Source organism: Ursus americanus, chromosome 22 (genome assembly GCF_024610735.1).
Source record: "Ursus americanus isolate L20-20 chromosome 22, mUrsAme1.1.p, whole genome shotgun sequence".
NCBI classification, from domain to species: Eukaryota; Metazoa; Chordata; class Mammalia; order Carnivora; family Ursidae; genus Ursus; species Ursus americanus.
In genome coordinates, this window is record NC_142148.1 from 23868598 (window position 1) to 24152825 (window position 284228).

The 284228-nt window shown below is 42.5% G+C and overlaps 3 protein-coding genes across 11 annotated transcripts; 1 reads left to right on the forward strand and 2 right to left on the reverse strand.

The window, feature by feature from the left end:
* Window positions 1–5960: 5960 nt before the first annotated feature.
* ASIP (agouti signaling protein) lies at window positions 5961–123005 on the reverse strand. Of its 5 annotated transcripts, none has more exons than XM_087853648.1 (8): window positions 122350–123005; window positions 120720–120794; window positions 120337–120464; window positions 95262–95339; window positions 77925–78103; window positions 14568–14736; window positions 13299–13360; window positions 5961–9823 (listed from the first exon to the last, which is right to left on the reverse strand). In XM_087853648.1, exons 6-8 carry the CDS (start codon window positions 14725–14727, stop codon window positions 9647–9649), a joined length of 399 nt encoding a protein of 132 aa, XP_087709774.1. In that variant the 5' UTR covers window positions 14728–14736; window positions 77925–78103; window positions 95262–95339; window positions 120337–120464; window positions 120720–120794; window positions 122350–123005; the 3' UTR covers window positions 5961–9646. The 5 variants fall into 5 exon arrangements, with proteins under 5 accessions (XP_087709774.1, XP_087709775.1, XP_045662555.1 ...); XM_087853649.1 differs by having other exon boundaries at window positions 120717–120794; XM_045806599.2 differs by lacking the exons at window positions 77925–78103; window positions 95262–95339; window positions 120337–120464; window positions 120720–120794; window positions 122350–123005 and adding exons at window positions 61947–62034; window positions 63272–63387.
* A 217-nt stretch (window positions 123006–123222) lies between these two features.
* On the forward strand, window positions 123223–141635 carry EIF2S2 (eukaryotic translation initiation factor 2 subunit beta). Its single transcript, XM_045806610.2, has 9 exons — window positions 123223–123381; window positions 128423–128600; window positions 130037–130140; window positions 134356–134491; window positions 135159–135259; window positions 136127–136275; window positions 138514–138570; window positions 140526–140611; window positions 141165–141635. The coding sequence occupies exons 1-9, from the start codon at window positions 123367–123369 to the stop codon at window positions 141338–141340; spliced, it is 1002 nt and encodes a 333-aa protein (XP_045662566.1). The 5' UTR covers window positions 123223–123366; the 3' UTR covers window positions 141341–141635.
* An 11130-nt stretch (window positions 141636–152765) lies between these two features.
* Window positions 152766–232008, reverse strand: RALY (RALY heterogeneous nuclear ribonucleoprotein). 5 transcript variants are annotated; one of them, XM_087853646.1, is made up of 11 exons: window positions 231627–232004; window positions 218688–218843; window positions 197769–197851; window positions 160367–160631; window positions 159146–159218; window positions 158905–158952; window positions 156751–156917; window positions 155930–156043; window positions 155544–155722; window positions 154263–154311; window positions 152766–153117 (listed from the first exon to the last, which is right to left on the reverse strand). In XM_087853646.1, the coding sequence occupies exons 4-10, from the start codon at window positions 160620–160622 to the stop codon at window positions 154267–154269; spliced, it is 882 nt and encodes a 293-aa protein (XP_087709772.1). In that variant the 5' UTR covers window positions 160623–160631; window positions 197769–197851; window positions 218688–218843; window positions 231627–232004; the 3' UTR covers window positions 152766–153117; window positions 154263–154266. The 5 variants fall into 5 exon arrangements, with proteins under 5 accessions (XP_087709772.1, XP_045662581.1, XP_045662599.1 ...); XM_045806625.2 differs by lacking the exon at window positions 218688–218843; XM_045806643.2 differs by lacking the exons at window positions 218688–218843; window positions 231627–232004 and adding an exon at window positions 230877–231070.
* Window positions 232009–284228: the final 52220 nt, after the last annotated feature.

Sequence of the window (284228 nt, forward strand, 5' to 3'; positions counted from 1 at the left end):
ATAAGAACTGCAGAAGAGAGCATAGGCAGTAATTTCTCTGGGATCAGCCATAGCAACATTTTTCTAGATATGTCTCCTGAGGCAAGGGAAACAAAAGCAAAAATAAACATTCGGACTACATCAAAATAAAAAGCTCCTGCACAGGAAACAACTAACAAAACTAAAAGACAACCTACTGAATGGGAGAAGATATTTGCAAATGATATATCTGATAAAGGGTTAGTATCCAAAATACATAAAGAAGTTTTGGAACTCAACCTCAAAAAAACCAATCCAATTTTTAAAATAGGCACAAGACATGAACAGACACGTGGAAAGATACTCAGCATCACTCATCATCAGGCAAATATAAATCAAAACACAAGGAGATATCACCTCACACCTGTCAGATTGGCTATAATAAAAAACACAAAAAACAAGTGTTGGCAAGGATGTGGAGAAAAAGGAACCCTTGTGCACCGTTGGTGGGAGTGCAAACTGAGGCAGCCACTGTGGAAAACAGTATGGAGGTTCCTCAAAATATTCAAAATAGAATTACCACATAATCAAGTAATTCTACTACTCAGTAATTACCCAAAGACTACGAAAACACTAATTTGAAAGGGTATTGCACCCCTATATTTTATTGCAGCATTACTTACAATAGTCAAATTATGGAAGCAGCCCAAGTATTCATCAACAAATGAATAAAGAAGATATGGTACACACACACACACACACACAGGCCAGAATATTACTCAGCCATAAAAAAAAATTGGCATTTGTAACAACATGGATGGATCTAGAGGGTAAAATGCTAAGTGAAATAAGTCAGTCAGAGGAAGACAAATACCATATGATTTTAAGAAACAAAACAAACGAACAGAACAAAAAGAGACAACCCAAAAAACAGCCTCTTGGCTATAGAGAACAAACTGGTGGTCACCAGAGTGGAAGTGGGTGGGGGGGGGATGGGTGAAACAGGTGAAGGGGATTAGCAGTACACTTATTTTGATGAGCATAAGGAATATATAGAGCTGTTGAATCACTATATTGTACACCTGAAACTAATATAACACTGTATGTTCACTACACTGGAATTATAGCTGGGAGATCGGTAGGAGAAGGAAGGGAAGAACGAAGGGGGGGGGGTAAACAGAAGGGGGAATGAACCACTAGAGACTATGGACTCTGGGAAACAAACTGAGGGTTTTAGAGGGGAGAGGCGTGGGGGATTGGGATAGGCCGGTGAAGGGTATTAAGGACGGCACGTATTGCTTAAAGCACTGGGTGTTACACGCAAACAATGAATCACAGAACGCTACATCAGAAACTAATGATGTACTGTATGGTGACTAACATAACATAATAAAAAACTAAACAAACAAAAATAAAGTTTTTTTAAATATTAAAAAATTAAAAAAATAAATTGGATTGAAATTGAACTTTTATTAAAAAGAGAGGGAGAGAGAGAGAGAAGAAAAACAAAAATTTTCCCCAGAGTCACAAGGCTCTGCTTTTCAATTTGGGGAGGAATCAGCTCACCCAATGGCTTGCAAATGTGATCTCACCAAATTAGGTGACTTGGGAAAGTTATTTTTTATCATCATCATCATTAGGTTAGTTTTCCTGGTAGTTGTCTTTTATTATTGTTCTGGCAGTTTATGCAGCCATTGGGCCCAGGAATTCTAAAGAGGAGTTCTGGAAGAGTGTGGAAACGTTCAGGAGCCTAAGGAATGAAGCTTTTTGCTGGGCTCCCCAGGCAACAAGAAGGCACCACGACCACCATCATCATCATCATCGTCGTCATCATCATCACCAGTAGGTGGTGCCACCTCCCAGATACTACAACTCCCAGAGCCGGTTGGGAGAGCCAGCAACAGCTACTGTCTCTCTGCAAGCCATTAGGAGAAAGCTTTCTGGAGTGAACATAAGCATTTGATGATTTTTACCAATAAAACAAAGGACATTCCTGCCCCACCCTCAACCCCGTCAACATACACATCCCACCCCCACAGTAACTGCATTTGGTGCATGGAAGAAGAAAGAGATGAGCAAGTTTATTTCAGGCCAATCTGAAATTTACTACAAATGATCTGGCTAAGTCAGTTAAAATCAAATTCTTTTCTTCACCTATCCTGCCCCCACATAGAAATTAGCTCTTGCAGTTAAAATCCTCTATAAAGTTTCTGTTGTGTGACAGGGGTAATTCTTGACAGAGGGTGGAGATGGATGTGGTTGTTCATGCAGATGAAGGATCTTATAATAATGAACCAAAGATTGCCAATTAAGTTGGCCTATGGTCCACAGTCCTGAAGGGGTTGGAGGCCCTGAAGATCACGGTTTTTGAAGAGTACTATTTCTGTAGAACCATAAGCTTCAATTTCTACTTTTAAAAACACTGGAGACTTTTAGAAGATGTAGTAAAGACTTGCATGTTTCACTGTGCTATGCACTAGATTTTAACACATTGGCAAGCCCCTGGATCAGATTTTGGAATAAATTATTTCCTGTTTCTTTTTAATAGAAGATTGTTCAGAGATCACAGGGTGAGCTGTTAAAACCTTTTTGCAAGAACTTCTCTGTGTTAGATCTTTCTCCGTCCTGTGCAACCAAAACAGAAACAAACTGCTTGCTGAGGCTGACACAGGAGGTAACTGTTAATCTTGAATCCCCAATTTCAAATTTTTGTGTGCATCATTATCATGTTTTACTAACTTAAAACTGCTTTGATGTGTATTTTATAATGAGGATCCCCCTTAAGATTTCAACTGAGGAAGGGTACCTCCTTAAGATTAAAGCAAAGCAAAACAAACCATTGCTTCAGATTATGTTGCAGAAATTCTGGGGCTGGAAGTATCCTGAGAATAAATCTGGAGTCCAGCTCTCTCATAGTGACTAGTCGCAGATTTTACCCTCCAGCAAGTCTTTGATTTTTCTCTTGGAGAATTACCCCTCCTACATTACAAATAGGATTTGTGGGACTGTTAATCAAAAAGGACCACATGTTTGAGTGGGCACCACTTCAGGTCAGTCATATCCTCTCTCCTGGGAATTGGAGTTATGAGTAGCCCAATGCAAGAACTGAAGTGGTTGGAGCTGACTTGTCCTGCGGCCTGGCCCTGAAGACATTGTCTGTTGGTTTCTTTGACCTGGCTCCCTTAGCACCCTGTAGGGTACTATCCTTTCTAAGGCCTGTCATTTGGCTTTTCCTTTGATTCTTTCAGGTCCCCAGGTCACTCCAGTAGATTACTGCCCCCCCCCCTTATTCTTTGCTTAGGCTAGGCAGAATTATTTCTGTTGTTTGCAATCATAACACTGTGAAGGATTTACTCTTCATTTTGCAAATGGGAAAGTGGTAGTACCATCAAGAAGTCAATAACGTGCTCTAGGCTATATTGTGAGAACTTTGGGCACAAGTTTAAGGCCATGCCCTAGATGAAGAAATTATTCTGAATCAATAGCCACAAAAATAGAACAAATCTTCCCAGGACAGAGTTCACCCTGTGTGTGTATGAAAGAGAGAAAGAGGATGTGTGTATGGGTCACGGAGGGGAGGATGAATGAATGATGCTGTGTTAACTTGGGGAGGGGCAGATCTTCACAGTGCTGTAATCATAGGTCTGAGCCATGGATATGTTTCAGTTCTGGTCATTCAGATAGGGTTTTTCAGAAGCTCAGAACCACGCTATCAGGACCCTAAGGTTTGAGGAAGAATTCTGAAAAGGTGGAGGAATCTTAGGATCTCAAGCTTAGGATCTCAAGGAGCAGTTGGGTGTGTAAATAACTTACTAGGGATCCGAGACAACAGAAATGAGAACTGAGAGTCTGAGGGAATAGACCCCACATGCTAACAATGGTTCTAGCCTCTAATAAGGGACAATGGTCATAGTATTCATAGCACCTGACAATGCCTGGCACGTAATAGGTGCTCAACATACATTTGCTAAATGAGTGAATGGGTTGGTCTTCCGTGTAGTTGTCCAGACCCAGCAGCCAAGTGATTTTGTCACTAATGGACTGGATCTTTGGCTTTGCATCCCTGGCCTCACTCCTAGGGGCCAAATGGTGCCTGGCTGGTGAGCAATGTCTGGAAAACACAGGAGCAGCAGCTGCAATATGTTCCCAGTGTTCTCATTACTGGTGACATTTACTCACTGGCAGCTGTCGTACAATGAACAAAAGGTTCTTGCCCTGTGGGTTTGAAGCCTAAACAACAAAACAAAACAAGAAACTGACAGCTTTTCTGTGTATATGTGTGTTTCTTGCCTTTTTAAGGTATAGGAAGCATCAATATCTCAGATTTATAATGAGAACAGCAAAAGTAATTATTTCCCATTTTACACACAAGTAAATGGAAGCCCAGAGAAACACAGATGCTTACTCAGTGTGCGGAACTGTGTCACCAGGCTAGCCTGGAGTGTCCACCTTTTTTCTCGTGCTCTATCCAGGTGCTTATTGCTCTATCCAGTCCGGGTCTGGGGTTTGCCTCCTCCGTTCCATACTAGCTATATCACTACAGGCACAGCCTGGGTCTCTAGTTGGGAAAAGGTCCTTAGAAAGGAGGGAGTTTTAAGGTCTTTGAAAGACAGAGGGTTCCAAATAGACAAGTGGGCCAGGAGAGGTGGCCTCATTTGTGCTCATCCTTGAGCCCCACTATCCTCATGTCTAAGGACAAAGAAACATGGTAGTTATCAGGGCTGAGGCAATTGCTCCACATTATTCTGTCTCATAGGATCTTTCTTGCGCTCAGACTTTTGAAAAATCCTCTTCTTAGGCCACCATTGTTTGCTGCTTCCTCTTTCTTGCTTATACTGATTTCTTGTTGGAAGAGCTCCAGTTGCCGGGGAGCACTGATAGGTGACAGCTCAGCTTTTCTTCCTAGTGGCAGGGATGCCCCCAGCCATGCAGTGCAAAGTAGATGATGTCATTTGGAGCCCTTGCCCCTCAAGCTTCCATGTGACCCCTGACCTTGGTTGGTCCTTCATAGACCCTGCTCCCACCTCTATCCTCTCTCTCCTAGTATCTCGGGTGCTCCTGCTTCCAGGGTCCTTCTAAAGATACAATGCTGCATTCAGTTTCTCACAGATTAAAAGAATCTCTAAGGACAGAATTTCAGGCAACAGCTTGAGACATTTTAGGTGACAGGGCCCTCTGATAAACCAGGACAAAGGATGCTGCCAGCTCACCAAGCCTAGGCTCATTGCCTGGTTACTGGGCTGACAGAGCTGGGTGGGGAATGAGGAAGTATTCCTGAACTCCTGCTTCTTATTTGGGAGTACACACTGTGGATCATCGGAGTTAAAAATGCCTGGGACCAATGGTCAGTGTTCATTTTGCCTGGGAGTGGGAGAAATTCCTTCTGGCCCCAGAACTTCTGTAAACCTCTAGGAGAAAGGAAGGAGTGGGCACAAGTGGTACCTTTGATTAGGAGTCTCCTAAAACTCTAGGATCCTCAGGCCAGAGACTTCTGGCTGCAGGGACCCATGTCAAAACCAGTCACCCCAATTTCTATCTGTAGACCCCCTAAGACAGAAAGCTCAGTGAGACTGTGCATGGAGTTTTAGCCTTTCTTGTTTTTTTGGGGGGAGGGGTCAGAGAAGCTACTTAAAAGAGGGGGAAAGGGTAAAAGACTGGAGGCTCCTTAATGTTTACTTTTCTGCCTAGTTAGTCTGCCTTCTCTGGTTTTGGAGGTAGTGTAGAGAGCAAGATGGAGTCACTCATGTCAGTCAGGGAACTGTGTCAAGCAATGACGCAAACAGCTAAGGGCATTGCAGCTGTAAGTCCAGTCACCTTAGGTCCTTTCACACCTATAGGGTATAAGACACAACTTAATTGCTCCAACACCATTCCTAACTATGACACATCTTTCTGCAAATTACTTAATATGATTGGCACACACAATGCTACCTTCTTATCAAAAAGTCAACCTACACAACATAACAAAGGAAGAGATCATACCAATATATCCATTATAACAATTAGGTTCAATACATTTTTATTATCTGTTGGTTAATAAAACCTCAATTATCCAAGGAAAATCACCAGCATGGTGGGAAACATTGGGGATTTATTTTAATGCAAATTTAGTGACACATATTGATCCAGGTATGCAACAATATTTCTTTTCATTGATCCAGCCATTGGATGCACAAGGCACGTAAAACACATGGTCAGCACAGCACTGTACTATGAGAATATAACCAGAACTGATTAATCTATACCAATTTACATAGCTAAAAGAGTCACATTTGACAAATGTGGTGTACTACCCAATAGTTCAGGCCCATGTATTATTGAGAGAGGATGTCGGAATACTACATACTGTATGAGAATTTTCCACTGGAAGCCACAATGGACACATGGCATTACCAACACAACACCAAAACTCAAGCCAAATATGTTTAAACCTAATTACTTAACCCTCTGAGAATTGTATACAAACCTATGCCACAGATATTGGAAATAACCTTCCAAAAGGAACTCAATTTGTTCTATATATAACCCGAATGTAAAATTTATGCTACAGAGCTAGGAACAACCGTCCATGAATGGCCCAACCAACCATTCCTCAATAGGATTAGACTTAGAAAGCCTACAATCCTGGGTAGGGCTAGGCATTACCTCCAACTTAACTATCTCTGGAATTCAGAAAGCAGACATCCAGACTCTTAAGCAGGAGCTATCCGCATTTAAAAAATATGTGAACCCCTACTAAGTCCAATAGGACGTTTAAGTTCCAAGATCTCCTCAGCATTCAGAGAACCACATTCCATTGTCTCAACCATGCATGATTATCATGCCCACCAACTGGAATTTAATTATAACATTGACCATAAAGTTCAGGCCCTCCAGCAAAATTCACTTAACCTTAGACATTTCTACACAAGAGAACAACTAAAAAATAATTGTTGCAGAATCAATAACCTACTGGAGCATGAAATGATATCAGAAGCATTATTGTAACAGGAAAAACTATTCTTCTGACTGGATGGAGTCTCTCTTACAATTAGATACCTTCAGACCATCAGGTTGTGACAATACAGGACAATGTAAACTTTCATTAAGATTTTTAGGGGGCAGAGCTTATTAGCATATGATACCTACGCTGTACCACAACAAATACATTATAGTACAGCACTACTGGCAACACGTACACCCTCATGGATTAATGATATTTACTATCAAAAGAGATGGTATTTCAAGGGTCTAATAACACATATTATTCCTGCCATGAACTGGAAATCAATGCTAATCTTTTTCCTTTAACAAGAACATCCATTGAAAATTTACTTTTGGACACGGGACACTTTAACTGGATAACTTGTACTAATAACTTCTTAGAGTCATGTACTTTTTTTTTTAAGATTTATTTATTTGAGAGAGTGAGAGCATGTGAGCAGGGGGAGGGGCAGAGGGAGAGGAAGAGAGAGAATCCTCAAGCAGACACCCCACTGAGTATGGAGGTCAACTGGGGATCTATCCCAGGACCCTGAGATCATGACCTGAGCTGAAATCAAGAGTCAGCTGTCCATCCGACTGAGCCACCCAGGTGCCCCTCAGAGGTCATGTTCTTTAATCATGGTAGAATGAATGATACTATCATAACCATAGACAGTGAGTGTGTGAAAAGACTGTATGCTATTATTGTAACATTTAGTAATGTTACCAAAATGGGTACCTTTGTCTCAGAATATTCATATAAAATTTTTAAAACATCTTAGACTAAAGTAACAGAAATACCTTGGGTGAAAATTAACAAAATTGATAAACTTTTAGGTGAAAACTTAGAAGGGCTCAAAGCAACCCATAAAACCTTGACCAACAAGCTAACCCACTTTGAGCATGCTACACAGGCCATTCAAGCAGCTTCGGCAGTCATTAACACCAACTTAGTTGCGTTGAACAAAAATATACAAAACTTATATAATAAATTTTCCTAACAACTCCTTTCTAGAGTTGTTAACAAAACCCTTCAAACACATGATTTGTTCTGGTTCATGGTCTGACCATAATCCTTTAAAATACTTAAAGTAATTCTGTCTCTACACGTTTTGCAAGCCATTAGGAAAATCCTCCTATTGGTTTAGCTATTATTTTTGTTATATATCTTATTAAACATGCTATCAAAGTGTCATGCACTCTCAAGCTTAAGTAGGAAAAATTACAAAAAGACTGATTAACCATACCCTCATCGTTCTTTTCTAGATGTGCCAAGAGCCTATGTTGAAGATTCCATACGTATTTTTGTACTTTTATCTGCCTATAGTTGGCAATGTGATTCTTATTTCATTTATTTGACTGCTTTGTTGACTTGTTAACTTAATAAAGTTTAAATTTAGTTTTTCTTCTTTTTGACTTAATTCTTAGATGCGACTTTGAGTTAGAGTTTTTAAATTTAATCCTTACTTAATTTTGCTTTGATTCAGTTTAATGTATCTAACTTGTTTGGATTTGATGTGATCTTTGTTTTAGGTCAATTGATATTTCGTAGGATTTGAGATTTATTTGATTTTGTTTGATTCTCATTGAAAACACAATTGAATGATTTGGATTTACCTTCTTCCAGGTTAGCAAACTAGTACTGCTGACCTAGTTTAAGACGTATTTGATTCCTGTATGACCCTCACAGATTTGTCATGAGGAATCTCGGGGTAGAATGCAGAGAGTAAGATGGAGTCACTCATGTCAAGCTGGGGCCTGTGTCAAGCAATGACGCAAGCAGCTAAGGGCATTGTAGCTAAGACCAGATATCACTGAGACCAGCACCAGCTTTTGACACACTCAGAAGCGATAACCAAGGGAAACAGAGGAAGTCTGCAAAGGCTCAAGACTGATTAACTCCCTTTAAAAGAAAGGATATTTGCAGCAAACTCAGACTCCTCAGACACTGACCTCTATGTCTGATCACTTCAAGAAGGCAGCTGCTGCTGACGCTGCCTGATTGATGTCCAAAAGAACAGAGATCTTTCTTGTTGTGTTATGCTTGAACATAACAAGCAATAAGTGCCAAGAGCTGACCCAGACCCGAGTGCGGCCTTATCTCAACTGCTCCCTCACAGATTTTCACCTTTGGACTGTTAATTTCCTGTCCTCTGTTCTATATTTTTTTGTTGTGTGACTTGTGCTTTGCTTTTTGTGACCTTTAAGAAAACAAGTTAAACAGGCGGTGAAATGTTACTGCGTTTAGGATACTGAACCTGCTTTATAATTGTTAACCTTGCCTTATAACCGAAAAAGCTGACGTTGTGGAAAGACACCGCTCACGTGTGAGCCTTCATAGCCAGCTGCTGACCGGCAGCTTCGTGTGTTCCCAGGGTTAAAGGTAGGGAGTAACATCTGTCTCGGGCAGGGAAGCAGAGCCGCGCTTAAGGAGAGTGCAGCCGCAGGGCCGGGGAAATCGGGTTTCCCAGGCCCAGGAGATAGAGCCTGCGCAGTCCACGGGTCTTCTGCGGTGAAGGGGCCAGGAGGAAGGGAAAGGATCTTTGGGGTCCTTTAAAGAAACAGCCACATACCTCGGAGCAGCCTACATATATTTGGGTTTTAGCCCTGCCCAAGCCAAGGTTTCTTGAAGTCCCGCCTCCCGGGAACTCCGCCCCAACCTAAGTAACTGCCCGCGCCGGGTCCTATTAGAAATCACCCGCGCCCTGGAGGCGGCTGGGGGCGCTCAGCAGTCGGGACGGAGCACTCGGCAGGCGCAGGCGCTGCGGAAGAAGCGGCACTGGCAGGAGGCGCAGGGGTCGCAGCAGACCGGCGCCGGCGGCTTGCAGCTGTCACGAGTGGCCACGCAGGGGGTGGGTGGCGGGGGCCGGGGCCGAGCCACGTTCTTCCTGGAAGGCTTTTTCTGCGGGGAAACGCCGGGGCTGCCCAAGACGGCCATGCCCACCCCACCCGTCCTCACGTCTGCCTGGGAACTCCTTGGGCAGTGGAGGCCCCAGACCAAACACCTGCACCCGCTGTCCCACTGTCTCCTGGACTTCATGCCCACGGGGAGCCCCACGGGTCCCTGTCTCCCCCAGTCATCCAACCCCCCCCCCCCCCCGCCTCCAAACCCATTAACATTTACTTACCTGGCTGGGCTTGGCCCACTGTTCTCCCGAGGGGATCCCACTCAGTTCTAGAGTTTTAACCACATCTGTGTCTTCCCCCTTCCAGTGTATCCCCAATCTCTGCCTTCACATTGAATCCGGATCCACCCACTTCTTCACCACCTCGCCATCCTAGGCCAGGCCCACTATCTTTGGTCTGCTGCTCTGCCCCACTTACAGTCCAGCCTCCGTTGCACCAAACGGGCCTCTCTGAAGACCTATGAAGGCAACCACTCTGGCTTAAAACCCCCGGTGGCTTTTCTTTGAGCTTTAAGAATAAACCATAAACTTCACTTTGGCTCTTGAGGCCCTCAGGTTTGGCTTCGCCCACCTCTCTGAGCTGAGCTGAGCTGTTGTTGCCACACTGCCTTCTTTCCGTGCACCTGACGAACGCAGAAAATGAGTTCCTGCTGCAGGGCTTCTGAACTGGTTACCCACTTTCCTGAAACCATTCGTTGCGGTGCTGTTCAATCCAGGTAGCCATTAGCCATATACTTGAAATGTGTCTAGTGCAACTGAAGAAATGAATCTTCAAATTTTATTTAATTTTAATTTACATTTTTAAATAGAAGCAGTGTAAAAATTTTTCTTTAAACATTTTTTTTGTTAGCACAGTTGACTTTATTAAAAATTAGCATAAGAATTGAGATGTACTGTGAACGCACCACCAGGTTTCAGACCTAGCACACACACATATTAATGTAAAATCTCTCTCTTTTTATACTGGTCACATATCAAAATGATAATATTTTGGATATATTGGGTTAAATAAAATATTACTAAAGTTAATTACATGTACTTCTTTTTACTTTTTTTAAATGTGGCTACTAGGAAATTTAAGTTTATATATGTAGCTCTCACACTGTATTTTATTTTTTTCTAAAGATTTAATTTGTTTATATGGAAGAGAGAGACCACAAACAGGGGGTGTAGCAGAGGGAGAGAGAGGAGCAAGCTCCCCACTGAGCAGGAAACCCAGTGTGGGGCTGATCCTGGGACCCTGGGATCATGACCTAAGCCTAAGGCAGACTCTTAACAAGCTGAGCCACCCAGGTGCCCTTCACATTGTATTTCTGTTGGGACTTGCTGCTTGAGATTACTGAATTTTTCAGTATGTAAGTGCTGCTTCCTTGGGGAGGGCTTCTGAGACCACTCTTCCTTTCACTTTAATTACCACACTTTAATTCCTTTATAGTGTTTATCATCATCTGAATTTATTTTACCTATTTATTGGCTTACTTGCTGTTTGTCTATTTTCCCCACAAGATGTAAATTCCACGATAGTGGGGATATATCTCTCTTGTTCACTTCTGTAGTCCCCATACCTAGCATGCAAATATATTTATTAATTATGTATTCTTATAGGTCAATTATCTGATCTGCTTGTTTACAGAAGGTCTAGGGAGGAGCAGGGACTTTCTCAAGATCACAGTGCCAGGTCTAAGACAGGAATAATGTGTGCATTTCAACAATGCCTTAATCTAGTATTTCCCACAGTGTGGGGACCTGTGCCATGGTAGTATGATTTTAGGTGGTACACGAGTATTAAATGACGTTAAGTCACATAGTGAGAAAGGATTCTTTTTTTCAATCTCTTTCAACTTTAACGGCTCTGTTTGGTGCCAATGTATCATTTATGCTTTCCCAACACTTCCATCCTTCCTTCCTTCCCTTCCTTCTTTTCTTAAGATTTTATTTTATTTTATTTATTTAAAAGATTTTATTTATTTATTTATTTGACAGAGATAGAAACAGCCAGCGAGGAGGGAACACAAGCAGGGGGAGTGAGAGAGGAAGAAGCAGGCTCCCAGTGGAGGAGCCTGATGTGGGGCTCGATCCCAGAACGCTGGGATCATGCCCTGAGCGGAGGGCAGACGCTTAAGACTCAGCCACCCAGGCGCCCCATTCTTAAGATTTTATTAATTTATTTGACAGAAAGTGAGAGAGCGTAAGCAGGGGGAATGGCAGAGGGAGAGAGAGAAGCAGATCCCCCACTGACCAGGGAGCCTGTCCCGAGGATATGGGGCTTGATTTGGGACTCTGGGATCAGGACCAGGATTAGGACCTGAGCAGAAGGCAGACACTTAAACTTAATTGACTGAGCCACCCAGGCGCCCTTTCCCAGCACTTTCTAATCTGACTTTTAACACAGAGAACAAGCCTCAGCTTTAGAGAATTTGGCAGGCAACACCATCAGCTAAAATCCACTAACAATGTTTCATTTTCTTTATACTTATTTTTGTGGCTACCTTATATTTATGGCAAGTAATATTGATTTTCTATCATAGTTATATATTTTTTAAGTTTTAATTTAATTTTTAAAAAGATTTTATTTATTTATTTGAGAGAGAGAGAGAGTGCGCAAGTGGGGGGAGGGAGAGGAAGAAGCAGACTCCCCACTGAGCAGGGAGCCCCCCCTGGGGCTCCATCCCAGGACTCTGCAATCATGACCTGAGCTGAAGGCAGACACTTAACCGACTGAGCCACCCAGGTGCCCCTTAAGTTTTAATTTAATTTAATTTAATAAATTTGTTTTTTTATTAAAGATTTTTCTATTTGTCAGAGAGAGAGAAGGGGGGAGAGCACAAGCAGGGGGATTGGGCAGGCAGAGGGAGAAGCAGGCTCCCCGCTGAGCAAGAAGCCCCACGTGGAACTCCATTCCAGGATTCCAGGACCACAACCCGAGCAGAAGGCAGACACTCAACTGGCTCAGCCACCCAGGCGTCCCTTGAGTTTTAATTTTAAACAAATATATTAAGTAAATAAGTGAAACTCGGTTATGGCAAAAATTTTGGGGGGCGCCTGGCCGGCTCAGTCAGTGGAGCATGTGACTCTTGATCTCAGGGCTGTGAGTTCAGGCCCCACGCTGGGTGTAGAGATTACTTAAACATAAAAGCTTTCAAAAAAAAAAAAAAATTGTGGGAAGTGGTTCTGATATAACTGAGCCTTAGGAAACAGTGCATTCATTCAAAAGAATAAGTGATGGTGACATTTCAGTCAGAGGGCTAGCTTGTATAACAAGATGCTTTTTAGCAGGTAAGTTATTTTGCTTAGTGAACCTTAGCTCTCTGGGCTTCTGTGGGGGCTCTGATTCAGGGCTTGAGGCCAGGAAGCCTTTAGATAGCTTTCAGCTTCTTTTGTTCATGTAAGGATGGAAAATTTTTCATTTAGTTCCTAGCTAGAATTCCCTTTTAAGTCTGGTCCCACCCCAGTGAGAACTCCCAGTCCTACCTTGGAAGATCTCTTCTTTTCCGCCTCTTTTCTGCTGATCTTTTTGGATTTCTTGTTCAGCGCTTCAAATAGAGACAGAAGGAGAAAATCAGATGTTTCTGGAGGCCAGGAGCTGCAGTAAAGTGGGAGGAACCGGAGGGGGCTCCAGGAAGTCTCAGGGTGGGCGAGAAGAAGGGTTGGCTGGATGAAGAACAACTTGAAACTGAGGCCAGCAGGTTCTTGTTAGCCTGGCTGGTGACCTGGAGCCAGGGACTGAAAGAAAAGTGTCCTCTGAGGGAAGGCAAAGAGGAAATCCAGGAAGGCTCTGAAAAATGCTGTGTCATGTACATGGATGGACCTATGTTTCCTGTATTCCGATTTTTCATTTCTCAGAGCTATGGAGCCTGGCACACCTGATTTGAATCCTGACTCTGCCATTTAACAGCTGTGTTTCCTTAGGCAACCTACTTAATCTTCTTAAGATCCAGTTTTCTCTGTAAATAGGACTATAATATCCACCTTGCAGGGTTGTCTTGAGGATGAAAAATGTATGTTTATAAAGTGAGAAGTCTGGCACATCAAAGGTGATCAAAGGTGATACTTACTTCCCTGATACATCTAGAACATTCTCTCTTCCAAGTGAGAGGCAAGGCAGTGAGGGACATTAGTTTACAGCTTGGGTTCTGGAATTAAACACCTGGGTTTAAATTCTGGCTCTGCCAATTAAGAACTGTGTGATCTCATGTTAGTGACTTAACTTTGCTAAGCCTCAACGTCCTCAACTGTGAATAGGAATAAAAACAGTACTCACTTTCCAGTGCCTAGCACACAAGGAGTATATGTGTTACTATTATTTTTATCAGATGAAGTTGAACTAGAAGATGTTCGATGCCAGGCTGTAATGTTCCTGATATTCCCCCCTGAGCAGTCTTTCTCAATTCTTAACCCTGAAAGGACTAGTTCATCCCCTACTCGGTTATATTCCGCAGCATTTTCTACCATTTTTACTGTTGACAGTTCTGTGATTCAATAAGTTTCAGAAATGCTAAGTTAAGCCAAATTCATGAAGTGTCTTGACTTCAGGGGTTCTCAGAGCCTCTAACATGCAAAGCTGCATATTTGATTGGTGGTATGCAGGGCTTTTTAAAACCATGTGAGTCAAGGAATACTTTGTTCCTCTAGGATTACTTTGAAGAATAAGCACAAAGGAGCTCTGACGTGTCAATGAATCCTGTAGCCTCCTTTCGCGGTCCAGAATCCAGAGACTAGGCACCAAGACATACTACTTACCTACAATAGAGACAGAAGGGAAATCCAACAGGTTCGCGGAGGAGTTGCTCCTTAGGCTCCTGTCATCCCCGGGCTTTTCCTCAGGTGCCAGGTGGCTGTAGGCAGTGAGGAAGCACAGGGAGACCAGCAGGGTGGCCAGGAGTAGGTGGAAGATATTCATCCTGGAGGCCTGAGTGGGACAGAGAAGGCAGTCAGGCTGGTGGGCCAGGGGTCTGGCAAGAGAATGTCCCCTCTTGCTTTCCTTGTGTTTCTTTGGGCTGGTGCTCTGACTCCATTTTGTAAGTGTCCCAGTGGAGTTGGAGGACTACCAAGGCTTAGGACAGGAAAGGGGAGCTGATGAAGGAAGAAGAGAGAAAAGGAGAGATAGGGAGAGGAAGAGAGACAAGGAAAGGAGGGAGAATGAAGCAAAGAGAAAAGGAATGCATTGCAATTGGTCTCTGTCATCCAGAGGGTGAGGTGATTTTTTTTTTTTTTAAGTCAGTGGCCCAGGAGACCCTAGGCCTGGCAGAGTTGTTGAGTGGTCCCCAGTAGTGCCTCACAGTGGCAGAGGTTTTACTAAGGTGCAGATGATAAAGCTCATAAGACCCTGAGAAAGAGGCAGTGATAAATGGCACCTTCAGACAAGGGTGTATGTTGTTGCATATGCTGTATTCCCATGGCCAGAGGGAATGATGCAGGTCTGGTTTGTGTGAGAAGGATGGACCTGTTGACATGGGCTAACTGCATTTACTGACTTATTGCTAGCTGGATTTTGATGAAGCAGACAGATCCCAGAGTGGATTTCTTCCCATGAATCCTCCGTTTGGCTTAATCAGGGCTCAAAGCTTCAGTAGCGTCTTCACCTTCTCTGAGTGTGGGATCCCCACTCCTTCCCTGCTCTGAGCATTGTTCTCTCCAGTCTGGGAAAAAACTGAGGCTGCTTTTCCAAAGTTCTCTCTACTCTGCCATAAAGCACGGCGGGTGAGAAGAGAATAAAAACAATCTGCTCATGCTGGTCCTGCCCACTCCTGGGCTCCCCTTACAGCAGCCTGGCAATTTCTAGCCTACTCCTCCCAGCCTAATAAACTACAATTAATAAAATACAATTTCTTAGAACCTAAGTAATTTAGTGGAACTATATAACTAAATCGAGTCTGAGAAGGGTGAAATCTCAGTGGAATTAATCTTATTTGTGTGTTGGGAGAGGGCAAAGAGTGAGTACTCCTTGCACCAATCCTGGGGAGGGATATGTATATTCTAAAAGTAATACAGGCCTGTAATGCCTAGTTGTATTATCATCCTCAGGGTCAGATTTTTTTTCTTTTTTTTTTTAGAATTCAGAATTTTGTGGATTTTAGAAAACTAATATCATCTATATACTATATTAAACCACATACAAGGGGTCTGGGAGCACCCATAATAAGAATTTTTATACTCCTGCAGCAAAAATGTGAGAATATTCATAATAAACAAGATAAACAAAGACTATGAATTGATTTGCATCAATTGAAGATAGGTTTTGTTGCCAAGAAACTTCAGGAAAGGTCAGGTTTTGCTGCCAAAAGAATAAAGAACTCTGACAGTTTTCAGACTTTGGGGATTTTGCAATTTCAGATAAAGGATTATGGATCTGTATAAACCCTCATTGTCGTTACTACTCAACATGGGACACACACTCCCTGCTAATTAATACAGATAATAATGCTGATAGCAATGACTACCTGTGCAGTTGTGTTTCTCAAGAATAATTTGTCCTTCCATTCTGACATGGTGAAGACTGTTCTTTGATCTGTGGTGTCACTGGAGACAATTCCTTCTCGTAAATTCGTCATCTGGTTTAAGTTACTGCTTAGGATTTAAGATGAGTTTCTGTTCAGCATGGTGGATATAAAGAATCCAGAAAGGGGAGTTAGGTCACCTGGATGTACCTGCCATTTAAGTGACTATGCAACCCTGGCCCATCTGGGCCTCTGCTTTCTCTTCTGTAAAAAGAGAGGATAGGACTACATGACTTAGTACACATTATGAGGCACAGAGTTGAAACTTAATAAAGATTTGTTTAATGAATGAAAGAATCTTAAGACCTTTCTATTCTAAAATCCTATGAATCAGTGATTTCTGATTCTTGCTTCCTGGACTTTGGAGCAGGTTAAACAATTGTACAAAGATTTTGTTAAGGCCATTTGTATATCCTTAACAGTTAAGGGATTTGCAAAAGCATGAATGTGACTGAATCTGAGTAAACCCTGGAAAAGAGGGCATGGAAAGTCATGGCTAGATGCAATTAGCTGTGTATCTCAGGAGTCTTGCTGATGTGTGTGTGCACATGTTTACGTATGCGTGTTACATGAGTACACAGGTGCTAATGTGTAAGGGCTCTAATTGAGGGACTATGGGAGACAACAGTATCTAGATCATCTCTGAGTATGATAAAATGAGTAGATGGTATATCAGTATAGAGTGCACACTCCCTGTGCACTGCAGACATCCCCTTAGCTATGGGACTGGGGATAGCCCGATATCTTAATCCTTTAGGGTCAAGGCCTTGGTCCCCAAAGCAAAGGAAAGGATTATAATTTCCCAACCTTGGGTTTTGCTTGTGGCATCAGTGAGGGGACCTAGGGTGTCTGGGAAGCCAGCAAGTTAGTATTGCTGGGAAGGTGACTGGGCTCTTTTGGTTGAAATAGTGGCTTCTACCAGTCTGGCCAAGCACTAATTACCAGGGACATGGGGTTCTGGGTGAAGCTCATGCCGGTGGAGGAAAAAAGTGGCCAGAGGCAAAGTAGTGTATTGTAGAGGCCTAACATGGAGGAGCATCTCATATAGGCCAGTGGTGCTGGAGGCAGACTCTACCCTGATCAATCTTTTCAAACAAAACGTATACTTGGGAAGAAAGGGAAATTAAAGCAGGAGGGAATCTTAACCTTGAAACTGTCTGCAAACCTTTGCCTATATGTGCATTTTTACTGGGGAGAAGGTCCATAGCTTTCTCTGGAACTATAAGGGGTCTCTGGTCCCTAAAAAGCTCAGAACCCCTTCTTTGCAACCGGAGTGGGGCTTATCCAGAACCACAGGCACATGAGAACAGAGGATACTGTCTTTTTTTTTTTTTTTCTGTTCAGGCAATAATTGAGTTCTATACTTGGGAAAGTGTGCTTGTTGGAAGGGACATATCATTCCTGTACTGGTATAAAATAAAGAAATATAATAATGAAACAAACCAAAGAATATAAACACTATGGTTCCATTTGTGGACCAATATCAAAACTCCCTCAAATGTAAATATGCTTACATATGCAAAAAAAAAAAAAAAGAGTGGAAGGATACACATTAAAATTTTAATAATGAATACTTTTTTTTAAAGATTTTATTTATTTATTTGACAGAGAGAGAGACAGCCAGTGAGAGAGGGAACACAAGCAGGGGGGTGGGAGAGGAAGAAGCAGGCTCCCAGCGGAGGAGCCCGATGTGGGGCTTGATCCCAGAATGCCGGGGATCACACCCTGAGCAGAAGGCAGACACTTAACAACTGAGCCACCCAGGCACCCCAATAATGAATATTTCTTAGGAGTGGAATTGAGGATGGGGAGTGAGGTAGAGACATGCACTTCTTCATGTACTTCTGTATTTGAATTTCCTTTTCAAGAATGCTATTACTTTGGGGCTCCTGGGTGGCTCAGTTGGTTAAGCATCTGCCTTCAGCTCAGGTCATGATCCCAGGATCCTAGAACCAAGCCCTATATCGGGCTCCCTGCTCAGTGGGGAGTCTGCTTCTTCCCCTCCCTCTGCTCCCCCCCTTCTTCTCTCTGTCTCAAATAAATAAATAAAATCTTTAAAAAAAAGAATGTTATTACTTTGTAATAAAAAATGAAAGATGATAGAAATAAAATAACACTATTTGACATAACATCAAAAGATTTAAAGAAGATGGATGGAGAGTTATATTTGATTTGTGACAATGAGGCTGTGGAATTTGCAGGACCTTCCTCCTCCTTTGTACCTCAAATTCAAGGTACAGCTTGCTCTTAGCACCTACTGCCCTGTCACCAAAACGTAGGGCTTTCTCATAGCATATATTTCTTTTACGCTTCTCTGCCCTGGAAAGTTCTCAAAGCCTTTAATCCTTCTGGTTCATCAGCCACTGTTTCTGATATGCCAAAACCTGGGAGAGGTAGCACACAATTTTTGTTATAGTTTTGTTTCTCAGCCAGATGAGCTATACCAAACACTGAAGGTCAGAGCCGGAGGAGAAATATCTCTTATTCGCAATTACCTAGATTGCTCACGTAAGATGCTCAGCAGCTGCATAAGATCCTACCACCCTACACATCTTTACCCATCTGAGCAACAGGCGATAGGCATCCACGACAAGTGCCTGGCTGTGCTGAGCTTAGGAGGCTCCATTAGGGCTATCGGCTCATTCCTTAATGTTCCCTCAGGCTCATCAGTGAGGTAATTTCTGGGGTACTATGAAGGTGTCAATATGTTTTATCTCCTTAGCTTTCTCCTAGAATAGCCAATCAAGCAACAAATATTTTTTGCATGCCATGGGAAGGAAGCCTTCCCATGGCAGTTAGTGTTACAGGATTAGGCAGACCTCTGAGAAGGGCAAGAGAGGGAGAACCAAAGAAAGCAGGGTCCAGAGAACTTTGGGACATGGTGTTAGGAGAGCAAATTTTGCTGAGGGTGGGGATGGTGGGGATGGGACACCAAAAGGAAAGAAGGGACTGATGGAAAGGGCCTGAAGAAAGGCACTTCGGGGACTGAGCCCAACATTCCAAGAGATCATTTAATTAACCTAATTCATAACACGTGGGGAAAACATTAGAAAGACAAGGCCAACAGAGCATGAGGAATTCACCAACCTCGTAGTTAGTTCTTGCTCTGGCTTTGGTAACCCTGTCCCAGAGGTTCAGCATCCCTGCCGAACTGCTAGCCAAATCTACCCTAAGCCAAGCCTTAGACAACTGTGAATGTCTCGTGTGTGTGTGTGCGTGCATGTCTCTCTCTCTCTTTTTTTTAAGATTCCATTTATTTGACAGAGAAACACAGCGAGAGAGGGAACACAAGCAGGGGGAGTGGGAGAGGGAGAAGCAGGCTCCCCAGCTGAGCAAGGAGCCTGATGTGGGGCTGGATCCCAGGTCCCTGGGATCATGACCTGAGCCGAAGGCAGACGCTTAATGACTGAGCCACCCAGGCGCCCCATGTGTGAATGTCTCTTAATTGACGTCCTGCCTCCTTTCTTGTCCAGTTCCACCCAAATAGTAGCCAGAGTGATTGGGGAAGGGAGGCATGATTCAAATCACACATCACTCCCTGCTTAAAATCTTTTAGAGCTTCCCTTTGTTCTTGAAATAAAATCAAAATTTCCTACAAAGCCCTGTTACGCTCTCTGGACTCATCTGATAGACTTTCCTGCTCAATCACTATATTCTAAACATATTGTACTCCTTTCTGGTCCTAGAATGTGCTAAACTGTTTCCTAATTCAGGGCCTTTACACCTGTCATTCCCTTAACCCTAACTATTCATTCCCTGGCCTAACTTGATTCCCTCAGCTCTTCACATGGCTGAATCATTGGCAACCTTTGGATCTTTGTACAAATATCACCTCTTTCTTTGACCACTTTATCTGAAAGTGTCCTTTCTTCAGTTTCTGTCTATCCCAACAACCATTTCCTTCATAGCTCTTACAAATTAGCAATTATCTATGTTTATCTTCATAATGGCTTTCCTTCTCTTGTAGAAATTAAACTCCCAGAAGGTAGGGACCTTGTTGTCATATTCATTTTGCTGCCCCCACTGCTAAGCAATGCCTGGCACATAGCAGACACTCAATAAATATTCGGTGAATGAATGAATGAATGGGTAGCAAAGAAAACCAACAACAGAAAATCTTTAGTTTGCTGGTCCCTTCAGGCCAACAGCACAGGTTACAGTCAAATTTGATTGTGTTCAATGTCTTTTCCTTGGCCTTTGTTCTATCATGCTGGGGATTTGACAATTCTTGGGTTTTATCAGTATCCCTTATCTGAGTGCTAGGATAGGACTCTGGCTTTTCTTAATATCTTTGATCTTGTGCTTGACCAAAAAATGTAAGAGAGACCATTTACTTTGTGGGTAAAAGTGCCTGGCAAGGGGGCTAAGATGGGAATATAAAAATCTTGGGGCCTTTGGGGCGCCTGGGTAGCGCAGTCGTTAAAGCGTCTGCCTTCGGCTCAGGGCGTGATCCTGGCTTTCTGGGATCGAGCCCCACATCGTGCTCCTCCGCTGGGAGCCTGCTTCTTCCTCTCCCGCTCCCCCTGTTCCCTCTCTCGCTGGCTGTCTCTCTGTCACATAAATAAATAAAATCTTAAAAAAAAAAAAAAAGGATCTTAGGGCCTTAGAACTGGAAGAGACTTTAAGGATCTTGTCCAAGGAACTTAAGCCTGGCTATGCATTAGAATCATCAGGGGAGCTTTTTGCCACCATACCCACAATACTGTGTTAAGATACAATTTACATACAGTAAAATGCACACATTTTAAGTATCCAGCTTGATGAATTTTAACTTCTATATACACTTATGTAACCACTACTCAGACCAAGGTATAGAATACTTCTTTAACTCCTGAAAGTTCCCTTGTGCCTCCTTCTAGTCAATACCTGTTTTTACCCTTCGGAGGTAACCTCTATTCTTACTCTAACCACCATAAATCATTTTTTCTGTTTTTTTGTACTAAAATAAATAGAATCATACTGAATGAAATCTTTTGTGCGGGACTTATTTCTTCTTTTGCTCAACATATTTTTGAGGTTTTATCCACTTTGTTGCATGTACAAGTAGTTTTTTGTTTTTTGTTTTTTTTGCTGGTTAGTATTTCACTGTAAATACATCACATTCATTTATCCATTCTCTTGGGGAGCTTTTACAAGAAGTAAACCCAAACCTTTCCTAGGCCCACTGAATCTGAATCTCCAGGAATGGAGCCTGGAAGACATATTTTTCATAAGCTTCCAGGTGATTGTGATGTATGGCCATGTGCAAGAAACACTAATTTTGTCCATCCACCCTGGTTCTACAGAGAAGACAACTGAGGCTCAGGGTAGGAAAGGGGTTCCCTAAGTAGACACTTGAACTAGTAAGAGGCAAGACTAGAACTTCTTCCACTGTGCTACTCTTGCCATTGCAAGACAACTCAAACTGCTACTTAGTAATTAGTGACAAAGGCAGGGATGTGAATCATAATCGCTTCCGTTTATTGAGTACCAGCTATATGCCAGACTCTGCTCTAGGCACATTACGTACATTTAATCCTCTTAATAAACTACATATCATAGCTGAGGAAACTGTAACCCAGAGCAGCCCAAAGAACAGAAATAGTGAGTACACGGAGAGACATCAGTCCGAAGTTTGCCTCACTCGGGTCACAGAAGGTTGGCATCTTTTCCTGACGTGGAAAGGAGGAACAGTACAAACTTGTTGGTTTGGGGGCCTCCTGTCCTGGTCCAGTCCAGCTTGCTATGGTAGAAATAAACAAAACCAAACAAAACAGTATTTACCTTGCTTTTCAAGCCCTGGTTTTAGAACTCCTTCAGTTCTGTATATTCAGTGTTCCATCAGTGAAAGTTGTTGACTGTCAGATAAATTAAAAATGTTCCAGCTAAGGAGAGGGTGATATGTTTGCTTAGCTACTTGCTCTTTCTCCTCTACAGACAAGTCTCCCACAGGGGTGGGGACTACAAATGTTGCCAGTGAGTCTGTCAGGGATGCCTCTCCACATATGGGAAGCATGTTTCCCTAAGTGGGGAGGGCCTTGGCTCTTTCAGCAGGGAGTAAACTGACCCTAGCAATTAGGAACTGAAACGGGTCAGAGACACATCTGCTAGTTGAGATGTTGAACCTGGAGTTCTGAGAGTCTTGCAAGCTCTGTTTTTCAATAATGAGGGAGACTGGAAAGTATAAGGGAAGGGCCAGCTGAGGAAATAGAGCGTTCTCTTCTGTAGCTGGTGGGATTGAAGGAGAAGAATGGGAAAGGATGGGGAAGGAGAGAAGAAACCTTGTGGATATTGACAAAGACTCTCCCTGATCCAACTTTAGACTCCTCTGAGGCTTCCCAGCTAGGCCTCCATCTTGGCCCTCATCCTGTCTTTGGCCTGCCTAGCATAGTTTCAGTAAGAATCCCGTCAATTTAGTGAGAATCTCCCCACCCCTAATATCTGATTGAGTTCCTCATCCCCCATCTTTGACGTATAAGGCTGCCTTTAGCAAGAATCCTGTTAGGTCAGTTTAGCAAGAATTCCCCCTATCCTTTGTGTCTCCTTTCAGTAATTTTCCATCTACTGACCCTCACTCTGCTCGTTGGCTATAAATCCACAACTATCTTTGCTGCATTTGGAGTTGAGCCTGATCTCCATCCATTATGGCAACATCCCTACTGAAATAGGCTTAAAGAAAGCCTTCCTTAGTATTTTAACAAGCGTCAGAATGATTTTTTCTTTAATAATACCAAAACGATTTGATCTCTTAGGGTGTTTCTATATATACAGACACATTTGTCTCTTGTGACTGAATTGACTAGTCTAATTTTTATGCTTAACAGATGCCAAATTGTACAATATTCTAATGGGTGGCTTTGGTCTTAGGTGGACAGCCTGCTTCAGGACTGTTCTGCAGAGATCAAGAACCATGTGGCAGGCCCAGGATCCGCCTAAGGGTCCCTGAGTTAGGATTTGAAAGAAGGCTTAATTAAGGCTGTGTTCTTCCTTAAGAAGCAAAAAGACACAAATCAACCAGGCAGCTGCTTGTCAGCATGAAATATGTCTCCATGTTCTACTGAAACAGGGGTCAGAGTCCAGGCTTCCCGGATATTTATTCCCACATTGTACAAGGAATACAATGCTCGTAGGAGCTGCTAAAATGATTACTTTGATCTACTGACATCATTCCCTTCAGTCCGATTTAGTGCTTATTACTCAACAAAGACCTTAGTGGGGACTTCACTGATTTTGTTTTTGTCTCCAAGAAACCACTTCTCTCCCATTTCTTTGCCCCAGATCATGCTGCCTTCTGATTTTCTAAATTCCGCACTCACCAAGCATGGCCTGAAGCTAGGCTGATGGTCTGCTACAGCTCACAACTTTACAGCAGATGGAAAGGAAGAGGCTTTGATGTCAGATGAAATATTCTGCAGAAAAGGATCAAGGGCAGAACCAAGAAAATATAGCTGAACAAATCTTTTTTAAAAAAAGATTTTATTTATTTTAGAGAGAGCACAAGCAGGGGGAGGGGCAAAGGGAGACGGAGAGGGAGAGAATCTCAAGCAGATTCCATGCTGAGCACAGAGCCCTTTACAGGGCTCAATCTTATGACTCTGAAATCATGACCTGAGCCAAAATCAAGAGTTGGACGCTTAATTGACTGAGCCATCCAGGAGCCCCAGAGCTGAACGAATCTTAAGACTATGTATGAATTAGTTCGAAGAGAAAGTAGAAAAAGTTTTGAAACAGATGCCCATGTGTTTCCGGAGTGGGTCAAGATCTTCTGATCCCACAAAGTCCTCCAAGATAACCAAAGAAAACTGAAAGTGGCTCCAGTGTGCCATTCCTACTCCTAGCGTCTCTTCAATGGAAATGGCAAAATAAATGTCCAATGTTGCTGAAGTGGAGAAGATTCATCCACAATTGAAAATATTAACCTGAGCTTTCCTCTGGGCCAATAAAATGTGTGAAAATGGGAATCCACTCTGAAAACTCAAACATTTAGAAAGGAAAAGAAGGCTTTGCCATAAATGGACTTCTGGTTATCTCTTCTACACAGACAGATTGATCCCAAATCCTAAATTCTGCTCTGTGACAATCATTAGAAATCTGATACTTTCTGGTGTCTTTCTGAAGACATTAAAGAAGTGCTAAAATTTGACTTGGAGTCAGAGTTGAGATTTTAGAGTACTTCTTTCTAAGGATTTTTTTTTTTTATTGCTAGGAAATGGAAAAAGCAGAGTAAACAAAAGTAAGAAGCTACTAGTTAGCAGAAGGTAAACTGCTTTGACTAACAAGTTCTTTAAACTTTCCAAAGCAGTAGCAGCTTCACTCATTCTGAAAGCATATTTAAGTTGCCAACTAACTCCATATGCTTCCCCTCAAAGAACAGAGGCCAAAGGAACTTTGTTTCAGACTTTACAGCAGAAGAGGCTTGCTGCTTGTTTGTCTGTAATTTCAAAGACAAGAATAAGAAAACAACCAATCATCCTACAAAAATTATTCCAAACTTCATTCCATCTCATGGGCAGGAAGATTCTCACTGATGCACAATGAAAAGAAGAACTGACTCGTCATCTGAAAAGCAGCAGTAAGCAGACCAGGAGAACAGGCCAGGTTTTATAAGGGAAGCAAAAGTAAAGGGTAGCATTTATTTTACAGAGGGATCTCTAACAACTCAGGTTGTTTGAAACTTAAACCCAGAAAAGAAGATGGGATCTCTGCAGGGAGCAGAAGAAAAGTGTTTCCCTCCTACTTACAGTGCCTTTTAGTCAGCCTCTGTAATGAAGGGAAGCAGAAGCAGAGTGTCTTCCCTCTCCTTAAGCAGCAGAGGCAATGTGTTCCAGTGAGATTTTTAAAAGACCTGGGGAGCTCCCAGCAGCTGGCTTAGCATCTCATCCTTCTGCTTTCAGTCAAGCGAAGACTGTGCCTTCATATTCATTCTGGCAGCCCCAAGGATATCTAACTTCCCTATATTTGTTGTTTGATTTCAAATATTTCTCCTAAGTTTTGGAATTGAAATCGGGGTTGACACAAAAGTTAGAAGAAGTTGAAAAGAAAGTGGTTGCACTGAGGATACTCGGGGCCAAGATTTAATGAGAATTTACTTCAGAATGGATCCCAGGAGATAGAATGAAACTTTGACCTAAGGAATTAACCTGGAAAAACAAATCCTGCCAGAAAAGGGTTTAATTCAGCCTCTTTCAGAAATTCTGGGTGGGCTAAGGAGCACTTGGTGGAGAAATTAAACCCTAGATGGACAGATTGCTGAGGCCTCGCTTGTCTTATTAGTAAAATCTCTTTGGAAACTTTCAATATTGGTCTTACAGTTTTCAAATTTCTATGTAAGTTTCCATCAGTTGAGGGTTCTGCCCTTCTGCTGATTTTGTAGGTTATTAGGCTGTGGCTCTTCTCTTCTCCTTCCTCATTTGGGCTTTACTTGAACAAATTAGAATTACAAGGTCACAATTTATGGCCCCTTGGGTGATGTGAAGCTTAGAGGCTCTGTAGAAGGGAAAAGCTTAAGATAGAGCCCTGCAGCAAGCATTGCCTGTTTTTGTGGGGATGTCAGTGAAAGAGTGTGATAGGAAGTGGCACAGTTCTACATTAATTTAGCCTTATTTGTTTCTCTATATCTATTTTTTTTTCTTTTAAAGATTTTATTTATTTATTTGACAGAGAGAGAGACAGCCAGCGAGAGAGGGAACACAAGCAAGGGGAGTGGGAGAGGAAACAGCGGGCTCCCAGTGGTGGAGCCTGATGTGGGGCTCGATCCCAGAACGCCGGGATCACGTCCTGAGCCAAAGGCAGATGCTTAACGACTGAGCCACCCAGGCGCCCCTCTATATCTATTTTTTTTAATTCCAATATAGTTAACATACAGTGTTCTATTAGTTTCAGATGTACAATATAGTGATTCAACAATTCCATACATCATCCAGTCTTTGTCAAAATAAGTGTACTCTTAATCCCCTTCACCTGTTTCACCCATCTCCACCAACCTCCCCTCTGGCAACCACCAGTTTGTCTCTGTAATTAAGAGGCTGTTTTTGGGTTGTCTCTTTTTTTCTTTGTTGTTTTGTTACTTAAATTCTACATATGAGCGAAATCATATAACATTTGTCTTTCTCTGACTTATTTCACTTAGCAATATTCTTTCTATATCCATCCATTTGTTGCAAATGCCAAGATTTCATTCTTTTTGATGGCTGAGTAATATTCCATTGTATATATACACCACATCTTCTTTGTCCATTCATCAGTCAATGGACATTTGGGCTCTTTCCTCAATTTGGCTATTGTTGATAATGCTGCTATAAACACCATGGTGCATGTATCCCTTTGAATTAGTATTTTTGTATCCTTTAAGTAAATACCTAGTAGTGCAATTGCTAGATCATACCATAGTTCTATTTTTAACTTTTTGAGGAACCTCCATATTGTTTTCCAGAGTGACTGCACCAGTCTGCATCTCCACCAGTAGTGTAATAGGGTTCCCTTTTCTCTGCATCCTTGCCAACACCTGTTGTTTCCTGTGTTATTAATTTTAGCCATTCTGACAGGTGCGAAGTGATATCTCATGTAGTTTTGATTTGTATTTCTCTGATGAGTGATGTTGAGTATCTTTTCATGTGTCTTCTAGCTATCTGCATGTCTTCTTTGGAAAAATGTCTATTCATGTCTTCTGCCCATTTTAAACTGGATTATTTGTTTTTCAGGTGTTGAGTTTTTTTATATATTTTGGATACTAACCCTTTATTGGATATGTCATTTGCAAATATCTTTTCTCATTCTGTAGGTTGACTTTTAGTTCTGTTGATTGTTTCCTTCACTGTGCAGAAGCATTTTATTTTGATGAAGTCCCAATAGTTTATTTTTGCTTTTGTTTCCCTTGCTTCAGGAGACATATTTATTAAGAAGGTGCTATGGCTGATGTTAAAGAGGTTATTGCCTGTGTCCTGTAGGGTTTTGATGGTTCCTATCTCACATTTAGGTCTTTAATCCACTTTGAGTTTATTTTTGTGTATGGTATAAGAAAGTGGTCCAGTTTCATTTTTTTTGTGTGAGTAGCTGTCTAGTTTTCCCAACGCCTTTGTTGAAGACACTGTCTTTTTCCCATTCTGCATTCTTGTCTCCTTTGTCAAAGATTAATTGGCCACACAAAGTTGATTTCTGGGTTCTCTATTCTGTTCCACTGATTTGTGTGTCTGTTTTTGTGGCAGTACCATACTGTTTTGATTACTACAGCTTTGTAGTATACTTGAAACCTGAAATTGTGATACTTCCAGGTTTGTTTTTCTTTTTCAAGATTGATTTGGCTATTTGGGGTCTTTTGTGGTTCCATACAAATTTTAGGATTCTTTGTTCTAGTTTTGTGAAAAATGCTGTTGGTATTTTGGCAGGGATTGCATTAAGTCTGTAGTTTGCTTTGGATAGTATAGACATTTTAACAGTATTTGTTCTTCCAATCCACGAGCATGGAATGTCTTTCCATTTATTTGTGTTGTCTTTGTTTTCTTTCATCAATGTTTCTTAGTTTTCAGGGGACAGGTCTTTCACCTCCTCAGTTAAATTTATTCTTAGGTTCTTTATTCTCTTTGATACAATTGTAAATGGGATTGTTTTCTTCATTTCTCTTTCTGCTGTTTCATTATTAGTGTATAGAAATGCAATGGATTTCTGTACATTGATTTTGTATCCTCAACTTTACTGAATTAATTTATCAGTTCTAGTTCTATCAGCTTTGAGCCTGACACAGGGCTTGATCTCATGACCTGAGCCAAAATCAAGAGTTGAACATGTAACTGACTGAGCTACCCAGGCGCCCCAATCCTTTGCTCCTTTTAAAATAGGGTTATTTGTCTTTCTTTGGTTGAGTTAGAAGAGTTCTTTATATATTCTGGATAAAAAAATCTTTATGAGATAAATTATTTACAAATATTTTCTCCCATTCTGTGGGTTATCTTTTCACTTTCTTGGTGGTGTCTTTTGAGGCACTAAATTTTTTTTTTTAAGATTTTATCTATTCATTTGAGAGAGAGAGAGACAGCCAGCGAGAGAGGGAACACAAGCAGGGGGAGTGGGAGAGGAAGAAGCAGGCTTCCAGTGGAAGAGCCTGATGTGGGGCTCGATCCCAGAACACCGGTATCACACCCTGAGCCGAAGGCAGACGCTGAATGACTGAGCCACCCAGGCGCCCCTGAAGCACAAAAATTTTAAATTTTGATGAAACCCTATTTATCTAAGTTTTCTTTTCATTTTTGCTTTTGGTATCATATATAAGAAACCATTGCCTAACTTAACATCATGAAGATTCCTATGTTTTCCTATTATTTCTATGTTTCCTTTTCCCAAAGATTTTATTTATTAGAGAGAGACTGAGAGAGACAGAACAAGTGGGGGGAGAGGGACAGAGGGAGAGGGAGAAGCAGATTCCCTGCTGAGCTGGGAGTGTGACGTGGGGCTCAATCCCAGGACCCTGGGATCATGACCTGAGTCAAAGGCGGATGCTTAACCAATTGAGCCACTCAGGTGTCCCTTATTTCTATGTTTTCTTTTAAGAGTTTTATAATTTTAGGTCTCACACTTAGGTTTATGGTCCATTGTGAGTTAACTTTTGTATGTGGTGTGAGGTAAGGGTCTGACTTCAATATTTTGCCTGCGTTTTTCCAATTGTCCCGGCAGCATTTACTGAAGACTGTTCTTTTTCCCACTGAATGGTGTTAACATGCTTGCCGAAAATCAATTTACCAAGGATGAATTGATTTATTTCTGAACGCTTAATTCTATTCCACTAATCTATATGTCTTTCTTTATGCCAATACTATAATTTTTCATTTCTGTGTCAACTTGACTAGACCATGGGGTGGCCAGACATTTGGCTGTTATTTCTAGGTATGTGACTGTGGACTTCCACTCACCAAGACCAACCTGGCTATGGCCAACACTGAGTCTCCAATCTTCCAGCAGCAGAGACTAACAATGAATCCCAAATATGGCACCATTCCCTGAGATGACCAGCCAGCTACCTGGTGGCAGGTTAATTATATTAAACCATCTCAATCATGGAAGGGACGGCATTTTGTTCTTACTGGAATAGACACTCTCAATTTGGATTCACTTTCTTGGCACACAGTGTTTCTGCCAAAACTACCACTCATGGACTTATATAATGTCTTATCTATAGTCATGGTATTCCACACGGCATTGCTTTTGACCAAGGAACTCATCTCACAGCAAAAGAAGTGCAGCAACGGGCCCACGCTCAAAGAATTCACTGGTCTTATGTTCCCTAACATCCTAAAGTAGTGGGATTGATAGGATGTGGAATGGCCTTTTGAAGACTCAGTTGCAATGCCAGCTAGGTGGCAATATCTTGCAGGACTGCGGCAAGGTTCTCCAAAAAGTTGTATATGTTCTGAATAGATGGTACTGTTTCTCTGATAGCCAGGATTCACAGGTCCAGGGATCAAGGGGTGGAAATGGAAGTGGCACCACTTACTATTGCCCACTAGCAAAATTTCTGCTTCTTGTTCCCATGACTTTATGCTCTGCTGGCATACAGGTCTTAACTCCTGGGGCAGGAATGCTTCCACTAGGAGACACAACAGATTCCATTGATCTAGAAGTTAATACTGCCACCCAGCCACTCTTCATGGTCTTGAATTAACAATCAAAGAAGGGAGTTACTGTACTGGCTGGGGTCATTGATCCTGACTACCAAAGGAAAATTGGACTACTACTCCATTTTGTGTGTTTGTGTGTGTGTGTGTGTGTGTGTGTGTGTGTGTGTATCTCCTATTGGTTTTGTTTCTCTGGAAAACCATCACTAATACAAGTACCATGCTATTTTGATTACTATAGCTTTGTAGTAAGTTTTGCAACTGGAAGTGTGAATCCTCCAACTTTGTGCTTCCTTTTCAAGAGTGTTTTGGCCATTTAAGTACCTTGCATTTCTATATGAAATTTTGGATCAGTTTGATACTTTATGCAAAGAAAAGACATCTGGAAATTTATAGGGATTAAGTTGAACCTGTGGCTTAATTTGGGGATTACTGCCACCATAACAATATTAAATCTCCCAATCCCTGAACTTGGGATGTCTTTCTGTTTATTTAAATCTTTAATTTTTCAACAAATTTTTTTTGGTTTTCAGTGTACAAATCTTGCACTTTTTAATTAAATTTATTCTTAAGTATTTTACTCTTTTTGATGTTATTTTACTTGGAATTGTTTTATCAATTTTATTTTCATGTTACTAACTGCTGATGTATAAAAATATAATTGATCTTTGTATTTTACTTGCTTATTAGTTCAAATAGTTTTTTGTGGATTCCTAGGATTTGTTGTGTACAAAATGCTGTCATAGGGGAATAAATCATGTCAATAGAGATAGTTTTACTTCTTTCTCTCAAATCTGGACATTTTTTTCTTTTTCTTGCCTAATTGCGCTGACTAGACCCTCCAGTACAGTGTTGAATAGAAGTGGTTATGGAATGGACTTAAAAAAAAAATTCAAAACAATTTCTGACTCTCTCTCTCTTTTTTTAAGATTTTATTTATTTATTTATTTGACAGAGAGAGCAACGAGAGCACAAGCAGGGGGAACAGTAGAGGGAGAGGGAGAAGCAGGCTCCCCGCCGAGAAGGGAGCTCGATGTGGCCTTGATCCTGGGATCATGACCTGAGCCAAAGGCAGATGCTTAACCATCCGAGCCACCCAGGCGCCCCCAATTTCTGACTCTTACCTCTCTTAACTCTCCTGTTCCACATGCCTTAGAAAGGAGGTTTGGTTTTGAATTGTGACTTTCTCTAGAAAGGAATCATCTCCTTTTAGGTGCTTACTGGTTAATGATCAGGATGAATGGGATAAAGAGTTATATAGACCTATTTTTGAAATTCAGGAGTTCTGCCTGGCCATTCCTGGGCATAATGTGCCTTTCTTTCTGCCAACAGCAGTTTCAGGTCAGCATGGTTGTTATACCCTCTTGGGGATAGCCCAGCCAAAAGGATGTCTTGGTATTCAAACATAATTCTGGTTCAGCCATCTGGATTCTCTAGTTAGACTGACATGGTCCTAAATCATAAGAACAATGACTAGTTGGTTCAGTATGCTACTCATTAAATCTTCCTGCAGTTGCCTGAGCCAGCTAAGGTGGGGACATACTGTGTCTCCATCAATTTTTTTTCAGAATGATGGGTCTCACATTTGACTGTTTGAAATGAAAATTTTGGTGTCTGTAGGAAGAAATGCGAAAAGGTGGAAAGGGATAGGACATACTGATTTTGTGGCTATGGAAGGACAGTAACAACCCTAGCATCTGGAGAAGGAATATCTGAAGCCCTAGGAAATGTAGGGGACAATTAATGTTCTTTTCCCTTTAGATTTAGCACTGCAACCTGGCAAAACAATCATATGGTTTGTGTGAGGCAGTTTGCTATCACGCTGACGCTGACAATCTCAACTCCTGCCAGACTTGTCTTTCTTGTTCATGTGCTATGAAAACAAACAAAAAAAAGTCATGTGGACATGGTCTGACACTGTATCTTTTGTGCCTGATGCTATCAACATCAGCCGACAAAGAGGGATACCCCATTCCCCCCGCATATGTGTGCAAACACACAGACTGGCATAACCATGTTTCAATCTGACCGGTACAAAATCATATGCATCTTCTGTTGTCTGAGTGGCCTTGGTTGTGCTATGAATGGTGATTGAGACTAGCCTTAGACCACATTCTGGCTGTCTGAAATATGACCAGTTGATCCTCTCTGAGACTTATTCATAGTTGGCTGAGTCTGGAATCCTGGCAGACATAGCTGAGGTTAATGCTATAGATTGGCCTAATCCTGATGCTTGGGAGACTTGCTGACAGTAGCCTATGCTATATGAGATAAACGGAATGGATTTGGTTACAGCCCCTATCAGCCAAATTAATCAAAGTGGCCAAGAGAATGGCTTCCGCCAGAAGCCAAGATGATGTAGAACAGAGGTTGGATGTTGCTGGGAGATACTCTGTCATGGGCCTCCTATGCTCCTCTTCATCTTATAGAGTATTCCAAGAGTGAAAGGTATTCTTTACCGTTACCCAGCTCTATATCCAGGCTATTGCTCAGGACTGTCTTTGTAGCAAGCAACCTTAAAGTATGAGGTGATCCTTCCGTAGGACAAAAAGCAGGATTGCATACAGTGGATTGCCAAAGCTCATAGACATGGAGAACAGATTGGTAGTTGCCAGAGGTGGGACTGGGGTGAGGGGAGCAAAGTGGGAGAAGGAAGTCAAAAGATACAAACTTCCAGTTATAAAATAAATAAGTCAGGAGATGTAATGTACAGCATGGCAATTAGAATTAATAGTACTATGTTGCATATTTGAATGTTGCTAAGAGTATATCTTAAAACTTCTCATCACAAGAAAAAAAATTCTGTTACTATGTAGTGATGGATGTTAACTAGACTTATTGTGGTGATCATTTTGCAATATATAAAAATATCAAATCATTATGTCATATACCTGAAATTAATATAATGCTATATATTCACTATACTTCAATAAAAATATTACATGATATACAAATAAAATAAACTGTAGATGTTGCAATGCAACAAAACAGTGGGCTCCCCAAGCTGTTTCTCTTACGTAAAACATTTCACCATGTTGCAGACATCTATTTAGGTCTCTGTATTGTCCCTGGTGAAGTTGGGAGCAAGGGGAATGGATGTAAAAAATTGATGCTCATGCTGCTTGTTGTATGGTGAGTAATAAAATACTTTGTCTCATCCAGTACATTTTTCATCTCTATAAATTTGATTTGGGTCATTTTTTTTTATCTTCCATGTCTCCATTTAACATGGTCAACCCTTTCTTTCACTTCTTTACATTAGGATACAGTAAAAATAACTATTTTAATGTCCTTGCTACTAATTCTATCATATGTATCATTTCTTTTTTTTTTTTAAGATTTTTTTATTTATTCGTTTGACAGAGATAGAGACAGCCAGTGAGAGAGGGAACATAAGCAGGGGGAGTGGGAGAGGAGGAAGCAGGCTTATAGCGGGGGAGCCTGATGTGGGGCTCGATCCCATAACGCCGGGATCACGCCCTGAGCCGAAGGCAGACGCTTAACCGCTGTGCCACCCAGGCGCCCCCATATGTATCGTATCATTTCTGAGTTGGTTTCTATTGATTTATTTTTATCCTAATTATGGGTCATATTCTCTGCTTCTTTAAATGTACAGTAATTTTTTTTGGATTACCAAACATCGTGAACCAACTACCACTGTGTTATATATTTTATATTCTTGAAATATTCTTGAGTTTTGTTCTGGGATTTAGTTAAGTTACTTGGAAACAGCTCTATTCTTTAAGGTCTTGATTCTAAGCTTTCTTAGACTGGACTAGAGCAGCCTTTAAACTAGGACTAATTTTTCCCCAACGTTCAGGCAAAACCCTTCTGAATTCTCTTCCTGATGCTCTGTGAATTATGTGGCTTCCCCTACCCCCGCCCCCGAATGGTGGGAATAGGCACTAGTCCCAGCCCTGTGTGATCACTGCTATTTTTTTCCCTGCTAATCCTTTAAGTGGTTCTTTCCCCAGCCTCAGGTAGTTTCTTCATTCCTCTCTGATTCTCTACCCTGTAAACTCTATATGCAAACTCTATGTAAACTCTATAAAGGTGAGTCTTTAGACGCCTCAAGTCAGGGAGATTGCCAGTTTGCCTGGATTTCACCTCACTGCACCATGGGCTGGAAATTACAGTCATTAAGTCACTTATTTTCCATCTTTCAATGATCACTGGCTTTCATAACTTGGTGTCCATTAAAACCACTGTTTCATATATTTTGTCCCATTTTTTAGTTGTTTAGGGGGAGGGTAAGTTTAGTACCAGTTATTCCATCTTGTTTGGTTGTGTTCATTCTATTTCATGTAACAAAGTTAAGGTCCTGAATAGAAGTATGCTGTGTTCTTAACCATCTGTAAGAGTCAGGTACATACATACTATCCTAAACTCTTATCAGCAGTGTAGTTGATAAATTTCCAGTATTCTACCTCTTAGGGGAGTAATCAAGTGTCAAAAACATGACTTTGGAGTTGGTCAGACAACTTGGGTTTAACTTCTGCCTTTATCATTAGCTAGTTATATAACCATGGACAGGTTCTTGAGCTTCAGTTTTCTCATTTGGAAAATGAGAATAATACCTATTTATTAGAGTCGTTGAAATAACTAATAAAAAATGTGTATCCTAATGGCTGGTACATAGTAAAATCTCAATAAATGGTAGCTATTATTACCAAAGCCACTTGTCTTACTAGTAACATCAGTTTCTGCATAGGTACTCAAATTTGATAAACTGTAAGCCAAGTGAGGACATTGCTGCTTTATTGCAAAGCTGTCATTTATCTTAAAATTAACTTTTGCAGCTTTCTTGGATGGCCCTATCTTGTGGACAATTTATGATGATGTTTTTTAATTGTGCTTCTTGATGATACCAAATTTATATTCATAATGGCCCAGAAAATGCACTAATTAATATAAATTACGTACATAATACACAGGTAGAATGTTTTTGTTAATATGGTCAGTTGATATATGAGACACATGTTCTAAAATAGCTATAGATCTATTGTCGTGGTTACTAAGTAAATATTCAAAGTCAATGGTGTTTGTATAAGCCAACAATAACTTAAAAACAATAATAGCAAAATAAAAATATCTCATTCACAGCACAAAGAATTACAAAAATAAAATAAATAGGAATACATTTAAGCAACTACGAGGATATATATGAAAAAAGCTATAATCTCTATTGAGAGACACAGGAAAAACTTGAATAAGTGGAAAGACAAGCTATTTTCCTTGATGGTAAGAATTATTACAGTAAACAAAAACTGCCCCCAGATTAATATATAAATTTAACATTATCTCTACCTAAACCCCAATGAAATTTTTATTTTTTAAATTGCGTCTGAGGTTCATTTGAGAAAACTGTGTTCCAAAGATTGTCAGCCCATCTTGGTTGTGCAATTTCAACAGGGATTAAGCCAGTGTGGGAGCCACAGATGCTACTCTACCACTCTTTTACATCATTTCATTAGAGGCATCTCAGAAGTCCTAGTAGGACAATCCCAGGAGTCCTCTTTGGTTGTCTTGATTTTCTCAAGCAAGCACATTCTGTTAGACCCCCAAATCTGGAAAGCTTCTTCCTTTTTTTACTCCAGTCTCTACAGAGTCACTGAAGAAAATGTACACATGTTTCTGATTCATTACTATGTTATGAGGATCATTCTTAAAAACCTTTTGACGTCTATAAGCCTTTAGAGCCACTCAGTAGGACTGTCTATTAGTCAGTCTCCTGGAAATAGTACCTCCTTCCATTTCATTGCCAGTGGAGCAGAATGGCTATGATTAGGAAGAACAGTTCTGAAGCTGGATGTGGTGAAGTCACATGGATCTTGAGAAGGAAGACATGCAAACACCCACTCCTCCTGGGGAGGCAGTGTATCTTTCCCTAAATGTCTCTCATGTGTTTCCTCTGAGCGCCATTTGCATTAGTATCACCTTAAGAGCTTGTTAAAGATCCCTGGGCCCCACTTTAGATCTATTAAGTCAGGATCCCAGGATCTAGGTCCTGAATACCTGTTTTTCACAAGTTTCTCTACATGCTAAGCATTCTAAAATGCCCCCTACTCTTTCTCTAGTTTTGGAGTTGCTCAATCTAATACTGCCCTCTAAACAATGGTTCTCAGAATTCCTACCAGTTTTTAAAAAGGTACTTCACAGGTCCTGAGCCCTAAACCTCACAGAAAGACTCCTAAGGCCTGGGCTACTTATAAGAAAAAAGATATCCTAGAGGTAAACATTCTCTATATCCATAAACCGTGTCCATTCTTTCTCTAAAATGTCCCCTACTCTTTTCTATTTCTATTCTGGCTGCCATACCCTAGAGACCCTTATCACCATAATTAGACTCACACACAGCCTTTTTTAGTCTGTATGACATCAATCTTCCTTCTCTCAAATCTTTCCCATTACTACCCCCTGCCCACCTGCTCAAAAGCCTGAAAGAACTCTTAGTATTAACCATATCAAATCTAAACTCCTTTGTTTTCCAGGCCCTTTACAATGTATCCCATTTTGCTTTATTTTCCACTATTGTACACATGCTTTCCATTTACTGCCCACAGACATGTTCTGCTCATCTCAACCCATGGGACAGATTTATCTCAGTGCTCCCAAAGCATGGTATAAGGCGTCAGAATAGGGGTCCAATAAATGTGAGCCAACTGACTCAGCAGTTGGCATTTGTTTCCCTTTTGATGCCCTCCCTTTTTCTACTTAATCCCACAAATCATTCAAGTATCATATTCTGCTTACAGACTTCCCAAGTTTCTCTAGCTCTTATGGCCTCCATATTTATTAGGCAGAAAACAAACAAACAAAAAACAAAGAAGAGGAAAAAAGGAAGAGCGAGAGGAAGAGAGGGAGGAAGGGAGAGAAGGAGGGAAGAAAACTTCCCCACAACACAGAATTGGCTTTAGGAGTTGCAAAACCAAAGGCAAGAGAAGGAAAGGCTAGTAGTCTGATAACCCACTTTGAAGCTATTCAGGAAACAGTTCAGTTAGGAATGTTCATTGGCTTTCTATAGCGCCATATAATCAGTATTATTCTGTTCAGAACACATATACTGTCAGTATTCCTTGCTAAGTGTTTCTTTCTGTTTCCCCCATGTTAGTTCAGGATTCATTTCTTCCTGCTTCCCTGATGGCCCATATTGAGCTAAATGCCCCCTTCTCCATGCTCCCACGGGACCCTGGTGTTTACTTTTAACTCAATATCTTATACTGAAAGTGCTTGTTTGTGAGTCTGACTCACCCTTAGACTACGAAATTTCATGAGACAAGGTCCAGGCTTACTTGTCTTTGTATTACCTCTATAGACTCTGTACAAGTAGATGCTACAGAAATGGCCTCTGAAGTAACTAGGCGGTAAGCTTTGGAGGGTGGGAAACCATGTTTTACACTTCTTTTTATATTATGAATAACAAGCTCAGTGTTTAGGTGTTAAGAAAAAGCTTGTTAATGTTAATATTTCTGTGCTCTGCTCCTCATAACCTTACCCTTACCAAACCCTAGTTACTGAGCATTTAGTAAATACTCAACAGACTCTTACTGAGATTAATGAGGGTGGCACTGTGAGGGAAAAAGCAATAAACAAATCCATTAATTATACTGTTTAGAAATTCGTGCTTCGTCTAATTGTTAATAAGAACTTCTGCCTCACTTTCATACTTTCAAAGAATATGCTTTAGAGCCAGGCAGAATTAGATTTGCCTGGCTCCAAAGCTTATTAGCCTCATGGCTCTTCAATTTTGCACTAGCTATTTGAGCTTTGGTAGGGCCTTTTAGAGCCCTAAATTAAAAATGGAAATGACAGAGGGCACCTGGGTGGCTCAGTTGGTTAAGCGTCTGCCTTTGGCTCAAGTCATGATCTCAGGGTCATGGGATCAAGCCCTCCTTCGGGCTCCCTGCTTGGGGAGTCTGTTTCTCCCTCTGCCCCTCTCCCCTGCTCATGTTCTCTCTCTCTCTCTCTCAAATAAATAAAATCTTTAAAAAAATAAATAAAAATGGAAATAACAGTACATATTCTGTAGGATCCTTATGAGGACTAAATGTGATAATATATATAAGGTGTCTTAGCACCATACTTAGTACACAATAGGCATCAACCAAAGTTAGCTATTGCTTCTTGATCCTGTCGTTCCTCAAGAGGGTCACTTGGGTCACACAATATCTACTGGATTATAAGATATTATCTAGTCTAGCCTATGGTTAGGTTTCCTGTTCTCACACTACTTGTTCCATAAGACCTATTAGTCTATATCTATATACATTTGAGTGTGTAATATGTATTACTTGGTAGTGTGTGTATGCACATCTATATGGCTGTGTGTGTACATCTGTGTGCAAGAGCCATAGGCTTTCAGCTATCCTTGCATTTGATTTGAGAAACTTCAGAGGCTTTAATTAAAATCACTACATAGGGGGCGCCTGGGTGGCACAGCAGTTAAGCGTCCGCCTTCGGCTCAGGGTGTGATCCTGGCGTTATGGGATCGAGCCCCACATCAGGCTCCTCTGCTATGAGCCTGCTTCTTCCTCTCCCACTCCCCCTGCTTGTGTTCCCTCTCTCGCTGGCTCTCTATCTCTGTCAAATAAATAAAGAAAACCTTTAAAAAAAAAATCACTACATAGGGCACATTGTCCTTTCCTCTTGCTGCTTTCACCTCCACCTACCTGATTTCCCCTGTTAAATGAAAATATAGTGAGAAGTTCCTGGATTAAGCTACAGTGAGCAGATTCCACTATCAACATGTAAAAGCAAATAGGGAGTACTCCCTAGTATTATCAAGTTATAAAACCCAGATGCTGCTATAGCTCACAACGGAAAAACGATGAATGGGTAATGCCACTTTGCTTCAGTGGGAGTGAATGAAGGTAATGAGTGAGGGGATATTATCTCCAACTTCCCATTTTCTGGGGAGAGTAGGTGAGTGGAAAATTTATAAGGCACACCAAGTAGCGTTGGTGAGTAGCTCCAAACATCAGTTCTGTTTGTGGCATCTCTCATTCTGGTCTGAGTGCCTATGGCAGATTTCCCCCCCTAATAATGCTGAAGCCAAACCTCCATGCTAGCAATTTTTATCCCTCTAGGTAATTGTCAATTATTTCCAGAATCATTAGGAAAGCCTAAAAATATTTTCCAAAACAAAGTTGATTTTAATTAACATATATATACATACACACATATATTTAATATATAATATACATATATATTATATGTATACATATACATATGTATATGTATATATATCTACTTCTAGCAAAGGCTGGCTACTTAGGCTGCTGCACACAAACATCTTGCTGAGAACAATTAGGAAAGGTGAACAAATTATTATTTTTTAAATGCCAATTTGAAAGCATAGAAGAGCTAACAAAGCAATGGTAATTTGCTGGTCCAAGATCTGGAAAAAAAGGGAAGCTAAAAAAGGTGAGCTGGTGTTTGGGGAAACCCTGAAGATAACTGCTGATTTCAAAAACAGGAACAGCACTGAGAAGGTGAAAAGAACTTTCAGCAATTTCCCTGACAGGAATGGCAAGACAAAAATTATTGTAAAGAGCATGAAAAGGAAGAAGGGCCCTGGTAAACACCCCAGGCTTTCAACTGGGATCATGAAGGACTTTACCCTAGGGATAAAGATGAACTGGAAGTAGACCAGTACTCATAAGAATTGAAGCTCAGCTTTGAATTTTTCAGACATTTATTGGATGAAGGTATGCAGGCCCTAGCCCATCTATTGGACAGAAATAAAAGTAAATCCTCTCTGGAGGGATATAACGTCATATAGAACTTCAAATCATCTCTGGAGTTCAGCAAGCTCTTTCAAAGAAATTGACAATGTGATTCTAACATTTATATGGAAATGCAAAGGACCCAGGACTTAGAATAACCCAAATGATATTGAAAAAAAGGAAGAACAAAGTTAAAGTACTTATACTCCTGAGTTCAGAATTTATCATAAAGCTACAGTAGACTTACAATAGAAGTAGAAAGAAATAGATTAATAAACAGAGTCAAGTCTAGAATAGGCCCAGACATATACAGTTGATTAATTATCAACTAAGACACCAAATCAATTCAATTGGGAAAGGTAAGTCTATTTAACAAATTGTGCTGAAACAACAGGATATCTGTATGGAAAGAATTCTGATCCTTACTGCACTCCATACACAAAAATAATTCAAGTTGGATCATAAACTTAAATGTAAAAGCTAGAACCATAAATTTTCTAGAAGAATATCCTTGCAACCATGGAATAGGCAAAGCTTTCTTAGGCATAATGTAAAATGTAATAACCATAAAAGTAAAAAGCAAAATATTGGACTTTAAGAAAATTAAATTTTTTGTTCATCAAAAGACACCATTTTGAAAGTGAATAAGCAGGCAACCAACTAAGAAAAAAATATTCCAATATATATACATGGCATAAGATTTGTGTTTACAAAATATGAAGAACTACAGAGAATTCCAGGAAGAAGATCAAGTAAGAAGCACAGGGAATCTGTCTCTCCACCTAGACACCACTTGAACTGACAGAATCTGTCTAATGTAACTATCTAGGTATTCTAAACTCTGCTGAAGGCTTATGATTTCCAGGGAAAAGCATGCACAGTAAGTTGTGCTTAATTTTGGCTCTTAGCACAGTACCAGCTACCTGTGACAGTCGGCTGTGCACATGTTCCTGGAGGAGCTTGCACATAGCTTGCTGAACCAGGGTGGACAAAAAAAAACCCTCCAGATATCAGGATATGTGCTCTGATTGCTGATTCCTGCTTCTGATCACAGGTACAGACAAAAAAAAAGGGGGGTGATCAATATTGTTGCACTTCCCCACATTGTTGCAAGCCCCTTGCTCCACAGCCAAAGTGACTTTCAGTAGATTTAAAGGGCCAGCACCCATTTTCCCTTTCATTTCTCTCTTTTTCCCTTTTCAGAAGTCAGACATTATGGAAGCCATAGTGGGACATTCAGAAACAACCACATACACAAGGGAAATTAAAAAGTGACCATAGAAAGGCTTAAGAAGAAAGACTTAAGAAGACCTTAAATTTATGCCTCAGGCTGATCCTGGGCAAAGAAACAGTCTACCACAATCAACAAAGCAAAATAAAAAATAACAAAAACAACAAACCTTGGAAAAGGAAGAGAATGTGAATTCCAGAGATAGCACATTATGATTCAAATATCCAGTTTCAAAAAAAAAAAAAAATCACAAAGCCCATAAAGAAATAAGAAAATATGGCCCTTCAAAGGAAAAAAAAAAAAAGAATAAATCAACAGAAACTGCCCCTGAAAAAGACCTGATATCAGAAACACTAGCCAACTTTAAAACAACCATCTTAAGGATGCTTGAAGAACTAAATGAAGATGTGGAGAAAGTCAGGAAAACAATGTGTAAACAAAATAGAAATGTCCACAAAGAGTTGGAAAACATAAGAAGAAATCAAAAAGTAATTCTGGAGCTGAAAAGTACAACTGTAAAGAAAAATTCACTAGAGGAATTCAAAGGCCGAAGAAAGAATCAGTGAACTTGAAGATAAGACAGTAGAAATTATCACATCTGAAGAACAGAAAGAAAAAAGAAAAGTGAACAGAACCCAAGGGACCTGTGGGACACCACTGAGTTGACCAACATATGCATTTTAAGGGAAGGTAGAAGAGAAAGAGAGAGGGGTTGGGTTGGAGAGGGAATCGGGCAGGTGGAATATGTGAAGAAATAATGGCTGGAAACTCCCCAAATTTGATAAAGGGCAAAAATATAAATGAGAAGTCCAACAAATACAATGAATTAAGATGAACTCAGAAACCCACACCAAAACACATTTATAATCACTTTCAAAAGACAAAGACAAAGAGGGAATCTTGAAATTAGCAAGGAAGAAGCTACTCATCACATAAATGGGATCCTCAATAAGATAATTAGCATATTTCTCATCACAAACTTTAAAGGCCAGAAGGCAGTGGGCAGATGTATTAAAAGCACTAAAAGAAAAAAAAAACCTGTCAGCTAAGAATCCTATATTCAGTGAAACCGTCCTTCAAAAGTGAGGTAGAAATAAATTCCCAGATAGATAGACCTAATTTCTAGATAGATAAAAGCTGAGGCAGTTTGTTACTACTAGAACTTACCCTGTAAGAAATGCTTAAGAGAGGCTTGCAAGGTGAAAAGACACTAGACAGTACTTTGAAGATGTATGAAGAAATAAAGATTTCAATAAGAGTAATGCATGGGTGTTAGATTTCAGTAAGAGTAATGGATGGGTGTTTCAAAAAGCTAGTACTGTTGTAACAATGGTTTGTAATTCTAATTTTGTCTTCTAGGTTATTTAAGAGACATTTGAAACTAATTATTAGTCTAAAAGCTGGTATTACTATAACTTTGGGTTATAATTCTACATTTTATTTACAACATAACTTACGAGACTAATGAATTTAAAATAATTAAATGTTTATGTTTTGGGGCACACAATGTATAAAGACATAATTTGTGGGGTGCCAGCCTGGCTCAATTAGTTAAGATCTGATTCTTGATCTTAGCTCAGGTCTTGATCTCATGGTCATGAGTTTAAGCCCTGCACTGGGCTCCACATTGGATGTGGAGTCTATTTTTAAAAAGACAGAATTTTGTGATATCAACAACCGAAAGGAGTAGGGATGGAGCTGTAAAGGAACAAAGTTTTTGTATGTTATTGAAAATAAGCTGGTACAAATTCAAATTAGAGTGTTATTACTTTAGGATGTGAAATGTGAAATGTAATATAAACTTTAGGATGTGAAATGTAATCTCCATGGTAACCACAAAGAAAATAGCTATAAAATATACCCAGAAGGAATGAGAAAGAAATTTAAACATTTCACTACAAAAAAATCAACTAAATACAAAAGGAGACAGTAATACAGGAAATGAGGAACAAAAAAGGCTATAAGGCATATAGAAAAGAAACAGCAAGGGCGCCTGGGTGGTTCAGTCGGGGCGCTTGGGTGGCTCAGTCATTAAGCGTCTGCCTTTGGCTCAGGGCGTGATCCCAGCGTTCTGGAATCGAGCCCCACATCAGGCTCCTCCACCAGGAGCCTGCTTCTTCCTCTCCCAGTCCCCCTACTTGTGTTCCCTTTCTCGCTGGCTGTCTCTCACTCTCTCAAATGAATAAATAAAATCTTAAAAAAAAAAAAAAGAAAAGAAAAGAAACAGCAAAATAACAGAATTAAGTCCGTCCTTATCAGTAATTACTTTAAATGTAAATGGATTAAATTCTCCAATAAAATACAGAGATTGGCAGAATGAATAAAAACACACAATTCAACAATATGCTGTCTACAAGCAGCTCCATTTGTATTCAAAGAGACACACAGATTGAAAGTGAAAGGATAGGCAAAGATATTCCATACAAATTGTAATCAAAAGAGAGGAGTGGCCATACCGATATCAGACAAAATATACTTAAAATAAAAAAGGGTTACAAGATACAAGGAAGACATTATATTAATAAACAGAAGATATAACAATTATAAACATCTACTTACTTAATGACAGACATATCATCAAAATTATGAAGCAAAAACTGACAAAATTAAAGAGAGAAATAGCCATAAAAATAATAGTTGGAGACTTCAATATCTCACGCTCAATAAATGATAAAACAACCAGACAGAGATAAACAGAATTTTAAACAACACAATAAATCAACTAGATCTAGTAGACATATATAGAACACTCTATCCAACAAGAGCACCAACATGCTTCTCAAGTGTACATAGGACATTTACCAGGATAGACCACATGTTAGGCCACAAATTAAGTCTCAGGAAATTAAAAAAGATAGATATCATACAAAGTGTCTTCTCTGAACACAATTGGATGAAGTTAGAAATCAATAACAGAAGTAAAACTAGAAAATTACAGATCTGTGGAAAATGAACAGCACATTTAAACAACCAATGGAAAAAAAAGAAAAAAGAACAACCAATGGATCAAAGAAGCAACCACAAGGGAAATACTTAGAAATGAGTGGAAACAAAAATACAACATACAAAAACTTATGGGATGTAACGAAAGCAGTGCTAATGGGAAATTTATAGTTATAAATGGTTACATTAAAACAAAAAAGAACTAAAATACAACTTAACTTTACACCTTAAGGAACTAGATAAAGAACAACAAACTAAACAAGATTTAGCAGAAGGAAAGAATAAAGATTAGAGCAGAGATAAATAAAATAGAAAAATAGAGACAATTAATGAAACCAAAAGTTAGTTCTTCAAAAAGATCAGCAACATTGAAAAACCTTTAGCTAGAAGGAGCAAGAAAAAAAGAGAAGGTTTAAGTTACTAAAATCAGAAACTGAAAGTGGGAACATTACCACCAATTCTATAGAAATAAAGAAGATCTATGAGAGTACTATGAACAATTGTATGCCAACAAATTGGATAACCTAGATGAAATGGACAAATTCCTATAAACACAAAACCTATTAAGACTAAATCATAAAAGCATACTAAATCTGAATAGATCCATGACTAATAAGGAGATTGAATCAGTAATAAACAATCTTCCAGCAAAAAAAGGTCTGAACCTGATGGCTTCACTGGCAAAATCTACCAAACATTTAAGACTACCAATCCTTCTCAAACTTTTCCAAAAAATTAAAAAGAAAAGAACACTTTCTAACACTTCCTAACTGTGAAGCCAGCATTACCCTGACATCAAAGCCAGACAAAGACACTACAAGAAAACTACAGACCAATATCCCTTATAAACATTGATACAAAAATCTTCAACATGACACTAGCAAATCAAATTCAGCAGCATATTAAAAGATTATATGCCACGACTAAATGGAATGCAAGGATGGTTCAATATACAAAAACCAATCAATATTATACAGCATATTAACAGAATGAAGAAAAAGCCCCACATGATCATCTCAAATGATACAGAAAAAGCATGTGGTAAAATTCAATACCCCTTTATGGTTAAAAATAAAACACTAAAAAACTAGGACTAGAAGGAGACTACAATACAAGTTTATGTATAATATAGATGCATACACAATTTCATAGATTTCAATATAATCTCATATATGGCTACAATAAAAGCCATGTATGAAAAAATCCACAGCAAACATCATACTCAATGGTAAAGCTATTCCTCTAAAATCAGGAACACTTCTACTTAAAAATATTATTGGAAGCTCTAGCCAGAGCAATTAGGCAAGAAAAAGAAATAAGAGACATCCAAACTGGAAAGGAAGAAGTAAAATTATCTCTGTCTGAAGATGATATTATCTTATACGTATAACACCCTAAAGATTCCACACAAAACTGTTAGAACTAATACATGAAATTCAGCAAAGTAGCAAGATACAAAATCAATACACAAAAATCAACTGCATTTCTAAACACTAACAATGAACAAAAACAATTCCCTTTATGATAGTATCAAAAAGAATAAAATACTTAGAAGTTAACTTAACCAAGGATGTGAAAGACTTATAAAATGAAAACATTCTGAAAATTGTAAGACACTCATGAAAAAAATTGAGGAAGATACAAAGAAATGGAAAAATATTCCATGCTCACAGATTAGAAGAACAAATATTGTTAAAATGTCTAAGCTACCTAGAGCAATCTATACATTCAATACAATCCCTATCAAAATACCATCAATGTTTTTCACAGAACTGGAACAAATAATCCTAAAATTTGTTTAGAACCTGAAAAGACTCCAAATAGCCAAAGGAAAGTTGAAAAAGAAAACCAAAGCTGGTGGCATCACATTTCCAGACTTCAAGCTATATTACAAAGCTGTAATCACCAAGACAGTATGGTACTGGCACAAAACAGAGATATAGGTCAATGGAATAGAATAGAGAACCCAGAAATGGACCTTCAATTCTACGGTCAACAAATCTTCAACAAAGCAGGAAAGAATATCCAATGGAAAAAAGACAGTCTCTTCAACAAATGGTGTTGGGAAAATTGGACAGCCACATGCAGAAGAATGAAACTGGGCTATTTTCTTACACTATACACAAAAATAGACTCAACGTGGATGAAAGACCTAAATGTGAGACAGGAATCCATCAAAATCCTAGAGAACATAGGCAGCAACCTCTGTGATCTTGGCTGCAGCAACTTCTGGCTAGACACGTCTCCAAAGGCAAGGGAAACAAAGGCAAAAATGAACTACTGGGACTTCATTAAGATAAAAAGCTTTTGCACAGCAAAGGAAACAGTTGACAAAACCAAGAGACAACCAACAGAATGGAAGATTTTTGCAAATGTTTTTATCACATAAAGAGTTAGCATCCAAAATCTGTAAAGAACTTACCAAACTCAACACCCAAGGAACAAATAATCCAGTCAAGAAATGGGCAGAAGACATGAACAGACATTTCTCCAAAGAAGACATCCAAATGGCCAACAGACACATGAAAAAAATGCTCAACATCACTTGGCATCAGGGAAATACAAATCAAAACCACAATGAGATACCACCTCACACTAGTCAGCATAGCTAAAATCAACAAGTCAGGAAATGACAGATATTGGCGAGGATGTGGAGAAAGGGGAACCCTCCTACATTGTTGGTGGGAATGCAAGCTGGTGCAGCCACTCTGGAAAACAGTATGGAAGTTCCTCAAAAAGTTAAAAATAGAGCTAGCCTGTGACCCAGCAATTGTACTACTAGGTATGTACCCCAAAGATACAAATGTAATGATCCGAAGGGGCACCTGTACCCCAGTGTTTATAGCAGCAATGGCCACAATAGCCAAACTATGGAAAGAGCCCACATATCCATCAACAGATGATAGGCTAGAGAGGATGTGGTGTGTGTGTGTGTGTGTGTGTGTGTGTGTATGCATATATATATATATATATATATGCATTATATATATATGCATTACATATATATATATATATATATATATATATATATATATATATATATATATATATATATATATATAATGTGAATACTACTCAACCATCAAAAAAAAAAATCTTGCCCTTTGCAACAGTGTGGATGGAACGAGAGGGTATTATGCTAAGTGAAATAAGTCAATCAGAGAAAGATAATTATCATATGATCTCTCTCATATGTGGAATTTAAGAAACAAAACAGAGGATCATAGAGGAAGGGAGTGAAAAATAAAACAAGATGTAATCATATCGGAAACTGGGGATGTACTGTATGGTGACTAACTAATATAATAAAAAATCATTAAAAAAAAACAAGATGTAATCAGAGAGGGAGACAAACCATAAGAGACTCTTAATCATAGGAAACAAACTGAGGGTTGCTGGGGGGAGGGGGCTGGAGGGATGGGGTAACTGGGTGATGGACCATAAGGAGGGCATGTGATGTAATGAGCACTGGGTGTTATACACAACTGATGAATCACTGAACTCTACCTCTGAAACTAATAATACATGTTAATTAATTGAATTTAAATTTAAAAAATGTAAACTATAAAACACTGCTGAAAGAAATTAAAGAAGATATAAATAAATGGAAACATATCCTATATTCATGAATTGGAAGACTTAATATTGTTAAGATGTCAATACTAGCTAAGGTGATCTACAGATTCAATGCAAGCCTTACCAAAAACCCAATGATGTTTTGGCAGAAATAGAAAAACATCATCCTAAAATTCACATGAAATATCATGGGACTCAATGAGCCAGAATAATCTTGAAAAAGAAGAACAAAGCTGAAGGACTTATACTTCCAGATTTTAAAAACTTACTACAGGAGGCTGGGAGGATGGGAAGTAAGAAGACCCTAAGCTCATCTTGGTCCATGGATACAATTAGGTAACATTCACCAGCACAAATAGTCCAGAAAACAACCCGAGGACTGGCAGAACAACTCCATAACAAAAGGTAAAGAAGAGGCCACATTGAGAGAGTAGGAGGGACAGAGACACGGTGGGGAGCAAAATGGACCTCTGCGATCAGCTGGGTGTTGGGGTTGGGCCTTGGGCATGGAGAAGGGAGAGAAATAGACTATCATACCAGAACGCCCACACAGGGAAGACAAATCCCCATAACATTTGGTTTTGAAAGCGAGGGGTCAAATTTCGTAAGGTCTTACCATCAGTGGGACTTAAAACCTGGAATTTTAAAAAACCAGTGGCTGGTTCTGGGAGAGCCAAAGGGTAGAAAGCTGAGTACTCACCCTAAAAGAAACCACTTAACATGGCCTAGGAAAACGTCCTTGGATTACAGGAGATGAGACTATTTTAGGACATTATAGGAGCCAATGAAAAAGAAATAGCCCTAATGAATGGTTTTGACTGTTAATTTACATCTTCTGTTATCCTTTTTTAAGCCTACACCAAAACAGTGTAAAATTCTGGAAGCCAAAGCCTTCCTTCAGATCATTATGCTATTGAGTCACAGTTTCAACTTCATGGACTTAACACTGAGAAAAGTATGCAGATGGTAAAACCAAGAGAGGTGGAAGAAAACTTTGAGAATAGAGGATATCCTTGAAGTAACTGAGAAGGAAGGAGACTCAATTGCAGTAATCCTGTTCAGTGGGCTGTATTTTTACACTGGACAGCTCTTTAATATACCTGCCATTACAAGAGCTGGACAAGCAAAGGGTTGTTTTGTTGGCTTTGATCTAGCACGTGCAAGCATGGCTCAATATTTGCAAATCAATCAATGTTATACATCACATCAACAAGAGAAAGCATAAAAACCATATGCTAATTTCATTAGATGCGGAAAAAGTATCTGACAAAATACAACATCCATCATGATAAAACCCTCAACAAACTAGGTTTAGAGGGAACATACCTCAACATAATAAAGGCCATATATGAAAAACCCACAGTTAACATCATTCTTAATGGTGAAAAATTGAGAGCTTTTCCCCTAAGGTCAGGAACATGGATACAAGACAAGGATGTCATATTTTCACCACTTCTATTCAACATAGTACTGGAAGTCCCTGCCACAGCAATCACACACACACAAAGGAATAAAATATATAACTTATAAAATTCAAAACCCCAAACCCAAACAATCCAATTAAAAAATAGGCAGAAGACATGAACAGACATTTCTCCAAGGAAGACATACAGATGGCCAAAAGACACATGAAAAGATGCTCAACATCACCCATCATCAGGGAAATGTAAATCAAAACTACAACAGGAAAAAAAATCTATAATATCACTTCTACCTGTCAGAATGGCTAAAATAAAAAACACAAGAAACAGCATGTGTTGGAGAGGATGTGGAGAAAAAGGAACCCTCATGCACTGTTAGTGGGAATACAAACTGCAGTAGCCACTCTAGAAAACAGCATAGAGGTTCCTCGAAAAGTTAAAAATAAAACTATCCTAAGACCCAGTAATCACACTACTGGGTATTTACCCCAGAAATACAAAAACACTGATTCAGTGGGATAATGAAACCCTATGTTTATTGCAGCATTATTTACAATAGCCAAATCATGGAAGCAGCCCAAGTGTCCATCAATAGAAGAATGGATAAAGAAGATGTGGTATACATATACAATGGAATCTAATTCAGCCATAAAAAATAATAAAATCTTGCCATTTGCAACAACCTGGATGGAGGTAGAACATAATGCTAAGCAAAATAAGTCAGTGAGAGAAAGATAAATACCATATGATTTCACTCATATGTGGAATTTATGAAACAAAACAAATGAGCAAAGAAAAGAGACACACAGAGAGAAACCAAGAAACAGACTCATAACTATAGAGAACAAACTGATGGTTACCAGAAGGGTGGTGGGGGTGGGGAGGATGGGTGAAATAGGTGATGGGGATTAAAGAGTATACTTCTAATGATGGACACTGTGTCATACACAGAACTGTTGAATCTCTACATGTACACCTGAAACAAATATAATACTGTATGTTAACTATACTGGAATTAAAATTAAAAACTTAATAAAAATAAAAAAAAACTGGACATTAAAACATGCCACTTACATAACTATAATAAATATAAAACAAGGAATCAATCCAATGAATGATATGCCAGACCTCTACACAGAAAACTATGAAACATCGAAAAATCTTAATAAGACTTCAGTGAATGGAGGGCTATACCATATTCATGGATAGGAAATTTTAATACTGTAAAGATTCCCATGTTGATGTATAGATTTGATAAAATCCCAATAAAAATCCCAGGAGGGCTTTGTTTTTCTGGTGGAATTTGAAAAGTTGTTCTAAAATTTATGTGGAAATGCAGAAGTTTAAGAATAGTCAATACAATTTCGGGGAACACCAGAAAAGAAGTTATTCTATCATGTATAATAATTGTAACGTATGGAATTGGCACAAAGACAGACTAACAGAGAAATAGAGAAGAACGGAGAAAGGGAAAAGATGGCGGAGGAGTAGGGGTCCCCTTTTTCAGCCGGTCCCCTGAGTCGAGCTGGATATGTACCAGACCATCCGAAAAACCCATGGAATCAGACTGAGACGCAGAAAGATACTTCTGGATCTCTACAAATGAACATCTCCAGCGCTGAGTATTGAGGTATGAAGCGGAATCCGCACACAGATATCGGAAGATAAACGGAAGGGGGAGGGAGCCACTGCACTCGGGCACCAGGAAGCAGTAGCCACCTGCACTGGGGAGTGGGCCGGACTCGCGGACCGGCACCCGCGAGAGAGCCGACTGAAACCGTGAGCCTGGGAATGCGCGTGCAACCAGACTGAAAACCGGAGTTCTGGAGCACACACTCGAACTAGACTGAAACTGGGAGCTTGGGAGTGGGCGCATGTCCAGACTGACAACCGGAGCTCTGGAGCACTCACTGGAACTGGACTGATACCGAGAGCTCAGAAGCGCGCGCCCAGACTGAAAACCGGCGCTCTGGAGTGCGCGCACCACACTGAAACAGAGAGCTCGGGAGCGTGTGCGGGAACCGGGGGCGGCTGGCGGTGTTAGAAATACAAAGGACAGAGACGTGCTGGCCCTGGAAGTGAGGGCTGGGACACCGGCTGTGGGGTGCACAACCCAGGACGCTGCAGGGTTTTTAGCAGCACCAACAGAAACAGAGTTAAAGAGGCCAAGAGAGCTCAGTGGAGAGCGGACTGCGATCTCTCTGTTCTGAGACAGAGGCTAGGATTCAGCCACTGCTGCTCTGACTCTCAGAAGAGCCACAGAAAACTGCCAGGGAAAGCCACCAGAGAACAAAAGCCCAGAAATACCGGCTCACAGTGTGCCAATCCCCATCCCCTCTCACAGGGGACAGGGAGACTTTACCCAAACAGGGTTGCCTGAATATCAGCATGGCTGGCCCCTCCCCCAGAAGGCAGGCTGAAAAATCAAGAAGCCCACATCCCTAGGGTCCCTATAAAACAAGTGCACACTGCCTGGGTCCTGGTCAATAATTTGGGCTCTGGGCAACCCCGCAACCTCTACTCATCAGAATGATGAGAAGGAGAAATCCCCCCCAGCAAAGAAAAGATAATGAGTCTGTGGCCTTTGCCACAGAACTGATGGATATGGATATAACCAAATTATCAGAAATGGAGTTCAGAGTAACAATGGTCAAGAAGATGTGTAGACTTGAAAAAATATTAACGAAAATATTAACAAGAATATAGAATCTCTAAGGGTGAAAATGAGAGCGAATCTGGCAGAAATTAAAAATGCTATGAATCAAATGCAGTCAAAACTATATGCTCTGATGGCCAGGGTAAATGAGACAGAAGAACGAATTAGTGAATTGGAGGATGGGATGATAGAAGAGAAAGTTAAAACAGAAACTTGGCTCAAAAAAATCCAATCTCAAGAATGTAGATTACGGGAGATTACTGACTCAATGAAACGTTCCAATGTCAGAATCATCGGCATCCCTGAGGGGGTGGAGAAAGACAGATGTCTAGAAGAGATATTTGAACAAATTGTAGCTGAAAACTTCCTTAACTTAGCAAAGGAAACAAGCATTTGTGTCCAAGAGGCAGAGAGGACCCCTCCCAAGGTCAACCATGACAAACCTACGCCACATCATGTCATAGTGCAATTTGCAAATATTAGATCCAAGGATACAGTGTTGAAAGCGGCCAGGGCAAAGAAATTTCTCACGTACAGAGGCAAAAATATCACAATAACGTCAGACCTGTCTACACAGACCTGGAATGAGAGGAAGGATTGGCAGGATATTTTAAAGCTCTATCTGAGAAAAACATGCAGCCAAGGATCCTTTATCCAGCAAGGCTGTCATTCAGAAGTGATGGAGAGATAAGGACCTTCCAGGATTGGCAGAAACTTACCAAATTCGTAACCATGAAACCAGCCCTACAGGAGATATTAAGGGGGGTTCTATAAAAGTAAAAAGGCCCCAAGAGTGATACAGAACAGAAATTTACAATCTATAGAAACAAGGACTTTACAGGCAACATGACATCATTAATATCATATCTCTCAATAATCACTCTCAATGTGAATGGCCTAAATGCGCCCATAAAACGCCACAGGGTTGCAGATTGGATAAAAAGACATGACCCATCCATTTGCTGTCTACAAGAGACTCATCTTGAACCTAAAGATACATCCGGACTGAAAGTGAAGGGATGGAAAACCATTTTTCATGCCAATGGACCTCAAAAGAAAGCTGGGGTAGCAATTCTCATATCAGACAGATTAGATTTTAAACTAAAGACTATAGTTAGAGATACAGAAGGGCACTATATTATTCTTAAAGGATGTATCCAACAAGTGGATATGACAATTATAAATATCTATGCCCCCAACAGGGGAGCAGCTAGATACACAAGCCAACTCTTAACCAGAATAAAGAGACATATAGATAAAAATACATGAATAGTAGGGGACCTCAACACTCCACTCTCAGCAATAGACAGATCACCTAAGCAGGAAATCAACAAAGAAACAAGAGCTTTGAATGACATACTGGACCAGATGGACCTCATAGATATATACAAAACACTACACCCCAGAACAACAGAATACTCATTCTTTTCAAATGCACATGGAACTTTCTCCAGAATAGATCATATACTGGGTCACAAAACAGGTCTGAACCAATACCAAAAGACTGAGATTATTCCCTGCATATTCTCAGACCACAATGCTTTGAAATTGGAACTCAATCACAAGGAAAAATTTGGAAGAAACTCAAACACTTGGAAACTAAGAACCATCCTGCTCAAGAATGACTGGTGTAAACCAGGAAATTAAAAATCAATTTAAACAATTTATGGAGACCAACAAGAATGAAAACACAATGGTCCAAAACCTATGGGACACTGCAAAGGCAGTCCTAAGGGGAAAATACATAGCCATCCAAGCCTCACTCAAAAGAATAGAAAAATCTAAAATGCAGTTTTTATATTCTCACCTCAGGAAGCTGGAGCTGGAACAGAAGAACAGGCCTAACCCACGCACAGGAAAGCAGTTGATGAAGATTAGAGCAGAGATGAATGAATTAAAAACCAGGAGCACAGTAGAGCAGATCGACAGAACTAGAAGCTGGTTCTTTAAAAGAATAAATAAGATCGATAAGCCACTGGCAAGACTTATTCAAAAGAATAGAGAAAGGACCCAAATTAATAAAATTATGAATGAAAGGGGAGAGGTCACAACCAACACCAATGAAATAGGAAGGATCATTAGAAACTTTTATTAACAGCTTTATGCCAATAAATTTAACAACCTGGAAGAAATGGATGCCTTCCTGGAAACCTATAAACTACCAAGACTGAAACAGGAAGAAATTGATTTTTTAAACAGACCGATTAATTATGAAGAGATTGAAGCAATGATCAAAAACCTCCCAAAAAACAAGAGTCCAGGGCCTGACGGATTCCCCAGGGAATTCTACCAAACATTCAAAGAAGAAATACTACCTATTCTCCTGAAGCTGTTTCAAAAAATAGAAACAGAAGGAAAACTACCAAACTCATTCTATGAGGCCAGTATTACCTTGATCCCCAAACCAGGCAAAGACCCCATCAAAAAGGAGAATTACAGACCGATATCCCTGATGAATATGGAAGCCAAAATTCTCAACAAGATCCTAGCTAATAGGATCCAACAGTACATTGAAAGTATTATTCATCATAACCAAGTGGGATTCATCCCTGGGATGCAACGGTGGTTCAACATTTGCAAATCGATCAGTGTGATAGATCATATCAACAAGAAAAGAGTCAATAACCATATGATCCTCTCAATTGATGCAGAAAAAGCATTTGACAAAATACAGCATCCTTTCCTGATTAAAACCCTTCAGAGTGTAGGGATAGAGGGTACATTCCTCAATTTCATAAAAACCATCTATGAAAAGCCTACAGCAAATATCATTCTCAATGGGGAAAAGCTGGAAGCCTTTCCCTTAAGATCAGGAACATGACAAGGATGCCCACTCTCGCCATTATTATTCAACATAGTACTAGAAGTCCTTGCAATAGCAATCAGACAACAAAAAGGGATAAAAGGTATCCAAATCGGCAAAGAAGAAGTCAAACTGTCTCTCTTCGCAGTTGACATGGTACTCTATATGGAAAACCCAAAAGACTCCACCCCCAAACTAACAGAAGTTATAGAGCAAGTCAGTAATGTGGCGGGATACAAAATGCTCAGAAATCAGTCGCATTTCTATACACGAAAATGAGACTGAAAAAAGAGAAATTAGGGAATCCATTTCATTTACAATAGCACCAAAAATCATACGTTATCTCGGAATTAACCAGAGACGTAAAGGATCTATATTCTAGAAACTACAAATCACTCTTGAAAGACATTGAAGACGACACAAAAAGATGGAAAAATATTCCATGCTCATGGATCGGAAGAATTAATAGTTAAAATGTCTATGCTACCCAGAGCAATCTACACTTTCAATGCCATCCCGATCAAAATACCAATGACATTTTTCAAAGAACTGGAACAAACAGCCCTTAAATTTGTGTGGAACCAGAAAAGGCCCCGAATCGCCAAGGAATTGTTGAAAAGGAAAAACAAAGCTGGGGGCATCACGTTGCCGGATTTCAAGCTATACTACAAAGCTGTGATCACCAAGACAGCATGGTACTGGCACAAAAACACACACATAGACCAATGGAACAGACTAGAGAACTCAGAAATGGTGGGCAACTAATCTTTGACAAAGCAGGAAAAAACATCCAGTGGAAAAAAGACAGTCTCTTCAATAAATGGTGCTGGGAAAATTGGACAGCTACATGCAAAAGAATGAAACTAGACCACTCTCTCACACCATACACAAAGATAAACTCCAAATGGATGAAAGACCTTGATGTGAGACAGGAATTCATCAAAATCCTAGAGGAGAACATAGGCAGCAACCTCTTTGACATCGGCCACAGCAACTTTTTTCATACCACATCTCCAAAGGCAAGAGAAACAAAAGAAAAAATAAACTTGTGGGACTTCATCAAGATAAAAAGCTCTGCGCAGCCAAGGAAACAGTCAAAAAAAAAAAATAAAAGGCAGCCCACAGAATGGGAGAAGATATTTGCAAATGACACTACAGATAAAAGACTGGTATCCAAGATCTACACAGAACTTCTCAAACTCAATACATGAGAAACAAATAATCAAATAAAAAAATGGGCAGAAGATATGAACAGATACTTTTCCAATGAAGACATACAAATGGCTAACAGACACATGAAAAATGTTCAAAATCATTAGCCATCAGGGAAATTCAAATCAAAACCACATTGGGATACCACCTTACGCCAGTTAGAATGGCAAAAATTGACAAGGCAGGAAACAACAAATGTTGGAGAGGATGTGGAGAAAGGGGATCCCTCTTACATTGTTGGTGGGAATGCAAGTTGGTACAGCCACTTTGGAAAACAGTGTGGAGGTCCCTTAAAAGGTTAAAAATTGAGCTACCCTATGATCCAGCAATTGCACTACTGGGTATTTACCCCAAAGATACAGACGTAGTGAAGAGAAGGGCCATATGCACCCCAATGTTCATAGCAGCATTGTCCACAATAGCTAAATCATGGAAGGAGCCAAGATGCACTTCAACAGATGACTGCATTAAGAAGATGTGGTCCATATATATACAATGGAATATTACTCACCCATCAAAAAGAACGATTTCTCAACATTTGCTGCAACATGGACGGGACTGGAGGAGATAATGCTAAGCGAAATAAATCAAGCAGAGAAAGACAATTATCATATGGTTTCACTCATCTATGGAACATAAGACGTAGGAAGATCGGTAGGAGAAGAAAGGGAAGAAGAAAGGGGGGGTTAACAGAAGGGGGAATGAACCATGAGAGACTATGGACTCTGGGAAACAAACTGAGGGCTTCAGAGGGGAGGGGGGTGGGGGAATGGGATAGGCTGGTGATGGGTATTAAGGAGGGCACGTATTGCATGGTGCATTGGGTGTTATATGCAAGTAATGAATCACAGAACTTTATATCAAAAACTAGGGATGTACTGTATGGTGACTAACATAATATAATAAAAAAATTATTATAAAAAAAGAAAAAGAAATAGAAAAGAACAGAAATTCAAGAACCAGATTCATATATAAACAAATGGTTAATTATAAAAATGAGGGATTAACAGTCTTTTCAGTACATGATGCTGGGTCAATTGGATATCTCTAAAGAAAAAAAAAAAAGGAAATTTCACATCATGCCATACCCCCAAATCAATTCCAGGTGGACAGCACTGTCAGACTATATTGCCACTAGCCACAATTAATTTAATTAAAAGTGAATAAAATTTAAAATTCAATGCATCAGACATACTAGGCACATTTCAAGTGCTCAAGAGCCACACATGGCTAGTAGCTACCATACTGGACAGCACACCTACAGAATAGTTCCGTCATTGCATAATGTTCTACTGGACAGCACTGTTCTAGAGGAAGTCATAAGAGAATATCTTCATGAATTTAGGTAAGAAAAAATGTCCTAAACAGAATTTTTTTTTAAAAAAGATGTTAACTATAAAAGAAAAGCTTGAATAATTGGACCTCATTAAAATTAGGAACTCCTTTTCAACAAATAACACTATAAAGAGAGTGAAAATACAAGACACAGAATGGGATAACAGCCAGGACTAGGGTGAGGCAAGTGAAGTACTCAGCTTAGACACAATTTTTTTTTTAAGATTTTATTTATTTATTTGACAGAGAGAGAGAGACAGTGAAAGAGGGAACACAAGCAGAGGGAGTGGGAGAGGGAGAAGCAGGCTTCCCGCTGAGCAGGGAGCCCAGTGAAGGGCTAGATCCCGGCCCTGGGATCATGACCTGAGCAGAAGGCAGATGCTTAACGACTGAGCCACCCACGTGCCCCATTGGACACAAATTTTTAAGGGGGTGCCCAAAACGCAGTAATCGAGACAAGTGAGATGTTAATGCAGTATTTTTAAAAATCATAATGCAAAAAAAAACCATGATGAACAAAATATCAGAATTTTATTTTATTTTATCTTATTGAAGATTTTATTTATTTATTTGACAGAGAGAGAGACAGCCAGCAAAAGAGGGAACACGAGCAGGGTGAGTGGGAGAGGAAGAAGCAGGCTCCCAGCAGAGGAGCCTGATGTGGGGCTCGATCCCAGAACACTGGGATCACGCCCTGAGCCGAAGGCAGATGCTTAACGACTGAGCCACCCAGGCGCCCCCAAAATATCAGAATTTTAAATAAAGATAAGTATCAGTATTTCTGATGTTTCTTTTGCCTCAAGCCCCAATATGACTTGACAGAATTATGGGAGATGATATTTGCAACATGTACACAACAAGTATCTGTAATATTTAAAGAACTCTTATACATCAATAAAAATCTCAGACAATCCAACAGAAGAAACAGGCTCAAGACTTGAATGATATTTCATAAAACAAGATATCCAAATGGCTGATAAATATATTAAAAGATGTTCAACTTTGTTAGTCATCAAGAAAATTAAAATTAAAAACAAAAGCATTCCACAATATACCCAATAAAATGGCTAAATGTAAAAGACAGACAATACCAAGCATTGATAAGGATGTAGAAAAAACATTAGTCTCAGACATGACTGGTGGGAGCATAAAATGATTTTGGACTTTGGAAAATGACTTTGGAAAACTGGCAGTGGCTATTAAAGCAGAACTTACATATGTTCTGTGACTCAGCAATTCCACTTCTAGATAACTCAATATATATCCATATGAATTCATATATTCTTCAAAAAACTGTTCAAGAACGTTCCTAGTAGCACTGTTCATAATAGTTCTCAACTGAAAATCTAACCATCCACCAATAAGGGAATGGATAAATACACTATGGCATATTAATTGACAAAATACTATACAACACTGAGAATAAACAAAATATGACTACATAAAGTAACATAAACAAATTTTATTAACCAATATTAAGCATAAGAAGTCACATATTAAAAAAAGTACATACACATACGTATAAAGCCCCCCAAACAAGCAAAACTTAATCATGGTGTTAGAAGTCAGTTAGTGGTCACCCTTGGAAAGGAAGGGACTTAAAGGACCTCAGGGGGCTTTCGATGCTCATAATGTCCTATTTCTTCTTTTTTTTTTTTAAGGTTCATCCATTTATCTTAGAGAGAGAGAGGGAGAGAGTGTGCACATGTGTGTGTGCTGGGGGAGGGGAAGAAGAAGAGAAGCAGACCCCCCACTGAGCGAGGAGCACCAAGCCCAACATGGGGGCTCAGTCTCATGACCCTGAGATCACAACCTGAGCCAAAATCAAGAGTCAGATGCCCAACCAACTGAGCCACCCAGGTGCCCCATGTCCTATTTCTACATCTAGGTTCTGGTTTCCTGGGTGTGTTCACATGGTGGAGACTTTTTTTATTCAATAAAAACAGAAAATTTTTCAATGAAAACTTTACTTAAAATAAAAGTATTTCCAGACCATTCAGGAGCCTAAGGAAGTGGGAGATGAGGATTTTAAAAATTAAGCTATGAAATGTTAAAGTCAGCTACCACAACGTACTTTCTCTCTCTGACCTGGCTCTCTCTACCCCAGCTAAGGCAGTTACTTTTGGTTGTTATCTTATCCACAAGCATCCTTGCAAGTAGTGAAAGCTAGTCTTCGTTTCCCCATTGGATGCACAGGAGGATACTAGCCCTGAGCAAGTCAATGACTAGATTAAAGCCTCACAGCTTAGGGGTAGATGCAGTACCAAAAACTGGTCCCCTAATTTCTGCTCCGAGCTTTGTGAACCAGGACCTGCTACTCCTGTGAGCCAGGCCACCTGACCACTCTGAGGCTAGGCTCTAAGCCATGAATGCCTTCACTAGGGTCCAGTGAGTTTTTCTCTGTGTCCTTAATTTATAATGATGGCAAAGAGGGGGATGGCCTCCTAATTTATTTCAGTTGAACAGACTTAAAGTGGATATCCAGTCAGTTATCACTGCATACACTTCCCCAGAAGCAAATGTCAAGTAGTGCAGGTACAGAACATAAAAAGACAATTTTAAATAACCACTTTTCTCCCTTCTAAAAGCCCAATTACTGACTATTAAATGAGGCCTGATGGCACTTGAGAGCAGAGTAAACCAAGGGAAGAGTAAAACACATTAACACCTGGGATCCCATCTGCAAGGACTCTTTCTAAACAAGTGAAAAGAGTCACACTTCTCAACCTTTCATCTTTTAAACAAGATTCAAATTGTGATTTAGAATGTTTTGAATTTAGTACCTTTGCTTCAAGCTGATTCTTTTTAAAAACACCTGAATATAAAAAAAGAATCCGTTGGGGCGCCTGGGTTGCACAGCGGTTAAGCGTCTGCCGTCGGCTCAGGGCGTGATCCCGGCGATATGGGATCGAGCCCCACATCAGGCTCCTCTGCTGTGAGCCTGCTTCTTCCTCTCCCACTCCCCCTACTTGTGTTCCCTCTCTCGCTGGCTGTCTCTATCTCTGTCGAATAAATAAATAAAATCTTTAAAAAAAATAATAAAAATAAATAAAGAAAGAAAGAAAGAATCTGTAAGCAAGGGTTTGGGGAACAGATGGAGACAGAACTGGTGGCTATCTAGCAGGCAATTTATGGCTGAATCCTGCCTTGTGGGGGCCATTAGAGGGGCTTATGGAACTGTCCACCCTCTGCCACACTCCATTTTTCTTCTTTTTCCTCAAGATAGCTGTGTTATGAACAACACACAGACCTCCAAGGGATAGAGGGACTACTTTGGCCCCCAGGCCCAGCTACACAGGTAGTTAAGTTGGATACCTCTAACTTTACAGTTCTTTCCAATTTCCTCTCCAAAATCTGAATAAATCTTCCCTACCCAGCTTGTATCCAAGTCAGTTTCTCTCAAATCATAATCTATTTCTTTGTGTATATTTTCCTCTCTAAATTGTATTCTTTTTTTTATTCTAATCAAAGATGATACCCTGGGCCCTTCCCCTCACCCCCCATCTGATATTTTGGTTCCTATTTTTTTTTATTTTATTTAATTAATTAATTTATCTATTTATTTATTTGACAGAGAGAGAGAGAGACAGCCAGTGAGAGAGGGAACACAAGCAGGGGGAGTGGGAGAGGAAGAAGCAGGCTCCCAGCGGAGAAGGGAGCCCGATGCGGAGCTCAATCCCAGTACCCTGGGATCACGCCCTGAGCCGAAGGCAGACGCCTAACGACTGAGCCACCCAGGCGCCCCTGGTTCCTATTTTCTATTTCTCTTTCATAAGAACTCTTCTTTCTTTTGGACCAGTATCGTGGCTCTGGTTCTTTAGCTGTTTTGTCCAACTCTGAACATTTGGCTTCTTTGCTTCCTGGTGCCGGCCTGTAATGGCACCTTTGTTAGAATGCTTACCTATATGCAGAAGTGCTTGGAATAAAGAAACATTCATGGTAAAACCAAGAGATGGCAAGTTTTATGTTATTTTAACTTTTGAGATTCCTCTACACCGTCTTGAAGAAACAGAAACAGACCTTTTTCCAGAAAGATTGCATTCTAACCCAGGCCCACTTACACAAAATGGAGGGTTACTGCACTCGATAGTAAAACAGCCAATTAAAAGTAATTGTCTCAATCTGGGTTATACATTTCCTTATATTGTTGAATTTTCAGAGCTCCAACTCTCGTATGTAGCTTCCTAGACCACAGATCTGCCTTTCAAAGCCTTAACCTGACAGATACTGAAACCAAATAGTTCAACCTACAATTTACTTCTTTTGAGGTAAGGGTTGATCTTCTTTCTACATCTGCCTGACAGGATGTTTGAATGACCAAATCAAAAGACTATAGTCCTCCACCCCCCCCACCCTGGAATTCCTGGTAATTACCTTTGCTTGGGGCCTTTCTGCTGAGGATTGTGCCCAAAGTGAAGCCATCGGTGTTAGTGTCCGGATCCTTAGTGAGATCCCGGTGGTTTAAGCAGAAGAGAGGCAGATACGCTCCTTACCTTCAACGTGAGTCAGAGTCTTTTCCCTTATTTTCAGAGCAGTTTGGCCAAAGTAACTATCTCATTCTCAGGGCTCAGCTTGGTTGGGAGATTTGTAACTTCATGCTTCCAGGGTATGGTTCCATTAGTCCCTGGACTTGCTCTTCATATTGTCTGTGTTTTCGGCTCATTGTAACATGGCTGCTCCCTCCATGAAGGTTCTTCTTTCCTACATGTATCTCAGTTGAGCTCCGAGTTCTGACACAGTGAAAGGTAGAAATCTGAAGCCTTCTCTTCTCTGGTACCATCTCACCTGTCTACAAGGCGTGCTGGTGACCAGCTGCTTTTACAATAATTTAGGTGCTTAGATATTTTTTTAAAATTCTGCACCCAAATAAGAAACTGTGATTCCAAAACTCCAATTAGTGAAATGTGTCAGGCAAAAATCATCTAGGCACCAAGGACTTGGGAAAATTTTTACTATAGAAGAAACAAACAAACAAAAAATAGAAGATGAAAAGGAGGAAGGAAAGAGAAGGAGGAAGGAGGAGGAGAAGAGAAGAAATTGAACCTACATATACACTAGGCATAGATATCGTACTATACCAAAAACACCCGCTGAGAAAGAGAAAGAAGAGATTTCTTCTTCCCACACTGGGGCTCACCTCTCACTATACAGGGCCCTGTCCCAGGAGTCGTCAGTAGCAGCTCTCTGTGGTCAATAACAGATAACTCCAGATCAAAAGAAGGGTTCTGAAATCAAGATGTTTTTAGATCAATGACTCTCCAAGTGAATCCAGGGATCTCTGGTGGGTCTGCAAAGACTCTTCCAATCGTTTTGTGGGCTGGGTCAAAATGCAAGGCTTAGAAGAGTGTTGGGTGTTTTTTTCCCCCTTTGAAACATATTTTCCACTGCGGATTTCAATCAAAACTTAAATGCCCCAAAACAAGCATGTTTAAAGGGAGCTACAAATAATTGACAGGAATTCAGCAAAAACACCTCAAAAATGTTTTCTTTTGTTTGTTTGCTGGCTTATTTATTTAATCTACTAAACAGGTAAGACTCTTTTGTCCTGCTCAAGTAGTCTAAGGACTAAAACTCTTAAGACTCACCAGTCCAGATGAAAAGGTGAACCTCTTTTTGAGGGGAGGAAAGTCAGGTCCTTTCTTCCCTGTTTCTCATTTCCCAGTGTCATTTACTTCCTGATCCTCTCTCAGCACTGCTTTTTAGTTCAATGCCCACATCCCTGAAGTCAGAAGCAGCCACTGCCAGGAAGAACCCTTTTCTGCTGCCACAGCTGTCTTCACTCAGGTTTCTCTTCCAGGGAGCAGGAGCTCAGGTGTGGGGCGAAAGGGATGTCAACTGAGGCTGTAGCTTAGCAAGTTCTGTTTTTCTTCATCCTAGCCCCACAGCAAAAGTTAACCCCAATAGAGCCTGGACTGCTGGAGAGGACTTTTCGAATTACCTAACAACCCAGTTATTAGCCATAAAGCATGACAAAGCTACCGGGCCATGAGATCAAATTTAGTACTTATGGCTAGGTCTGCCTTTTCCTCTCTAACAGAGCAACGTGCACATTCAGCTATTTGTTGGACCAATTTGCACAGCCAGAAGGGTTTCAAAACAGGCTGCCTACCCCATAAGTAAATGGTGTGGAAGCTGTAAATTGGAATGGACTTGGAGACATAATTGGATTTTGCTGAAGTATGTGCAATATTATTTACCTATCTGTATAATTCCTTCATGTGTACAAAGTGCTCTCTGATAATTTATATGGCACCGTGAATTACCTAGACTCTGTTAGCCCTCTTACCCCTTTGGTGCAGACCCACCCAAGAATAAAGGAAATGATGTTCTTCCCACCTCGCTTGATAAAGTGAAAACAACTTGTTCACTCTTTAAACGTGATGGGGGGGGAGGGGGGAAGAAAGAAGGAAAAAGAAAAAAAAAAAAAACAACCCCAACATCTGGATGGAATTTATTACATACCTCTCTGCAACCCTCTGGCTCTTCAATGTCTCGGCTAATGATTTTCTCTTCCAAAGTCTGCAGAGACTCAATGACTCAGCCTGCCAGGAAGTGATACTGTGCTGCCAGTTACCACAAGTTAGTTTAAATAGGTTCTCAAGATGCTGTAGCTGTGACCAAATCCCTGTCAGGGGGAGGTGGGGCAGCACATGCCATGTGAGCATGCTCACATATTTCTGTGTGGATACCCAGTGGGAGGAGTATTTGCCACTTCTGGAGAAACTGGAGGTTCTCTACTATATTGTGTGGTGTCCCAGCCCTAGAATATGACTTATGGAGGCAAAGGCTACAAACATGTTCATGTCTTGAGGAGAAGATCTATGTTTGATTCCAGTTATGGCTAATGTTTCTGGATCTCTAAGGTATAGCAGAAAGAGGACCAAAATGTTAGAAGACCTGGTTTCAGCTCTGCCACTCACAAGCCTTGGGATTTTAAGCTAATTTATCTGCTTTTTCTGAGTTTCAGCTTCTTTATCAGTAATGTGGGTAAATATTATCCTCAATGGAGGTACGGGGGAATGAACTGAGATAATGGTATGTAATGTGATCGTGGGGCTCCATGCACATGAACAGCATATTACCCTGGGGGAGTATATTGTGGCAAAGGAGAACTCTGCCTTGAAAAAGGAAGACCCCACAATTACAATAGGAACCAGGAAGGAGTCCAATGACTGCCAAATACTCCAGTCTTAATGCAACTTTTTGGAGGATATTTGCTCTTAAGGCGGAATGGAAAAGGCACTGAACAGGAAGTTAGGAAATTGGTGTTCTAGTCCTGATTCTGGTAACAGAGCGAGATAAATGTGGGCAAGCCATTTAATCTGTTTGTGTCTGTTTCCTCACCTATATATAATTGCGACAGTCATGCTTTCCTTTTCCAAAGCATAGTATAATTGTGAAGCTTAAATAAGATGGGGTCTATACAAGAAAATATAAAACATATAAAAATACAAATATAACTTACATGAGTCAAAAACTTCAAAAGAATCCTGCCAACCCAGCAGTGTGTAATATGCCCTGGCAAGCTTGTCTGAAACTTAATTTAATCCTATTTTTGTGGCTGACCAGAATATAACTGGCAATGCTCTCACTGAACTCACCCAAATAGCCAGTGCCTTGGGTTCTGTGTGTAGTCCGTGAAGAGCAATGAGAAATAATACTAGGAGATGAACAAAGGCTTGGCTCCAGCTATTCTAAGTCTCCTGTGAGTGCATGTTTGAACTTTTTAAGCCATGTCGTTGATGGCTAGTATTGAGGGGCATGTTTGAAGCCCAATGGCTTCAGGAGCTAGCTCTCTGCTTTGACCTTAAAATACAGTGGAGCAAGTCAAGAGATCTGGCAAGCAGGGAAAGGGTTAACCTTGCAACTTTTAGAAGCTTAAGACAAAGTCCTACCCTCAAATCACTCATCACTCAGAACCTTGTAAACACTGACTTTCAACAGCAGCCCAGAAGGAAAACCATCCTGTTTATCGGATTTTTTGTTTCCCTTCTCATCCAAGAAAATAGTGGTAGAAGAAAGTTAGGAAAACCCATTATTTATCTTATTTTTTGCTTCTGCTTTTTCTTCCACGACCCAGCATATTGCAGATCTGCCCTGGGTGAAGAGATTATGGGAGAGGCTTATGGAACAGGCTATCAATTCTAAGGCACTGAGAGTCTACCCCTTTCTTATATCAAAGGGCTATCTGGAATGTTCCTCAATCTATGGGTCAGCCTGGGCCCTAAGGCAAAGGCATCTGCCCCAAACTCTTCTGCATGCACATGGGGACATATGAACATAGATCTTTGCCCACAAATGCTGCTCTTTGCATGGAGCCACTGAAGCTGTGGGTTCGGTGGGGAGTAGGGAGGTAGTGGGTGAACACTGAGAATTAGAATTCAACCTTTCCTCAGGTGCCCTGGTCTTGGTATGCAAAGGAAAAGCCACTGCTAGTACCCCAGTTCCAAGCATGCATCATCTCCTCCCCAGTTTGTCCATAAATAATCCCTGCTCGCATATCAGTAAGGACAGGAACCCACTGGAACTAACATAAGCCTTTACATTTAAAGTCCCAAGCAGGGGCGCCTGGGTGGCACAGCGGTTAAGCGTCTGCCTTCGGCTCAGGGCGTGATCCCGGCGTTATGGGATCGAGCCCCACATCAGGCTCTTCCGCTATGAGCCTGCTTCTTCCTCTCCCACTCCCCCTGCTTGTGTTCCCTCTCTCGCTGGCTGTCTCTATCTCTATCGAATAAATAAATAAAATCTTTAAAAAATAAAAAATAAAAAAAAAAATAAATAAAGTCCCAAGCAGATCCAAATCCAGGCTCACCACACTGGGTCCATATAGTCTACCCTTGTAGAGGGGTTATTAGCATGAATTTCTTTTTTTTTTTTTTTGAGATTTTATTTATTTATTATTTGAGAGAGAGAGAGATTGAGAGAATGAGTAGGAGGAGGGAGAGAGGGAGAAGCAGACTCCCTGAGGGGCAGGGAGCCTGATGTGGGACTTGATCACAGGACCCCGGGATCTTGACCTGAGCCGAAGGCAGACGCTTAACCGCCTGAGCCACCCAGGTGCCCATGAATTTCTTTTTAATTCTTGTGGATTCTCCCTCAGGAGCAGCTTGGAAAAATCTAAGACCTCCTCTTAGAGAACCTGAATCTATTTAGATACATGGTAAGCAAGCAGATAAAAGGCTGCTTCTTAAATATTTTTAAGATGTGGGATATGTCAGTTCATTAGAGACAAGAGCAAATAGGGACAGTTTCCATTGGGGGGCATCTGGTCAGGAGGCTTTTAGGGAATCCTGATCTTCTAGGGAGTAGTAGTCCCATTCTTCTGGACTTTATAATTTGAACTTCCACCAGTCTGGGACTGACGAGAGTCCGAGTGGGCCAGAAGTCCAAGGACAGGAGGCCCCTTGGCAGGAGGGCTATACTTTTGAGTATTGGGCTGCCAGGATTAGGGTAGGTGCCTCCTCCTCACCCAAAAAGCTTGTCCCTGGGGCGCCTGGGTGGCTCAGTCGTTAAGCGTCTGCCTTCGGCTCAGGGCATGATCCTGGAGTTCTGGGATCGAGCCCCACGTCAGGCTCTTCCACTGGGAGCCTGCTTCTTTATCTCCCATTCCTCCTGCTTGTGTTCCCTCTCTCACTGGCTGTCTCTCTCTCTGTCAAATGAATAAATAAAATCCTTAAAAAAAAAAAAAAAAAGCTTGTCCCTTGGCTGGCCCGCCTTCCTCTAGTTTTTCAGGCCCTGTGATCTTTACCGCAAAGCAAATCATATGGTTTTGATTCTGGCTTCTGACTTACTAAGAGCATTTCATGTCTCTGGTGGCAGGAAGCCCTTTGGCCTCTTTAAGCATCTGCTCTGGCATCTAAGAGAGGATGCCAGTTCTTTTGGACTCTCTCACCAGCTGGGCATAAAAGCCCAATGGAGGGGGGCGCCTGGGTGGCGCAGTCGTTAAGCGTCTGCCTTCGGCTCAGGGCGTGATCCCGGCGTTCTGGGATCGAGTCCCACATCGGGCTCCTCCACTGGGAGCCTGCTTCTTCCTCTCCCACTCCCCTGCTGTGTTCCCTCTCTCGCTGGCTGTCTCTCTATCACATAAATAAATAAAATCTTTAAAAAAAAAAAAAAGCCCAATGGAGGGTAACATGCAGTGTGGAGGAGCGGTACCCAGAATAGCTGTAGGGTTGGGGAGACATTCCTGGGATTCAAAGAGGTGGACTCCAAGTTTAGCCACCTTTGGGTGTCTGTCCAGGGAACTGACTTTTCCTCCCAGATTTCCATCTGTGTCTTCTGGTGAAATGATTTAGCTTAGTGAGAAAGGCATTTCCAAAGCTGAGATTGGGGGTGCTGGGTAGCTCAGTTGGTTAGGCATCTGCCTTAGGCTCAGGTCATGATCTCGGGGTCCTGGAATCGAGCCCTGCATCAGGCTCTTGGCTCAGTGGTGAGTCTGCTTCTCCCTCTCCCTCTGTGATATCTCTCGCTTTCATTTCCTCTCAAATAAGTAAATAAATAAAATCTTTAAAAAAAGGTGAGATAGGCCAAAAGTTGGGCCTCTTGCATCAAACAGTTAGCCAAGTTATGAGTGCAAAGGAAAAGTTCTTGAAGGAAATTAAAAGTGCTATTTCAGTGAACACACAAATGATACAAAAGCAAAGCAGCCTTATTGTTGATATGGAGCCTGTTTTAGTGGTCTGGATAGAGGATCAAACCAACTACAACATTCCCTTAAGCCGAAGCCTAAGCCACAGCAAGGCTCTGACTCTCTTCTTAAATATTTTAAGCAAAATTAAGCAGCAAAAGAAAAGTTCAAAGCGAGTAGAGGTTTGTTCAAAATGTTTAAGGAAAACAGGTGTTTCTTCATAACATAAAAGTGCAAGGTTTAGCAGCAAGTGCTAATGTAGAAGCTGCAGGAAGTTACCCAGGGGATCTGGCTAAGATAATTTACGAAGGTGGCTACAGTGAACAACAGATTTTACATGAAACCGTCTTGTATTAGAAGAAGATGCCATCTAGGAATTTCACAGCTAGAGAGAAGTTAATGCCTGGCTGCAAAGCTTCAAAAGACAGACTGACTTTTGTGCTGGGGGCTAATGAGGCTGGTGACTTTAAGTTGAAGCCAGTGCTCACTGATCATTCAAAAAATCCCGGGGCCCTTAAGAATTATGCTAAATTGGGACACCTGGGTGGCTCAGTCAGTTAAGTGTTTGCCTTCAGCTCAGGTCATGATCCCCGGGTCCTGGGATCAAGCCCCACAGTGGGCTCCCTGCTCAGCAGGGAGCCTACTTTTCCCTCTGCCTGACACTCTGCCTACTTGTGCTCCCTTTCTCTGGGTCAAATAAACAGCATCTTTAAAAAAAAAAGAATTATGCTAAATTTACTCTGCCTGTGCTCTATAAACAGAACAACAAACCTGGATGACAGCACATCTGTTTACAAGATTTATTGAATATTTAAAGCCCACTGTTGAGACGTACTGCTCAGAAAAAAGATTCCTTTCAAAATATTATTGCTCGTTGACAATGCACCTGATCACCCAGGAGCTCTGATGGAGATATACGAGATTAATGTTGTTTTCATGCCTGCTAACACAGCATCCTTCTGTAGCCCATGGATCAAGGACTAATTTTGACTTTCAAGTCTTATTATTTAAAAAATACATTTCATAAGACTGTAACTGCTATAGGGGTGCCTGGGTGGCTCAGTCGTTAAGCGTCTGCCTTCGGCTCAGGTCATGATCCCAGTGTTCTGGGATCTAGCCCCGCATCGGGCTCCCTGCTCAGTGGAAAGCCTGCTTCTCCCTCTCCCACTGCCCCTGCTTGTGTTCCCTTGTCGCTGCTTCTCTCTCTGTCAAATAAATAAATAAAATCTTAAAAAACAAAAAAAGACTGTAACTGCTATAGATAGTGATTCCTCTGCTCTGATAGATCTAGGAAAATTAATAACCTTCTGGAAAGGATTAAACATTTTAGATGCTATTAAGAACATTTGTGATTCATGGGAAGAGGTCACAATATCAACATTAACAGGGGATTGAAAGAAGTTGGCTCCAACCTTCTGGTTTGAGGGTTCAAGACTTCAGCGGAGGAAGTAACTGCAGATGTGGTGGAAATAGCAAGAGAACAAGAAGTGGAGCTGAAGGCGTGACTGGATTGCTGCAACCCCGTGATGACTTACATGCATGAGGAGTTGCTTCTCACAGATGAGTAAAGAAAGAGGTAACTTGAGATGGAAACTACTCCTGGTAAAGACGATGTGAAAATTGTTGAAATGATGACAAGGAATTTAGAATATCACATGAACTTAGTTGATAAAGCAGTGGCAGGGTTTGAGAGGATTGACTCCAGTTTTGAAAGAAGTTCAGCTGTGGGTAAAATGCTATCAAACAGCATTGCACACTACAAAGAAATTGTTTGTGAAAGGAAGAGTCAATTGTTGTAGCAAACTTCATTGTTGTCTTACTTTAAGAAACTGCCACTATCACCGCAACCTTCAGCAATCACCACCCTGAGTGAGGAGCCATCAACACCGAGGCAAGACACCCCCACCGGCAAAAAGATCAGGACTAACCAAAAGCATAGATGAGGGTTAGCATTCTTTTAGCAACAAAATGTCTTTTAATTAATGTATGTACATTTTTTTAGACATAACGCACACTTAATAGATTGCAGTATAGTTATGTTACACTATGGCTGAAGCCAAAAAATTCATTTGACTTGCTCTGAGATACTCATTTACCATGGTAGGCTGGAACCGAAACTTCAGTATCCCCACGGTATACCTCTGTCTTGTTTGTTTACTTGTTTTGGTCTGAGTTATACAACTGTAATGTAAGCTCCATGAAAATACCCCATCTCTCTTGTCCACTGTTGCATCTTCAGTGCCTAGAATAGTCCTGCAGAGCAAAGGATGTCCAATCAATACGTGCTGAACAATGGAATAAATGAGTGGAGTGTTAGGATTGGGAGAACTAGCCAAGGAAAGCTAAGTAAAATTGCAATGGTATGCATATGGCTAGAAAGAACAGGAATGATCAGGAGAGGAAATGGGACCAGTAACCAATCTTCTGAGAAGGGGAAGTAGAAAGTGAAAATAAAAGAACAACCACATTTTGTCTGATGCCTTCCAGCTTTCATCATAGTCAACAAACCTTTGTTAAGTACTTCCTGTGTGCTAAGAGCTGCGGATACAAAGGTGAATGAACTCATAGGTTGAAGAGGATGAGGAGAGGAAGTAAAATCAGGAGTTGCTCTTCCTTGAGTTCTCAAGACATTTCCTTGAAATCACTGCCTGATAAAGAGACACAGAAGAAACAGCTACATAAAAATGGGACAGAGTCTATTAGGAGGGTTATGGAATTCAGTAAGGGGAACATTCAGGGGAAACTACAGAGGAGATGGCATATGGTTTGGACCTTGAAGATAAGTAACGAATTCATCAGACAGAGAGAAGAAGGGTATTCCAGGCAAGGAAACAGCACGAACAAAGGTGTGGAGGCGTCAAAGTACTTGTTGTGCCTGGAAAACAGCAGGCAGACCAAATTGTTCCCTGAGATGAGAACAGAGTGTACATAGTGAAATGACTAGAGATAAGGCTAGAAACATGGATGAAACGGTGAAGGGCTGGTCTTATTATGGGCCATGCTAAAGAACGTGGATTTAGTCATATCAGAACAATGTAGATTCTGTAGTGATCTTACATGACCCCTGATGAGTACTGATATGTTAGCAAGTTCTCTCCATCTATGACAAAAATCAATCAAAGGACTCTTGATTAATGCCCAGGGGTCTCAATGCACCTCACAGGGGTAGTTTCAATATAGTCCAGCTGAGGGTCTCGGAGAAGTGCTAGGCTAGGATACTGGGCCTCCAACTCTGACTCGAGGTCAGGGTGAGATGACTGTGTTCTACCAAGGGTCTCACACATAGCCAGGCCCAGGCTACTCCCCACCTCCCTCGAACTACAAGGGCTCCAGGTAGCTAAGGCAGGAGCAGCTGCCAATGGACAGACTAGGGTGAGATAAGCAAGATATTCGCCTGGCTGGCTCAGTTGGTGGAACACATGACTCTTGATCTCAGGGTTATGAGTTTGAGCCCCACACTGGGTGTAGAGACACACTGGGTGTAGAGATTACTTAAAAATAAGAAATCTTTAAAATTTAAAAGGGTGCCAAAAATCTTAGTAATCAAAATAACAATATTTTAATGAATTATTAAGATAAAAATTTATGCAAAAGAAATCAATGATGGGGGGCTCTCTTCTATTATTCCATTATCCAGCTCATAAAATCAAGGGTTAGATGTGATCTTGGCGTAATTCTCTCATGGGTTCTTCAAACTCCTTCCTCAGATCAGGAAATGAGAAGGCCTAAAAGACCACCTCCCAGGAATTGAAACCTGGGAGTACCAGCGCCACCCTCCCCAGTTAATCTGGGACCTAGCAGAAGATGGCAGAGCCATCTGCGGCTTACTTCCAATCTGAAGCACTCCTCAGTCTGCGGCTGGTATAGTATCCGGATCGATCTCCACCTACAGTTTGACCTACTGCCTCTTCCTTGGAGATTCCCCACATTCTGGGAACAAGGTATGAGATAGGCTGTTTTTCAGTGTTTGACAGGCTAACTGCTTGAGGAATTAATGGTCTTATTTTCTGTGATATCACCCATTTTTTCCTTTGTGAAAGAATGAATCATTCCTACATTTCTCTACACTCCCCATCCCAAAAGAGTGACCAGGGCCTTTTGTTCTGGAGATCAGGACTTCCCTCACCTCCGGAAAACAAACAAACAAATTCAACAGGCTTTTGCTTTTAAAATCAGCCCAGAGTCTCAGAGGTTTCAAAGCTGTTTTTACTGAGAGAAGGAAGTGCTTTTAGGATTAGAGGAGCACAGAGGAGAGAGAAATCTCCTGAGCCTAGCTCTGGTGTGAATGGTGCTAAAGGGCATGGCAGTCTTCTTGTACAGCCAGGTCCTGCTCCCATTCTCCCACAGTTCCCCTGGGATGGCAGAACCTTGAATAGGGTGGACTGTGTGCTCAGGGAGGTGAGCAAAGGCACTGCTACTTGGGAGCCTCGGTGGAAGTCTCCATGCCGCAACTAGGCTTAAGAAAAAGTCCTAGAATGGACACTTGTTTTGGGCAAAGAGTTCCAAGGGTGGCAGGCACTGATTAGAGAGTTTCCCCAAATATCTATAAGCCCCTGAAAAAGGACCAAGTTTGGATTTTATACCCATTGGTGGATGGGAGCCAAGGATATTTAACCTAGAAAACTAAAGAAATGTGATGTTTCCACCACCCATATGTCATGGAACAAAGCTTTACCTGTTAACAGTGTTTAACACCAGCCTTCACCCCTTCCTTTAAAGTATTTAGGTTTCTTGGCTCAAAAAACCTTCCAATTCGATTTGTTAACCTGCCTCTCAGGAGTTGGAGGCCAGAAATGTTCCAGGATATGTGTGTATGAGTGTGCATGCTGCTCTACGAAACATGCCTATTCCGGTCCGGTCCCTCTTTTACCAACTCAATGGGACCCTGAATCAAAGGTAGACTTGGCCAAGGACATGGGACAAGTGGGAGGAAAGGTTGCTGGGCAGAGTGGCACAAGATTGGGATTGCTCAGGACTGGGGCTCCCCAGGCTTAGCTGTGAAACCCATCTGCAAATCTGCACTGCCCCCATGTGGCCACACCAGAGCTCTGCCCCCCACTTGGTTTGGGGAGAAGAATGTGTGTCTCTCTGGAGACCCAGTCCTGTGGAAACAAGGGGAGAAGCCAAGATCTATAATCACCCAGTTGGGCACTGAAATGTCTAATAAATGTCTTTTTGCAATGTCTTTATGTAATTTTGGCATAAATATATTCAGAAAAATCAATTCAGTTCACTAGCTAAAATTTAGCTCAGGGATTTGGTGTAAGAGAACATCAGGCAACTGAAGTTTAGCTAAAAATAATTTTTCATTTCTACTATTAAAGACATTTTTAAAACCTATGAATACTTTTCTGACATTCAATCATTCAAACAATTATTGGGGACTTAGTTTATGCTATGCCCTATACTAGAAATGGAGGATATAAAGACATTGTCTCTGTCTGCAAAGAACTTACAATTCAGGAAAAGAAACCTATAAGTATAATTATAAGAGATTATAAATAACAATAATAAATGAAGTCTGTGCATTGATAGCAGCATATATAAGATATGTAAGCACCGAATGGACCAGGGGATGGGAATAATCAGGGAAGGCTTCCTTCCTCGAAAAGTGATGTGTGAGCTGGATCTTAAATGATGAACATAGTGTTATCTATGTGGGGGCAGGGGGTTGACAACAGAAGGAGACCACATTTAAGACAGAAAGGCCAGCAATAGCAAAAGATGATGAGGGAAACAAAGGTGTGGGTAGGAGGGGCCCTAAGGGTCAGAAGAAGCAGACAGGAAGGGCCTTACACATATTAGATCAAGGAGCCTGGATCAAATCCTGTAGAGTTGCTGAAGGGTTTTAAATAGGGGATACATATGGTCAGATTTAATTTTTTTGCAAATACACTAGCAGAGGTGTGGAGGGGAGACTGATGGAACACATCAGGAGACAAGGAGACCAGAGAAAATAATCTAACTTAAAGCAGAGTCATATAGGAGAAAGAAAAATAAGCACCTGAATTAGTCAGTTTGGGGAAGAAACAACGGATCTAAGGGCCTTGGATGCAAGGGGATGACGCAAAGGAAAAATTAAGGAACGCTCTCCAGTGTCTAGCTCAGGTGACTATGTGGCTGATGGAATTACCAATTAGATGCTAAATTCCAAAGGAAGAGCAGGGCTTAGTGAGGAAGGAGTTGAGTTCTGTTTGCTCTAATGTATCTCTGGGATACACTGAGATAGAGATATCTAGGAATCTGTTAGGAATAAAAGCTAAAGTTTTTGGGAGAGATATAAGCTAGACATGTGGATTTTGGGCAGTATTTGCATACAGATCATAACTAAAACCAGGGGAACAGATGAAATTGCCCAAGGAGAACAGGAATAAAGGACAGAGATCCAAGGACTAAACTCTGGGTAAGGAAATCTTTGGTAGTACTGTCTTATACATTTTTTCTGGGGCTTTGGAGTTTACTAACTGCTTTCATATCTATATCTTACTCAGTTCTCATCTGGGGAGTTCTGTAAAGCAACTGGTAAAGTCAGGGGTGATTGTAACGATGCCAAGGCTGCAATAGATTCAATCCATCGGATGCACAGGATGTGGGACCTAGCACTTGCCCCCACCCCACACTGTGTCACAGAGGAAATTCCCAGCTATTGACTCAAAGCTCTGGGTTAACATGACAGAATAGGACCCTAAAGGGACTTAAAACTCTTGCCTAGACTCCTAGTTAAGAGCAAAGCCGGCCTGTGACTTTGGGTTAGAAAGGCTGTGGAGGGACAGTGGCAGAGCTGACAGAAGCTCTATAGGCAGCTTGTCTCCGGAAGCTGAGGTAGTCTGTCTGCTTCTATTTGTCCTAAAGGCAGCAGTCCACCAGCCCCAGCTAAGGAAGGGCTGCTGGCTACGGGAGAGGACAATTTATATCATATCAGTTCATTTGTCATAAAAAGAATATAATCCTAGGAAAGAAAATGAATAAAGCAGTGTCATTAAATTCTAAATAGCTACTGTTGCCAGATTAAAACAAAAACAAACAAAAACAAAAACAAAAAACTCCTGGCCTGAGGCCTGTTTTTTTGGTTGAAAAAGAGATTAATAAGTGTAGGATTATGTTCATGACATATTAGGCCCAAATGAGAATTTCTTACACATGTAATCCAGGCTTGAAAGAGGACTGCAAAGGGAATTACTTTCTCATGATATTATTGTTATTTTATGCTTGTCCATTTACCACCTAAAATCATGTCCTGTATAACTCAATGTCATCTCATGTACTATCACTGGTACATGCCCTAAACTTTTGGAAACAAGGTTTTGATGCATGAGAACAAATCAGGCATGGGCTGTGGGAGTTAAAACTGGGGCTACTAGATACTAGAAGTAAATCAACAAAACCAGACAGAGGATCCTCAAAGGCCAACTCCACTTCCTTTACAAGTCTGTGTAAACCCTTTTACAACATTTTGTAAATTTTGTAAGATTTACATCGTCTTTTTGCGTCGTCTCTGGCACCTAGGATAGGATGGCATCCATAATAGTTGAAATAGTTTTCAACAGATACCTGGAGCTGACTGACTGAATAAAATGGTATTATTAGAACAAAGTGGTATTATTATTATAGGACCCTAGGAGCCCAAGAGGAAAACAGGTTTTCTGAAAAGTACTCTCTTATCTCCCACCTCCAACCGATACAGGCTCAGCCTAAAGTCTAAGCAAGGTATGGAAATGCCATAAACCAGCAATGTAGAATCAGTTCTAAGGACTAAAGCTTGAAAAGAATAATTCTTTCTCCTCTTTGGAACTTGGAGACCTGGGTTTTGATAAATAACTTTCTTTACTCTTTCAATGGTCCTGTCCCATTTTCAAGTGGTGAAACAACTTCAAAGTAGGTTCCCTTGCATAATGAAGTTTTCCAGGTGTGTCTTGCATTTAAATCATCAAGGAACACCCCTTATCTGCCATACATAGCGGTCTGGTACCCTAAGTTTATATCCATTCAAGTATATTTTCTTGATTTTGCACAGATAACATGAGTGATGGAAGGATAAAATCTGTAACTATTATTTATAAAATAAAATATCTGAGTCTCTCAAAGTCAGTTTAGGAAATTCCAAGGCCATCCTAAGAGAAAAGTGAAAACACCATCATTAGACCCTCAGCCCTGAGGAAGTTCACCTTAAAGTTCTTAGGCCTGTAGACAGAGATGAAGCCAACAGACAAACCTTACATTCTTTGTCCTAGTCTGGAGCAGGGAATTTACTTTTCTTCTGAAAAGGGACTTTAGATGCCAAAGGAAAACAAAGATTAAAAATAAATTCCTCTCTTGGGGTGACTGTGTGGCTCAGTCATTAAGTGTCTGCCTTTGGCTCAGGGTGTGATCCCAGCGTTCTTTGTTGGAGCCCCACATCGGGCTCCTCCCCTGGGAGCCTGCTTCTTCCTCTCCCACTCCCCCTGCTTGTGTTCCCTCTCTCGCTGGCTGTCTCTCTCTCTGTCAAATAAATAAATAGAATCTTTAAAAAATAAATAAAAATAAACTCCTCTCTGATAGGGTATAAATTAGCTATGGAGAAGATTTCAGAAGTCTTCTGGTCAATGAATCTTATTGCCCACCCCAGTTTAGTGTTGAGGCCCTATGCCCAGATTCTAACAAAGAACCGGCTTCTATGGCTAGAATTATTTATTTATGACTCCCTTTCTCATTGCGGATCATTGATGGCAACATCTAAACAACCAATTATTTCCTCTTTGTTAATCAGTTCATTCCCAAAGCCTACACATTTTGATTTTCAACCCGTTAAACATGAGGAATCTCACAGCTGCCAAATGCCACCAAGTTAGATATAAGGGATTTGGGGGTTGTCTATTGTTTTAGAGAATTCCTGCCAAGCTCCTTGCAGAAAAATAAGTTGACCTCATTAGTAAATCATGTCATTACCACTGGTCCATTTCCTTTCCGATTTTGGTGATGAAAACCGTCTATCAGCAGAGCAGAGTTAAACTGTCAGATCCCTGAAGCAATTCTCCTTTGGACTTACCTGTGGAAATTGCTGAGTGGGAAGGGTCAGTGAACTCAGAGACCAAGCTTTGGTTCGGTGACTTTGGTAGTCTGACCAAAGCTATCCCCTGCCTTCCCACTCCTTTTTATGCAGCTCTGAGCTGTAAATAACCTCAAGCTGTGGTGCCACCCCTTAGACCACTTTATCTGGCCTCCCAGATCTTCAGCGCTCTCATGGCTAAGGGGCCTCTATATTCTCCCGCTCCATGGCCTCCTCTGCCTCAAGGATCTCTACCTTCCACGGTGTTACAACTCAGTAGGAGTTTCCCTGGTGTGAGTCATTTTGCTTTAAGCCTACTTTTCTTTTCTTTTTTTTTTTAAGATTTTATTTATTTATTTGACAGAGAGAGACAGCCAGCAAGAGAGGGAACAAGCAGGGGGAGTGCGAGAGGAAGAAGCAGGCTCCCAGCAGAGCAAGGAGCCGGATGTGGGGCTCGATCCCAGGACCCTGGCAGATGCTTAACAACAGAGCCACCCAGGCACCCCTAAGGCTACTTTTCTATCACATTTCTAATATGGAAGTACCCTGAAATTAAAATGCACAAAACTTAATTTTGGACACCAAAAGGATTTGGTGCAATTGAATTTCAGGCATTATCTGGGTCTCACTGGAGTTAAGCCTGCGCGTAGGGGCTTCCTGTCCATGGCTTTGGAGCAGTTTGATAATTTGAAACATCATTTAGCCATGACAGATCCCTGGTACAGGCAGAACCCTACAGATTCCTTCCTTTCATCCCCTCCTCTTCCTCTTCCTTTTCCCCTCCCCCCCTTCCTTTCTTCCCTTCTTTCCTTCTTTCTTTCTTGTAAACGCTATGCCCAATATAGGGCTTCAACCCACAACCCTGAGATCAAGAGTTGCATGCTCTACCGACTGAGCCAGCCAGGTGCCCCAACAGATTTCTTTGAGATAATTTAATATATATATATATTTCTTTTTACATATTAAAAAAAAACTTTAACCCAGAGCAGTTACATGATTCACTCGAGCTAGTTAGTGGCAGAACTATGAACTATATATTTGGGTAGTTTTTATGTGGACATGTGTTTTCATTTCTCTTGGGTAGAATTGCTGGTTCATATGGTAACTCTATATTTAATAATTTGAGAAGCTGCCAAACTGTTTTCCAAAGTAGCTACACCCCTGTTTCTTTATTTCTGGCACCCTGGGGTTGCAAGGAAATTATGGCTCATAACCCAGTACTATGGATAGGAAAGAGATACTGGAGAGAAACTACTTACCCAAGCATGTACTACGTTAACCATGTGTTTCAAATTCATACTATCTACGTAGTTCAGGAATGTTGAACTGAGAAATTAACATAAAAGTGGGTTTAGAACTGATCAAATACAGAGGTGTCCATGGACTGGGTAAACCTCAAAGTCTACATACCTAGACAAACTATAATAAAAGTAAAAACAAAATAAATGTATTTAAAGACTTACAGAGGGGTGCCTGGGTGGTTCAGTCAGTTAAGCATCTGCCTTCGACTCAGGTCATGATCTCAGGGTCCTGGGATTGAGTCCCATATCGCGCTCTCTGCTCAGAGGGGAGTCTGCTTCTCCCTCTCCCTCTGCCTGCCGCTCGGCCTGCTTGTGCTCACGTGAGGGCATTCTCTCTCTCTCTGTCAAATAAATAAATAAAATCTTAAAAAAAAAAAAAAGGACCTACAGAGACTTGGAACATTTACCATCAAAACACTCTTACTGAAAGAACTATGAAGGAATGTACTCAAACCAGAATTAAAACCAAGTAAGAAATAAGGGAGCGCAAGAAGCAATGGCGAAAAAAAATTGTTGAACATGATGACACATCATGCTAGCTTATAGGACTAGCATACCCTTTAAGCTAAAAAAAAAAAAAACAAGAACAGTAAGAGAAGGAAAAAAATTACAGGCTAATCTTATCCATGAACATAGTTGCAAAAATCCCAAATAAAATATAAACAAATCAAATTCAGTTTCATGATCAAGAAGGATATTACCACAGGAATAGTCCCACATTAGAAACTTTATTTATGTGTGGGTGGGGGATGGACTAGATGGGTGATGGATATTAAAGAGGGCACTTGTTGTGATGAGCACTGGGTATTGTATGTAAGTGATGAATCACTGAATTATACTGCAGAAACCAATATTGCATTGTATGTTAACTAACTAAAATTTAAATTAAAAAAAGAAAGAAGAGGGGCGCCTGGGTGGCACAGCGGTTAAGTGTCTGCCTTCGGCTCAGGGCGTGATCCTGGCGTTACGGGATCGAGTCCCACATCAGGCTCTTCCGTTATGAGCCTGCTTCTTCCTCTCCCACTCCCCCTGCTTGTGTTCCCTCTCTCGCTGGCTGTCTCTATCTCTGTCGAATAAATAAATAAAATCTTAAAAAAAAAAAAAAAGAAAGAAGAAACTTTATATAATTCAAAACTATATAATCATCTCAATATGTATCAAAAAATTAAGTAGAACTCAACATCCATTCATGATTTTGCTCTATCTATATTCAGATTTTTACTTCTCTGCATACTGCTTTTTCCCATTCCCTTGCACAGAGAAAAACCCATACCCAAAATCTTATTAGCCAGGGATCCGTCTAGAGAGTCTGGGTACATGCTTTTTGCAAAAGAGGAGAAGCTATTAGGATATATTTCTAGCTGTTTTCAACTCTGATTCAAGTCTTCAGCAGAGAGTCTTCAGAAGATCAGATACAACCTTTTGAATATAAGTTATGTCTCACATCACAAACTTTCCTTGCTCTCTTCAAGATCCCTGCCCACCTAATTCATAGCAGATAACTTTGCCTCCTACTTTTAAGACTAAAGCAGAACCCCCTAGTAGTAAACTTCCCTTAGTTCTTTCTATCTCTTCTACTCCTTTCTTTCAACCTAAGAGTCCTTCCCCCTGTTCAAGGCCTACTCTTCCACTAGACCTCTTGGTCACACCTTGCCCCATCCTTTCTCTCTCTTCTATTCTTACATTCTTTCTGGAAATAAGACACTTTGGTTAAGCTCTTCAGTCTTGTCTTTTCTATTGTTCTTTTCTCCCTTTCCCTACAACTCCTCCTTCCATTTTTTTTAAAAGATTTTATTTATTTATTTGAAAGAGAGAAAGTGTGAGAGAGCTCAAGTGGGGGGAGGGGCAGAGGAGAGAGGGAGAGAGAATCTCAAGCAGACTCGACACACACAGAGCCCAATGCAGGGCTCAATCTCATGATTGAGATTGATCAATCTCATAACATGACCTAAGATCAAGAGTCAGATGCTCAACCCACCCAGGCGCCCCGATTCCTTGGCATCTTTGCAGCATATGGCACTGCTGACCTCTCTCTTCCCAAAACACAATCCTGCTTTGGTTTCTATGACATCATCCCTTTCCTGATTCTGTTTCTCTGATGGCTCTCTTTTCAGACTCACTTGATAGAGAGCACCCTCATCTGCCAGCCTTCAAAATGTTGGCATTGATAAAGGTTCCAGAGCACCTAAACTTGTAAGGTCTTTATGAAGGTTAAATGAGGTAATGCATATAAAGTACTTGGCACTATTGAATAAGGAAAGGGTTAAGGTATAGGCAGGGAGAGATAGGGAGCCTCTGGCTGGACTCTAAGACTACTCCTGGCAGGCAGAAGCACTAAGCCAGAGTGAATCAGAGATAAGAAAACAGGCCACCTGGCCTTGGATGTTAGGGAGTATTTTTCTTTGGCAGCTACCATGTATCACAGAAAATGACCAAATCTCAAAGAAGTAAGTCATTAAGGGTGTTATCAATAGTCCATGCTCAAACCAAGACAGCACAAGAAACTCAAGGCCACAAGCTTCCCAGTCAGTTCTCAATAAAAGACTGCCTCAATAAAAGCCCTCAGTGGCAACCCATTTGGGACTCCTCTCACTCTAGAGAGCTTTCTTCTTTCCTTTCTGCTCTCACCTTCAGTTAATTAACTTTCACTTCACTTCACCCTTTTGTGTCCACGAGATTCATTCTTCAACTCTGTGAGGCAAGAACCCTGTGATCCTGTAACACTATGTCTGGCACATAGTAAAAATCACTCAGTAAATGGTTAGGAGGAGGAGGAGGATGACGACAATGACGATGACGATGACTTCACTATTTACTTCCAGCTTCATACACTCTCTTTGAGTCATCTCACCCACTCTCAGGGCTTCAGCTCCCACAACACGATGAATGGAAGGATGGATGAATGGATGGATGGATGGATGGATGGATGGATGGATGGATGGATGGACGGACAAAACAAATCAACAAGTCAATGAAAGTCATTCTACTAAAGGAAAAATAAACAAACAACTTTCTCTAAGATCACCACTGACTTCCAAATTGCTAAAATCGCTAAAAGACAATTTTCTGGCCTTATCATGCCTGACCTGTCTGGAACATTGGACACTACAGAATATTGTCTCCTTCTTGAAATTTCTCTTGTCTTTCGGCTTTAATGACAAGTCTCTCTTGGCTCTCTTGTCCTTCACTGTGTACTCCTCGGTTTGCTTTACTGACTTCCTTCTCCGTGGCACCTTCAATATTAGCATACTCCATGCTTCTATTTTCCACTCTCTCTCTCTCTTTTTTTTTCTTCTTCAGTATGTGCTCCCTGGATGACCGAATCAATGGCTTCAGACTCTGTAGTGAGGGCACAGGGGTACAAGAGCAGCTGGCTCTGGGGCTCCCAAACAGACCAAATTCAGCCACATACTGCCGAACATCCATATCTCTGCTCAACATTTTCAATCTTTCATCTAACTTCTTGAACATATGGAATATAGCTACAACAACTGTTGCATATGTCTACTAATTCTAACTCCTGTGCAATTTTTGATCTGTTTATATTGATTGTTTTCCTCCTCATTATGCATCATATTTTCCTGCTTCTTTGCATGCTGGTAATGCCAGACATTGTAAATTTTATCTTATTGGAGCTGGTAATCTGAAGATTATTCTCTTTGCTCTTTTCCAGTGGTACTTTACCCAGCCTCAGGTAATTTCCTCAAATCATGTTCTGAATAGTACTTAGCTGAAGACTCAAGGGAGATTCTCTGTAGATCTCTGGAGCGCTCTGTCTCTGTGCAGCCGTCTTCTCTTCTCGAAACTGTGTTCTGTGAATTCTAGCTGCTTTGGCCTCCCTGGATCTCCAGCTCCATCTTAGTTCAGGGAGATTGCTGAACTCTACCTGGGTTCTCTCTCCAATAACAGGATTTAGAGTCAAAACATACCATGGAAATAAAATCAACATGACTTGATAAACAACTGGAAAGGGAGGAATGGAGGATGCTGATAGTCTGAATGGTGGTGTCATTCAACTTGGGGGATTCAAGAACAAAAACACAGACTGGGAGCTGGACAGGACAGGGGAGATAAGGAGCTTGGCTTAGGGCATAATTAAGGATGGGGTCTTTATGGGCATAGATAGCTGTAAGTATCTGTCTCATGCTCAGACGGAATGAATGAATTAGAGGTGGAGATTTCAGAAGCATGAGTACAAAGTTGAAAGAGGACTTTATCTACCTCCATTTTGACTGCAAACTTTCTAATTGATTAAATTCTTCTCTCCAACTTATCTCTTAACTCAGGCAACAGACCCTGAGGGCAAAATGTCCCCTGATGGGAACCAAAACAATCCCCTCAAGCAATAAGGACTGCTCTGAGCCAGCAAAACTCCTGCCCATAACTGACCCCAAGACAATGATCAACTTGACCTTCACTGCCCACCTGCATGTACCCACGGACTTCTGTCCCACATTTTCCTAATATAAACCTGGAAGTATTTTCAGCACTTTGGAAACAGTCTTTGAGACATTAGTCCACTGTCTTCCAGTGCTAGCCTCACTGAAATAAATTCCTTTCTTGTTTTACCACCACTTGTTTCTCAGTCTTTGGATTTTGTCGGCAGTATGTGGCTGAATTTGGTCTGTTTGGGAGCCCCAGAGCCAGCTGCTCTTGTACCCCTGTGCCCTCACTACAGAGTCTGAAGCCATCGATTAGGTCATCCAGGGAGCATATACTGGGAAAAAAAAAAAAAAGAGAGAGAGAGAGTGGAAAATAGCAGCATGGAGTACTCTAATACTGAAGGTGCCACGGAGAAGGAAGTCAGTAAAGCAAACCGAGGAGTACACTGAGAAGGACAAGGAAAGCCAAGAGAGACTTGTCATTAAAGCCGAAAGACAAGAGAAATTTCAAGAAGGAGACAATATTCTGTAGTGTCCAATGTTCCAGACAGGTCAGGCATGATAAGGCCAGAAAATTGTCTTTTAGCAATTTTAGCAATTTGGAAGTCAGTGGTGATCTTAGAGAAAATTGTTTGTTTTTCCTTTAGTAGAATGACTTTCATTGACTTGTTGATTTGTTTGTCCATCCGTCCATCCACCCATCCATCCATTCAATGGACACTTAGGTACCAGCATCTGGGGACATAAATATGAATGAAAGCCTCTACCCTGAGGGAATTCCCTGTCTAATAAACAAGGATTGACATACAGCTTTTAAGTGTTAAAATAGAGTGAAGTATGAAAGACTGATTGGTAGCACAGAAGGAATGTCAGAGAAGCTTCCCCAGAGGAAAAACTAGAATTGAAATCCAGAAGGATGGAGAGAGGCTCGTCATCTCGGAGAGGGACTGGAAGATAGGAAACATGAGGGGTAAAAGCTCAAGCAGTGAGTATGCTTAACCCTCTGAACTTCTCATATTGTTAAGCTAACAGAATTGGGTCTGACAAGGATTCCTGGTAGATCTTTAGGAAATAGAACCATACTCCAAAAGGACTGAAAAAGAAAGATCAAACCTTAAGGGTAGGGCACAGGCAATAATGGGAAAGGTCAAAAATTCAGTTCATAAATAAATAGCCTAGCAAGTCCCTGGATTGTTCTCTGTATTCCCAAATTCTTGCCTTGCTTGCACTGACCAAGTGCTAACCTTGTTCCAGCCCTAAAACATTTACCTCCTAAATCTATAGGTGATGACCTTGTCAATTCTAATCTCATCTTTCTTAAGGGACCAATTTGATTTTCATATCTCATGATATGAGTCAGAAGAAGAAAATATTTTTCTTGTATATCTTAAGTTATTTTCAGTTAAAACTACATATTTTTGGTAGCTTGGCAAGGATAATTTTTATTGACAAATATGAGTATATTGATTCCTGAATTTTCAACTTATTAAAGGATGAGGGTATGAGAAAACGTAAACTATTCCTAGAATATGATGAATATACCTTTCAAATAACATACTCTTTCAAAGACTTTTTTTAGGGAGTATACAGCCCTGTGGGCTTTAATATGTGTATAGATTTGTGTAGTTACCTCCACAGTTAGGATGAAGAACAATTCCATCACCCCCAAAACACCTTTGTGCTAACCCTTTATAGTCTCATGTGCTAGTGTTTGTTTGTTTGTTTTTTAAGATTTTATTTGTCAGAGAGAGAGAGTGCACAAACGGGGAGCAGCAGGCAGAGGGAGAAGTAGGCTCCCTGCTGAGCAAGAAGCCTGATGCAGACTCAATCCTAGGACCCTGGGATCATGACCTGAGCCAAAGGCAGACGCTTAATTGACTGAGCCATCCATGTATCCCAACTTTTTCTTTCCTTTCCTTTCCCTTCCTTTCCCTTCCTTTCCCTTCCCTTCCCTTCCCCCTCCCTCCCCTCCTCTTTCTTCCTTTCTTCCTTTCTTTCTTTCTTTCTTTCTTTCTTTCTTTCTTTCTTTCTTTCTTTCTTTCTTTCTTTCTTTCTTTCTTTCCTTCTTTCCTTCTTTCCTTCTTTCCTCCCTTCTTTCTCACAGAAGAGCAGCTTGTCCATCCAAGCAAATTTAAAAAGAAAGAGTTCAATAGTAGAAGCTTCAAGTTCCCCTATACTCCATCCACTACATTTAACCCCAAAGGAGTCAAATTCCAGCAAGCCTGAGGAGGGAAGACAGGCAAGGCCAGCTTAGAAAGCAAGAAAAACCCAACCTTTCTATCGGGCCTTCTTTTCGCGCGGGGGTGGGGGGGCGGGGAGGAGATATGACTTTTTGTCTCTTAATGCCTATTCGACTCAGCGACAGGAAGGAGGAAATTGTCAAATGCTCAGTTACCCTGTAGGAGGCAAAAGAACATTTGACAAATGTTTTTCCTACCTTGAAGACCAGCTGATCTCTCTCCTCAGATGTTTTCTAGTCAAAGTGAATTTCTTCATCTTTTAAAGAGCTGCAGCTTTTCCACAAAGGGAGAAAACTGGTACCAGCTTCCAGAGAGGAAAAAGTTTAAATCTCATAGAATTCCCTACATCAGCAGAAAAAAACACAATCTGCACTTTGAAGTGTTTTTCTAAGCCTTCCCCACTTGCTTAGAAACTTTACACCATTCAAATTTCCCCTCCAAACAGATGTCTGTGAGAAAGAAGCATAAAGACATTTTTCCAATGGTAATTCCCAGATGCGAGCGGTCCAGAATGAAGTGCAGCGCTGCTGTCAACTTCCAGGACAATCATGGTCTGAGTTCTCTTGACACATGCTTTTAGACACTTTTTGCAAAAAAAAAAAGCCTAAATTTAGGGATATGACAAAATCCTCTCTTCTTAAGCTAAAACTAGAGTTTACTCTCCCAGTCATACAGGATTTATGTACATGTTGTGACTAATTCTAGTCTGTCTAGGGCTAAGATAATTAAAATATAACTGTCTCCTAGGTATTTGTTCTAAGTGGTATTTATCCTAATCTTTGAAAGTGACAATAAGAGCTTGGCTTATAAAATATGCAAAATATATAAAGCTCTGTACTTCCTCGGTGATACAAAGAAGATTTCTCAGAAAACGTAAAGTTGAAAAGGGACTGAGTATGGTGGGAACACATGTGTTAAGTTGTATGACAGGGAAGGAAAGGGTAACTTGGACATTTTGCAGGCAGATTTCAAAGTGGTATGTTAGCTGTTGGAGGGGAAGTGAGCCGGGAATGGGGTAACTGGGTGATGGGCATTTAAGGAGAGCACTTGATATAATGAGCATGGGGTATTATATGCAACTGATGAATCACTAAACTCTACCTCTGAAACTAATAATACACTATATGTTAATTAATTGATTTTAAATTTAAAAAAAGAAAAAAACAAACAAATGGTACGTTAGTAGTTGGGGTTCAAGAGGCTCTGGAGGGGGCACTTAAACCCAGAAGTTACAAATGGCAATGGAATATAGTTTGGGAAATTGCTACTTTTACTGTGACTAGAAGAGCTACATGTGGGATTCTGGTATAAACTGGGAGTGGACAGGAGGTTGTTTGGAAATAACTATAAAAAAGCATGATGTGTGTGTAAATCCATGTCAGGCTGAAGTCATATGACTGCATTCATAATTAATTGCCTATGAGTACTGTAATAGTGTTGTATAGAAAATGGATTAATTCCAACAAGGCTCTTTTTAAAAATCTCCTTACTATCATTCTAGGTAATTAAGGTAGCAAAGAGGTATTATTACAGGATGCCAGCTAAGAAGGATTGTGGTATGAACATGTCATTAGATGTTAATTAAAATAGTACCAAATAGACATGGGAGACTTGGACAGAGGGAGGGAAAGGGCATATACAGGCAGAGGAGGGAGAGCTTTTCCTGGGCTTTCCTCTCAGGAGGAGACTGCTCATGCCACAGAAAGCAGAGAAGCCAACAAATATAAAGGACTAGGAAGACACATGTTCCTCTGATCCAGGAGGTTCTAGGGAACCAGTTTAGAGGGTTTCAGTTTGGTCTGCCTGGGAATAAGGTGAACATAGAATTTTATGGTTTGACTTTCTGATTTCTAACATTTCTTTTGTCACTGATCTCACTATTGGGGGGAAAAGGTGTAAAGTTATAAAAGCTGGCTAAAATGTAAATATTAAAAAAAAGCAACCTCAAGTGTACATTATTAGTCACCAAGTATAAAGATTAATATCTTTTGCAGTTTTGTTGAAGAAGGCTGGGTATAAAGAAAGCTGGTGGTTCTTCAGAATCTGAATTTTAAAAAGGGGTCAGAGGGACACCCTGGTGGCTCAGCTGGTTAAGCGGCTGACTCTTGATTTTGGCTCTGGTCATGATCTCTGGTCCTAGGATCGAGACAGCATTGGGCTCCCAGTCTACTTCATGATTCTCTCTTCCTCTGCCCCTCCCCCTGCTTACTTGCTCTCTCTCTCTCTCTCTCTCTAAAATAAATAAATCTTAAAAAAAAAGGAAGAGATCAGAAAAAGCAGATGCCTATTCATTGTCTATAAACCATGTATTAGCCTAATATTCAAGGCCTTCCATAAACTAGCCTTAGTTTTTTTTACTATGTGAAGGGAATTAAGAGGTACAACCTTCCGGTTATAAAATAAATAAATCATGGGATGGAAAGTACAGCATGGGGAATATAGACAATAACAGTGTAATAACTTTTTTTTTTAAGATTTTATTTATTTATTTGAGAGAGAGAGAGCACGAGCAGGGGGAGTGGCAGGTAGAGGGAGAAGCGGGCTCCCTGCTGAGCAAGGAGCCCAATGCGGGCATTTGATCCCAGGACCCTGGGATCATGACCTGAGCTGAAGGCAGACGCTTAACTGACTGAGCCACCCAGGTGCCCCTGTAATAACTTTGTACGGTGACAGAAGGTAACTACTCTTACCGTGGTGAGCATTTCATGATATATGTAGTTGTTGAATCACTATGCTATATACTGGAAACTAATATCATACTGTATGTCAACTATACTTCAATAATAATAACAACAACAACAATAAAAGATAGCAATCATGATTAAACACATTGCCAACTACACAACAAGATAAAGAGCCAGGCTGTACTCCTTCTCCCAATACTGAGGCTCCTTTGTTTTAGAGATCTTGGTTGATTCTGACAACTGACAATTTGGACCACTTGTTTTTTCTCTTCCCACTTTAAACTCCCATTGTTATGTTTTAAATTCACCAGTAATGCATGAGGCTGTGAATTCTAAGCCCCTACCCAGGAAGACCCCAATAAAAGCAGAACCTCAAGCCAGCGTGCTCTCTAAGCATAACCTTGCTGTGTGGCCCTAGGCGTGCTATAGAATTTCCAGGTTCTGTAAGTAATGAACTCTTATTTTTTCACAGTTTCCTAGTAGTTGTTGCTGAAGGGATTTGCAATCATAGTAAGAATTAGAAGGCCCATCCAACCACGACATTGGTTATTGGTAGGCTGAGACCACACAAAACAATCCTTAAGTTACATCCCCACTCCCAATGTTTGTCCTCAGCAGGGACAGAATTAGCCCTGGTCTCATTCGTACCTCTGTTTCAACTGTTTGCAGTTATTTTAGCCTTGACTATACCCAAGACACTTAGCAATTAGTCAGCATGAACCATAATGACGGGAGAAACAAAACAAGGATCTTTTTTACTGAGCTTTACCTGAACTAGACTCCCAAGGTCTGCCACGTAAGCCTGCTTTGATGAACCCCACAATGAACTCTTTCATGTCTCAGGGCTACAAACATGTGGTTTCTGCCTAGACTACTTTCTCCTCATTCTTCTCAGGACCAACTCTCACTCATCCTTCAGGATTCAGCTTAAATGTCATTTCCTCAGTCACCCACACTCAAGTTTCCACTGTTATTCTCATTCATAGCACCATGTTCTTTTCCTTCATAAAAATTATCACAATTTGTAATTATATGTTGCTTATATGTTTATAATTTATTTACTATTTAACTCTCCCACATAAAGGTAAGCTCTATGAGGGCAGGTATTATGTCTGTTTCATTCACCTACTCTACACCTAACCTGACAAAAAGCCCCATGTTCAATATGTATCTGTTGAATGAATGAGAAATGGATCCCTGGTCTCACCTGGTGACCCTTTCTTTTCTTTCTTTTTTTTAAGTAGGCTCCACGCCCAGCAGGGAGCCCAAAATGGGGTCTGAACTCAGGACCTGAGATCAAGACCTGAGCTGAGATCAAGGGTTGGATGCTCAACGAACTAAGCCACCCACGCACCTCTCATCTGGTGACCAATTCTTGCCATGTTTTCTAGTTCATAAGAACTTGGTGGATTATCAAGGACGATTGTTAGTATTCAGTTTCAAGTTTACGTAATAGTTTTCTTATGTGAAAACATGTCAGACCTCTTTGAAGAAACATTCTTCTCTGAGGTATGGTTTTTAGAAGAGTTATATTTGATCAACTAAATCATCTTTTTTTATTTTTTAAAACTTTATTTACTTCAAAACCTTTATCAGAGACACAATTCTGTCCTGGGGTAAATCATCCTTTTTTTTTTTTTTTTTTTAAAGATTTTATTTATTTATTCGACAGAGATAGAGACAGCCAGCGAGAGAGGGAACACAAGCAGGGGGAGTGGGAGAGGAAGAAGCAGGCTCATAGCGGAGGAGCCTGATGTGGGGCTCGATCCCAGAACGCCGGGATCACGCCCTGAGCCGAAGGCAGACGCTTAACCGCTGTGCCACCCAGGCGCCCCAATCATCCTTTTTTTAAAAAGTTAAATAAAATCTTACATCAAGGGATATATATTCTATGTTTGCATTGTGTGAGGTCTATAATTCACAGAAATATTAATTATTATATATAAAAACAACCCCAAGTCAAAACTTCCAGGAATCGTTTCTTGTGAACAGTATTATTAATTAGTTCACATTGACCAGACACATATGTAAATGATATTAAAAAGAATAGTTCCTTTTTCTGTGCTTGAGGTTCTTTTACTTAAAGAAATGAAACATGAATAAGAAAATCTGAAGTAGGGGGGCGCCTGGGTGGCACAGCGGTTAAGTGTCTGCCTTCGGCTCAGGGCGTGATCCCCGCGTTATCGAGCCCCACATCAGGCACCTCCGCTATGAGCCTGCTTCTTCCTCTCCCACTCCCCCTGCTTGTGTCGAATAAATAAATAAAATCTTAAAAAAAAAAAAAAAGAAAGTCTGAAGTAGGAGATGTTTTGGGGGAAGTCTTTGTTTTTTCCTTTTTTTGTCTCTTTTCTAATTCTGCCTTTTGTTTTCATACTCCCTTTTGTGGCTCTTGCCTCTTTTTCTCTGCTTTTGTATATTTGCTGCCTTCCCTTTGTTTTAGCGATATTAAACATGTCCCCCAAATTCTAGCATTTACTGAAATTAAATGCATTATTTTCTTTCCTGGTAATCAGATCCAAATAGCCCAGAAAAGAGTTATATTTTTCTCAGATATTGACATAACTACTACCCCACAACTCCTATGACTGGGGATCCTCTTCCAGAAGAAAGAGATACTCTAGGGCTCACTAAAGCTCATAGCAGGTAACTCAATAAATCATAGCTACCACTATGCTTTGTGAAGAATCTCTGCTTCCCACTCCCACATAAAAATATCCATTGGGGGTACCAAGTAGGAATAAAGAACAAGTGTACAGCTCTTTCAAAAATACTTTTCATGCATAATCTCATTTAATTCTTACAACAAAGCTGTGAGCTAGATATTATTGTCATCTCCATTTTACATAATAGGAAAGCGAAACTGAAGTTCAGAGTGATAAAATGACTTTCCCAAGGTTACTCACCTAGTAACTGCCTGAATTAAGGCTCCAAGTAGGACCTCAACTCTATAACTTGTGGTCTTTCTCCCACCTCAAAAATAAATCTCCATAACAAGAGTAAGAATAGGAATAGAGACAGCGACAAGTAAAGGAATATGATCCAAACTTAGGGAGCCTTATAAAACCATACGGCTGAGGAATACTTCATGGGACTTCCTACTGCTTCATTCTACCTACCCTTCTTCAAAGCAAATGTGCAAAAACGTCTTACATAGTAGAATTTAACTAGTGGGAAGAGTCATCAACTGCTCATAGGCCACTCTATCCCGAGCTGATTTATATTCTAACGGGGTAGCAGTCTGAAAGTAGGCTAATTCAAGCCCTTATCAACTCTTATTTGGACAACTCCAAAAGCCTCCTAACAAGCCTTTGTACCTTTCACAGTCTTATCTTTCCTCAGTCCATCTGCCACACTATTACCAGTAACATTTCTGAAGTAGAGATCTGTTCATGCCCTTCTCTACTTAAAATCCTTCAGTGGCTTCTTATGAGCTGAATTCTGTCCCCTAAAAATTCATATGTTGAAATCCTAACCTCTAATACCTCTGAATGTGACTGTGTTTGGAGTCAGGGTCTTTAAAGACGTAATTGTTAAAATGAGGCCATTAGAGTGGGCCCTAATCCAATCTGACTGGTGTCCTTATAAAAAAGGGTAAATTTAGACACAGACACAGAGGGAAGACCACGTGAAGACAGAGGGAGAAGACAGCCATCTGCAAGCCAAAGAGAGGCCTCAGAAGAAACCAAAGCTGTCAATACCTTGATCTTGGGCCTCTAGCCTCTAGAATCACAAAAAAATAGATTTCTGTTGTTTGTCTATGGTACTTTGCTATATGGCATCTCTCAAAAACTAATACAACTTCCCAATGCCTACAACATGAAATGGAAACTTTTTGGTGTGGCATTCAAGGTCCTTCATGACCCAGCTCCTGCTGCTTCAGCATTACTTCTGACTACTTCCTGTCTTTGACCATATACTCTAGAACACTAAATGTTTCCTGTCTCTATACCTCTGCCTATAGTGTTCTTGTCTCTTCCTCATTTTATTCTCTAAGGTTTAGCTCATTACTGCCCTCACCTCCAGGCTGAACGAGTTATCTCTGCTCTGCTAATGTGATGTCTTGAAAGGGAAAGAGTGTTTAGTTTATCTTTACGCCCCAAACTCCACCACACTGGTCCATTCACAGGCAGATGTCAATACATATCTGTTGAGGGGCGCCTGGCTGGCTCAGTCAGTGGAGCATCCAACTCTTGATTTCGGCTTGGGTCATGATTTCAGGGTCATAGGATGGAGCCCCGAGTGGGGCTCTGTGCTCAGCAGGGAGCCTGCTGGAGATTCTCTCTCTTCCTTTCCCTCACCCCTCTCCCCACTTCTCTCAAATAAATAAATCAATCTTAAAAAAATATACATATCTGTTGAACTGAACTGAGAATGGGTGGAGAGGGAAGAGTAGTAGGGAAACACCTCTCCGTCTTAGTGATCTTACTTCACAATGAGAAGTCAGTTTATCCCTCTGTGTCAAGGCTTTTGGCTGGCAGTTTCCATGTCTAATTTCAAAGATAAGGCTGACACTATGGAATTCAGGACATTGAGAACATGATTCATGAATTTCACCTGTCTCCACTGTGTCCTTCTCCAGCCTCATTTTCCTTCTTTATTAGGTTCTTAGGAGTCCCAGTTCTGTCTAAATGTGTGTGCTCCTGTCAGGCACAAGTGATTCCTGAGGATGTAGGGAGTCTCTTTCTCTCTCCCTCTGTTCCCATTTCCCCCTATGCATTATTCTTATTATTTCCTACCATAGAAGGGCTTCCTCTATGCTGCCAGGGAAGAAAGGTGTGACAGCTTCAAGTTTACAGTCCCATTTTTACATCCCAAGTGGAAAAAAAGATTATCTTTCTTCTGGGGGAAAAAAAAAACCTAACTTTCTTTCGTCACATGTCTGTTCCTTGGACCAGTCACTGTTGCAGGAGCATGAGGTACCATGATGTCTAGGTCTGAGAAAAATTCTCCATGCTGCCCTCCCTCCACTCCTGGCAACACACATAGATACTTTGGCTAGTGGGGTGGGGTGGTAGAGTCTTCCCAGACAAAGCAACATTTCAGTCCAGATTGTCTGAAAAACCTTTGCTACAAAACACCCAAAATTGCTGATTAAAACACCATGAACATAATTTTATTTTTTCATTAAGCTTTTAATTTTAATTCTAGTATAGTTAACATACAGTGTTAAATTAGTTTCAGCTGTACAATGTAGTCATTCAACAATTTTATACATTACTCAGTGTTCATCATGATAAATGTACTCTTTAATCCCCATCTCTTATTTCACCCATCACCTCACCCACCTCCCTTCTGGTAACCATCAGTTGGTTCTCTATAGTTAAGAATCTGTTTCTTGGGGCCCCTGGGTGGCTCAGTCACTTGAGTGTCTGCCTTTGGCTCAGGTCATGATCCCGGGGTCATGGGATCAAACCCTGTGTTGGGCTCCCTGCTCAGCCGGGAGTCTGCTTCTCCCTCTTCCTCTTTCCCTCTCCTCCTCCCCTGCTTCCCCCTCTTCCTCTTTCCCTCTGCTCCTCCCCTGCTTCCCCCTCCCTATTCATGCTCTCTCTCTCAAGTGAATATCTTAAAAAAAAATCTTAAAAAAAAAAAAAGAATCCATTTCTTGGTTTGTTTCTTTTGTTTTGTTTCTTAAATTCCACATATGAGTGAAATCATATGGTGTTTGTTTTTCTCTGACCGGCTTATTTTGCTTATCATTATTCTCTCTAGCTCCATCCATGTGATTGCAAATGGCAGGATTTCATTCTTTTTTATGGCTGAATTATATTCCATTGTATATATATATACCACATCTTAATCCATTCATCTATCGATGGACATTTGGATTCCTTCCATAATTTGGCTATTGTAAATAATGCTGCAATAAACATAGGGATGCATGTATCCCTTTGAACTAATGTTTTTGTATTTTCTTGGTAAATATCTAGTAGTGTGATTACTGGATTATAGGGTAGTTCCGTTTTTAACTTTTTGAGGAAACTCCGTAACATTTTCCACAGTGGTTGCACCATTTTGCACTCCCACCAATAGAGCACGAGGGTTCCTATTTCTCCACACCCTCTCCAACACTTGTTTCTATGCTTTACAAGGGGATAGCTCATTGTGGTTTTGATTTGCATTCCCCTGATCATGAGTGATGCTGAGCATCTTTTCATGTATCTATTGGCCATCTGTATGTCTTCTATGGAGAAATGTCTGTTCATATCTTCTAACCATTTTTTAATTGGATTATTTGCTTTTTGGGTTCTATCAGTTCTTTACACATTTTGGATACTAACCCTTTATTGGATATGTCATTTGCAGATATCTTCTCCCATTCAGTTAGGTTGTGTTTTAGTTTTGTTGATTATTTTCTTTGCTCCACAGAAGCTTCTTGTTTCAATGCAGTCCTAATAGTTTATTTTTGCTTTTGTTTCTCCTGCCTCAGGAGACACATCTAGAAAAATGTCACTATGGCCAATACCAGAGAAATTACTGCTGTGCTTTCTCTAGGATTTTTATGGTTTCAGTTCTCACATTTAGGTCCTTAGTCCATTTTGAATTTTCTTTTTTTTTTTTTAAGATTTTATTTATTTATTTGACAGAGATAGAGACAGCCAGCGAGAGAGGGAACACAAGCAGGGGGAGTGGGAGAGGAAGAAGCAGGCTCATAGCAGAGGAGCCTGATGTGGGGCTCGATCCCATAACGCCGGGATCACGACCTGAGCCGAAGGCAGACGCTTAACCGCTGTGCCACCCAGGCGCCCCCATTTTAATTTTCTTTGTGTATGGTGTAAGCCAATAGTACAGTTTCATTCTTTTGCAGGCAGGTGTCTAGTTCTCCCAAAACCATTTTTTGAAGAAGCTTTTTCCCATTGCACGTTCTTTCCTCCTTTGTCAGAGATTAATTGACCATATAAACTTGGGCTTATTTCTGGGCTTTCTATTCTATTCCATTGATCTATGTGCCTATTTTTGTGCCAGGACCATACTGTTTTGATTACTAAAGCTTTGCAATATAACTTGTTGAAGTCTGGAATTGTGATACCTCCAGTTTTGTTCTTTTTCTTTTTTTAAAGATTTATTTATTTGAGAGACAGAGGGAAAGAGAGCAAGGGAGGCGCTCAACATCATTCCTTGTCAAGGAAATAAGAACCAAAATGAGATACCACTACATGCTTACTAGATTGGCTATAATTAAAATATTGACAATATCAATTGTTAATGAATATTTGGAATCACTGGAATGCTCATACATTGTGAATGGGAGTGCAAAATTATATAACCATTTTAGAAAACTGATTGGAGTTTCTAATGAAATTAAACATTCTAAAAAATTGATGTAGGAAATAAAAACCTCAGATGTAAGAAGCATAATGGATACTGAGCCTATTAATAAACCTAAATCCACACTTAGATATATTTCAGTGAAATTATCAAAATCGAAGGGAAGATGTTAATGCAACCAGAGGAGGTCTAGAAACAATGACCTACCCAGTAGTAATAAGAATCCCTAATGCCCAGATTGTGATCTTGAAATACCATTTCCCACTAAAAGAAACTAGGATGTCCTAGAGAAATAGTTGATTCTAGATCTGGGGCTGAAAAGTATGAGGTGAATCTGGAACATTTTGTTACACCATCTGGCAAGAAAGGTGTCAAAGACTACTGGTCATGCCAAAAAGACTTAAGAAACAACTTTAAAGAAGTTCTCACTGAGCAAAAATGGAACAAATGGAATGTCAATATAAATAATACATGCAATGGAGTAAACTTGATTAAATATGCTCAAATCCTTGAGCTCATAATGATATTTTTAAAAAACTGGTCACATTTGGAGTATGAATAGGAAACCAACTGATTATCTTGAATACTGGCAAATAAAGGAAATGAATCAAGAATTTATCCTGCCTGTCCTTGATGAATTGTACCACTGGGTAAGTAAACATTAGATTTTTGAAAGCATCTCTTTACAGAAGTATTTCAGAGAATAAATAAAAAAGAAAGGATTAGAAAGTCATGTTTCTAGTCCTCAACAAATTAATGAATCTAGGGAAAGAGAATCAATGGCTGCTAATACCACCAAAAAAAGGGACAATCAGGCAACCACACATAATGGGTAGTCTTGTCAAAGGGATCAAACCTGATCAAGCCTCTGCATCTAGCTGCTAATTTTTAGGCAATACAGAGGACACAGTACAATGCTGAACTGACCTTGAATATGCAAGTAGTAAAATCCAGACTGTGGGAATTCCACAAGTCAAATGGACCAGGTTCTTCAACAGATAAACTCTAAGGAGAAGAGAGGAATGAGAAAAAACTATAAATTAAAAGAAGTTTAAGGACTAAACTACAGTATCACGCACAGGTAATAAGACTAAAAATGCAAGGAAATGACTACTATCAAAGTCTTGAGAGTAGTTATTTTTGAGAGGAGGAAGGTGCTTACGATTGGCATGAGGTACAAGGAGGGCTTCTAAGGGAATGAACAAACTTTTATTTCTTGACCTGGGTACTCGTTAAAGAGGAGTGCACTTTATAATAATTCATTAAGCTCTGTATGTGTGCGGGGGTTATTTATTTATTATTTATCTGTATGTGTGTGCATCTGTGTTTTATTATAAAAGCCATTAAAAACAAATACAAAACAACCAGAGATGGTTGCACAACATAGTAAATATACTAAAACCACTGAAATATAAACATTAAAATGGTTAAGTTTTTACATAGTTATGTGAAAGCAGATTGGTTTCTTTTTTAAAATTGAAATTCAATTAATTAACATATAGTGTATTATTAGTTTCAGAAGTAGAGTTCAGTGATTCATCAGTCTTATATAATACCCAGCGCTCATTACATCATGTGCCCTCCTTAATGTCCATCACCCAGTTACCCCATTCCTCCCCCCCTCCAGCAACCCTCAGTTTCCTATGATTAAGAGTCTCTAACGGTTTATCTCCTTCTCTGATTACATCTTTATTTTTCCTTTCCTTCCCCTATGATCCTCTGTTGTTTCTTAAAGTACACATATGTGTGAAATACATAATTGTCTTTCTCTGATTGACTTATTTCACTTAGCATAATACCCTCTAGTTCCACCCACATCCTTCCAAATGGCAAGATTTCATTTTTTGATGGCTGAGTAATATTCCATTGTATATTTATATACTACATCTTCTTTATCTATTCATCTGTCGATGGACATTTGGGCTCTTTCCATAGTTTGGCTATTGTGGACATTACTGCTATAAGCATTGGGGTGCAGGTACCGCTTTGGATCATACATTTCTATCTTTGTGGTACATACCTAGCAGTGCAATTGCTGGGTCACAGGATAGCTCTATTTTTAACTTTTTGAGGAACCTCCATACTGTTTTCCAGAGTGGCTACACCAGCTTGCATTCCCACCAACGGTGTAGGAAGCCTCCCCTTTCTCCACGTCCTCGCCAACATCTGTCGTTTCCTGACTTGTTGATTTCAGCCATTCTGACTGGTGTGAGGTGGTATCTCATTGTAGTTTTGATCTGTGTTTCCCTGATGACGGGTGATGTTGAGCATTTTTTCATGTGTCTGTTGGCCATTTGGATGTCTCCTTGGAGAAATGTCTGTTCATGTCTTCTGCCCATTTCTTGACTGGATTATTTGTTCTTTGGGTGTTGAGTTTGATAAGTTCTTCATAGATTTTGGATACTAGCCCTTTATCTGATGAGACATTTGTAAAAATTTTCTCCAATTCTGTAGGTTGTCTTTTCATTTTGTCGACTGTTTCCTTTGCTGTGCAAAAGCTTTTTATCTTGATGAAGTCCCAATAGTTCATTTTTGCCTTGTCTTCCTTGCCTTTGGAGACGTGTCTAGCCAGAAGTTGCTGCAGCCAAGGTCACAGAGGTTGCTGCCTGTGTTCTCCTAGGATTTTGATGGATTCCTGTCTCACAGTTAGGTCTTTCATCCATTTTGAATCTATTTTTGTGAGAAAATGGTTGAGTTTCATTCTTCTGCATGTGGCTGTCCAATTTTCCCAACACCGTTTGTTGAAGAGACTGTCATTTTTCCATTGGATATTCTTTCCTGCTTTGTTGAAAATTAGTTGACCATAGAGTTGAGGGTCCATTCCTGGGTTCTCTATTCTGTTCCATTGATCTATGTGTCTGTTTTTGTGCCAGTACCATACTGTCTTGATGATTACAGCTTTGCAATATAGCTTGAAGTCCGGAATTTTGATGCCACCAGCTTTGGTTTTCTTAAAATGGTAATTTTTATGTTATGTGAATTATATATACACACGATATCTTCTTTATCCATTCATCTATCACTGGAAATTTGGGCTGCTTCCATATCTTGACTATTGTAAATATTGCTGCAATAAACATAGGGGTGCATACATCTTTTTGAATTAGTACTTTTCACTTATTTGGGTAAATACCCAGTAGCAGAATTGCTGGATCATATGGTATTTCTATTTTTAATTTTTCAAGGAACCTCCATACGGTTTTCCACAGTGATTGCACCAATTTACATTCCCACCAACAGTGTCGGAGGGCTCCCTTTTCTCCACATCTTTGCCAACATTTGTTATTTCTTGTCTTTTTGCTATTAGCCATTCTGACTGGGGTGAGGTGATATCTCATGGTGGTTTTGATTTGTACTTTCCTGATAATTAATGACGTTAAGCATCTTTTCCTCTGTCCGTTGCCTGTTGGTATGTCTTCTTTGGAAAAATGTTTATTCAGGTCCTCTGCTCATTTTTAATCAGATTGTTTGTTTGTTTGGTGTTGAGAACAAACTGTTGGTTGCCAGAGGGGAGGTTGGTGGGATGATGGGCAAAACAGGTGAAGGGGATTAAGAGGTACAAATTCCTAGTTATAAAATAAGTAAGTCATGGGGATGAAAAGTATGGCATGGGGAATATAGTCAATAACATTGTAATAATGTTGTATGATGACTACACTTATGGTGAGCATTGAGTAATGCACAGAATTGTTGAATCAATATGTTGTACACCTGAAACTAATATAACATTGTATGTTAATTATACCTCAATTTTTAAAAAATATCAGAATTGAATTGAAAGTTGTAGTGAACCCTAAAATTAAGTTAAAATGAGAGCAAGTGAAATGAAGTACAGTCAAAAATTATCCTTGCAGACTAAATATCTACTTTTAATTAAATGTTTTCTGTTGAGTTTTAAAAAAAGTATTGGTTAGGGACACCTGGGTGGTTCAGCCAGTTAAGCGGCTGGCTTTGGCTCAGTCATGATCCTAAGGTCCTGGAATTGAGTCCCACATTGGGCTCCTTGCTCCGCAGGGAGCCTGCTTCTCCCTCTGCCTGCCACTCCCCTTGCTTGTGCTTTTTCTCTTTCAATCTGATTTAAAAAAAAAAAAAAAAAGGATTGTTTAAATAAACTACAATATACCTACTCTTTGACATATAGAGTGGCCACAGAGTCTAGAAACACAGATTTGTAAAAAATCAGGCAGTCACCCCCTTGGTTACTTCTTTTAGTTTAACAGAGGGGACAATTAAACCAATGCTACAATCAACTGAGGCAATACACTTCAGATGCATATGTTGGGATTGATGGAAATACTGCATTTATGAACCATACTCATTGTAATTTGCACAGTTCATTAAACTGTACATTGCTAATGAAGGACAATGCACTGAATGAATCATATTGATATGATATTGTAATATATCAGTGAATCAGTTGTTATGTGTATTTGCCTATTCTTCCAGATTTTAGAGACCTTATTTATTATGCTCGTCTAATAAGATGAAAGATGTGTTAGTACTGACATAGAAAGACCACAATTTATTAATGGAAAAAATTATAGAATAGAATGCATTTTATAATGCCAGTTTTGTAAAAACATGTGTATATTTGTATATGCATAGTAAAAATTCTGGAGGGCTTTCATATTTTATTTCCATATTGTTTCTTTTTTATGAGCCTTTATTTCCTTTATAACCAGAAAACCAATATAAATTTCCATTATGAAAAACTTGAACGAACAAAGCCAAAGCCATGCTTGAAGTTGAGTTTTCAATGTCTATAAACCAGCCAATGCTTATTCCAACTGTCTCTGTGTGAATCCTGGGACTCAGGAAGAAAGGGAAAGAGGTATTAGTAAAAAAAATCCTGAAAGTGAGGATGAAGGTCTTCAGGTCTTCAGATAGGGAAAGAGAGGGGTAGCTCTCTTTGGAAAATTGAGTAGTAGAGTCAGGATACAAAGAAGTTAGATCTATCTGGAGGGAAGGGAAGGTTATCAGCATGTTGGGTCCCATTTTTTTCACATTTCTCTCTGACATCTAATTGTGCAAAACCCCAACAAAGGGTAGAGGAGATGCTGGTAGTATGAATTCTTCATCCTCCTTTCACTTTTCAGACCCAGACTCAGGGCAGATCAAGTATTAATAAGTGAGAGGAATGAGAGTGCAGGGTACTTCTGTAGGCCCTATCCAGTGGTCAGCTCATCTACGGCTGTATAGTCTTCAAGGCTTTCATCCTAGAACCCAAATCTGTAGGAACTTTTTCAACCTGTTACACTGGGAATACATGAGGTTTACTATCTCTAGATTACCCCTTGTATGGGGGTTAGGTTTTATTACTGGGCATTCTTCCCAGACCCCATTTGTAATTTCAGAGCTTGGGGTTTTGTTTGCATGTTTGTTTCTTATATAATTGTGTGTCTTCCTAACTTCTCTCTATATCTTCCTGAGCAACTTCTCCAGTGTTCTTGGTCCTCCACTTGTCAGCCACAAATGTAGTCAATATGAGGTCCATTATTTATATAAAGATATGTTTTCTATAACAACATGATCAGCTGTTTTTATATATCTCCACATCTCATATAAAGAGATTTAAGATTATTGGAAGATTATTGATACATTCAATTAATACAGAAGACTGCAATCACATTATAGATCCAATTATGTATTGAAAGGGTCTGGTACATTGTAGGCCCATTTAAAGGTTAGCTTCCTTCTAAAGAGAGAGTTAAAATATATGTTGCTAATTTTAAAAGGAAACATTGCAATCTTGATATTGCCAAAGATTTCTGAAGACACAAAAGCACTAACTATAAGAGAAAAAAAATGATAAATTGGACTTTATAAAACGATAAAACTCTCTGCTTTTCAAAAGATACTCTTAAGAAAGTGAAAAGGCAAGCCAGAGACTGGAAGAAAATATCTGCAACACATATATTTCACAAAGGGGTTATATCTAGAACACATTACAAAAACTCTTACACCTCAATTTTAAGAAGATGGGCAAAACAAGTGAATAGATGTTTCAAAACATAAGATATATGAATGGCCAAAAGCATATAAGATACTCAACTCAAGAGGAAAATGTAAATTAAAACCACAATGAGATATCATTTCACACTCACTAGAGTATCTAAAAGTAAAATGATGCAATACCATATAGATGGACAGAATGTCTGGAAGCCAATCTGGGCAATAATAACACTGTAAGAAAACCACTGGTGTGAAAGGTGAGGAAAAAGTAATGGTTTACCTGAAATCTAGAGAGTAGGCTGGCACAATAAGAGTAAACTGGTTGGTTTGGGACTAAAGAAGGATTAAAAGCAGGGAAAAGAATGGAATCTGACAACCCTCTAACTCCAGGAATTAGTGGGGAGAAGTGAGTAGGAAGTGGGTATCAGATCCCAGACTTAAAATATTGCTTTATTTGCTGATTACGGAACTTACTGGACAGTAGAATTGGGAAAAGGGAGTAAATATGCAGAGGTGATATGATTCATTCCTTGTTTCAGATACTTGTCTAATAAGCAGGTAGAGGATTGGATTTAAATAGTTTAGCTACTGCGGTAGGTATTACTGTTCACCAAATATTCCAGTTTCTCCTCCTACTGTATCCCTCTCTGCTGGATTATACATTCTGCCTACTGAACTCAGAGGGGGCCACATGTATTAGTTATCTACTGCTGTGTGACAAATTACTCCAAAATGTAGCAGTTAAAAACAATAAAGATTTGTTATCTCACAGTTTCTGTGGGTCAAGAATTTGGGAGTAGTTTAGCTAGGTGTTTCTGGCTTGGGTCTCTCATGGGGCTGTCAAGATGTTTTCTGGGACCGCAATTTGAAAGCTTGACTGGAGTAGGAAGATCTTCTTCTAAGAGGGTTCATTCACATGGCTGTTGGCAGGAGATCTCTGATCATCACTGGCTGTTGGTGAAGAGCCTGAGTTCCTCATCTAACCACTGGGTTATTTGAGTGTCCTCATGACACAGCAGCTGGCTTCCTCCAGAGTGAGGAAACCAAGAAAGAGATCAAGGGAGAAGCTGCAATGCCTTTTATGACTCTGCCTGCGAAGTAACACATCATCACTTCTGCCATCATGTATTTGTTAAAACCAAGTGACTCAAGGGGAGAGGAATTAGGCTCTACTTTCTGAAGGGAGGAATTTCAAAGAATTTGTGGACATATTTTGAAAACCACCACACTTACTGATTTTCCCTTTGCTGAACATACCAGGTCACTTTTTCTACTGCTCTGTCTTTATATATTAAGCAAGAGCTGAAGCACAAGACAGAACATAATGTCCAGTATTCCTACTGACCCAACCCAATTATGATCCTAAGTGTTAGCTTCACTTCCTGTACTCTCTGAATTTCTGTTTTTACAAAAGCATTAGATCATAGCATTATTTATTAACATTAGATGAGATATAGCCACATGAAGATGATGTAAATCAAAATACATAGGTTCAATCATAGAGTGGTCTTTAAGGTGTATAAAATTAAGATTTATCTAGTAATATCCCAGGCACAGCAAAAAGTACTATACATAAATCATACTATACTAACTTCAAATGTCCCTAATTGCTATACATACACATAGTATGGCTGGTCCGGCTCTTTTTTGGTTACTATTTACATAGAATGGCTCTTTTCATCCTTTCACTGTATTTGGGTCTAATGTGAGTCTCTCATGGAAAGAATACAGATGAATCATTTTTAAAATAAATTCTACCAATCTCTACCTTCTTGTTGGCATATTTAGTTCATGTACATTTAAAGTAATTACTGATAACTTGTGGTAAAGATAGAATAACATATAGAGTTACCAAATCACTGTTGTATATCTGAAAATAATATAACATTGTGTGTCAACTATACCTCAATTAAAAAAGAAATTTAAAAAATCGGGTGCCTGGGTGGCTCAGGCAGTTAAGTGTCTGCCTTCAGCTCAGGTCATGATCCCAGGGTCCTGCAGGAAGCCTGCTTCTCCCTTCCCCTCTGCCTGCCGCTCCCCCTGCTTGTGCACTCTCTCTGTCAAATAATATTTTTAAAAAATCATAATTACAGGGGCGCCTGGGTGGCTCAGCCGTTAAGCGTCTGCCTTTGGCTCAGGGCGTGATCCCAGTGTTCTGGGATAGAGCCCCGCATCAGGCTCCTCTGCTGGGAGCCTGCTTCTTCCTCTCCCACTCCCCCTGCTTGTGTTCCCTCTCTCTCTGGCTGTCTCTCTCTCTCTGTCAAATAAATAAATAAAATTTTTTAAAAAATCATAATTACAGATTTAAAAAAGAATAAAGAAAACCACCACACCATATGATTTGCTCTAATAAAATTGGTGGCATGTATGAGTTCTGGGTAGAAGCTTTAAGAGCCTGTGAGTGGTCTGCCTGCCACTTTTTCCTCTTCCATAAAACAGGCAATGTTTCAGATAGAAGGCCTAACTCCTGCAGTAAACATGATGTAGAACAAAGCTGCAGCCAGTTCAAAATATTGTGAGTGAGAAATAAACCTTGCTACGTAAGTCATTAAGATTTGGGTGCTGTTTGTCATCAGCATAACCTAGCCTATCATGATTAACACAGTCACTTTTTATTGACCACTGCCAAGTACCTTAGGCATAGTACAAAGTACTTGACAAGTAGTATCCCATTCAATATTTACAACAATGGTAGGTATTATTATTCTCACTATATAGAAGGTATAGATCTATGAGGGTGGCCTTTCCCCCATACTCCACTTCATCTCTCCAAATCTTTAATCTATATAGAAACAGTTTCTTTGGAGCTCAAAACAAACAAACAAAAAAACCCCCCAAACCTAGCAAATTCAGAAAGTTCCAAGGTTGGAAGAGATATTATAGGTCATTTAATAAACATATCCTTTAAGAATCCCGAGTTCAACATCTTTCCTAATTGTGCAGCTTCTGATCGAAACACCACCTGTAATAAGAACTTATTACATAGTAGGGCAGTCCACTCTATCTTTGTACCCTTAGAATCATGAAAAAATTCTTCCTTATATTCAGCTAATCCTGATTCCCTGCAAATTTTACCCACTGGTCCTGGTCTTGGAGTCAAACAGACTAAGTCTAAATCCTTTTCTATTTGATTGGCCTTTAGATGGTTTGAGACAATTCTACATTATCTTGGATCTCTCTTCAAAATCACAAAATATCTGTCCTGTTTTTATTGCTCTAAGATTCTAATAATGGTTTTTTGTGAATTTCCTCCTAGGTAACATTTGTGTGTTTTATTGATTTTATTGATTTGTTTGTTTGAGAGAGAGAGAGAGAGTGCATGCACAAGGGAAGGAGCGGAGGGGGAGGGAGAGAATCCCAAGCAGACTCTGCACTGAGCACGGAGCCTGACACTGGGCTTGATCTCAAGACCCTGAGATCATGACCTGAGCTGAAACCAAGAGTCAGATGCTTAAATGACTGAGCCACCTAGGTGCTCCAAAGATATTTTTTGTTTAGAAGAGCTATCTAATAGGAAAGAAGTAACACTGTATGTCAGGACACTAGGAACCTAAGAAGGAATACTTAGAGGAAGCTAGAAATAAAGATGCAAAGAAGTGATTATAAGGTGGGAGAATAATAAAAGCCACCAGGTCAGATGGTTCCACCAAGAACAATCTTAAAATGAAATGAGTTTAATACCATTCTGAGGAAACTGAAGTACAATTTAGGAAAGAAGATAGTAAGAACGCCTTGGGTCATTTCTAAGGAGCACAATTCCTCTAGTTGAGAATTTCATTCGTTCTTAAAAATTTACCAGTGAGAACATAGAGTTTACTGCCAGTAATTACAGACAATAGGAATCTAGAAAAAAGTAAAGGCAGCCTAAATTATTATACATAGGGAAAAAGTGATTTCTAGAAATGACAGCCCAGTTAGTGACTTTAATTCTTTGCAATATTCTAAAATTAAACATGATTTGTGAACACTTGGAGGAAGATAACAGAGAAATGAGCATGAGTTAATTAAAACAAGTCATACCAAATGAATCACGTTTCTTGTATGGATATGGCTGGCAAACAGATGAAGCACATCCTCTCTCAGTTAAGTATGATGTACCCTGATTTCAGGTTCATATTTGACAGATTATCTCATGGTGACAGTGGTGATACAAAGGAGAAACAGGTGTTACTTGAGAAGTACACTTAGTTGAATTTGTAGCTGCCTAACTAGAAGTACCATGTGACCTGGACAAAGGTCTATAGTAATGGACCACACATGACCTTGTCCGTTCAACATTTTTATCAACAAATTAGAGAAAAGCATATAATCTATGTCTGCAAAATTAATGTATAGCATGAAGACAGGAGATATAACTAAAATGGTGAGTTAAGAACCAGACTGACAAAAAGTCTTCAAAGGCTGAACTCACAGTACAACACAGCTGCTATAAGAAGAAAAAAGTTCTCATATTAAAAGGACGTACAAAAATCTAGGAACTGATTAGATCGTATCTGGAAGATGATATTTAATTACTTCATCTCTTTGAGCCCTTTTTTTTTTTTAAAGATTTTATTTATTTATTTGACAGAGAGAGACAGCCAGAGAAAGAGGGAACACAAGCAGGGGGAGTGGGAGAGGAAGAAACAGGCTCATAGCAGAGGAGCCTGATGTGGGGCTCGATCCCACAACACCGGGATCACGCCCTGAGCCGAAGGCAGACGCTTAACCGCTGTGCCACCCAGGCGCCCCTTGAGCTCATTTTCTTATTTGTAAAATGGGGATAATTATAATACCTATTTAACAGGGTTGTTTGTGATTAAAAAATTATATATTAAGGAGCTTAGAAGTGTTCAAAATGAAGCATTCAATAAATATTAGCCATAATAATATAGCTTTAATTGAAAAATTATAATGTTCTAAAATATAATGAACAGGTTAATATTATAAATTTATATGTTTATTTTATTTTATTTTTATTTTCCTCAAATGTATTTTAAATTTCCGAAGGTGATCTAAAGTTCTAATATTCTAGGTATTGTTGAACACATTGAGTCTCACTCTGTTTATACTTTTCGAGATCATAAAAACACTTTTTATATCTCCCTTATGAGGCTTCATTTTTCCATGCCATAGTTTGATTTGCATAGATGGGTCATAAATTCTGTTAATACTTGTAAGAACTGGATAGAAATAAGAATAGGAATTAAGTTTACCAAATCTGTGGGGTACTCCTGTGTTTTAGATAAATCTTTTTTATTTTACTTTATTTTTTATTTATTTTTAATTTTTAAAATATTTTAAAATTTATTTTTTTTAAAGATTTTATTTTATTTATTTGACAGAGAGAGAGACAGTGAGAGAGGGAACACAAGCAGGGGGAGTGGGAGAGGAAGAAGCAGGCTCCCAGTGGACGAGCCTGATGTGGGGCTCGATCCCAGAATGCTGGGATCACGCCCTGAGCCGAAGGCAGACACCTAACGAATGAGCCACCCAGGCGCCCCTAAAATTTAAATTCCATATAGTGTATTATTAGTTTCAGAGGTAGAGTTCAGTGATTCGTCAGTTGTATATAACACATAGTGCTCATTACATCACATGCCCTCCTTATGGTCCAACACCCAGTTACCCCATCCTCCACCCTTTTCCCCTCCAGCAACCCTCAGTTTGTATCCTATGATTAAGAGTCTCTTATGGTTAGATAAAAATCTTTCTTATAAAAATAAATCATTAAGGAACTCTTTTTTTGGAAGAAAACAGACTGCTCTGGTTTTACTTAATTGTTTAGCTCTAATTTAAGCCTTATTTTTAACAATGAAAATGGAATTTTCCTGGAGCATATGAAACTTTCTATCTTTTCTAAATAGGGAATTATAAGAACACTTAATGACATACATTTTCCTCACAATACCAGCCAACAAATCTGTGCAAACACTGATTTGTTGCCTATTAGAAGCAGAGAACAGTAATAATAGGATATGAAGGAAATTTCAGAGGCAAAGCTATATAGGTAACCCTTGAACAACACAGATTTGAACTGTGTGGGTCCACTTACACATGGATTTTTTTCATTAAACATACTGGAAAATTTTTTTGAGATTTGTGACAATTTGAAAAAACTTACAGGTGAACCATGGAGCCTAAAAATATTGAAAAAATTAAAAAGTTAGGTATGTCATGAATGCATAAAATATATGCAGCTATTAGTCTATTTTACCATTTACTACCATAAAATATACAAAAATCTATTATAAACAGTTAAAATTTATCAAAACTTTCTCACATACCTAGACTGTACATGATGCCATCCACAGTCAACAAATGTAAGTAAACATTAAGCTGCAGCATTAAATCATAACAGCATAAAACTAAATATAGTAATACTGTATGCACTGTTATAATACTTTTGGAGCGACCTCCTGTTGATATTGCAGTGAGCTCACGTGTTGCAAGTATCCACTTAAAATACCTGATGATGCTAATCAACTCTGCATGCACAGTTCATCTCTCCAGTGAATATAAAGTGATCTCTCACAGTCCTTGTGTAGTTTTCACTGTGTTTGGTGCAATACCATAAACCTTGAGTAACACCAAAGGACCCACACAAAGTGCCACTAGTGATGCTGGAAGTGCTCCCAAGAAGCGAAGTCATGATATTATAAGAAAAAGTTGAATTGTTTGACCCGTGCCATAGACTGAGGTCTGCAGCTGCACTTGCCACCATTTCAAGGTAAATGAATTCAGTGTAATGACCATTGTAAAAAAAGAAATTTGTGAAGCCATTGCTACAGCCATGCCAGCCGGCGCACTTTTTGCAAAATATTTTAAGATTTTATTTATTTATTTGAGAGAGAAAGAGGGCATGAGCTGGAGGGAGAGGGAGAAAGAATCTGAAGCCGACTCTATGTAGAGCACAGAGCCCGATTTGGGGCTCGATCCCATGACCCAGGGATCATGACCTGAGCCAAAACCAAGAGTTGGCCGCTTAACCAACTAAGCCACTCACAAAGTATCTTTTCATCTTTTATTGCAAATGCAGCTTTTATGTGGGTACAGGATTGCTATAAGAAAGGCATACCTATAGACTCTGATTCGAGAAAAAGTGAAGTCATTACATGACAACTTAAAGCAAAAGGAGGGGCGCCTGGATGGCACAGCGGTTGGGCGTCTGCCTTCGGCTTGGGGCGTGATCCCGGCATTCTGGGATCGAGCCCCATGTCAGGCTCCTCTGCTAGGAGCCTGCTTCTTCCTCTCCCACTCCCCCTGCTTGTGTTCTCTCTCTCGCTGGCTGTCTCTATCTCTGTCGAATAAATAAATAAAATCTTAAAAAAAAAAGCTTAATTAAAAAAAAATAAAGCAAAAGGAAGCTGAAGGATCTCAAGCTGGAGAATTCAACGTCAGCAAAGGATGGTTTGATAATTTTAGAAAGAGGTATGGCTTAAAAAGTGTCACGTTAACAGGAGAAACAGCTTCTGCTGGCCAACAGGCAGCAGAGAAGTTCCCAGATGCCATTAAGAAAATCACTGAGGCAAAAGGATATCTGCCTGATCAGGTTTTTAATGAAGATGAACGTGCCCTATCCTGGAAAAAAAATACCACAAAGGACATTAGTAAGGAAAAGAAGTGAGCACCAGTATTTAAGGCAGGAAAGGATAGGTTAATTCTACTGTTTTGTGCAAATGCAGCTGGGTTTATGATGAGGACTGCGCTTATCTATAAAGCTGCTAGTCCCCAATCCTTGAAGGGAAAAGATAAACAACAGCTGTCAGTCTTCTTGTTATACAAGAAAAAGGCCTGGGCAATGAGAACCCTTTTTCTGGATTGGTTCCATCAATGCTTTGTCCCTAAAGTCAGGAAGTACCTTGCTAGTAAGGGACTGCCTTTTAAGTTTCTTTTGAAATTGAACAATAATAACCCTGGCCACCCAGAACCCCATGAGTTCAACACTGGAGGCACTGAAGTATTCCACTTGCCCCCAAACACAATATCTCTAATTCAGCCTCTAGATCAGGGAGTCATAAGGACTTTTTAAGACTCATTACACACAATACTTTATGGAAAGGATTGTCAATACTATGAAAGAGAACCCCAATAAAGAGACATCTTGAAAGTCTGGGAGAATTCCACCATTGAAGATGCCATTGTTCATACAGAAAAAGCCATGAAAGTCGTTAAGGCCCCAAACAATAAATTCCTGCTGGAGAAAACTGTGTCCAGATATTGTGCATGACTCGACAGGATTTATGACAGAGCCAATCAAGGAAATCATGAAAGAGGTCATGGATATGCTAAAAAAGATGGAAGGTGAAGGGTTTCAAGAAATGAATCTTGGAGAAATTCAAGAGCTAATAGACACCACCCCAGAGGAATCAACATAAGACAACCTGATGAAGATGACTGCTTCTGTACCAATACCAGACAATGAGCAAGAAGACATAGAACAAGCAGTGCCAAAAACCAAATTGACATTAGACAATATGATAGAGGGTTTCTGCCTATTCATGACTGCTTTTAACTTCTTTTATGACATGGAGCCTTCTATGATAGGGCACTGAAACTAAAGCAAACAGTGAAAGAAGAATTGGTACCATATAGAAACATTTTTTTAGAGAAATGAAAAAGCAAAAATGTCAGACAGAAATTACGATGTATTTCTGTAAAGTTACACCAAGTGTGCCTGACTCTCCTGCCTCCCTTTCTATCTCCTCCACCACTCCCACCTCTGCCACCCCTGACACAGCAAGACCAATTCCTCCTTCTCCTCCTCCTCAGCCTATTCAACGTAAAGACGAGGATGAAGACCATTATGATGATCCACTTCCACATAATAAATAGTAAATAATCATCATGCTGTACAGTTAATAAACTTATCTGGTATGTATGTGTGTCTTTGTGTGAACATATAATAACTGTAGGTAAGAACTGTAGAAGACGTTTTTGTGTCATCATCATTATTGCCTAAGTATTCATCGTGTAGGCCATCATGTGCAAGATTTGTATGGAAGTGGATAGCCTATCCTTACATAGGCATGAAGTAAGTGCTGTTTAATATAAAATTAATAATATGTTTGTTTTCTTACTGTATAATTTTGCTTTCAGAAAGTTGTATTACCAAACAGTATATGCTTCTCTTGCTCATAATTGTGTGTCAACCTATCATCACAGGTAAGTTTTTTTTTTAATGTAACAATGTTTCTAATACCTTATTATGAATAAGACTATAATTCTGAATGCCATAAAAAATTTATAACGATTTATGGGGCGCCTGGGTGACTCAGTAGCTTAAGCATCCAATTCTCAGTCATGATAGGTTATGATCTCAGTGTCATGAGATCGAGCCCCACCTCAGCTCCACGTTGGGTGTGGAGCCTGCTTAAGATTCTCTCTTCCTTTCCCTCTTCTCCCCCACCCACACCCATGTGCATGCACACACTCTCTAAAAAAAAGAAAAAATTTATAACAATCTATTCATTAGAGTATAGGCTAGGGTGCCATGAAGCAATCATACTGTTGCTTCTTCATATCAATGCATGAATTATTATACCTGTAAATAAATATGAATTTCTTTTTCATATTACCTTTTCATTTTGATGTCTAGTGTTACTAATATGCATAACATCTACAGAGTTTTATATCATATAAGTTAATATTGATGTAGGTACTGACGGGCGACTCATCTTGTAAACAGACAACATAAACTATAGTATCAAAAAATACAGTATAGGGGAGCCTGGGTGCCTCAGTTGGTTAAGCATCTGACTTTTGATTTCGGCTCAGATCACGATCTCAGGGTTTGTGAGATGGAGTCCTGCACTGGGCTCCATGCTGGGCTTAGAGTCTGCTTAAGGTTCTCTCTCTTCCTCTCTAAAAAAATAATAATATAGTATAGTACTATAAATGTATTTTTTCTTCCTTATGATTTTCTTAGTAACATTTTCTTTCTCTGCTTACTTTATTGTAAGACTACAGTACATAACACATATAACATACAAAATAATGTGTTAATCAACTGTTTATATTATTGTTAAGGCTTCCAGTCAACAGTAGGTTATTAGTAATTAAGCTTTTGGGGAGTCAAAAGTTATATACACATTTCTGACTGCATAGGGAGTCAGCACCCTTAACCTCCTGCATTGTTAAAGGGTCAACTGTGGTGGGTACTTTTGAAGTTCTTACAGTTTAATAGAAAAGAATGAATAATCCCTAATCAGTACACTAGAGCATGTTTAGTATTAAAAGAACTTAGCAGGAAGCAATTCTTTTTGAACATCATTCATTGCAATTTAGCTTCCAGAGTAATCAGAAGAAACAGGGGCAAGGGGGCAGAAACAATAATGTAGCCAATAAGTCATAAAAAGGGGACTTAAACATAGATCTCCTAATTCCATATATAACACAGTATCATGACATTAATCTTGAAGATAACATCTTTTTGAGATTCCAGAAGATCTATGATATTCATTGAATTCATAATTTTAAAAAATCAGCCAGTAATGCTGATAAGAACTCAGAAGATAGCAATGCTCCAGCATTCTACCTTATTTCTCTTTTTGGGGGAGGGTAGCATCTGTGACACCCCAAATTAAATGTGATACCTCAAAGAAAGTGGCCTAAATAGTTAGGGTTTTATTCTTCTCAAGTGTCACAGGTTGTTATTTTCTAGTATTCCTCCAGGACTTCTCTATAAAGAAAATGCATAATGTCATTTTATATAACAGGTCTGGATAGACACTAAATCTTTTCTTTTCTTTTCTTTCTTCCCTCCTTTCTCTCTTTTTGATATTTTATATGTTTATCAAGGTAATACATGTAAATACTTTAAAAGTTATGTGGTTTCAAAAGATCATGTGCAACTACGAGACTCATAACAAAACAAAGCAGGAGTATATTTTAAAACACACACACACACACACACACACACACACACACACACACACACACACAGAGTCTTGGAGGAAAAAAAAGCAGTAGCTTCCTCAAAGACTGAGACACCCTACCAGACTCTTTTGTTTCTTTTCATATTTACCAACATTTTCCTAAATAAAATATTTATACGGCTATTTCTTGATTTGTAAATTTTAAAAAGTATCTATTATAAAAAATAAAGATCCAGTGCGCCTGGGTGGCACAGCGGTTGGGCGTCTGCCTTCGGCTCAGGGTGTGATCCCGGCGTTATGGGATCGAGCCCCACATCGGGCTCCTCCGCTAGGAGCCTGCTTCTTCCTCTCCCACTCCCCCTGCTTGTGTTCCCTCTCTCGCTGGCTGTCTCTATCTCTGTCACATAAATAAATAAAATCTTAAAAAATAAATAAAGATCCAACACCTTATACTATCCTTTCCTCCAGCCTCTCAAGAGTGTTATATCTCAATATGTTAAATCAATGTTCCATGTTAACCTTATTATGATTCTATAAGTGTGTTTTACTTCTGGATCAATTAGTTCTATTATGATTACATTTACTTTCTTATATAACTTTTTAAAGATTTATTTATTTATTTGAGGAGGGGGGAGAGGGAGAGAATCTCCAACAGACTCCCCGCTGAGTATGAAGCCCAATGCAGATGTGCAGGCTCAATCTCACGACCCTGAGATCCTGACCTGAGTCGAAATCAAGAATCGGATGCTCAACTGCTCAACTGACTCAGCCACACAGGTGCCACTCTTAGACGACTTTTTGCTCTTCTTGGAATTAACAATTGCTTCAGCTTTTTGTTTGCCAAATTTTCTGTATTATTATCACTAATTCTTTCAGGGATGTAAAAATGCCAAAACTATTTTCTTTTCTTTTTTTAAAGATTTTATTTATTTATTTGACAGAGATAGAGACAGCCAGCGAGAGAGGGAACACAAGCAGGGGGAGTGGGAGAGGAAGAAGCAGGCTCATAGCAGAGGAGCCTGACTTGGGGCTCGATCCCATAACGCTGGGATCACGCCCTGAGCCGAAGGCAGACGCCCAACGACTGCGCCACCCGGGCACGCAAAACTATTTTCAACACAGTCAAATGTGTCAGATACTCTATCAGTTTCACTGGAAACACTCAACTGGAGCACTGCATCCTTCAGTCCAGGCTGTTCCTTCCCCTCTCTGCTGTATAGCTATCATTTTGGGATTTCCTTTTGCCTCTTGCCTAGGTTAATCCCATTTCTTAAAACCTCTAGCTTTGTCTTTCTTATTTCAGTAGGGTATACCCTCCAGTAGTGTCCCAGGAAAAACTGGGAGGGGATGGGTAGTAAATTTTTGATCCTCCCATGCCTGAAAATATCTTTAATTGTCCCTCACACTTAATCATATTATTTAGCATAGAATTCCCGGTTGAAAATAATTTTCTCTCAGAATTTTGAAAGCATTGTTTCACACTCTTCTAGCAACCAGTGTTAATGTTGAAATATATGCGACTCATTAACTACTCTTTTATAAGTGATCTATTCTCCTTTCCCTGCTCACTCCTCACCTATCACCAAGATTTTTTTTTTATCTTCTTTTTACCTCTTGTGCTTAGAGATTTCATGATGATGTGCCATGTAGCTTTGGTTTTGGTTTTTTCCCTACATTATGTTGGGCACTCAGCAGGTTCTGTCAATCTGGAAACTCATGTCCTTTAGTTATTAGGGATTTTCTTATAATTTCTTTGATAATTTCCTTCCCTCCATTTCTTCTCTGTTTCTAGAACTCCTATTAGCCTCATGTTGGACCTTATGAATTCATCTTTTAATGATCTTCTCTCTCTCATTTTCCGTTTCTTTTTGTCCTCTTTTCCAGGAGATTCCTCAATTTTATATATTAATACCACTTTGAATTATTTATTTTACTATTATATTTTTAATTTCCTGGAGCCAATCCTTTTTTGGAGCATCTTGTCTTTGCTTTATGGATGTACTATCTTATAATTATTTCTCAGAGGATTCTTACTGTTTTTTAAAATATATTCTTTTGCTCTCTATATTGTCTCTGCTATCCTCTGAGTTTCTCTTTTTCTCTTCCATTTCTACTTGATGCTGTCTTTCTTGGTGAAGGTTTATCTCAACTATCTGGTGATCCTTTGCTGTCCCTTCATATCTAAGAGTGAGTTACTACAAAGATATTTGGAAGCTCTGTGTTAACAGGAGGAGTTTGTCAATTGGTGGGCTTTACTATAGGACTATAAGGTGGGGACCTATTTTTTTGTTGTTGTTGGGGGACCCTAAAGTATCAGTATCTATAGATCTTCTTTCTAGGGTTATTCAATCTTAAGTTTCTCCCCAAATTAAATCTCTGTTCTCCCGCCTAGAGAATATAAGCCTTGCTGTCAGCATTCCCAGAGTGAAACAGATAGAGAGGGCTTGGCAAGTTTCATCATTCAGCAGGTAGACATTCATCCGATCTCTGTTTTCAGTGTGGTATCCTCTTATTTCAGCCTCCCCAGCTATAATCTTTAGCTGTGGCTGGTATCTCAGTCTGGAGCTTCTCTAGTTAGTTCTTCCCCTCCAATAAACCCCAGGGTTCTGCCAAAGAAATGGAACGGTAGTTGCTTAACTGAGCAGGATGAGGAAAGGACCTGGTAATTTAACTTCTTATACAAACCTTCAGTCAATCCCCCTCTTTCCAGCCTCTCAGATATCTCTGCTGCTGTCATATTTGCTCCTTCCAATTCTAGCGTTCTGCAATGAGATGGCTTACCTTTCATTAGTATATGCCTCTCAAGCATTTGCAATCCGTTTTCTTAGCTCAGCTTTCCATCTTCCAAAAATTTGTTAATATACCTCATCTGCTATTGTCTTTCTTATTCTCTTTGTCCTTGTGGGCTGATAACTTTTAAAATATTAACTCACTGTCATTTTAGTGATTTTGGGAAGAGAAGAGGAATGAACACATGTGTTTAATCTCTCCATATATAACAGGAATTGCCAGGCTGTCAAGATGCTCACTCTTTTGCCTCCATAAAAAATGTTAGAACCAGAAAAATCAGAGATAAAATTCTGTGCTCCTGAGGCTGATGTGGAAAAGCATGCATCTGAGAATTGTAGTATCTATTTTCAAGTGCTGTGATAGTCATTTACTGGTTGGTTTATGTTAGGTAAGTTAAATTTTCTGACTGCTTCATCATCTGTAAAGTGGTGGCAATTATCCCCACACAACCTATCTCATAATGACTAAGATAGTTGACATAAATGTACAAATACAGAACATATATCATTTATTGTTAACTATATCACTAATAGGCATTGTCAAATACATTTTGAAAGGCAGTATAACAGAGTAGAAAGAGTATGGTTTTCAGTTACAGATCTGGAATTGAATTCCATCTTTGTCATTCATTGTGTGATTCTGGTAAGTGACTTAACCTCTCTGAGCTTCATTTTCCATGTTTATAAAATGAGTATAATATTACTAACCTGACAAGGCTTTTGTGAGGGTTAAATGAGATCTTGCATGTAACACAACTACTATAGAGCCTGACGTTTTGTAGGTAACTCAGCAGATTTACCCTCATACTTCCCTAACTTGGGACCAGCTTTGTCATGCTCACATGAAAATCCCGAGCTTGTATTTCCACAATTGATGCTAAACCACAGTAGTAACTAGCATCTTAGGTCTTCAACAGTCCTCATAAAGGCTGTTTATTTGCTGTGTTCCTGGAACTAAATTATAAGGTAAGCAGCCCAAATTGTAAGAGTTCAGCATACGTATTCTTTCAAGAGGTAAGAGGTTATTGCTGAGGCATCTTTAGGAATATTTTGTTATGAAATAGGACGCGAAACTTGTGATGAATATTAAAAGAGATCAGGGACACTGGAATACTGAAAAAACTACTACTTAAAAAATTATCTTAAGAGTTGTTGGTTTGGTTTTGGTTTTGGTTTTGTTTCTATTGGGTCTTCACACAAACCCAGAAGCCAAGCAGGCTTTATTATCTTGTTTAAAAATGAAGAAATCAAGGGACAAGTAAAAAAATGACTTGCAAATGATTCACTGGTCATTGGGGAACAACCGAGATTAATCTTGGTCTTCTGACTCCCTGATCAGTGCCTATATTTTTTTTAATAACATAAAATTCACAATGTTAACCACTTTAAGTACAGTTCAGTTAAGTACATTCACATTGTTGTGCAACCAGTCTCCAGAACTCTCTTCATCCTGCAAAACTGAAACTCTGCCCCCATTAAACAACAACTCCCCATTCTTCTTTCCCCAGCCCCAGGCAGACATCATTCTACTTTTTGTTTCTATGAGTGACTAGTCTAAGTACCTCACATAAATGGAAGCATGCAGTATTTGTCTTTTTGTGACTGGTCTATTTCATTCAGCATAATGCCCTCAAAGTTCAACCATGTCGCACTATGTGTCAGAATTGCCTTCCTTTGGGGCGCCTGAGTGGCTTAGTCGGTTAAGCGTCTGCCTTCGGCTCAGGTCATGATTCCAGGGTCCTGGGATCAAGCCCCCCACCCCCACATCTGGCTCCCTGCTTGGCGGGAAGGCTGCTTCTCCCTCTCACACTCCCCTTGCTTGTGTTCCCTCTCTCGCTGCCTCTCTCTGTCAAATAAATAAATTAAATTAAATTAAAAAAAAAAAGAATTGCCTTCCTTTTTAAGACTGAATAATATTCCATTGGATGTATATACCACATTTTGTTTTTCCATCCATCTACCAACAGACACTTGGGGTGTTTCCACTCTTGGCTATTGTGAATAATGCTGCTGTAAACATTGGTATTTAAAATTTCTTTTAGACTCCCCTTTCAACCCTTTTGGGCACGTACACAGAATTGGAATTGTTAGATCATATGGTACTTCTAATTTTTTGAGGGACCACCATACTGTTTTGAAGAACAGCTATATATAGCAGCTATACCATTTCACATTCCCACCAATAGTGCACAAAGGTTCCAATTTCTCCACATCCTTGCTAACACTTGTTCTTTTCTGTTTTTTGTTTTGCTTCGTTTTCCTAACAGCTATCCTAACAAGTGTGAGGTGATCTCATTCTATGGTAATCTTCAGAGTTTTGCAGTCTTCTTAGAGGACAAGACACTAAGTGACCCTGGGGAACATCACCAGCAATTTATAGCAATAAAATCCTACTAGATTTAAGACACTACCATAGGATGCAACAGTACACATAGTCCCCACTCTCAAGGATTTTACAACCTAGCCGAAAAGAAAGGATATATGCACTTAAAATTAAATAAAAGTGCAAGACAGAATAGTCTAAACGATATGAGTTACTGGGGCAGCTGGCTGGCTCAGTTGGAGGAGCATGTAACTCTTGATCTCGGGGTTGTGAGTTTGAGCCCCACACTGGGTGCAGAGATTGCTTAAAAAATAAAAGTAAAATCTTTAAATAATATGTGCTACGTGAAGACAGAGAAGGATAAAATTATAGCAGTGGATGATAAGAAAATTCTTTAAAGAGCAAGTAGCACCTCAAATATTTTTAAAGGGAAAGTTTAAATTATCCAAGAGAAGAGGAAATTAATTTTAAATTTCATTTATTAATTCATATATTCTTTCGATAAACAGTTATTGTGTTCCCAGTAAGTGCCAGATGCTATGCCAGGTGTTGGGGTTACAAAGTCTCTCAAGAGCAAAGGACTAAGATATGCAATGAGTAATGACAATCCAAGGTGCTGAGTGTATACATGGTGCACTGAATCACTCTTTTCTAAAAGCCTGCTGATATGTCAAGAAGACTGATAATCTCTTTTTATGGTGACACATAAAGAGAGGATGTAAAGCACATTTCTTTCCAGACTATGCTCATACCCAATTGTTTCAAATGGAATATAGTTGAGAAGTTTCCCATTTTCCCTTGGGAAGGAGACTATGTTTAAGAAGCTAAAGCTGTTGCAAGTTAGTTATTAGCACTCATACTTATGGGTCCTATCTCCACACTCCATATGGGTCCTTTTATTCACAAACATGTGCTAGACATTGGGGAAGCAAAGAAAGATGAATAAGACATAGATCCTGCCTTCCAGGCTCTCAAACATAGCTACAATATGAAAGAGCTGTAGTAGAGTAATGAGAGAAGACAAATAGAAAAAAAGAAATCGCTTTCACCCTCTAGAGAAGTCATAAGCTTCTTTTAAAAAGTAACATATAAGCTGGATCTTAAAGGTTGGCAGGAGCTCACCTGGGAAGAGAAGGGACAGATATTCGAGCCAGAGGAATGGCATGTTCAGGAAATATTAAGTAATTTAGTGTGGCTGGAACTTACAATATATGATACAGAGTAGTAAGAAGGGTAGAGACAGTAGAGTGGTAGGAGAGCTGGAGAAGTAGACTGCAGATCAGTATTAATCTGAAGGTAACAGAGAATTAACTGATTTTTAGGGAGGGGAGAAATACGATTGGATATTTTAAAATGTTATTTTATTTAAATTCAATTAATTAACATATAATGTATTATTAGTTTCAGAGGTAGAGTTCAGTGATTCATCAGTTGTATAAAACACTCAGTGCTCATTACATCACATGCCCTCCTTACGGTCCATCAACCAGTTACCCCATCCCCTCCAGCAACCCTCAGTTTGTTTCCTATGATTAAGAGTCTCTTATGGTTTGTCTCCCTCTCTGATTTCGTCCTGTTTTATTTTTCCCTCCCGTCCCCTATGACCCTGTTTTGTTTCTTAAATTCCATATATCAGTGAGATCATATGATAATTTTCTTTCTCTGATTGACTTATTTCACTTAGGATAATACCCTCTCATTCCATGCACATCACTGCAAATGCAAGATTTCTTTTTTTGATTGCTGAGTAATATTCCACTGTATATGTATGTTTATATATACATATATACACACATACATATACATATATACACACATATATATACATATATACACATATATACACATAAAGAAAATGTGTGTGTGTGTGTGTATATATATATACATATATATGTATACATATACATATGTATATATATACACACACACACCATATATATATACACACACACACACACACACACACACCTTCTTTATTCTTTATCTATTCATCTGTTGATGGACAATCGGGCTCTTTCCATAGTTTAGCTATTGTGGACATTGCTGCTATAAACACTGGGGTGCAGGTGTCCCTTCAGATCACTACATTTGTATCTTTGGGGTACATACCCAGTAGTGTAATTGCTGGGTTGTAGGGTAGCTCTATTTTCAACTTTTTGAGGAACCTCCATACTGTTTTCCAGAGTGGCTGCATCAGCTTGTATTCCCACCAACGGTGTAGGAGGGCTCCCCTTTCTCCACGTCCTCGCCAACATCTGTCGTTTCCTGACTTGTTGATTTTAGCCATTCTGACTGGTGTGAGGTGGTATCTCATTGTGGTTTTGATTTGTATTTCCCTAATACCGAGTGATGTTGAGCATTTTTTCATGTGTCTGTTGGCCATTTGGATGTCTTCTTTGGAGAAATGTCTGTTCATGTCTTCTGCCCATTTCTTGACTGGATTATTTGTTCTTTGGGTGTTGAGTTTGATAAATTCTTTATAGATTTTGGATACTAGCCCTTTATCTCATGAGACATTTGCAAACGTCTTTTCCCATTCTGTAGGCTGTCTTTTCATTTTGTCGATTGTCTCCTTTGCTTGTGCAAAAGCTTTTTATCTTGAGGAAGTCCCAAAAGTTCATTTTTGCCTTTGTTTCCCTTGCCTCTGGAGACGTGTCTAGCCAGTTGCTATGGCCAAGGTCAAAGAAGTTGCTGTGTGTGTTCTCCTCTAGGATTTTGATGGATTCCTGTCTCACATTTAGGTCTTTCATCCATTTTGAGTTGTAATATAGTTGATTTTAATTATGTTAGCTCCAGTAATTTTTTTTTTACCATATATGATCAAATAAAGGCTCCAACTTCAACTACATCACTGTAAGCAATCATGTTAAAATTTTAACACTATTGGATTTGCATCCATTAATTCAATAAATTATCCTCAAGGAATTTATATACATTCTAGAAGTGAAGTGAGACTATGAAAATCACAAGTAAACAACTGACCAATAAATTAAACAAATTTTGTTAAGTGTCAAGAAGGAAAACGGCAAGAGGAAAATGTTATAGTATCCAAGAAAGACATGACAATCACCTGGACCATGACAGGCCACCTGGCAGTGGAGATAGAGAGAAGTGGTTGGATTTGAGATTTACTTTGGACATAGAATCAACAAGACTTGCTAATGAATTGGATGAAGAAGGTGAGAAAACTGAAGGAACTGAGCTTCTTACGTAAGCAACTGGGTAGACAGCAGTACCCTTAATTTATGAGATGAGGAAGACATGCTATAAGAAATACCCAGAATTCTGTTTTAAATACAGTGACTTTGAGATCTCTAAGAGACAAGCAAATGAGGAGAAGTAGGTACTTGGATATGTGAGGCTGGAACTCAGTGGAGAGGTCTGGGTTGGAAATATGAATTTGGGAATCATTAATATAATGGCAGTACGTAGAGATAGTATTTTCATTACACTATAGCCTGGTCAAATTACTTAGAATTGGTGATTCCTAAATCTCCTCAGTAACACATTATCTTGTAAGTCATTTTTACATATGGCTAAATAATTAAGAATTCATTCCTACTAATTTAGTTTCTAAAGGTTAACTCTATTTAAGACTTCTTTGAGGGGGAGCCTCACTATGCCTTCTGCCTACTGTGTCAATCCAAAGATTAATTTAATTTCAGAGTTACCAGATGCTTCATTAATATCTCAGTGACTTTTCTCTTTCTTCACCAAAGCTAACTCTTAAAAGGCCCTACATAATAAGGTACAAATAGATGAAAGGGTTGTATAGGTTTGGATTTTTATGTGGGTCAGAATATCTTCTGTTCTCCATAAATTAAGTATCAGTACAAGGATGTATGGGCTTGCTTACCAAGTAGAAAGAGTACTGGACTAAGAATCATGAGAACTGGGTTCCAGTTCAAATACTATCACTATTTAATTTTATATAATTCATAGCATCTATTTTAATTATTTTCTTTAATTCATAGCCTCTACTAAAATAGGCCTGCTATTTTACGGGTCAAGTGAAGAGACTATGGATTATTGTAAAGCCTATGAAAACAAAATTTAGTATATACTTGAAGGATTATCATTACCTTACTATTGAGTAGTGGGAGATCTGGAGTGGTGCTGAGCATCAAGAATGGCCCAAAGTGAAGATTCCAACAGTTTATTTCTGGATTTTTTACTTTTTTTTGTGGACTCCATAACTTGGCTTCTGTATCTATAAAACAGAAAAATCATAATGATTTCTCTCACTGTTATGAGAAGAAAATTAATAAATGACTATATATTTTAGAGAGATTTCTAGATGAAAGAGGTTTGGAAGATACAAATGATTATTTGCATGGATGCTCTTATTAGCTTAGTCTAAGTAGGATCGTCTCTTGGAAAACCTGGAAAAGCTTAGCTATCATTGCTTTGTGACTTCTGCCAGCTTCCCAGGGAAACTTGGCTTTCCTGGAAAACAAACTACTACCTTGGGGGAATGCTTGAAATCTCTGAAGAGTCTCTTGCAAGTAGCCAGTTCAGGGAAGTCAGACCTGGGACCATGCTGTAAAAGAAAAAGAAGTCTTTTCAGAAAAGTAGCCAAGACTATTTACTAAGCATAATAGCATTTCCCAAACAGGGAGCAGAGGTACTATGAGGCTGCATTAAGACTTTCTGTGTCTTTGTTAGTATAAATTGAATAACTTAAGGGTGATTTCCTAAGAGGTCCTCTCCACTTTGATCACTGCTCTTCTCCCTTTGTCTCTTCCCGTTTCATTTCTCTATGCTTTGTCTTAGTCTTCATTTTTCTAGTTGAACAGGTTTTTCAGAACTTTAGGCCACATAGTTTCTCTCTGTCTTCAAGATCTCCCCATTCAAAGTGGTTTGGGGATTCTCAGGCGGCAAATGTTTGTTACCTCTCAAAGACCCAGGAGAAGATAAATAATGGTATACACCAGTGGCTCTCAACCACAGGTGATTTAGTAATGTCTGGAGACATTTTTGATTGTCACGAGGGTCAGGGTGCCACTGACGTGGTAGAGGCCAGGGATGCTGCTAAACATCCTAAAATGCACAGAACAACTCCCAACAAGAAAGAATTATCTGGCCCCAAAGATCAATAATGCTGCTGTTGAGAAACCCAGGTATGAACAGATATCAGTAGCTGAAGATTGTCGAGGAGGTACTGCAACCTCCTTAGGGATGCAAACTCTCAGGGTGGTAAAGTAACAGCCACTGACATAAGATTATTTGGACTTGGATCCCCAGGTTTCCTGTTTTGCTGGCTCTATGATTTTGGACTAATTATTCAATGCCATGAAAACAGTTTCCTCATTTGGAAAAACGGCCTAATAAAGTATTCTCATAAACTGCAAGCTTCCTGGAGGCAAGGACCTAATTTTACCTGCCATGCTTAGATTAGGGACTATTACCCGAAGGGGAGTACTAAGTACCTGGGGATTGTCTCACATAGTTGTTTTGAGGCCTAAAGCACAGCACATTTTTAGGTGATATGAAACACAGTGAAAGGGTGCAAAGCAGCCCCTGGTAGTGGGAATTAGGCTGGCACCACAAACTGGGATGTGCTGCCCTGTTAAACATAAACAATTTCATGGAACACCAACATCAGACAAAGCCACTCTGACCAGGATGAAGACAAAATCAAAATCACTCCAAAACCATGTCTGAATACAAACAAAAAAAGAATATTGTCCCACTCGCACACACACAAAACAAATATGCCCCTGTCCTGGCTAACAGGAGGGACTGCTGCTTCATAATTAATCATAGCTTTAGCTTCTCTAGGTTCTTCTCCCTTTGTAAATAAGAATTAAAGGGGCACCTGGGTGATTCAGTCAGTTAAGCACCGACTCTTGATTTCAGCTCAGGTCATGATCTCAGAGTCTGAGATGGAGCCGCGCATCAGGCTCTGCACTCAGTGGGGAGTCTGCTTCTCTCCCTCTGCCCCTCCCACGCGCTCACCCTCTCTCTTTCTCTCTTAAATAAATAAATCTTTAAAAAGAATTACTAAAATATCCCATCATAGAATTACCTCCACCTCCTAACAGCTATCCAGTCTAGACTGAAGGCCTGCTTCCTTGAACACTCCTAGAAGTTACCTAACACAAGCCCAAATCCTGTAAATTCTTTCAGGCACCCTCTTCCGGAAATGTCTCTGTCCTTCATGGTGCGTCTCCCTCCTTGCAAGCAGACAGTAAGCCCAATTTCGCTCAACTCCAGTGGTGTTGTCAGTGGTCTTCGGCTGGAGGCCATGCACAGTCGTGAGAGCCCCTTCGAAGGTAACTGCGTTATTACGCCTCAAGGGGAACTGCATGATGCACCCAGAGAGTTCAAGCAGAGATTTCATGAACAAGTATTTTCAGGCTTCCTGACAGACGGCTGGCAGCCCATTTCTTCTCAAGAGACATCGTCTCTCCTCAAAACTACAGAGGAGACTTTAGGTTTCCGACCTCCCAAGCTGGAATCCAGCACGTCAGGTTAAATTTCTCCTTAAGTAAAACCTCTTAGTGAGGTGCGCGCGTCTAGGTCCAACTTGACTTCCTCAAACACTAGAACACCTCAAGGGCACATGGTGTAGGTAGTAGCAAGGAAACTAAAGCCCTAACGGGTTCATATTACTGAGCGTCCCACCCACCACCCTAACCCAGAAGAAATGGCCCTGAATTCACTCCACAAGTCCTGCACAAGAGTGCGGAAACTTAGGCGCGGAGACAAACTGAGGTAACAGCCGCCAGCGGCAAAAGCTAACTTCCGCGCGACTTCCTTTAGACGCCGCACACGCGCACGGATCGCTGGGCGGCCGTCCTCTAAGTGCCCGCCTCTTTTAGGCGGACTACAAGTCCCGGCTTGCCGGCCGCCGCGCTGCGCCGTCGCCTGGTAACTCGCGCCAGACGGAGCGCTCCAGGTCGGCTCCTCCGCGCGCCTGCGCCTTGGCAGCCTCTGCGCAGGCGTATTTCCAACGCTTGGGAGGAGAGGGCGGGGTGTCGTTCCCTTTCGCTGATGCAAGAGCCTAGTGCGGTGGTAGGAGAGGTGTCGGTAGGAGCAGCGCTGCCACCGGGGCCTGGGGCTGACCCGTCCGACTTCCCGTCCGTGCCGAGCCCACTCGAGGCGCAGCCATGTCCGGGGACGAGGTGAGGGCCTGAGCCTGGCTCTAGGGCTACGGACTGAGGCGGAGAGTCTAACCCACCCCGGTGTGGGAGACCGGGCCTGCGGCCTAGCGGCCGGCTGCCGCCATGTGGGGCAGCCGGGCCTAGGCTGCTGGGAGCGGTAGAGCCGGTGAGGACTTCGGAGCCGCGGGCCTGGTCGCGCCCGGCTCTCCTTAGGGCGGCGGCGCCGAGGCCTGCGTCCTCCTGTGGCCGGCGTTTCCGGAATTGAGAGCTCGTTGAGTCGCCCTCCCAGAAGGGGGATTGAATGCCCGGGTACTGCCCCGAAAGAACGAGATTGGGGCTGCCGACCCCTGCATTCCTTTCGATTTGACAGTGCGGTTCCAACTCTCCTCGCTGGGCGCCAGGAGTGCTGAGAGGGGCTTTCCTCAGCTCCGGCGGGGCGCCCTCGTTAAAAACTTTGCAGGCTGCCTCGTCCTGGCCGGTATCCGCCCTTATTCTCATCTCGAGCATTATGTCTTTAAAGGACCGAGGGGTGAGGGAGATAGAACAGAGGAAGAGACCCTTCAGCCTCAATAAGTGACTCACTCGGAAAGTTTTAGGGCGGGAGTCCTTAAGCCTTCCTGAACAGAGAGCTCTCAGCGACGTGAGCGGGAAGAACGGGCTGCGAAGCTGGCTGGATCTTTTTCCACCGTCGTGCTTGTATCTCAGCAAATTTTCTCAAGTCCTTGTTAGCCATATTTGTACCAGTTCATGTAAAATCAAACGGGTCTCCCACCCAGGAAAAAAAAAAAAGCTCTTGAATTTATAACTCACTTTGTAAATATTGGGGAGCTTGGCCTATAGCGCCTTGGAGAGGAGGAGGAAAAAATCGAGGCTTTCTCGAGCGTTGGTTTTTTTTTTTAGGTAGACCCTGAACGATGCTTAGAATTTCCGCAGTAGTGGAAAGGCCTGATCACGGGGCAAAGGCAGTGGTTAAGAAGGACAAGTACATGTGCTCACAGAAAGGATATTCTCCAATTTGGTTGGAGTTAATTCCCTTGAAATGTTATGTGGTGGCTAATTCGTGGGGGGATTTGAAGACCAAATTAAGGAATTTGGATATTATTCTGGAGGAGGAGACTCCAGTTTCACATTTGATTTTCACAACCGTGTAAAATTGGTATCATTGTTACGCCCATTTTAGAGATGAGAGAACTGAGGCTTAGAGAGTTGTATGATGCCCATGATTAAATAGTAAGTGGTGGAGCCAGTAGTAGAACTCCAGATCTTTGCAGTATTGCCTCTATCTAGGTAACTGGGAGACTCTTGCTCTGTTAGGAGATAAACTGAGAGTCTAAATGAAGTAGGTGGTTCTTGCTTGGAGGTCATGCTATGACCTTCCAAGACATTGCTCTGGCTACTGTATTTCAAAAGTTATGACAGTGGCCATGATTCATGCTTGTTTTTTCCCCTACCCATTTTCTAAGCTTTTCCTAACCTTTAACAGTGCCTATGTAGGTGTTGTAAAGTACCTGTGTAGGGGGTTTATGATAAAGTACTTAGAAGTGTTGTAAGGGAGTTAGATCTAGTAGCTACAGGGGGTAGAAGAAATAGGGCCATTTCAACATAGCAATATGGGGAGGTGGAGGATTCAGTTTTACCAGTGGGATCAAGTTTTGAAGGAAGTGGAATGTGAATAAATTATTAAAGGGTGAACAAGATTTTGTCAAGCAAAAATGCAGAACCAGCATTCCAACAGAGGGCTTTGGAAGCCAATAAAGTATTAAGCAGCTTAGCACTTCACAGGTCTGTGAAGTCCAACTTCATTTTATAGGCAGGAAATTAGGGCCTAGGACGGTTAACTTGCCCAAGATCACACAGCAAGTTAGTGGGACTAGAAACTCAGCCTTTGGCTTCCACTCCGGTGAAGGGTCAGGTTCCTCAGTACTATGGAATAGATTAGTATTCTTAGGCCAGTCCTTAACTTCTGACCACTTTACAGACTTGTAAGAATCAAGTGAAAAGTTGTACGTGGAAATGATTTATAAACTGCCAGGGTCTCCCCAAGAGTACAAGTTCTGGGCTAGGATAGAGGGTTAAAGGACGTACTCTTAGTTTTTTGGGTTTTTTTCCCCCTATTTTCTTTACATTTCCTTCTTTAAACACTTTATTGATGTATAATTGACATAAACTGCATACATTTCTTTTTAAATCTGGTGATTAAGCCAGAAACTCACCAAAATATAACTTTCTTTAACCTAGTGGAACCATGACCTTTAAAAAGCAGTGTTCTAGAATTACGGAAAATTCCCTAATCTGCAGGCATTCATATTTTTCAGACCAGTTTTTTTTTAAGTGTTGTCAATAGCTGAGATTACCTCTTATTACTGGGCCCCATTTACAAGGTGTCAGAACCATTAGGTTTTCACACAACGTGATAGGATGTTTTACAAAAGAAGCTTTAAACTAAAAAAAAAAAGTTTCTGATTAAAAATGAAGTGTGTGTTGTACAAAGTTTACAAAACACAGAAGAATACAAAGAAATAAAAATCTCCCAGGATCCTGTCATGCAGAGATGACAGCATTTAGCATTTGTTCTCACCTTGCTTCTCTAGGTTTTGTAACACTTGCTTCCTGGGTGTGGCGTGGCCATGAAGTTATCATCTTGGGTAAATTCTGATGAATGAGAGTAGGTTACCACTTTCAGTAAGCATTTTCACATTCTCCAACCCAACCCAACCTGGGAAGTTGAAAGTGGGAAGCTGTTTTTGAAAGCTTTGTTGTAGACTTAAAAAAAAAAAAAAATAGCTCAAGAGATTCTATGGTTTTTCATAAGTGTACTGTCAGCAGCTATTTGCTTCTCAAATCCAACTAGTCTGATAAAACATTTTGAATGTAATTTGTAAGTCAGACATGAAAATCTTAAAACAAAAACATTTTTTCACTCAGGACTGACATGGCCCTGTATTTGGGGGAGTCCTGTCCTAGGCACTATTTTGGGATCCCTGGTTTCCTTATTTTGAAACTCTACTTTGCTAGGAGGCGTGAGTATATGGGGCAATAAATAACTATATGTCTTAAGTATCCAGAGACAGTAATTGTGAGAGATGTTAATTATATCGGTGTATAATTCCTGCGTGTTTATTACTCTTTACAAGGCTACAACCAAACTGTTTGCCTGTAGACTTAAGTACAAATGTTTTTCAGAGCGTGAGAGCTGTGAGGCTGTCCTCTGATTTGAGAATCCCTCCTGTCTTTGGTCTGTCTTGCTGCAGAATAGTTAAAAGATAATTAATATTCCAGAACTTGATACTTGGGGGAAAAAATGCAATAAATTGTAAGCCCTGCCGGACAACTAAATTTCTAGTACCTGGTGTGCTGCCCTTTTGCCAAATCTCCATATTTCAGGAATGAGGATAAACTGCCTACCTCCCAGGAATAGATTGCAACATTCCATGTACAGTGACCCAGGGCCTAACAGGTTAGCAGTGGGAAGCTTCCTCCTGCTAATTCAGTCTTCCTTATTATTTATTTATTTTTTTATATCCTCTTCTTTAAGTTTGCTCAGTAGTGTTCTTCAGACTGACTGCATTTTGGAATTATTCATTTGCTACACAATTAAATCTTTGTGAAGATAGGAGAGGAAATCTTTGAAATGAGGCTGTGTCATGTTCTAGAATGTCTTGCAGATTATTCTTTTTTGGGTGAGGACAATAACTACCCTACCTTATTACAGACCCTTGTTTGGTTTCAGTGTAGCTCAGTTTCTCTAATGTACTTGGGTCATAAAGAAATTTAAGTTAATTGGAATCAATTTGGGGAACTTTTTGAGTTTCATGGTATGTCTTGGAAATGTGATCATGCTGAGTTGATGAAATTTCAGTGATAGGAATCAAGAGATACCGTGCTTTGTGAACTATAAAGCATTATATAAATTATAATAATTGCTAACACTTATTGAGTACTTTGTGCCAGGCACTGTGCCAAGTGTTTTGTATTTAATTACTCATTTAATCCTCCCAATAATCTTGTGAGGTTTGTTTTTGGTTCTGCTACTGATCTCCATTTTACAAATGAGGCATGGAGAGGGCAAAAACTTACCTGGAGAAGCACAAGTAAGTGCCAAAGTCAGGATTTGAATTCAGTCTAGTTGGACTCCAGACCTGTGCTTTCAAATACTTCTCTCAACAGATCATTGGGCAAAATCCTAAATTTAAGCATGGTAGAATTTGGACAAAGATTGGTAAGGGCTTAGAGAAAAATACTTGGAACTTGAATCCAATTCTACTTGACTTCAAAGACCTCTTTCCATTCTACCAGGCATCTACTCTAAATGTTAAACTGTTGGGGCACCTGGGTAGCGCTGTCGTTAAGCGTCTGCCTTCGGCTCAGGGCGTGATCCCGGCATTCCGGGATCGAGTCCCACATCGGGCTCCTCCGCTGGAGGCCTGCTTCTTCCTCTCCCACTCCCCCTGCTTGTGTTCCCTCTCTCGCTGGCTGTCTCTCTCTGTCAAATAAATAAAATCTTCTAAAAAATAAAAATAAAAAAAAATAAATGTTAAACTGTTGTGTCTACAATAGCAATCTATATTTTTTCCCAAGTGATCAGTATACACAAGTTGTCTAAAACAAGTAATAAATTAGTTTTTTACTTACTCTCTAGTGGACATTAGATTTAAAATAACTAAGAAAACTTAATGTTCCTGAAACAGAAAGCAAAATAAAAGTTTGTATGGAAGTTTCTCTTACTTAGAGATTTGCTATAGGAAGGGTTGCTGATGGATTTTCTTAAAGATTTATAAAGTCTCCAGATTTGCTCGTGAAATTTAAAAGTGAAATTGCTGTATCTTGTGAGAATCTACAAATTGAAAGGCAGGTGCGTGTGTTTCCGAACCATACCCCTCCCCCACCCCTAATAAGGGAAGGTGGTTGGATGCACTTTTTGTGAGTTTGTAAAATCCTTTTTGGTAATTTAATGTACCATATATTGTTGTACTTTCAAGTATGCTTTTTGAGTATACAATATATTTGGAATGTGAGTATCTTTAAAAACAATCACTTGGTTCCCCTTTCTGTTTTTAAACAGATGATTTTTGATCCTACTATGAGCAAGAAGAAGAAGAAGAAGAAGAAGCCTTTTATGTTAGATGAGGAAGGGGATGCCCAGACAGAAGAAACCCAGCCCTCAGAAACAAAAGAAGTAGAACCAGAGCCAACTGAGGACAAAGATGTAGAAGCCGATGAAGAGGACAGTAGGAAAAAAGGTGAGTTGTAGATACGAAGGAGTCCACTGTTGTCCTGTGAGACCTGGTTCTCTTCTGTGAGTGTTTTGGATTTTGTGCCTACAGTGACCTCTCAGCCTGGTAAGTGAAGTTGAGACTATCAGCATGTTGTGTGCACTGGGTCTTGCCAGATTTCTGATAGACTCGTTCCAGAGAAGGTCCTACCAAATCCACAAGTTGCAGAGATGACAAAACCTCATCATTCCAGGCCTGGTTTTTCCAGTCTAACTTGTCCAGTCTCTTCTCCAATTTTAATTGTAGTTGTATTTGAGTGTAGGCAGAAAGACATAGGAGCAGAAGTGGCAGTTTTATATCTTAGCAAATCTGAGAATCTATAGAAAAGATTAAAATTACTGCCTAAAATGTTTGGAGTAGACACCAGCGTTAGTTATTCCCTCTTGTGCTCTAACATAGACACCGTTTGGTTACTGGAAACATGTATGTCGAACGTAAGACACTGCTGCTGATGGGGAGAACTGACATTCATTGAGATCTGGCTTGTGCTAAGCATCTTATACATGTTTAAAACAAACTTGAAAAGTAAGACATTCTTGTAATAAGACAAAATGAATTCATAAATAGCTCCTCGAAAAACTTTGTAGCAGAGGGATCCTAAAATATTCTTAGTGTACAGTAGGGCAGGACAACTGGAAGACTTATTGAATAAACCCATTATTGCTATTGGTGGATATGTCATATGCTTTATAAGGCCTTTTGTTGAGTGATTGATTTTAGTAACAATAAGCTAACCACTAGGATTTAGATGAAAAAAAGTATAGCACCTTAGTAGCCGTAGGAAGATAGAAAAGCCAGTTAGTACCTCTGTTGGAGTAACAGAAGTTTCTATCAAGACACTTAGGAGGCACCTAAAACCCAGTTGGGGGATAGACTTAGAGAAGCCTTCTTGGTAGAAGTTCCTTCTAACCAAGATCCAGTGAGATGAAGGTAAGTGCCATATGAGGGCTGACGGGGGCTTGGGTAAGAGACCACACATACTACATTAAGAAGTGGAAGTAGTTCAGTTGGACTAGAACCAGGAATTAAGGGTTGGTAGACGTGAGGGTAGGCAGAAATAGAGAGATAAAACTAGGGAGGCTTGGAAATTGTGTGACAACTCTGACTTTGCCATAGGAACAATGAGGCATGGTATGGCCAGATTACTAAATAAATATTCCCAACATGGTCCCCTAACCAGGTTTTTCCTACAAAACTTCGATTTGACCTGCCATTGTTTTTTCCAGAACCGTAACCTTGGGTTGTAGAGAGACCACTGTACTAATTAATACCCAATCTTTCCATTCTGGTGGCTTAACTAATTAATAGCTGAAATGTTGGTTTAATTCGGTTTGTGCTGTACCTTCTGCTAGTTGTTAATAATTTTTACTCTTAATAATTTTTACTCTTAATTATCTCTTTAGATGCTTCTGATGATTTAGATGACTTGAACTTCTTTAATCAGAAGAAAAAGAAGAAAAAAACAAAAAAGATATTTGATATTGATGAAGCTGAAGAAGGAGTAAAGGTAGTATTGCTTTCTTATTGAAGGTAAAATTTGACCTCTTGAGAGGTTGCTAATGGCTGATGTTTCTTTTTGTCTTGTCTCTTAACAGCTTTGCTTTTGTTATTAAGAACTTGATCAGTGTTAAGGTCATTTTCCTGGGATTGTGTCTGACTAGGTATCTTAAAGAGATTATGGTTTAAAGGAATATAAATTGAGTTTTACACATGGCATTGCGTGCCATTAAGATGATTACAAAATGCCCTTGGTCATTAACCACACTGAGATTGGCTGAGGAGAGAGATTCCTATAAGTGAGAAATCCTGTGGAGCATATATTCTTATGGTTTCTTCTGTTAGACTTTTGGTAGCATGTTGAAGATACATAAACTTATGTGTGTTCCTCTGAGCAGCAAAAAAATGAACCCCAGCTTGTGATGGACGGTGGCTGATGATTTTATGGCCTGTAGGAGAACAAGGGCATTTAGGCTGGTTTTATGGGGTTCTCTGGTCTTTTAGGAACATAAGGGCTTGCGATTATCTTGTTACTGGCTGTTTCCAATATAAATATCTCAAAATTCTTTTGGACAAGGATAGATAAATAGGTGAGTAGGTGGGTAAAAGGAAGATGGATCAAGAAGGAGCTAAAAGTCTGTTATTCCCTTACTTAGAGCTACTATTCTAAGACCCTATTCAGGAATCTTGAGCAGAGCCCACACATCTATTTTAAAAATCCAGGATAATAGCCATTTTGTGTATATACAGGTGAGAAGGAGCAAGCATGAGAGCACACATACACATGTACTCTCCCATTTTATGTTTTCTACCCCAATTTTTCTTTGGTGAATAGTTTATTTGCTCAAACTCAAATAAGGTGTATCCCACGTGTAATTGGAAATGTATGCAGTAATTCATTCAGTTTTGGAAACAATGTCACAATTTTGATAACTTGGTTGATTCAGCAAATATGTATTGATAATTAACAGCGAGTTAGGCATTGTGTGCTGATTGCTAAGGTACTGAAATGAATAAGGTATTTTTCCTTTTCAGAGATTATTTTAGTTCAGGAATAATTTAGACTCCTTTAGAACAAGATGATTTTACCTGGATTTATCTTACTCTGTCCCTGTTTGGGGATTCTCTTCTCTTCCTACTATTGTAGGGAAACAAAGAAATACTCAGATTATACTGAACAAATGAGGTTTAAATATCCTGGGTAACAAGGTGACATACCACATGTGCTACAGAAGGCCATGGTTGACAAGGTTTTGTTGGTCAGTTCCTCTAGTAGCTTTTGTCCTGAAGAGGACAAGCTCTGCTCTTACTAAGTACTTAAACACTTTTTTCTCTGCTATTGAAGGCATAGCATAGCTTGTTACTACAAGTATCCTCATCAGGTAAGACATGGAGTTTAACTTGAAACTAAAGTGTTTTTAAGATACTGGGTATTGGGTTACTTGTCTACCTGAATTTTCAGACCATCACAGGGCTTTTGAAAAATCTTGAAAAACAGTGTGCCATTTTCTGTGTTTCAGTGGGTCCTTGCCTCAGTTTGGAAGTAGATCTTACTGGAATGAAGTAAATAAATAGTATAGGACTAGAAATTAGCTGTTGTGTGCTAATTTATATCAGCATATTTAAGTTTCTTGTTTAATGATTGTCATCTTGGAGACTAAGTTAATATCTGCTTTCTTTTTTTTTTTTTTTTTTTTTAAGATTTTATTTATTTATTCGACAGAGATAGAGACAGCCAGCGAGAGAGGGAACACAAGCAGGGGGAGTGGGAGAGGAAGAAGCAGGCTCATAGCGGAAGAGCCTGATGTGGGGCTCGATCCCAGAATGCCGGGATCACGCCCTGAGCCAAAGGCAGACGCTTAACTGCTGTGCCACCCAGGCGCCCCAATATCTGCTTTCTTGTTTATGTGTTATCTGGCTAATACACATGAGCTGATTGGTTTTTGATGGCCAAATGTGGCATTGAGACTACATAGCTGGATTTGGGATCTCAAGGCTGCACGTCATTTACTCCCAGCTATTTTAAATTTTCTGCTAAGATTTATGAAATTACAGTGGCCAATGTCAGAGTAATTCAGTATGTAGGCATGCACAAATGGATGTTGATAGGTAATATTGACAACATACTTCAGGGTGGGAAGCCGGATAAGCTGGTGAAAGGATGGAGAGATTAGAAGACTAGAGACTGAGACTGGCCCTTTCTGATCTCTGGGGTGTATGACTCATTTCTAGTGCCCTGTTTACATCCGTAACTATAGCAGCTAATCTTGGAATCAAACTTTATCTTTTATCCATCCATTCATCAGGTGACTGTAATTCTCTGGGTTCTGCTTTTTCCCTCTTTCATGATGTCATCTATTGAAATGATGCCCAAAGACCTCTTCACAGTCTGGTGCCAGGCTGACTGTGGTATAATGAAAAAATAAATATTTGGTCTTTGTCCTTAGTTCCTGGCACACAGCTTCTAAAACCCTTGGCATCTCTGGAGTGATAAAAGTGTCCTTAGAGAGATGACTAGTGGCTGGGAGCTCCTGGATAGCTTTAGGGTGGGGGCTGGTTGTCAGAAAGCTTAAGCCATGATTAGAGGATTAAAACTTTCACATACACACTTCTCCAGGGAAAGGGGCTGGAGATTGAGTTCAATCACCAATGGGTAATGATTTAATTAATCCTGCCTACATAATGAAACCTCCATAAAAACCTTTCAACAGCGGGGGTTAGAGAGCTTCACGGTTTGTGAATATGTTGGGCTGTTGGGCGAGTGGTATAACCAGAGAAGGCTCTGCACCTGCCTCCCTCCCCCCTTTTCTTGCTCTGCTCTATGCATCTCTTCCATTTGGCTGTTACTGAATTGTATCCTTTATAATAAACTGGTAATAGTTAAGTAAAGTGCTTTTCCGAGTCCAAGTCGTTCTAGCAGATTATTAAATGGGGGGGGGTGTTCTGAATTTGTAGTCAAGACAGATTAAATGTGGGTAAAACATTTACCCTGTACTTGCATTGGCCTTTGAAGTAAGGACAGTCTTGTGGGACTGAGCCGTTAAACCTGTAGAATCTGTCACTGAGCATGGGTAGTGTTAGAATTGAATTGAATCATAGGCCACCTAGTGTCAGAGAGTTGGACAATAGCTGTGGGAAAAATACACGTATTTGGTGTCAAGAGGAAAAAAACACTCCCATTGATTGCATCAGAATACTTAGAAACTTCTTTACTCCTGAACCCTGTTCCTGCTGAAGATTGTCAACCAGAAGATGCAGGAATCTTTTTTTCTTTTCTTACGATTTTATTTATTTATTTTAGAGAGCTCACATGAGCGGGACGGACAGGGAGAAGGAGAGAGAATCTCAGGCAGACTGTGCACTGAGCGTGAAGCTCAGTGCAGGGCTTGATCTCACGACCCCAAGATCACAACCTGAGCCGAAACCAAGAGTCAGATGCTCAATTGACTGTATCACCCAGGTGCCCTGATACAGGAATCTTTTAAAGATTTCTAGGTGATTTTGACAGTGGCCTGGTTTGGAAACATGAGCAATAATTATAAGATCTCAAGGCTGATGGATAAAGGAAAAGATGCCACAAAAGTGTCTTAAAGAGTGGTGCCTGTCTGGCTCAGTCAGAAGAGCATGTGACTCTTTGATCTCAGGGTGGTGAATTCAAGCCCCACATTGGGTGTGGAGCCTACTTTAAAAAAAAAGGGGGGGGTGTCTTAAAGAACTTCCAGTTTAAATGACAGGCTTTATTTATTTATTTATTTATTTCTAGGATTTTATTTATTTACGTGAGAGTGAGCACCAGAGCACAGAGGGAGAAGAGAAGCAGAGTCCCCACTGAGCAGGGAGCCGAACGCAGAGCTTGATCTCAGGACCCTGAGATCATGATCTGAGCCAAAGGCAGATGCTTAACCAACTGAGCCACCTAGCACCCCTATTTATTTTTTTAAAGATTTTATGTATTTGAGAGAGGCATGAGCAGGGAGAGGGACAGGCAGACTCCCCACTGAGCACAGAGCCGGAGGTAGGGCTCATGACTTAGATACTTAACTGACTTAGCCACCCAGGTGCCCCTTAATGACAGACTTTCTGAGCCAGTTTGGTTCACCTGTGAGAGACATTGCTTATCTGTAACTGCAATTGTGAATATTTATTTTCCTCCAAAATGTCAGCCCATGTCATTTAAAAAAATAGTCCTAGTATCAAAATGTTGATTCTTATCTCAATTTCTTAGGATCTGAAGATTGAAAGTGATATCCAAGAACCAGCTGAACCAGAGGATGACCTTGACATTATGCTTGGCAATAAAAAGAAGAAAAAGAAGAACGTTAAGTTCCCAGATGAGGATGAAATACTAGAGAAAGATGAAGGTAATATTGAGGCTCGGCAGCTCATTTCTAGGTTACTCAAGACTTTGGCCTAGTCTCTTTGATGACCTTTCTTATTTTTCTGTTCTCCTTATTTCCATTGCCTGATAATGGAAACTGAAAGGAAAGGATATCTAACTTGATAATGACAGTTCAAGATTTCATGGGGGAAGAATTTGGCAACTGGGATTATACTAGCTGTAACTAGATTTAAAATAATGTTCAAAAAAATTTTTTTTTTCATTTTTTTGTTAAAAGTGCTGTTTTATTAGTTCTAAGTGCTAAAGTTCTTTAGAGAACTTTAGTTTAGCAGATGGATTTTTATGGATGTGGATGTTTCTTCAGCGCTTCAGAACAGCTGGATTTTTTTTCTCTAGTTATCCCAGTGCATTATGTTATCTTTCGTTTGTTAAATCAAGAAATAATTCAGTGTGTCTGTTATCACGAATTCCTAGAGAGGTCTCTATTAAGGGGTTATTTATGAAAGTTGTAACATCCCTGTCTTGACAAAGTAACAGGTTGTTTGTGAGCCTTAATGCTTTGAGCCTTGATGCTTTTATGCAGGAGGGAAGACAAATGTCTTTGAAACTTTCATTTCTCTAGATCTGCTTCACCCCCCCCCACTTTGTTACTGCCTACCCCTCATTCTTACGGTCTTTATTATCTGTAGCTTTAGAAGATGAAGACAGCAAAAAAGATGATGGTATCTCATTCAGTAACCAGACAGGTCCTGCTTGGGCAGGTTCAGAAAGAGACTACACATATGAGGAGGTAAGGTAAATTTTGTTATGAAAAAGGGCTAAGATGTTTGCTAGAATTCAAAGAAGAACAAGATCTTTATTTTATTTACTTATTTTTTAACATTTATTTGAGAGCGAGAGAGAGCCTGTGCAGTGTGCAGGGAGGGGCAGAGGGAAAGAGAATCTCCAGCAGACTCCCTGCTGAGTGTGGAGCCTGGGCTCCCCTCTCATGACCCTGAGATCAAGACCTGAGCTGAAATCAAGAGTCGGATACTTAACCAACTGAGCCACCCAGGCACCCCTGAAGAGCAAGATTGTCATACTGAATTGGAAGGGCCATTGAAGAACAGATCGTGAAACAGACCCGGAGAGGTCACACAATCAGTGCACAGTGCTGCCTGGTGCCCTCCAATGCCCAGAGTTCAGTATCATTATGGTATTCACTGCTCCATCTGAATCCATGAACTTCTGTGGACATGGAGCCCTTTAACTGGGAGAGCAGTAGAGGAAGGGGGTGCCTTAATTTAGGGCCAGGGTGAGTTCAGTTAGTTTGTATGGACTTTCCTGAATCTTACTTTTCCATGTATGATATACTTTCCCATAGAAATAGCAAAGTTAGTAGGGCTCATTCCTTCATTCATTCAGCTTTGAACTCAGTATCGCTGAGCATCCCTAATGGACCTGCCTGAAGATTGAGTGTTCTTAAGGTGCTTCCAGAACATGTAGACATGATAAGTTGTGTGTGTTAGTAAAAAAGTGTATGTGCTGCCGAAGCGAGGACTGTGTTTAGTAAAAAGTGATGTTTGCTTTGCTTGAAGATAAAACAGTGACTCAAGGGTGAATTTTATACTTCTTCTATTAATAAGAATGTATGTGAATACCATTTGTTTCTCTATAGCTACTGAATCGAGTATTCAACATTATGAGGGAAAAGAATCCAGATATGGTTGCTGGAGAGAAAAGGAAATTTGTCATGAAACCTCCACAGGTCGTCCGAGTAGGAACAAAGAAAACTTCTTTTGTCAACTTTACAGATATCTGTAAACTGTAAGTTGGTTAATGGAGAGTCCTCCACCCCAAATACCAGCTACTCAGAGGAGGCTATGTTAAATATCCTTATTGTGCAGTTTGTTGCAGGAAGAAGGAAAGAGTGCACAAGTGTCAGGGTTGGTTTGAGGGAGGTCACAGTTAACGTCTGTCAGTTCTTCCTATTCATAGGTCTCAGGGCTTGTTTTATCAGGCATCCAAAGGTGAGAGGAGCCAACTCATGCTGACCCCTGAGAGTGGATCATAACCAGATGCAGTGAAGAGGGAGGAGGTTGAATATAGTCCTCAGACAGGAGCGTGGGGAGCCCAGGGAGGTAGAAAAGCTCATTAGGCTGGGGTGGACCTGGTAAACAACTGCAAGAGTGAGCTCCGGGACAACAGCTGAATTTGGTGCCTCTTCTTTGGATGGTCATTGGCAAGTCATGGTCGATGAGATCTTAATGACCATCACATTCCATGTGTATCTCACCCCCAGGTCACTCTGGGCCTGGCACTTCTCATAGCTCAGCTACATCTTTTCTGACAGGCTCTTCAGGGCACCAGACCTTATCTATCTACTGTTTGTTACGCAGTTTCATAAGTGATACATGTTTATTGCAGATAAAAGGCAAAACAGTGAACACAAAAGAATAATTACTAAAAATTCTACCACCCTGAGATAATCACTTGTTTTCATTATAGGCATTACTTAAAAGGTTTAGACTTTTGGCTGATGACAATAGTAGTATATTTATTTGAGAAAAACTAGAAAATACAGACATGCTGAAGAAAATGAAAAATCATCTATAGATAACTCCATTAAGAGATAATCATAATTTAATACTTTTATGTTTAGCTAGTATTGTGCATGTAGATATTTTAAAATACATTAGTATCATACTGGTTTTTAACAGGATTTTCTCAGTGTATCACAAAACTTTTACCCATATCATTAGTCTTCAGAAATGTTTTGAATAGCAACACAACATATTCTAACAGTTCCTTAGTTGGATATGGTTGCTTCCGAGTTTTCAGGATCAATGGCAGAGCTTCAGGAAACATCCCGATACACGTATCTTGACATAATTCAGAATAGAGCCTTAGGGCAAAAATTCCCAAAGTGGAACTGCCAAATTAAAAGGAATGGGTTATTTTTGTGGCAAATTGCCTTCCAACAAGCTCCTACCAATTTATATTACCACTAGCAATGTAGGAGCTTACGTGTTCTATTTTCATCAACCCTCACTACACTTTGGGAAAGAGTAACTTAAAAATTGTAATAGTAGTACCTGGTTATTGGAACAAGTTCAACCAATGCCAAGTGAATAGAACTATTTTTTAGAGATTTATTTTAGAGCATGCAAGTGGGGGCAGGGAGCAGAGGGAGAGAGGAAACGGACTCCCCAACAATGCCGGGCTTGATCTCGGGATCCAAGATCATGACCTGAGTTGAAAGCAAGAGTCAAGATGCTTAACTGACTAAGCCACCCAGATGCTCCCCAATTGAATAGAATTGAAAAGTTTAAGTACTGAATGGCATTGCTCTGTATTTGCTTTTTCCTGTGTGTACTTGGCGGGTGGGTGGTACATAGAGACCTGTCTTGCTCCAAAAGCAGGATAGAGTGGATATACGATAACTTAACTGCTCCTCAGTTGAATATTTAAGCTGTTTTCAATTTTTCTGCTCTTGTGCTACCATGGAGTATTTCTCTATATATTGTTCCCTTTTTTTGTTAATGAAAATTTTCAAAAAAGACACACATAGGGATTAGCAGAACAGCCAAGTGTCCCATTGCCTAGGTTTTGTGTATTTTGAACTTTTGACACATGTGCATCAGATCTTTTTCATTTTATTTTTTTTAGAAAGGGGGAGAGAGAATCCCAGGCGGTTCCATGCCTAGCATGGAGCCCGACAAGGGGCTCGATTTCACAACTTTGAGATCATGACCTGAGCTGAAATCAAGAGTCAGACACAACCAACTAAGCCACCCAGGCGCCCCCAGATCTTTTTCTTCTTTAGAAAGAGGGTTTTACAATCAAGGACGTCTGTGTATCTCTTTCTGATCCCTTCACCTTCTTTCTCAGAAAAAGAGGTTAACCTCTAAAGTTGGTGTTATTTCAGGGTTTGATGAACTAGGCACTAAAATTCACCAAATAGTTGAGTAATTACAGATAAAAACAGTGAACAGGATGGTTTTTTAGACATTTGGTAAGATTTCCAATGAAGGATAAAGTTTATATATTCCACTTTCTTTTTAGATTACATCGTCAGCCCAAACATCTCCTTGCGTTTTTATTGGCTGAATTGGGTACAAGGTAAGAAACTATATTCACATTTATGTACAATTATAGATCATACTACTGGATATTTTAAAAGAATGTCTCATAACTTGAAAAGGATACATAACACCCTTAGGAAAAACATTCACATGATGATAATCAAGGGAACTTTTAGGCCAGGGAGGGAGGGAAATCATTTTTGAGAGCTTAGCTGCTTAGGAATAGGGAACAGAGTTAAAAGTGGCTCATCTATACAGGCCTGCTGGTGTTCCTGTCATTAATATTCTTGGGTCTTCTTATGGAGCAAACAGACTTCAGAGGAAACCATTTTCTTAGGCCAGAATTTATTTTCTAAATTGTTAATAGGCTATCGAAGAAATAGGTTGCAGAGTGGCACAGGAGAAAACACTGAAACAGAGAACCATAATTAGTTATTTTCCTGTTTTCAGGGCTCACGTGTTGAAGGCACAAAGCCAGTCTATCCCCATTCAGGGAGGCCATTATCCCACGGAGCCCATCCCAATGAGTATGACCATAAGTACTAGGAATCCAAAAGTCCCTTTAAAAATAATTAACACAGACTTAGAGCATGATGATGATGAACACATACTGAGTGCCTACTGTATGCCAGGTACTGTGCCAGGTACTGTGCCAAGCACTTTTTGGGGTACTCAGTTGTTACAGTGGTCTGTAAGTGGAAATTAATATTACCCGTCTTACAGGATTCATGTGAGTTGGTCACATAGCTAGTTAATAGCATAGTCGAGATAGTAAACTCAGCTCTGCCTGTCTCTACAGCTTGAACTTTTAAAGGCTTACAGAGATAACTAAGGTGTTCTGTCTTCCTACTCTAAAACTCAGTTTGTTGGAATTGACTGCATTTGAGGTTAAGGAGTAATTTATTTAACTAGTGGTAGATAGGAAAGCTCTGTTGTAGAAGAACTGTGTTTTAAATATATATTTGTTAGATTATTTTTAATTTGTATAAACTAACGAAGGAATAAAAGCTAGCAGTGACCTACTTCTCAGAATAATTTACACTTTTTGTAGAGGTAGAATATTATAACAAGTTGTGACCAGTGAACTTATGGTCTGTGGGCTAAATATTATGGGGTTCTTGAGAAAATTCAATTTCTTTTGACAGTGAATGGGAAAAATTTCCTACATCAAGCATTGGAATCACCGTAGCCTGGAGATTAAGGGTTACAGTCCATGGAGGATGATAATAAAGCCTTATAGTTAAAGGAGAATCACAGGAGAGGTTCTTACAAAAGTCAGTTTTATGAGATGCAAAGCAAATATCAATTTAATGCTACCTGGCTGAACTTTGTTGTTTCACGATGTGATTTGTAACATATGGTAATATCTAGCACAGAGCTTTACCTTTTCAAAAGTGTTGGTCAGCAGCTTCTTTTCAAAAAGTTTCTCTTTAAGCACCACTGACAATATGTGACCTGTGATTCCAACTGTACTTCTTCATTGGTAACAGCTTTATAGAGATACAGTCCACACATTTAAATGTACACATGGTTTTTAATATGTTGACATACTTGAATAGCCATTACCACAACCCATTTCAGGATATTTTCATCAAATCGCTGACTGAGTCAAAACATTTGGTGATTAGAATTTGGTCCTTCCTATTTTTGTATTACAGATCCCCTCACTGCCTTATACCTGGTATACATTCAGTAGAAGTGTCTTTATTCCTGTTGGATGAATAAGCCATCACACACAGTGGAGGAATCAGTTTGTTAGCCTTCATCCTGAATCTGTCACTGGAGATTTAATTGGTTAAATTGGACTTAATGTTAGGAAATAGGAGTACGTCATCAGGCATCAACTACTTAAAAATAAATTTTGAAAGATCAGGTAGTATAGCACTGCTTTTAGAACTTGCCTGTGCCATTGAATATATTTTAAATAGGTCCTGGAATTTGGTTTCTTACAGGAAACAACAGTAATGGAGACACTTTTCTTTTCTCTCCTAGTGGTTCTATAGATGGTAATAATCAACTTGTAATCAAAGGAAGATTCCAACAGAAACAGATAGAAAATGTTTTGAGAAGATATATCAGTAAGTGTATAATTACATCACTCTGAAATGTTCTCAATATTTTGGGAGAGATCCGCAGGTTTTTTAATGAAGCTAGAAAGGCTGACCTTCAAAGATAAGGGCAAATGATGGGAGGATGGGACAGCAAGGGGACTCTTGGCAGCTGCTTAGGGGTATGGAGAAAAAGGGTTTGGATTTCTTAAGCTCCAGCAGATCAAGGCTGCTTTGTTGGTTCTAGGCTGAAGGACAAGTCAGGGAAATCTCTTTGCAGTTAGCAGGTGTATTCCCACCTAGGAAAGCTAATGAGTTCTGAGTGGCTGTCCTGTAGACAGAACCAGGAATGGCATCTGGCAATCATCCCTGCCTCCTTGGACACAAACCTTGGTTTAGCACCTGAAGCATCACAGCAAACAGCTTGTGTCTTTTTACCCCTGGAATATCAAAGTTAAGCTAAAGCTTTCCCTGGTCTGGGTGCCAGCCTGGGCTTGTGGAGTTCATTGTAGAAGTTTCAGAGGGAAGAAACCTCTGGCTCACTGCAGCCGCCAGGTAATTCTGTATGTTGTTTTTCCTGCAGAGGAATACGTTACCTGTCACACGTGCCGATCACCGGACACAATCCTGCAAAAGGACACCCGACTCTATTTCTTACAGTGCGAAACTTGTCATTCTCGATGCTCTGTTGCCAGCATCAAAACCGGCTTCCAGGCTGTCACAGGCAAGCGAGCACAGCTCCGTGCCAAAGCTAACTAATTGGCTAACCACCACTGATTTTGCAAAGTGTGTTGTGGAGATTTGGCTGGACAGGTTTACCATCAGAGTGGATATACCACTGTATTAAAAACAAGATAGAAAAGCTGCCAGGTTCTTTGGTGTGTGGCTGGTCGGTCTGAAATCCTTGCAAGATGCCGATGCTCAAGCTGTTGACATACTCGCTGCCTACTTTAACAACTGTCAGGAAAACATGATGGGGTAAGGCGGTGCTTTTTTAAAATCGTTCATAGACTTATGTAAAATGCAAGATAAATTAAAGTTATTATAACAGTGATTCTTTCAATTTGGTTTGTCCTTCGGTTTTCTATAAAAATTGTGCTTAATGAATTCAGCAAAACAGTTTGTGCCTGGGCTCTGCGAGGTCTCTATATCCTCATCTGAGAAACTGGACAGTGGCAGGTGCTTCAGCTGGGCAGCCTTTTTTCTTCTCAGCTTCTCTTGAAATAAAGCTTCACATGAGAGGGCGGTTGGAACATGAGATCGGGAGGACAGCCTGTTTTCAGTGTCCACAGAATGATTACATAGATTTGAATTCTTTTCGTTATGTGAGGATTGTTGCTACTACCTCACTGCCAAGTGCTCCAGCTGTTACCACATGAGGGGAATACAAGGTGCTAGGTACCCACCCCCTCCCCCCCGTCCGAATTTTCTTTCTTACTGGCCACTAAGAAAATCTTAGAAACAGCCCTTAAGTATGTCTTGTAATCAGCACACTGAGAAAAACATTGGGCATCTGTTGGTAAGGAAGCAGTGTGGCATGTTGTACCATACAGAGAACTGAGTGCAAAGTAAGAAGCTAGAGAAAGCTTTTCTTTTTCCCAACTTCTGGGTTTGAAAAAGACCCACTACAAATGCTTTTCTGTTTCCTATATTAAAAGTAGCTTTTCAGTGTGACCATGAGAAACCAAGAGGTGATGGTGCCTATGTGGTGCTTTTGGTGCCTCCAGTTCTGCCTCCTGAGGATTTGGCTGAAAGCTGTTTCTCCATTCAGCACAGGGAGAAAGATCATTCAGTCTGCTGTGACTTGCCTTGCACACACCTGACCATAAAGACACATTGCTGCTTCTCACGTGCTTGTTGCCAGACTCCTAAGTGGCCCCAGGAGCAGTCACTCAGCCCTGAATGTTTTAACCATGTTGTTTTTAATCACTGTGACCCTTAATTTTAAAGTACAGGCCACGTGTTATAAAACACCTTGGCCATGAAATGGTGGAGGGAGCAGAGTAGTCCGTTGACCAGATAGGTCCCAGGGAGACCACACACTGGCTGAGCTGCCACCACTGCCCTGATGAACTGAACTGTTTATGATGCCATCTTCCTTCTTGTGTATCTACGCCCACACAATCCCAATGTTCTATATTACTGCGTGAATAAAGCAAGGTTTAGTGCCTCTTGTGTAATTAGCCCTCCATTGCTTTTGTGTGTACCTATGTGTTTTTCTTTTTACTTCAGTGGGACCCCTTAGGGAAGACAAGTTTTTACCTTTTACCTGTGTGACAGGTTGGCACACAGTTGTTGCAGTTTCAACCCAATTTTAACTTCATTCTCAAAACAGTTTCTGGACTGATAGAATCCTTTAAGAAACTGTCTGATTAAAATTGAATTAACTATTAACCCACTCAATTTTGGGCTGCCCTAAGTTACCCATTCACAGTGGCATCAGCTTCTTCTGTCTCTACTGCCTCACACCAAGCCCCTCAGCTTCAAGGAACCTTCTATAGGGTGACAAAACAAAAGGCAACTGAGGGTTTTTGATCAAGAGCCGGGTTTTGGTTGTGAGAAGGGAACAAGACCTTTCCCAAACAAGACCGTTTCCATTAGGAGACGGTCTTGAGGAGTGTTCCTGATCATGCAAAAGGGAAAAAAGAAGGGTTCCGCTGGTAGTTTAAAAAAATAAAAAAGTTTGAGACTTGATAAACAGGTTCTGTGACTGCCTAAGCCAAGTCTGCAGTATGCTGCTGTGCATGTTCTTTCTGACCCCATCCTGGCTCACTCCCACATTTCCACTGCCCACTGCATGTAAAGTATTATTTCCCCTTCCAGGCCACCATAATATAGGAACCAAGAACAAGGGGTTTTGTTCACTCATTCACCCCTACGTCCTGAGAGCAAGCAGTCTAGCAAGTTGTCAGTGTTCTAATACTTGAGTTTCTTTAATATTTTTATTTGAGAGACAGCATGGGCAAAAGAACAAGCAGACTCCCCACTAAGCAGAGCCCAATGCAGGGCTCGATCCCAGGATCCCAACCTGAGCCAAAGTCAGGCACCTAACCAACCGAACCACCCAGGTTTCTTTAAAAGAAAGAAACCACCTTGGTTTCTTTAAAAGAAGCATAGAATGGGGGCTCCTGGGTGGCTCAGTCGATTAAGTGTCCAGCTCTTCATGGCTGAGCCCTGTGTAGGCCTCCATGCTAGGCATGAAGCCTGCTTAAGATTCTCTCCTCCCCACCCCCACTCATGCTTGCTTTCTCTCTTGTGCTTAAAAAAAAAGAAAAGAGGGGCGCCTGGGTGGCACAGCGGTTAACCGTCTGCCTTCGGCTCAGGGCATGATCCCGGCGTTCTGGGATCGAGCCCCACATCAGGTTCCTCCGCTGTGAGCCTGCTTCTTCCTCTCCCACTCCCTCTGCTTGTGTTCCCTCTCTCGCTGGCTGTCTATCTCTGTCAAATAAATAAATAAAATCTTTAAAAAAAAATTTTTTATAACCCCTCTCCCCCCAGACATCTTGCAATGTAAGTGTTCTGCAGAAAAAAATGTTTCGCTGGACATCTTGAAAGAAATTTTGCTGTGGTATATGAGGCCCCAATTCTGATCCGACCTCTCCCCCCCGCCCCCGCCCAGATCCTTTGCCTTGGCAATTCTAAGGTTTCACATTTCAACAAAACATTAGATTTTGCAATCTGTTTTAGAATCTGGGCTTTGTAGCATGTGATCTTTTTCAGTTGAAAAGATGGATTTATAATTAAAAACTTAATTCCCATAATCCTATCAACATTTTACTGTCAAAAACATTTTTCCGTGGGGCGCCTGGGTGGCACAGCGGTTAAGCGCCTGCCTTCGGCTCGGGGCATGATCCCGGCGTTCTGGGATCGAGCCCCACATCAGGCTCCTCCACTGTGAGCCTGCTTCTTCCTCTCCCACTCCCCCTGCTTGTGTTCCCTCTCTCGCTGGCTGTCACATAATAAATAAAATCTTTAAAAAAAAAAAAACAAAAAACATTTTTCCAAGTTAGTACAGTCTTCGTAGTTTTTTAAAACTGCAAAGAAGTCCATCCATGTTATACCATAGTTTATTAAATCAGTGCTTGGATGGGCATTTGCTAATTTGTAAGACTGCTATCAGTATGGACTCTGAGCAGTTGGGAGTGGCTTCCCATTGAAGACTGCTCTTGGGATGATTGTCTCAGATCCTGATAAACCCTGCCACCCTTGGCCATAGGAGCATCAAACTCTCCCAACAACATGCAACAGAGGCATAGTCCTTGGAGCTTAGTCACATTAATGGTGCTTTTTGAGAAGAAAGGACCAAACACTTGCTGGGTCCCTGTGGCTGCCATGGCTCCTGTCCTTTCAAACTTTCCCTGATAACAAAATATTCCTGAACCCTTCTCATCACTGCCCCTTGATTTAAGCTTGGGTTCTGTTTTATTAAGACAACATTGGAAGTTACTCGAGGACAAGCTGTTAAAAAGAATAAGTATTAATGGATATTCTTCATATTAAACACAACATTTTAATAGCCTCTTTTAAAATTATCATCAGCTGCAGATTTTCCTGAGCTTTTTAAATAGACCAGAAACAAGATCAAAGCCAAAAATCTTACATGGGAAGCTGGCCAAACCTAATCATACAGTGAGCAACAGCTTCAGTATCATTAACTCTCTTGGCCTCTGAGAATTATGATTTTTCAGTCCCAGACACATCTGTGCACTATGATTACCACTGCCCAGAATCTGGGGTATTCTTAACTATCTTTTAAACCTTTTTTTTTTTTTTAAAGTGTAAGCTCCATGCCCAACATGGGGCTTGAACTCATGTCCCTAAGTCTGAGAATCACATGCTCTACCAAGTGAGCCAGCCAGGCCAGACACCCGTATTCTTTTTTTTTTTTTTAATTTATTACATTCTTAAATAACAAATATTCTTAAAATTCTGAGCTATTCCTAAATACTCTTAAATAATCCTGTAGGTAAGTGGCTAGTACTACCAAAGTCCCAACTTTGTACCAGGCCCCGTTCTAGTGTATTTTTCATTCCTTCAATCAGCACAGCAACCCTTTGAGGAAGGTAAACTATTCTCCCCATTTTAGAAAAGAGGAAATAGACTCAGAAAGAATAAGCAACTTGCCCAAGAGGTACACAGCTGGTAAGTGGGGAGCCAGGTTGCAGGTCCAGGCATTTCAGCTCCAGAGCCTGTGCTCTGCCCCTGTAACACTGCCTCTCAGGGACAGTGTCCTATGTTCAGAAGTATTACTACCTGAACGCCTGCAAAAGGCAGTCAGTCCCCTACCCTCCAGGAGCATATAGTTTAGTGAAGATGACAGATGAGCAAACCAGTTATAAATATAATCTGGTAAGAGGAGCGGTGATAGAACTAGCATTAGTGGAAGGGCCAGTGCTAACTCAGGTCAGTAAGGTGAACTACAGATAATGAGCCCAGTTGGAGAGAACAAAGACCATTGCAGGTAGAGGAAACAGCAGCAGCTGTAAAGGCACAGAAGCCAGATAATTCCCACAATTAGTTCCATGTGCCTTGACAATAGGTGTCAGGTTGGGAGATGGGAGATGTTGAGCTGGAAAGAGAAAGGACGGGGTCTAGAATCTACCAAATGGGCAGTGAATAACTGATGGTGGTAAAGACTGACATGGGAAGTAGGCATCAGGAGACTAGCTTGGAGGTTACCGTAAAAGTCCAAGAGATAAAGAAGGGCCTAATCTAAGGCAGTGGGATGGAAAATGAACATGACCTGATGATTAGGAGAAAATGCTGACATGGGCAGCAGGTGGACAGTGGTGCCATTCCCCAAGATGAGGACTCGTGAAGAAAAAGACTGGTAGCCTGACAGGGCAGGGCTTGACTGAGTTGGAGCTGGAGATGGGGAGGCAGTACTGTGGAGTCTGAAGCCATAGATTGTTAGCCAGGAAGTTGTACAGAAAAATTAAAAGAGGATCGAGGTACTGGCATACGAGGACGAATCAGCAAAGGAAACAGTGTAGAGAGGAGGAGGAAGAGCCAGGAGAGACTGTTGTCCCAAGAAGCAGGAGAGGAATTTCTGGGTCAGTTTGTGACAGGTACGTGGGAAAGGACTGCCCAGGTTTGCATCCTGCCTCCATCTCTGCAAAGCCAAGATTCACTGCCAAGACATGATCTTGGGCAAACTGTTCAATCAAGGTCTCAATTTCCGAACCTGTAACTCGGGATAAATATCTCCAACTCTAGGGGATTGTTGTGAGGTTTAAATAAGATTAAGGCAATCCTTGTTAAAGAATTTAGCACCCAGGAAATGCTAACATGTATGTGTTATATCCCTCTTTCTACAAGTCAAATGCTGCAGGTGGGGTTGTGGGCGAGGGAGGCATATAATTAGGAACACAAAGGTAGGGGTGCTTGCCTGGCTCAGACGGAAGAGCATGTGCCTCCTGATTTTGGGGTCATGATTTCAAGCCCAACGCTGGGTGTAGAGCTTAAAAACAAAACAAACAGGGGCATCTAGGTGGCGCAGTCCTTAAGTGTCTGCCTTCAGCTCAGGGTGTGATCCCAGCGTTCCGGGATCGAGTCCCACATCGGGCTCCTCTGCTGGGAGCCTGCTTCTTCCTCTCCCACTCCCTGCTGTGTTCCCTCTCTCACTGGCTATCTCTCTGTCAAATAAATAAATAAAATCTTTAAAAATAAATAAATAAAAAATAAAAACAAAACAAAAAACAAAAATCAACCCACAAAGGTAGATGCTGGATTGAATTGTCTGCATATGTTCCATAGTTATTTAACTGACCAAGTCACATATTCCTTTATAAAACCTTTATGGGCAAGAATGAATGAGACAGACTCTGGCATTAGCTCCCTGTGTGGTCAGGGAACTGGATCCTGCGCTGTGCAGGGGGTAAACACTGCAGATATGTTTTAGAGGTAAGAGGGGACTAGAGGATGGGCAAGAAATGGGGTCCAGGTCATAAAGTGGGAATGGGTAACCCTGTCAGTTTCTGTTCTGCGCACCTGGAAAAGCCAAACCCATGGACTTGCCCAAACAAGACAGGGCTCCTGCACCTTTGTAGGACACCCTGATCACCTGGGCCCCCTTGGGGTAGACTGAAGCAGGGGTGCAGGGACGGGGACATGTGCGCCAGGGGCCACTCACCAGTCAGAGGAGGCAGGTGTCCATTCATTCATATACACAGGAGGGCAAGCTGGGCTTGACCCACAGGCTTAGTGACCAGATGGACACACTACTCAACTGCAGTAACTCTTAGATGTAGGAAAAAAAGCTTGCTAATATTTTTCTTTGCCTCCTTTTTTATAATATTCTATTATATTCTATTGACTTTCTCTTTGTAAGCTGTCTGAAATATATTTTGGAACAAAGTGAATATAAAGTAAGCAGGGGGAAAAAAGAGGAAAGAAGATTACAGTCTGTAATTTTTTTAAGAGAAAATCACCTGAATCTGGATTAGGTAGTAATAAATGAACTCATTCATTAGGTACTGTCATACTAACAATGTTCTTTTCTGCTTTTCAGATGAGGAAGATGAGGCTCAGAGAGGTTAACTGATTTTCCTAAGGTCACACAAATAATCTGGATCAGAACTCAGTTCAACATGAAATCTATACTCTTAACCCAGTCGCCCTAAAGTAGAGCAAACTCCTTAACCTCTTTGAGCCTCAGTTTGTGTTCTGGTTATCTACTGATAGAGAACAAATTAGTCCGAAACTTAGTAGCTTAAAACAATGACAATCACTGATTATTCTCCCTCACGGTGCTGGGCGTTGACTGGGGTCAGCTAGGCAATTCTTACTTGGTTTTCAGTCAGTGGCTGGGCTGGACTCATCCTGAAGGCTTCCTCACTCATGTCTGACAGCGGCTGCTGGCTGACAGCTGGAACATGGGGCTGTCAGGCCTTGCCATGTGGTCTGGGCTTCTTCACAGCATGGTAGCTGGGTCTCAAGACACAAAAGTGGAAACTGCTAGTTCTTAAGAACAGAACTGTGAGACTGGCACAGCATCACCATCACTGTATTCTGTTCAGCCAGAGCCCAGATAAAGGGGAGAGGGTACAGATACCAGCTCTCAACAGGGCCAAGTTTTAGAACCTTCACATCTACACAATGAAGACCTGTTTTTCTCAGCCCAAACCTCCCTTCTAGCTACAGAACTCTTCTATCTTCCTTCTGGAGATTCTCCCCTCCCCCTCCACACAGAGGCCCTGTGGCCATGCTCTGCCACCACTGAGAACCTGTCTGAGAACAAGGCCCAAGGAGGAAGCAAAGCTGAGGAACAGAGAAAAAGATTCCTGATGACGACTCTTGAACCCCTGGGTCCCACTGGGTCTGAAGGACTATCCCCAGACCTTTATATTTGCGAAACAGTAAACTACTTCCTGCTTAAGCACGTATGAGTTCAGTTTCTACAACTTGTAACCAAAAGTTCATATTACATACACCTCAAAGTTGGTTACAGAGATTAAATAAATACAAAATGTGCCTTTACACAGCAGATATTCAGGAAGTGGTTTACTGTTGTGTGGCCACAGCTGTTAAGGATTTGTATTTGTCCAAAGTTAATCAGTGGCCCAAATGGAATTCAAACCCAAGATGCCTGATCAGAATCTTTTGCCCAGCTCTACCTTCCATATTTCTGTGGTCTCACCAAATGGTCCACCGTAAAATATAGTGTGTCCTGACGGGACAAGAGATGACCTGGCCAGTGCTGGCTAATACTGGATACTCACCACATTTCAGCTCCTCACAGATTAAAAAAAAAAAAAAAGATCAAATTATCATGTCATTATTTCTTAAGCGTGTTTTAAAAACTATTAAAATTCCCAAATCCTCAAAAAGCACTCCAGCAGCTGCTACTAAACATTCCGAATGGCAAATGAAATAAGGTCTGAGAGGGATTAAAAACAAATTGTGGCCCTATTTTGAAGCTCCTCAAATTAAGAGTTCGGACTTAGGCATGTGACTTGCTTTGGCCAATAGAAGCTGACAAACACGACACAAGCAGGAACTTGAAGAGCACCTGTGTCTTGGGGCTTACCTGGTCTTGCCTGCTAGATGCCCACTTGACAAGTGGGTGAGACTATCTGGGACCCATGGGCCCCCAGCCGATCTGCCAGCTCACTTCAGCCACATCAAAGCCCAGATGAGGTAAGTAGAACTGCCCAGCTGAGCATAGCCCAAATTGCCAAGCCACTCAATCAGAAGCTAATAAATGTTTATTAAAGGTACTGAGTTTTGGAGTGGGTTTGTTATACAAGTTAATAACTGATATAAGGCCCATTTACTGTCCCTGATCTAAGCCAACCCCTCATACAGATGAGGAAACAGAGACCTAGCAAGGAACAAGACTTGCCCAGAGTCACAAACATTACTGGCAGCAGTACAGGAAGGAAAGCCTTGACTCACAATCCAGTAAAGCCACTGGCTGTGATACTCCTTCAAGACAGCTGCCAGGATCACAAATGAGGCTTCAGATCTTCAGAACACCTAGGGAATATAAGTCCTCTGGGCACAATCTGGTATCACATTTCTTCACCATCTCCTTTTGGTTTTCAGAAGTTGAACAAAAAAAAACCGATGAGCAATGGAATGGGAGAGGTCTCTCCTGTCCCAGACATGGGGAGGATGGGCAGGTGTGTGCAGGGTTTTGCAGATGTGAATTTTCCATTCAAGCTTTCCCACGGGCTAAGTAGTTCAGGAGCTTTTCTGGGGCACCAGGATGTCTAGGATATATCCTGATGCCAGGGTGATTAGGCAGGGCCTCTGGGCAGGGCTGATGCTTCCTCCCCTGGAAGGGGTCTTGCTTGCTCTTCTGCCTAACATACTAACAGAAGCCTACAGCCCCTCCTGTTCTACCTGAATCCCAAGCACTGAAAAGTGAGTGCCTCAGTCAAGCACTACTGAGTAAGGCCTTGTAGAGTCTGAAAACGTTACGGTGCAATTGGCACAGAGCACTAGGCTCTGGCAACACAGGAAACCGGTGCCAGCTCTGTGTCAAGTCCACCAAGGTCCAAAACCCCTTCTTTGCACTCTGCCCAAGTTCCAGTCCAGGGCAATGTACAAGGTAGGGACATGCTAGAACTCGGCTCTGGCCTTCTGAGCAGAAGAACTGAGTTCAGGGATTGGAGGGGTATGTTCCACTGAGGGCTCTTCAGGAGAGATGGGACACTCCCTGTGGACCTAGCCCCTTCTGCTGGACACCTTCTTTAGCTCTCCAGACTGAAGCCTTTTGTTTTGAGTAAGTTCCAAGGGGCTATTTTTCACCCCAGCTCTGAATTTCTCAGAGACTGAAGGCCTCAAGCCTCTACCCTCTCTCTCGCTGCTGCCCAGGGTCCCAGGCAGGCACACATTTGGGGACTGAGATCCCACTGGGCACCTAAAGCTCCAAAAAGCCAGAAACATTGCTCCACATCACACCAAGACGTAAAGGCCAGCAGGGATGGGGGCGTTTGGGCCAGCTGTGGGTCCAGAACTCTGGCTGCCTAATGGGCTGGCTAGTCAGGGCCCTGCACAGCCTGGAAACGTAGAGCCACACTCGGGCTTCAGACTGCTAGCCTGCCAATGGCAGGCAGGAGGGCTGCCCAGGGAGGGTGCCATGAGACAACATAGACTTCCCTGGGTGATTCCATACCCAAGGTAACCTAGCCTGAGCACTGTCTCAAGCCCAGCCTCTATCCTCCACCAAAACCTGGAGCCAAAGCCCAGGGTAGGTTTGATGGAGGCTATGTTGGAGAACTGGTGGTGTGAACTGGGATTTTCAGTAAGGACTCCAGCAGGCCTGAGACTCTGAGGAACATGTAAAGACGGAGGGAGAGCCCAAACCCCTTTGTGATGATGGGACCGAATTTCCTGCCTAGAAGAGAGAATGAACAATTACTGAAGAGCAGTAAGCTGATCAGAAATACTTCTCAGAGGGGCGCCTGGGTGGCACACCGGTTAAGCGTCTGCCTTCGGCTCAGGGCGTGATCCCGGCGTTATGGGATCGAGCCCCACATCAGGCTTTTCCGCTATGAGCCTGCTTCTTCCTCTCCCACTCCCCCTGCTTGTGTTCCCTCTCTCGCTGGCTGTCTCTATCTCTGTCGAATGAATAAATAAATAAAATCTTTAAAAAAAAAAGAAAAATACTTCTCAGAGGTGCCAACACTAGAACAGCAGCTTAAGGATGAGTGGGTATTTCTCAGGTGGAGAAAGCAGGATCAAGAAGAGTACGTGCCCGACTTTGGAACAAAGTCCCACACCAGACAGACCAGCCCAAGTGGCCACACCTTTATCACCCAGTTCACAGAACCGGGGAAGGTACTTATAACCTATGAGTGACTCAAAAAAGATCCACTATGGCAGGTGATCTCTCCTGGGAATCTGAACACAGGGAAATCGCTCAACGTGTGGGGTGAAGTTAGGACAAGTGGAAATGTGAAGGAATGTCGCCAATTGTCAGAGAACAAAGCTAACACCTCGAGAGGTGGCTCAAGACAGGCAGAGGGAGACAGAGGTATTCTGATGCCAACCTCCACCAGCTTGAGGTCCACTGGAGTGGGGATCCATTCTTTGCCACCCAGGAGAGTGAAGGACGTGTTCTGAGTGGGCTAGGAAAGAGAGGTGGTAACAAGGGAGAGGAGAGGCCAGGGCATATAGGATCATGTACAGGAGTTGGGGTTTTGTCCTGATGGTGAGCAATCAGGTAAGGGTTTTACAGGGAAGAGACATGACTCAGATAAAGCAATGTGGTGGCTCGTGGGAAATGGGGCAGGGAGAAGCCAGAGACTGGGAGGCTAGTGAGAGGACAAAGCCCGAGTGAAAAAAAACACACAGTGTCCTAAACTAGGGCAGGGAAGGAGAGGAAGAGGTGGATTCTAGAATCATCTCAGAGCTGGGAAAATGAGACCGAGTGAGAAGCTGAGAGCTGGACCTACCACTGCCTAACACTGCTTGACACTTCAAGCCACCGAAGTATTCTCTTGAGGACCAGAACATCTGACCCTGCCCAACAATCCTATTGGCCATTTTTATCCCCATTTTATCTGTGGAAACTAAGGCCCAGACAGACCAGTATTGGTCTGTCTAGACAATGCTCGCTAGCCAGGAAGAGCGAGGGAGGAAAAAGAATGGGGTGAAACAGACTAGACCAGACTCTGGCTGGGCAGGAGGGCCCGGGTACCTTGAGAAAACACAAACCATCCCATCTCAGACCAAGTTGGGATCCAATCTCTTTATTGTCAGGGTACCCTCCCTGTGACCCTCCCCTCTCCAAACCTATAGAAAAACCCCAAGCCTGGGAGTGTCCTGGGAGGGGAGGCAAAGTGTGGGGAAACCTCTGTGCTCTGCCCTCTGGCCCGGGCAGTGCCAGCAGGGAGGGTGCGTGGGGAGGGGAGGCCAATAACTCCACCTGCAGAGGATGTGGCACTGGCTGGGATGTATGGGGGAGGAGGTGCCTGCTGCCAGCTCTCCTGGGACCCGCTGGGGGTAGTCTCCAGGGGTGGGTGCCCAGCTTTAGGCCTGGTACAGTGCATGCCCTTCTCCTGCCGGTGGCCATCACTCCTGTCAGGCTGAGAAAGAGAGAGACAAAGGAGAGACTGAGGCTGAGAGGAAGAGCCTCTGGTACTCTTGATAACCAGGGTTGGGAACACAAAGGGGAAAATGGTGTTTGCTGTTTGCAGACAGACATATGCCTGCCCTCTGGCTCTGACCTTCTAATTTTTTGGCCATGCAACCCTGGGAGAGTTCTCCCTCTCCCTGAGCCTCCATTTCCTCACCTGAACCCTGCACCTCATCTGTGAACTGGCTTCTTTGGTAAAACCAACCAGGAAGCTCCCAGAAGATAGACTGCAGATATAGAATCTCCTAAGCTGTCTGGGAAGATCTTGATGGTGGAGCATCTCACAGCATGGATGGACCTCCATGCAAGCCTGTCTCACCCTGAACATGGCCCCCAAAGGAATGGGGCAGAGCAGAGTGGTGAACACTGGCTCGAGAGTAGGCTGTGAGGCCACACAGCAACGGACTCAATTCTATGCTCCACCAATTACCACCCTGGGACTGGTGAAATACGTGCTACCGCCCTGCCCCCCTCAGTGCCTCGGTTCCCACATCTGTTACGCGGGCACCATCACAACCTTGCAGGGCTGAGACAGTTTCCTCCTGGCAGGATGAAGTCTCAGCCCCTAACCCTGGCACAACCATCCCTCTCTGAGGAGGAACAGCTGGCGATGAACTCTCCCAGAGCACACAGAGCTGCGACTACTGCACAGGAGGCTGCTGGCCGTCTCCACATACTGAGGACCATAAGACCCCCCTTGCTTTGCTAAAGCTGTTCCCTCAGATGCCTCTCCCTCAACCCTGAACAGGCTCAACTACAGACTATCAGCTCTTCCACCACACCCCTCTCTGATCACCTGGCTCTCCAGCCCATCATCAGGCTCACATTGGTAATGGTTTGTGCCTTCTTCCATCAGACTCAGAGCTCCTCAAGGGTGGAAGAGACGGGCAATATGGCTCAGAGTGCGCCGAGGGAACCCCTGCAGGGCTGGCCTGGCCAGCCCATCCTTGGCTGCTGCTCCCACAGCCTACCAAGCTCTCACCATAAAGGAGCAGAGTAGAATGGCTGAGGATGGGGGGAGCCTTCCTTGCTGGGCATAGCAGGACCCTGCCAGGTCTGCTTCACTTCACCCCCTGTCCACCTGGACCCCCATACCTGCTTACTGCAAGGCCCCATCCTCCGCGTCTGTGTCCTGGCTGTGCTCCTGATAGGGAGGAGGCAACAAGAAACCATGTATCACTCACTACCAACTCTGAGTCATCCCTGGGGCCCAGAGCACATCTGGAGACCAAACTTGAAAAGAGGGACAGGTCAGCCAAGGGAAATGATTATGGGAACAGTCTCAACACAGCTGGCTTGGGATCCTGACAGGATGATCTGGGGGCCCCCCAGAAGAGAGAAGGGACCAGTCAAGGATGTTCTAGGTGTGGCAGGGGACACATTTCTGCATAGAAAGACCTTCTCAGACTGTAGCAGGCTAAAAGCCTGGTAGACTGGTGAGCTCCCCATCTTTGGGGCATCTAAGCCTTTGTTAGGGTCTTTACAGAAACTATAATGCCTAAGAGAGTAATTGGGTCAAAAAAGGAGAATGAGCTGCAGGCATGAGGAAGACCTCTTAAGTATGACAGCCATGAGCCCATCTGTCCTCATGCCAGAACCCAGCACTAATGAAAAGGGAGGAAGTTCCAGACCTGGTGAAGAAGTCTGGGGTCTAATTCTGGCTCAGCCTCTATTAGTTAATAAGGCCCTAAGCAAGTTACTCTACTCCTCTGAGCCTCAGTTTCCTCACTGGGTAGAAGTTGGGAACAGTAACACTTTGCACAGTGCAAGGCTGTTGTTAAGGTTAAATCAAGTTAGAAACTACAGGACCTGGTGCTGAGTGCCTGTTAGGTAAACTGTTACACAGTAAGCACACAACAGTTGCCTTACGTACTCAAGAGTCTGGTCAACCTTCCTGCTTAATGTAAGCTCCTTGCCAATGGCTTCCCAGTCTCACTCTGAAGAGTTCCAGTAACAGACAAGAGAGCTCCCTCATGCCTCCTTCATGAGACAGCCTGTTTCGTACTCAGGCAATAATGGCTTTTAGAAAATCCTCAGGCAGAATGGATACCCAACCTCCCTGTGGCTGCCCCAGGCAATCCCAGTCCTGTCCCCTGGAACTCTGCAGACTGCGTGTGCTCCCTTGAGCCCGACTCCTCCCTCCTCCAACCTGTGTGGAAACCGAATCTAGAATGGGCCCTGGACTAAAGAGAGGTCTACCTCGGTCCTCGGTGTGACTTTGGACTGGCAGCTGAAATAGGCATTCCCCTGCTCTTTCTCACAGAACTAGAAACCCAGGGAAAGAGGAAGAAGGGAACTCACAGGGCCACCAACCAGCTCAGAGGCTCCCCCTCCCTTGTTGCCCTCCTGCCAGCCCCTCCCGTGCTGTGCTCTCACCAGCTCTTCCTCACTGTGTGTCAGCAGCCCCTCCTCATCGCCGTCGTCTCGAGCCTGTGCTTCTCCCTGGGGCGTGCCTGCCTCAGAAGCCGTGTCCTCTTGGGGGGCTGGTGGCCGGCTGCTGCCACCACTACTGCCCCCACCACTGCCACTGCTGCTGTCGCCCTTCTTCTTGCCATCTTGAGAGGAAAGGGGCGGGAAGAAGGAAATAAAACTCAGCCTGGGGCAGCTCCCCAGAGCAGTATCTTAGCAGAAGCTAAGCCTCAGCATGGTGGATCCAGGTGGCATTAGAGGCCACGGCCCCTCTCTGCCCTGTGCCCTGTCCTCCCCACACTCTGCCCTGTGCCCCTGCTCACTGAGCTGGGCGAAGACCCTTGGAAGCTGACCTGGGTTGGCCTTCTGCTCCTCCGCAATCTGCTCCAAGCGGCCCAGCAGAGCGTCGATGTTGGACTTGATCTGTGTCAGCTCTGTCTTGATGGTCTGCAGCTCACTGCTCTTTACTGGGAGTGAAGGGAGTACAGGGCTGTCACCCAGGAGCTGGGAGCCTGACACTAAACTAAGACCCTAGACCAATTCTGTCAACTAGGAAGGCAGGCCAGTGGCAGGAACGGTCCTCATCTGCGGTTCTTTGGCCAGGGAAAAGGCTGGAGCTGTCCGTGGCTCCCCTCTAAGACTTCTGAGGCCATGCCTATAGTAACCAGCCCACCTTTCCGAACTTAGGACCTTTTCCCTGGACCTCTCAACTCCTGAAAGGGACTAGAGATGGATAAGAATGCAGGTGTGGTGTGCACCTGAGCAAGCATATGTATTTCTCCTCGTATTACAGGATGATGCCCGGATTTCAGGTGTATAAAAGTGGGTGTCTTACCATCAGATTTCCCGGGTGCCTGACTGCAGCAGGTGTACACCGGAGTGAATGTGGAGTAGTGGGCATGTGCAAACTTGTCCTGACTAGAGGAAAGATGACACCTTCTCCTCACTGGGTTCCACGTCACAGCACTGGACATTTCTGGGTCCAACCAAGCCCCTTCTCCTCAAAGGTCAGCCTTTTCCTCTTAGAAATGCATAAAAATACCCACTTGGTTGTGTTAGAGCTGCAGAAGTGTGGGAGATTTGTTCCTTCATCTATTTTCCAATGTAAAAATATGTGATTCTGTTCTTTTGAATGAGAAAAGTAAAAATGATCTAGGAAGATCTAGTCACTCACACTTGATCTTGGCTGAGCCGGCAGTAATGGCTGTGGAGCGGGCAAAGAGCTTGACAGGTATGGTGGTTTTGACGCGCCGGACCAAGGGGACTGTGACCCGGGGTCGCTTCACAGGGACCGCCCTGGGCACTGGCACAGGTGACAGGCGGCCCCGATAGTCGAAGAGCCTGTAGGGGCAAATGGGCCAGAGGCTGCAGCATGGCCTGTGGCCACCAGAGGGCACTGCGACTCAAGACCAACCTGTGGCTGGCGGGCAGCCTGCACTATACCTCTGCCTGCTCCCAGTGAGCCCTGGGGGTGAAGAGGAAAGGCTTTTCGGACCTTAAAAGCTGCTGGGACTCTCATTCCATCCACCCTTCCTACCAGCCAGGTTGGGTAAGGGCAGGCGGGTAGTAATGGTTATAGCCCCAATTCAAGAAAGGAGCAAACGGAGACCATCCCCATAAAGAAGCCTTCCCTAGATCTGCTGTATTACCTGACATGGCTTCTGCTCAGTCAACTGCCACCCCAACCTCTGGTCAGTTTGCAAATGTCCCTAAAGCAATGCACATCGCCAGCTGGGAACAGAAAGATGTGGGAATGGGGAATCCCTAAGTCTGCCTGAGCCTCAGTGTTCCCACCTGCTTCATGAGGATGGCTACCCCAAATTCTGTGCCAACTCCCCATCCCGCCCCAAGGCTGCTGTGAGGGCAGAGAATGAGAAAACTTGGTTAAAAACACACATGTTAAAAGGTGTGATAGGTGGAAGGCCAGGGTACTGAGACTCTCAAACCAGGAGCCTATGATCTCAGGGGTATGAGGCTGGAGTCCACGCCCCTGTCCTCATTCTGGGCCACCTTAATCACCCCATCCCTCCTAGTCCACTTCAGAGACGGAGGGGAAGAGATCCATCAGAATATCAAGGTTAGGCAGCTCAATCAGAACCCTGGGCTCCCAGACTATATAGTGGCCCCAAAGTCAACACGCAGCCCTCTCCAAAAGGGTTCTTATCCTGCTCACCAGGCAGAAGCTCGTAGGCTGAGTAGTGGTCTCTCCCACCACATCTGCTACTATTACCTTTCTGCAGGGAACAGGAGCCTTAGGGGTACACTATGGGCTCACTTTGGAGACAGCCATGAAACATGCCATCACTGGGCAATTCAATGCCCCTTGGCTTCGCACTCCTTTGTTCAGAGAGCCCCTGCCCTGGGGTGGTGATGGCTGGAGATGGAGAGTCTCTGGGAATGGATCCAGTCCCGGACCCTGCATTTCTGCCCCTAAGGGGAGGGGGCGGCTCTGGCCTTGGTCAGAATCACTGAACCACAGAATCCCAGAGCTGGAGGGGCCCTGAGGGATCACTTGGTGCAACCCATTTCATAGACTGGGAGGGGATCTGCCCAAAGTCACATAATCCATTCAGTGGCAGAGCTGAGATTAGCACCAGGTCTTCTTGACTCCCAGACTAGGGCAAGTTCCACTACACCACACTGTCTCCTGAAACCATTCAGAGGTGAGAAAACCAAGGCTCAGAGAGGTTGTGTTCTTCCTTCCCACAGCCCGGGAGTGGGGGGGAGAAGTTTGGAACAGCCCCATCATGATTTCCACTCAAGAATGTGGCTGGTGCCATGGAATGGAGCCCACAGCTCAAGGCTGGGGTCTAATGAAGGGTGGGCCACAGGCCTACCAGAGGCTATTTCAGGCCTCCAAAGGACCACTGGCTTCCTGTCTATAAATGAAAGGCCAGGAGCTCACACTGAGCTCTGAGGTCCCTTCCACCTGGCTGAGTACCTCCAATAGGTAAGGAAACTGAACAGCAGGAACGTGAGGGCTCAAACTCCCTGCAACTACTCCTGTAACCTGTTCTGTAATCCAACTTGCTATGTTTGTATGTCCCTTGCTATCCAGTCCTGCTGAGTCCCACACTAGGATTAGGAGGAAGAGCAATCAGAGAGCGGGAGACAGTGTGGGGTGGGGGAAGTTCTGACCTGGACACCTGCAGAACTAGACCCTAGTTCCAGCTCTGCCACCAATTTGTGGCGCAGCCTTGGGCAGATGCCTGACTGTACCTCTGGGCTCTGGTTCCCACTTGGAGGACAGAGTGGACTGCACCAACAATCTCTCAGGACCCTTCCAGCTTGGCTGTTTCATGCCTGGGCACGCCCCTCCCCCGCTCACCTGTCGTAGAAGTCGTCCCGGTAGTAATCATAGTCAAAGCTGTAGCCACTGGGGAAACAAAGGGGAGAGGGCCAGGGCTTAGGGACAGCCACTCAGCCCACTCTCCACAGGCCCTCATCTCCAAACGCCTCCCCAAATTCTAGGCTCGGCACACTGTCACCAACCAGTGTTTTCTCCCTCTGTACAAAGAGGGACCAATACCACCCAGATGGAGAGAGACAGACAAGACGGAGCGCCCCACCTGTATATGGCAGATGCTGCTCTCTTTAGCCCCTTAGGTCTGTTGGGCTTGGGCTCTCCAGCCATGTTGATATCTGCGTGGAGGGAGGAGGCAGAGTCAGATGCTGGCAGCACAGCAGGGTACCCAAACACATATCACCCTCATGCACGTGAGCGATTTCTACGTGCTTATGTGAGGTACACATGGACTGCCCTAACTAAAACGACCAACAGAGGTCTTCACACATTAGACTCATACCCACACATCACAGAGATAGGCCTATTTACAAATCCATATACATTCAGACACCTGCACACGCACGCTCACAAACATGTCACTCACATACACACGCCATGGACATCACACACACCTGCACTCTCAAGTATACTCGTGTACATCAATACTTCAAATACAGATCATTCACACACATGGGCATGTATCCAGGTAATCAAGTCACACACAAAAATAACACATATACTCTCAGTATACAGAGACTTGACTCCAACGTCCATATACATAACTGCCCATATACAAATGAGCCACTGCACATTCAAACAATGTTCTACTGAACATCTTTATACTTGGAATGATGCTTAGATGTGACAGGATCTCAATATCTGGTAAATAAATATGCATATCTGCTTACACATACTAGCATATTCTGACACACACATTTTTCATATATACACACTAAAGATATGTCCACGTATTCTCCACATGCTTAGTTATATCCACATATCACTTATATAGATAGGTATACCTTCTCGAACATACATACACACAGAAGGTCGACTGCCACATGGTCACATCATATATATAGCACCAAAGCCAAAGGCACCTGCTTCACCTTGTGCTCCCAGCCCCTCCTGGCTCTCATAAAGAGTTCTAACCTAAGCCATCCGTAGCCCAATATTATAGACTATGCTAGTCCACTCTGTTCCTTTTCTCTTAGGAATCTGCATTTTAACTGGAACCATAAAGCTTGTCATTAAGAGTCACGATGAAAGCAAAGACAAAACAGAAGCAATTTTGAGAAGCTCCTAAAATACTTGCCTACAGGCAGATTATATAACTACTTCATTTATAACTTAAATACAATTACAACTATTTAAATTATAACATTTCAGATAGGGGTAGTGGGTAGTAGCAAGGGAAACAGAAAAGGGCCTGAGAGAGAAGCTAGAAAGAAAAGGCCGGAACCTGCTCAGAATACCAGGAGCAGGGTCAAGGAGAGACGCTTACCCAGGGTCTGCCCGGCCAGCACCCGCCCATTCTCTCCCAGTACAGCTGCCCGGGCATGACGTTCGTTGGCATACTGGACAAAGGCATAGCCTTTGTGCACAGAACAGCCGGCCACACGGCCATACTTGGAGAAGATGGTCTCTACATCTGACTTCTTCACCACAGCTGTGTTGAGGTTTCCGATGAAGACCCGAGAGTTGATAGACTTGGGGTCATTCTTGTTAGTTACGTTGCTTGTCTGGATCTTCAAGGACATGGTGGCTACCTGAAGAGAGAGAGCCACTGTGAAGCTGGGTTCCCCCCCCCCCCCCAATTGGGCTCAAGGGCAACCCATGGCCCACATCCTGGCTAAACTGGATGGCTTTGTGCCCTGCTATACGTACACCCCTATAGCACCCAGCCTCCCCTTTTTACAGCTTACTGGACTGCTGACCTCAGGGCCAGGTGTTTTATATATGTTCCCTCATTTGGTACTGACATGATAAGCAGAAGCAGGCCATTTCACAAGGGAGACAATGCACATTCAGAGGTCACAATGCTAGTGAGCACAGGGCTAGGATTTGAACCCTGGTCTACTTAAGTCTAATTCTTTTAAACCCATTCCTTCCTTAATGCTTATCTGAAATGTTACCCCATGCAGGATCTAAATTTGAAGACCTTCGATCATTTTTCTTCTGTTCCTTTAATGTAGAACCATGGCAAAGAAGTCACATGGATATTGCAAGTAATACCTGCTCCAGAAAAATACCACATTATGAAAATTGCTCAGTCTGTTCCAGACATTGACCTAGCTTTGGCTGTCTTTATTGGTACCAATCATTTTTAAAAAGGTGAGCTAAACAAGCCTCACTGAGCACTCACTGCAGGCTAAGGGTGGCATGCAATGTTGAGTAATCACAAGACCCGATAAATAGTATTACTACTGTTCCTATTTTACCAGGAACAGACCCCAATTAAGTTCTTTAACTTGCCAGGAATGAGTACTCAAACCCAGGTCAGTTGGTCCCTACAGCCCATTTTTTTTTTCAGCTCTATCACTTTCCTTCCCAGAGCTAAAGCCAATTTAAATACTATAGATAAGTCAGCATATTTACCTGAGAATTGTTTTTAATAAATTAATTTTTTAAAGTTACCCATTTTTATACTGACTCATTCAAATTTTATTGTTTGCTTGGAGATATCATACCTACTCTCTGCTCTCTACACTCTGCCTATGTCTTTTACCCCAAGGGACTGTACAAATCTCTCCTACCCTTGACCCTGGACAGGTTACATTAGAGGACAGGCACGAAAAGAAACAGAAAAGGAGGCTTGATGACTAAAGGCCTAACATGACTCCCTGGCCCAGCCTTTCTGCTCAATGGCATGGGTTTGTACAACTCCCTTTTGTACCACTCCTATTTCAATACCGCCCCTGCAGAGCTACTACAGAAGGTGCTGAAGACCCCAAGCAGTTATGTATTAAAACTCTCGTCAGCCCCAGGCTAATGGTAAACACCTGCCTACTAACCTAGTATTTTTGGGCAGAGGGAAGCTTCTTTTCAGAGAATTAGAGCAGAGTATAAGCTGGGAAAGCCTTATCTTTTGTTCCACTGGGGTGAGAGACCCTTTTCTTCTTCAATCCTTCCAGCCTGGAAGCTGGCATGTTCTGACCGACAGGTGGCACTGATTGCAAGGAAACCATAGGCTGGCCCTGAGAATAATCCTGAGGAAGAAACCTACTCCTATGGTGGGCTTGCAGGAGGCTCCATGGCTATACTAGGGTCAAGTGTGCACCATCCTAGGTAAAAGACAGGGGCTGAGAGGGCACTGCTATTGATGAAGGGGTTGGTGCCAGCTTTGGAAAGGGCCTGGAAGGGACAGACTCTTTTTTGTTACTCAGTTTACTTTTGCATCCAATCATCATTTAGCAGTGAGGAACACAAAAGGTATCACCCACGAAAACATGTAATACTGTCCAGGTGCAGCAAAAAATGCTCAATGTATGTGTGTTCCCCTGGGACCCCCATCCCTCATAGCCCTCTCTGATAATTCCTCTCCTACCTGCATGACAAGCCATTCAAAAGTTAATTCTTTGTCCATGGATATACAAAGAAGTTTGTGGGGCTCCTCCATGACCATCAGGTAACCCTCCTGGCTGATTCAGCTCAGGGCCATAAAGTTTTGGCTCAGGGAGGGGCCACCTTCCTTGGCTGGAGGGAACCAACCACTGACCTGGGGTGTAGACCAAGAAAGAAAGAGAGGGGGGATGATGATTTAGACCTGTTGGTGACTACTAGGCTCTGCCACTGACCTGGCAGAGACATGACAGGTGCTGGGCTCCCTAAGACCTCTGTCAGGAGCCTCTAACACCACTAAGCAGGAAGCGCTTACTGAATACCTGTGTGTAGTGATACAGCAGGACCAGCACTCACTCCTTGGCTGGTGAGTAAAGTTCTTCACATTTGGCCATACTCAGTCTTTTCTCTCCTCGCCTGGGGTTTGGGACAATGTACATAAAAGGACTTTGCAAATGGTGAAGCTCTTTATAGGATCTAATCATTACTCTGACTAGTTGAACTTCTCTGTTCTAGTAACACTGCCATCAGTGAGGCTCATTCTAAATGAGGGTCAAAGTCAGACTGGAGCACATTCTCAACAAAGCCAAGAAAAGTCAGCCAGAAGCCATGTCACACACAGGCTACGACGCAATGGGGGGGGGTGGTGCCTGTGGCCATTCTGGGTGAGGAATCTACAGGGCCATGAAGAAATGTCTACCTAAAGCATGCTCCAGGCACCAGCCCCTCCCTATACTCCCTATCTAATCAGCCTTCGATTGGCTTTCAAAGGCAGTCTCCAAGGGCAGTCTGTGCTGCTACTGTGCACACTCCCTAAACCCAAAGGGATAGCTATCTGTGGGGATGTGGAACAGCTTCTGTGTTTAAACATGTTTATGAGACTCCTGAAAGTGAAGGATCAAGTTAGGGGTAGGAAATGAAAAGTGTGCCCTGACTAGCTCTTCTGGAACTGCTAGGTTCAGGTACAGAATCCCAAAGAGTCAAGAATTCTAAATTCAGACATGGTCTTCCAGGTTGTTATGAAACTTAAAATTTGTTAGCTTCACTTAGAACCTTCAAATATTTAGACTATAGTATGTAAGTCTCCATCTGTACCCTTTGTTCTGCCCTGCAAATGTTAGACGCAAGCCTGACAAAGCCTGCGACACAGTAAGTGCCCAATAAATATTAGGGAGGAAGCGGTAAGAATAATGCCCCAGGAGCATAGCCCCACCTTAAGGGGGAGTGGGAGGTGCACAAACCACTGGGGAGTGAGGTCCCAGGCACCTCATTAAAAGAGTATAAAAGAGTAGAATCTCTGACCCAAACACCCCTCTACCCCCCACAGACCAACCATCCCCAATTCAATCTTCCCCATACAATTCTTTCTTGGTTTTTCCAGGCTTCTCCCTAGTTTAGAGTAGGAGCCCTAGAAAATATTGACATCCTATTCAGCAGAAGCTGCTTGACTTGATAAGCTGTTTCCCCTGGGCCAAGCTCTGCCTCACAGATTAGCTGTGTAATTGAGAGCAAGGTGTCTGCAGCGCCTAGAGGCCCCACGCTTAGCAGTGAGCCAAGGAGAGGTGGGTAGAGGGACTGTTCTTGACGGTGGTGGGGAGAGGAAGAAAGAACCAGTTATTTCCAGAGACTTCTGCAATGTCAGATTAGCAGGGACTTCAGTGAACAAGGAGTTTATAGGCCCTCGCTCTGAGAACAGAGGGGAATGGACTTGGCCACAATGCCCCAGCCCATGAGTAGCAGGGCCAAGAACCCCATGGGTCCTTTAAGTCTAGGGTTCTTATATTCCATTTTTCCTTTTGGGTCAGTGAGGTGAGAGACAACCCTCAGGACAAGTGAGGGGCCGGGACGGAGCAATCCAGATATGCTATTTTTAAGGAAAACTAGGGACTGGCTTCCAAGTAAGTGTCTTTACCTTTACCTGCTGGAGAAATTGCTGCATAAAAGCTAGGCCCTTAAGCTAATTAAAACCCACCAGAGACACAGGCTTTGAAATGCAATTTACAGCTCAAAGGGATGGGCTCACTTCTCCAAGCTAATAAGAACAGAGGAAATTTGGCAAAAACAAACCGTTTTTCCCAGTTGAAACATTTCAGATGGAAGCTATGTTTTAGAAGTCAAGAGCCAAGCCTGAACATGTGGTAAAGTGACAGGACTTTGTAAAGGTAGAAAAACCCTAAAAGGTACAACCACCCCTGAACTCTGGGTAAATGAGACCCCCCCAGAGAACCATCAAGGTAAGAAGAGCCTCTAATTACTCAGTGTCAGACTTTACATACCCCACCTTATTTAATCCTCACAACAGCACTGTGAGGAGGTATTTTAAAAAGGGGAAGGAAGACTCAGAGAGGCCAAGTTATTGGCTAACACAGCAAAGCCAAAACTGGAACGTAGGTCTGTCTGCCTCCATAAAGCCTTTTCATAAAAAGAGATGCCTTAGGTACTGATTGCCAAGGGGAGAGAACGTGTCACCCTCAGTCAAAGACAGCCTCTCCTCAGTCCTCACCCCTTCCCCTTTCTACTACAACATCTCATGTTTGCACAGGATTTTAGTGAACAAAACCAGTTTATATCCTTGATCCAGACACTGTCAGTCTCATAGACGAAAAGCTAAGGACTTTAGGTACATGACTTACTTAAGGTCACCCAGCCTAGTAAAGGGAGTAGCTGGGGACTTGAATCCAGGCTTCTACACACCACTGTTTCAATAACTGTTCAGGCCTCTGAGTCTGCCATGTCAGCCCTTAGGCCCTCCCAATTCTGGCCATCAGGTTCGAGTCTAGTCTTCACCACGACCTCTGAGGCACTTAGCCATCAGAATGTCCACTGCCCCAACTCTACAGTTCCTCCCTGGCACTAGATCTCTTCTTCTTAAAACGCTAATTTCAAAAGAAGAGCAGCTGCTCTTGGTCCTGATGCCCCCCAGTGACTAGAGCCTCTGTCCAGGCCAGTCCTGCTCAATACCTCTGGTCTTATTCTCCAGTGCACAGATGAGGGTCACACCAGCTTGTGGCCAGACCTCTGCCCTTAGACAGCCCTGGAGATACCGGGTGGTTTTGAAGGAAAATAGCTATCAGCGATGGTGAGGCTATTTCTGGAGAATGCCAAGCAATCAGACCGATCAGTACGCAAGGCCCCCTTGGTCCAGAGGCTCCTGGTTAACAGGCAGCCAAGGATGACAGAACATCTATTAATCTCATTAAACTCACCAGGCCCCAGCTCATTAGCATTGCCCAAATGATCATTACTGGCCAGACAGGACTAATTTCCCAAGGAATGCTCTTTAGTTCCTGACAATTCCCATTCCCATGAGAAACCCCAGCACCCAATATGTGAATACTGAGGGCGCCTAGAATGGGTGGGAGTGTAAGGGGTCCAGGATACAGGTTCAGGAGGCTTGGCCCCGGCTCTGATGTGTCACCTGCAACAAGTCATACGATTTCTCTGAGCCTTATCATCCTTATTCTGAAAACAGGAATAATCTTTGTCCTGATTACCTTTCAGATCTGATATAAAATCACACAGGCTGATCCATGTGAAAGTGCTCTGCTGCATCTACCACGTACTCTAGAAGGATAGAGGAGTGTAACTATTATCAGCCAACTCCTATCCCCTTCACTCACTCAACAGACATTTCTGAACTACTCCCCTCTGTGCTGGCACTATGGAGATGCTGGGAAAGACTGCTCACAGGCCTTGTCTTCTACGTCCTTCTCAACAAAGCCCACTTGCCAGGAACCTGCTTCTTAACGGTTTCCTAACAAAGGGAAAAATGTACCTAAAATAATAGAAACAGGAGATGTAAACTTGGGACATGTCCCTTAAACTCACTAAGCCTCGGGAGTCCTCATCTGCAAAATGGGAATTATACCAACGCCCATGATTAGGATTAGAGATAACGAGTATAAAGTGCCTGGTATAGGGGCGCCTGGGTGGCACAGCGGTTAAGCGTCTGCCTTCAGCTCAGGGCGTGATCCTGGCGTTATGGGATCGAGCCCCACATCAGGCTCTTCCGCTATGAGCCTGCTTCTTCCTCTCCCACTCCCCCTGCTTGTGTTCCCTCCCTCGCTGGCTGTCTCTCTCTGTCGAATAAATAAATAAAATCTTAAAAAATAATAATAATAAAAAATAAAGTGCCTGGTATAATGGCTGGGACCAGTAGGTATCTATGTAAGAAACTCAAATGCCCTGGGCTCTATGAAAACTGCAGGTCATCCACATTCCAGGCCTATGCTCTTTACCCCGTCATCTCCCAGTGCTCCATACTCTGCCTGAGACCAGGAGTCAGAGGTAGAGGGCCTGCCTACACACACTCTCTCCCCCGTCCCAGTGTCTGGAACCAAACCTAGAAATTTTATAAAGATGCCCCCAACCCATGCCTGATGTGACAGGCACTACTATAAGAAGCTGGGAGGGGTGTCAGGCCTTCTGAGCCAGTGACTCACTCCTCAGCTATACCACGAGATTTCTGTTCGTAACACTGGTTATCACCATCTGATAGGTCCTGAAAGGAGACCCCAAAGCAGAGGCAGAGCTGGGGCCTCAGTCACCTTTCCCCACAGTGTAGTTTGGGTATATACCCTTCCTTCCCTGTATCTTACACCCTAACTCTATCCCCGATTGTGGCCTTAGGCTGAGGTTTAGTTAGCATCTGTGATAAGCAGCGCTTCTAGCTATGGGTGGACAGGCAGCAAGGACTGGGTAGGTACAACCCTGGGCCTACAATCCCCAATAGTAAATTACAGTTAGGGACCTAAAAATAATTGTCAACCTCTTAATTTTTGTCAAAGGAAGTCATCCAAACACTTACCTACCCAATTCAATCATAATTATAGCTATCCAAATACTCACTCATTCATCCAGCAACTGGTCTGGTACCTGATCTCAAGGAACTCCCACTACATCAAGGGGACATCCACCATGACCACAAAGCACATGTGCCCTGGGCTGGAGTCCACTGCCCCAAAAGCTGCCCAAACAAAGCAGTCCAGAATATCAGTGAATGGAAAGGAGCACTACAGAAGGCTCCACAAAGAGAGTGTGTTCAAGGTAAATTCCATCTGGATGATGATGTGGGGAGAGGCGATGCCTGGCAGGAGGGACTGCGCTAACAATGCATAGAACATGCCCCTTTCTCCTCTTTGCTCCCTGCTCTGCCCTTCCTCCTGCAAATATATGCAGGATAGGGCCAGCAATAAACGTTTGAAAGAAGAGAATTCCTTTAGTGCTGCCTCCTCTTCCTTGATAGCTGCATACTAATTCTTGTTTTGAGGAAGAACAAAAAGGGAATACGCAATTCAATACGCAGCAGCTTTATACCAGGCACTGTGCTGGAAGCTTTACAGGCATAATCTCTCATAATCCTGACCACAGCCCAATGAGAAAAGTACTATCATCTTCACCCTTCAGATGAAGACAACTGAGGCTCAGAGAGAGCTTAAATAATTTGTCCACAGTTACATTAAGTGGCATGATTAGGATAAAAAGACCCTAAGCTTATCTGGTTCTAAAGCCTGTGCTCTTCCTACTCCACTCGATTGCTCCCATGGACCTGCCCCTTCCCACAGGAAGACGACCCTGGCTTTGCTGGTGCTGCGCCGCAAGACCGCAGGCTCTAGAGCATGTGACCACTAAGGGCCCTCTCAGGGCTAACCATGTGACTGTGATCATCATTACCAACTCCTGCCGAGCACTTACTACTGCACTCGGTTACTGCTACGGGGCAGGTGATGGTGTGTACTGTGCTCGTTTCACAGATGAGGAGCCTAAGGGTTAGAGCTTAGTCTTACACAAGCCAGGAAATGACAGAGCTGTAATCAGTCTGTTTGAGACCAGAGCTTGTGCTCTAACCTTGGCCCAAAATGGCTTCCATGCTAAAATATCCTGTACCTGCCAGGAGGTCAGCTTCTAACACTTTCTGATCCTTTGGGCATAAATGCATGGGGTCTGTTGCAGGCATACTCTCACGTCCAAGAGCCAATAAGCACTTGTTGTGAGCTTGCAGAATGGTCCCCCTCTCCCTTTCTACACCTTAAGGGGCTGGCTCCTCACAGTGATAATGTGGCAAGATTAGTCACTGCTTGCTGTTGGTTGATTATAGCTATTCTTTTCTGTAAATGAAGTTTAAAAGTCATCAAAGGGTCTGTCAGCTGTGACTTATGAGCCTCTTTCCCGCAGGGAAGTCAGGCAGTGACAAATGCCCCTCTCGTTCTGCCATCCATTATGAGTTGGAAGGTGCCATGTTCCAATTACTGGAGACCCCGATGGAGCTCATGGAAAACCCTGCTCCAAGCTGTGGCCATTATTCAGGTCTGGCAGCACTGCCAGCAGGGTTACCCTAGGCCCAGGCCCCACTGGGTAAGAATGGAGTAAGAGCATGTTTCTGATTTTGTGAGCCAGCCCTTACTATCCCTTACTTGTGTTATTCCTGGTGGGTTTATCCTAGACATATTTTACAAACAAGTAAAAACATGCGTACCATGTGGGCGCTGTCTCAAAGTACCCAGGATCAAGACTGTCTAGACAAACAGACATGACAAAATAAGGTCATGCTGCCAGGTGGAGAAGGTGAGGAATACGATGATGCTCAGGAGGGACAGGAGGTAAGATATCTAGGATGTTCAAAGAAAAGTAGCGACTGAAGGAGCCCTTATAGATCTAGGGTGACCAATTGCCTCAGTTCTCAATACTCGTTATATGGCAAGCCCTGTCCAGCAAATGCTGAGGAACCAAAGATGAATGAAACATAGTCCCTGCTACTGAAGGTAGATGAGATAATTAAGGTCTAAAGAAGTGACTTGCCCGAGGTCACAAAAATAAGTTAGGGTCAGTGATGGAATGAGAAAGTAGGTCTCAGGACCTCTTGTAAAATAGAAAAAGCAGAGACAGGGAGCCTTCTTATGTGCCAGGCTCTTCATGCAGAACATGGCACAACAGTTCAGCTCCCAGGGCGCCTGGCTGGCTCAGTCGGAGGAGCATGCGACTCTTGATCTTGGGGCCGTGAGTCTGAGCCCCCTGTGGGATGTAGGGATTACTTAAATTAAAAACAAACAAACAAACAAACAAACAAAAAACTTAAAATAGAGTGCCAGCTCCTATTCAAGTCCCACCTACATGCTTACTAGAGGACTGACTTCTGGCAAGCCCCTTAACTTAACCAAGTCTCAGAAAAATGGGGACTCAGCGTTGTGGTGAGTATTAAATAGAATAATACAAGTTACAATGGCAGGCAAATTTAAGTATCCCAAAATATTATTTATCATCAAGTAATTCCTGAAACAACTCTTTGAGGTAGATATTATTAATTTCATTTTACAGACAAGAAGACTGAAGTTCTTTTTCACTTTGTCACACTAAGTAAGCCAGTGCTTCTCAAAACTATGTGTGGTGAAGAACCACTTTTTTGTTTTGCTTTTTAAACTTCCAATCCATTACAAATACACTTGTAAAATACAATAAAACTGTCTAGTTTCTGGGCACTTACTTTCAATTTCTAGACTTACCACAACTCCGCGACAGTTGCGGACTAGCATCCTTTCAGTGGGCTATGCTCTGAGAAGCCCAGATCTAAGTAAGCAACTCTTACCCACCCCCGTCAACCTCTGTGAAAACCAAAGCAAAGAAAGAACAGTTTATTTCATTTCTCCTTTTGGCCCAATTCTTTTGGAGACTTTGGTGTTAGACCAATTTACAACAAGGATCCTAATCTTTTTCCTTTTTCTCTTCTCTCAAGAAAGAGAGAACAGGGTAAGCAGGCCAAGGATAGTAAGTTCAGGGACTTGCCATCAAACACGTCAGGAGGGGATTTATCTTGGTCATCTACTCTAGGTCATGCTGTATCCTGCAAGGGAAGATGATCTAGGCTGTCTGAGAATGCCACAACCTTCCTGAGACCTGGGGATCTGAGAGGAGGGTATATTACTGAAAAGGCTGGTACTTCTGGACCCTCTTCCCCCTGACACTAGATGACATGAGGAAACTAGCCAGGAAGGGGAGGTATGCTGTACCTTTCACAATCTTCTATCATGGCTGCTTAGACAGTAGTCTTCCCTACCTAGAGAGTTTCTTAAAAGTAAGATGGACAGATTCATTCTCCAATACCACCGTATACCCAAGAGTATGACTGGCTGAAGCAGATGAGCAGCCAAGACACAACAGTATATCTTAAAATCTTCCAGGTGTATGGCCCAGTTGTCACCACCATACAAAACTTTCTGTTCTAAGCCTATGTCATGCTATCTTTCAGAATAAACCAAAGTAGAGTGGATCATATGATACGGTGTAGAGAGGAGTATAACCTGCTTTTGTGAGGAGGGGCCTGTCACCAAGCAGGAGCCAAAGACCGCATGTTTATTCCCACATAAGAGGCCACGTAATCTGGCCAAGAGAGCAACCTCTTGAAGCCAAAATGCCTTCATTCTGTCACTGAACTAGTTGTGTGACATGACCTTTGGGTAGTAGTGTCTTAAGTTCTTAATGCTTCAGTTATCTCATCTGTAAAATGGGGGCAGCAATAAATATCTCTGGGGTTGCTGGAGGATAAAATTTATTTAATGTGTTCTGGCACATCCAAAGTATGCAAGTATTAGCTACTGCTGCCACTATTTTTATTGTTGGAACCTGCAAGAACTCTTCCTTGTGAGTATCAAAGAGAAGGTGGTGAATTCTGCTGTGATAATGTGACCCAAAACTGAACTGTGATGAAGAACACTAGCACTGTGGATGCAATAATCTCTTCAAGTCTGTCACCAAAGTTCTAGTATTTGGAAATGTGTCTTGAACATAAAAGGAATCATAGGAGTAGACACTCAGTAAGTGTTGAATGAGGGGCACTTGGGTGGCGCAGTTGGTTAAGCATCAGACTCTTGATTTTGGCTCAGGTCATGATCTCGGGGCCCTGGGATTGAGCCCCAAGTCAGGCTCCGTGCTCAGTGTGGAGTCTGCTTGAGATTCTCTCTCCCACTCCCTCTGCCCCTCCCATTCATGATGTGTGTGTCTCTCTCTCTCAGATAAATAAATCTTAAAAAAAAAAAAAAAAGTGTTGTATGAATAAATGAGTATCTAGGGTGAAGGAGCATCCCTCCCACCCCCACCCCCTTCCAAGAGAATACAACTTGAGAAGGGGTCAGGAACTAAGTAAAGGTTCCAAAAGGCATCTTTGTACCTCAAGGACCCAGAAGGCAGGTTAGGCTTCTCTTCTGGGCAGCAGGGCCCCAGGGCCAGATACCGCAAGAAACCTCTACGTGGTGCTCCCTGTTCTGTGTCTCAGATGTAACCTCCACATCCTGTGGCTACTCTATTCTATGAATAAGGCTGCAGAGGGCTGTGCTGTGGCAGTGCGTATATCCCCATTTTCCAGCCTATCTTAGATGAAGTAAGGGAGGGGCGCCTGGGTGGTTCAGTCGTTAAGTGTCTGCCTTTGGCTCAGGGCGTGATCCCAGAGTCCTGGGATCGAGCCCCACATCAGGCTCCTCCACTGGGAGCCTGCTTCTTCCTCTCCCACTCCTCCTGCCTGTGTTCCCTCTCTTGCTGGCTGTCTCTCTCTATGTCAATTAAATAAATTAAGAAAAAAAAAAGAAGTAGTAGCAGTAGTAGTAGTAGTAAGGGACTCTGAGGAACAGAGAGAGGGAGGCCTAACCCCTCTCAAGATGGGGCTTGCCCTAAGTTAAAACAGCAACAGGGGGTTACTAGCTTTGGATTTCTGCTTGCCTGTGGAGCCCTGGGTCCTGAATTCCACCTCTACTAGCTGTGTGAACTTGAGAAGGCACTTCACTTCTCTGAGGTTCAAGGTTCCCCATCTGTAAAATGGGATAAAAATCTCTACTCTGCTCACCTGCAATGCAGGCTGTTGTGAGGGTCAAAGGAGATAACATAAGGGAGTGCACTCTTTACATGAGATGTGCTTCATAAATACGGACAGGAACATTGCCTGGATGGACTGCTGCTGCAGGTCTTCCTAGACAGAGAGACCTGGGCAGGAAGCCAGGCGTCTGGAAGCAGGGGGTGGATGGTGCACAACTTGGCACTGCAGCCAAGAACTGTGCCCCTCAGGTGTAAGGACAGTTGATTAAAATCCTTTCATGTGGAATCAGTATTCTGCTCATTACAACAATCTTTCCCCTTGAAAATACTGAATGCCACCCCTCACAGCTCCACAAAAGCTTGATCCTGCAGACAGCATATGCACTGACATATATATGTTTTTCTAATTTCCTAAGTTCAGACAGAAGGGAAGGAAGTGGACCTCTCTCCAGGGTGCCAATCTAAACGCATCTTAGAGCTCACTCTAAGCATGGCCCCACAGTGCCGTATGTTTGGCCCAAAGGGGACCACCGAGGACGATGTCATAGACACAGCCACTCTGCCTTTGTCCCTCTGGTAACAAATTAACTCCACAAACACTACTAAGCATCTGTCTTTTGAGTGATAAAGCAAGTGTGTTCCCGCCACTCCTGTTTAAGACTCCACAGTGCCTTCCCACCACCAAGATTCCAGTCCAACTCCTTTAATGTGGCTTTGAAGCCCCTTCATGAGTTAAGGCTATCAAATCCATACACAACAATACTCTAAGGGGTTTTAAGCCACACTCACTTTACAAATGAGTAAACCCCAGTTCAGACAGTCAAAGTCAGTTGCCCCCAGTCATACAGTGAGCAAGTCAACATGAACTGGATTCTTCTGAAGGGCTGGGTATCAGACTCCAAAGTACAGACTCAAGTTTGAAACCACCTTTTCTTGGACAAGGTCGTTATGAGACAAGTGTGGGGACAGGGCATCATTTGGTTCAAACAAACCCTTTCAGGGAGCTGCTTAGACACTGTCCCTTGCTGGAGGCTGCCAATCTGACCTCTTCCACCCTCACAGCTGCATCATCATTAATAAACTTGGCATAATGACCAAAATATTCATTTGCATGTAATATGGTACACATTTGCATACCTAAGCTCAAGAGGCGCTGATGCCACGAGCATCAAATAAAAGCCAACCAATGAACCACAACAACTTGGGTGGGGGGAAGCCCCCAAGACAGCAAGCATAACATACCCAATACCTAATGAACTTCTAAACTAGTCAGTTCAACTGATCATGACAGAAGCAGCTATGGTATCTATGGTCTTTTCCGTCATTATCTTAGAAAGAATTAAACTAACCCTTTCTGGTCCCTTTTCCCCTCAAAAAAGAGACACTGTACTAAACAAATAAACTGGCTATACTCCAACAGCCAGTTTAAAAAAAAAAAAGTTTTGGGTAAACTTTTTTAAGGTTTTATTTATTTATTTGACAGAGATAGAGACAGCCAGCAAGAGAGGGAACACAAGCAGGGGGAGTGGGAGAGGAAGAAGCAGGCTCATAGTGGAGGAGCCTGATGCGGGGCTCGATCCCATAACGCCAGGATCACGCCCTGAGCCGAAGGCAGACGCTCAACCACTGTGCCACCCTGGCGCCCCTACCCAAAACTTTTAACAGAGGTCTCAGCTGTGGGAGCAAAAGCATGGGCGATGGGAACAGAAAGACCAAGACTTAAGACCAGGATCAACCACTTACTTATTAGCTATGTAACACTGGACAAGTCATGAAACTCCCTGAGCCAGTGTTCTCTACTAGGCATGCACTCCCCCCATACACTGAATCATCCATCCCCTCATTCACATAGTAAACCAAGGCCTGTAAATGTGGCCTCCTGAAGATTTTTAGAATGTATCCCTGTCTCCACTGTTATCACCACTCCCCGAATTCATCCTCTTCACAATCACTGGAATAGTATCACCATATCACTTCTTTGCTTAAAACTGAAATAAAGGACGCCTGGGTGGCTCAGTCAGTTAAGCGTCTGCCTTCGGCTCAGGTTGTGATCTCAGGGTCCTGGGATTGAGTCCCACATCCAGCTCCGTGCTCGACAGAGAGCCTGCTTCTCCCTCTGCCTGCCACTCCCCCTGCTTGTGTTTTCCCTCCCTCCCTCTCTCTGACAAATAATAATATCTTTTTTAAAAAAATCTATTAAAAAACCTGAAAGTTTTGCTTTATTATTTTAAAATTCTTAGCCAATAATTTGGGCATTTGTACTATTTAGTGTGTTTATTTTTTGAAATTACCATAAGAAATCACCTAAACCCCTACTCCTCTCTAGGATGGAACTCCTGTCAGCATCTTGGTATAGTTCCTTCCAGTGTTCTTCCTTTTGCATTATATTTGGATTACATAGTTTAATCACTTACCCAGTTCTGTAGCCTAATTTTTCAATCAACATTATAACATATGTTATACAGGTTATATTTGTCTTCATTGCTGCATAGCTTTCAATAAGCCCCATTGTTTTTAGAACTACTGTTTTTAATAACTCAGTTTTCTCCTGAGTGAACTTATTATAGTTTAGACTGGTTGTAGTCAGGTGGTCACTTATGCTTCTCCCAATTTCTCATGATTATAAAAAACAACATCTAAGGTGAAGTTTATTCTATACAGTTGATTATATCCTTAGGACTGATCCCCAGAAGGAAAACTACTGTGTCAAAATGTATGAGCATTTTTAAGGCTCTTGAGATACACTGCCTAATTGCTTTCCAAAAACGCTGTACCAATTTACACTGCTATCGCCAATGAATGCCACTTTTTTCTTTTTTTTTAAGATTTTATCTATCTGAGACAGCGAGAGAATGAGAGAGCGAGAGAGCACGATGAGGGCGAAGGGCCGGGGGAGAAGCAGGCTCCCCACTGAGCAGGGAGCCAGACTCGGACTCGTGGCTCTATCCCAGGACCCTGAGATCAGGACCCGAGCCTAAGGCAGACGCTTCACCGACTGAGCCACCCAGGCACCTGTGAATGCCACTTTCAGGGCAACCTCACCAGAACTGTGTATTACAATGCGGGGGGGGGGGGGGGGGGGGGTAGAGAAGTGAGGGTTAATTAGGAGGAAAAAGGCAAATCCTCACTGTTGTTTTCATGTATATGTGAAGATAACAGTGTCCTATGTTTATTAGTTTTTGAGTATATAGAGTTTTAAATGCCACAAACAAGTTATTATAGGTTCCTAGGCAGAGGGACAACATGCTAAAGAAGTTATTTATCTGCTCATTTATCAGAAAATCATTTATTTAGCACGTATTACTGGCAGACACGTACAAAATATAGACATGAATAAAGTACAATCTCTGCCCTGGAGGAATTCACAGTCCAGTGGTAGAGATCTCAGAAAAACCAGAATTTATATTTCATCTTTATAAGGGCTATGACAGGAAGACTTAGGAACTCAAAGGACAGGAGAGAAGAGAGAGGAAGTCAGAAAGGACTCATCAAGAAGTTCTGATCCTGTCCAGAGGGATGAAGTGAAGTTATTAGCCCACACAGAAATGAGAAGAACATTTAGGAAAGAGGAACATGAGCAGAGCTGTGGAAGCTCAACAGAGTTTCCATATTCAGGGAACAATAATACGTACTGTGGTTTGGCTGGAATGCAAGAAAAGAGAGGGCCTTGCAGGCCGCTGAAGAACCTGGACTTCAGGGAAGCCATGACCCGCTCCTAGGTCACACATATGACTGTGCTCAGTAAGGAGGCACTGCTAAGTCCCTACAGCTCTTGAGAGAGTGAACCACACAAGCCAACCCCCTGATCATCCCATCAGTGTTGCTCCTTTTTGTCTCATGTATCAGTCTTCTCTCACCAAGTACCATAAAACTTTTGGGGTACTTTTCAGATCACCTAGCATATTATTGGATACATGGTGGGAACTCCAATAATGCTCATGGATCGACTAATTAGAGGTACTTCATGCAATAATACAACTCATAATGCCCTTGCTGCCCTGGCATAGCCCCTGCCAATTAGCAGATGCTCAGTCACTGCCTCTCTTGGCAGATGTCCTGCCTCAGAAAGCTACCTCCCCCTTCTCGCTCATTCTGCCAAATAAAAAAAAAAATGTGCCTGGGTACAAGAAGCTACAAAGTATGTTATAACTAAGGAGCACACAGGGTGGCCAGGGGGGAGGCCTGAGGGACATAAATCCTTCCCCACTGTACATTCCTCAAGCCAAGGACTCCCTCAGCTCTACCAGCAGTTTTGGAACACCACCACCTTCCCCCTCATAAAAATAAAATAGGTTTTTCCAATTGAGCATGTTAAAAGTCTCCTTTGAGTAGCTGCTGACCTTTCTCTAAGGTACTACCTACTTTCTACATTAATAACAGCTGCTTTAATGATGACAAGGATATTAATAGGATGATTATTTCAACAATTAATATAATAGTAAGTTATTCTTACCCTGCTAGTTGTGGTATGAGCCATTGGCAGTGGGATCGGACGCGCTGGCAAACATCCAACTTACGAGACTGTATTAAAATGGTCTGTTTCTGTGTTATCCCTTTTCCTACATTGACTGTGAATTCCCAATGGCAGGGACCACACTCTTTCATCTCCGCATCCTCTCTGCCTTCCAGGATAGGCCCTGGCCCAGAGTGGAAGCTCAGGGATTATCTGCTGAAATGAACTCCATGTACCATTGCCCCTGCCACCGCCACCATCCATGCCACTTAAAGAAGCCGGCTATAGAGAGAACACAGCCAAGAGAGACTCAGGAGAAAGAGAAAGGAGGCATTTCTGCAGGGGCCTAATCCACCCAGCCCTTAGGAAAGTCTTTTATAATGTAATAAACGATCGTTATGATTTATTAATTGATTATGTGACAGATGCACTGCTAAGTATTTTACTCCTCATTCTTACAAGTCTTTGAGGTAAGAATTACAGGAAGGTCACAAGAACCCTTTCTGAGGCCCTTTCAGAAGAATGACTCCGGAGTCAGACAATCTGGGTTCACATCCCAATTCCGACACAGATTAGCTCTACAATCCTGGATAAATGACTTAACCTCCTTGGGTCTTAGATTTTCTCATTTGTAAATGGAAATAATATTACAGTATCTTCCCCACAAGGTTGTTGTGGGAATTCAATGAGATAAATTACCATCAAGTTCAGCATTCAGGAATTTCCTAAATTAAAGTACTATTGGCCCCATTTTTCCAAATATCACACTCTTATCATTGAGTAAGGTTAAGAGAGAGATTGCTTCATCAGTAAAGCCAATTTCTGATTTGGTGACAGAGGGTAGGGCACGGAGGAGTTCTCTGAGCACAAATCCACTGATGTGATGCCCCTGATGAAAACTCTTTAAAAAAGCCTTTGTTTCCCATCCCCCAAGCAGATCCAGTCACTCCTTCCTCTGGAACCCGATATCCTCTACAGATCTCTGCCACAGCAACATTTGCTGCACTTTTGTATTCACACACCTGTCTCTCTCCAGGAGACTCTTTCATTAATCTTTGCAATCTGAGCCTCTGGCACTGCCCTTGCAGCCAGTAGATGCTCAGTGAATTTCCGCTAATGACCAGGTGAAAGAATCCTAGGTGAGTGCTGTTTCAGTAAATGGTTTCCCAGTGTTCCTGACATGGGGCAACTCCTTAAAAGTAAACTATATAGCTGGTGTTCATGAGATGAGCCCGAGTTCCTCAGCCATCAGTACAGCAGACAACAGGTAAGACAGTGATGGGAGAGAAAACAAAAGAGAGACAGAGCAAGAAGCTGGGGACCACTGTGTCTCTGTTCAGTAGACTACAGGGAACAGAGGCTCTAAAGAGAGGCTGAGGGGCTCCTGGATGGCTGTCAGCAGAGTATCCAACTCTTTATTTCAGGGTTGTGAGTTTGAGCCCCACATAAGGTGTAGAGATTAATTTAAAAAAAGAAAGAGAGAGAGAGAAGTTGAAGCTGCAGCCCAGAGACTGCTGAATCTGGGCTTTCTGTGGGGAAAGGTGTACGAGGTCCTCATCAAGCAAAGAGCAACAAAAGCTAGAAACCTCCATTCCTGTCAGCAATCAACACAGTGAGGGAGATCAAGCTTGAACTCTTTGAATTATCTGGAGACCCTCAGTAAGCCCAACCACTGGGTCCCACCATGCTGGCTTGTTGGAAGGAACACTGATTAAAGAGTGTGAAGATGTGAAGTTCATTCCTGAGAATATAGTAACTTTACGTCTAATAAATATTTCTTGAGGATCTACTATGTCAGCCTTGCACTAGGAACCTATAATACAACCATGAATATACCACTAATTCACTGTCAACCCTTGGACAAGTCACACTACCCCTTCTCCGAGTCTTAGTGTCCTCATATACAGGTAGAAGATAACCTCTGTCATAGGACTGTTTTGAGTACCAGATGTGGTCTGAAAAGTCTACTGTACAACCTTGCAAATGCAAAGGTGATGTTTTTAACTAGAGCTGAACTAGAAGACTTAGCAAAATGCAAGGATAGTGCCCACTAAACATAAAGGACAACTCCCTCTGCCAGGGTCTAGACAGAAACCCAGCAGCGTATTTCTACCCGCTGAATTCTGTGGTGGAGATTGCGATGGAGGAACAGAAATTTGACACGTTCTCGTCAAACCCCTCTCGGAATCTTCCCCATAGTTACTGGTGTCAGAGTGTTCATCACGGAGAACTCCACTGTGAGCCTCTCAAATGAGCCCCTGGAAACTTCTTAAAGCAAGAACAGACTTAAAACCTTTTGTATTTGAGGAACCCTTCCAGACACTGAGCTAATGACCCAACCCCTGGTCCTTCAACTGTTTGGAAACATTATTAACCCTGGAAACAAATATTAACCCTGTTGTTCCCTAATCTTTCTGTTTAGGGGGATAAGCACATCAAAACCAAAAGCTTTATGCTCTAACAATACTGATTAGTGGTTTGCAGAATCCTCTGTAATTTTATGATTTGTTGGCCAGAAGAGGAAGAATGGTGGAGTACAAAGAGTAGTGTGGCCCAAGAGGGAGCCAGGCACCCTGAACTTCAGACTTGATTCCACTGTGGAGTGGCTCTGGAAACTTGGTTACAGACCTCAATTACCTCATCCAGAAAACAGAGGAACTGGATCAGCTCAGTGATGCATGAACTCTTCCATGGAAGATCTGTGTTCCTCAAGATGTTAATGAGTTCCTCACAAAAGCGGCTCCGAGGTCAAATACAAATAGGAAGGTTGACATACTCCCATCTCCCCCCAACACACCGCTCCAACCAGAGTCACATGCACACTAGGGCTCTGAGAAGTCAGCAGCAAAAGGACTGTGCTTTGCATTATTTGGTCTGACTTCTCGCAGCTTATTTAACATCTTCTCTGAGAAAGACACACTCAGACACACCTCTGGGGTCCCTAACCACGCTAAACCACTGTGGTTTGTATCCGAAGTACTTGGCCAGTGTGCCCCAGCACCCCTACTTCCAACTAATTCAGTTCTCTTAACCCAGTGAGGCACTTAAATGATATGTTGGTTAACAGAAATGTATTACATATAGCTCATTTTACTGTAAAGAGAGTACTAATTTTCAAAGACTAAGAATACAAGAACTTAAAACACTGAGACGGAAAACCTGCAGTTACTGAGCTTCTAATACTTGTTCTATACCCTGTTGGCATTTTTCATTCATTATACCATTTAACCCTCAGATAACCATAAGACATAAATACTGTTATCTTCCTATTACAGAGAAGGAGACTGAGGCTTGGAGAGGCTAAGTAATTTGCCTGGTGATGCAGCTAGCAAGTGGTGAGCACCAGATTTCAAACCCAGGACTACTGGTCTCTCAAGTCTTGGTTCTGTTTAGGACTCTGACACCATGACTATCAGACAGTCACTAACCTTCCCTGGTCTCAACTATCAAGTGGGAATGGTAATCCTTGTACTGCTTCCCTCACAAAGTTTCTCTAAGACTCAAGGGCAGTAACATGCATGAAAGAGCTCTGTAATGTATAAAGATATGAATGAAGGGCATTTGAAACACTGTGAATAAATTGATATTTCCTTCCACGATTTATGAGGTAACTGAGGTTATTACAGGCTTTCCATCATGGAAGTCAACTGTCCTAATCCCAGTCGCTCACCACCCCACAGCGCTCCTTAAAATTTACCAGTTAAGATTTTGGACAAAGAAATAATAATAGTAGGGGCGCCTGGGTGGCACAGTGGTTAAGCATCTGCCTTCGGCTCAGGGCGTGATCCCAGCGTTATGGGATCGAGCCCCACATCAGGCTCCTCCGCTATGAGCCTGCTTCTTCCTCTCCCACTCCCCCTGCTTGTGTTCCCTCTCTCGCTGACTGTCTCTATCTCTGTCAAATAAATAAATAAAATCTTTTAAAAAAAGAAAAAAAAAAGAAATAATAATAGTAATAATAAAATTTTAAAATAAAAAATAAAAAGACTCTGGATAAACAGGAAACATGTTAATTCCTCAGTACTGACTACTATTTACTGTTTGTCAAAGTCACATTAAGCAGCCAATCTGCTTAAGGAGTCAGGAGTAAAAACAGCAGAGTAGGTAGGAGCCTGGTAGGAGGCCTGCAGATAGAGGAGATGCCACAATGGCTGTGGGACGAGACTCCTTAAACTCATTTTGGAACATTCCTGGGAAAAATAGGCCCAAAGGGTCATTTGGGACACAGGTCCTAGAAGCCTTTTAGGAAATATATCCAGGAGACCAATAAGTATTGAGGGCGGGGGGATGGGGTGAAGGGAGATGGGAGCTTCACTTTGGGTTGGCTGGCTTCACCTTGTTCTGAAATAGAAAAATACCTTGGCAGGGGCCTAGGCATAGAAACAGCAGTATATGGGTGCAGGGCTCTCAACTCATCCTCTAGCCCTGCCTGGGCTCACACCCTCATGATCCACATTGCTATTCCCATCTGCTCCCTCCAGCTTTTGGCAGACTAAGGTCAAAACCAACAGCAAAGCATTCTTGGAACCAGGCCCTGGTTGCGGACAGAGGAGCAAATAACAGAAGTCCCTGCTCTAACCAGAGGCTCTCTTGTATAGCAAAGTCTCTGGCTCATGGGGTATATTCAAGAATTGTATGAACTGAATCAAAGGAGCCTACTTTCTATGATTTAAGAGTACCTGTTTGGTGTCAGGAGTCCTGGATTCCAGTCCTCGTTCTGGCAGGAATAATTCAGTGAACTCTTAACTTCAGTGGACCTATCTGTATAGCAGGCTCTGTCTACCCCATAAGGTGGGGTATGTAGCTAATTAGATGATGGCTGAGACAAACTCTGTAAATGGCATGACATGGAATAGCAGGAACTGAAGGAGCACTGGGACATACGGTCTTAAAAATTCAGAGCCCAATCTGTGAAAGACCTGACATAAGCTCCCTTTCTTACTCCCCAACCAGCTTAGGTCTGCCTTTTTCACACTGGAGATGTTCTTTGCATTTCTAGTGATGGAAGAAGGAAATGTGCCACACAAGTAGGGGACAGAAAGGTTGTCATCTTTCTACTTTCAAAAGTTTATTCGGATCTACTGTATTTGGATTTAGAATCCCAGCTTTTGTTAAAGTGAAACCATGAACAAGGCCTCAATATCTGTTTTAGTTTCCTCATCTGTAAATCAGGGGTAAGTTTCCTAAGTGATGATTATAGTTAAGATTAATTAATTAATGGTGGAAAACTGTTTTGTAACCCACAAAAATGCTATACAAATGCCAGTTATTACAAAGCTTTTTCCCATCAACTCATGAGCCACACAGAACGGTGGTTATCACCACTTGACAGGTGAGATAATCAAAGCCCAGAGAAAATACCGACAGTAACATTTAGCTCTCCTCCAACTTCCTCCAGCAGAGGAACAAATTCCTTTATTATCATATATTATCATCATATATTATGATAAATTCCCTTATTATAGGAGTTATTTATTAGTTTGTTTGCCCCATTAAACTGACATATCTCTGAGGCAGGGGACTACATACATCTTATGCATTTTCGTACCTCCACGCTCAGCATGGCACACCTAAAAGATGTTAAATGTATGTTACCTGAATGATGACAAACACTGGTAGCAGAAACACATCAAGAACCCAGGATACCTAGTCTAGGGTTCCTATAACCAAAGAAAAAGTGGCCTAAACTTCATAGATTTGATTCGTCTCAACTTTTCCTCTCTTCCTCAATTCCCCCACTCTAGCAAGACTCAACTTTCCATTCCCGGAGTCTTTGGGCCTTTGTATGTGCTGGTCTCCCAGCCTTCAACACTCATCATCTGCTGCTTTGCTGAACTAATTCCTCTTCACCCCTCAGATTTGGAGGTCCTTCTAATCTAATACTAGGTCAGGTATCTGCTCTCCTCCCATGACTGTTTTGTTTATCACAGAATCCTGGCACACAGATGTGTCAAAAATATCTCCCAAAAGTAAATACTTCAATGAATGAAATACTGGTTCTAGAAATACAAAGGTGTTGCAGGGAAAGGTTCCTGCCCTGGGAGTCAGGAAGCCTAACTGACTCTTAATTCTAGCTCTACTCAGTGATCTTGGGCAAGCCCCAGTCCTTCTTTGGATGATCCATAAATGAGCTATTACTATTTATCAACCATCTCAAAAGGTCCTTTTGGCACCGACAGCATACCAGTCTTAGACTCACGCTAAGTCCTAGGGGTGAGAAACTTCAGGGGCCAACTGTGTGCTCCATAATATGGGAAACCCAACATCCCCCCTCCACAAGCAACTCTGCTGTCAGCAGCCTCCCAGCCCGTTGGTTTACTTAATTCCTCCTGATGAAGCGCCAAGAATAAATCATAGGTGAGCAGCAGAGCATTTTAATGAGTCCAGAGCCTAATGAATCTTTTCCTTCCTGTGTCAATTAGAATTTCAAAGCTAGGATCCCCAAGGACCAATTTATTGGGAACAGAGAGAAGCCTTTTTGTTCATCAGCTGCCACCTGAGCTACCTGCCCTGGTCCTCTATATCTGCTACGTAACAATCTTGCTTACTCAGATATATCACCTGGGGAGACAGAGACTAGCCTGAGAGGCTCACTCTTGCCCAACATTTCTGGGGCTGGAACTTGAGGAAGGAAAAGACGGATCCAGGACATTTCTGGGGGGCACATGGGGGTAGGGAGGTGGTCAGAGAATCAGAGCAGCCCTGACTTTAATGCCACCTCCTAAAGATACTGGCCTTCACAGAGCTATTTGAAACAGATCAACTTGCCATTTGCTCAGTAAGTATCAGGTATTGTGTGACACCTATTTACCTAGGTATTCTGAATCCTCACAACAAACCCCAAACTGTATCAATAGCGCTATTTTACAGAAAGGGAAACTGATGCTCTGAGAGGTAAAGTAAGAATTAGACTAAAAAACACAATTAGTAATTGGCAGACAGGGATTTGAACTCACATCTATGTGATTCCAGAGGACTAGGCTCTTCTATCAAACCACAGCAGCCTTTTCCAGGGGGCTGAAACAAGTTCAGGGGGCTGATGTCATGGGACTGCCACCACCACACTGTCTTTTGCCCAGGCACCAGCAAGGGTGGCTAGGCACTGCTGGTCCTCTCATTCAATGGAGTTGGCAATCCCCTTACCCTCAGAACATAATCCAAGCAGAGTCACCATCAACACTACGCCACGGCTCCTACCCTAGAAATCTTTTGATTTATTTGGTATGAGAGGAGTTGCCAATCCCTGACCTAATGGCTCCCAGGCACCTAGGTCTCTGCCTCCCCATCTTTTCCTCTCGAAGTCATATAGGGCCAGCCCAGTCACTATATGGCTCAGTCACCAACAGAGGCACATTTTCCAAGGTGAGCAGGTAAGCATGTCAGGTTTCCAAATGGTTACAGGAGGACATCTCAGGGCTCTGGTGGGAAAAACATTTAGGAGTCAGGTCAAGAGGAGTGCCTGGGTGGCTCAGTTGGTTGAGCATCTGCCTTCGGCTCAGGTCATAATCCCAGGATCCTGGGATCGAGTCCCGCATCGGGCTCCCTGCTCAATGGTAAGTCTGCTTCTCCCTCTCCCTCTGCCCCCATCTCATGATTTCTCTCACACACACTCTTTAAATAAAAAAATTAATCTTTAAATAAAAAAATTTTTTTTAATCTTTAAAGAAGAAAAACTTTTAAAAAAGAGTGAGGTTAAGAGTCTTACCTAAGTTTACACAGCTAGAAAACAGCAACACTAGAACATACGTATACACTGAATCCTAACCTGACATCTATCTATACACACAAAAAGAATACAAGTAGAAAAAATGCGATTAACGCTTCCTACAATTTTTTAACTTTGAGAGAATTGAGGATTCACGCACTATAATTATTTTTTAAAAGCACTTAGCACAGTGCCTGGCACACAGAAAACCCCTGAGTGTTAGCTATCAGATAATTAGAAAAAAGGGAGAGCATCCAGAATGGACCTTAGAGGAAGAGTAAGTTTCTCTTTATAGAATCCTTGAGGTGTATACATAAAATGCCGTAAATAATCTTTCCAATGACTCCATTAAGCAGGTATATTAACTTCCACATTTTATAGATAAGAAAATTGCTCTCAAGGGTCAAGTAACTTATCCAAGATTACTTTGTCCCAGTATGTGCCAAAGCTGGGACTCAAATCCAGATATATCCAACTCCAAACCCTATGCTCTTTCCACGTTGCTTCTCTGGAGATTGGGGCTGGACTTCAAAGACAAGCCTGGATATAGACTGAAGGATAAGAGCAGGCTGCTTATTCAAATGTGGGGATATCATGAACATGGGTGCAGAATTTAGCAATATGCTGTCTTTGCAAAGCGTGGTAGTTCAAAGACACTGGCCAGAACAGTAAATTCACATGACAAAGACGAAATAAAAAAGCTAAGGTAAGGGCACACAACACAGAACCATTAAAAGATAGCTGCTCTTGCCAACTACATGGGTCACAACTTGATTCCCTTTTGCTGGACACTAAGAAAGGGAGACAGCATGCAGAAAATAAAGAGCCTGGGGCGCCTGGGTGGCACAGTCGTTAAGTGTCTGCCTTCGGCTCAGGGCGTGATCCCGGCGTTCTGGCATCGAGCCCCACATCAGGCTTCTCTGCTAGGAGCCTGCTTCTTCCTCTCCCACTCCCCCTGCTTGTGTTCCCTCTCTCTCTGGCTGTCTCTGTCAAATAAATAAATAAAATCTTTAAAAAGAAAAAAAAAGAAAAAGAAAATAAAGAGCCAGAGACTGGGTGGCAAAGGAAATCAAGCTCTGCCACTAACTAGATAGGTGGTCTCAGGTAAATCACCTGTCTTCCCTGGGTTTTTAGTATCAGGGTGTTGAAATAAAAGGGTATCTGAGGACCTCTCTAGCTTTGACCTTCCAGGAATCACACTGTTACCAGGTCATGTGTGCAAAGGTGGGTCTGGGAAATGCTAATTATGTGATAAAGAAAAGTAGCCTGAAATCCAACACCACAATGGTGTGACAGGACCCCGGGGAACCAACACAAGAGGAGGGAAAGAGAGCTAAGTGAGGGAAGAGAGAAGGAAGGGATTAAATGAGATTCAAGTTAATCTTGGGTCAAAGCCAGAAGATAGCAGGAAGGCAAAAGCAGGGAAGCTGAACCAGGATGGTAGCAATCCTGGCCTTGCTGATAACTTGCTGTATGGCCCTGGCTATTGGTCAGTCAGCCTCATTTTCTCAATGGCCAAGTGCACCTCAGGGCCATGTATGTTTTGGCCTCAGCTGTTCCCTCTCCAACCTGATCTCCTGCTTCTTTCCCCTTTAGGGTGCTGCTCCAGCCACACTGTCTACCTTCTAGCTTTTCTACAAACATGCTCATACCTTGGGGACTTTTCACTTGCTCTTCTATCAGCTGAAAATGATCTTCCTCAGAAAGGGGTTCCTGGCCATTTTTTTAACCCTTTACTTCTGCTTATCCTTCTTCATAACACATACAAAATGATAAAATAACTAATGATTTATTCATTTTCTGTCTCCCCCACTACAACAAGTTCCATGAAGGCAGTCTGTTTTGTTCACTACCATATCCCAGCTCCAAGAGTATTATCTGGCATTTGCTGAATAGAGAACTGAATGGATGGATGGATGAACTACTGGTCCCGAAAGTCCATTCCAATTCCGGCATGCAATGATTAACATATGGGCCTGTGGAACTGGAGAATATCTCAGAAGTTGAAGCCCAAGTAAGCTGGGATCTAACCTGTCCTTCTGGCTCCATTTTTTAACATTCGCTTTGCCTCAGTGGATCTTCACAAATTAGGTCCAAATGTAATACACACACTCTAACACATAGCTACACACATGCACAAATAGACAAATACATTACTTAATTCAAAGGTAATTATCACTTGCTATGTATGAAACACAACACACACATAGTATTTCCTTAACCTGAAATATCAGACCTTACACAGTTTACCCAACTTACTGTTAACTTTTAACCCTAACCACATTCCATTCCTGAAATCCTCTACTCTGGCTACACTGGACCGTTTACCCTTCTCTGAGACATACACGTAAGCTTCTGCATCTTTGTCCTAACTGGTCTCATTGCTTAGAAGCTGCAGACTCCCCTCCACAATTACCAAATACTTCTTTCACGACTGTCAAATACCTCATCTTTGAAGTCCAACTCAGATATCACCTTCTGCGAAACCTCCCTTGATCTCTGAGGCAGTTAGTGTTCCCCTCCTCCATCTTCCCGAAGCACTCCACAGTAAGATCTCTACAAGTATATGCTTCCATTATAGTGATCGTCACTGCAGTCTACTTACTTTACCTGCCTGTCCTCTTTAATCAACTACAGGCTTGACTATGAGTTTGCCTTCTCCATATCCCTAAGGACCTATATATCCCTGTGCCTGCCACAAGTATTTATCAAATTGGGTGTTAACATGGCACCACAACTAAGAACACTTCCTAACCTTCTTTGGTAGACTCAATCAGGCAGTTCTTCCTTCATACTGTCCAAAAGTTGGTTTCCCTAATATTTCTACCCACTAGTATGAACTTTTTGGAACAAAGAGCCGGAGGAAGAGAGGGACAGAGAAGCAGCTGGAAAGAAAGAGTCATTGCAGAGCCTTGAATGACATCCTAAAGAGATTGGATTTATTCTACTAGAGGTTTTAGGAGCAGGAAGTGATAGGAATAAGAAATGTATTTTAAAACCCATGGAGAGAGAAAGGAGGTTACACTTCAGGGGCAAAGACTGGAGGTGGGGAGAGGAGTTAATTGACAACTAAAATAGTCCCAGTGAGAGAGGATTACAATTTGGCCTTGGGTGGTAGCAATGAGGAGAAGACAGGCAACATGTTCAGAGACAAAATCACATAATGAAAGCAGTTACTTACCTCATCCGAATAGAACTCTGTGCTCAAAACTAACTTCCTCTAGATGGAACTATGTAACCTCTTTGCATCCAGGATGGCCCTGAGGGAAACCAGAAGCAAGGAAAAAGCCTCCTTGACCAGAGGAAGATGCAAATCTAGGAACAGCAAAGGCCAACCTCCAAGCCAGTGAGAGAATTGTAGAAGAACTCAAGATCTTGCTGATGGCTGCTACCAGAAGCTTCAGCAAACAAGTCGGGTCTGTGCCCTGAGGAGAAAGGTGCCTTCCTGGGTTGGGACAGCTCTAGCTAGCTTTAATGCATACAAGAGGCTCTGATTATTTTCAGTGGTGATAGGTTAAGGAAAATTATCCAAAACTTAGAAATAAGGCAAAAAGATGACTGTGTGACCTTTTAAAGTCACGTTAGAACATTTTTTAATGTACATCTGAGTTCTCTGACGCTCATCTGATATTTTCGGAGAATGGAATTTTGTCTGACCTACCATTCACAAATGGTTAGAGCCAAAATGTTTTGAAACTGCAAAGTTAGAGGTTTATGTGTAGAAAACAGAGATGGTGCACGTCGAAGCAGAGAAGATAATGCCAAAGTTTACATTTTCATTAGGACATTAATCAATTTTGAATCTAATTTAACAATCTAATTTCAGCAATCCTTTTTTTCACTAACAACATGAAATTCAGTTTCTCAGCTATTCTCCTGGTTTCCACTCTCATAAGTTAAACAGAACTTGACACGTGCTCACCATATGTATAAGAATTATGCCCTGACAAAGTACAAACACCCACAGGCCTGCCTATCTCAGAAGAACCAGATGCAAGGAGGCACAGGAAGCCTGACATCCAGGCACAGGATGTTAGTCAAGTGGAATAGTGGTCACTTATAAAATGACATGAAGCTCAGTATAGTAGAAAGGGCACCAGGCTGAGTCACAAGACCTGCTAATTTACTATATGACCCTGGGCATATTATTTACTGCCCTTTGCTGGGCCTCAATTTCACAATTATAAAGGGTTCCTCTGTAAACTCAACGACTGTTAGTTAAGGTCTCTTCTCTGACATCTTAAAGTTCCATCATTTTATGGCAAATGATCCTGGGGAAAATGCAGAGCCAAAAATATATCCTCTTACCCCACTCCTAAAAAATGTATCATTAGAAGGGGGGTCTCATTAAGAAGGCTAGCAGTTGAGTAGCAATGGGTGAGGTAGGGGACAAATAGCAAAGGGCTCAGAAAGGACAGAGACTAGGGGTCTGCCCCTTTTGCAACTGAAGACTGGGTGGGACCCAAAGCCAGGGACAGAACCCTTTCAGGAAAGGCTCAGACTCACTGGCCTAACCAAGACTAAGGATTTGGATTCTAGCTACTGGCTCTGCCACATAAAGGCAGGTGGCTTCAGTTTCCTCATAGTATGATCTCTGCAAGTCAAGTGCTTTGTAACTGAAAAACGAGTACAGATTGGAGGACCTATTAGAACAATCTTATCCCTAAATCTCTCATGTGTATGTCTTTTCTCTTGCCAGGTCCCCTGAAGGAGGCCTATCAACCTTGAGATGTATAGATATTCTCTCTCCCTTCCCTGCATTTCAGAGTTGCTGTCACAAATGCTTGAAATATTCCCCTCATTCCATTCCGAAAATGACAAGTACACTCTTTAAGAGGAATTTAGTGTTCTATGTTGAAGATGGAAACCTGGCCTCCTGCTTAGTGCTTGGATCTCTGGGCCACACACCTGGGTCCTGGAGAGGCTGGTGTGAGACAGGCAGAGAAGAAACTCATGGGAAAATGGCAATGAAGGCATGGAAGATATTCCCATTATGCTAAAGCCACTAAATGCCCATTCCTGGGCACTCCTGAATAGTCTACCCTCAGGGAGGGCTGAGGCCAGAGAGGCAGTATGGTACTCAGGGAAGAGCTTACTATGGGATCTATGGGGTTAGGAGGGCTGAGTTCAAACTCACCTCTTTCACAGACTAGGTGTGTGACCTCAAGCAAATTCATGTACTTCCTTGAGCCTCAACTTTTCCCTCTGGAGCTATTAATAACTCAATGAATTACAAAGATTAAGGGAGATAATCAGTTTAAAGTACCTATCACAATATCTGGCACATAGCAGACACCTCAATAAATATTACTGCCATCAAGAGGGAAAGGGCAAACAGCAAAAGACAAATGAATGTGATTCCCATGACAGGTAGGGAGGACTTGGGGACAAACCCCAGTCAGCAGCAGATCAGAGCTGCGAATTGCTCAGAATGGGAATGGGCTGATTTGGAGAGTCTGATGTGCTATTCTAAGAGCATCTGGATCCTGTACCAGCCAAAGCAAATCAAAGAGAAGTGCTTATGGAGCGCCTGTTTCTAAAACAAGTGCGGGCTGTGTTATTGACACACGCCACAGGGGAATTGAGAAGGCTGTTGGCAAAAATGTTAAGAAAGCTGACATGCTTTCAGTTCTAATATCTGCTACAACATACACATGAGTACAACTGACCTTGGCTCTAGAGAAGAAAACTCTGGATGGAGACACAAGAGACCTAGGTTCTGGTCTGAGCTCAACCCTGAGCAGGTGACTTTACCTCTCTATCCTCAGTTTTTTCTTTCCTCCCCCAAATAATGGTAATTCTCTTATGCCTCCTACTCTATTGTCACTCTGTCATCATTTGCAGATGATGATACTACAGCTCTGTAAGATTAAGCTAGTACTGGTAGGAATTTGAATTCAAAGTCAGCTGTCAAAGCCTGTAGTCTTTTTACTCTGCTGCATTACCTTCCAATGTTAAATGAGGGGTTGGACCAGGTGGACCAAGGCATTCCTCAACTTGAAAATGTATGATTCTTAGTGGCCTGAAATTGTGGTTTCAAGAGCATTCTAAATACTCTAGGGCTAGACAAAGCTTGGCTTGTTAAGCCTTCGCATATAAATGAAATCCTCAACGCCAAGGAGAGCCAGAAGAAAGTGAACAATGAAATTTTAGAGAGCCCTAAAGAAGCCCTTGGAGAATACATCACCTAATCTGTTTTACAGATGGGGATTAAGGCTGCAGAAAGAGAAATAGCTTGACTGGGAATACCAAGAAAGAGTCCGGTAATGGAGCACAAACTGGGTCCCATGCCTCATGGTCTCTCTCATACTAGGTATCTACTCGGTCTCCAACCTTCTGGACCATTCTGATCCACTCTGATATTTCTTTTCCAAATGCTGGGTGACAAGCAGGTCACTGCCCCTGAAGCAGACTCCCAGACACTTCCAACATCTGTTCATTGCTAGATAATGGCTCTTTCTCTGTAACTGTCCTTGCTGTAGCCTTGAGCAGGACTGAAACTGAGGCTTCTTTGACACCCTCTTGACTTTTTGTTTCATCTTGACTCTTTGATACCTTTGAACCACAGACCCATGTGCCTTTAGAGGCACGAAACTAGAAGGGACATCAGCAATTATAGGTCAACTTTCTACCTCATTCCTTCTTTTTAGAGCAGAAAAAACTGACGCCCAGAGAGACTAAATGCTTTCCCAAGGCAGAGTTAGCAAAACAGGGTTAAGAGCCTGGGTCATGATATTCACCTTCTATTATAATTTGACACTGAACACATGGTATCAGAGTTTATTTCAATCACTAGTGACTGAACATGCCTAGGCCAGGCATGTTTTTCATCATCTCTTACTAGCATCCCAATAACTACACAGGCATTTTTGTTCCCCATTTTGCAGATGAGGAAACTACAGCTCAGAGGTACAGAGGAAAGGTGTATACTGTAGGTAATTTTTGTCTCCTGCCCTACGCACCTAGTGCAGTAACTCTTTTGACATATCCTAATTGGGAAGATGGGGCAGGTGGAGGCAATGAGGGAAGGGGAAGGCACTGAGGGCAGGGGACAGTGGAGATTCAGACAATACAAAATGACAAATAATTCAAAAGAAGCAATTTCTGCTTTGGTGTTAACATGGGTCTCTTGTAGGATAGTTCTGTTATTTTTCTGTATCTGCCCCCATTAAATCGTAAATCCCCTCAATTCATGCTCTACTCATCTCAGGGTTCTAACACCATAGTTGCTAACAGACCTTGATTTCCTGATCTATTGTTTCTCAGTTTCACAGCTTGGATTTTTGATCCCTTGACCTTATTCTTAGGCTCAGGACCCTGCCTCTCTGCCACATCCTTAGAACTGCCCTCTAGCTGATCTGACCTATAGGACCTGTCAGTCCCTCTTCTGTCTGGCTGCTGCTCCAGTGGGACAAAAAGATCTTTCTATAGTTTTAATGAAAACTGGGGAAGGAAGAAGGGAGGCACAGAGCCCAATATAGCCCAGGGCCCTTTGCATACTATTTCTTCCCCCCAGGTGAACTGGACCTTATTGCTTTCCCGTGACAGCAACCCTCAAGAAAGCCGGCTGTTTCTGGAACCAGAGTGGGCAAAACTCCTGGGTGGAGAAAGAAGAGGGACAGCTGCTTCGTATATGAGTTACTCTGGCGGCCTCCCTAAGATTTTCTCCACAGAATTCCCTAGGAGCCATCCGATTATTACTTTGGCAGACAAGGAACCTCCTGTCTTACTAAGCTATGAAGTCCATTTTGGTCAGACATTCATCCCACACCCTGAACGATAATAATGCACTGCTACTGCCCTTGGACCTTTTCAGATTCTGTCCCTGGTCCCTGTCACCAGAATTACTAACATGAATAGTCCCTTACATTTGTATGGTATCTAACAGTTTCATACAGCACTTAGTTGACATGTGCCTGACACAGTTCAATTGTAGAAGTTGTTATTCTTTGTTTATGGATGAGGGAACTAAAGACCAAATAAGTAACAAGCCCAGGCATTGCTCAGAGCTCTTCTACATCAATGTTACCTAAGGGATCTGCATTTAAGCCTTATTTCTTAACAGAATTAAATTTCTGCTTAGAATCTCAGTCATTAACTGGCAATAGAGGTATTCTGCAAGGTCTCGAAAGCCATCTTGAAGTCTTTGAAGTCTATGAGGTGTGCAGCTACCTCCGCTAGCTCTATGTATCAGGCGAAATCTCCTCAGAAGCCTGGGGAGCTCTGGCTTTCCATGTACCACCTGCCCTCCTGCTGCACCACCCCGATCTCCTACATGAAGTTCAGGCCTGACCCGAATCCTGACTTGGCACAGGCAGGATTGAGGCTGCCCAGCACTATGGGTCTAGCCCTAGCCCCCTCCCTCCCAGGGGTAACACATACTATACAGACAACTTGTCCACCCCACTGTTTCTGAGTTAGGCCCTCTTGGAAGCTCCACATACTGAAGACCACTTGTTTCGGTTTCAAAGCACCTTTAAAAAAAAAAAAAAGAGCAAACCAGCCCCTAAGAAAGTTGAAGTTAGGAAGTAATAAAGATTACAGAAAGAAATCAGTGGAATAGAAAAACAATGCAACCAATGGTTGGTTCTTTGAAAAGACAACAAAACTGGCAAACATTTAGCAAGACTGACCAAGAAAAAAAGAGAAAAGATTATAAATTACCAAAACCAGGAATTTAAAAGGGGATATTACAACTGATCTTACAGAAGTTGAAGGGATTATGAGGGAATATGATGAACAACTTTTTTTGGGGAGGGGGGGGTAATACCATGAACAACTTTCTTTCTTTATAAAAGATTTTATTTATTCATTGGGGAGAGAGAGACAGAACACAAGCAGGGGGTTAGGAAGAGGGAGAGGGAGAAGCAGACTCCCTACTGAGCCAGGAGCTGGATGCGGGGCTTGATTCCAGGACCTGGAGATCATGATCTGAGATGAAGACAGATACTTAACCATCTGAGCCACCCAGCCCCCCCAGCCCCCCCACCCCCCGTGAACAACATTAAACCAAGAAACTAGTCAACTTAGATGAAATGAAAACATTTCAAGAAAGGCACAAATTATCAAACACGACTCAAAAATTAACAGAAAATCTGAGCAGACCTACAACAAGCAAAAAAACAAAAAAAAACAAATCAGTAATTAAAAATCTTCCAAAAGAGAAAGCCCAGGCCCACACTGGCCTCCCTGATATATTGTACCACACAATCAAAAAAGAAATAAATACCTACCCTTCACAATGCTTTCAGAAAACAGAGAAGGGGGAAATACTCTCCAATTCAATCTATGAGGCCAGTATTACTATGATACCAAAACCAAAGACATCACAAAAAACAAAAAACACAACAACAAAACAACCAATATCCCTCATGAATGTAGATGCAAAAATCTTCAGCAAAATAGCAATGCAAATCCAACACCATCTAAAAGGATCATACACTCTGACCAAGTGGAATTTACTCTGGAATACAAGGTTGGTTTGATATCCAAAAATCAATTAATGTAGTGCCATCTTAGAATAAAGAACAAAACACATACAATCTACAAAATCCAACACCCATCCATAGTAAAACCTCCCACTAAATTAGGAAAAGAAAGGAACTTACTTAGCCTGATAAAAGTCATCTACAAGAAACTCAACAGCTAATAACACAGGAAAAGACTGAACACTTTCTTCCTAAAATTGGGAACAAGGGAAGAGTGTCTGCTCTCACCAATTCTATTCAACATTGTGCTGAGGTCTTAACTGATGCAATCAGGCACAGGGATTTTTTTTTTTTTTTTTAAACTGGATGTCAGATTATATCATTCCTCTACTCAAAACAATCCAACAGCTTCCCGTTTCACTCAGAAAAAAGACCTTCATGATCTGGGTCCCTGTCTACCCTTACGACTTCTCCATATTCCATTCTCCCTCTTGCTCACTCCACTTCCAGCCACCTGGCTTCCTTTTGCTCCTCAAACACAATAAGCAGGCGACGGTTTCACGGTCTCTGAACTTGCTGAACTCTAAGCCTGGAATGTTATTCCCCAAGATATACACAGAGCTCACTACCTCAGTTCCTGCATATTTCTGCACAGATTTATTTTCTCACAGAGGCCTTTTTTTCATCACGAAGTCCCTCTCTGTTCCCTTACCCTGCTTTATTTTTCTTCACATATTCATTTGTTTATCTGTTTTCCTCCACTAGAATGTAAACTACAAAAGAAAAAACTATTTAGTTCACTGCTATATTTCAAAGCTGTGCCTGGCACACAGATGACACTCAATAAATACTCACTGAACAGATGTATTAAAAAATAAAGTTTTATATAGGAGAATGAATAAAAAGAAGGGGGGAAAACCAGTGGCTCAAGAGGCTGAGAAAGACCAGGGTTTCAGATCACAGGAAAAGAGCCAACACAGGGTAATAGAAAAAAACTTGGTTGTCTAGAGCTGGATTCCTCTGGGTTCTAAGCTTAGCTCTTCCAATCACTGCCTGTTTGTCTCTCTTGAAGCTTCAGTAACTTCTAAAATGAGAATATCACCACCTACCTCCCAAGCTGCTATGAAAATGAAATCAACTTATGTAGAGCATTCAGTATAGCATCTGATAATATAGTAGACATTATAAATAATTTAGCGTTTTCTGATACCTCCGGCCTCAAGAGCAACCTGGAACTACCTTAAAAATTACCAACTCCACTTCACTGAAGCACACAGATGTCTGTAGGACTGCTGCCTCTAAACTGAATGGCCTCCATACTCGTTTTAACTTCTCTTTCTTAACATTCTTCTTTCATCCTTCCCTTACTGTTAGCTCTCAGCTCTCACCTTTCACTGCTGTTAATATAGCAGCTCCTCCTCCCTTTTTGATATGCTGCTTTGAATCTTATGGGGGGAGGGGGTTTAGAAACCAGACTGCTAAACCTGTTACAACAACATATAAAAATAGGAATAAATTAGTGCTCTGCAAGGCTTAAGGATGACAATGCTTTGCTTCCTTCTTTTCAGTTGAAATTTGTTTTTAGTAGAAACTTGAGTGTGTTAGATAAGTTAGCGAGACACTTTTTTACATGGAATCATTCATACTTTGGAACAATCAATAATGGAACTTCTTCAGAGGGCAGCTGGTATAAAAACAGTAAGGTCCAAGCTCAGCACCCAGGCCATGGGAAAGCCAGAAGCTACAGAACTTAGGCTAACCAGACAAAGAGAGGTGGCAGCAAGAGCCTGGAGATTCAGAGTAGGAAGGAAGGTTGGCTAATGTGGATTCCAAGAGCACCAGGTTGGGGACAGACCCCTCTGTACACCTTCAGGCAGAGAGAAGGACGAACAGAATGTCCAGAATGTACAACTGTTACAGGATGTAAAGAGAGTGGCCTGTATCACTGCCCAAGGGCAAGAGAGAAAGATGGTGGGAAAACTGGATGACTGACCATGGCCTCTGACAAGATTATGAGGCTATCGCATAAGTGTCTTTCCCACTAGTAGTTGGAGGGTGGGGGTAGGGATGGGCAGGGTACTTAAGGCCAGAATAGGAATAGCCTTCCTTTTCTGAGAGGATAGTAGGAAACAAGGCAAGATCTACGTGGAATTAATCAGTGAGTGCAGACACACGCTGAGGATGGGCCCTTGAGAAGTGCTTTAATATCTGTGCTAGCAGCGGCCTTGGAGCCAGGCTGTGTGAATGCATTTAAACCTGCACTCTGCAGCCCACCTGCTGCAAATCATGCTGCCAATGCTGCCTGGCTTTATCTGTGTCTTGGAATCCCTTCTCTTGTGGAAAGATTGAGCTTCAGGCAGCATCTGCACAAGAAGCAGAGAAAGAAAAGGGCATGGGAGAAGATTTACAGCACAAATATCCAAAGGAAAACCTTCCCTTTTCCCTTTGGGGAGTGAAGGAGCAAATAGGTCAGGGACTAAGGTGCCAGGGATACTTATAATGCTTTCTTCTCACTTTCTCTCATTTCGGTCATGCTGCTTTACAATTCATAGAGCTTTCCAACTTGCATTTCTCATTAGATGCTCTACAACATCCTGCAGGCTGGTATACACACAATAGACACGTGGGGGTACGGGGAAGCCATTTTACAAATAGGGGAGGGGAGTTTGTCCAAGGACAAATGTTGAGAGAGAAGATAAAAACCCAGGTTTCCGGGGTGCCTGGGTGGTTCAGTCGTTAAGCATCTGCCTTCGGCTCAGGTCATGATCCCAGGGTACTGGGATCGAGCCCTGCATCGGGCTCCCTGCTCAGTGGGAAGCCTGCTTCTCCCTCTCCCACTCCCGCTGCTAGTGTTCCCTCTCTCGCTGTGTGTCTCTCTGTCCAATAAATAAATAAAATCTTTAAAAAACAAGACAAAAAAACGCCCCAGGTTTCCCAGCCTCAATCCAACTGTCCAGGTCCCTATCTCTGCTGGCCCAAGTGTTTACAGCATCTCATGTTTTCTTCTCCTTCTAGTTATATTGTGCCTGGGCCTCTAACTGCTATAAGATTCTATCTTTTAGCCCCTGGCTCCCTCACTAGACATGCCACTGCCTCAGAAGGGACCCCCAACTCCTACCTGCCCTGCTGGGCCCCTCAAAAAACTAGACCTCCTTCCTGAATCCCTAAGGAGGTCTGTCTTCTAGAACTTTATAAGAAAAATCAGGATTCCAGGGAGATTAGCAGTCCAGGGAAAGCCTGCCAAGTCAGGGAAAGCAATGGTATTTACAATTAGACTGTCCAGGTTCTAACATCAGCTTTATAGATTCTCAGATGTGAACCCCAGGCAAATTATTTGGGCTTCCAGAGCCTCAATCCCCTCATCCATAAAACAGGGTTTTGTCTAGATTAAATGAGACCATAACACAATTGGTTCTTAGTGTGTTGATTTCCCTTCCCATCTCACCATCCGCAGTTTCCCTCTAAGTTTCCTCTGACTTCCCCTTCACATGGCCCCAACTCTTTCACTCCACCCTCACCACCATTCATAATCACATTTTCCAGGACTGATAAGACTAGTTTCTGAAGCTGACCTATGGGCTTGGTAGGTCACAGTCACGACTGCAAACGGGAAAGTTTGCAAGGGCTATGAGGTCATGTTAAGAGAGCTTAAAGGAGAATGGGCTTAGCTGCCAGGTCCAGGATAACTTCCAAGACAAAGCAGCTGGCAGAAGCCAGAAGGAATTGAGCCTGCTTTGCCTTATTCACCGCACACAATCTCAAGCCATCTTATGGCAGTTCCAAGAAAGCCAAGTTCAATTCTCCTCCCAGTACAGGAGCCTGCCTATACCAATCTCTCGGATATAGAGTAGGAGAGTAACTGCCTAGAAGTTAGCTGTATTAAAGATAAAAATAATCCCCAAACTAATTACCTGTATCTTGGCCCAAGCTTGCCCACAGTTTGCCCAAGACCCTCACTCACCAGTACCAAGGCTGAGCTCAGCCCACAATAGTCTCTTCTGGGTCACAGGATCAGTACCAGCTGCCTCTGGGAACAGGGCTCACCTAAAACAGAGAGCAGTCAGTCAGGGTCCCAATCAGAAAAGGCATGAACTTAGGTCAACACAGGCATTCCAAGTTCCTGCTCTCACATATCTTGCATCTTTGCAAAAGACAGGTTGATAATTAAATACATTATTTCAGGTTATGCTAAGTGCTATGAAGAAAAATAAACCAGAGTAAGGAAGGAAAAAATGGCAAGGAGTGAGAATGAGGCCTATTTTAAATAAAATGATCAGGGAAACCTGGCAGACCTGGGTGGCTCAGTCGATTAAGTGTCTGCCTTCGGCTCAGGTCATGACCTCAGGGTTCTGGGATCGAGCCCCGAGTGGGGCTCCCTGCTCAGAGGCGAGTCTGCTTCTCCCTCTCCTTCTGCCCCTCCTCCCTGCTCATGCTCTCTCTCAACTAAATAAAATCTTTAGAAAAAAAAAAAAAAAGATCAGGGAAACCTTCTCCAAGGGGTGACCACCAGAAAGAGACCTGAATGAAGCGAGGGAGTAAGATCTGCAAAGATCTGAAGGAAGGCTGTTTTCAGGGAAAATACCAAGTACAACACCCTGCAGCAATAATAGGCAAGAATAAGCTTCTTATGCTTAAACGAACAAGAAAGTCAATATAACTAGAACACAGTGATGGAAAGAATGAAATACTAAATATATATGGAGGAATTAATTATGCTCCCTATTTTACATGTGAGAAAACTGAGGCTCAGAGGTTAGGTGACTTGCCCAAGGTCAAAGTAAATCAGTGGCAGAACTGGGAATGGAGGGGCACCTGGCTGGCTTAGTAGAGCATGCAACTCTTGATCTCGGGGTTTTGAGTTCAAGCCCCACACTGGGTGTAGAGATTACTTAAAAATAAAATCTTAACCAAAAAGAACTGGGAATGGAATTCAGGTCATCTAGACAACTCTGTCTCAATCTTGGGCCACGTTCCTCCAGCTTAGATAACCTGGACCCCAGATGGGACAAACTTTCAAGCACTCTAAAACTGGTTTCAGGTTTCTTTACTCATCCCCTCCTCTGTTGGTGAGGATGGCTGAAAAACAGAAATGGCTATATTTACCTGGAATGTGGAACAGAGGAGACCCCGGGGTTAAGGAGAACAGAAGCACATGGCAAGCACTTTAGTAAATCCTTTATTAACTCATTTAATCTGCACAAAAATCTTGTAAGGTTGCTGTGTTATTTCTCCATTTTACTACTGGGGAAATTGAAGACACAGAAGTAAATTTGCCCAAGTCACACAGCTAACAGAAGGTAGAGCTGAGACTTGAACCCAGAAAGTCCAACCTCTGGGGCTTGCCCTGCCCTCTTGGACCATACTATAACAACTTTTGAAAAACAAAAGAAAAAAGACAGGAAACATTCTCTAGTCCTAGCCAATATGGCTCAGAGCCTCGTTTACCCCCAGCCTTAAATCCTCTCCATTTAGTTGTAGTCCAGGCTTCTTAATACCCAATGAATGACTCTTGAGTCCTTAAGTCAGTCGGTTCCAGATGCTTCTCTATCTCTAGCTACTGTGAGCAGAAAGTGAAAACCATGAAAACAGCCACTAACATTGACTGTACCCTTTGAAATAGACTAGGTTCCAGGCTAAGAATCTTACATGCACTATCTTATTTCAGACAAAGAGAGTGACAGTTGTTCCAAGACATGGGTAAAGGGATCTCTGGGGGGCTCCAGGCCTGGAAGCAAAGCAGCAAATACATGGAACTGAAGGATCTCTGTAGGCCTGGGTCAAAGAACAAAGGCAGAGATACTAGGAGGTAGGCAGTAAGGGGAATGGACTATTAGCACCTCCAATTCAACATGTCAACAAACTGAACTCATCTCCTCCTTTTACAGTTCAGCAAATGGTATGACCATTCTTCCAAGTACGGAGACTCCAAATGTTCATGCTCTCCAAACTCTCCTTTCCTCCTGCCCCATTCCCACAACTGCCAAGTCCTCATGGTTTGTTGTTGTTGTTCTAAGAGCTCTACATCTAAACTGTTCTTTATTCCCTACTGTGACAACTTCCTCTTGGTTCAGGATCTCAGTACCTCTTGCCTGCAAGGCTGGAATATTTCTTAAAATTTATTGACATTATAAAGACAGACTGTTATAGTAGTCTCTTCTCTGGTCTCTTCTTTCAGTAGTCTCTCCCTATCCCCTCCTGCTCTAACCACTGGGTCCACACCACCAGACTAATGTTCCCAATGCCACTCCCCTGCTCAGAAAAGAAAAAGGAAAAAGGTCGTGGCTCTCAATCACTTTAGTTTGCTAAGTATACCTTCCTCCGGTCATCATCTGCCCTACCTCTGTCATGGGCTTTCCAGCTCCCATCCTTTTGTCCACGCTGTTGTCTCACTTGGAATGCCTATCTACATTTGTACATATTCAAATTCTTCTTAATCTTCAAGGCCTAGCAAATCTATGAAGTTATCCTGAACCCTTTTTCTCATCACTCTCTGTCATATTCTTGAATCATCTCTAACTGTGACTACACCTGGCTCTGGCCTCATCATCAGCTAAAGCCTCAATACCAGTTCCTCTGTTCCTTCTTCCCTGTCAAGATTCCTGTTGGTTCCAGAGAATGAAGACCTAATTGGTTAAGATTTCTGTTCTCGTTCCTGCTACGCTTGATCTATCACCAAACAAGGGACCTGGGTTCTAACCCAAGCCTCAGATTTCTACAAAATGGAGATACAAACCCCATCCTAATTACAGGACAGGGATTTTGTGAGAATCATTGCAATAACACAAAAGGAGGTGGGGGAAGAGTTAGAATGGGAGATTCCAGGCCAGGTCTTTAACAGCTCTTTCTTTCACTGCACAACACTGAGCATATTTTTAGAAGACTTCCAGCCAATCAATCGAAAAATACTTCCTGGGCCTGGTTGGTCATGGTCACAGCTCTAAGTTAGGAGTGATAGATGACACAGGAATGAATGAGAACACTTCTTATCCTTAGGCTCCTTGTATTCATTCCAGGGTGGGACTATGTGAACTTCCTGCAAAAGGACTACTACTAATACTAGGCAGGATCCAACAGTTCAAAGAGTGTTCCATGTATTGTAAAAACAAAGAAATCAGGCTGACTGGAGGTGGCCTCAGAAGTTTCACAGGAGCAAGGACTTAAGCCAGGCCTTGATGCAGAATGACAGAAAAGACACATGCTACTATGCACCAAGCACTGGGCTAGGTGTTACGAGGTTAACCCTCATACTACCCTGTGAAGAGGTGATGGCATGCCCATTTTATATCCAAGGTAACTGAATATGGGCAAGGTTAAGTGCGCCATTTAAGGTCAAACAGCTAGTAAGTAGGGGTGCCTGGGTGGCTCAGTCGTTGGCGTCTGCCTTTGGCTCAGGTCATGATCCCAGCTTTGTGGGATTAAGCCCCACATCAGGCTCCCTGCTCAGCGGGAAGCCTGCTTCTTCCTCTCCCACTCCTCTTGCTTGTGTTCTCTCTCCTACTTCCTCTCTGTCAAATAAATTAAAAAATCTAAAACAAAACAAAACAAAACAAACAAAAACCAGCTAGTAAGTAGCAGAGCTAGGATTTGAACCCAAGCCTGCTTTACTTTGCTCCAAAGCCTATATATGTTTACTTACTTACTTCATGATCTAGAGAACCAGATAAACTCTACATTCTTTCTACCTTAAAATATGATGATCTGGGGTACCCAGCTGGCTCAGTCAGAAGAGCATGAGACTCTTGATCTCAGAGTCATGAGCTCAAGCCCCATGCTGGGTATAGAGATTACGTAAATAAATACAACTTAAAAAAAAAAAAAAGAATCCAATGGTTTGAACGGGGGAGTAGGGGAGGAGGTTTACTGCTGCTAATGTCTTCCCCATAAGACTGTAATTTTATTGGCAGGCTTAGAGTCTTATTAACTGGAATAGCCTAAGTATCTGACACAGAGCCTGGCAGTTTATATTAAGGAGACACTGTGAGTGAATAAATGAATGAATAAGCACCTTCCCCATGAACCTTTGTTCTGAGGTCTAGAAGTAAGGTCCAAAATCTCAAGCTCCATGTTATGACTCTTACCCCAGTATCTTTAATACCAGCTACCGACTAACCTGTTGTCTAATGGTTCCCTTTCCCCATTCTTGTTTTCAGGAGTTAAGGGAGAGAAAAGGATAAGAAGGGAAGATGGGTGGGTAAGAGAAAAGAGAGGGAGAGGAAATGCGTGAAAGGAGAGAAGGTAAGGAAGGAGACAAAAAGGAAGGAATTGTCTGAGGCCCAGACTTTGGGAAAGGTTTCTTTTTTGGTACTAGAGCCAAGGATTTATTTATTTGTTTGTTTGTTTTTTTAAAGAGCAGCCATAGGAATTCCTCTTTATAAATTTTAAATGAAGGGAACTTGCTTGTTCAAAACCCCAGACTAAATCTACCAGCAGGTGCAATGAAATTCCTCAGTTCTGACCACTATCCTGCCCCAGCCGAACCCTCACCTGGTTTAGGCTAAAGGGTGCAGAGGTCAGAAGACATACAGGTTCTTCTGATACTCCTCTGCTCTTTCTACAAGGGTTATGCCAGGCTAGTAAGCCTTGGGAATCCAACCTTCCTTATGGATGAGGAGACACTAACATCCTCTGGATGCTTCACCACAGCTCCCTGTCATGAAAGCTTTGTTGAACCCTAAGGGGAAAGCATTACTCCCTTTCTGCTGAGTTCCTCAAATGTGTGTGAAAGAACTGGGGTAAAGATGTGGATGACGGAGGCAAGGTCCCTTCAGAACCCTAGATCCTGGATCCTAATACAGCTTAACCTTCTTTAGGTCTGATCTGCAAATTATACACATATATCTCCCCTTCTTCCTCAATTAGTAGAGAAAGCACTGGGCTGACAGTCAGAAAACCTAACGGCTAGTTCCAGCTCTACCTCTAATTCACTATGTGACCTTGGACAAGTCCTTTCACCTTCCTGGACCTTTGTTTCTTTATCTGTAAAATGAGGGAGCCAGAATCTGCTCTTCTGAAAGATCTTCTGAGGGATCAAAAAGACTGGCAAGAACAATAAATTTACTTGGTTTTATATGAATGGTAAAGAAGGAATGAGGGAATGGTCTCTTAAGAAAGAAAAAGGGCTATACCACCTTTCAGTTGAAGGGTCTACTCTGAGTGAAAGGATTAGGAAGAACTGTGGCAGACAGTGTCACCATCTGTACCTCCATCAAAAGACAGGCAGCACTTCAACAGATGACTGGATTAAGAAGATGTGGTCCATATTCAATGGAATATTACTCAGCTATCAGAAAGAACGATTTCTCAACATTTGCTGCAACATGGACGGCACTGGAGGAGATAATGCTAAGTGAAATAAGTCAAGCAGAGAAAGACAACTATCATATGATTTCTCTCATCTATGGAACATAAGAACTAGGATGATCGGTAGGGGAAGAAAGGGATAAAGAAAGCGGGGGTAATCAGAAGGGGGAATGAAACATGAGAGACTATGGACTATGAGAAACAAACTGAGGACTTCAGAGGGGAGGGGGGTGGGGGAATGGGATAGACCGGTGATGGGTAGTAAGGAGGGTACGTATTGCATGGTGCACTGGGTGTTATACACAACTAATGAATCATCGAGCCTTACATCGGAAACCGGGGATGTACTGTATGGTGACTAACATAATATAAAAAAAAATCATTAAAAAAAAAATATGTTAGAATGTTCAAAAAAAAAAAAAAAAAAAAAGACAGGCAGCAACCAAGACTTAAAACAACTCATGAACCACATGCATGCAAGATCCCAACAGGTCCAAGTGGAGAGAAAACAAGAACCACTACAAGTCACATACTGCTCAGGAAAAGTAAAAATAGTAATAATCAATTCAGTGGTGAAGAGCTCAAACTCTACAATCAGTCATCTGGATTTGAATCCTAGCTCTGTCTCTTAACTAGCTTTGTGACTTTAGGCAAGGGGTACTGACCTTCTGTGCCTCAGTTTCCTACATTTATTAAAAATGGTTCCTGCTCTGGGGCGCCTGGGTGGCTCAGTCGGTTAACCGTCTGGGATCGAGTCCCACATCAGGCTCCCTGCTCAGCGGGGAACCTGCTTCTCCCTTTCCCTTTGTCTGCTGCTCCCTGATTGTGCTCTGTTTCTCTGTAAAATAACATAACATAACATAACACAAAACAAAATAAAACAAAATATAAAATACAAAGTATTTAAAAATGGTTCCTGCTTCATAAATGTTTTATTGGGAAAAATAAATGATACAGCATGGGAAAGCCCATACCTCAGTGCCTGGTAAAAGTGACTCAGTAATAGGTATTGTTATTCCATTTAAGTACCACAAAAGGATGATTCAGAAGCAATAAAAAGGCCTACGAGGAAAAAAAGAAATGCACATTTGCCATTACCTATTACGTATCATGTCCTATGCCCAAAGCCTTAATTATTTTCATTTATTCCTAATAACCTTTTGAGGTCAGTAAAATTATCCCTATCTTACAGGAGGAAACTGAGCCTCAGAGAAATAACTTGTCTAATACCAAACAACTAGGAAATAGAACTTACTGGAACCAAGGTATGACTCCAAAGACTGTGTTCTTTCTACTATGTATCTTGCACTTTCTCATGCTCAAAAATAAGAAGCCCCTGCGACTACATATAGGCACCAATAAGAAAGTTTTAGGAAATGGACCAAATTCTCCCAATTTATACTTGATGAAGCAACTACTGGTTTTGCATGCCTGGAGAAAAGATGGGCAGGGATGGAATGCAAGTATACCATCAAGATCCAGACTTCCAAGACTTGGCTTACCAGGCCTTCCCAAGGGGCTCTCAGCCGGTTGTTGCAGTAAGAGAGGAGAGCAGAACTATTCCCAAACTGGATACCACACCCAAAAGGATAGGATGTTCTAAGACTATATCAAACAGTCAAGAAGCCATGAGAGGTTCAGCCTTGGCTGAACTCAAATACGTCATCAAATCACCTAATACTGGGAGGGAATACAATGCCATGAACATCTTTGCAAGACTATGTACTGTGTCCTGGATGAGCAAATTGTCTCTATTTCTGGAAAGCACTTTATTATGGCCCAGATGACTACAAGTTAGTCTGAAAAGAAGCACTCCTTCCCCTGGGTCAGGCCATTATTTTGGAGCATTCCACAAAAAAAAAAAAAAAAAAAGAGAGAGAGAGAACAAATTCTACAGGAGAACACAGAAACCAGAAACTACAGCTGGCAACTACAGGACAGGAGCTAGGAAGAGAATTAAGAGATTTGGGGAAGAACTTAGTCTGGACATCAAAGGCTTTTGGGAGGGTGGGGAACCAAGCAAAAAGCCTGGGACAAGAAAAGGGAGTGCTTCCGGGGGCTAAGGAAAGATTCTGATAGAAGAAATCATCTCCTACATTTGTCAATTTTTTTTTTTTTAAATAGCATGTCCCTATCGAACCCTTGCTGTTCATAGAAGAACATCTCCAGGGCCTACAGGAAGACTGACTGAAAGAGGTATTGCTGAAGTGGTATTTTCCTCTGGAGAGGGAAAGGAAAATAGAAGCCGGGTTCTCTAGGCCTCTGGGGTGGCAACCAAGACAAGAACGAGCAGCCCTAGGAAATAATCGTAGCATAACAGCTCCAAACACAATCAGACAGGGCTCACACCTGCAGGTGGCCTCAGTCCCACTTCTGCCCCGGTCAGCACTTGAGGGTGCACAACTGCCTACATCCAGCAGGGAATATTAGATTGGCCACTGAGCAAAGAGCCTTTGGCTTAGGAGCCACACTTGCCAATCTATTTTAGTTCTTTTCCAGCTGCACCCTAACCTCTTGGCCTCAAAATGAACTGCCTCAATCCTTGTGAGGCCTGCTTTTCCCAGCCTTGACCGAAACCCATGGTCTTGCAGTTCTACCAGACTCCTCCCACTCACAAGGATACCTGACCTTGACTCTTGTGACTGACTCTATTGTGTGGCTGCCTATGCCCAGGCATAACAAACCAACTGGCTGTGGTTTGCCATAGGGGCTAAAAAGATGACTCACCACATCATAAAAATGCAGCCAGGTCACAAAATAGCTCAGTAAAACCCTCCTCTACTCCCAACAAAGACAGGTGTCAGGATGCCCAGCATATCACAAAAGGAGGCCCTCGAGGGCAGCTGGTTTCTTACTGACAGGTGACATTAGGGCTCTTGAGCCTAGTCCATGTCCATGTATGAGAACATCATTTATGCCATAAATAGATGAAACTCAATCCAGGCAGTCTCTAGGCTGCCTGGAGGAATGTCCAGAGAATACAACAGATGTGCAAGACAATCATTCCTGCCTCTGAATTTTCTGAACAGCTAACAGGACTTCTCCTTCCTCGGCTGAAGCTGTCTCCAGTTTCCCCCTCCTCCTTCCCTAGAAGAACCAACCCTGCAGGAATCATCAACGGAGGCACCAGTAATTACTGTTTTCTTTTTTCCATGCTAATGAGACAGTTGGATGGTTCCCCTTCCCCCTTCCTTGCTGGATGGGAGAATCTAAGGCTTTATGATCTGTAACCCACACACCAAAGCTTGGGCCAGACAGCGACCTGCAACTGAACTGTGTAGACGATGGCTTTCTGTCCCTGATGAGACCAGAGCTGGAAGAGGCCCCACCATTTTAGAAAGGGCAGACCAGAGTGGGAAGAGGATCTGTCCAAAGTCACAGACGGAAGTCAGTGAAAGGGCCAGATTCCTACTCCCAATCAGGACGCTTCCCACAACATCTAGACTTCCTACAGTAGAGAATGACTTTGGAGGTGTCCTCAATGTGGAGCCAGGAACTGCAAAGTTTCAAGTTCACATACTGGTTTTGGGGTTTTTTTGTTCGGTTTTTACAGAAAGAGTGCACACAAGCATGTGAATGGGGATGGGGGCCGTGGAGAGGAGCACAAGCAGAGGAAGAGAGAGAATCTTAAGCAGGCTCCACGGCCAGTGTGGAGCCAGGCCCAGCGCAGAGCCAGACACGGGGGGCTCAACCTCACGACCCCGACATCATGACCTGAGCAGAGATCAAGAGTCAGATGCTTAAACCAACTGAGCCACCCAGGCTCCCCTATATATAATGGTTTTGAATAGGTACTTAAAAAGCAACAACAATGTTCTGTAGATACGGACTCAGCCCCAAGAATCTCAGTTCTGGGATGGAAGGGCAGGATCGAGAGAGATAATGCCAATTTTACCCCAAAATTAAAATCGCAGGTAGATGGTCAGGCAAAAAAAGAATCTGTACATTTTAGCTGGGATTCAGTTCAGTTCTGTGAAGACTATAGATACCAAGGGTGGTATCCAGAGTTAGCCTTAAAAATGAACTTCAGGTCTGGTGGCTAAAGGAGGTCCTGAGGACAGTACATTTGGACTTCAGTCTGCTAGTCCAATCCTCATATGTCACAGATGAAGAAATTGAATCTAGCACTACCGGGAGCTTCAGAGGAGAGGACCCACGGTGCAGCAGCAGGAGTGAAGGATGTTACAGCCTAGAGCGAGCCAGGGCCTGCCTGGATAGACACAGTCAGAAAAAAAGGAAGACAGGGTCTCTGGGAAAAGGAGCCAGTATTTGAAACGGCGGCACTGAGAAGAAAATGGCCCAAGTTTTTAAGCTGGGATAAATTGTAGAATCTAACAAGGCTTATTTTTTTAGCCTGAAGACCAACTCCTGTCAGTCTCTAAAACCTCTTTCTTTTCCCTCTGTCTATCCCAGCTCTACCATTTCAAGTAGGAACCAGCAACTCCAATCCAGTCCTTGAACTAATTCTGACTCCAGGCAGGAAATATTTACATCAGTCTTAACTGCAACCTCCATCCCCTACCCACAAGGTCTCTATATTAACACTTCCTCCCCATTTGCTACCACAGAGTTGACAGTGGGCTCCCTGTGGTATTCCAGGATACTGCCAGTGCTGACCACCAGACTTCACCTTCTAGAGGTCACAAAATCATGTGCTCTATTCTATAAATGGGCCTGAGTCCATGTGATAACCCCTGCCTTAGTCACATGCCTAACAACACAGGCCCTCCAAGGACTAAAGCCTAGCTCTGAATCCATGGCCGGATTTCCCCATCAGTGGCCATCCTCCAGAGACTGCCTAGGAACCTGAACTTGCACTTGAGTCTGCTGCCCTCCCCACCCTTTGGCAGAGAAGGCAGCATGGTACGGTAGAAATAGCATGCAGACAGACCAGGGTTTGAGCCCTGGCTCTGACACCTAAACTGCATATCCCTAGGCACTATTCCTTAACTGCTCTTGTGTATCCTCTTAGAGCTCTCATCACTGTTTACCTGTCTCTGTCCTCTATCACTCTCCCCTACTTGGGAACAAGGAATATTTGTTTCCCCATATCCTCGATGTCAGTCACTATCTACTGAATGATCCTCTAAAACTAAGTTCCCACTGTCTGTAAGATAGGGATAATATCGCCTATCTCAGAGTTGTGAGATAAATAGGAAAAAGTCCCTAAATTGCCCAAATCAACACCTTCCTCTACTATATTATGGATGCCCAAGGCCAAATGTTTGCCTGTCCTGAACCAGACTGCCCATCCTAGAGAAACCTGCCTTGCTGAACCTCTAGGATCACATGGACCTGACCTCCAGAGCCTGTTCCACTCCAGTAATTAGACTGAGTGCTAGTTCCTGGAACCTGCCAGTAAAAACAGCTAGAGATAGGACTACTCTCCTCACAGTCAAAGGCAGTGAATTTCGAGTAGATTTAGTGTGGGAATATACTAATATTTTAGATTGATAAGAGGGAGGGAACCTGGGCGGGGGGGAGGCTGTGCTCTGAAATCAGGGTTTTAGAGAAGAAATCTCAAATTTCAAGAAGTGGCTAAAGTCATTTGTACTGGAGCCCACAGAAGGACCAGAGCCGTGAAACAAAGGAGCTGAGATCACATAGTTAGCTAAAGGGAAGTAAGTTTGGAACCCACCACTGCAGTCTCCCCATCTAGTGTTTTTTCCTATCCTGCAGGGCAGATGCACAAAGTACTAGGAAAAGGGGAGGCATAGGGGGTTCAGGGAGCAACTCCTAAGGAATGTCAAATGGTACTTATGCAGTTTCTGGCTGGGAGAGGTGACTGAGAAATCCAACCTTTGGTTTTACAGAGGCCTAATATGCTCTAGAAGCTGAAGGGCAGAAATTCAATGTGGCTAGAACAAGTGTGAGCAATTAAGGAAGAAAAAGAGTACACAGTGTCCTCAAAGAAATCATGAGCCCCTCTCTCACAAGACCAGCTGTTCTGGGTGATCAAAACCCTCTTGCCCACCCAGCCCCAACTTCTCAACTCAAACTATGTTCCAGATTTGAGGATGTGTCTTTTCCATTAGAGGGCGCTCAGACTTACAAACTGGAAGTGAAGCACAGAGAAGCAGCAGAGTGCAGAGTAAGAGCGCAGCACCAAGAGGAAGAATCGGATTTTTTTCCCCCAATTCACCATATTCACCTGAACTTCTGAGGAACTAAGTGATTTGTCCAAGGTCACACAGCTAATAAGGGCAAATTAGGATTTGTTGGCATCCTTCTTTTGTGACCATGATAACTTTCAGCAAATCTGAACTTTACACAAAGTTTTGAGAGGCAGGCAGAGCTAGTGTCCTCTGCTACATCATGTCGTCTCTTCTGAAGAGTCTCATTTGATACCTCCGATTCATTTCAGGTCTAATCTCTTACAGAACTTTCATAATTACCTTCTAACTCAGACGCCAGCGAACTTTTTCTGCATAGGGCCAGATAATAAATATTTTAGGTTTTGTGGGCTATCGCAGTCTCTGTAGTATTCAACTCTGACACTGCAGTATGAAAACACTCATAGAGGAACAAACAAGTGTGGCTGTACCCCCGTACAATTTTATGAAAAGAGGCAGAAGATTGGATTCAGCCCACAGGCCATAGTTTGCTGACACCTGTTCTAAATAAGCTGTCTCTAATCACCCTGTCTCCCAATCCATCATACACACTCGTATGACAAGCCCTGTACCCTCTTGGATCTCCTTTGCCTACAGGATAAAAGTTTAAACTCTACCCCCACCCTCTACCATATCCTTCCCCTGCACACTGTACTCCAATCACAGCAGGCTATCACCTGGCAACTTCCTACCTTTCCCCCCACGCTATTTCCTGACACTGGCAATGCCCTCCCCATTCCTCTGCCAATAATACCTATTCAGGGACAAGTTCAAATGGCAACACCTGTGAAAAGTCCTTGCTTGCCTTACATAGTCATCTATATATGGCTGTCCCTCACCCACCCTGCCTCCCCACTCCCCCACAACTGTCAGCTTCACAGGGGCAAGCACTGTGTCATAGTCAACTCTATATCCCTTACAGTACCTAACACAAGTACCCACTGTCCGATGACTGAACAGGCCTGGCTTCTAGGCTAAAAGGAGGTCACTAGAACATGGGGACCTTTGTTTCTAACAGAACCATGAAATGACTCAAAGCATCAACAGAGCCTTCAGTCTGCTTCAAGAGCTGCCCCCCTCTCTCTCCCTTTTGTGTTCCCTCAAGACTAGCCAGATAGCTAGTTTTACTAGGTGGTTCTAGCCTGTGCTGAGATATGTGAAAAGAGGGATCTTGTTTTCAAACCTCTGTCCCTGACCTCAAACTGTATCCTTAGTATCAGCCATAAATTGATCCCAGACCCATATTTAGCCCTGTATCAGGTGACAGCCTTCTAACAAGCACAGATCCCTGGTCCCTGAAGGCAGGGATTTCACCCAGGGAAAGCCTCAGGGCCTGCAGTCTGACCTCAAATGAAGAGGAAACTCAAAAGTCTGTGGTAAGAATCATCAGGAGCATCACCTCTGCGAAGTGATCTCTGCTGAGATCAAACGTCCTAGGCAAGCCTACAGCCCACAAGTATGGCTGTCCTAGCTTGGGTAGGCTATGAGGCCAAAGACTATACTGCTGATGGGAAAAAACAAAACAAACACACAAAAAAATTTTTCTCCTAAGCCCAGAACAGAACAACATTCCATCTGGGTAAGAGAGCTTGTCACAGGCATGGGGTACTTAGCATATCTGCCATTCCAGGATTACGGCTGTCAAATTTTAATTAGGGTAATTAGACTTAAAAATGTAATTTCATTTCAGGGGTATTCTGAACAGATTCCATTAATCTCTTTTTTGAAAGTACATAGAAAGGAGGGGCAGGCTGAGTGGAGCAAAGATTTTACCATGGGAGAAGCGAAACCCTGTGCCTGGGCCAGATGAGCTTTCAAACCACTGCCTAGAACCCCCAGCACACACCTCTGCAGGCTTGGCCCAGAGAACGGAGGGCTGCTGCTCTGAGCTTTCTTCCTTAGTTCCCTCCCTGAAACTAAGTTTCAGTCAGCATCTGCTAATAAATCTACCTCCTTCTCCCCACCTCCTGCTCCTGTATTACGCCATTCAGTACCTACTATTACAGCCCCAAGTCTGGCAAGGGGCAAGAGTTTAGGGCTGTCAATTTGATTTGCTACATGTTAGGGAGTCCATTAATGTCCACCCCTTTGTCAGGAGTTCCTGGTCACATTTTTATGCTTTTCTTTGTGCTAATTCCCTAGTCTAGAGTGACCCTCCCTGCCTTGCCTGCCTCAACTCGTCCTCTTCCTTCAAAGCACAAATCAAAGTCATCATCCCCAGGAAAGCCCACCATCATGCCTGTAATCCTAGAATCCCTTGCACATGCCTCCATTAAGGCATACACAGAATACTGTGGTTTGTTTCCTTGTTTGACTCTGATGCTAGATTGTGAGGTCTTTCATGGCAGAGACAGGGTCTTCATATGGGAATCCTTAGCACTAGCACAAAGCCCTGCCACACTGGAAATACTCAATAAATACTTGTTGAATGATCAACTAACTATAGGGGGAATTTGGTCTGACCACAAGCGGTAGCTGCTGAGCATGTTAAGCCCTCAGGTACTATGATGCCTACAAATATCCAGTCATGAGTCCCTTCCCTCTCCTTGCACAAAGCCAGATTGGAAACCTGACTCTGCAATCCATGAAGGAGGAAGTCCTCCCATTGATCCCAAATGATGACTGATCTCTCCCATTAGAGCCTGCTCATTCCTTAGGGACCTTGCAAAGGAGATGAGAAAGCAAAAGCAAGCAGAGCATCTCCCCTCCCACCCCCCCCATCCCCTTCATCAATGATTTTAGAGAATTTCCTCCAGTCTTTGAAGGGCTCCAGGGAGAGGGCCTGAGCTCCAGTTCAATCTGCAGAAAGATAAGGGATGGCCCTGGTAGAAAACACTTCATCAGCCTGGAATCAGTGCTGCAAATGCTCAGAAATGTTGTAATGTAGTACAATAAAGAACATGCTATGTGACATAGGACAGCCAAGTCATTTCACTCCTCTGAGCTTCAGCTTCCTTTTCAAACCTATCCCAGTAGGTTGTTACAGGAGGAGAAATAAACATACAAAGAGGCTTTAAACCAGCATTTAACACTTAGAAGGTATTCAATAAATGACTTTTTCCAACTGAAGAGGGCACCTGTACTCTGTACCTAGCATCATATTATGTTTAAGTTTACAGAGGTGAGGAAAACATATCAGAGAGGGTACAATTTAACTGTTTCTCTGCTTGCTCAGGGCAGCCCTGCCTGCTGGTCCCAGGAGAAGAGGGCTACACCAGCAGAACTGTTGTGTTGACAAGTATAATCAAAGCCACTTCATGGTAATCCGATTCTCCCTAGCTAGGAGCACTCCTCTAGCCTCCTCCCAGGCTCCCCAGGCCTGGCTGTAGGCCCATTATCGATCCATTTCTAATTGGGACCTGTGTCAGTGCTTCTGACAGTAGGTTAGGGCCTAGGCTGCCTCTGCTGGCCTCTGGCCAAAGCCTGAAAGGCTCTGCCCAAGGTAGACCCCGAGAACCACCACTTCTGTGGTAGAAAAGGATACCAGACTGAACTCATCATAAAGCAGCATAAAATTTTAGAGCTGAAAGTGTCCTTTATGAGCATGAACTTTGTTGTATTACAGGTGAGAAAGCTGAGGTCCAGAAAAGATAATTTGTCCAAGGTGGTACAAAAAAGATAATGCAGGGGCGCCTGGGTAGCGCAGTCATTAAGCGTCTGCCTTCGGCTCAGGGCGTGATCCTGGTGTTCCGGGATCGAGTCCCACATTGGGCTCCTCCGCTGGGAGCCTGCTTCTTCCTCTCCCACTCCCCTGCTGTGTTCCCTCTCTCGCTGGCTGTCTCTCTGTCACATAAATAAATAAAATCTTTAAAAAAAAAAAAAAAAAAGATAATGCAGATCTTACTTCTATTTCTTTCCTCTTGATAATTGCTTCCCAACCTGGCTACACAACAGAAGAACTCCGGGAACCTGTTAAAAATATAGCTTTCTAGGCCCCACCCCAGAAAACCTGATACAGAATATACGCAGTTGCTCTCTTTTGCTAAGTATATGATCACCTTCCAATAAAAGTGAACCCTGAAATCACAGGACCAGTTTGCACCTAGGTTCAAATCCACCCTGGGTCAGAACAGTGCCATTTAGAAGCAACCCTCTATTGTTTGACCCAGCCTTCTCCCACCCCAACCATAACAAGGTTATTCTAGGAGCCTCAGAAGTATCTGTCATAAATGGCTCTGACTTCTAAAGATCCACTAGTGTGGCTGTCAGCAGACATTTCCTTTCAAAACTAGTTTGAAACTAAAATGTCTCTTATGAAAATTAGAAATACTCAAGGAGGGGATATGTAGGGAATAGTGGGAGATGGTGTGGTATTGAGTGTGAGACATGGAGCGTTTGGAAATGTGTATGCGTATAGGGGAGGACCTGCGTGCATATGTAAGGAAATAGTGTGGTGTCTGTGAGGCTTGCAGATACCTCCGTAACACATACGATTCTGAGTACCGGGTTAGAAAACAGTGGGACAGGGGGTATTGGAGGATAATGTGTAGGTACATAGCAGGAGGTTGGAATAGATAACTTGAAGATGTAAGGGTGATAATACGGATTTGTATGGAAGAGAAGCAATGTGTGCACCTTTGTGTTTCAATTTTGTGTCTTCGTATAGCAAAGCATATGAACTTGTACGGACAGGAGGGAGTGTGTGTGGCCTAGACACTTGTATGCATGAGAAAACAGATCCATGAGCATATCTGACTCATCCAGCCCTAGCTTTGCCTGAAGGCTGGTACCACACTCAACGGCAGGTCTGTCTGCAGAAATTTCTCATTAAAAATGACATTATGACAACTACTAAAAAAAAAAGAAAAGAAAAATGATAACAACACCCCCAGCATCGTGGGAGGTTAAAAAAAAGTCAATGCCAATAAAAACGACAGACACATAAGAAGCAATTATGCCACAATTATTTCTCAGCTTCACAAGGGGAGGTGTTTATTTGGAGTTAAATATTGTATAGCTGATTCACATCTCAACTCAAAGAACTGGATTTCCTGGGTCAACTTGGGAAAGAGGGCAAGAAAGAAGAAAGTAGGTAGAGAAAGGTAAACAATAAAGTTTTTTTTTAAAAGGTGGGGGGACTGGAGAAATGGGAAGATGAAAGGGAAAAGGTTGGGAAAAAAATAAATAAAAGGTAAGTAGGTTACAAGAGATAGGGAGAAGGGAAGGAAAGAAGAAGAAAAAAGGTATAAAGGACAGGAAAGAGAATGTCCTTTAGGCCCGCCCAGAAACTTAGCAGACACTCTAGCAGGAATTCTGGCTAAGGGGATGGGTGGAGTAGGTGGTGGAGCCCAATCTCTACGCTTCCTCGTTGCTTTTAGTCCAACCATTCCCTCCATCTGGAATGTTCTTCCCACCATCCTTGCCAAGTTGAACTTCTAAATCTTCAAGGACATTTTCAAAGGCTACCAGCTTTTAGAAGCTTCCAAGAGTTCTCCCAGTTAGAAGTTAGCTCTCAAGAACTCCCGTAAGCTTCCTCAGCACTTTGTCATACTTGACCTGTAGCATTTAACATTCAACTTTATACTACGGATATCAGTACACATACATTTCTGTTACTCATTCTACAAGTACTATTTGTGCCAGGACTATTACAGAGACACAAAGGAAACAGATAAGTAGTACACTGTTCCCTGGTCCATTAAGATCTCAATTCCATGAATGAGAGCAGATTTGGGTGTAATACAACAGCAGAGTACAACTACAGAAGTAGAAGCAAAGTGTAAAGAAGATTTCTACTTATGGAGTGATCACAGAATGCTTCATTGAGAAGATGGCATTTAAAATGCTTTGAAAAAATGAACAGGAGCTTGTCTGGTAAAGAGGACAGGAAGCTGGGAGCTTTCTACTCAGAGGAATCAAAGAACAAAGTCATTCTGAACTGAGGAGGAGCACGGGGAAACAGTGGGTGTTACTATGCTCCTGACAAAAGGCAGCACAGTGAGGTGGTGGCACCAGACTGTATGAGCCTTGTAGCCAAGCCCAGAGTTGAGATTTTAACCTTTCCAATCTGTGCTGAGGTAGAGAAGAGGGGAGCGCTTTTAAAATGTCTCATCTCCTTTATTTAATTGCCCTACTTTAGAGCAAGTCCCCTCATAAAACCTGGAAGGTCCAATCCCAGGTTCTGCCTACTACAGAGGCATTATAAGAATTTCCCACAGAGGAGAAAGGCAGGCAACAGTCAGAAAAACAAGGAATAAAAGCGTGGGGATTGGGGGTAGGGAGGGAAGTGATGCACAAGGGAGGGCAACAGGGATCAAGGAGAAAGGAGCTGGAGGGGAGGAAAGAGAAGAAGCAGGAAAGCACAAAGGAGAGTCGGATCTTGGCACTGAGGTTCCTTGTCGCTGAGCTGTCCTCTACATCTTCCTAGGTAGAAAAAATAAGGTCAATCTGATGCTAGTGACAGAAATAGACCCTTTGTGCTGAAACTGAGCACATGACTAACCGCCACCTCAACCCTCCCTTTGCACAAGATGATGGAGTTTGCCCCACCTCTCCCAACCACCCGGAAGTAGCCAAAACACCTTGCCCCATGCCCTAAGAGTGTGTGAGACAGGAGAACCAAGCAAAGGTCTGGAGTTTGAAGTGGGGCCTGCCCAGGACCTCAGAAAAGCTCTGCTTCCTTCCCTGGACCTCAATTTCATCTACAAAACAAGGGGAGTAAAAGTGAAGCTCTCTTAGGGGCTGAGATAGCCTATGAGTTTATAGAAGTTGCTTCCCAGACTGTGATACGTAATGTGGGGGGATTTTACTAACCTATCAAGTTGTAACTTCATTCCTTCCACTCTGAGCTATGGCCAGTTTGAAGCCAAGGAGAAGTCACCCAGAATGGCAGCTGTCCCTGACACTATCATCCATTTGGCCCTGTCCAAAGTCTAGTCCCTTGCCCAGACCTGTTTATCTCCTAGGTCACAAACAGATGTTCCAGCCCAAGCATGTGTTTTGTTTGACCCACATAAATTTGTTTAAAAACTTCTGAATTAACCACTAACATTTCAAATCAGATCTCATGTTTTTAAAAAGTTAAGTTTTCTAGCTTCTCAAAAATACGAGTGCTCAGGGCGCATGCGTGGCTTAGTCGGTTGAGCATCTGACTTGTGGTCTCAGCTCAAGTCGTGATCTTGGGCTCCCAGCATCAGGCTCTTCGCTCAGAGAGGAGTCTGCTGGAGATTTCTCTCCCTCTACCCCCTCCCCACGTGTGTGTCCTCTCTCTAAAATAAATAAATAAATCTTTAAAAAAAAATCAAGAGTTCTGGCAACCCTAGACACCGTGGGGTAGAGGTCAAAGGGTCTACTATAATCCTGTAATTTATCTGATGCCTTCTTATTTTATCTAAAAAAACAAACCAACAACAACAACAAAAAACCCACCATACTAACATGAGTAAACTTTTCAATTACTAGTTATAATATTTAAACTAATTGAACTCTAAAAAATCTGAGTACACTGACACTTCAGGAAGGTGTATTTTATCCTGTGATTTCATATATCATCCAATATGCAGCCATGTGTCCCAGTTTGAGAAACTCCAACGTAGTTTATCTACTCACTCAAAACACACTTAGATCCTTTGTTAAGCACTGGGAAAGCAGTCATTAACAAGACAGGCATGGTTCCTGCCTTTGTAGAGCTCATAGTCCAGTAGGATATAACGGAAAAAAGCCATACAGAGCAGGGAGCACAAAGAAACACTAAGCTAAGGATCTCAAATAGGGACTTGTCTGTAAAGGAAAAGGTTTAATTAGGCTTTTGCTGCTGAAAAGTCCTTTCCAGCTCAAAATTCTACTAGCATCACAAGAACCTAGCCCAATATCCTTTTAACTCTTTTTAGCTTCCTCCCTTTATCTGGGAAATCATGATCAGTTGTCATGGAAATTACCATGGTGCTCCACATAAGGATGATGATGTTACGATAATTACAAGAAGCCAAAGGGAACAGGCAACAAGAAGAGTCACTCAGAAAGTCACCTACTTTCAACACATAGGAGCTGCTGCTCATTGCAGCTAGGTGGAAGAAAGACCAGGGACTAATTCCTAAGTAAAACAGTTTTGTGTTAGATGTCATGGTTTCTTTCATGAGGCATTGGGACCCACCTTCCATTAAACTCCCCCCCCCCACCAAACTTGTGTCAGAAACTGCAAAAAATGCTAATTTTACAAGGACAAGGTTCACTGGGCCTTGATTAGTTTGTTGTCCTTGTGAAATCCTAAGACAAACCAAGAGATAGACTTACTAGCCAACAGGGGCACCAAAGTTTCTAATAAAATGAAGATAATTCATCTAGTCCCAGGGGACTAAGAGCACTATACCTGGGCAATATTCAATATTACAGAGTTCCATCTAGAGAGGGGTTGGCCCAAAAGGACCAAGCAGGTAGCAAAAATAAGTACAGCTGACCAAGTGTTTCGAAGAAAAACGTGCTAGTCTGGTGATAAACGCCAACTGGCACTGGACTTGGGTATCACAGAGACAACAGGAAATGGTGAGGGCTTTGACAAACTTGAGAACAAATATGCCCTATCTAAAGAAGCCAGCCAATAAGGAAACAATATGTGAAATGAACGGAAATGAAGAACATGATTCTTTAAACAAAAGCATTCTGCCAAACTAAGTTGGTAATGCAGACCTGCCCAAAGATCAGAATCATATCCCTGTGCCAAAGACCAAGAAAAGCCAAGCTACAAGCTTCTGAAACATGGACAGGCCAGTGCACAAAGAGTCACAATACAGGGAGTCCCTGGTAGAGGGCTCAGGGACGAAGACTTCCACTAAATATCTGGGGGCTATTCCCACTTCTGTGAATAGGAAAATTGTTCCAGCCCCTAATACTTCCTCAAAAAATCCTCCTCCCTCTTCAGGAGAAATCAGTCACCCTCAGAGCCCACATGCCAGGACCTCTGATTTCATACAGGGTATCTCCACTGAAAGGCAGCCCCAATATCCCTAGGCTGGGGTCCAACTCAAAACAAAACAGAAAAACACTGCAGGTCAAGTCAAACAAAATACGTATGCAGGCCAGAAACACCCCAAGGGGCTGCCAGTTTCCAATCCCTGATCTAGAGGATAAGATCCTCTGACTAGTTCTGAACAGGAAGGATTTAGGAGTCCCCTAAGGACACCTAACTTTTGTCAGAGGAACTGCTTTTCCAAGGAGCTATCCAGGGTCCTAGCCCACTTGGCTCCTCAGCTTTAGAACTCATGATTCCACAGCCTTCTTTGGCTTAACCCACTATCAAAGGTTTTGTTTTGGGGGCGCCTGGGTGGCACAGCGGTTGAGCGTCTGCCTTCGGCTCGGGGCGTGATCCCGGCGTTATGGGATTGAGCCCCACATCAGGCTCCTCCGCTGGGAGCCTGCTTCTTCCTCTCCCACTCCCCCTGCTTGTGTTCCCTCTCTCGCTGGCTGTCTCTACCTCTGTCAAATAAATAATAAATAAAATCTTTAAAAAAAAAGTTTTGTTTTGGGGGCACCTGGGTGGCACAGTGGATAAGCGTCTGCCTTCGGCTCAGGGCGTGATCTCGGCGTTATGGAATCGAGCCCCACATCAGGCTCTTCCGCTATAAGCCTGCTTCTTCCTCTCCCACTCCCCTTGCTTGTGTTCCCTCTCTCGCTGGCTGTCTCTATCTCTGTCGAATAAATAAATAAAATCTTTTAAAAAAAAAGTTTTGTTTTGTTTCTTTCTCTTTTTTTTTTTTTTTTTAAGAAAGATTTAAAGATATTAGGTACCTATTACATGCAAGGCACTCTAGGGATACAAACATCCTGAACCTTACTTCCTGGACTTTTGACTTGACTACTTATACTTGTATGGACCCAGTGCTGACTGCCATCCAAATTACTACAGATCCAAACCACTGCTCTATATACCACATTCAATCCTATATACCAGACTCATTTTAATGGCTTGACTAGCCAGTAAAATGAAAGCTCAGAAGCTTGGTTCCCCTCGAGGGGATATCTTTAAAACTCTTGTCCCTGAACTCCACAACTAAAAGTTCCTTCTCTCTGCAAAAGAGCACAACTGCCTCATTACAGTCAGATGTCCTTGGGAGTGAACAGTACAATTCTAAATGTATGCTCTCCCCTGAATCAAGATGGCATTCCCATGCTTTACTCCATCATTATTCTATCATCTCCAGATTCCCTCAGCATTTCCAAAGAAGCAGCAACACCTTTGACAAACAGAAAAGAAAAAAAGACTAGCTGTCCTTGAAATAGTAACTCAATCCAAGGAAGGAAGGTTTATTGCTGGAAAAATTTTGTTTTTTACCAAGTCCCTCACACTAGACTTATAAGCAGGGGAGAACACAACAAAAATGGTTTTTAGAAAAAGGCATCTGGCAGCAGGGAAGAGCATGGCATGGAAGGGGGCAAGAAAGGATGCAGGGAGGCTAGTTAGGAAGCTCCTATAGCTTCACAATGGCCAAAACAGGCTCCATGTCTGAAACAGGGTATGATCCTACAGTCCCTAACTGACTACCTGCCCACTGAAGACAGACTTATTCATCTGAGTGTCACCCACAGCATCTAGTACCATGCCATCACATGGTAGGCACTCAAATGGTCATAGACCCATAAACCACCACTCCTGTGGGAGTTCTCAGTGTACATATCAAAGAAACCAAGGCCCAGAGAACTTAAAGTGATTTGCCCAAGCTCACAAAATGGGTGAGTGGTAAAAAGCAAAGAGCAAAAAGGCTTTGGAGGCAAGAAAGTCTGTGTTCACATCCAAGGCTGCTGTGAGCCCTTGGGCAAGTCAAGTCACCCAACTCAACCTTTCTCAGTCTGTTTTCTCATCTGCAAAGTAAGAATACCTATTCTTTGTAGAGCTGCCGTGAGGAATAAGACATACTGCTCCCTAGATACAACTACAAATTCACAGGAAATTCAGAACACGGAAAACTCTACAGGAAAAACCCAGTTACTTCAACAAATAAAGGTAACAACAACAAAAATGGAAGTGAAATTACAAATTAAGAAACTTAAGATATGTAACAACCAATTAAAACGTGTGGATCTTATATGAATCCTAAGTCAAACAAACTGTAAAAATAAGATTGTGACATTTATGAGATAATTGGAAATTTAAACACAATCTGGATTTTGATGGTATTAAGGAATTATTAAATTTTATAAGGTATTGAAAATGGCACTGTGGTTGTGTTTCATGTTTTTTGTTTTTTAAATAAACTTTACCCACAACGTGGGGTTGAAACTCACGACCCTGAGGTCAAGAGTCACATGCTCTCCTGACTGAGCCAGCCAGGTGCCCCTGTGGTTGTTTTAAAGTCATCCTCTAGAAATATATTGTGAAATATTTAAAGGCAAAATAGAATAGTTGAGATTTTCTCCAAAGCACAGGATGAGAAGTAGGTAGGGGAATAAACGAAATAGGACTGACTGAATTGAAGCTGAGTGATGGGTATATCATGCTTCATTAACCTATTCTGTCTACTTTGTGTATGTTTAAAATTTTCCATACTTAAAACAATTGGTTAGGCTTAAATCCTGGCAACTCCATTCACTAGTAGTGTGACTACAGGCATATTTCTTAACCTCCTAGTGTCTCAATTTCTCGTCTATATGATGAGGATCAACAGAACCTACTTCTCAGGGTTGAAGTGAGAATAAATATGATTTATAGACAGATTTATATATGACAAAATTTATAAAACATGTAAGTGATATAAATTTACACATATAAGTCTTAAAATACACCATTTATAAAGATTTCTATACATACAAACAAACATAGAGCTTAGCACATCCTAACTTCAATAAACATCAGCCCTGTTAGTATGAACACAAGGTACCAAGCACGGTATCGCAACACAGTGGGCACCCAATACATGGCCGCAATTATTAATATGAAACACAGACTAAGGTTTAGAACCTAAGTCAGATTTTTAATCAAGTACTCAACTAGTCTCCTCGACAGAAAGCCAAAATGCCCTCTGGTAAATGTCCCCAGTGGCAGCTCTAACATCCCCAGTCTCTCCTAACAAATACCCCAGGACCTGACACAGGATCAGCACCTGACCGATGTTTAATATGGAAGTGCTACACTCTTGGAGCAGGCAGGGCCACCTTATTTCCCCCAACCAGGTAATTTAAGGTACATTTTCTAATATTTGCTGACAGAACAAAGAGGAAAGGCTCTAAGAAATGATCAATGTTCATGCCAGCCTTCAAAATGATTTGGTAAAACTACGGAAAATAAACACCCAGCTAGGGTCCACCCAGCAGGATAAAAGCTGACAAAGAAATGGCAATTTTTCCCTGAGCAAATATACAAGTTAACAGATGAGCTCTGAGAGACTAAGCTCTTTAGGTTTTGGCATTCCCCTCTCTCCCCCTCCCCCTTCTTTTAAGAGAAGACAAACTCTCAACATACTTCAAGTATGACTGTTCACTGGATTAATTTATTCCCTGAAATGATGTAATTACGGGCAAAGAGTCATTCTCATCCTTCTACCCAGTTTAAATACAAATCAGCTTGGGAACAGTAGACCTTTTCCACCTGCTCCAGAAGGCTATGAGAAAGCATCACCCACCCTTGAAGTATGAGACACTTCCTCCCCCCCTCAGCTCATTAGCAGGAATAGGGATGCCACTCAATTTAGTCACTCGTGTGTTTCTGTTCAAGATGTTCCTGTCATACAGAATGTCCTCTCTCCATCTCTATAGCCTAAAATCTCCTGTGACCATACCTTCTGGGAAAAAAAGGGGAGGAGAAGGGAGAGGGGCACAGCATTTGGGGATATCTGGTGTTGCTTCTGGGTAGTCTGGGAGATAACAGTCCAGACACAGAAATATTGGTTCACAGTTTGTAAGCACAACCAGATAGAATATTAGAAACTAAAGTGATCCCAGATAATATATGGTCACTATCTTTATCCTACAAAACCCAGCGAAATGCTCACACCTACGTAAATGTTCCCTGGGTACCACACCCCCACAAACGAAGCAATCTCTCCCTCCTCTGAAATCCCAATCTCTTTACCTCTTTACAGTACTGCTACCTGAGAATTCATATTATGGTTCTTAAAACTCACTTCTGTAACTACGCACCAACCAGCATGACTTAAAATGAAAAATATAGACAATGTTAAGTGTTGACATGGACATGGAGCAACAGGAATTCTCTCATATACCACTGATCAGAGTGTGATCTGGTATGGCTCTGAAAACTGTCTGGCAGTAACTAATAAAGCTGAACATATGCCTACTCTGTGACTTGACGTTGGAGAACACTAACTGCTCCCCCTGAAGTTTTTCCTAGCCTTTTGCCTCATCACTGCCCCTGTCTAAATGCTTCCATCATTCTTTTCTCCAATCCTAGAGGCTGATTCAGACCCCTCTTCCTGATCACTCCAGCCCAAAGAGATCTCCCCTTCTATGGAAAACTCTGCCATTTACCTATTAACTCTGACAAATGGCTCATGTATTCTTCACATATAAATTGCATCATCTGGTTCTATAATGTACTTTTTTACTTTTAGTAACATTATCTAACTTGCTCCTCACAATAACACTGTGAGGAAGTTAAGACATGGAACATTAAACCCATTTTATAGATGACAAAATGGAGGTTCCAAGAGGAAAAATGACTTATTTCAATTTACCTGGGAAAATTAGTGCCAGGGAACAAGAGTAGGCCTTATTCTTCCAAATCAAGCTATCTACACCGAACTGCCATAGTGTCAGATACATATTCATGATAATCTTATTTCCCAAAGAGACCACACGTTTCCTGAAGGCAAGAATATGCTATACATGTTTACATCCCTCAGAGCACCAAGAAGGCACTAGGTGGGCTCCATACAGTTTGGATGACTGATTTCAATACTGTCCGCAATCTTCAAGAACAGGCACAGGCATATTTCCTCTTCTTCTAGACCTCACAGACAATGCTAAATTGTTGGAAGAAATTATGAACACAACACAGCATCCAAAAAAACTTTTTTGAGTGTAGGCACCAGGAAAGAGGAAGACCCCTTCAAGATCAGGGTAAGTTCAACAGTCCCTCCATTTCCTAAGGGCTCTGTGCTGCAAAGTGGCAAAGAAGGCTGGCACAGACAGTGGCAGTGGGCTTCAAGAATCACAATTTAATCACAACTAGTAAGTCACAAATTGAGCAAATGCCAGAAACCACACCTCAAATAATTCACTTGCAGGCAAAATAGAGAACTATTTTATTTCAAAACTGAGTATAATAAAACTTAAAATAATTCAATATGAAACTTAATTTTCTTCCTTCCTAAATAAGAACCTAGACAATACCAAATCTTTCTGGAAGCCAGCCAGAGAATGATGTGAGGAGAATAGGGAAAGCACTAGGCAGATGTCTGGACACCCAAACCTGCAGGACAATGTTGTCCCCTACCTTAACATTCTTCACTTTACACACTGCATGTGGGACATCTCAGCAATAGAGGATAAAGGGAGGCAAAATAAAGGTAGGGAGGGCACACCTGGGTGGCTCAGTTGGTTAAGTGGCCAGCTCTTGATTTTAGCTCAGGTCATGATCTCAGGATCCTGGCACTGAGGCCCTCGTTGGGCTCCGTGCTCAGTGGGGAGACCGCGTCAAGATTCTTTCTCTCCCTCTGACCCCCCACCGCTCGAAGGCGTGCACATTCTCTCTCTCTCTCTCAAATAAATGAATCTATCTAAACGTTGGAAGTCATATTCAAACAGGTCTCTTTGCGTAGTAATACATCCACCAATTCTATTTCTAGTCTTAACCCTCAACCCAAATATCTGGGCCAAGGCGGCAAGAATAAGAACCAGCTATGATCTATTGTACTTCTCTGTCTCCCTCTCAAAACTGAAAGTAATTTGAGGGCAAGAATCATGTCCTGCTTGGTTTTTATGTTCTCCATAGAGAGAACACAGCAGGTACTCCAAATTCCTGGAAATGAATGATTGAACTTTGGGATGGAAAGCAGCTACACAAGCATCATCATGCTACAGCATCTAGGTAACCTACTTAACATGGTAACTCTACCAAGACCCTAATTTTAGTAAGAGTTGATTTTAATTGGTGTGAAAATCAATTTAGGGTGAGTCTTTAAGGTCTGAAGAAAAGATATTCTTGTGTTCAACTGATTCGGGCATAGCTATCATTATTATATTAACAACACCATCACTCAGTGCCAGCTTTCAGCTATCTGGAAAAACAAAGTCCCAAAGCCTTAAAATGGTCTGTGTAAGCAGGGAACAACATTTGACTTCTCACTGTAGCATGATCATACTTTCAGAAAGGAAACCCAGACCTAGAGAAATAATGAGTTATGGAAATGATTCTTTTAAATCTACTGCTGAGCTTGCTTTCACTGGCATAAAGAATTACAAAGAAAACTAGACAAACAGATCAACAGACACCATGCAAACAATACCTTTAACTAGGCTTAGTAAAATCCTTAATAAAACAAACAGGAGACTGCTAAATACCACATAAATGCCTCTGGAATGAAGAAAACCTGGCCCATAATATTAAGCTTATAAGCCTGGCCTTCTAAAAGAGAATAATTACTTGGAAGAAAGCAATGATTCTTACCTCGACAAATAAACAGAACTATTCACTCTCTACAGATGGCATTTCAAGGGCCAGGTAACCTCAGCAGAGGTATCTACCTCATAATGCTAAAGCTCTAAGGAAATGCAAATTTCTGGCCTAGTGTTTTTCCAGCCCTAGTACTGTTTGGGCATCTTTTAGTGTTTTTTTTTTTTTAATTTTCTCTTTATTCTATGATTTTAAACAGTTTGCTACATATTTTAAATATAATTTTTTATAGTCTTAGACTCCAAGTTTGTCTATGGGACAACAGCTCCAAGTTTATAATGGAACTCGGCAGACAATTTGATAAATTCATCTCACAAGCAATTTTTCAGCAATCTGTCCACTCTAAAAAGCAATATCCATCTGTTTATATACTAAAAGGTATCTGTGAACTCAGAATTTTTAGCCCTCTGACATATTCTCAATGCTCTAACAAAGCCCTTTCTCCTTCCAGAGATGAATTCTGAAGCCACTTATGTAAAACCAGAAATTCATACTATTAAGAGGTAAAAATATCATTCAAGATTATTTAGTTCAACCCTGTTGTTTTAGACAGGAAGACTGAGATCCCAGAGAGTAGCAGGTAATTACAATTTACATGTCTTTGGAAAACATCAAATGCCTGCTATTTCCCCCAGTGGAACCACACTGGGCATGCTGGGAGAATGGCGAGACTTGCACTTTAGTAAGTGAGTGGAGCACTCCAAATACATGTGTCTGAGCCTCCTAAAAATCTACATATTCAACCATAATCTCCCTACCCTTATCCCTGCATGGAGAGCAAAGGGCAGTGGACAGCCTGAATGACCTTTTGGGGATATAAACTAGAACCTAGTGATAATATGCCAACCTTCCCCCCTCCTCTGATGAGGTATAGCCCATTTATTCACATGAAGTCCATTATGAAGTAACAGAAAAACACTAAAACCAAGGAAAAAGAAGAGGTTGTAGAAACAGAAAAGATAATAAAGATACTTGGGCAGATGCCCATCTCTAGTTATTCACTTAAGCAGGGAGACGAAAATGAATAGAGAAGGACCTCTAAACCTTTTTTTCTCTCCGACTCCCACCCTTTCGGTCTTTTACAAAATTTCAGGGAGGTCTGAGACTATTTTATGATGAAACAGGGCTGGCCAGAAAAGGAAAGGAGTTGGCCAAGCCCACAAACTGAGTTAGTAGCAGGAACCAGACTGAAATGATCCTCAGGCTCATGACTAGGTTCCCAGCTTATCCCACTGCCCACCCCACCCCCAATCCTGAGAGTCTAAGTGCTTTGTGCCACTTTGGGTCTGAAACTTTCCTTACAGAACCTACTGGGCTGTTGTAGGTCAGCAGGCTAACATTACTAGTCATCTTCTCCCCCTTCCAGTTATACATTTTATACATGAAGCTAAAATTTTTAAAAACTAGGTTTTTATAGACATTCATGTGAAAATCCTACCTCTACTCTTTCCCCTGCCACTGCCTAAGAAAAAAAAGAGAAGAGAGAAAGGAGGAAAGAAAATGCCTCTCCAAGAGATATACTATCTAAATCATCATCTAGAATCATAAAATGTTATTGCTAGAAGGGACCCTTATAGTCAATCTAGTCATTATTTTCTATCATTATTCAGATGAATAAACCTGGACCTTTGCCACCTGACGAAAAGACTGGAGTACAGAGCAGGGTCTCCTGACTCCTGTCCCCAAAAAAATCCCTCATGGTCCCTCTCCATCCTGACCTGCCCCACCCCACCCTCTAACTCCATCACTGTTATCTAAGCTACTGAGATCCGCTGCTTTCGGGATGCAAGCTCCTGAAGCTACATGGTACTTTGTTTTCCCAGTGCCTAGCAGGTAGTAAACACAGGTGACAGAGAGGGCCACATTAGCAGATAGAGAGAGTCTCAGTACCAAAGGACATTGTCTAGAAAAAATGTAAGCCTAACATAAGCAGTTTTCAGAGCTATGCAGGGCCTAAATGTCTGGGATCTAATATTTCCTCCTTTTCTTAACTAGTGTTTACATCATCCAATTCAGCCAGGAATAGTTACCAGGTATGTTGTGCAATACCGTCCCTCACCCACACCCCCACCCCCACCCCCACCCCTCCATGGAGAACTAGAATCAATAACTAGAAAGTAAATGAAAGCAGATATAAGACAACCCTGCATGAGAAATCCACCTCCTCTCCTATGTCTTCACCTCAGTAATCAGCATCCCCATCTATACAACTGCACCAGGTAGAAATCTAGAAGTCAAACTTGATGACTCTCCACACCAATAATCTTTGTGTCTCACTGTTCAATTCCTTCTACACATACACTTCATTCATTTGAAACACCATCCTCTCCTCCTGTATTACCACAACAGCCTCCCCCTAACCGGTCTTTTTGCCCATGGTGCTCTAGCCCTCCAAACCACTCCCCGAACAGGTAGCCAGAGATATCCTTCTAAAATGCCCATAGGAGCATGGCCCCCCTCACCTCAAAATGAAGTCCAAATTCCTCAACCAGGGCAACAAGGCCCCTTCATGACTTGGCTTCTGCTCTACCTACCTTACTCGTCTCACCTAATCTCTTGCCACATCCACCCATCATTTGCTTTATGCTCCACCCAGGAATCTTGAGAAATATGAGAGATGTATTTAATCCCTCTGGGTCTGTTCCTCACCTACAGAATGGGAATAACAGTATGTACTTCTTGGGGTGGTTATAGGAAAAAATTAACACACAGTAAAATATTAGAGTAGAACCTGATAAAGGAAATGGCCAAAAGTCTCAACTATTACCACCACCATCTCTAGACTTGCTATTCCTTCTGCCTAATCTTATCTTTGTCTCCTTCTCAACTCTCCAATCTCTTCTTTTCCTCCTGCCTTATGTCTCCATTTTTCTTGAGATCTGGACTTAGCCAACTTCTCTGAAAAAGCCTCCAAGGCTGGGTTAGTTACCATTCCTCTATGCTCTAATAGTGTTTATCTTTATTCACAACACTTCTCACATTGCCTGTTTCCTTGCCTGCCTTCCCCCACGAGGCTGGATAGACTCAAATCCCCAAGCTATGACTGTGCATGGCAGATACTTAATAATTTTTCTGTAAATGGAAAACTTTCTAATAATGAAGTGTCCAATGAAACCGAATCTCAGCAAGTAGCCAATTCAAATGTTGGCCAGAGGGCTGACTGGTCGACAGGACTTTAAAAGCCCTTCAACTACAAGATCCCATCCAATAAACAATTCAACATATTCGGACCTCATTATCGCACTCAGGGGTTTGGACTTAATACATGGGCAATGTTAGGCCATCAGATCTTTAAGGAAAGTGCAACATGTTCTGATCTGTTTGCTGCCCTATTATCCATCTCTCCAACACCTCCCACCCCCACCCCCTGTTGGTTATCAGGACTAAATTCGAACTACCCTTCAAAAACACCATATTCCACCACCTCCAAAACACACAGAAACAGAAACAGTCAAACCTAAGGGAGTTTTGAAAGGCTAAATGCATTTAACTCCATCTTAACCACCTACAAGCAGTGAGTATTCATAAACACCATCTAGGAACCCATAGCTAATCCTTCTTGTGTGACTTCATGGAAAGATGAGGGCAGAGAGAGCGCATTTCATAAAGATAATCCATTTAATCATCCTCTGAGTAGTTTTGATCCGAGCTGCTGTCATAGCGCTGCTATTCTTGATCACTGCAGCCCGATATGCCCAAACCCTGGATAGTCGGAAAAGCAGGTGCAAACAAGGCAAGGGTGGAGAGTCCTCTGGGTTCTATTTCAAGGATAGGAGGTCTCTTTGGAAGATACAAAAAGGGCCAGCACAGATCTCCAGAAAAGGCTTCCGTAATAAGGAACTTTTCAATCCACAGAGCAGAGGAAAAAGGGGGAAAAGAGCTTAGCCAGAGGTACAAACAGGCCTCTGTTCCCGCTCTGGGGCCGCATGCCACACCCTACTGCAGATAAGGACTAATCATTTTGCATTTACAAAGCACCCTGAGGTCAAGGGAGGCACAAAAAGTACCAGCTTTGCCAGTCACTAAAGGACAAAAAAAAGTAGGATTTCACTTATATGAGGTACCTGAAGTAGTCAAATTCAGAGACAGAAAATAAAATGGTGGTTGTCAGGGGCTGGGGGGAGAGGGGAATAGGGAGTTAGTGTTTAATGGGTACAGAGTTTCAGCTGGGGAAGATGAAAAAGTTTTAGACAAGGATAGTTAGTGGTGATGGCTGCACAACAGTGTGAAAGTACTTAATGCCAGAGAACTGTCTATTTAAAAAGTGGTTAAAATGGCAAATTTTACCTCATGTATATTTTTACCAAAAAAAAAAAAAAAAAGTAAAAAAAAAACCCACACCAGCTTTAAAGTTATATTGTCTGTGGTTATCAATTACATGATCCTGAGCAAGTCACAATAACCTAAGACTGTTTCCTCCTCTGTAAAACAGGGATAATAACACCTAATTCATACATTCGGCTCTGAGAAATAAATGAGATACCCCACAGAAAGTCCTTAGTCCAGGAACTGATACCCAGTAAGTACTTAATAAATGTTAGCTATTATTTCCACTACTACAATACACTTTCACAGCCATTTCTCACACTCCCCACACAAACAGGTTCACACAGCCACAATGAGTGGTTCCATTAATGATGCTACATCAAATCCTCTGCCCAAGAAAGGTGTCCTGTCCTCACCACTTGTTAATTTGGTGACCTAAGTAAATCAAGTGCCCCAACCTTGCTGTGTCTCAATTCTCAATTACAGCTGTAAAAAGGAGATGTCAAGCAAACTCTAAGAAGTCCCTCACAGAACCGGGTTAGAAATCGTATGATTCCAGAAGTGTACTATAAACCATAAAGTACCATACGATAAAAGTAATGACTAATGAGAATTGGTACACCTGTGCACAAAACCTGACCTACTTTTAATGCTAAACCTGACGCATAGAGAGTGGCTGAAACTGAACAACTTTCTCAAGATTTCAATTTACTCAGGATTCCTGGTCTGTTAAGGCCTGAATAATTTAGTGCCCCTTCAAAATGTGGCAAGGGATGGCAGAAATAAAATGATTACTGGACTGCAAAGCAGAAGACTGGGAATTCTAATTCTGATTCTGTCACTAAGGCAGTCTGTGAATTTAGACAACTTACTTCCCCTTTCCAGTGTTCACTTAACAGGGCAGGGTGAAAGGTTTAGGGCAGATAAAAAAGTTAAACCAGATGGTAAGACCCCTTCCAGGGCCTACATACCACAACTCCTAAATCCAGAATTTTGTAAAGAGGGGAGCACAACAGACCTCCAGATTCCAAAGAAACTAATGCAAACATCAAGAGACTCCTTCAAGATGTGGCCTAGGAACTCTGATTTTTAGACACTTCCCACAATAGGAATCAAACACACTGGAAAACTAGAAACTTGCCAAAGTTAATCTTAGTTCACTTTTACCCCTCTTGGGTCTTATTGGAAAATAGGAAAAATAAAGCCCTATTTGAAGGCAGGGAGTTGAAGCACTTGACTTGAGCCACTTCCTGCTTCTCCTCCCCCCAAGTAGAAGCTGTAAATCTCAACACTATAGAAAACACGCAAGGTTTGGGGGAGGAGGGGAGGAACATGCCATAAATAAGATAAAGGACAGACCTCACTGTTAAAATGACTTAAGCCTTCCTTGAGCCAAAACCCCAGAGAACTTCAGTTGTGCTTGAGATCTGGAGTCCCCAACATTCATCAAATTCTAACGGGAAATACTAGCAAGACATTCACTGTAATTTCCTTCCCCTCGGACCTCCCGTATCCCCAGAATGGGATTTCATCCATAGTATAGTGGACACTATACTATGAGTCAGGGAAAACGGAGTGACCCGAGGGTAAGTCAGAATCCTCTCTGCACTAAGAAAGCACACAAGCTCACACTAAGAAATAAATAACAGGTACTAGTACCACGGCTTTACACTTCTGTGGCTACTAAACTGTGATTTGGAGCAAATTATTTTACCTCTCCGTGCCCTGACTTCTGCTTTTGTAAGGGGAGGACAACCCCAGGAGGCCGTCCTGAGCATTCAATGAAATAAGGCTTACGAAGTTCCTAGTCAAGTCCATTAAATGTTACCTGTTGGTATTAAACACTTCCTTCACAAACTAGTTCCCTAAATCCACAAACATCCTGCGAAGCGACTTTCTTTCCCCCATCTTACGGAGGGGCAAACTGAAGCTCGGCCGCCCAGGGGGCTGCGTGAAGTGCGGAACACCGCCCCAGCTCGAGGGCGCGTTGTTGCTGCTCTCGGAGCCCCAAGGTGTGCAGCGAGCCCAGCAACGGCAGCGGTGGGGGTCGAGGCGGCGCTCAGGCCCGTGGGACGCGAGGCAGGGCCAGTTCTGCGCGCCTCGGGGAGCCGGCAGCCCCAGCCCGGGAGGGAGAGCCGGAAGGAGCCCGGGCCGGGGCTAGAGCCCGGGTCGGGCCCGCCCAGGCCTCCCCGGCGCGGCCTCCGCTCCGCTCCGCTCCGCTCCCTCCCTCCTCCCCTCGCCGGGCGGGGCGGGGCGCGAGCACAAAGACTCCAACTTCCGAGCGGGCGCGGGCCCACCCTGCCAACTCCTGGCCCAGGCCCGGCCCGCGAGGAGGAAGCAGCCAGGGTACGCCAGGCGGCCGGGGGCAGGCGCGGGTGGGCCTGGCCAGCGACACGGGGTTTGGGGGGAGGTGCGGGGGGAGGGGGACGGGAGTTACTCACGCTCCCGGGACATACAGAATCGCTGAAAAAAGAGTTTCTAAAAATAGGCAGCAACCCTCGCGAAGAGGTGGGCGGCCGAAAAGGAACAAGGAACACTCCCCCGCACCCCTAAGGAGACGCCCGTGGCCCCCACTCACCCGAGCCGAGAGGTCTGGAGGAAGCCGCGCGGCGCGGAAGGAGGCGGTGCCGCCGCACTCGGGGGCGGAAGGGAGGGAGAGGAGAAGCAGGGAGGCGGCCCCGGCCGCGGCGTGAGGAGCTGAGCACACGCGCGGGAGTCGCCCCTACCGCCGCTGCCGCCCCCTCAGCTTCTCTCGGCTGCGCCCGCCCTGCGCCCGCGCCGCTCGCGCGCCCCGCCGCACTGACAGCGGCGCGAGCCCCGCAGCCGCGAGTCCTTCCCTCGGCCGGCACCACTGAAAAGCACGGGGGTGGGGGCGCCCTGAACGGCTTTCCTCAGCTTGGCCCCGCCCGCCGCTCCAGCCCTGGCCCCGGGCCCTTCCTCCACATGCCCGACTCGGTCTCCAGGGAAGGACACTGTGACACAAGCGCTAGGAGTCCGCAGCCCCACCCTGACACTGCCCGGCTTCCCGAGCGCATGGGCTCTCCCCACCCCCTCAGCCTCGTTTTGGAAAGGTCCAGAGCTCCGGCGGGGAGAAGAGGAAGGCGGGGCCTGGCAGGGAGGAGGGACTGAGGAGGGAGCCTGGGGAGGCGGGGCTAAGGGCGGGGAGAGAGAAAGACTCTCCTACACCAATAAGCGAGCCGAAGGCGGGGCAGGGCTGAGAGGGTGGTGATGCCAGAGACGAGAGAAGCGCAAGGCAGGTATGGAAGACCGTGGAGGCCGCGCGGAGCCAGGAGCCACGGCCGCGCTTGAAAGGAGGGGCTGTGGGTGGGGCTAAACGGAGGCCGTTCCCATAGGAGGAGTCAAGGGTGGAGGGAGACCGAGGCGAGGCTGGAGAAAGCGGAGCCCTTAGAAGAGGGGGCGGGAGACGGGGCCGAAGAGAGATCCAGAAGGGAGGAAAAATTTTAGCGGGACAGAAGGAGGCGGGCCCGGAAGCAGAACAGGGAGGAGGGGGCCCAAAGGTGGCCATTCTGGGGATGAGCCGGAAGGAGGCGTGACCCGAAGGCGGGTCGCGAGGCTGGTGCTGGGGTGGGCGGGGCCTGGAGATGGGACCCAAACAAGTGGGGGGGGGGGGGAAGGCGGCGGTGCCCGAGGAGTGCGTAAGGGACGCAGTAGGAAGAAGCTTCAGGTCCTTTCACTTTCAGGGAACCAGGTGCGGGGACTGCGCGAGGATAGGTCCTCGCAACCTAGGCTAGGACAGGGCCGAGAGGCCGCGGTTGGGTTGGGTTTGGGGAGGACGTGCCACTCCCACCTTCAAAGGAGGTTAAATCCAAATACTTTTGCCCTTCTAGGGTGCGGGCAATGTTTTATAACCCGATCTGGGTGGTGGTCCTCTCTACTGAATATTTCTCCTGTCGGAAACTCTCACCCAAATCAGTGTTCCAGCTTCCAAGGACTAGCCGGAGGGGTCTTCCAAGAACCCACGAAGACCGTTGCCCTTCAATCCTCAGCTATAGACTACCTTGAGGGCCAGGAACTGTCCAAATTCTCCATGCGGCCGACCTGTGATTTCATGATTGAATTTTTCACATTGCTACCCCCCAGAACCTGCCTAAAGAGACGGGAGTCCTAAAAACGACAGAATTTGAATGGAATCCTGGTCCTGCCAGACCAACAAGTACAACTCCGCTTGTGTTGTTTGATGACCATTGTGTCTCCCTTTAGAGGAAGAGAAATCAAATTAGAGAGATAGTGACACTGAGACCAAGGCCAGGAACATTCTTCCCCTACCTCTTCTAACTGGTTCCTTCTTACGCCTCAAGTCTCTGTTTAAATATCACCTCCTCAGAGAGGACTTTCCTGAACACTCCACCTGAAGATGTTCTCTAGTTTGGCCTCTTGTTCATTTCCTTCATTGCATTTCTCAGTCTTGTCATTTCTTGGTCTGTGTGTTTCTGTCTGTCTCCCCACTAGAAGGTAAGTTCCATGAGACCAAGAATCTTTGGTTGAGTACATCATTGTTACCAGACTTGGCGCAATGGCTGGGATAGACATAATGTTCAATAAACACTTGAGTGAATGAATCAATCAACCAATTAAGGAATTGGTCCCTGCCAATCTCCTCTGCTCTGTTTCTGGCTGCTCCTGGCTACTTGCCTCCCTCCCTTTGTACTGGCCTTACAATGTGTGCTTGAATACACCACAGTCTCTCAGCACCCTCTTATAGCATCCTCCACTTGGACTGCTCCTCCCCTTCTGCCTAGATGCCTCCTGTTCATCCTTCAAAACTCAGCTCAAGAACCACCTCCTCTGAGAGGCTTTCTCTGACCTCCCATCAGCCCCATCACCAGGTGTTCACCCCTCCCTGTTCATAGCCTGGATTATAAAACTTGCCTCTGCAGGTGACAATCCTCTTCCTGCTGGCACTAAGGATTATATTCATAGCTTCAAAGGTCCTGATCTGCCCTCTGCTACTGTTCTGACCTTATCCCCTATTGTATTGCTTTCACCTCCTCTTACTCTGCTCCAGTCACACTGGCCTTGCTGTTCTTCTGACATGCCAAGCATACTGCTAACTTCGCGGCCTCTGCACTTGCTGTTGTGTGTGCCTCAAATGCTCCCCTCCCAGATGTAGGCATGGCTCACTCCTTCAGGTTTCCACTCAAATGTCACTTCCTCAGAGAGGCCTCCCCTGGCCCACATTTGAAATAGCAACACCACGGGGCGCCTGGGTGGCTCAGTCGGTTAAGCATCTGTGTTCAGCTCAGGTCATGATCCAGGGATTGAGCCCCGTGTGGGGCTCCTTGCTCAGTGGGGAGCCTGCTTCTCTCTCTCCCTCAGCCTGCTGCTCCCCTTGCTTGTGCTCTCTCTCTCTGTGTCAAATAAATAAATAAAATCTTTTTTAAAAATTAAAAAATAAATAAGATAGTAACACCCTGGAGTGCTTGGGTGGCTCAGCTGGTTGAGCGTCTGACTCTTGGTTTCAGTTCAGGTCATGATCTCAGGATCATGAGCTTGAGCCCCATATCGTGCTCTCCACTCAGGGCAGAGTCTGCTTGAGATTCTCTCTCTCCCTCTCCCTCTGCCCCTCCTCCTGCTCGCTCACTCACTCACCCAAAAATATATAAATCTTTAGAAAATAAAATAGCAACACCCTACTTCTCTGTACCCTTTCCTGCTGGATTTTTCCACCTGCTGGATATTACCAACTGAAATATTATATGTTCGTTTGTTTGTTGTCTCTCTCCTGTCCCCACCTTCTTCTTTATTTTTTGTGATCTTCACAAAGACAGGATTTTGTCTGTTTTGCTCATTCCTCAGTCCCTAGAATGAGCATTTGTTGAATGAATGACTATGAATTAAACAGAAGTGTTAGGAATACTCTGTGTTGTCCAGAAAAATCCCTGAAGATTAGAGCATGAAGGGAGATGATCTGGGGTCTTGAGATCAAGCCACACATCGGGCTCCATGCTCAGGGTGCAGGGTGGAGTCTGCTTGGGATTCTCTTTCCCTCTGCCCCTCCCACTTGTGTGCACATTCATTTTCCCTCTCTCTCTCTCTCAAATAAATCTTTTTAAAAAGTAAAAAAAAAAAAAAAATAGATTGATGATAGGAATTAGCTCACATAGTTATAGAGGCCAAGAAGTCCCATGATCTGCCATCTACAAGCTAGAGAGCCAGCAAGGCCAGTGGTATATAATTCAGTCCAAGTCCAAAAGCCCAAGAACCAGGAGCAGTCATGTCCAATGTCCTGGGCAAGAGATGATGGATGTCAGTTCAAGCAAAGAGCAAATTTGCCTTTTTATTCTATTCTGTCTTCAACAGATTGGATGACACCGACACCCACCTGCATTGGTGAGGGTGATCTTAGTGTACCGGTTCAAATGCTAATCTCTTCCAGAAACACCCTCACAGACACACCCAGAAATGTTTTACCACCTATCTGGGCATGCCTTAGCCCAGACAAGTTGACACGTAAAATTGACCATCGCAGCGACCACAAGGGAAAGCCAGCCAGAGAAATAAAGCCATCACATGGAGGAGGGCAGGACTAAGAAAATATTGTAGAAAAAAATGAGCCAGAGACCTGATAAAACCATACCTGAAGCTTGACCCACCTCTGGAACCAATATGTCTTTATGGTTTGAGTAGCTTTAGCTGGGGTTTTTGTAACTTGCAATGAAAACAAATTTCCTAACAGATGAGTAGGGTTCAACAGGTGGAGGTATAACACCTCACATTTTTATGGGGAGTTTGTTTACAGAATGCTGGAGGGTATTCCAGATAGGGGTAATAGCAAGTGTAAAGGCAGGAATGTAAGAGCTAGCACAAGGTATGAGCTTAGTTGAGAAAGATGAGATATAAAAGATAGGCTAGACTGGTATCTAGAGGAACTGGTTTCTACACTCAACTTGGTAGGTAGTGGGAATCACTGAAAAGCTTTGAGCAGAGGTTGCTTTAAAATGATAAAGTGTCAAGGTCGGAACTAACTTTAGAAGTAATCTGGTTCAACTTTGTGTTGTTTTGCCTTCATTTCACAGATGAAAAGCGTGACACCGCCAGTATCTCACAGATGGTAGGCAAAGGAATCAGAATTTGAACCCAGGACCAGCTGAGTCCCAAGGCATACATTCAACCTCTTCTTCTCCCTGCCCACTAATTCTGCCCTGTGAGCTCACCCTGAATGGCTGAATCTCTCTTCAAAGATTTGACCGTGAGGTTTGTACAGCTACCCGAGCTAGGATAAGGAAGATGGATGTGAAAGAGGGCAGAGCAGAAGGACCCAACAGGTGTCTTCATTGGAGGCAAGGAATGAAGGCAGATGAGGAAGGCAGGTGAATTAGGAGGGAGGGACAGATGAGGGAGAGGTGGTAAGGGAGAATCAGCAGGACATGGAGAAGGAGCAAATGGAAATGGAGGGATGTAAGAAGTCACTGAGGAATACACAGGCTTGTCATTAGAACAGAGGTTGAAAAATCAGACGTCTCAGGGCAAGGCAGGTACCATAAATGAGCAAAGTGGGTCAGGTGTAAGATAATAAAGAGTAATAGGGTCTGTAGTAAGCTGGGAGTTCACGCTCCTTCTAAAGGAGGCAGCTACTACACATGTGGGATAGAGATGCCCAGTATTATTGCCGGTTGCCAGGTCTTAAAAGAAAAAAACAAAACAAAAACATAAAAAAAACCCTCTTAAGTCCAGATTTTTATATGAAATCATCTGATTTTTAAGGGCTGGGAACTAATTCAAATTAAAAGAGCACTGTTCTGGCCAAAAGACTCACATCTTAGGACTGAGTTTGGCCTGTGAACTGCTAGTTCGTGCCTGCTAATCAATTTTGATCCAAACATCCTTTCACTACTTACCAGCTGTGTGCTCTTGAGCAAATTACTTCACCTCTGCAGTCCCAGGTTCTTTTTTTTTTTTTTTTTTAGAGAGATTTTTATTTATTTGAGACAGCGAGCATGCGTGGATAAGCGGGGGGTAGGCAGAGGAGACAGCCCAACGTGGGGCTCAATCCCAGGATCCCGGAATCATGACCTAAGCCAAAGGCAGACGCTTAACTGATTGAACCACCCTGGTGCCCTTGAAGTCCCAGGTTCTTATCTGCAAAATGGGGATAATTAATTCCCCACATTAGAGCATTGCTGTAAGGATTTTTAAAAATAAATATATGTAAACCACTTAGCACAGTGCCTGACCTAGAGCAAGCAAACACTCAAAATAGTTTTATCATCAGTGTGAAGGTTATTCTTTTTCCTGTAACCCATGAAATCATGAACTAGAAAAACTAGAAAGGTCTTCAAAGACTTCTCATCCAGGGGTTTCAAACCAGTTAAGCTATAGAACCCTCTTTTAAGCCAGACCTTACATAGAAAGGCAGTGAATAAAACAGAAGGGGGAGGGAGGTGGTTTTGAGTAGGGGAAGGGAACCCAGAGTCTGGCCTACTAGGCCCTCCCACCCCCCCAGTCATAAACTCCCTCATTAAGCTGTAGTCCCTCCACAAAATTCCAGGGTGTTGCGGAACACAGTTTGAGAATCATCATTATGTTCCAGGTCCCATTTTACAAATATGGAAACTGAGGTTCAGAAAGGCATAGAGGGGCACGTGAGTGGCTCAGTTGGTTAAACGTCTGCCTTCAGCTCAGGACATGATCCCAGAGTCCTGGGTTCAAGCCCCACTTCGGGCTTCCTGCTCAGTGGGGAGTCTGCTTCTCCCTCTCCCTCTGCCTGCTGCTCTGCCTGCTTGTGCTCTCTCTCAAATAAATTAAAAATCTTAAAAAAAAAAAAAAGGCATAGAAATTTGCCTAAGGTTCAGTGACAGGAAGGGATTCCTGCCTTCCATGCTAATGCACTTTCCAGTGGGAATGGCGCTCCCTCCTTCCTGTCCACCAGGTTGAAAATAAACATTTTTTTGGTGCTTCCCTGATTGGGGTAAGGAGTAGCCCCCCAGCATTGACCCAAAGCCCCAGGATATAGCCAGGGTTCATGGTGGCCAACTAGTGAGGTGGGGAATGAACTCAGGCTTATAGAAGTAGAAAAGGAATTTATCTGGAGTGTACTAGGAGCTCAGCTGAGGTGCCGGGACCAGGGACACAGATGTTGCTAGCTCCTCCCCAGTCCTTGTCTTTCCTTCTCTCTGCATGTAAGCTTTTCTGCTAAAGGCTGGACACAGCTGCCACAGCTCTCAGCACTCACAACTCTCAGCTGCCCACCAGACAGCCTGAAGCTGTGTGCTTCCAGTCTTAATGACAGAATTTTAAGCAAGGACGTTGATTAGCCCAACGTGAGTAGGGGCTCATCCTGAGACCAATTATCCACTGCTGGTAACTGGTAACTGTGACTGGCCCAGCTTGAGCCAAGTGCCCACTCTGTAACCAATCATTCATTGTCTATAGGGATGTGGGATGGATAAAAAGATGGCAGCCCCCATTGGAACCACATGGTCAGAGAAGGGGAGGAGCATTTCTCTCCTCAGTGAAGCTTACCTCATCTCCCCTGCCATGCACACTTGCCACTAGCTAAGTTTAAATGAAAGGTTCCACTCTCCAAGTTTTGTTGCCCCTTATAACTATTAGAGAACACACATCCAGCTTACCTAGAGAATGGAGGCATGTCTTGTCAATCTTTGTATCCTTCCAGCACAGTCAAACAAGAAGCCCCCCTAAGCGCTGTCAGGTTGGATTGGACTAAACCGATCCTTGGTAGTGTTTAGTCCAACTCACCCATTTTACAGACAGAGAAATGAGACCTAGAGAGGGTAACTCACATATCATGAACGCTGAAAGCTGTCCATTAGAAGAGTTGCAGAACCAGGGCTGGAGACCTCTCATCTTGACTTTTAGTCCAGGGCAGATTAAACTCTGTATTTAATCCTTCCCAAGAGGGACATCTGAAAAGAATAGAAGACATATCTCATTTTGGATGCACCCATTGGCAAATCTTAGCCAGAAGCCCAAACCTCCCTAGCGTTCTGTAATTGATAACATCAGAGCCAGATAACAAATGAATAGGCCTCAGTTCCAACCCCAACACTGCCTCGTACTGGACAAGTTTCTCAGGCTCTCTAAGCCCCCAATTTTCTTCTCTGTAAAATGTGCATAAATTACATTTGCCTTGAAAGTTGGGAAGATTAGCAATAATGTGTATAGTGTCCCTGACACATAGAAGGTCCTCAAGAAATAGTAAGCTCTTCTAATGATTGTTGTTGATGATAAAGGGGATGAAGAAACGAGAGCTCTGACTTCTCGAAGGAAAGAGATTTGTTTCTGAGGCTCTTCTCTTGGAGAACATAAATCCATATCTTTCCCGAACAAAGGAATTCCCTTTGTTAGAAAGGAAGAGAAGGAGGGAAAGTGGGCAAGCTGTGACCGTCTGTACCTTCCCCTGAATTTTGTCCTGTCTTCTCCACCCCAAACTCTGCTCCATCCCACTGCAGTGCTGAGCTCAGGTCACATCCATGCTGTTGTGAGACCACCAGCTTTGAGCCATCCCAGCTGGGAGGGAGGAAGTGCATGTGGCAGAATCAGAAGGCCCCCCATGACAGCAGATAGCAGGACTGGAGCATATGGTCCCCAACCCTGCTACTGCTGGCTCAAGTTTATGGGGGAAGCTTTCATATAGGTTAATGGAAGGTTGTTTGTCTTTCATTCCTCCTGGCTCAGCCCTAGAGCCCTATCTCTCCTCTCTGCCTTACTACTAGGTCTCCAAATTTGTCAAACAGTAGACAGGCTGGCATCTTTAAAGTATGATCTTCATTAAGTAGGGAGCAAATCATTCCATACATTCCCTCCCAATGCCTCCTTCACCAGGGACTTTCAGCCTCCTAACAAGAGGGGACACCTCCTCCCACTTTCCAGTGACCTTCTCCCCCCCACACACACCCCCACCACTGCATACATGAGCCGCAACACCAAGATCAGATGCAGCAACATTAATTGAAATTGACATTAAGGGCTCACTTGCTCAAGCAGAAGCACATTAGAAGAAATATAAACGAGGAAGGTTGTATGTCTGTGGCATTTGTTCTAATGAGAAAAGCCATCGCTATAGTATCTTATTCAAAAGAGATTGAGTGCTCAGAAAATGACAGATACATGAGGCCTGCCACCCCCCTCCCCACCCCCAATATTCAGAAGAGTCATTCACACTTCCTGAGACTTTCCCATCAACCTTGTTTCAGTCCTTGCCTCCCAGGTGCATTTCTGTAAGAGTTGTCCACCACATTCCCCTTCATGTTCTCCACTACTTCTCCAAATCCACTTCTCCATATTCTTTTAAGAGTTCTTGATCAGATGTTCTTATTTGCGGTTGTACCTCAGGAACTCTAGCCCAGGTGACCCAAGAATTTAGCTTAGATCCAAGAAAAGGACACAGAGACTTAAAAAAATCACAACTGGAACAGACAGGAAGATACCCAAGTACACAGATATCTACAAAAAGAACATAAAGTGTTCTTTAAATTGTGCTCTAAGTGGCACATTATCTTTTTATGGCTATTAATGGGTGGTTGTAGGTTATAGATACTATTTTTGCCTACACAGTATCATTTCCCCTATTCTTGATATCAGCACCTGACTTTGCTATGAACTTCCACTCCCATTCTTGATCCAGGCCATAAACTATGGATACTAAAGTCAGACTGCCTGGGTTTGAATCCTGGCTCTGCCCTTTACTAGCTGTGTGAAACCTGGGAAAGTTCCTTAATGTCTCTGTGCCTCATATAAGAAATACAGAAAATAGGGGCACCTGGGTGGCTCAGTCGTTAAGCATCTGCCTTCGGCTCAGGGCGTGATCCCAGCATTCTGGGATTGAGCCCCACAACAGGCTCCTCCGCTGGAAGCCTGCTTCTTCCTCTCCCACTCCCCCTGGTTGTGTTCCCTCCCTCGCTGGCTGTCTCTCTCTCTGTCAAATAAATAAAATCTTAAAAAAAAAAAAAAGAAGAAGAAAAGAAAATAATATCTACTTCACAGAGTTCTTGGGAGGATTATATAAGTCAATTCACTTAAAATATTTAGAAGATATTTAGAAGAGTACTTGATGCACAGTAAACACTCACTAAATGTCACCTCTTATTAATATTACTATTATTAGTTCAGAGTGGGCTAACCCCATTCCCCTGGCTCTGGTGATGGCACCTGACTCAGGCCTGAACAATCAGGACACTCTGTCCCCCTGCCTACTACGGAATCCTTCTCCACACATGGGCAGCCATATCGATTATTTGGATTGGTACCATGGGTTGAAACTTAATCTGGTTTCTGAAAGCCTAGTCTTGCCAGGCCAAAGCTGCAAAGCAAACGTAACATCAGATTCTAGGCCAATTTCGGTCCTAAGAGGGAAGTATATAGCACCATAAGCCTTTCTCAAGAAATAAGAAAGTTCTCAAATACATAACCTAACCCTACACCTAAAGGAGCTGGAGAAAGAACAGCAAATAAAGCCTAAACCCAGCAGGAGAAGAGAAATAATTAAGATTAGAGCAGAAATCAATGAAATAGAAGCCAAAAAGAACAGTAGAACAGATCAACGAAACTAGGAGCTGGCTCTTTGAAAGAATTAATAAGATTGATTAACCCCTGGCCAGACTTCTCAAAAAGAAAAGAAAAGGTACCCAAATAAATAAAATCATGAATGAAAGAGGAGAGATAACAACCAACACTGTAGAAATACAAACAATCATAAGAACATCTTATGAGCAACTATATGCTGACAAATTAGACAACCTGGAAGAAATGGGTGTATTCCTAGAGATGTATAAACTACCAAAACTGAACCAGGAAGAAATAGAAAACCTGAACAGACCCATAACCAGCAAGGAAATTGACGCAGTAATCAAAAATCTCCCAACAAACAAGGGCCCAGGGCCAGATGGCTTCCCAGGGGAATTCTACCAAACATTTAAAGAATTAATATCTCTTCTTCTAAAGCTGTTTCAAACAATTGAAATGGAAGGAAAACTTCCAAATTCTTTTTATGAGGCCAGCATTACCTTGATCCCAAAACTAGACAAAGACCCCACCAAAAAGGAGAATTACAGACCAATATCCCTGATGAATATGAATGCAAAAATTCTCACCAAAATACTAGCCAATAGGATCCAACAGTACATTAAAAGGATTATTCACCACAACGAAGTGGGATTTATTCCTGGGCTGCAAGGTTGGTTCAACATCCACAAATCAATCAGTGTGTGATACACTACATAAATAAAAGAAAGGACAAGAACCATATGATCCTCTCAATAGATGCAGAAAAAGCATTTGACAAAGTACAGCATCCTTTCTTGATTAAAACTCTTCACAGTGTAGGGATAAAGAGTACATACCCTACATACCTCAATATCATAAAAGCCATCTGTGAAAAACACACCGAATATCATTCTCAGTGGGGAAAAACTGAAAGCTTTTCCCCTAAGGTCAGGAACATGGCAGAGATGTCCATTATCACCACTGCCGTTCAACATAGTACTAGAAGTCCTAGCCTCAACAATCAGACAACGAAAAGAAATAAAAGCCATCCAAATCAGCAAAGAAGAAGTCAAACTCTCACTCTTTGCAGATGACATGATACTGTATGTGGAAAACCCAAAAGACCCACCCCAAAATTATCAGAACTCATACAGGAATTCAGTAAAGTGGCAGGATATAAAATCAATGCACAGAAATCAGTTAGATTTCTATACACCAATGAGACAGAAGAAAAATAAATTAAGGAGTCGATCTTATTTACAATTGCACCCAAAACCATAAGATACCTAGGAATAAACCTAACCAAAGAGGCAAAGGATCTGTACTCAGAAAACTATAGAATACTCATGAAAGCAATTGAAGAAGACACAAAGAAATGGAAAAAAAAACGTTTCATGCTCATGAACTGGAAGAACAGATATTGTTAAAATGTCTACATTACCTAGAGCAATCTATGCCTTTAATACAATCCCTATCAAAATACCATCAACTTTTTTCAAACTGGAACAAATAATCCTAAAATTTGTATGGAACCAGAAAAGACCCTGAATAGCCACAGGAATGTTGAAAAAGAAAACCAAAACTGGTGGCATCACAATTCCAGACTTCGAGCTCTATTACAAAGCTGTAATCATCAAGACAGCATGGTACTGGCAGAAAAACAGACATATAGGTCAATGGAACAGAATAGAGAACCCAGAAATGGACCTTCAACTCTACGGTCAACTAATCTTCAACAAAGCAGGAAAGAATATCCAATGGAAAAAAAACAGTCTCTTCATGGGGCACCTGGGTGGCACAGCGGTTGAGCGTCTGCCTTCGGCTCAGGGCGTGATCCCGGCGTTATGGGATCGAGCCCCACATCAGGCTCCTCCGCTATGAGCCTGCCTCTTCCTCTCCCACCCCCCCTGCTTGTGTTACCTCTCTCGCTGGCTGTCTCTATCTCTGTCGAATAAATAAATAAAATCTTAAAAAAAAAAAAAACAGTCTCTTCAACAAATGGTGTTGGGAAAATTGGACAGCCACATGCAGAAGAATGAAACTGGGCCATTTTCTTACACCATACACAAAAATGGACTCGAAATGGATGAAAGACCTAAATGTAAGACAGGAATCCATCAAAATCCTAGAACAGAACACAGGCAGCAACCTCTGTGACCTTGGCTGCAGCAACTTCTGGCTAGACACGTCTCCAAAGGCAAGGGAAACAAAGGCAAAAATGAACTATTGGGACTTCATCAAGATAAAAAGCTTTTGCACTGGGGCGCCTGGGTGGCACAGCGGTTAAGCATCTGCCTTCGGCTCAGGGTGTGATCCCGGCGTTATGGGATCGAGCCCCACATCAGGCTCTTCTGCTATGAGCCTGCTTCTTCCTCTCCCACGCCCCCTGCTTGTGTTCCCTCTCTCGCTGGCTGTCTCTATCTCTGTCGAATAAATAAATAAAATATTTAAAAAAAAAAAAAAGCTTTTGCACAGCAACGGAAACAGTCAACAAAACCAAGAGACAGCTGACAGAATGGGAGAAAATATTTGTAAATGACATATCAGATAAAGGGCTAGTATCCAAAATCTATAAAGAATTTATCAAACTCAATACCCAAAGAATAAATAATCCAGTCAAGAAATGGGCAGAAGACATGAACAGACATTTCTCCAAAGAAGACATCCAAATGGCCAACAGACACATGAAAAAATGCTCAGCATCACCTGTCATCAGGGAAACACAGATCAAAACCACAATGAGATACCACCTCGCACTAGTCAGAATGGCTAAAATCAACAAGTCAGGAAACGACAGATGTTGGCGAGGATGTGGAGAAAGGGGAACCCTCCTACACTGTTGGTGGGAATGCAAGCTGATGCAGCCACTCTGGAAAACAGTATGGAGGTTCCTAAAAAAGTTGAAAACAGAGCTACCCAGGTAACACTGTCGGTGCCCCTCTCACTCCTGAGGGCTTTTTTTTTTTTTTTTTAAGATTTATTTATTTATTTGTTTGTTTATTTGACAGAGGCAGCCAGCGAGAGAGGGAACACAAGCAGGGGGAGTGGGAGAGGAAGAAGCAGGCTCCTAGAGAAGGAGCCTGATGTGGGGCTCGATCCCAGCACGCTGGGATCACGCCCTGAGCCAAAGGCAGACGCTTAATGACTGCGCCACCCAGGCGCCCCCTGAGAGCTTTTTCTGTATCCTTGCTTATTAAACTTCCATCGCTTTGCTCACTCTCCTTTGTCCACAGGTTCATTCTTCGACTCCGTGAGACAAGAACCTCACTTTCCCGCATCATCAGCAGCTTTGTACTATCACTTTACTATTGCTCAATAAACCTTGCTTTGTTGCCCACCAAAGAGAAGGAAGGAAGGAAGGGAGGGAGGGAGGGAGGGAGGGAGGGAGGGAGGGAGGGAGAGAGAGAGAGAGAGAGAGAGAGAGAGAAAGAAAGAAAGAAAGAAAGAAAGAAAGAAAGAAAGAAAGAAAGAAAGAAAGAAGATAGAGCTACCCTACAACCGAACAACTGCACTATTGGGTATTTACCCCAAAGATACAAATGTAGTGATCTGAAGGGGCACCTGCACCCCAATGTTCATAGCAGCAGTGTCCACAGTAGCCAAACTATGGAAAGAGCCCAGATGTCCATCAACAGATGAATGGATAAAGAAGGTGTGGCATGCATACACACACACACACACACACAAAATGGAATATTACACAGCCAAAAAAATGAAATATTGACATTTGCAATGACGTGGATGGAACTGGAGGGTATTACACTAAGCAAAATTAGTCAATCAGAGAAAGACAATGATCATATGATCTCACTCATATGTGGAATTTAAGAAACAAGGCAGGGGATCATAGGGGAAGAAAGGAAAAATGAAATAAGAAGAAACCAAAGAGGGAGACAAACCATAAAAGACTCTTAATCTTAGGAAACAAACCAAGGGTTGCTGGAGCGGAGGGGGGTAAAGGGATGGGTAAGTGGGTGATGGACATTAGGGGGGGTATGTGTTGTAATAAGCACTGGGTATAAGACTGGTGAATCACAGACCTGTACCCCTGAAACAAATAATACATTATATGTTAATTAATTGAATTTAAATTTAAAAAACCCAAAAAACAGTCATGTTCTAAAACAATGTAAAAAGGCTGGCAATCTTCTTATATAACAATTTCAGTTTTGAAGTTTTTTTTTAAATAAAGATTTATTAAGAACAAAAAACAAAAAGATTCTAGGCCAATTTGTCAGGAGAGCGAATTCTGAGTGGGAAGATTCATGGACCATCAGATTTCATGCTGCAGGTAAAAGCATACTCCCCCTATTCTAGCCATTGGTCAGATACCATGAAATAATTATGCTAGACCATTACTTTGAGGGCCCGCAATGAACCACAATTCCCAATAGTCACTCTTACGTAGTCTTTTCTCACATTGACAGTGGGCTTGGCCACATGACAAACTTTAGCCAATGGGACATCAGTAAACACAATGCAAGCAGAGACTTAATAAATGCTTTCACACTGGCTTATCCTCTTGGAATGCTTGTTCTTTTGCGCCCTGAACGACCATATAAGAATGACTAGAGAGACCAAATGAGGAGAGTCAGAATCCCAGCCATTAACCAACCTGTCTGCTGACTACAACCATCGGGGTGATCACCAGCAAAAACCACCCACCTGAGCCCAGCCTACACAGCACAATCATGAACAAATAAAATGGTTGTTTTAAACTCTTAAGTTTTGGGGTGCTTTTTTACATAGCAATGGACAATCACATCAGCAATAATGTTCAATAATTTTCCTAGCTACACAAAATTCTCAAAGCCTTCCCACACCTAAGAGAGTGGGGCTGTTAATAACCTCATTTTACAAATGGGAAAGCTGAGGCCCAAAAAAGGGAAATAACATCCCCAGCCAAGTAGAAAGCCAGCTGCCCCACTCTTACACTTCTTTTTTTTTTTTTAAGATTTTATTTACTTATTTGTCAGAGAGAGAGAGAGCACAAGCAGGGGGAGTACAGGCAGAGGGAGAAGCAGGCTCCCCACTGAGCAAGGAGCCCGATGTGGGACTCGATCCCAGAACCCTGGGATCAGGACCTGAGCCGAAGGCAGATGCTTAACCAACTGAGCCGCCTAGGCGCACACACTCATACACTTCTGAGTCAGCTCCTTCCACTGCATTTCTCACTGCAATAACTTCTATTCAGATGAACAAATTTAGAAACAGCAGTAGAAGGAGGTGTCATAAAGAAGGAGCACTGGACTGGGAGTCACAGCAGCCCAGTCTGAAGTTGGCCATTGGTTGGCTGTATGAGCTTACACAACTCAAACCACTTCCCTCTCTAAGCCTGTCTTTCCAATGTTTCAGTGAAGGGGAAAAGCTCAGAAGCTCACAGGAACCAGGCAAATAACAGACAAGAGAAGTAGGCCAGGCAGTTGTGGTGGCAGGTGAGCACACATCCATCTAAGCGGGGTGTTACCAGCTCCAGCAGTGTTACCATGTGGAATCAGGGCCCAGTGTGGCCAGATTGCCTGATTTTTTTTCCCCTTGGAGAGAGAGGAAATACAGGTTATAATGTGAAGTTTCCCAATGATAAAATATTACAAAATTCATTTGAATTAAAAAAAAATACTGTGTGGGACAAAAAAAAGTATATCCATTTAGTTTTTGGGCTGCTGTTTTGAAATCTTTTGACCACATTATTTCAAAATGCCCTGCCAGGGGTGCCTGGGTGGCTCAGTCGGTTAAGTGTCTGCCTTCAGCGCAGGTCATGATCCTAGGGTCCTAGGATCAAGCCCCACATCAGGCTCCCTGCTCAGCAGAGAGTTTGCTTCTCCCTCTCCCGCTGCCCCTCTCCCCCACTCATGCTTGCTCTCTCTCTCAAATAAACAAATAAAATCTTTAAAAACAAACAAACCCAAAATGCCCTGCCAGGTCCTACCTCTGGCCTACACACACCTAACATTTCCATCTATCCCACTCGAGTCATAGAGCCTGAACAGCAAGAAAGCTTTGGGTGTGGCCACCATGTTTTTCCAGGGAGTCCAGCCCACCCACACTTCTGCTGTAGGGAAAGAGGTGTAAAGGCCTAGCCTCCAAAGCCTCCAAAGCCTAAAGGGGGTAGAACCTCAGTAGAGGGCTAGGAGTAAAAGGGAAATAACATCTCCTCAGTACTTACTGTGTGCCAGGCATTACAGTAGACTCTTGGCAGCATCACATAGCAGTGACGAGCTCACACCTTCTAGCCAAACAGACCTGGGTTTGAATCCTGACTTTGCCACTTGTGAATTATGTATCCTTGGGCTTGTCCCTTGCCTCTCCTGGCCTCTGTTTACTCATTTTTAAAAACAGGAATCTTAACACTTCCAGTCTCTCAAGGCTTTGGTGGGAATTAAATAGAAAAGTGTATACGTGGCAGATATTGTGAGCTGGCTACCCCAAATTGTTTACAGCCTCCCTTGCCATAAAGGCTGGCTTGATTACCTAGGTTCCCTGGCAGGTAGGGTTGCCCATACAACCTAGGTGACAGAGTTCTGGCTAGTGATATGTAAGTGAAAGTTGCTTGATGTTACTTATCTGAGAAGTATTTTTTAAATTCAAGTATGATTAACATACGGTGCTATATTAGTTTCAAGTGTACAATATAACGATTCAACAGTTCTGTACATTACTCAATGCTCATCATGGTAAGTGTACTTCCAGGAAAGTTGTGTTGGTTTTTTTTTGAGATAGACAACTGGCATTCTTCAGCCTTCTATACTTACCCTGTGTTCTGCCTAGAACACAGACGTGATGCACAGAGGCACGGCGGCCATCTAGAAATCTTGAGAACAAAGATTGACTTGATAAGAATGATGAAGCAGAAAAACAGAAAGAGCCTGGGTTCCTCCAGACTTCTTATGTGAGATAAATGAACCTGATATAGTCATGCCACTGTTACCTTTGATTTTTGCTTCTTGCCACCAAGCACATTTCTGACTCATACAGCATATCTGGTTCATTATAGTACTCAAATACTACCTTTGTTATTTTGCCTACGTTACTTTTCATAATCATAACCACCTATGCTGTATTATTTTTTTAAGATTTTATTTATTTATTTATTTGAGAGAGAGAGAGAGAGTGGGAGGGACAGAGAATCTAAAGCAGACTCCACCCTGGGCACAGAGCCCAACACAGGGCTCAATCTCACGACCCTGAGATCATGACCTGAGCCGAAAGCAACAGTCAGATGCTCAACCAACTAAGCCATCCAGTCACCCCTACGCTGTGAGTATTATTACCCTCAGTTTAAAGATTTTTTTTTTTTTTTTATTTGACAGAGATAGAGACAGCCAGCGAGAGAGGGAACACAAGTAGGGGGAGTGGGAGAGGAAGAAGCAGGCTCATAGAGGAGGAGCCTGACGTGGGGCTCGATCCCGGAACGCCGGGATCACGCCCTGAGCCGAAGGCAGACGCTTTAACCGCTGTGCCACCCAGGCGCCCCTCTTACCCTCAGTTTAAAAGGGAGAAAGTCAGACGTCTTCCCAGAGTGGGTCATAAAGTTTCAATGAAATGGGTCACCAAAATAACACCGAACATTTATCAGCATCTGCTCTGTTCCTGGCACAGTTCTAAGTGTGTCACAAGTATTAACTCCCTTACTCCTTACAGCATCCCCGGAGGAAAATGTTATTATCATTTCCACCTAACAGATGCGGAAACTAAGAGCAAAGAGATTAAGAGACTTGCCCAAGGTCATTCAGCTAGCAAATAGAAGATCCAGGATTTAAACTTACCAGTTTTAGGATAGTGTCTGGCATCTGGGGATGTGTGATGTGTGCGTGTGTGTGCGTGTGTGTTTGTATGTGTTTTAATTGGAAAAACAGAACGTAGCTGATAGAAGTTGTGACTTGTCTAAAGCCACACAGCTAGGAGGAGGTGGTAAATTTGAATCCAGGATTTGGACCCATGTCTGGCTGACTCCAGACCCACATCATTAAGGGAATCCCTGTGGGTGAAGAGGTGTGTGGCCTGTAATGTTGAAGAGTCACATATATTTGCATCATGATGAGGGGCTATGCAAAGAAAAAAGCCTAGAATCATCTTCAAGGCTGCTGCTCCACCCAGATGAAGAATCCAAGGCTCAGAGAGGGAACACAACTCGCCCAAGTTCATCCAACTAGAAAGGGGCAATGCTGGGCCTGGGATCCACGGAGCTCTACTCTATAACTATGGGGACATAGAGGCTGGAGGAGGGCTGTTCATTCCTGATCATAATGAGCTTTGAAGACAGAAATGTAGTGGCAGCAAGTGACAATCCAACCATTATTTATATTAATTAAGAGGGCATTAAATTGAAGGGACACGCGTAGCCCTTCAGTTACCAGCCAGTGCTCTGACAGCCTCACTGTTCTCTATAAGTCCAACTATGCTTGCGTGGGGTGCAGACAGCGGCCCCTCACACTGGCTCTCTACTAAAGAGCTTAATTGTCCGAGAGAAAATACCAGCAGTCCTGCCCAGCTCTGGGCAAAGCTGCAATAAACTAATTGAAATTAAATGGCTTGGATCTCAGAAGGCAAGGGGACACCGGTAGGGAAATACAGAGTATCAATTCACTCAACAAATATTTAATTAGCATTTTTATGCACCAGCCACAGTGCCATGAACTGTGAATATGGCAAAGGCCAAAGCAGGTAAAGGCCCTGCCTTCATGGAGATTATATCTGTGGGAGGATTGAAATCTACCCTCTACAACTCATAGGCACACACACACACACAAAAGTATAGGTTACTTTTTATAAGTGACTTAATTTTTTCTTGTGTCTTCCCTACCTATTTTTAAGAGAGAAAAATAGAAACATGATTATTAACAGTACCTTAGTCTTTGCCAGTTGAAAACAGTCTCATGTAGGTATTTAGTATCTTTTCAGTTAAAGGTTCATCTTTCTTTGACCCCTAGCCCCTCCTCAACTCAAGGTGGCATGTGGGTGTCAGCCAGTCCACACATGGATCCTTGTGCTATCCTCTGGGACAGTTATCTAAGAGGTTGGGAGAGTATGTGGATCCATATGTGGACTACCCCTCCTCCCCACTGATTCAGTGGGAGGGTGGGAAACCCCAGGATACCATGGCTTAGTGGAAGGAAGACCCATCTGTAGCCAAAAGCCAGAGCCCTCCCATATCTCCTCAGCACTCACCTCCATGCTCCAAGATGATTACTACAGCTATGCCCCAAAAGACTCAGCCACAGGAGCACGCTTGGCCCATGCACCAGACAATGCAGCATTACTGGTAATGATGCCCACATATATCCTTCAACCAATTACAGATAGGAAGTTGATGGCTACCCAAGCATCCTTACCCACCGTCTGGGATAACTCAGAAGGGTGTTCTTATCTCCCAGAGTTCCCCAGTGGGATTGGCCCCAGTTGCCCACAGTGGTAAATTACACGATCACATATAATTCATCAGCAGCCTTTCCTTTGCTGCCTTGCTCCCCACCCTACCAACAGTGCTTCTTGAGATCATCCCCCAAATTAACTACTTGGTCTCAAATTCTTGTCCCAAGGTCTACAATGAGCAAACCCTAAGGCACCATCCATTTAATAGGTTTTAAATGTCATATTTAAATTTATATTTAAGCCAATATAGCAGAAGCCCCTTTATCTCATGTTTTCAAGACAGATATTTGATCAGTGCATCAAAAATATTAGTCCAAATGTAGATTAATTATAATATATGATACACATTCTCAAACATTTTCATTTGGTCTAAAATAAATAAATAAATAAATAAATAAATAAATAAATAAATAAGTGTGAAGTTAGATGCCAATCTTTTGACAGAAGACCAATCTTCAGAACATTCAACATTACTCACGAAGGCTTCAGGGTGAGTAGAGATATACCTGGAGAGAACTTGAGGAGGCAAAGGGATGACAGAAGGGAATTAACTAGTGGCATGGCAGAGCCCGCTCTAGAACTCAAGGCTGTGAGTTCCAACCCTCGTGTTAAGGTCAAAATGCCCCCAAGCTTCAAGTAGTCACAATTACAGTGAAGCTGGCCAGGAACCAGCCCTCCCAGGGGCCCAGGGACAGTGGGCAACCATATTTCCCAGCACCACTGCCCCAAAGAGGTGGGCAACTGCTGTCCAGTCCAGTTTCACATCCTAGGACAACTATCCCGGTGGCATTTAACCTGCTCCACCCAGTGACCCACAGAGACCAAATACAGAGGGCCTTCAAAGAAAGTGTGAGAGGGAACTGCCTCCCAGAATAGTGTGTCATTTTGTAACAGGGTCACAGGACATCCATCTGGAAAGTCTTCCAGATCACCCCACCCCCTGCCAGTGTATAGATGGGCCTCCTAAGGTGCAGATTAAGGAAAGGACTTGTTACCAACTTTATAGTTCTCATAAGGAGCACTATAGTTCATGCAAACTAAAGTGGTTTCACGGTTCCCCAGTGGCCATGCCAGCGCTCCCCACTGGAAATGAAGTCCTGGTGGTTGGTCTAGGCCATGAGCATGTGACTCAAAACAGGCCAGTTAGGGGACGGCTGGGTGGCACAGTCCACTGGTTTCTGCTGGGGTCGTGATCTCGGGGCCTTGAGATCAAGTCTGGTGTTGGGCCCCATGCTTAGGACAGAGTCTGTTTGAGATTCTCTCTCCCTCTCCCTCCGCCCCTCCCCCCTCTAAAGTAAATAAATAAATCTTTAAAAAAACAAAAGAGGGGGTCGCCTGGGTGGCACAGTTAGTTAAGTATCCGACTCTTGATTTTGACTCAGGTTGTGAGATTGAGCCCCGAGTTCTCTCTCCCTCTCCCTGCCCTTCCTGCTTGTGCGCTCTTTTTCTTTTTCTTTTCTTTTTTTTTTTTTACGATTTTTATTTATTTATTTGAGAGAAAGAGGAAGCTGAGCACAAGCAGGGGAGGGGCAGGGAGAGAAAGAGAAGCAGATTCCCCGCTGAGCAGGGAGCCCAGTGCAGGGCTGGATCCCAGGACCCTGGGATCATGACCTGAGCTGAAGGCAGACGCATAACCAACTGAGCCACCCAGGTGCCCCTTTCTCTTTCTAAAATAAATAAATATCTCTTTTAAAAAACAAAAAACAAACAGACAAACAAACAAAAAAAGAAAAAAAAAAAACCCAGGCCAATTAGAGACATCTCCTGGAATTTCTTACACCAGAGCGAAGGGAGACCTTCTCCATCCTCCAGGAGCTGCTGAAGCTGAAAGGCTGTTACAATTCTAGAGTTCCTAGAGGCCACATTCCCCTCCCTGGGGGGAAAGCCCATCTGTGATAAGCAAGAATGGCCCCAACAAGCTTAGAGCCACAGAGCAAAATGGGAGAGAAGAGCCTGACAGCATTTGGATATCTGAATCCGCTCATCACTAGATCAGGTCTACGCTGTGCTGTCCACGGTCTGGTTATGTGAGCCAATAAACCCTCTTTTGTGCTCAAACTAGTTAGAGTTAGGTTTCTACCACGTCCAACAAAGGATCTTTGACTAATACAGACATCCTTAGCAACGGAAAAGATGAGGAGCCTTCAAATAGCCTCCCAGGCAACAGAGGTTCACAGTTAGGGGCTCGGACAACAGAGGAGGGGCCACATAGGGATGACTGCCAATAGCTAGTCTATAAGATTACAGGAAATACCTGCTGGGGAATACGCATAATTCTTTTCACACACAAGCACACACACACCAGGGATAAAGGGGGGAAAGAGCTTTAAGGAAAAGGTGTTGCCATAACAGAACACTCTGAGTCAGGTACTTATCTCACCCCCTTGGAAACCCTGAGCCTCGGATGTTCTAACTCCATCAGGCAGCAGAAAACTAGACACATTACCTACCGTTCTGACTCTTCTTCTCTCTCTGTTCTGAATCATTTCTAAATTAATGTATTACCTTTTATAACTTTAAATAGCCATAAAAACTAGAACAGATCCATTCTTTATGAAGAACTGCACAATGTGTATGTATCTCCTCTCCAACAGAAGGCCTCCTGTGCATGTGACAAAAGCTTGAACGGAAAGCACTGGGGTTATTTGTCAATTCCTTCAGGAGCAGCCCCTAGCCTGGTGGGCAGAGGAGGGAGCTTAGAAGCATAAACTTGGCACCAATATTTTATTTCTTTTTTATTATTGGGAAGAAATGTTGGTTAATTGAGAAAAGTGAATGTAAGTGTTTTTAAAGCCCTGTTCCGGAAGGTGGGGGAGGAATCCACTGTGTGAATGTTTATTGTCTGAGGGTTAACTGTATGTTGATACTTTGGGATTAAAGGGAAAATATGGGGAAGGCTTTGCAAAGGGGGCCTGAGGTCCTGTGTGAGTAAAAAACAACTAAGAGGAACCACGCGCTTTTGATAGATGATAGATTAGATTGTTGTCAGGAATATCTCCTTCCACCTCAGTAGGTGGAGTATACTTCCTCATCTCCGGACTTTGGGCCTGGCCATTAGACTTCCTGTGGCTAACCAGCTTAAAATATACTTGCGTAGGGGCGCCTGGGTGGCTCAGCGGTTAAGCATCTGCCTTCAGCTCAGGGCGTGGTCCCGGCATTCTGGGATCGAGCCCCACATCAGGCTCCTACGCTGGGAGCCTGCTTCTTCCTCTCACACTCCCCCTGCTTGTGTTCCCTCTCTCGCTGGCTGTCTCTCTGTCAAATAAATAAATAAAATCTTAAAAAAAATATATATATATACATATATATATATATATATATATATATATATATATATATATATATACACACACACTTGTGTAGTTGGGCATGCTCTCTTACAATTCAGAAGGAAGGAAATATGTTCTGCTTAGCCCCCTGGATTTAGGGGAAGGATGAGAGACACATGGGAGTACAGCCACCCAAGCCAACTTGTCAAGTAGGAAAGAGAGCCATTCAGCTGACCAGGAAACTCAAAACTAAAAACCAAATGTCATACGCCACTGAGTGTTTGAGGTTGATTGTTATGTGGCATTACTATAACAACAGCTAACTGATACAAGACATTGGTGTGATTTCTCTTGAACATGCAAACTGGAGAACCCAGGTAACATTTGGGTTATTTTACTAATAAAAGTTAAAATCCTAAAGTGGGCAAATATTTTACCTTTTATTATGATTTTATTATTACTGATCAGGAATCCAGGTGAACACTATAATATAATTACCCTCCCCCCGCCCCCCCCCCCAACCTGCTAACCTTATGCTATAGTGTCAGGAACTGGAAAAAAAATGGTGGAGTTTCAGCTCCGGGACGTCACAACACTTCCTAACCTATCTGATCTGGGTCATGCGGCTTGTAACTGGGTTATCTATGGGTGTGATTTGTTGGAAGAGGCAGTCCACCATGAGCCCTGAGCACTCATGAATGTTTTTACTGGATATGCCAAGAATGTAGGCCCTGATTACCCTTTATCCAGGTCATTTTCAGGGTTGTGTTTAAGACAAGCAACGTTGAAGGATGAAGTAACGTTTTCCCCTCCAGTAAAGAGCAGGCCTGTTATCGCTCACTGTAAAAGCAGTAAATTCTCCAAGCTCCGTGTTGTCCTATAAACAAAACTCACTGTGTGTGCAGGCCCATCTGTATCACCTCCTGGGGACCTAGGAGACAGGGGGAATCAGTAGAACCCTGACATTCTGGCTACACCCTGTCCCTGTCTCTGCCCCAGGAGCCTGTCTTCTGCCAGCACCCATGAAATAGCCTAGCTTCTCGGCTTGTGAGTAGGGGAAAGACTCAGTCCCTTCCCAGCTCCTGACATGGGTCACCTCCCATGAATGTTAACTGCCTCGTGCACTGCACAGGAATGAAGTCTGTGAACTCCTCTAGAGAGCAGCCCACCCCCCCACCCAGGGCAATGTGAAGCACCAACCTGGGAAAGGGAACTTCATAAATTCTGAAATGTAAAAGTTAGAAAGAACCCTTGTGATCAGAAGAAAAGCTCAGTGCAGTGATTCCTAGAAAGTGGGCTGTATCCCTAGTGGGTCACAAGATGATTTGAGATGATATATGGAAAAGCATGATTTCAAATTTTAGTGGCAATTATTTCTAATATGTGTTAGAAAAAAAGGTTTCCCTCTTTAAAGACATATTTAAGAAAAAGAATAGGCTAACTTAAAAATATATTTAAACAAGGGGCACCTGGGTGGCTCAGTCAGTTAAGTGCCTTCAGCTCAGGTCATGATCTCAGGGTCCTGGGATAGAGCCCAACATGGGGCTCCCTGCTCAGCGAGGAGTCTGCTTCTCCCACTCCCTCTGCCCCTCACTCCTGCTCTCTCTCTGTCAAATAAATATACAAATAAAATCTTTAAAAACTATATATACTTATGGGGCGCCTGGGTGGCTCAGTCGTTAAGTGTCTGCCTTCAGCTCAGGGCGTGATCCCGGCGTTGGGAGCCTGCTTCTCCTTCTCCCTCTCCCACTCCCCCTGCTTGTGTTCCCTCTCTCGCTGGCTGTCTCTCTCTCTCTGTCAAATAAATAAATAAAATCTTTTTTAAAAATTGTGTATATATATATATACACACACACACACACACACACACACACATACTTAAGGCTACAAGTGTGCATAAGTTAGATGTGATTAACTGGAACTAAGAAAAAAAAATCTTTATAATGACTTAAACCGTAAGAGCCAAATGTGATGAACTCACATAATGCAAAGTCTGGATGTTCCAGTTTTCTACTGCTATATAACAAAGCTTCCCACCTCGTGGCATATGTTCACAGATTTTGAGGATCAGTAATCCAGACAGGGCACAGAGAGGAGGATTTCTCTCAGAGAGCCCAATGTTTAGGGCTTTATCAAGGAAGACTAACTGCTGGAGGCAACTCAACTGGCAGAAGCTGGCATGATCTGAAGACTCCTCCTCACATGTTTGGCACCTAGGCTGGCATGACTCAAAGGCTGAACTCAGCAGGGGCTATGAAACACAGAACCTACACATGACTCCTCTATGTGGCTTGGGCTTCCTCACAGCATGGCAGGCTCAGGGTAGTCAACTTCTCACACAGCGGCCCAGGGTGTCAAGAGCAAGTGTTCTAGGGAATAAGGCAGCAGCCACATGGTCTATTGTGATCCAGATTCTGAAATCACATTGAATCACTTCTGCTGTACTTTTTTTTTTTTTTAAGATTTCATTTATCTATTTGGGATGGGGGGAAGGGGCAGAGGGAGAGACAGAATCCCAAGCAGACCCCGAGCCAAGCACAGAGCCTGACACGGGGCTCAATCCCATGATACTCAGACCAAGACCTGAGCCGAAATCAAGAGTCAGACGTCCAACTGACTGAGCCACCCAGGCATCCCTCTGCTGTACTCTTAAAACAGTCACAAGCCCACCAGTCTCAAAAAGAAAGGACAAAGACAAAACCTCTTGATGGAGGGTATGTCAAAGAATTTATAGAGTTAGCAAACACTTAACTTCCAAAAGACCTGCAGCTGGTGACTTCAAATATATCATTTTTATTTTATTTTTTATTTTTGTATTTTGGAGTTTTGGGGTTTTTATTTTTTAAAGCATTTTCCATTTACCAGAGAGAGGGAGAGAACACAAGAAGGGGGAGCAGCAGAGAGAGAGGGAGAAGCAGGCTCCCAGCTGAGCACAGAGCCCTATGCGGGGCTCAATCCTAGGACCCTGGATCATGACCAGAGCCGAAGGCAGATGCTCAACCAACTGAGCCACCCAGGCGCCCCTATTTTTTATTTTTCTTGAAGATTATTTATTTAGAGAGAGAGCACAAGCAGGGGGAGGGGCAGGGGAGAGAGAGAATCTCAAGCAGACTCCATGCTGAGCATGGAGCCCAATGTGGGGCCAATTTCTTGACCCTGAGATCATAACCTGAGCCAGAATCAAGAGTTGGACATTTAACCAACTGAGCCACCCAGGTGCCCCAGAGCTATTCCTTTTTTTTTTCTTTTAAGATTTTATTTATTTATTAGAGAGAGAGAGAGCACAAACAGGGGGAGCAGTAGGCAGAGGGAGAAGCAGGCTCCCCGCTGAGCAAGGAGCCCAATGTGGGGCTCCATCCCAGGACCCCGGGATCATGACCTGAACCGAAGGCGGATGCTTAACCGACTGAACCACTCAGGTGTCCTGAGCTATTCCTTTTTTATAATGACAAAATCAATACCTGGTTGCTAAAAGAAGCCCAATATCATACACAAATAACATGGAAAATAAATATTCCTCATAGCCTCAACTTCTAGAAATAACTGCTGTTGACATACTCTTAGTGACTATTCCCCTAGATCTCTTTTTCTTCTTCTTTTTTTTAAAGATTTTATTTATTTACTTGTCAGAGAGAGAGGTGGGGGAGCACACAAGCAGAGGAAGCAGCAGGCAGAGGGAGAAGCAGGCTCCCTGCTGAGCAAGGACCCCCCAATGCCGGGCTCCATCCCAGGACCCTGGGATCGTGACCTGAGCCGAAGGCAGACACTTAACTAACTGAGCCACCCAGGTGCCCCTAGATCTCTTTTTCTATGCACCTACTAGTATATTTCAGTACTTAAAAAAAATTAAAACAGACACATTTGGTACATTGTTTTATAACAGAAATGTTCTATTTAGCAATATACATTGGCCATATAGTCACTGCACCAAAGGTTCTGGATCTTTCTGCTGAACTCTCCCTGTTTTGAGACCCTGGAAAGGTGGGGCAAGTTCCAGTGTGAAGACTTTAGGCAGAAGTCACCATACAAAAGCAAGAAAGCTAGCATTTCAACTCTTCCTCTCCTCCCCTCCCAGGCAAGTTAGATTTTTACTTAAATTGGCTCAGTCCAGGGGCACCTGGGTGACACAGCGGTTAAGTGGCTGCCTTCGGCTCAGGGCGTGATCCCGGCGTTGTGGGATCGAGCCCCACATCAGGCTCCTCTGCTATGAGCCTGCTTCTTCCTCTCCCACTCCCCCTGCTTGTGTTCCCTCTCTCGCTGGCTGTCTCTATCTCTGTCAAATAAATAAATAAAATCTTTAAAAAAAAATTGGCTCAGTCCAATGTGCACAAATTTTGGCTGGGTTTTGAGAGGCAGTTCTCTGAGCTGGCTATTTGAGGAGCAGCAGTTATGGTGAGGGAGAGGCAGAGAGGGACTTCACTTGGGAGGCTGCACAGTAAACTGTAAATGAACTTGGACTGAGACACCTGGGCTCCTTACCTTGACTCTGCATTTTGTGTGCTTTATTACGGTTAAACTTTTGAGATATCTCTTTCCTAGATGGATTACAAGGGTAGAGAACTAAGGTATCTTTTTTTTTAGGTCATCTTATTAGGCATAAATTTGGAAAAGAGGAAATAAACCTGTCATTATTTGGAGAAAAGGAGTATGTAACTGAAAACACCAAGAGAATCAACTGAGAAAATGTTGCAAACAATAAAAGAATTCTGTAGAATAATATGGTAAAGAATTAATAAACATCATCAACTGCTTTCATATATGCAAACATCAACCAGGTAGAAGCCTTAATGGAAGAAAATATCCCATTTACAATAGCAACAAAAAGGTGCAAAAGGATTCAAATTGTAAAGAAATTTAATCATTTATTTACAAAACACCTAGGAATAAAGGTACAATAACTATATGCAGAACACTTTAAAATATTACCAAAGAACATCAAAGATTTGAACAAATAGGAAGACATGTACTTGGATAAAATGACTCAATAACCCAAAGATGTCATTTGCACTATATTTATCCTAATGCCAATAGAAATACCAACAGTTATTTTTTAAAGTAAACAAGGTGATTCTAAATTCCATAAGAAAAATAAACAAACAAGAATACCTGGGAAAACTCTGAAAAGAAGAATGAGGGAAACCAGTGCCATCAGACATTCAAAATTATTGCATAACCACAACAAAACAGGGCAGCCATGTCACATGAATAGACAGGGAATAACTACTTAGAAGAGAAAGTCCAGAATACACCCAAAATACAGGAATTAAGTATATGGTAATGGTAGCATCTCACACCAGAGGAGAAAAGAGAGACTATTTCAAGAGAGTTGATGGAAAACAAACAAATAAGAGAGTTGATCAGACAGCTGGGTAGCCCATATGGGGGGAAAAAGTTAGATCCATTCCTCACTCTCTTCACCAAGATACTTTCTACAAGAATGAAAGATTTAGGTTAAAAAATAAAGATACTAGGAGAAAACATGGGGAAATTCCCTTATTCTCTTGGCATGGAAAAGGCCCATTTAATAATGACTCAAATTCCAAATAAATTTGACGGAGAGAGAGAGAGAAAGAGAAAGAGAGAAAGAAAGAAAAAGAAAGAAAGTCAGTCAGTCTACATGGCAAAAATACCAGAATCAAATTTAAAAGATAAGCAATATATTGGGAAAACTTTTTTCTGTAACTCATATCACAGACAAAGGGTCAATCCCCTAATATGTAAAGAGCTCTGGGAATCAAAAAGAAGAACAACCCAATATTAAAATAGGCAAGGATAAAAACGGCTAATTCACAAAAAAGGAAATGCATAAAGAAATGTTCAAATTAACTCAGAATAGGAAAAATGCAAATTAAAACACACGGATCTGCTATTTTTCACCATCAGGTTGGCAAAAAAACCAACATTACACTCTGGTAGAGAGCCCATAGTGGTCTTATTTCTCTCCAGTGAAAAGAATGAACAACATAAATTGGTGCAACCCCTATGGAGGACAATTTGGAAATACCAAAATCAAAAATACATATGGGACACCTGGGTGTCTCAGTTGGTTAAGTGTCTGCCTTTGGGTCAGGTCATGATCCCAGGGTTCTGGGACTGAGCCCTGCATTGCGCTCGCTGCTCAGCAGGGAAGTCTCCTTCTCCTTCTTCCTCTCTGCCTGCCACTCCCCCTGCTTGTGCTCTCTCCCTCTCTCTGACAAATAAATAAATAAAATCTTTTATTAAAAAAAATACACAAGCTGGGGCACCTGGATGGTTCAGCTGATTAAGCATCCAACTCTTAATTTCAGCTCAGATCATAATCTCAGGGTCATAGGATGGAGCCCCTCATCTGGCTTTTTGCTGGGAGTGGAACCACCTTGGGATTCTCTCTTTCCCTCTCCTTCTGCACTTCCCACCTTCTCTCTCTCTCTCCAATAAATAAATAAATGCATACATACATACATAAAATAAATAAAATACATATACCCTTAGACCCAAAAACTCCATTTCTGAGAATTTCAACAGCAACATTTACCAGTAAGTGTAAAATGATGAAGGTACAAGGTTATTTGTTGCAGTATTGTTCATTATAGCAAATGATTAGAAAGAATCTAAATGTTCATCAGGAAACTGGTTAAATACATTACAGTATATAAACAATGGTACACAAGTGTCAAAAAGAATGAGTGGAACTTCTGATTCCACCAAGATAAAATAGCCCCATTTCTCCTAGGTCCTCTTGCTTACAACTAAAAAACCATGGATATAACAACAACAAGCATAAGATGACTCTGAAGGATGGAAAGGAGAAGGTACATTAAAACCAATAGCTGTCATGAATTTAGATGCAAAAATCTTCAACAAAATATTAGCAAATCAAATCTAGCAGTGTATAAAAATAATTATACACCATGACCAAATGGGATTTATTTCAGATATCGGGAAGGAAAATTTTTTCTCTACCCTTCTAGTTTCTTTTGGTTGGTTTATTAATTCAATCAACATAGGTGAGCCTGGGTGGCTCAGTTGGTTAAGCACCCAACTCTTGTTTCGGCTCCAGCCAGGATCTCAGGGTCATGAGGTTGAGCCCTGCATCAGGCTCTACACTCAGCACAGAGTCTGCTTGGGATCCTTTCCCCCTCCCCCTCACTCCCTCTCTGCTCTTCCCCCTACTCACACTAACTCACTCTCTTTCTAAAATAAATAAACAAAAATAAAAATAAATCAATATAAAATAGATTAGCAGAAGAAAAGTGTAATTACACCCATACAGGAAGAAATATGAAACCCAAGGAAAAGCTGGTCATTTGAGGCTTATATGCCATCCTGAGCTAGGGAATGGGATAGGGGTCTGGGGCTTCAAAGGGAAGGAAGGTAATTTACAGGACAATAAGAAGAGCAGATGTTTGGTAATTAGATATTTGCCCTGTGGTACAGGTAGGTCCTTCAGACAAAAAGTTATCTCTGAGTAATAGCTCCCTTTCTTGGCCAGGCCCCCTGTCTAAATTCTTTTAGGTAGTTAAGGGAGAGGTAAAGTCTGTCTTGAGTCTACTGGACTGTTTTCTTCAAGATTTTATTTATTTATTTTTAGTTTAGAGAGAAAGAGAGAGAAGAGCAGGAGCGGGGGAGGGACTCTGCTGCACACAGAGCCCGATGCAAGGGCTCCACCTCGACTCTGAGTTTATAACCTGAGCTGAAACCAAGAGCTGGTTGCTTAACCAACTGAGCCGATCAGGTACCCCTTAGTCTGCTGGATCTTGATTGCCTTCAGCTCAAAATAATCCACGCACCAAAGTGGCATGTTTTGGGTCAATATTTTATTCCCCCTCACAGGTATGCAAGTTGTGGTATTGTAATTCATAATAAGAAATAGATATCGGATCTTCCTACCAGTTTCTGGCACAGAGCTCCTAAAACCCTTGGAGTTTCCTGTGGAGAGCTATAAAGGTGACTTTTGTTATGTTAATGCCGTAACTTCAGGAAAGCACCTAAGGTGGGAGCGAGCTGTCAGTAGAAGTAACCATGGAATTAGAGGGTTGAAACACACACACACACACACACACACACACACACACACACACACACAAAGAGAGGGTTGAAACACTCAGTTCTACCTCCCTGACCTCTGGGGGAAGGTAGAGGGGCTAGAGACTGAGTTCAATCACCAATGACCAATGATTTAATCTATAATGCCTTTGTAATGAAAGCTCCATAAAAACCCAAAAGGATGGGGTTCAGAGAGCTTCCAGGTTGGTGAACCAGAAGGCTTTCACATGCCACCATTAGAGACCCCAAACTCCATAAGTCTCTTCTGGCTGTTGGTTTGTATTGTTTAATATCGTTTGCAGTAAATCAGTAATCACTGCATAAATGGGTTTCCTGAGTTCTGTAAACCACTCCAGCAAATTCATCAACCCCATGGAGGGGTCACAGGAACCACTGATTTACAGCCAGTTGGTCAGAAACACAGGTTAACAACCTGGGTTTGTGACTGGCATCTGAAGTGGAAGGCAATCTTGTGGGACTGAGCCCTCAACCTGTGGAATCTGATGCTATCTCCAGGTAGACAGTGTTAGAATTGAGTTGAATTGTAGGACACCCAGCTAGTGTGGGAGAATTGCTTGTTGGTGTGGAGAAAACTCTCCACTCCACAAACACACACACACACACACACACACACACACACACACACACGTAATTACAAGCCTAGTTGAAGCAAACTAGAGAAGTTATATGATCAAATCAACTGATGTGGAAAAAGCACTGACAAAATACACCTACCTATTCATGATAAACACTCTCAGCAAGGGGTGCCTGGGTGGCTCAGTCGGTTAAGTGGCTGCCTTTGGCTTGGGTCATGATCCCAGGGTCCTGTGATCAAGCCCAGCATCAGGCTCTCTGCTCAGCAGGGAGCCTACTTCTCCCTCTGCTTCTTCCCTGCCTGTGCTCTCTCTCTGTCAAATAAATAAATCAAATCTTTAAACACACACACACACACACACACACCTCTCAGCAAACTAGGAATAGAGGGAAACTACTTCAACTTTATAAAGAATATCAAGGGGCACCTGGGTGGCTCAGGTCATGATCTCCAGGTCCTGGGATGAAGCCCCATGTCAGGCTCCCAGCTCAGCGGGGAGTCTGCTTCTCCCTCTCCCTCTGCCTCTCCCCATGCTTGTGCTCTCTCTCTCAAATGAATAAATAAAATCTTGAAAAAAAAAAAGAACATCTATCAAAAAACCTATAGCTAACATCATACCTAACAATGATAGACTGACTATTTCTCTCTATGATAGGAACAAGTCAAGAATGTCTGTTCCCACTACTAGAAGTTATAGCCAGTGCAATAAGGCAAGAAAAAATAAATAAAAGATAGGGGCACCTAGATGGCTCAGTCATTAAGTGTCAATTCTCTTCAAATTGATCTATAAGTTTTATCTAATTCCTATCAAAATCCCAGTGAGGTGTTTTTTTTTTTAAATAGATATAAACAAGTTTAGATTGGTTAAACTGGGGTGCCTGACTGACTCAGTCAGAGAAGCCTGCAACTCTCAGTCTTGTGATCATGAGTTAGAGCCCCACACTGGGTGTAGAGATTACTTAAATAAATAAATATTTTTTTAAAAAAAGGACTGGTTAAATCAATCTTGAAAAAAAAATAAAGTGGAAAGAATTACTCTACCTGACATTAAAGCCTATTACATGAATATGATAAAGCAATTCAAAATTGGAAGAGGGACAGACACATAGATCAACAGAACTGAATAGAGAATCTATAAATAGACCCATACATATATGCCCAATACAAAAACAATTCAATGGAGGAGAATAGCCTTCTCCACAAATGGGGCTGGAGCAATTGGACATCCATAAAGAAAAAACATTCTCAACATTTGCTACAACATGGATGGCACTGGAGGAGATAATGCTAAGTGAAATAAGTCAAGCAGAGAAAGACAATTATCATATGATTTCTCTCATCTATGGAACATAAGAACTAGGATGATCAGTAGGGGAAGAAAGGGATAAAGAAAGGGGGGTAATCAGAAGGGGGAATGAAACATGAGAGACTATGGACTATGAGAAACAAACTGAGGACTTTAGAGGGGAGGGGGGTGGGGGAATGGGATAGACCGGTGATGGGTAGTAAGGAGGGCACATATTGCATGGTGCACTGGGTGTTATACGCAACTAATGAATCATCGAGCCTTACATCAGAAACCGGGGATGTACTGTATGATGACTAACATAATATAATAAAAAAATCATTAAAATTAAAAATAAATAAATAAATAAATAAATAAAAAACAAAGAAAAAACAAAACAAAGCAAAAAACAAAAAACCTTGACCTAAACCTCACAACCTCACACCTTGTACAAGAATGAACTTAGATTATGGACTCACATGTAAAATGTAAAACTATGAAACTTTCAGAAAAAAAAAATCGGAAAAAAATCTTTGGGATTGTTATGGGCTTTGTGTCCTCCTCAAAATTCATGCTGAAGTCCTAAACTTCAGTAGCTCACAGTGTGAATGTTTGGAGAAGGGTCTTTAAGGAGATATTAAGGTTAAATGAGGTCATTAGGATTGGTCCTAATCCAGTATGACTGGTATCCTTATAAGAAGAGGAAATTAGGACATAGACTCACACACAGGAGAAATCATGTGAAGACACAAGGAAAAGATGGCTACCTATAAGCCAAGGAGAAAGTCCTCAGAAGAAACCAATCTTGCTGACACCTTGATCTTAGACTTCCAGCCTCCAGAATTGTGAGAAAATACATTTCTGTTCAGACCACCCAGTCTGTGGTACTTTGTTATGGCAGCACTAGCAAAGTAATAAGGGAATCTAGAGCTAGGCAAGGAGTTCTTAGACTTGACACTAAAAGCATGATCCATAAAAAGTAAAACTGATAAAGCAGACCTCATTAAAATTAAAAACTTTTCCTCTGTGGAAAGACTCTCTTAAGATAAAAGGACAAGCTACAGACTGGGAGAAAATTGTTGCAATTCACATATTTGACAAGGGACTAGTATCTAAAATATAAAATAACTCTCTCAATACTCAACAGCAAAAAATTCAAAAATAATCCAATTAGAAAATGGACAAGAGACGTGAATAGACATTTCCCCAAAAAAGACAGATAGAAGGCAAATAAGCATATATGTTCAACATCATTAGCCATTAGGGAACTGTAAATCAAAATTATAATGAGGTATCACTATATGGCTAAAATGAAAAATGGTGACAATGCCAAATGCTGGTGAAGACGCAGAGAAACTTGAAACAACCCAGCAATTGCACTCTGGGGCAGTTAACCTGGAGAAATGAAAATTTATCTCCACACAAAAATCTTTACACAAATGTTCAGAGAGGTTTTATTTGTAATGGCCCAAAACTGGTAACAGCCCAGATGTCTTTCAATGGGTGAATGGTCAAGCAAGCTATGGTATGTCCATACATGGCATACTGGTCAGCAGCGAGAAGCAGTAGGCCACTGATACACGTAACACCCTGGAAGAATTTCCAAGGAATTATGCTAATTTAAAAAAATCAATCCCATGGGGCACCTGGGTGGCTCAGTTGGTTATGTGTCTGCCTTTGGCTCAGGTCACGGTCCCAGAGTCCTGGGATCGAGTCCCACATCCCTGCATGGGGCTCCTTGCTCAGTGGGGAGATTGCTCCTCCCTCTCCCTCTGCCTGCCACTCCCCCTGCTTGTGTGCTCTCTCTTTCCTCCCTGTTAAATAAATAAGTAATATCTTTTTAAAAAATCAATCCCAAAAGTTTACACATATGAATCATTCTTATAACAGTCTTCAAATGACAAAATTATAGACACGCAGAACAGATTAATGGTTGTTAGGGGTAAGAAAAGATGAAGAAGTGACGGGGAGGAAGGTACATGTGGCAATAAAAGGGCAACACAAGATCCTTGTGGTGATGGAACTATTCTGTATGTTGAATGTAGCAATGTCAATATGCTGGTGGTATTGTACCAGAGTTTTTGCAAAATGTCACCACTGGCAGAAACTGGATAAATATGGGGCGCCTGGGTGGCTCAGTCATTAAGTGTCTGCCTTTGGCTCAGGGCGTGATCCCAGCGTTCTGGGATCGAGCCCCACATCAGGCTCCTCCGCTGGGAGCCTGCTTCTTCCTCTCCCACTCCCCTGCTTGTGTTCCCTCTCACTGGCTGTCTCTCTCTCTAATAAAAAAATAAAATCTTAAAAAAAAAAAAAGAAAAAAGAAACTGGATAAATAAAGGGTTCATAGGCTCTCTTAGTATTATTTCTTATAACTAACTGTGAATCTACAGAAATTCTATATTAAGGGGTGCCTGGGTGGCACAGTCAGTAGAACACCCACTCTTGGTTTTAGCTGGGTCGTGATCTTGGGGTTGTGGGATTGAGCTGCACATCGGGCTCCATGCTTTCTCCCTCTGCCCCTCCCCACCATGCTCTCTCTCTCATAAATAAATAAATCTTTTAAAATTTTTTAAATTTTAATTTCTTAACAATGTTATTTATTTATTTGAGAGAGGGAGAGACTGTAAGCGAGAGAGCATGAGAGGGGGAGGGTCAGAGGGAGAAGCAGACTCCCCACTCAGCAGGGAGCCCCACTCGATCCTGGTACTCTGGGATCGTGACCTGAGCTGAAGGCAGATGCTTTTTTTTTTTTTTTTTTTAAGACTTTTTATTTATTTGACAGAGAGACAGCCAGAGAAAGAGGGAACACAAGCAGGGCGAGTGGGAGAGGAAGAAGCAGGCTCATAGTGGAGGAGCCTGACGTGGGGCTCGATTCCACAACGCCGGGATCACACCCTGAGCTGAAGGCAGACGCTTAACAACTGCGCCACCCAGGAGCCCCTCTCGTCTATGTTTTAAAACAAAGTAACTGCTCTACTCTGCTGAGGAAATCTTTTCACCCCTAGGATAATGGCCAGCCACTCAGCATGGCATTCAAAACACTTCACAACGTGGTCTACCGCTGCTATTTCCAGGCTCATCCTCTCTCACTGCCCCTTCAATCACAATGTCCTTTTACCTGAATACCTGAAGTATTGTCACACCTTTGTGCCTTTGCCCATGTTCCTTCTGCCTGGAATGCCCTTCCTGCACACTTCACCCTTACAATCTCCAACTCCTTAAGACCAAACACCAGGTTCTCCTATTTTCTGGATGCTTTTCTGACCAATTCATCTCCTAAAATTTCTGACCAATCCATCTCCCCATGCACAATTAATTGCTCTCTGTTGAGGGTTCCCAAGGTACTTTCTCTAACTGCCATTTTATCACTTGTGACATTGGCATACACTCGGGCATGACTTTAATTAATTGTTACTAAATAATTGAGTGGTATTTGTTTGATATCCTCTTCCCCCACGAGACTGCCAATTTCAGGAAGGTGGGGATCATGTCTGTCATATAATTTCATTGACTGGGGCAGTGTCTAGGATTCTGGAGCTTACTGCTAAGGGGTTCTCTGAAAAGTTTTGGATCTTGAGCCCCCATTCACCTTAAAGGAGCAGCATCCTGAAAGGTGATGCCCGGAGCATGTCCTAACTGGCACTGAAAGGACTTGAACTATCACTCTTTTTGTTCAGTTCATGCAACTCTATTATTGGAGACCTACCTGGCAGGCCACCGGTCTCCCTGAGGTTCTAGCCCACCAGATGGAAGGGGTTAAAACCCTGCCAGCCAGGGCTGGGGGTAGGGAGCCTAGAGCTCCATGTCCAATATAATAGCTACCAACCACAAGCTACCGTTTAAATTTACATTTGTTAAGATCAAATTAAGTTAAAAATTAAGGTCCTTAAGGGGCCCCTGGGTGGCTCAGCTGGTTGAGCATCTGACTTTGATTCAGGTCATGATCTTGGGGTCCTGGGATCAAGTCCCCGTGTCAGGCTCCCTGCTCAGCGGGGAGTCTCCTTCTCCCTCTCCCTCTGCCCCTCCCCCCACTCATTCTCGTTCTCATTCTCTCTCTCTCTCTCAAACAAATAAAATCTTAAAAAAAAATTAAGGTCCTTAGTCAACCTAGCCAAATTTCGAATGTTCAGTAGCTATCTGTGGCTAGTGGCTACGTATGAGACAGCATGGAATTATAAAGCATTTCCAACACCACAGGCACTGCTATGGGGCATTGCTGAGATACAGAGTTACCCTTTACTGAGTGCCTCCTATAAGGTAGCAGTCTGCAAAAGCATCTCAGAGAGTAGTGCTCTGGGGTCAGACTGTCTGGGTTTGAATCCCAGCTCTGCAGTCACTAGCTGTGTGACCTTGAGCAAGTTTCTTCGCTTCTCTGTGCCTCATTTTCTTCAACTGTAAATTGGGAGTATATCATAGTAGTATCTACCTCAGAGTAGGTTGTTGTAAGGACTCCATGAGATAATAGAGTAAAACACTCAGGATCACTACCCTGGCCCATAGTAAATGCTCAGTTCCTGATTTGTTTGGTTCTGAAAACGGTTAAATGTTTTTTTTAAATCTCACAACAGTCCTCTTAGGTGGGTGCTATCATGATTCCCATTTACAGATGGGGAAATTGAGGCTCAGAAAATGGAAGGAACTTGTTCACTGTCACATGGTGAGAAAGTGGCAGAGCTGGCTTTGAACCCCAAAGCCCACAGTTTTCTAGACTTCCTCCTTTGAGGGGTGGGGATGGATATGCCCCTAGCCCCAGCTGGAACTCGTTTTAGCTCCACAGTCCTTTTTGCCAAGATGAGCTCCTGCCAACCCTACCAGGGGCTCCGAGCACTTGACTAATGCCCCATCCCCATCAGCAGGGGCCTCTGCCATCAGCGGGCATCCGTCAGCAAGCCTTCTCCTTCCTGCTGCCCTAGATGAGATGCTGGACCCAGAGCACTGTGCAAATACAACATGAATTCTGCTGACAGGGTAATAATAAGGCTCCTAAATCAGCACTTGGACTTTTTGCTTTACATATATTACTCAAATTACGTGTCAGGGATTAATATACATTATAAAACAGATGTGCCAGTTACATATTTCTCTCTAGAATGTCTCTTGGGTGCCTCCTGAAACCGCTCCTGGTGTTAATCACACATTCTTCCCACCCTGCTTGGGCCATGGCGGGGCCACCTTGACAGCAGGAGGGCCAGGATGGGGTCAGAAGGATGGGAGACCAGGTGGAGCTCTAAGGAATGAGAACCTAATTTTCTCACTTTGAAACCAGGCCCGGCTGCACTGGGTTTCTCAAGCACTTCTGTATCTTTCAGCTGTTCAGGCTCTGGTTTTCAGTCCTCAGTGCTTTAGCCAGAGTCTGGTACATAGTACATATTCAGAAGGGGTGGCAGAGGCTGCTGATTGCCTACCAAGGGTCTATTCTCTCCTTGTTTCCAATGAATAGAACCCTGATATTGTTTGGAGCTAAACGTATTCACCTTTCCAATTTCCCTGTGGCTAGGTATGGGTATGCAAGTCAGTTCTAGCCACTGAGATGGAAGGGGAAATACGCTGGGAATTTCTAGGAAATCCTTACCTAAGGTCCATCCCTTACTTCTTGATTCCTTTCCTCCCTGCCTGGAACATAGTCGTGATGGTCACAGCTGCAGCTATCTTGCCACTGTGAGGCTACAAGCATGAAAACAAAAGCCTACATGCTTAGGTGGAGGTGTGAAAAGATGGGAGTCTGGAATCATGTGGATATATCTGAGCCTTTGTACCAGCCCTGGTCTGCCTCCTCCAGACACTTTCTTTTCCAGACACTTCTTTTAAAAAAATTTTTTAGGGGCGCCTGGGTGGCACAGCAGTTAAGCGTCTGCCTTCAAATCAGGGCGTGATCCCAGCGTTATGGGATCGAGCCCCACATCAGGCTCCTCCACTATGAGCCTGCTTCTTTCTCTCCCACTCCCCTGCTTGTGTTCCCTCTCTCGCTGGCTGTCTCTATCTCTGTCAAATAAATAAATAAAATCTTTAAAAAAAATTTTTTTTTAAGATTTTCTTTTTTTATTTGAGAGAGAGAGAATGAACGGTGGGGAGGGGTGGAGAGGGAGAAGCAGACTCCCTGATGAGCAGGAAGCCCGAAGCGGGGCTGATCCCAGGACCCCGGGATCATGACCTGAGCCAAAGGCAGATACTTAACCAACTGAGCCGCCCAGGCGCCCCTCCAGACACATTTTTACCTTAGGTAAATAATCCCCCATCTTAAGTTTGCAGTTACTAGAGCTTATCATATGCCTGATGTATTTGCCTCCAGTGCCCCGTCATCCACAGAGAAGCAACTCTTGGGGAACCCCCTCAGTCCCTGCCTCTCCTCCCCAACATGTGGTCATCACCACTCCTGCCCACATCTGCTTCTCAGAGCGTTTTCACCATGTTCCCTGCTGGGTGGACAGTGGACCATGGCCATAGCTAATTGAGTCAGTGGAATAAATCTGACTCAACTGGGTTCTCTCCCTGAGAATTTCAACTGAACCCAGAGATCTGCATTCAGAACACACACACTGGCATCTGCAGCCCATCAGGGCCCTGGGAGGCTTTGTTTGGCCTGTGCAGCAGGTTTTTTTTAGATTATTGATATTAGAAAACATCAGGCTTCCCATAAAAATCTAGATTTCTGGCTTCTCTTGAAAGAGTGGAAAGTCTGGCATCACTGGGCTCACATTCCATGCGGCAATAAAGGCCACGCTGAGAAGCAGCTGCTCCCTCCAGACAGGGGCCACGCTTCCATAGCCCACAGTCCCCACCTCGTCCCCAGGTGTTCTTATACCTGCTCTGCCTCGCTCCTTCCTGTTGCCTGCCTGCCTCCTTCAGGCGCTCAAGCTGAAGGCACCTGACCTAATTAGCCTCCGTAAGGCCTTGAATCGTGATGATAAAATGCTGCTGCTGAACACTGACAAGGCAAGAAACAATTGCTGGAGAGGATGTGGAGAAAGGGGGTCCCTCCTACATTGTTGGTGGGAATGCAAGTTGGTACAGCCACTCTGGAAAACAGTGTGGAGGTCCCTTAAAAAGTTAAAAATTGAGCTACCCTATGACCCAGCCATTGCACTACTGGGTTATTTACCCCAAAGATACAGACGTAGTGAAGAGAAGGGCCATATGCATCCCAATGTTCATAGCAGTTCTGTCCACAATAGCCAAATTGTGGAAGGAACCGAGATGCCCTTCAACAGATGACTGGATTAAGAAGTTGTGGTCCATATATACAATGGAATATTACTCAGCTATCAGAAAGAACGATTTCTCAACATTTGCTGCAACATGGACGGCACTGGAGGAGATAATGCTAAGTGAAATAAGTCAAGCAGAGAAAGACAATTATCATATGATTTCTCTCATCTATGGAACATAAGAACTAGGAAGATCGGTAGGGGAAGAAAGGGATAAAGAAAGGGGGGTAATCAGAAGGGGGAATGAAGCATGAGAGACTATGGACTCTGAGAAACAAACTGAGGGCCTCAGAGGGGAGGGGGGTGGGGGAATGGGATAGGCTGGTGATGGGTAGTAAGGAGGGCACGTATTGCATGGTGCACTGGGTGTTATACGCAACTAATGAATCATCGAACTTTACATCGGAAACCGGGGATGTACTGTATGGTAACTAACTATTATGTTAGTTATAATAACAAAACATTAAAATAAAAAAAAATGCTGCTGCTGAAGACCACAACAGCAACAATTATTGATGGGCACTCTGAGCCAAGTAGCATGGTGAGGGCTTTACATCCATCGTCTTATTCAGTCCTCAAAACGAGAAGACCCAGGACACCCAGGTGGCTCAGTCAGTTCAGCATCTGCCTTCGGCTCAGGTCATGATTCCAGGGTCCTGGAATGAGTCCCGCATCGGGGTCCTCGCTCAGCGGGGAGTCTGCTTCTCCCTCTGCCTGCTGCTCTCCCTGCTTGTGTGCTCGCGCTCTCTCACTTGCGCGCTCTCTCTCTCTCTGACAAATAAATAATACATAAAATCTTTAAAAAAAAAAAATAAGAAAACCCTACCATGATCACTGTACAGAAGAGGAACGAGGTACAGTAACTAGACCAAAGCCTCACAGTAAGCTACACGTCTGGGATTCAAATCCGAGCATTCTGACGTCCAAGTGGATGCTTCCCAATCAAAAGACTATACCGCCTTTTCATGAATTAAGACCAAGCCACAGCTGGAGAAAAATGCAGAGGCACAGAGAGAGAGTGGGAGAACTGCAGCAGTGGCTCAGGTAGGAGGGAATGGCTGCCATGGCCCTGGCTGGTTTCTGGTTCTTTGTGAGGCCTGGAGGTGCTCCACACTCAGGTTCCAAGGAAACCTCCACTAGCTGGGATTCATAAATGCAAGCAACAGAAACTGATTCTCGTAGATTTATGCAGAAAAGGAATCAGTGGAAAAGATACTGGGAAGCTTTCGGCATTGTGGGGAAGGCTGGAGAACCAGACCCAGCTACCACCGTGGGAGAAGCACAGGCTGGTCTGGTGCAGACCCTGCTGCCCCCATCAGAGTACCAGACCCTTCAGCTTGCCCATCAGACCTTGCTGGAGCTCCACACCTGATGCTAGGGACTGCCACTGGTCCTACTGCCTGGGCTGCCCCCAGAGATGGGATAGTGTTGCTTCTGTGGCCACCATCACCAGATTAGGCCTCTCCACTGTCCCTGGGTTTTTGAATCACTGGCTCCTCATTCAAAATCTAATGTGTATACCTCTGACTGCCTGAGCCTAGGTTTCATGCCCAAACTCTAGTTGCAAGGGAGGCTGGGAAGTGAGTTCTACTTCCCACTAAGCCTCATATGGTAGGAAATTCTCCAGGTACAAGTATGAGTTTCTGAGTCTGGGCAGCCAAAAGGGGCAACTATAAATGACTACTTTTAAACTAGCTAGCTCTCAGTTCAAGGTTGCCTTAGGAAAGAGCACACTCAAATGGAATAAAGAGAAAAAATCGTTTATAAAGGTGCAAGAAGGGTCAAGGAAAACCAGTGAGGGATGGGGAAGCACCCCCAGAGATCCCAACAATTGGGGGGAGTACTCTGGTTTCTCTTTAGATCGTATAAACCAACAATTGGGGGGAGGCACTGGGACTCCAGGCTTAAAGGGGCAAGGAGAGGGGATACTTACGGGAATGTGAAAAGAACTGGGTTGTAGAAGAGGGTCTTCTGAAATGGCCCCAGTAGAAAGGGAACAGGGGCAATAAATACCCTCATTTCTCTTTCCTTCCATCCTCTAGTCTCCTGCAGGTGCCTCCCATTGGGCAAACCAAACAGGAAGCCAGAGAATAAAGGATCCTGTTGACATAATCCATAGAGGTGAGCCTCTGGGGCAGCCCCCTTGGGAAAAGGAGGGTGAAAGGCAGATCTGGAAAGCTAAACAGAATGGCCAGCAACCATGGTGTGATCTCAGTCCCATCATTTAATCAGTCTGAACTGGTTTCTTCACTGTAAATTGAGGGCCCTGACATTTTGTGGTTCACTCAGGCCTTCCTGCTGACCACTTCTCCTGTAATTTCCTCCTTTCTGGCTGCCCCGTAAGTTCATCCCTATGTCAATCTCCATATAAAGGTCAGTGCCTTTGTTCCCAAAAAGCAGTCTTCTCTATGTGCTCCCAGAGATTCTCCTTTGCTGTAGGTGGAAACAGTTCTCCATCCAGCTCTCCAAATTCTGATTTGGTGACTCCCCTGGAATTCTATCAAAACAGCAACTTTTCAGGCATAAAATGTCTTTCCAGATCTCAAGAGCTGCCCTGATGGGGCTGTTTCTTTATCCTTTAGTGCCTCCCTCATTCTCTTTTTCCTCTCACAGCTTGATCCTCAAGCCAAATTCCCGTCCTGGCTTCCCTCATGCCCCTCTGAGCAATCATCTCTCCATGACCCAGACCTTAGACTCTCTCTCTCCTCCTACTGCAAAGAACAACATCACATCTCTATCTTCACTGCAGTTCGGTGACTCCATCGCCAGCCTGGTTTGAAATTGTTATTGCCTAGATTTCTGGTGGAAAAAGCAAAGTTTCTCCTCATTCTTTAAGTTTTCAATGGGTGACCTAGATGAATGAGCAATGAAACTGCGAAGACTGAGCTCAAAGGAGTGACCTTTAGCAATGGTTCATATAAAATCTATGCACAGTTTATGAAACACACCCAATAAGTGATTACAAATGTTTAATGTAGACATATATAACAAGTGACAATTGTAACTGAACCAAACGAGTTTGCCCACCCGATGCGTGGGAAGCCAATAAAAACTGATACAAACCCCTTGCAGTGAACAAAGATAGGCAATTTATTGGTGTGGCGCCACCTAGGAGAACAGGAAGCCAATGCTCAAGTCCTGAATGCCTTGATGGCTTGCAAGTGAGGGTTTCAAGGCGAAATATGGGGCAGGGGTTTCCTGAGAAGGTGGATGCTGTTGCCTGGAGGCCCATAAGGCTATTAACCTTAGATACTACTTAATGGTTTCTAGTGCTGCTTCTCTGGTGCCCCAGAAGTCTATTCCACCTCAAGAGACTTGGAATCTGAGAAAATCTTTGTTTTGTATGTTAGAGATTTCGTTAGTGCTGCTTAACTACTTGTCCTACAGTTTCCTTTGAATGAGAAGCAAGCATTTGCACTTCTGAGTCTAGGCCTATGTGTTCCCTGGCCAGTCCTGCTGTGCCTAGGGGTGATATGACCTCTAGTGTTCATTCTTTCGCCTGAACTGACAAGATGGACACCAGCATCATATTATCACAAAAATTAGCATCACAGGGGCACCTGGTTGGCTCAATCAGTAGAGCACTTGATTCTTGATCTTGGGGTCATGAGTTCGAGTCCCACCTTGTGTGTAGAGCTTTACTAAAAAAAAAAAAAATAGCATCACAATTCTTGGGGAGATGTGATAGTGATGTGGACTCTGATATCCCACACAGACAATCCTGCCCTGAGGAATGAAGGACTTATTCCACCAGCTGCTGGAGGTACTGTCAGGAGATGACCTCTAGATGAACGATGTCTTGGGGTACCTAGGCGGCCCAATCGCTTAAGTGTCTGCCTTCAGCTCAGGTTGTGATCCCAGGGTCCTGGGATCGAGCCCCGTGTCGGGCTCCCTGCTCAGCGGGGAGTCTGCTTCTCCTTCTCCCTCTGCTGTTCTCCCTGCTTATGCTCTCTTTCTCTTCTTCTCTCTCAAATAAATAAATAAATAAAATATTTTTTAAAAGAGAGAGAGAGAGAGAAAGAGGGAGAAAGAAAGAAAGAAAGAAAGAAAGAAAGAAAGAAAGAAAGAAAGAAAGAAAGAAAGAAAGAAAAGAAAGAAAAAAAGAAAGAAAGAAAAAGAAAGAAAGAGAAAGACAGACTTCTTTGGCAATTTCCTTGGCTGCTGTCTTTTTGAGGCAGCCTACATACAGTGATTGATCAACTTGGGAACAGAGAGGCTTGGTCCTGTTGCCCCAAGTCAGGACAACTTTGGAAGACCTGTCCCGGCTTCAGAGTTTCCCATACCATCAGTATGTTCTGACATTGGTAGCTCAGAGTTCTCCCTCTGCTCTATCCTATTCCTTCTTCTCTCTTCCACAGGTGCTCCCAAGAACAACCCCCAACCAACCTCCTGTATGTCTATCTCAGAGTTCACTTTCCAGAGAATCCAACCCCCACCCCCATCCATGCCCATTGGAATGTGACTTTGCAGCTTCTCCAATCAAGAGATTCTTTTTCTCCGCTCCTTGAATCTAGACTGGCCTTGTGACTTGCTGTGCTGAATGAGGCAGAGGTAATATTGTACCAGTTCTGAACCTGAGCCTCCAGAGGTCTTGCATGTTTCTACTCTCACTCTTGGAGCCCTGCCACCACCATGACAACAGGCCCAAGCTAGACTGCTGGAGTACGAAAGACAAGTGGCCAAGTCACTGCTGTTCCCCAGCTGACAGCCAACCACCCCCCAGAAGCAGAGCCACCACCTAACCACAATGCATAAATGAATAGACAAGAAGAGAATACTACCTAGCCGAGCCCATCCCAAACTGCTGAGCAGAGAGAATTATGCCCTAATCAATAGTTGTTTTCAGTCAATTAAGTTTGGGGTAGGTTTGTTATGTAGCAATTCCTAAATGATAAGAGAGATAACTGTTTGAGAAACCACCTATAATACTGTGATTTGTTATAAGAAATATATATTTAATCTTTATCCCCATTTTTGCCTCATGCTCCCCAATACCTTTGGAATTTCCTAAGTATTGAGTACAAAAGGCGTCTTTTGTTATGTTAATGACATGACTTTAGGAAAGCCTCTAAGAATGGGGGCTGGTTGACAATGGAGCCAGGCCCACCCCCTAACCCCCAGACAAGGAAGAAAAGCTGGAGATTTAGTTCAATCATCAATGGCCAATGATTTCACCCAACATGACTTTGTAATGAAGCCTCCATGAAAACCCAGAAGGATGGAGTGCGGAAAGCTTCCAGGTTAGTGAACACATGGAGACTGGGGAGAGCAGCTGGCCTGGGGCTGCTGTGGAAGCTCCGTGCCCCTTCCCCATACCCTGCCCTACACAGCTCTGCCACTTGGCTGTTTCTGCGTTAGATTCCTTTTATAATAAACCAGTGATCTAGTAAATAAAACGTTTTTGTTCTGCAAGCTGCTGTAGCAAATTAATCACACCTGAAGAGGAGGTCAGGAGAACTCTGATGTATAGCCAGTCAGTCAGAAGCACTGGTGAGCTGGGCTGGTGACTGGCGGCTGAACTGGGGGCAGGAGCAGCCTTGCAACTGAATCCTCCCCTGTGGAATCTGATGCTATCTCCAGGTAGTAGTGTCAGAACCGAGTCACACACTCAACTGGTGTCCTGAGAACTGGTTACTGGTGTGGGGAACTCCCGCCCCACGTTGTAATTGGTTCCAGAACCTTTTAGCCACCTTGATAAAATAGAAAATAAATTTGTGGAGGCAGGAGCACCTGGCCACAAGCAACACAAGGGATGATTAAACAGCTTTCCAAGAGAAAATGGGCAGAAGTGTTTTTGTTTTGTTTTTTTTAAACTGATCTCCATGCCCAACATGGGGCACGAACTCACAACCCAAGATCAAGAGTTGCATGCTCCACCAACTGAGCCAGCCAGGCGCCCTGGGAAGAACTTATTTTTTGCCCCAGTAAAGGGGGTAGAAAGATGGGATTGGAAGTGAAGGCAGGAGGAGGAGATAGTTGTAAGCAAGATGGTTTGAGACTAGGAACAATAGGGTTGAAACAGCAAGTGGAATCCCCCAACAGGAGGTGGGAGGCGAGGATCTGTATGCATGGAGATGAGATGGCAGAAAGACAATTAACCAGAGATCAACCTAATAGTCATGCTGAACTTCTTTTGCATTTCTTTGGTGTAACCACTTCCGTTTATTTGCAGCCCATCCAATCTTCAGGAAAATCTTCTTACAATACAGGAACCTTCCCACTCTGCCCTAGAAGTATAACTGCAGAGCAGTTTGGTAGTATTTACCTAGTGAAGAACAAAATGCACATGCCCTTTGACCTGGCACTTCCATGTCTAAGTTTTTACAGAGAAACCCTGGCTAATGTGCACCAGGAAACATGCACAGAGTGTTTGCTCTGTGCAGCACTGTCTGTAATAAAGGCAATTTGGAAAAACCTCAATTGTCTACAAGCAGAACTTTAGATAGATGAATTTAAAATATTCCTGGTAAAATACTACATAACAGTTAAAGGAATGAACTAATATCTATATATACATCATCAAAGATAGATCTCAAAACACATTATTGTGTAAAAAAGCAAGTTCCAGAGAATAAAATACGATACCATTTTTGTGCATTTTATTTACTTATTTTTAATTTCTTTAAAGATTTTATTTTTAAGTAATTGCTACACCCAACATGGGGCTCACACTTACAACCCTGAGATCCAGTCGCATGCTCTACTGACTGAGCCAGTCAGGTGCCCTTTTTGTGCATTTTAAGTCCATGCAAAACAGTGTTACAAGCATTTATGGATACACTATATGCAGTAAAATTATAAAAACAAGATTTGGAAGGACAGACACCAAATTTCTGATGGTGAATTCCCCTGGGGAGGGTAGTGTACAGAGAAGATTTCACTTTTAACCCTACTAGTTTAAAAACAGCAAATATAAAAGGAAGCAAATGATAAAATGATAACATTAAATTCTGAGAGTTGGAGGGCATGGGTGTTTGTTAGATTATGTTCCGTTCTTTTGTGTATTTAAAATTTTTTACCAACTGAGAAAAAAAAATCTAATTATACCCATGAATGCTTTCTGCGACTTGGGTGGTTATTTGTCTGTGTGTGTGGCTGAGTCTCACATCTGGGTCACAGAGATTCATGCCAGAACCAGGCCCCCAGAGGCAGACGTTACTGAGCATGTGAGCCCCCTTGGAGAGAGTGTGACTGTAGACCTGGAATCAAGTCAGTCTTACTGAGATCACCCATGGTGAGAGACTCGAGAGTACATCTGGGTTACATGTAATTGTTACAGGCATTGATACCAATGGTAAGCTGCTCTTATCAATTACATGAGTGGTGAAAAAAACTCTTCTCACTTTGCTGATTTTCCAGTGTCTATGATCAGGCTAGATATTCACGCATATTTTGGCATATTTTCTTCCAGTCATTTAGAAAATTAACTCCAGGGGCACCTGGGTGACTCAGTCGGTAAAGCATCTGACACTTGATTTCAGCTCGGGTCATGATCTCAGGATCCTGGGATCGAGCCCCAAGTCAGGCTCTGCATTTAGCAAGAAGTCTATCCTTCTCCCTTCGCACCTTCCCCACCATGCACATGCAAGCACGTGCTCTCTCTCTAAAAATAAATAAATAAATAAATAAAATCTTTTTAAAAAAGATTTTATTTATTTACTGGAGAGAGAGAGTGCAGAGAGAGAGACCATGAGCCGGGGGCCGGAGTGCAGCAGAGGGGGAGAGGGAGAAGGAAACTCTGTTGAGTAGGGAGCCTGACATAGGGCCCAATCCTAGGACCCTGGGACCATGACCTGAGCGGAAGGCAGACACTTAAACGGCTGAGCCACCCAGGCACCCCTAAATAAATAAATCTTACTAATAAATAAAGAAAATTAACTCTACCCATTGCATCCAAATGTTTTTTGTAAGTCCTGAAACTACACACACACAAATCTTTTTGAGTGGGGGTTCATGTGTGGGAATTAAGGAAGAAGTGAGATTTCACATGTGATAAACACAGTGCAGAATCATAATAGCTAACATTACATAGCTCTATGTCTGTTCTGGGTTCTTTACATACAGTGACTCACCCCCATCTTTATACCAACCTGAAGAGACAGGTGTTATTCTCATCTTCATTTTATAGATGAGGAAACTGAGGCCCAGAGAGGTTAACTAATCCCAAGATCACACTTGGAGCAAGTACTGGAGCCAAGATTCAAACATAGGAAGTTTGTGCCCTGAGTTCACACCGTTAAGCACCAAACCTCCCTATCTTTCCAGACAGACTTACCAAAGCCTAGAGTCAGGTGCACAAAAGCAATGCATAAAATTCACAGGACTTTCTCTAGCACTTTCTCACAGGCATTGTTCTAAGCCCGTATTAGGTATTAATTTGCATAAAAGGTCAAGTGGGAGATTTTAATCCATCTTGGGTCACTCTCAGAGGGCTGGCAGATGCAGCTAAAATGTAGATTGTGTGGGGCACCTGGGTGGCTCAGTCGGTTAAGCATCTGACTCTTGATTTCAGCTCAGGTCATGATCTCAGGGTCCTGAGACTGAGCCCCACATCTGGCTCTGTGCTGAGCATGGCATCTCCTTAAGATTCTCTCTCTCCTTCTCCCTCTGCCCTTCCCTCCTGCCTCCATGTGCTCGCTCTCTAAAAATAAATATTAAAAAATAGTAATTTAAAAAAATAAAATGTAGGTTGTGTGCCCTATCTCATTGACTGCTTATTAACTACAATCTCAAGTTGGCATTATCCCCATGAACAGATGTGAAACCTAGCATCAGGGATGTGACATTCCCTGCCCAAGATCACAGGAATGTGAGAGATTCACATCATGAAGCCGCAATTTGAATTCACATCTGTCTAGCTCCAAAGCCAGGCTCCCTTGGCCTCCTAAAATTTAAAGTGTCCTCAAGGTGAGGAGGCTGCTGGAGCCCAATGCCAGGAGGAGGGAAGCAAGCAAGTTGTTTCCAACAGTTTGTCAGATTAATGAGGCAGACACCGGCTCATCCAAGCGGCTAAACAGCATCTAAACATATTTCAGAACCATTTAGAGGCTTCAGGGATGCTTCCCCCGAGTCTAGAGTCTGCATCCACACCGAGTGACAGGGCACGACAAGGAATGCTGTGACTGGACAGGGCACACAGCTTCCCCAACCGATAAACCACCTCTGCTAAGTTCTGCTAAGTTCTCCGCTAAGGTGTTGACAAATACAGTCATGGGAATAAAAGGGCTGGGACCTGGCTTGAAAGGACACCCACACTTCATTCCTAAAAGGCCAGTCTACCACAAAACATTCAAGGTCTTAGCATGGGCTGCTAGAGAGGCCAGGTGAGTGGTGGTTCCACAGCCGAAGCAATCCTCCTGCAGGACTGGAGACATAGGGGGCAGAAGGAACCCCCACCCCATGCCATAGATGGGATAGGATGTAAGCTGCCTCTCAAGAATGCAGGCCCCAAAGGGGGCCTGGCATGTGGAACAGGGAAACTGAGTCAAACTAGAATATAGAAGAGTAGAAGCTGAAGTTTTGTGAGCATCCCAGTTATAACTTGCATAACCAAACACTCAAAATTTAGTAGCTTAAGATAGAAATCACTTATTTGTCTCGTGAGCCTAGGATTTGGGCAGGGTTCAGGAGAGACAGCTCATCTTTGCTTTTTTTTTTTTAATTACAGATTTTATTTATTTATTTGAGAAAGAGAGAGAGTGAGCAAGGGAGAGAGCACGAGCCAGGGAGAGAGGCAGAGGGAGAAGCAGACTCCCCACTGAGCAGGGAGCCTGATGTGGGGCTTGATCCCAGGGCCCTGGGATCATGACCTGAGCTAAAAATGCTTAACCAACTGAGCCACCCAGGTGCCCGACAGCTCATCTTTGCTTATGCAATGTCAGCTAGGACAGCCCCAGTGAGCCTGGTGGATCCATTTCCAAGATGGCTCACCCACATGGCTAGTGCATCAGTGCTGGCTGTTAGTTCCTCTCCATGCAGACCTCTTCTCAAAGCTGCTTGGCGGCTGGGTTTCATGAATGAAAGTTCCAAGAGACAGAAAGTAGAAACCAACAGTTTCTTAAAGCCCGTGCCTGGGGGGTGCCTGGGTGGCACAGCGGTTAAGCGTCTGCCTTCTGCTCAGGGCGTGATCCTGGAGTTATGGGATCGAGCCCCACATCAGGCTCCTCCGCTATGAGCCTGCTTCTTCCTCTTCCACTCCCCTTGCTTATGTTCCCTCTCTCACTGGCTGTCTCTATCTCTGTCAAATAAATAAATAAAATCTTTAAAAAAAAGAAAAAGAATAAAGCCCGTGCCTGGAAACTGATACATCATGGCCACCACTGGTCCAGCATCCAGAGCCCAGACCCAACAGGAGGGGATATAGAGCCCACTATTTGCCAAAAAGAATATCAGAGAATCTGGGGGTATATTTTAAAACTGCCACAGTGAGAACTTCCCCTTGTATCCTATCACCACGGGGAATGAATGGCAAAAAGTTTATTCTGTCTGCCTTTTCCGATGCATTGTGGGAGATTATGGGATGGACCACTGCGGTGAGGATTCAGAATCTCTCTGAAGGGGTGGATCCAGATTCCAGCTCTGCAGAAACACCTTCTCTCTTGTCTCTCCATTGCTTCGGAAGCTTTAATTCGTTTATTCATGCATGCATGTATACATTTCTTCACTCTTACATTGATTCTAGCAATACTTGTTAAGCACCAATTCTGCGCCAATCCAGCGGTGGTCAATAAAGCAGATACGGAAACTGCACCCATGGAACTCCCATACTGTGGGGGAGTCAGACAATCAGCAAGTAAAGAAACAAATATGTAATTAAAATTGTGACACGTACTTTGAAGGAGCCCCAAGGGGGCACTGCTGAGACCTGCGCAGGAGCCCAGCAAGGACAGCCATCAGTGATGGACAAACATCCACGGGACTACAGACACCAGACTTCGACAGAGACACGGCGATGCAGCGAGAAGCAATGTAGTGAACTGATCCGACTTCCTTGTTTTCTCTGCGGGTGGCCCTGGAACTGTAGTGATGCTTTAAACCCCAATTATCCCCCAGGATTTGAAAATCCAAGAATCAGGGGAAGCCTAAACAGGGAGATCTGGGCCCTTGTACAAATGAGTGCATGTAAGGATTTGAACGAGTGGAAAATTGAAGAACAGTGGCCTCAGTTGTGCCCTCAAGCTAGCAATGTAGGTCATTCTGGTTATTCCAGCCGATTATTTAAGAATAAGAAAAAGACCATTTTTAATTTTACTTTCACTTATTCCTTCCTAAAAGCTTTTCCTTTATGTAGACTTGAGTTTCTGACCTATATCATTGTCATTCTCTAAAGAACTTCTTGCAAGACATGGAGACTGGCAACACATTTCTTCAGTTTTGGCTTATTTCTGTTTGTTGTGAAGGATAATTTAGCAGGTACAGATTTCCAGGTTGGTAGGGTTTTTTTCTTCCAACACTTCTTTAAAAATTCTAATTCCAGTGTAGTTAACGTGCAGTGTTGTATTAGTTTCAGGTGTGCAAGGCAGTGATTGCACAGCTCCACACATTACTCAGTGCTCATCCTGATAAGTGTGCTCTTTAGTTCTTGTCACCTATTTCACCTACCTCCCCTCTGTTTGTTCGCTATAGTTAAGAATCTGTTTTTTGGTTTCTTTTTTTTTTCCTTTGTTCATTTGTTTTCTTAATTTCTATATGAATGAAATCATATAGTATCTCTGACCAACTTACTTCACTTAGCATTATACTCTCTAGATCATTCCATTTTGTTTCAAATGGCAAGATTTCATTTTTTTATTGCTGGATAATATTCCATTGCATATATATACCACATCTTCTTCTTTTTTTTTTTTTTTAAAGATTTTATTTATTTATCCGACAGAGATAGAGACAGCCAGCGAGAGAGGGAACACAAGCAGGGGGAGTGGGAGAGGAAGAAGCAGGCTCCCAGCGGAGGAGCCTGATGTGGGGCTCGATCCCAGAACGCCGGGATCACGCCCTGAGCCAAAGGCAGACGCTTAACCGCTGTGCCACCCAGGCGCCCCCCACAACTTCTTTTTTTAAGATGTTTTTATTTTTGTGAGAAAGAGTGCGCACACATGCACCCCCTGCTGAGCAGGGAACCTGAAGTGGGGCTCCATCCCAGGACCCTGGGATCATGACCTGAGCCGAAGGCAGACGTTTAACTGACTGAGCCACCTAGGCACCCTATACCACATCTTCTTTATCCATTCTTCTATTGAAGGACACTTGGGCTGCTTCCATAATCTGGCTATTGCAAATAATGCTGCAATAAACATAGGGGTGCATATCTTTTTGAATTAGTGTTTTCCTATTCTTTGGGTAAATACCCAGTAGTGTGATTACTGGATCATATGGTAATTCTATTTTTAATTTTTTAGGTACCTCCATACTGTTTTCCACAGTGGCTGCACCAGTGTGCACTCCCACCAGCAGTGCACAAGGACTCCCTTTTCTCCACATCCTCACGGACACTTGTTTCTTGTGGTTTTGGTTTTGGTTTTTTTTGAGCCATTCTGACAAGTGTGAAGTGTTATCTCATGGTGGTTTTGATTTGCATTTCCCTGATGATGAATGATGTTGAGCATCTTTTCATGTGTCTGTTGGCCACCTGTATGTCTTCTTTAGAGAAATGTCTGTTCATGTTTTCTGCCCATCTGTTAATTGGATTATTTGTTTGGTTATTCCAGTTTAAAAATCTCAAGCACATGACTTGTACTGACCGAGACCCTGGAACCTGGTGAGTGAGGAACCTAGTTATAAAATGGAAAGGCTGGACAGGCTATGGGATGGGAAAGAATGATTCAACTGAGTCTGTCCTGGGGCTGGAGTTATCAACCTCTTCACTTTAGGGCAGAATTTCCCCTTTGTAACTGGAGAAGGCGTGAGCCTGCAGTAGATGTCAAGAGGTCTCAGTTGTAGGGCAGGAAAGGGGCAGGAATAGAAACCA

Excerpts from the sequence above, each read along its gene's own strand:
- ASIP (XM_087853648.1), bottom strand. The coding sequence starts at position 14,727 with ATGAATATCTTCCACCTACTCCTGGCCACCCTGCTGGTCTCCCTGTGC. Across the intron at positions 13,361-14,567 it reads CCCTTCTGTCTCTATTGTAG|CGCTGAACAAGAAATCCAAA; the intron begins GTAAGTAGTATG and ends CTCTATTTGAAG. Across the intron at positions 9,824-13,298 it reads AAAAGAAGAGATCTTCCAAG|AAAAAGCCTTCCAGGAAGAA; the intron begins GTAGGACTGGGA and ends GTTTCCCCGCAG.
- EIF2S2 (XM_045806610.2), top strand. Across the intron at positions 136,276-138,513 it reads TTTACAGATATCTGTAAACT|ATTACATCGTCAGCCCAAAC; the intron begins GTAAGTTGGTTA and ends CTTTCTTTTTAG. Across the intron at positions 140,612-141,164 it reads TGTTTTGAGAAGATATATCA|AGGAATACGTTACCTGTCAC; the intron begins GTAAGTGTATAA and ends TTTTTCCTGCAG.
- RALY (XM_087853647.1), bottom strand. The coding sequence starts at position 160,622 with ATGTCCTTGAAGATCCAGACAAGCAACGTAACTAACAAGAATGACCCC. Across the intron at positions 156,918-158,904 it reads CGGGACGACTTCTACGACAG|GCTCTTCGACTATCGGGGCC; the intron begins GTGAGCGGGGGA and ends TTGCCCCTACAG. Across the intron at positions 155,723-155,929 it reads GGAGCAGAAGGCCAACCCAG|ATGGCAAGAAGAAGGGCGAC; the intron begins GTCAGCTTCCAA and ends TTTCCTCTCAAG.